Raw genomic sequence first — 279,736 nt, forward strand, 5'->3', positions numbered from 1 at the left:
TGTCGACGTTCACTCTTGCCGTCTCCTGTTTGACCACTTTCAATTTGCCTTGATTCATGGACCTGACATTCCAGGTTCCTATGCAATATTGCTCTTTACAGCATCGGACCTTTCAGTCACATCCACATCTGGGTATTGTTTTTGCTTTGGCTCCATCCCTTCATTCTTTCTGGAGTTATTTCTCCACTGATCTCCAGTAGCATATTGGACACCTACCGACCCAGGGAGTTCCTCTTTCAGTATCCTATCATTTTGCCTTTTCATTCTGTTCATGGGGTTCTGAAGGCAAGAATACTGAAGTGGCTTGCGATTCCCTTCTCCAGTGGCCCACATTCTGTCAGACCTCTCCACCATGACCTGCCCGTCCTGGGTGGCCCCACACGAAATGGCTTAGTTTCATTGAGTTAGACAAGGCTGTGGTCCGTGTGATCAGATTGGCTAGTTTTCTGTGATTATGGTTTCAGTGTGTCTGCCCTCTGATGCCCTCTCACAACACCTACCATCTTACTTGGGTTTCTCTTACCTTGGATGTGGGGTATCCCTTCACGGCTGCTCCAGCAAAGCGCGGCCGCTGCTCTTTACCTTGGACAAGGGGTATCTCCACACAGCTGCCCCTCCTGACCTTGAATGTGGAGTAGCTCCTCTAGGCCCTCCTGAGCCTGCCCAGCCACCACTCCTTGGACGTGGGGTTGCTCCTCTTGGCCACCTCCCTGACCTCGGGTGTGTGGTAGCTCCTCTCGGCCGCCTCCCTTGACCTTGGACATAGGGTAGCTCCTCTAGGCCACTCTTGTGCCAACGCAGCCTGACATTCTCAGTTGCCACCCCTGACCTTGGGCGAGGGGTAGCTCCTCTCGGCTGCACTTGTGTGCAGTCCATCTCAGCCAGCACTTGCCCACCTCATGCAAAGAGCTGACTCATTGGAAAAGACCCTGATGCTGGGAGGGATTGGGGGCAGGAGGAGAAGGGGATGACCGAGGATGAGATGGCTGGATGGCATCACCAACCCAATGGACGTGAGTTTGAGTAAACTCTGGGAGTTGGTGGTGGACAGGGAGGCCTGGTGTGCTGCGATTCATGGGGTCGCAAAGAGTCGGACACGACTGAGCGACTGAACTGAACTGAACTGAAAGAAAATCTGCTTAACATGACTCTAATTAATTCCTCTACATCATGCTTAACTTTGTTTTCCCTGAACCACAGGGTTGTGGATAAGAATACAGATTTAGAAGGACTGCTTAAATTATCATTGCAATTTAATAAAAGCCAGATAGCCTATCAACTAAGCAATACTTTGTGCAGAAATAAGTAAATCTGCAGCTTTGTTGCCTATCAGTTCAGTTCAGTTCAGTCGCTCAGTTGTGTCCAACTCTTTGCGACCCCGTGGACTGCAGCACGCCAGGCCTCCCTGTCCATCACCAACTCCCAGAGTTTATTCAAACTCATGCCCATTGGGTTGGTGATGCCATCCAGCCATCTCATCCTCTGTCATTCCATTCTCCTCCTGCCCTCAATCTTTCCAGCATCAGGGTCTTTTCAAATGAGTTAGTTCTATGAATCAGGTGGCCAAAGTATTGGAGTCTCAGCTTCAACATCAGTTCTTCCAATGAATATTCGGGACTGATTTACTTTAGGATGGACTGGTTGGACCTCCTTGCTGTCCATGTTGCCTATAAAAGACCCTATTCCTTGCTGGGCACTTGACTGTTGCAATGCTTTGAAAAGTCTCTGAAACCAGAGTTTAGTCTGGTATTGGGCATTTTATAGAAATATATTACTGAAGACTGAGGTATCAAAATGAGGAGAACTATAGCTAGTGAGTGAGGGCAGGAAAGGAATAAAGAATCGTATGAGGCCCTAAGCAGGTTAGGTTATTAACCACTGAGAATCCAGCACCAGAATGGGTAGCCTTTCCCTTCTCCAGCGGATCTTCCTGACCCAGGAATCAAACTGCAGTCTCCTGCATTGCAGGTGGATTCTTTATCAACTGAGCTATCAGGGAAGCCCTCAGCCCCTACACTGCATATCAAAGGGAATTTCATCTGTGCCCACACTTCTACTTTTTGATAAAGAATCAAAGTTTTTGCATTTTTTTACATTACTCACTTTCAGACTTTTTTTTTTCTCCAGTGCCCTCCAAATCCACGAGATATTTTAGGAGAAAGTTTGCAAATGGTAATGGCATATTTAGCACCTTTTTTTTTTTTTTTAAAGGAGACATTCCCACAAAATGTTTTACCAAGTCATGGGTAAAATCTCTTCACTTTGTGAAATAGGGATAGGGGTGGAGCAAGGGGAGTTATAAACAGGAAACTTTATGGGAATACGGGAAGGTCTGGGTGTCATTTTCCTGTAAAGCTCTTGTGATTGTAGAGTCTAAAATTGACCCTGTGACAGTACCCTTAACAGGTTGCCATTCCCAGAGATAACTATTTAATGTTGTTTCATTTCTTTCTAATCACAGTGTCATAAACAAGATACAAGAGATTAAACATGGCAAATATTGGTAGACAATTTGTAAAATTATGACACTATAATCTCATATTGCTAAAAAAAATTGTAACACGACATTACATCCTCTGGTTGCAAAATCACTTCTGGCTCTGTGATTGTTGAGTTTGTGACTAAGTAGAAAGCAGTTGCAGCCACCAAAGACAGAGCCAAGTCTGAAGACATCGGACTTTTGCAATGACATGGTCTTTTCCAAAATATGTTGTATTGTTCCATGGCTGTTGATAGGTGTTACTCAAAAAGTTTTCTTCAGTTATATAAGCTTGTAAAACAGTTGACTAGGCAAAAGTTCATCAGCCTCTATGCTGAAGCATTTCTCAAAGCCTTCGCTATACTAATGCACAATGGGAACCTCTGAAGAGGGGGTTACAGTATTTATTATTTGCCAACTTTGATCTGAGGACTTTTTCTTTGAAGGACTAACATAGCATAACTGAGTGTGGGCTTTAGACCACAAAAATGAGATGGATTTCATAATGAGACTTTAAGATTAGTTTATGTAGTAGACTTTTGTCAGTTGCCTTCCCAGCAACATCCTCATCCTCTGTGTTCAGTCACTCAGTCATGTCTGATCCTTTGTGATCCCATGGACTGCAGCACACCAGGCCTCCCTGTCCATCACCAACTCCTGGAGTTTACTCAAACTCATGTCCATTGAGTTGGGGATGCCATCCAACCATCTCATCCTTTCTGTCCCCCTCTCCTCCTGCTCTCAATCTTTCCTAGCATGAGGGTCTTCTCTAATGAGTCAGTTCTTTGCATCAGGTGGCCAAAATTTGGAGTTTCAGCTTCAGCTTCAGTCCTTCCATTGAATATTCAGGGTTGATTTCCTTACGGATTGACTGGTTTGATCTCCTTGCAGTTTAAGGGACTCTCAAGAGTCTTCTCCAACACCACAGTTCAAAAGCATCAATCCTTCCGTACTCAGCTTTCTTTATAGTTCAACTCTCACATCCATACATGACTACTGGACAAAACATAGTTTTGAGTAGACAGACCTTTATTAGCAAAGGGATGTCTCTGCTTTTTAATACACTGTCTAGGTTTGTCATATCTTTTCTTCCAAGGAGCAAAGGTCTTTTAATTTCATGGCTACAGTCACCTTCTAAAGTGATTTTGGAGCTCCCCAAAATGAAGTCTGTCATGGTTTCCATTGTTTCCCCATCTATTTTCCATGAAGTGATGGGACTGGATGCCATGCTCTTTGTTATTTGAATGTTGAGTTTTAAGTCATGTTTTTCACTCTCCTCTTTCACCTTCATCAATAAGTTCTTTAGTTCCTCTTTGGTGTCTGCCATTAGGGTGGTGTCATCTGCATATCTGAGATTATTGCTATTTCTTCTGATGATCTTGATTCCAGCTTATGCTTCATCCAACCTGGCATTTTGCGTGACATACTCTGCATATAAGTTAAATAAGCAAGGTGACAATATACAGCCTTGACCTACTCATTTCCCAATTTGGAACCAGTCCATTGTTCCACATCTGGTTTCAACTGTTGCTTCTTAAACTGCATACAGGTTCCTCAGGAAGCAGGTAAGGTGGTCTGGTACTCCCATCTCTTTCAGAATTTTCCAGTTTGCAGTGATCCACACAGTCAAAGGCTTTAGTATAGTCAATGAAGAAGAAGTAAATTCTTTCCTGGAAATCTCTTGCTTTTTTGATGATCCAATGGATGTTGGCAATTTGATCTCTGCTTTTTGTGTCTTTTATAAATCCTGAACATCTGAATGAACATCTGAATGTTCACAGTTCACATACTGTTGATGCCTCGCTTGAAGGACTTTAAGCATGACCTTGCTAGCATGTGAGATAAGCATAACTGATGGTAGTTTGAACATTCTTTGGCTTTGCCCTTCTTTGAGATTGGAATGAAAACTGACCTCCAGTCCTGTGGCCACTGCTGAGTTTTCCAAATCTGCTGGCAGACTGAGTACAGCATCATCTTTTAGGATTTGAAATAGCTCAGCTGGAATTCCATCACCTCCACTAGTTTTGTTCATAGTGATGCTTCCTAAGACCCACTTGACTTCGCATTTCAAGATGTCTGGCTCTAGGTGAGTGATCACACCATTGTGATTATCTGGGTTATGAAGATCTTTTTTGTATAGTTCTTCTGTGTATTCTTGCCACCTCTTCTTAATATCTTCTGCTCCTTAGGTCCATACCGTTTCTGTCCTTTGTTGTGATCATCTTTGCACAAAATATTCCCTCGGTATCTCTAATTTTCTTGAAGAGATCTCTAGTCTTTCCAGTTCTATTGTTTTCTTCTATTTCTTTGCATTGTTTGCTTAAGAAGGCTTTCTTATCTCTCCTTGCTATTCTTTGGAACTCTGCATTCAAATGGGTATATGTTTCCTTTTCTCCTTTGCCTTTTTGATTCTCTTCTTTTTTCAGCTTTTTGTAAGGCTTCATCAAGACAACCATTTTGCCCTTTTGCATTTCTTTCTCTTGGGGATGGTTGATCACTGCCTCTTGTACAATGTTATGAACCTCTGTCCATAGTTCTTCAGGCACTCCATCTATCAGATCTAGTCCCTTGAATCTATTTGTTACTTCCACTGTGTAACCATAAGGGATTTGATTTAGATCATACCTGAATGGTCTAGTGGTTTGCCCTACTTCTTTCAATTTAAGTCTGAATTTTGCAATAAGGAGCTCACAATCTGAGCCACAGTCAACTCTTGGTCTTGTTTTTGCTGACTGTATAGAGCTTCTCCATCTTCGTCTGCAAAGAATATAATCAATTTGATTTTGGTGTTTTGGGCATCACCATCTGGTGACGTCCACCTGTAGAGTTGTCTCTTGTGTTGTTGGAAAAGGGTGCTTGCCCTGACCAGTGCGTTCTCTTACAAAACTCTGTTAACCGTTGCCTGCTTTATTTTGTACTCCAAGGCCAAACTTGCCTGTTACTCCAGGTATCTCTTGATTTCCTACTTTTGCATTCCAGTTCCCTATGATGAAAAGGACATCTTTTGGCCTTAGTTCTAGAGGTCTCGTAGGTCTTCATAGGACTGTTCAGCTACATTTTCTTCAGCATTGGTGGTTGGGGCATAGACTTGGATTACTGTGATATTAAATGGTTTGCCTTGGAAACAAAAAACTCATTTTTGAGTTTGCACCCAAGCACTGCATTTCAGACTGTGAGGGCTATTCCATTTCTTCTAAGAGATTCTTGCCCACAGTAGTAGATATAAAGGTCATCTGAATTAAATTTGCTCTTGCCATCTCCTGTTTGACCACTTCCAATTTACCTTGATTCATGGACCTAACATTCCAGGTTCCTATGCAATATTGTCCTTTGCAACTTCAGATTTTACTTTCACCACCAGACACATCCACAGCTGGGAGTTGTTTCTGCTTGGCTCAGCCTCTTCATCCCTCCTGGAGCTATTTCTCCACTATTCTCCAGTAGCGTATTGCACACCTACCAACCTGGGGCGGGGGTGTAGTTTGTCTTTCTGTATCATATCTTTTTTGCCTTTTCATACTGTTCATGGAGTTCTCAAGGCAAGAATTACATTTTGGGGTCCCAAGGTTCTGGGGAGACTGATCCTGCCCTGAATCCAGGGATGAAACATACAACCTAGGGAAAACCTGGAAATGTTTCCTCCCATAGGCTACAGTGATTGGTTTGGGGGTGGACAGGTATCAGAACTAGTCCAAACAACATTTTTCCTGAAAATGCTGATGGGAGAACTGTATTGGCTTCTTCCTGCTGGATGTAAGAAGGTAAGCTGTCCCAGAAACTTTAGGCTACCATTCTGGAAATGCAAGGAGAGCCAGCTCTTCAAAGAAGGCAGCGTACAAATGAAACTGGTGCTTCCTGCTTCCTGATAGAGTTTGCCTACCACAGTAAGATATGTACTGTCTTATATACTATCAACATAAGGGATTACCACCGCTTTTAATAAAGCAAATATTGATTTAATCATAGAAGATTTTACTCCTCTTTTCCTTCCAGTTGAATTTCAGGGTCTCACTTTCCCTTGTGATCTGCAACTGTTTACCGCTGCCACGACAAAGATATTCCCGAAAAGTGTGCTGTTCCCATTTTTATGCTCCTACACAAGTGTAACCAAAACCTCCTGCTCTAATTTCACCAAAATCAGCAATTCTAGAACCCACTGCATACCAGGTCCAAAGGGTTCAAAGATATGACAGTTTTTGCTCTTCAAGAAACTCACAGTCTAAGTTTTCCAAATTGTACAAATAACTTTACTTGAAATTGTGGGAAATAAATACAGAAATTTGTAGCACTGTAAACAATCTGTTTTACAGAAATTTCCACATTTAACACAGCTAATCTCTTCCCATTCTGTCTGCTCTTTCAAGACATGCTCACTTTAGCTCCAAGAGTTGGCCCAAAGCAGCCTTGTTACCTCCCCTCCTGGCTTCTCACTTTTATCCCCATGGAAGAAGCCATCCTCATTTAATACCCGGAAGTAGCTTCCTAGGCATCCTGGTTTGATTTATTTCATTATTTTATTTTTTGAGGTAAAATTCAAATCACATAAAACTAATCATTTTAAAGTGAACAATTCAGTGACTTCTGGTTTATTTACAATGTTGTACAACCATAACTTTTTCATCACTCCCAAAATTTTTCATCATCCCCTATCTAGTTCCAAAACATTTTCATCCCCTCTCAAAACACTTTGGACCTGGGAATTCCCTGGCTGTCCAGTAGTTAGGAGTCCACTGCAAAGGGGGACAGGTTTGATCCCTGGTCGGGGAACTAAGATCCCCCAAGCCATGCAATGTGGCCAAACCGCCCCCCCCGAAAACACTGTACCCATTAAGCAAGCATCCCTCTCTCCCTCTCCCCTCAGTCCTTGACAACCACCAGTCTGCTTCCTAACTCTGTGGATTTACCTACTCTGGATAGTTAATATAAGTGGCATCACGTGTGGTCTTTTGTGTGTGGCTTCTTTCACTTAGCATGTTTTCAAGATTCATTCATATTGTGGCATATAGTAGTACTTTTTTCCTTTTTAAGGCTGAGTTATATTCCCTTGCATGTAGGTACTATATATATATATATATATATATTTTTTTTTTTTTTTTTGGTCACGCTGCACAGCTTGTGGGTTATAGTTCCCCAACCAGGGAATGAACCAGGGCCATGGCAGTGAAAGCTCTGAATCCTAACCACTAGACCACCAAGGAACTCCCTATAATTTGTTTATCAGTACATCAATTGATAGACATTTGGATTGTTTCCACTCTTGAGCTATTTAATAATGCTGCTGTGATCATGTGTACACAAGTATTTGAGTATCTATTTTTACTTCCTCGGGTATATACCTGGGAGTGGAATTTCTGGATCATATGGTAATTCAGGGCTTAACTTTTGGAGGAACCTCCGAACTGTCTCCCACAGTAGATGCACCGTTTTGCATTACTCCCCGCAACCTATAAAGGTTCTAGTTTCTCCACATCCTCACTTCATCGTACACGTGTTTTTTTGATTATAGCCATATTATTAAGTGTGAAGTGGCATTTCATTCTCTTTTTATTTGCATTTCTTAAGAGTCAGTGATGTTGAGTATCTTTTCATGTGCCGGTTGACCATTTGCATATCTTCAAAGAAATGTCTTTGCTCACGTTTTATTTGAACTGTTTTTGTTGTTGTTGTTGAGCTTTAAAAGTTCTTCACGTTTTATTTGAACTGTTTTTGTTGTTGTTGTTGAGCTTTAAAAGTTCTTCATTTATTCTGGATAGTAGACCCATATTGGATATATGACTTGCAAATTATTTTCTCCTGTTCCGTAGATTGCCCTTTCACGTTCTTGATGATGTCCTAGGCATTTGACCCTTCATTCATCAAAACCACATTAAGGATTTATCTTGGATTGCCCTCTTTGCTTCAAGCTTCTGACTGAAAGCAGACTTCTTTCTTCATTATCTAACATCAGAAATGACCTCACCCTTCCTGGGGGACCTGCAAAAGAATGTAGTTTCATCCCTATTGTGTAATACTGCCTTAATATAAGAAAGCACAATAATTACAAGATTCACATAAGAGGGATTGCACATACAGACTGGTTCCAAATAGGACAAGGAGTACGTCAAGGCTGTATATTGTCGCCCTGCTTATTTAACTTCTATGCAGAGTACATCATGAGAAACGCTGGACTGGAAGAAACATAAGCTGGAATCAAGATTGCTGGGAGAAATATCAATAACCTCAGATATGCAGATGACACCACCCTTATGGCAGAAAGTGAAGAGGAACTCAAAAGCCTCTTGATGAAAGTGAAAGTGGAGAGTGAAAAAGTTGGCTTAAAGCTCAACATTCAGAAAACGAAGATCATGGCATCTGGTCCCATCACTTCATGGGAAATAGATGGGGAAACAGTGGAAACAGTGTCAAACTTTATTTTTGGGGGCTCCAAAATCACGGCAGATGGTGACTGCAGCCATGAAATTAAAAGACGCTTACTCCTTGGAAGAAAAGTTAGGACCAACCTAGATAGCATATTCAAAAACAGAAACATTACTTTGCCGACTAAGGTCTGTCTAGTCAAGGCTATGGTTTTTCCAGTGGTCATGTATGGATGTGAGAGTTGGACTGTGAAGAAGGCTGAGCACCGAAGAATTGATGCGTTTGAACTGTGGTGTTGGAGAAGACTCTTGAGAGTCCCTTGGACTGCAAGGAGATCCAACCAGTCCATTCTGAAGGAGATCAACCCTGGGATTTCTTTGGAAGGAATGATGCTAAAGCTGAAGCTCCAGTACTTTGGCCACCTCATGAGAAGAGTTGACTCATTGGAAAAGATTTTGATGCTGGGAGGGATTGGGGGCAGGAGGAGAAGGGGACGACAGAGGATGAGATGGCTGGATGGCATCACGGACTCGATGGACGTGAGTCTGAGTGAACTCCGGGAGTTAGTGATGGACAGGGAGGCCTGGCGTGCTGCAATTTATGGGGTCTCAAAGAGTCGGACATGACTGAGCAACTGAACTGAACTGAACTGATAACAGAAGTTAAAATGGAGGTTATCTGTTTTTTCTTGCAGACCTCCTCAGGCAATAGCCATGGGTGGGTGAGGGGTTGCGGGAAACTATTGATCTGGAATCCTAGCATCTTACAGCTAGAAATCTTGAAAACTGTAGTGGGTGAGGAGGTGATATTGTGGTAATACAAGTTTCTAATATTTCATGAGGGCTTAGATAAGGAAAGTTCGTCATTGTAGCCCTATCCCTGCCTGGGGAATATGGTGTGCTGGCTGACAGACCACAATGTTACTGTATCTGTTAAGATGTTTCAGTTGCGAATAACAGAAAACCCAACTCAGAAGGACTTAAACAAAAAGGATAATGTAGTATCTTGTAAAACGAGATGTCTGGAAGAATAGCAGTATCAAGGCTCCTTAATTCAGGGACTTAACCATGTCATCAAAGAGCCCAGGCTCTGTCTTTCTGCTCTGCTCCTTTCAGAGTGTTGGGTAGTTCCCTCACGGTTGCAAGATGGTTACTGGAACTCCAGCAGCTCCGGGCATCACTCTACAGAAACAACTGGAGTTAGAAAAGAAACTGTTTCATCCCTGGGTCTTCTCTATCTTTTAAAAAATTGTGGCAAAATACATATAACATAAAATTCACCATCTTAACCACTTTTAAGTATAAGTTCAGTTGCATTGGGATTTCCCTGGTGGCTCAGATGGTAAAGCGTCTGTCTACAATGTGGGAGACCTGGGTTCAATCCCTGGGTCGGGAAGATTCCCTGGAGAAGGAAATGGCAACCCACTCCAGTACTCTTGCCTGGAAAATCCCATGGACGGAGGAGCTTGGTGCAGGCTACTGTCCATGGGGTTGAAAAGAGTCGGGCACGGCTGAGCGACTTCACTTTCACTTTCATTACATACACTTCACTTTCACTTTGCGTTACATACACTCACATTTTGTGCAAACGTCATTACCATTCATCTCCAGAACTCCTTTCATCTTGCCAAACTGGAACTCTGTACGCTTTAAAAATTGAGGTATAGTTGCTGTACATTATTTCATAAGTTTCAGGGAGGACTTCCCTGGTGGCCCAGTGGTTAAGAATCTGCCTTCCTGTTCAGGAGATGTGGGTTTGATCCCTGGTTGGGGAACTAAGATCCCACATGCTGCAGGGCACTAAGCCCTTAGTGGCTACTGAGCCCACCTGTCACAACTAGAGAAGCCTGCTCACTACAATGAAGAGCCCACTCACTGTAGCAAAGACTCAGCATATCCCCTCAAAGTTAAAGAAAAGTTCAGGTATGCAGCATAGTGACTCACAATTCTTACAGGTTATACTCCATATTCAGAGAAGGCAATGGCACCCCACTCCAGTGCTCTTGCCTGGAAAATCCCATGGACGGAAGAGCCTGGTGGGCTGCCGTCTATGGGGTCGCTAAGAGTCGGACACGACTGAGTGACTTCACTTTCACTTTTCACTTTCATACATTGGAGAAGGAAATGGCAACCCACTCCAGTGTTCTTGCCTGGAGAATCCCAGGGATGGGGGGGCCTGGTGGGCTGCTGTCTATGGGGTCGCACAGAGTCGGACACGACTGAAGTGACTTAGCAGCATACTCCATATTATAGTTATTATAAAATATTGCCTATATTCCCTGGACTGTACAATATGTCCTTGTAGCTTACTTATTTTATATTTAGCACTTTGTACTTTTTTATCCCCTATCCCAATATTGCCCTTCCCCTCTTCCCACTGGTAACCAGGAGTTTATTCTCTTATATATGTGAATCTTTTTTGTTGTTTTTATATTCAGTAGTTTATTTTTTAGATTCCACATATAAGTAATGTCATACAGTATCTATCTGTCTTTATTTCACTAAGCATAATATCCTCCAAGGCCATTGGTGCTTTTGCAAATGACAGATTTCATTATTTTCTATGGCTGAGTAGTATTCCATTGTATGTATCTGTATACATGTGTGAGTGTATATATATATCTCATATCCTCATTATCTATTAATCTGTTGATGGACACATAAATTACTTCCATATCTTGGCTATTGTAAGTAATGCTGCTATGAACATTGGGGTGCATGCATCTTTTTGAATTAGTATTTTCACTTTTTCAGGTTTATATCCAGGAGGGGGATTGCTGGATCATATGGTAGTTCTATTTTTAGTTTCTTAAGGCACCTCCATGCTGTTTTCCATAGTGACTGTACCAATTTACATTCCCACCAACAGTGTAGAAGGTTCCTTTTTCCCCACATTCTTATCGATGTTTGTTACTTGCGGTCTTTTTTTTACAGTTATTTTATTTTGAAGGATAGCTTTATTAAGTAATACTGTTTCCTGTCTGCCCTCGTCATGCAGCATGTGGGATCTTAGTTCCTCACCCAGGCTGGACCCGTGCCCCCCTGCAGTGGAAGTGCAGAGACTTAACCACTGGACCACCCTTGCGGCCTTTTTGATAATAGGTATTCTGACAAGGGTGAGGTGGTACCTTGCTGTGGTTTTGATTTGCATTTCTTTGATAATTAATGATGGTGAGCATATTTTCAAGTACCTTTTTTCCCATTTTAAAATTGTGGTTTCGGTGGCTGTTAAATTGTATGTAGCTCCTTTTATATTCTGGATACTATTTAAAGATGCTTACTCCTTGGAAGAAAAGTTATGACCAACCTAGGTAGTATATTCAAAAGCAGAGACATTACTTTGCCGACTAAGGTCTGTCTAGTCAAGGCTATGGTTTTTCCTGTGGTCATGTATGGATGTGAGAGTTGGACTGTGAAGAAGGCTGAGCGCCGAAGAATTGATGCGTTTGAACTGTGGTGTTGGAGAAGACTCTTGAGAGTCCCTTGGACTGCAAGGAGATCCAACCAGTCCATTCTGAAGGAGATCAGCCCTGGGATTTCTTTGGAAGGAATGATGCTAAAGCTGAAGCTCCAGTACTTTGGCCACCTCATGAGAAGAGTTGACTCATTGGAAAAGACCCTGATGCTGGGAGGGATTGGGGGCAGGAGGAGAAGGGGACGACCCAGGATGAGATGGCTGGATGGCATCACGGACTCGATGGACGTGAGTCTGAGTGAACTCCAGGAGACGGTGATAGACAGGGAGGCCTGGCATGCTGCGATTTATGGGGTTGCAAAGAGCTGGACATGACTGAGCGACTGAACTGAACTGAACTGAACTGAACCCTATTGGATGTAATGATACACAGAAATTTTAAATTTTGATGTGGTTCAGTTATCTATTTTTGTTCTTTTGTTACTTCTGCACTGGTGTTTTATCCAAGGAATCATTGCCAAATCCAAAATCATAAAGCTTTCCCTCCATATTTTCTTCTAAAAGTTTTATAAATATAGCTAAGACATCTTTTGGAATCCCACTTAGTCAACTTCTGAGCATGTCTCAAGGTTGATACTTTTGAAATGTGATGTTGGAGAAGACTCTTGAGAGTCCATTGAACTGCAAGGAGATCAAACCAGTCAATCCTAAAGAAAATTAACCCTGAATATTAATTGGAAGGAGTGATGCTGAAGCTGAAGCTCCAACACTTTGGCTACCTGATGCGAAGAACTGGCTCATTAGAAAGACCCTGATGCTGGGAAAGATTGAAGGCAGGAGGAGAAGGGGACAACAGAGGATGAGATGATTAGATGGCATCACTGACTTGATGGACATGAGTTTGAGCAAGTTCCGGGAGCTGGTGATGGACAGGGAAGCCTGGCGTGCTGCAGTCCATGGGGTTGCAAACAGTCGGAAATGACTGAGTGACTGAACTAAACAGCATGTCTCATTGGCCTGAGTGGAACCATATGCTTCTCCCTCAGTCAGTCACTAGCATGAAGAATGTGGCAGCCACAAAAGGAAATTAGGCCAAACAAGATGCATTCTCTTAGGCTAGAACTAATGCCAGCTTTCCTAAAATTCATGGTTTAAGGGGAGTGAGGAGCTGTATCCTAAACAAATCAGAATTCTCAGCACAAGAAGAAGCAATCATGGGAATTCCTTGGCAGTGCAGTGGCTAGGAAATTTTGTGCTTCCATGGCATGGGGCACAAGTTCAATTCCTGGCGGGGGAACTAATATACCACAAGCCACACAGCTCAGTAAAAAGAAAAGAAGGAACAATCATCTATTTCCACTACAGTCGTCAGCTCCCTTACTAGATATATCCCGACAGAGGAAAAGGGCATTTGGAGGTAGCTCATTCACACGGGGCGTTGGAGTTTCCTAAGTTCATTCATCACCTCCCACAACTGTGATTCCAGTGAGTTAACACATATGTGCCAGTTTTGCAATAAAAAAATTAAAAACTCAAGATTTACTTATCAGTTTATTTGTGGGTGCGATGTTTTGCATTTTTATTTATTTACTTGCTTTTGGCTGTACTGGGTCTTGGTTGCAGCTCACAGGCTTCTCACCACTGTGGGGGCTTCTCTTCGTGCAGAGCCTAGACTGTAGGCGCTTGGGCTTCATAGCTGCAGCTCACAGGGTCTAGGGTCCGGGCTCAGTAGTTGTGGCACACGGTCTCAGGTGTGTCTCAGGATGTGGGGTCCCTGACCAGGGATCGAACCCACATGTGAGAATGACTTAAACGGCTCTATGCTGATCATTCCTAAGGAAAACAGTCAACAAGAGTTGCTAATCCTACGAGGTCAAAGTTCAGTTCCTGACTGCAGATCAAGGATCTAGACCATGATCATGCTAAGATACTGCACATCACCGTGACTCTGGCCTCAAACGGCCACACCTGTTTACATTCTCACGTGTTCATGGCTAATATTCTGGCACAGACTCAGAGTACATGGTCTTATCTGGGAATATCACATAATGGAAAGATTATTCCTTAACTTGGTAAAATAAAAATATAAAGCAATATACGAAATCTCTCGCCACCCCCAGGAGCGGGTAGGTAGAAGAAAGAAAGAAAGAAATACTTACTGAATACATAACATTTGTTAAGCATCCATCTGGGATTTTAGTAATTCATGGAGAATAGTTGACTAGAATATAATAATAATTTTACAAAATTTTATGTGTATTTTAACACAGTAAAAAAGGAAACAAAATGATAGTCATAGTCAAGTATGACCCTTGGTATGTTGCTTTCTAGTCTTTATGTTAGTTAGTTGCACAGTTGTGTCCGACTCTTTGTGATCCCATGGACTGTAGCCCTCCAGGCTCCTCTGTCCTTGGATTTCTCCAGACAAGAATACTGGAGTGGGTTGCCATTTCCTTCTCAAGGGGATCTTCCCCACCCAGAGATCAAAACCAGGTCTCCTCCACTGCAGGCAGATTCTTTACCTAAATTTTATATAGTTTGTAATCATAACACTTCTGCATTTTTCTAAACAAGTAATAAAATTTTCCCATGTAATTCTAAGTTATTCATGAATATCATTTTGATGACTGTAAAATATTTTGTTCTACAATTATAGCATTGTTTACAATTACTGTTTTATTAAATATGTATATCATTTCCAATTTCTTGTGATTATAAATGATGCAATACATGTTTTGTAAATAAAGGTATTTCACTATTTTGTGATTACTTCCTTAAGTTTCCAAAATGAAAAGATTTGGATCAAAGGGCATGAGTATTTTAAGAATATGTGTGTGGATCCAGTATTATCAGTACTAACATATCAATATTCATTTAAATGTAGACTCCTTCCATTAGGTTTTAAAGCATATTGGTACCATATGGCAAAAATAAAAATGTTATGGTATTGAATAAAAATCTTTTAAAATTTAAATAAAAATTGGAATATCATTTTGTAAAACCAATCTGATGCCTGGTACAAATAAGAGTATCTTTACCTTTCAACAAGTTTTTCTGTATTCTTTCTTACAATAACCTTATAAAAGCAACCAGAAAATTTTGCTGTTTCAAATCTTTGAAGTGAGGAAACTGTGGTTTAGCTGCTCAGTCCTGTCCTACTCTTTGTGACCCAATGGACTGTAGCCTGCCAGGCTCCTCTGTCCATGGAGTTTTCCAGGCAAGAACACTGGAGTGGGTTGCCATTTCCTTCTCCAGGGGATCTTCCCCACCCAGAGATCAAAACCGGGTCTCCTGCATTGCAGGCAGATTCTTTACCTACTGAGCCACCAGGATAAACCTAAGGAAATCCTAAATACCACACTGTAAATCAACCATGCTCCAATAAAAACTGATTAAAAAGAAACCAACGTAAGGAAATCCTAAAACCACTCAGCAATAGTGGAATTAAAATGGGATAAGACACCAAGCTTGACCAGCCAGTGGTAAGTTCCTGAGGCCCTTGATCTGATAGCGACACAACAATTAGAGTGTACAGTAAAGAACAGAAACAACTGTTATCATCCAGCCGCTTGACATTTAGATGACTGCATAACGTTGTGACTTGAGTTTGCAGGTTTGCAACTAAGAGATTATCATCACTTCTCTGCCAGAAGGTGGCAGTAGATATTGTAACAGGGCCTTGGAATCCAAAGTGTAAAACCTTTGCCGAAATCATACATTTTCAACATGACTTTTTAAATGTAAGTAATAACAATAATCCTTATTAAAATAGCTCATTTTGCATCCTCTTTATTTCTATCACTAGTAATGACCAGAATTTTAGAGTGTCAATAATCAGTAAACGCTGCTGCTGCTGCTCCTAAGTCGCTTCAGTCGTGTCCGACTCTGTGTGACCCCATAGACGGCAGCCCACCCAGGCTCCCTCATCCCTGGGATTCTCCAAGCAAGAACACTGGAGTGGGTTGCCATTTCCTTTTCCAATGCATGAAAGTGAAAAGTGAAAGTGAAGTCATGTCCAACTCTTAGTGACCCCACGGATTGCAGCCCACGAGGCTCCTCTGTCCATGGGATTTTCCAGGCAAGAGTACTGGAGTGGGGTGCCATTGCCTTCTCCAGTAAACACTGAATTCCATGCATTTATGTTAGGCCTTAAACACCATTATTTTAAGAAATTTTTATAACTTCTTTATAATGTCTCTTCTCATTTGTTTCCTTTCCATATACACTGCCAGCAATCTATATCCAGGCTTTTAACCCCCTCGTGTCAATTCTTTTAAGAAATTTTCTTAATGACTTTTTACTTCTAATCTTTTATTTCAAATCATTGTAAACACCCCAGGAAGAGTAATCTTCGTGACACATCTTTTGAATAATTTCATCATCTTTTTTAAAAAGGTCACTACTCAACCTCAACTCCTCAGTTCACTGCCAGTTTAAAAACCAAATTCCAATATGGAATTCATGGCAATCTTCCACTGGACCTCAACCAACCTCCCATCTTTAGCTCCTACATTCAAACTCAACTAGTCACTAATTATACTGGTATTTCTGCCTTGACTCAGATTGTTAAACCTACCAAGAACTCCCTCCCCTCCTCTGTGGCCATCTTAATCTTATCCATTCTTTAGAAACTACTTAGTTCAAATTCCATTTTCATAAAGAGTTAACTGACCATCCCAATTTTCATTTACTCCACAACCCATTCAATAAATATACAGAGAAGGTACTAATTGTGTTCAGGTACTATTAGGCAAGGAAATACAACCATGAAGACTGTGTAGCTCCTTCCTTCAAGGGGTTGCTGCTGCTGCTGTTGCTAAGTCACTTCAGTTGTGTCCGACTCTGTGCAACCCCATAGACGGCAGCCCACCAGGCTCCCCTGTCCCTGGGATTCTTCAGGCAAGAGTACTGGAGTGGGTTGCCATTTCCTTCTCCAATGTATGAAAGTGAAAAGTGAAAGTGGAGTCGCTCAGTTGTGTTCAACTCTTAGCGACCCCATGGACTGCAACCCACCAGGCTCCTCTGTCCATGGGATTCTCCAGGCAAGAGTACTGGAGTGGGTTGCCATTGCCTTCTCCCTTCAAGTGGTTAGCAGTTTCTAAAAGAAGTTGAATTATAATGCAGGAATAAGTGAAGTACTAAAGTGTAGGATCAGGGCATTTAAGAGCCCCTGCCTGTGATGAGTGTGGGAGTCAGAGAGAGTTCCCCAAGTCCTGAAAAATGAATAGGGAGTTAGCTGGCAAAGAAGGGACAAGGGCATTTCAAAGAGAGGAAAGGAAAGGAGCCTGACTAGAAGCACAAGAAAACTTTTATAATCTGAAGACCAAAATAAAAACAGAATAAAACCACTTAAGCATTCAAAACACTAAAGTAGTTTTAAATGCTCACTCTCCAATTCTCTACTGAAGCTAGGAAATCAGTTGGCTAAATCTTTTTTTTTTTTGGCTGCACTGTGTCTTACTTGCGGCATGTGAAATCTAGTTCCCTGACCAAGGATCGAACCTGGGCCCCCCTGAATTAGAAGCTTGGAGTCTTAGCCACTGGACCACGGGTAAAGTCCCCCAAATCTGTATTTTGAAAGATCCCTCGGGTGTCATTCTGGCAGGTGGATTGGATGAGAGCTCAGGCAGGAAGGCTGAGGTGAGCAGTATAATGGACAAAGGCGGAGGAGCTCAGCTCAGGCCCGGCAGTAAAGAGAGGAGGGGCCACGTGTGAATGTCATCATGGGGGTGAGAGGCTCAGGACTGACTCGGGGGGATCTGAAGGGCTACCTGGTCTCTGGATTAAGCAAGTGAATGAAGAGTGGTGGAACAAGTGGTTGGTGGTCTAAGAATCTCCATTATATGACACGGTGGGGCGTGGGTGCTGAAGATCACTGAGACGGAGTAACTCTCCCAAGATCACAGGGCGAATGAGTGTCGCGGCCCACAGCACAGCTAATTTTCTGTTTGCTGCTGCAGACCCATTTTCTGCCCTTCTCTGCCCTGCTCTGTGACCTGGCTGCCTGCCTGCTTTATTACCTGGACCTTTCTGCCCTCTGGCTTCTAATTGGCTTTGGTCCAAGGGAGAAACAGAGATCAGAGTGTGGGAGAAAAGAGAGACTGCTGAATGCATGTTCCCTAGCTCTCTCCTGAAGCGAGGGAAAGCTGAAGGTTTTTTTTTCAGAAGTTGGATTCCTCCAGATCAGTATTTCTCAAACTATCAGTGGTGAATGATCTTTTAAAAAAATCACCACCCACAACTGGTCAACAACTGAAAAAAAAAAAAGAATTACTAAAAAAGAGAAATTTAAAAGCCCCAAAGATATACAAAATATAAACCCTGGGTTTTATATTATTTGATTTGACAAATGTAACATTGGTCTGTTACATTGTTATGCGTGTGTGTGTGTGTGTGTGTGTGTGTGCGTGCGCTAAGTCGCTGTAATCAGATCTGACTCTTTAAGACTCTATGGGCTGTAACCCGCCAACCAGGCTCCTTTGTCTGTGGGGATCTCCAGCCAAGAATACTGGAGCGGTTGTCATACCCTCCTGCAGGGATCCAACGTCTCCTGCATTGGTGGGCAGGTTTTTTTTAACCACTAGCGTCACCTGGGAAGCTTCTATTAATATACTTACCTCCTTGGATGGTAACAATATTAATAGTTTGTGGACTGCTGGCCTCAAGTTTATGACTACAGCCCTGAAAAGTCTCTTTCCCTTGCTTCCTTAGCCCTGGGGCTGTAATTACATCTCAGGGCTGCTTGCCCATGAGTGTTTTACCCTTGATTCTGCTTATACCTGTGTAAATAGTTCTTTCATTAAAATTCTTTTTTCTTTTCTTGCTTTATGGAGCCATAATACATTCAATAAACTGGATATATTTAAAGTGTGTAATTTATTGAATTTTTTGGCTGCTGTATTTACTTATTTTAACTTTTAATTCTGTATTGGAGTGTGGTTGATTAGCAATGTTGTGATAGTTTCAGGGGTATAGCAAAGTGATTCACTGATACATATACATGTATCTATTCTTTTTAAAATTCTTCTCCCATTTAGGTTGTTACATCATATTGAACAGAGTTCCCTGTGCTATACATTAGGTCTTTGTTTAAAAACAAAATGGATAACCATTGGACTGTAGCCCACCAGGCTCCTCTGTCCATGGGATTCTCCAGGCAGGAATACTGGAGTGAGTTGCCACGCCCTTCTCCATGGGACCTTCCTGACCCAGGGACTGAACCCAGGTCTTCAGTATTGCAGGCAGATTCTCTACCATTTGAGCTACCTGGGAAGCCCATTATTTTATTGTTATTATTTAAACTTTTTATTTTGTATTGGAGTACAGCCGATTAACAAACACTGTTGTGATAGATTCAGGTGAACAGTGAAGGGACTTAGCCATACATATATATGTATCCATTCTCCCGCAAACTTCCCTCCCATCCAGACTGCCACATAACATTGAGCAGAGTTCCAACAGTAGGTCCCTGTTGGTAATCCATTTTAAATATAGCACTGTATATATGTCCATCCCAAGCCCTAACTATCCCTTCTCCCTATCCTTCCCCTCCCCCTACCCCCGGTAACCACAAGTTCCTTCTCTAAGTCTGTGAGTCTGTCTTGTAAGTAAATTCGTTTGTATTTCTTTTTAGATTCCTCTTATACGCAGTATCATATTGTCTGACTTACTTCACTCAGTATGACCATCTCTAGGTCCGTCCATGTTTCTGTACAATTTACTAATTTTTGACAATGTACACTGTGCAGCTATCACCACAATTCATATAATGATCATATTCATTACCCAAAGGTTTCAAACATTCTTTACCTTTTCAGTTTATTACTAAACATCCATGAACTAATCTTTTGAATGTTCCGTCTCTTTCCAAAACCCTGAGCCTCAGGTCTCAAGAACTCATGTAATCTCCTTATACCATACTCTACAGCTTTACAAAGTCATCTTTCTAATATTTGTTTCTTATTTCTACAACTCTATTAGGAATTCATTGAAGGTCATGACCATGTTTTATGTTGCTGCATATGTCCTACCAAATTCAGAAGAACACTTTTAGAGAAGGTATTTAAATTTAGAATTGTTTGATTGCAAGAAACAGAGACCCACTTAAGCTATTTAAATTCAAGGGGATTACAGTAAGAAAAACTAATCTCAAATAAGAGACATGGCTGGTCCTCCCTCAGTGAACCTGCTTCTGGACTCAAAGCAGCTCTAGGACCTCAGCAGAGCGGATCAACTCTCACTCTAGTTTAGTCCTTTGTCATGAACTTGACTCAGTGCCACTCCGTGAGTCTGAGCCCTTCTGTCGCCTACTAGCTGGGAGTTACACTCAAGTCTCTCACCTTTGGAGTCAGGCCACGTAAGTCAGAGGTTGCTGCCAACTGATGACTCCCCACGACCCACCTCATGCCTGGTGACTATCCTTGGCCAAGTCAGCTGGAGCTCGGAGAACAGGTTACAGCCACTGCACAATCCGAGGAAGATTTAGATAGGGGTGGAATCTCTGATGTGGAAACATGAGTGGCTCCAGGGAGAGAAAGAGAGAGAAGGAGAAAGGGAAGAGGGGAGGGAGAGAGGAATCTAAGTAACACTGGCTCATTGATTAACATAAAATTCTTACATAAAAGCAAGTTTCTAGCCAAGTCAATTCATTCAAACAATCATCTTCAAATTCACCTCACATTGTGCTTATGCCCTCGCTTAATTGCTAAAAGAAAGAGCAGCCCATAAGGCTGATGTCCTTTTAATAAATGGACGCTTAATAATCATGTCCATTATTTCTGTACTTTTCACAGAAATAATGAAAGATGTTAAGGTTCTAGTTCAGGATGACAACTTGCAATAATAGGGTCCTGAACTCAACTCCTCCCACAAACACATCAAATCTAGAGCTACATATAGAACAAATTCCTCTGAAATAAACCTAAAGTTGTCAAGACCAAGTTTGGATTAAACTGCAATGGCTGGTGAGTGAAGTGAAAGTCGCTCAGTTGTGTCCGACTCTTTGCAACTCCATGGACTACACAGACCATGGAATTCTCCAGGCCAGAATGCTGGAGCAGGTAGTCTTTCCCTTCCCCAGGGGACCCAACCCAGGAATCCAACCAGGGTCTCCTGCATTGCAGGCAGATTCTTTACCAACTGAGCTGTCAGGGAAGCCCTGATAAGTAGTTAAGTTTGAAGGTTAGAGAAGTTTCTTTTCTACATATACCTCACAGCTTCTAACACGCGTAGTAAAGCTATAAGAGAGGACTAGGGCATACAGAATTTCCCAAATTCTTTTTGATCACAGGAATCCTGTTCCATGAAGCTTCTTGAGGAAACATGCTTTGAGAGATTTTGGATTTGCTAAATACAGTACAGCAATTACAAAAAAGGAAAAAAAAAAAGTGCCGTATGTAAGGCTTATGGTCTACACAATGCCAGCTCTGTGCAACTGAACCACAGAGTTTTGGCTATTTGCCTGTTTTCAGAATAGACAGGATCCCAGAATGTTATGCCTTCATGGGGTCGGAAAAGCATCGGAGAATAGCTGGGGTCACTGAATCTTTCTGAACAACAGGCACTATTGGGTGTGCTTATTTGGAGATAGTTTGTGTAGGTAGCAGTTTGCAATCCGTGCTTCTCAAATCTTTAGGTAATCGCCAGAGCACATTTTGAAAAATGAGGTGGAAGTTTCACAGCAAGCCCTCGGCAGTAGGGAATTATCATGATAAAGTCTTGTGGAGAAAGGGCAGCAGCTGTTACTTTTAATCAGGGTGCCCAGAGAGGGAGGAAAATGAAGGCTTTTTGTGTTACCACTGGCTGACGGATGTTGTGCAGTTGGCAGTTTGCCAGACTGCCAAACTGGTTGTTCTCCACATCCTTGATCTCTGGAGAGGCTGAAAAGCTTTGACAGTTCACTCCAATTCTCCCCCTGCTCTGTGTACTGATATGCATGTCCAAAACCTTGGAAAAGAGCTCCTCTGTTACCAAACATGCCCTTGTGGGCTGCCTGGCTCTCTCCCACCATCTCTGCCTTTTTGTCACGTTGTCCCTGGCAGGCGTTCAGATTCGCATAAATTGCTTTTTACGTTAGAGGCAATTCCTGTTTTCCTTCAGATGGCTCTTTTCACAGCAGGGTGGTGAAAATCAAAGAAGGAAAGACACTGTGGCGTGTCAAACAAAAATAGCTGTTGTGGGCTATTTACAGGTAGAAACCAGACAAGTTTCTAAATCTGATAACCAAAAGAGATAAAAATGAAAGAAAAAGAAAAGTACAATCTGAGCATTTGATATATAAAACAGGCATAATATATAATTTTATGTGTGATTTGAAATAGAGAAAAAAAATCAATTCATTCTATAAACATGTTTGAGTACTCAGGGTATTATCACTACTTTGGAAGAAGCTCATAGGCTAAAAGGAGGACACTAACCTATGAAGAAATAAAGGCTAAAGCTGGTTGGGATCTAGAACTTAGTCTGTTGAATATACTCCAAAGTACAGATTTAAAAAAAGCAAGTCTGAGGAGTGGGGGAGCTGTGTGGCACATCCTTGTCTCTGCTAAACCCTAAATTCCAATCCTTTCCTCCTCTACCTTCCCCTTGGCAACCACAACTCTTTTCTGTATATCAGGGAGTCTGGTTTTTTTTTTTTTTTGTAGATATATTGATTTGTGTCATATTTTAGATTCCACATATAAGTGATACGGTATTTTTCTTTCTGACTTACTCAGTGTGACAATTCTTAGGTCCAGCCATGTTTTTGCAAATGGCATCATTTCACTCTTTTTTATGGATGAGTGACATTCCATACTGGGCTTCCGTGGTGGCTCAGTGGCAAAGAACCTGCCTGCCAATGTAGGAGACACAGGTTCAATCCATGGATCGGTAAGATCCTCTCATTACTCTTGCCTTGGAAACCCCATGGACAGAGGAGCCTGGCAGGCTACAGTCCATGGGGTTGCAAAAACAGTCAGATACGACTTAGAAACTAAACAATATTCCACCTGTTTGTTGGACATAGCACTGCTATGAACATAGGGGTGCGTGTATCTTTTTGCATCGTATTAGTTTTGTCTGGGTATATGCCCAGGAGTGGGATTCCCGGATCATATGGCAACTTTATTTTTAGTTTTTTGAGGAACCTCCATCCTGTTTTCCACAGTGGCTACACTAATTTACATTCCCACGAACAGTGTAATAGGATTCTCTTTTCTCCATACCCTCTCCAGCATTTGTTACTTGTAGACTTCTTAATCACGGCCATTGTGACTGTTGTGAAGTGGTACCTCCTTGTAGTTTTGATTTCTATTCCTTTAAAAGTTAGTGCTGTTGAGTATCTTTTCATTTCTGACTCAGTTCTATTCCATTGGTCTATATGTTTATCCTTATGCCATTACCACATTTATAATTAATTACTCTAGTTTTGCAGTAAGTTTTAAAATAAGGAAGTGAATATCCTCAAAATTGGCTCTTTTTTCCAAAGACTGTTTTGTCTATTTGGTACCCCTTGCAATTCCATATGAATCTGAGGAGCAGATTTTCCACTTCAGGAGAAAAAAGCCTGTTAGACTTTGATAGGGATTGCATTGAATTTCTAGATTGCTTTGGGTAATGTCATCTTAACAATATTAAGTCTTCCAATCCATGAACACGGAATGTTTTTCCAGTTATTTAAGTCCTCTTTAATTTTCTCAGCAATATTCTGTATCTTCCATTGTACAAGCTAGTCACCTCATTGGTAAAATTCATTCGTTAGGTATTTCATTCTTTTAGATGCTATTGTAACTGTACACAGGTTTTTGAAAGTCATATTGAGGAGGTCATATTGAAAGTAGAGGAAAACATGTAAGCAAGGGCACAGAGATGTAAAACACCTTTGGATTAAGGGAGCCATATCTGGATGGGAATTGTTGAATCATCAAAGCCGGACAAGGTGAAAGAGTGAGCGAGGAAAACTGAATTTGGGATCCTTCACACTGTGAGAAGTGATGGATGGCCAATCAGGGATTCTGGGCTCTCCCAGAAGTCTGGCTAATATATCTCACTGTTTTGACCTCCTATATATCTTTCATGCTCTCTCAGTTGTAGCTGATGATCACACCAAGACAGTAAAAATCATAAAAAAGGAACTCTCTTGCTTCCCCATACTAAACTATTACTCCCATCTGTTGTGAACCCATGGACTCCTTTTTGCCCCTGGTTCCCAGGGAGCAGGTATCCTATTAATAACAAAGGTTGCTTTCTACTTGTCTACCAGATACCATCCCTCCCATCCATGCAATACATTGTCCCCTCTCTCTTCACCATCAATGTTTCTCCACTGCTTCATATTATACTCCATCCTAAAAATACTCTTTGATTCCGTTTCCCTCCAACAATTACCTCATTTCTTTGTCCTATGAAACAAAAGTTCTCAAAAGAGTTGTTTATACCAGTTTTTTTACACTCCTTAATACATATTCATCTTGAAAATTTTTATTTTTTATTAGGAAATAAGTTCTATTTCTTGGTCATCAAGTTCCCCTCCCTGGAGGCAAAAATAATTATGTTTCTTGCATAATTATTTCAGAGATAATCTATAAATTCAAATACACACAGTGGTATATTCCTGCAACACAAAGATGGAAACATAAGGTAACAATGGACTTTAATTTATAACAATGTATCAATACTGGCTCATCAATTGTAATCAATGTACAGTCCTGGGAATTCCCTGGTGGTCCAGTGTATCCAGTGTTTAGGACTCAGCACTTTCACTGCTGTGGTGTCCTGGTTAGTGATAGGGGAATCCTTGATTAGTGAGGAGGTGATATATAGAGATAGGAACTCTCCAGGTAAGAATACTGGAGTGGGGAGCCATTCCCTTCTCCAGGGGATCTTTACAACCGAGGGAATAAACCCAGGTCTCCTGCATTGCAGGTGGATTCTTTACCGTCTGAGCCACCAGGGAAGCCCATAGATAGGAACTCTGTACTGCTTACTCAATTTCCCATAAAAGTAAGGCTGTTATAAAAAATAATTTATTATTATTAGGCCATATTGCTTGTGGGATTTTAGTTTTTCAACCAGGGATTGAATCCACATCCTTGTTGTGAAAGTGTGGAGTCCTAACCACTGGACAGCCAGACAATTTGCCAGATATTATTATATTTTTAAATCTACCTCACATTACTCTTAGGTCAAAAAGAGAATTAAAGTTAAGAAAACCAGACTACGTAAAAAATACCAATAATAAAACCATTATAAGGTATTAATATACTCAGTTCAGTTTAGTCACTCAGTCGTGTCTGACTCTTTGTGACCCCATGGACTGCAGCACACCAGGCTTCCCTGTCCATCACCAACCCCTGGAGCTTACTCAAACTCATATCCATTGAGTTGGTGATGCTGTCCAACCGTTTTAACATCTGTCATCCCTTCTCCTGCCTTCAATCTTTCCCAGCATGAGGGTCTTTTTCAATGAGTCAGCTCTTCTCATCAGGTGGCCAAAGTATTGGAGTTTCAGCTTCAGTATCAGTCCTTCCAAGGAATATTTGGGACTGATCTCCTTCAGAATGGACTGATTGGATCTCCTTGAAGTCCAAGGGACTCTCAAGAGTCTTCTCCAACATCACCATTCAAAAGCATCAATTCTTCAGTGCTCAGCTTTCTTTGGTCCAATTCTCACATCCATACATGACTACTGGAAAAGCCATAGCTCTGAGTAGATGGATTTTGTCGGCAAAGTAATTAATATATTAGTGAAAGTGAAGTTGCTCAGTCTTGTCTGACTCTTTGCGACTCCATGGACTGTAGCTTACCAGTCTCCTCAGTCCTTGGAATTTTCCAGGCAAGAATACTGGAGTGGGTAGCCATTTCCTTCTCCAGGGGATCTTCCCAACCCAGGGATTGAACCCAGGTATACTGCATTGCAGGTAGACGCTTTACTGTCTTAGCCACAGGGAAGCCCAATTAATATATTAGTTACAGTTAAAGCAGAGCTTAGGAGGGGTTGATGGACATATAAAAGTAATACATATAAATGCAACAATTGACTCTCTGAAAGAAACAAATAGTAAAAGAGCTATCAGCAGAAACTGGATGGCTGAGGAAGGGAGTGGATAGGAGATTTACTTTAAAAACTTAAAAAAATAATTTCTTGTTAAATGTTTCAGACACATCAAAAAACATCAGCCTAAAAAATAAAATATCAAAGCTGATGAAGCTCATCAATTACATCTCTCTGTGGTTCACTGCTATCTTGAAATTTTAGTGTTTATCATTCCAGTGCTTTTCTTTTTAATTTTGTAAAATATATATGCTCCTAAAAATTTGTTATTTTATATGTTTAGAACTATTTAAATGCTGTATACTTTTCTACATGTGAATGGGTATTTGCTTAACCATTTTTTAGATTATCCAAGTTAGTACACTCCAAGGAGCAGTGGCTGCCTGGGTGCAGGAGGACCTAGAGGAGCCATCCCACGTTGAAGGTCAGGAAGGGCGGCGGTGAGGAGACACCCCTCATCCAAGGTAAGGAGCAGCGGCTGTGCTTTGCTGGAGCAGCTGTGAAGAGATACCCAATGCCCAAGGTAAGAGAAACCCAAGTAAGATGGTAGGTGTTGCAAGAGGGCATCAGAGGGCAGACACACTGAAACCATACTCACAGAAAACTAGTAAATCTAATCACACTAGGACCATAGCCTTGTCTAGCTCAATGAAACTAACCCATGCCCGTGGGGTAACACAAGATGGGCAGGTCATCGTGGAGAGGTCTGACAGAACGTGGTCCACTGGAGAAGGGAATGGCAAGCCACTTCAGTATTCTTGCCTTGAGAACCCCATGAACAGTATGAAAAGGCAAAATGATAGGAAACTGAAAGAGGAACTCCCCAGGTCAGTAGGTGCCCAATATGCTACTGGAGATCAGTGGAGAAATAACTCCAGAAAGAATGAAGGGATGGAGCCAAAGCAAAAACAATACCCAGATGTGGACGTGACTGGTGATAGAAGCAAGGTCCGATGCTGTAAAGAGCAATATTGCATAGGAACCTGGAATGTCAGGTCCATGAATCAAGGCAAATTGGAAGTGGTCAAACAAGAGATGGCAAGAGTGAACATTGACATTCTAGCAATCAGCGAACTAAAATGGACTGGAATGGGTGAATTTAACTCAGATGACCATTATATCTACTATTGCGGGCAGGAATCCCTCAGAAGAAATGGAGTAGCCATCATGGTCAACAAAAGAGTTCAAAATGCAGTACTTGGATGCAATCTCAAAAATGACAGAATGATCTCTGTTTGTCTCCAAGGCAAACCATTAAATATCATGGTAATCCAAGTCTATGCCCCAACCAGTAATGCTGAAGAAGCTGAAGTTGAACGGTTCTATGAAGACCTACAAGACCTGTTAGAACTAACACCCAAAAAAGATGTCCTTTTCATTATAGGGGACTGGAATGCAAAAGTAGGAAGTCAAGAAACACCTGGAGTAACAGGCCAATTTGGCCTTGGAACGCAGAATGAAGCAGGGTAAAGACTAATAGAATTTTGCCAAGAAAATGCACTGGTCATAGCAAACACCCTCTTCCAACAACACAAGACTCTACACATAGACATCACAGATGGTCAACACTGAAATCAGATTGATTATATTCTTTGCAGCCAAAGATGGAGAAGTTTTATACAGTCAACAAAAACAAGGCCAGGAGCTGACTGTGGCTCAGATCATGAACTCCTTATTACCAAATTCAGACTCAAATTGAAGAAAGTAGGGAAAACCGCTAGACCATTCAGGTATGACCTAAATAAAATCCCTTATGATTATACAGTGGAAGTGAGAAATAGATTTAAGGACCTAGATCCAATAGATAGAGTGCCTGATGAACTATGGAATGAGGTTCTTGACATTGTACAGGAGACAGGGATTAAGACCATCCCCGTGGAAAAGAAATGCAAAAAAGCAAAATGGCTGTCTGGGAAGGCCTTACAAATAGCTGTGAAAAGAAGAGAAGTGAAAAGAAAAGGAGAAAAGGAAAGATATAAGCATCTGAATGCAGAGTTCCAGAGAGTAGCAAGAAGAGATAAGAAAGCCTTCTTCAGCGATCAATGCAAAGAAATAGAGGAAAAGAACAGAATGGGAAAGACTAGAGATCTCTTCAAGAAAATTAGAGATACCAAGGGAACATTTCATGCAAAGATGGGCTCGATGAAGGACAGAAATGGTATGGACCTAACAGAAGCAGAAGATATTAAGAAGAGGTGACAAGAATACATGGAAGAACTGTACAAAAAAGATCTTCACGACCCAGATAATCACGATGGTGTGATCACTCACCTAGAGCCAGACATCCTGGAATGTGAAGTCAAGTGGGCCTTAGAATGCATCACTACGAACAGCTAGTGGAGGTGATGGCATTCCAGTTGAGCTATTTCAAATCCTGCAAGATGATGCTGTGAAAGTGCTGCACTCAATATGCCAACAAATTTGGAAAACTCAGCAGTGGCCACAGGACTGGAAAAGGTCAGTTTTCATTCCAATCCCAAAGAAAGGCAATGCCAAAGAATGCTCAAACTACCGCACAATTGCACTCATCTCACATGCTAGTAAGGTAATGCTCAAAATTCTCCAAGTCAGGCTTCAGCAATACATGAACCATGAACTTCCTGGTGTTCAGGCTGCTTTTAGAAAAGGCAGAGGAACCAGAGATCAAATTATCAACATCCGCTGGATCATGGAAAAAGCAAGAGAGTTCCAGAAAAACATCTATTTCTGCTTTATGGACTGTGCCAAAGCCTTTGACTGTGTGGATAAGAATAAACTGTGGAAAATTCTGAGAGATGGGAATACCAGACCACCTAACCTGCCTCTTGAGAAATCTGTATGCAGGTCAGGAAGCAACAGTTAGAACTGGACATGGAACAACAGACTAGTTCCAAATAGGAAAAGGAGTACATCAAGGCTGTATATTGTCACCCTGTTTATTTAACTTCTATGCAGAGTACATCATGAGAAACGCTAGACTGGAAGAAACACAAGCTGGAATCAAGATTGCTGGGAGAAATATCAATAACCTCAGATATGCAAATGATACCACGCTTATGGCAGAAAGTGAAGAGGAACTCAAAAGCCTCTTGATGAAAGTGAAAGAGGAGAGTGAAAAGTTTGGCTTAAGGCTCAACATTCAGAAAACGAAGATCATGGCATCTGGTCCCATCACTTCATGGGAAATAGATGGGGAAACAGTGGAAACAGTGTCAGACTTTACTTTTGGGGGCTCCAAAATCACTGTAGATGGTGACTGCAGCCATGAAATTAAATGATGCTTACTTCTTGGAAGAAAAGTTATGACCAACCTAGATATCATATTCAAAAGCAGAAGACATTACTTTGCTGACTAAGGTCCGTCTAGTCAAGGCTACAGTATTTCCAGTAATCATGTATGGATATGAGAGTTGGACTGTGAACAAGGCTGAGAACTGAAGAACTGATGCTTTTGAACTGTGGTGTTGGAGAAGACTCTTGAGAGTCCCTTGGACTGCAAGGAGATCCAACCAGTCCATTCTGAAGGAGATCAGCCCTGGGATTTCTTTGGAAGGAATGATGCTAAAGCTGAAGCTCTAGTACTTTGGCCACCTCATGCGAAGAGTTGATTCATTGGAAAAGACTCTGATGCTGGGAGGGATTGGGGGCAGGAGGAGAAGGGGACAACCAAGGATGAGATGGCTGGATGGCATCACTGACTCGATGGCCGCGAGTCTGAGTGAACTCCGGGAGTTGGTAATGGACAGGGAGGCCTGGCGTGCTGTGATTCATGGGGTCGCAACGAGTCGCACACGACTGAGTGACTGAACTGAACTGAACTGATGTTCGTACATATAGCACTGGATATAGCATTAAATAAAGCATTCTTTCTGGAGAAGGAAATGGCAAGCCACACCAGTATTCTTGCCTAGAGAATTCTGTGGACAGAGGAGCCTGGTGGGCTGCTGTCCATAGGGTCGCCCAGAGTTGGACACGGCTGAAGCGACTTAGTGTGCATGCATGCATTGGAGAAGGAAATGGCAACCCACTCCCATTATTCTTGCCTGGATAATCCCAGGGACGAGGAGCCTGGTGGGTTGCTGTCTATGGGGTCGCACAGAGTCCGACACGACTGAAGCGACTTAGCAGCAGCCCCATAGCATTCTTTGTGCTTTATATATCCCATGGCATAAATATAACAGAATTTACTGATTTTTTTCTTTTTGATTATTTCATATTAATGACAATTAAGCTTGCAGTTTTTTAAAAGTAAAAAGTGTTGCCATGAATACTCTTGTATCTGTACGTATTTCTCTGGGCACATGTGCAAGAAGTTTCCTAAAAGTGGGGTGTGTGGGTATGCATGCTCAGTCTCCGACTCTGCCACGGATGGACTGCAGCCTACCAGGCTCCTCTGTCCATAGAATTTTTCCAGGCAAGAATACTGGAGTGGGTTGCCATTTCCTGTTCCAGAGGATCTTCCTGACCCAGGGGTCTAACCGGAGTCTCTGGCGTTTCCTCTGTTGACAGGTGGATTCTTTACCACTGAGCCACCTGGGAAACTAGAAGTGGGGTGCGTAGGAGTGATTTTACTAAATAATTGCTAATTGCTCTATCCAGCAGTGGCGCCACTGTAGACTACTAAACAGTTCCAGTCGCTGCAGTGTTCATCAACAGGGAGCCAGGGAGGCTTCCTTTTCACTCTACGTGGTAACCGCTCATGGCATTTCACGTTTCACAATTTTTTGAAATTTATTTTTTAACAAATTCCACAATAAGCCAGTGGATTAGGTATTATGATTGACAACGGACAGTTTTCCAGATGAGAAAACGAAAACAAAAAACCTCTTCGTTTTGAAACAGTTTCATCTTTAAGAAGAAAAATGCCTTAGTTTTCACCCGCGCTGACTACACCTTGTTCTGCCAGCGCTGGAAAAGTTACTTGCTGGCGGTTCACCGGGACCGGTTATACTGACTTGGCAGGGCTCCCTAACTTTCCTCCGCCTCTGCGAAGCCCGCTCGGCACTCGGTCACCCCGAGGCCGTCGTGGCTCTGAAACGCGGTGGGACGACGCGCTTTGGACCACCTGAGACCCCGTAGTACTCTCCCCGCCCACTCCTTCCCCCACCCCTCCCCCCCCAACTTCTTACTGCCCCCCCCCCCCCCCCCCCGCCCACATCTCTCGGCGCACGGAGAGCGCTCCCCACCGCCCCGAAGAAGGCTGGGCAGGCGACTTCCGGCAGCGCGACGCGTAGCGATAGGTCCAGGCTTCCGGCGCCAGCGCTCTGGTCACAGGAAGTACCGTCGTCTCTCCTTCTCCTCAGCCGCTGTCGCCTAGCTTGGAGGGCTGCCCCGGAAGTCCTCCCCCTTCCGCCGCCCGCGGCAAACATGGCGGTGGACTCGGCGATGGAGCTGCTATTTTTAGACACTTTCAAGCACCCGAGCGCCGAGGTACGTCTTCGCGACGTGATTCCGACCCTGTTTTTCGACTTGGGGACCCTTACCAAAAAAAAAAAAAATCGTTAGGCGTGCCTCGACTTTTCCTTGTACCGATTGCCGCTTTAATTCATCGCACACTGTCCTCTCAGCCTGGGTGTGGGCGCCGCGTCTGCGGAGGGTGGCGGGAGCTCCCCCACCCCCTCCTCATTTCCCTGAGTTGCTTGAGGCCCCGCGTCGTCTTTGGTTAAGTTGGCTGCTCTACTTGGCTTTGCTTCCCCTCACCCTGCCACCAGTCCCCCCGGGTCCGCTGTGGGCCTTGAAAAGGATCCTGTCAGGTTTACTGCAAGTGGTGTTTCGAAAGGGGTCTCGGACAGCTTGTGTTTGACAGTAGTGTCGGTAACTCAGCGGGTCACGTTGGTTTTCTGGTTTCCAAATTCATGCTTCTAGGTCCCTTTTCTAACGGGAGTCATGCCACTCAGGTGTGACACTCATTCGGTTGAAGACTGCAGCGTTCTCCAGTTTGCTCTGAAAGTACTTATCTCTTGGAAAGATTTCACACGTAAGGACAAGAAGTACTCACACAGAACGTCCCTTGCATGAATACTTGTGAAGAGGAGAGATTTGTAGTCAGACTGTAGAGGACAATTGTGTTGTCTTGAGGGGTGAGAGTGGGCTGTTGTAATCGTTCTGTATTAACTTGAGTGCCCTTGAATGTATGACTGGCTCTGCCATATGTAAATTGAATAGTTAACCAAAAGTTCGCGAAAACCGGCCAACAACGAACAGTAATGAAGTCCGTAGAGAAACTCCAGAGCTCACATTTCTCTTTCAATGTAGACGTAATTTAGAGAACTTTTTTACAGAATTGGGGTATAGTTGATTTACATTATTAGTTTCAAAAGTACAACATAGTGCTTTACAATTTTTATAGATTATATTGCGTTTAGAGATATTATAAAGTATTGGCTGTATTCCCAGTGCTGTACAATATATCCTTGTGTGCGCTTCGCTGTATCTTACTCTGCGACCCCATGGATTATAGACCGCCAGGCTCCTCTGTCTGTGGGATTTTACCGGCAAGAATACTGGAGTGGATTGCCATTTTCTCCTCCAGGGGATCTTTTCCATTCAGGGATCAAACCTGCGTCGGCTGTGTCTCCTGTATTGGCAGTCGGATTCTTTTCCACTGCGGCCACCTGGGAAGCCCTTATCCTTGTAGCTTATTTATTCTATATGTAGAGTCGTTTGTGGACTTCCCAAGGGGCCTAGTGATAAAGAACCTGCCTGCCAATGCAGAAGACATAAGAGTCGCTTGGAGGAGGGCATGGCAACCCATTCCAGCAGTATTCTTGCCTGCAGAATCCCATGGGCAGAGGAGCCTGGCTGGCCACAGTCCACAGGGTTACAAAGAGTCGAACTCTGCTGAAGCGACTTAGCATGCCCACATGCACAGTCATTTGTACCTTGAGGGAAAACTTTTATTTCTTCAGATAGAGATGGTAGTGGGTAGCAGATGTACTTTGGAACTTGATAAAATAAAATCTTTGACAACTTTGGTCTTACAGCATATCATGTGCTGTGTGTATGCTAAGTTGCCTCGGTCCTGTCCAGCTCTTTGTGACCCTATAGACTGTAGCCTGTCAGGCTTCTCTGTCCATGAGACTCTCCAGGCAAGAATACCAGAGTGGGTTGCCAGTGTCTTCGAGGGGATCTTCCTGACCCAGGAGTGGAAACTGTCTTTTATGTCTCCTGCATTGGCAGGTGGGCTGTTTACTACTAGTGCCACCTGGAAAGCCTCTTAGCATATCATACTAACAGTGAATTGATAGTGGTCTTTCATTTCATGTGGGTCAAATAGCTCTGTTTGTTCAAAGACCATACGTCTCTGAATATGGTTCCAGCTATGCTTTAGAAAACTCACAGTAGAGGCAGTAGTTGGATAAGAACAAACCTATCATGAACATAGAAATAGAGAACAGTTAAAAATGAAAGAAAAGAGTATGATGAATTAGCTTATTAGTGTTCTAGTTTAGGAAAGTTAGCATCCATTCACTTAAGATATATTTAGAAATGTAGTCTTCATTCATTCTTAAGCAAGCATTGAAGACCATGGAGAGGATAGGACTACCAGAAGGTAATAAATACCTTTTGGCAATGATAGAGGAAGACTCAGTAGAGATCACATTTGAACTGAGTCTTGAAGGAGGAGTAGGGGTTTTGGAGGGTAGATGTTTGTCCTCAAGGAGTTTATAACTAGCATTGGAGATGAGACCCACAAAATTATGACTCAAGTTAAATAATGATGAGCACCTGAAGAGACAGGATGGAAATGCCTTGAGATTTCTTTCCTTTATTTCCAAAATAGCCATCAGTGTCTGGTATATTAGGACTCCAGCCAATATTTATTTAGATCCCTTTGATGGTACAAATAAAGGCTGTGTGATTTCAGGGGAGGGACAGATCACTTTCCATTTGAGAGTATCAGGGAAGACTTCATCAAGGTACGTGGCATTTGAACTTGATCTTTGGTGGATTTGTTGGAGAGGATATGTTGCACAGTTGTAGATAGGAAAGAAGGGTATTCTGGAGTAGTCATTCCTTGAGGAAGGTATGCTGAAGTAGCAGTTTGTAGTGGCCCCTGATGGACAGTTTGAAGCCATATCATGGAGTTCCTTAAATGGTCAGCAAAGGAGCATGGGCTTTATTTTGTAAGAAATAATTAGTTTTTGAGCAGGAGAATGTTGTGATTAGTAAAATTAAGGTAGACTTGTACATTAGTGGGCTTCCCAGGTGACTCAGTGGTAAAGAATCCGCCTGCAGTTCAGGTGACTTGGGTTCAATTGGAAAGATCCCCTGGAGAAGGAAATGGCAAACCACTCCAGTATTCTTGCTGGTAAAATCCCATGGACAGAGGAGCTTGGTGGGCTACAGTCTATGAGATCACAAAAGAGTTGGACACAGCTTCATGACTAAGCAACAGCAAGTAACTTCAGTACATTGGTACATCAATCATGCCTAAAATGGTTCAGAATAATCAGAGGTGGCAAATCAAGAAGAAAAAGTGAGACATAATGAAAACTTGAGTTAATAGATGGCCAGTAATCATTGCTAGCATTTATTGAATGTTTATTTTGTGCAAGACTACTCCTTTGGTAATACAAATTTAAATAAATTTAAAATTTAAATACAGTCCTTTTAAATACGTTATCTCTAATCCACCCATCCTTTTGAAAGATAATTGTCCCCATTTGATAGAAAGGAAACTGAGCATGAGACTTAGCAAAGTTAGGTGACTTTCCTAATGTGGCATAGCTGAATTAAGACATGCCAACGCACATTTCCTGACTCTAAAGCTGTGCAATGCTGTGTCCCACTGGGACTAAGAAGGAAGGAATAGGTACATGATCAATTTTGGTTATAGAATTGACAGGATGGGAACTTCCCTGATGGTCCAGTTGTTAAGAATCCACCTTGCAATGCAGGGGATGAGCATTTGATCATTAGTCCAGTAACTAAGATCTCACATGCCTCGGTGCAACTAAGCCTGTGAGCCGAGACTACTGAGCCCGTGTGCTCTGGAGCCCTCATGTCACAGCTGGAGAGGCTATGCACTGCTGTGAGAGATCTTGAGAGCTGCAGCCAGGACTCAACACAGCCAAAATAAATAAATACGTAAATAAATATTAAAAAAAAAAGAATTGCCAGGATTGCACCTCATCATGTAAGAGTAGCCAAAAATTCTCAATAACTGGAGAATTCTAGTTATAGAGAACTGGTAGAACTAGAGAATTGGTGGGCCTTGTTAGTCACAGAAAGACTTCAACACAGAAGTACTTCTTCCTTAGATAAATGTGGCTGAGTTGTGGAATCTAACTAGTCTGTTCTTCAGTTTCCTGTTACCTCTCTAGTCATAAACCTTCTGTGATTTCCCACTGTCAACCTGTCTTCCTAGGTATATGTACTCTTCTGGATATTTTAAGTGCCTACTACTTCACTGTAATATTTTTAGCTTTAAAAACACAATTCAGTCAACTTTTATTAAGCACCTGTTAAACGTCTTTCTTTCATTATGCTAAGCACTGTGAAGATGGTGATTGCAGCCATGAAATTAAAAGACGCTTACTCCTTGGAAGGAAAGTTATGACCAACGTAGATAGCATATTAAAAAGCAGAGACATTACTTTGCCAACAAAGGTCCGTCTAGTCAAGGCTACAGTTTTTCCAGTATTCATGTATGGATGTGAGAGTTGGACTGTGAACAAGGCTGAGCGCCGAAGACTTGATGCTTTTGAATTGTGGTGTTGAAGAAGACTCTTGATAGTCCCTTGGACTCCAAGGAGGTCCAACCAGTCCATTCTAACGGAGATCAGCCCTGGGTGTTCTTTGGAAGGAATGATGCTAAAGCTGAAACTCCAGTGCTTTGGTCACCTCATGTGAAGAGTTGACTCATTGGAAAAGACTCTGATGCTGGGAGGGATGGGGGGCAGGAAGAGAAGGGGGTGACAGAGTGAGATGGCTGGATGGCATCACCGACTCGATGGCCGTGAGTCTGAGTGAACTCCAGGAGTTGGTGATGGACAGGGAGGCCTGGCATGCTGCGATTTATGGGGTCACAAAGAGTCGGACATGACTGAGCGACTGAACTGAAGACTTGTTTCTTGTCTTTTTGAAATACCACTGTAACAGGAAAGTTAAAAGAAGCAATTAGTTCAGTTAGAATTAAAAGAAGCAATTAGTTCATTGCGGCACTATTTACAATAGCCAGGATGTGGAAGCAACCTAGGTGTCCATTGAAGATGAATGGACAAAGAAATTGTGGTACATATATACAATAGAATATTATTCAGCCATTAAAAGGAATGAATTTGAGTCAGTTGAACTGAGGTGGATGAACTTAGAGCCTGTTAAACAGAGGCTCTGGCCAACATTGTAGGCCAGAAAGAGAAAAACAAGTATATATTTTTAACGCATATATATGGCATCTAGAAAAATGCTAGTGATAAACTTATTTGTAGGGTAGGAATAGAGATGCAGACATAGAGAACAGACTTGGGGACACAGTGGGGGAAGACGAATTGAGAGAGTAGCATTGAATGTATACATTATCATATGTGAAATAGCTTCTCACTAGCTAGTGGGAAGTTGCTTTGTAACACAGGGACCTCAGCCTGGTGCTCTGTGACAACCTAGAGGGGTAGGATGGGGCCATGTGGTTCAAGAGGGGGAGAATATATGTATACTTATAGCTGATTCACATCGTTGTACGGCAGAAACCAACACAACATTGTAAAACAGTTATTCTCCAATTAATAAATTTTAAAAAGTGTGATCTACTATACAGTGCTTATTGGATGAATAAACATATAATATTTCTTCAAAAACAATTTGAACTTAGTTTGATAAGCACTCATCTAGACTTGATCTGACTTGGTTTTTAAGGGAAGGTTGACATCTGAATAGAGTTGGGAGAGGAATGTGGGAGAGTTCTAAGCAGAGACAGTGGCATGGATGAGGACATACAGATGAGGAATACCAGGGCATTTTGAGGCTGTACGTTTGGAGTGATAATACTTGTCTATAAGACCAAGGAATTTGGCCTAGTGTGTAGAATTAGAGAAGTGACCACTGAAAAGAAGGGAAATATTAGGTTGGTGCAAATATAATTGTGGTTTTGGACCTTGAATTTTAAATTATTATTAATAATTAGGCCCAAACAAATCTTTATTAATCAAAATAGGAACCATTAAAATCAACACTTTTTTGCCAATGAGAATTAAGTTTTGTTTATTCCTGTAGCATAAAAAAATCCATGCTTTGCAATTCTGTGAACTCTTGGAAAGCATTTTCTGGGTCCTACTGGTCGTGGAAGCTTTTTCTTTGCAGAAAATTGAGATGCTTGGTAGTTGGTGAGAGGTCAGGTGAATATGGCAGATGAGGCAAAACTTTATTCAACTTTTGGTGTTGGTTGTGCAAAGTACAGTCAGGTGTTGTTGTGGAGAATTGGGCCCTTTCTGTTGACCAATGCTGACTGCAGGCATTGGCAGTTTTTCAGTGTAACTCATTGATTTGCTGAGCATACTTCTCAGATGTAATGATTTCGTCAGTATTCAGAAAGCTGTGGTGGATCAGACAGGCAGCAGACCACCAGACAGTGACCTTGACCTTTTTCTGGTACAGAGTTGGCTTTGGGAAGTGCTTTGGAGCATCTCAGTCCAGCCACTGAGCTGGCCATCGCTGGTTATCATATACAATCCACTTTTCATTGCACAACACAATTTGATCAAGAAATGGTTCCTTGTTGTTGCATATAGTGAGAGAAGATGGGACTTCAAAATGACGATTTTTTTGATTTTTGATCAGCTCATGAGGCATCCACTTAAAGAGCTTTTTCACCTTTCCAGTCTGCTTCAAATGCTGAACAGCCGTAGAATGATTGATGTTGAGTTCTTTACTAGCTTGTCATGTTGTTGTAAGAGGATCAGCTTTGATGATGACTCTCAGTTGTTGTTGTCAGCTTCCAATGGCCAACCACTGTTCTTCTCATCTTCAAGGCTCTGGTCTCCTTCGCACAACTTGTTGAAACATCACTGCACTGTATGTTCATTAGCAGTTCCTGAGCCAAATGTGTTGTTAATGTTACAATTTGTCCCCACTGCTTTATGACCCATTTTGAACTTGTAAGAAAATTGCTTGAATTTGTGTTTTGTCTAACATCATTTCCATAGTCTAAAATAAATACAAAATAAATAGCAAGTAATAAGTCAGCAAAAAGAAAAAGCCAGAAATGCACATTAAAACGATAACATACCCACATTATTAACAATGTATTCCAAAATCAAGCAGCAAATTTCAACAGTGCAAAAACTGCAGTTACTTTTGCACCAACCTAATACATAGATTTGAGAGCTGTTTAGAGGTTTAATCAATAGAACTTGATGTTTAAATGAAGAAATTATTTAGGTGCAAGAGAATGAGAAAAAATGTCACTCATATAGGACAGTTAGTTTTGGACTTGTTGAGCTTTTGGTGCCAGAGGTTCATTCAAATGGAAATGTCCAGCTGGCAGTTGGATGTAGTGGTCTGGAGCTCAGGAGAGTAGTCTTAATGGAGGTACAGATTTTTGGAGTTGACTTCCTAGCAGTGGATGGAAATTTTAGAGAAATGTAAAGGAGAAAGGGAAAGATACAGCCAACTGAATGCAGGGTTCCAGAGAACAGCAAGGAGAGGTAAGAAAGCCTTAAGTGAACAATGCAAAGAAATAGAGGAAAACAATAGAATGGGGAAAACTAGAGATCTTTTTAAGAAAATTGGAGCTACCAAGGAAACATTTCATGCAAAGATGGGCACAATAAAGGACTGAAATGGAAAAGACCTAACAGAGGCAGAAGAGATTATGAAGAGTTGGCAAGAATACACAGAACTATACAGAAAAGATCTTAATGACTCAGATAACCACAATGATGTCACTCACCTAGAGCCAGACATCCTGGAGTGTGAAGTCAAGTGGGCCTTAGGAAGCATCACTACAAGCAAAGTTAGTGAAGGTGATGGAATTCCAGCTGAGCTATTTCAAATCCTAAAAGATGATGCTGTTAAAGTGCTGCACTCTGCATGCCAGCAGATTTGGAAAACTCAGCAGTGGCCACAGGACTGGAAAAGGTCAGTTTTCATTTCAATCCCAAAGAAAGACAATGCCAAAGGATGTTCAAACTGTTGTCATTTATGCTCATTTCACATGCTAGCAAGGTAATGCTCAAAATCCTTCAAGCTCATCTTTAGTAGTACATGAACCGAGAACTTCAGATGTACGGTGGAGGAACCAGAGATCATGTCACCAACATCCACTGGATCATAGAAAAAGCAGGGGGATTAAAAAAAATCTGCTTCATTCACTATGCTGAAGGCTTTGACTGTGTGGATCACAACAAACTATGGAAAATTCTGAAAGATGGGAATACCAGACCACCTTACCTGTCTCCTGAGAAACCTGTCTGCAGGTCAAGAAGCAACAGTTAGAACTGGACATGGAACAACAGACTGGTTCCGAATTGGGAAAGGAGTACATCAAGGCTGTGTATTGTCACCCTGCTTATTTAATTTATGAAAGTGAAATTGCTGGTTACTCAGTTGTGTCCTACTCTCTGTGACTTCATGGACTGTAGTCCGCCAGGCTTCTCTGTCCATTTGATTTCCCAGGCAAGAATACCGGAGTGAGTTGCCATTTCCTTCTCCAGGGCATCTTTCCAACTCAGAGATCAGACCGAGTCTCCTGCATTGCAGGCAGATTATTTACCATCTGAGCCACCAGGGAAGATTATTTAACTTATACATCATTCTAAGTGGTGGACTGGATGAATCCCAAGCTGGTATCATAATTGCCAGGAGAAAGATCAACAGCTTCAGATATGTAAATGATACCACTCTAATGGCAGAAAGTGAAGAGGAGCTAAAGAGCCACTTGATGGAGGTGAAAGAGAAGAGTGAAAAAACTGGCTTAAAACTTAAGATTTGAAAAACTAAGATCATGGCAAATAGAGGGGGAAAAACTGGAAACTGACAGATACTCTTTTTTTGGGCTCCAGAATCACTGAAGATGGTGACTGCAGCCACAAAATTAGAAGACACTTGCTCCTTGGAAGAGAAGCCATGACAAACTTAGCATATTAAATAGCAGAGATATCATTTTGCTTACAGAAGTCCATCTAGTCAAAGCTATGGTTTTTCCAGTAGTCATGTACGGGTCTGAGAGTTGGACCATAATATATAAAGTAGGGTAAGGGTTGAAAAATTTGGTGGTTTCTAATTGTGGTGCTAGAGAAGACTCTTGAGAGTCTCCTTGCACAGCAAGATCAAACCAGTCGATTTTAAAGGAAATCAACCTTGAATATTCACTGGAAGGACTAATGCTGAAGCTGAAGCTGCAATACTTTGGCCACGTGATGTGAAGAGCTAAATCACTAGAAAAGACCTCAATGCTGGGAAAGATGGAAGGCAGGAGAAGAAGGGGATGACAGAGGATGAGATGGTTGGATGGTATCACAGACTCAATGGACATGAGGTTGAGCAAACTTCAGGAGACAGTGAAGGACCCGGAAGCCTGGTCGGACAGGCAGAGTTGGACACAACTTAGTGATTGAACAACAAGCTACTCTGCCCTACTTTTCTCCCACATTTTGCCCTCCAGTCTTTGTGAACTATGCCTGTAACTTCTTAAAGCTTCCCGGTTCTTATTTGCATTCCTTTTGTGCATGCTTCTCATTTTGCCTATTAAGCTTTCTCCCTCTGTTCCACTGATTCTTGTTTTCCTTAAAAATTCACTTAGATCAGGTAGTACTTCTTTTGGGAAGCCTTCCCTGACATTCTTCTTTTCCCCTCACAAATGTTTACCTACAATCTCATTTAGGTAAGTACTCCTTCCAATTTGAAGTTTTCTGTATGAGTCTGTATCATAGTAATTTGTCTGTCTGTCTACCACAATAGATTGTACCTTTATGGTAGGTCTTGTCTTTTTATTCTCAGGACCTAGCATACCTTGGGAGAAGGAAATGGCAACCCACTCTAGTGTTCTTGCCTGGAGAATCCCAGGGATGGGGGAGCCTGGTGGGCTGCCGTCTATGGGATCGCATAGAGTCGGAGACTACTGAAGCGACTTAGCAGCAGCAGCAGCATACCTTGATGGAGAAGGCAATGGCACCCCACTCCAGTACTCTTGCCTGGAAAATCCCATGGGCAGAGAAGCCTGGTGGGCTGTGGTCCATGGGGTTGCAAACAGTCGGACACGACTGAGCGACTTCACTTTCACTTTTCAGTTTCATGCATTGGAGAAGGAAATGGCAACCAACTCTAGTGTTCTTGCCTGGAGAATCCCGGGGGGGGAGCCTGGTGGGCTGCCGTCTATGGGGTCGCACAAAGTCGGACACGACTGAAGTGACTTAGCAGCAGCAGCAGCATACCTTGAAACATTATAAACATTTAATAAATGTTTAGAAATAAATATTGAATAAAAGTGATAGCAACTAATATAGAAACTCTTCTACTTACAAGCAAAATAGATTTTGAAAGGCTATAAAACGTTAAGTTCATTTTTTAGGTCCACAGTGACTATACCCTATCTACTACTAATACCCTTCATTAAATAACAGAGGGGCAGGGTGGAGGAGGATAGAATAAATAAAGTTTTGTTCTATGTTTCCTTTGTAAATATTAATGATAATTTTTAACTGTATAAGCAAAGGAGCTTCTATATAGTAGATTTTTTAAATAAAGGAGTTATTTACAGGAAGGAAACAGAACCAAAGTTTGAGGCAGAATGCTTATTTCTTTTATAAAAGTCTGCTGTAGTATTTATTGAATACCTACAGTATATTTGTAATAGTTAGGATACAATTTCGGCTGCTACCATCAAGTCAGGATAACGGTGGGTTAGATAAAATAAGACTGTCTCTCTCAATCTGATTGTGAGTATTCTAGGGCTAACGTGACAGCTCTGCATTGTCAGGGACAGGCTTTTCTGTTCTCTTTCTCTCTCATTCTTAGGGTATCTCCTGCATTGTCCAAGACAGCTCACTGTAACGTGTGTTCTAGAAAAGCAGCAGAGTATAGAAGAAGAGGTGGCAGGAGGTTCTGAAGTCAGGACTTTCTCTTTAAGGACACGACCCAGAGTTGCCTACATCATTTCCACTTACATCCCATTGATGGAATCTAGCAATCACATGTTCACACTGGCTTCCCAGAATCTAGGAGACTCAGTTCACTTGTGCCTAACTTTAAGAGAGTTGTATTGGAAAACAGCTAGCAGTCGGCCTCATTCATGTTCATCTTGTTTCTTGTATATCTTTGCGAGTATAAAGTACATTTGAATAGTTAAATTATATTAAGATTTCTAGATCTACATATTTGGTTATACTCAATCTCTGAGTTTAAAGTGCAAAATTAGAAAGTCATCCTCTGTCCCATTTTAGGAAAGACTCGTTTGACCAGTCTTCTGGTCTGTTGAGAGACACAGTATTCTTTGCAGCTTCAAGAGCACTCAGGACTCAGTCCTTTTAGATGCAGATTATATGAACCATTTTTGTTAAAAATTTCAGTCACCAGGCAGTGATGGTTGGCTACTTGTTGCAGAGCATGAGCTCAGGGGCGTGGGGGCTTCAGTAGTTGTGGCTGGCTAGAGCATGGGGTTGTAGCTGAACTGCTAGGAAAACTTGATATAAAATAATAGTCCAAAAACAATGTGAAAAGTTTCTTCTAAAATTATTAATCACAAGAGCTAGTTTGTCTGATCTTGTGTCAAGTGATATAGAGAAATAAATGTACACTAAATTTATGGTATCCATTTGTTATTATGATAAATTCTTTTTAAAAAATATTTATTTATTGCTTTATTTGGCTGTACCAGGTCTTAGTTGTGGCCCGAGGGATCTTTGATCTTCGTTGCGCCCCGCAGGTTCTTTAGTTGCTGCATGTAGGGTCTAGTTCCCTAGCCAGGGAGTGAACCCAGGCCCCATGCATTGGGAGCTCAGAATCTTAGCCACTGGACCACCAGGGAAGTCCTGAAAAATTCTTAAGTTTGTGGATTTTTTCCTCTTTTTTAGATTTGAGAGTGTTTACGTTATCTAATCAGTACCTGAATGACTTCCTTTGATCTCTTGATATTAGTTAGTATATAAGTTTGGTAAACTAAGCTAATTTAAGAGATTCGCTATCTATCATCTATAATTCAGAAATTGAAAAAATGGCAGGAAAAATCTGCCCTGAATTCATCAGGCCATATGCTGTGCTTTGAACTGACTTTATGCTTGTTATAATCTTTACTTAGTGTGAACGTTTATACGTTTGCTGCAGAAGTATTAATGTTTTGGTTACGAGTTACTGTTGCAGAAACTATTGGGCTGTTAAGTAATATGCAGTATTTGTATCATTAGTTTCTAAAAATCTTAAAAGTCAGGATTCTGAACGCCTCTGGCTCCACAGGTTTCCACTAAAGCAGCAGTCCCCAACCTTTTTGGCACCAGGGGCTGGTTTTGTGGGAGACAGCATGACTGTGGGTGGGGGGTCCTGGTCTGGGGATGATTCTCATAAGGAGCGTGCTGCCGCGGTCCCTCACGTGTGTTGGATCCACGCTTCTATGAACATCGAATGCCACCAGTGAGCCGGCGGGAGGCGAGCTTGGGGCAGCGTGAGTGAGGGGGAGCTGCTGTCACTGCAGGTGACGCTTCGTTTGCTTGCCTGCTGCTCACGCCCTGCCGTGTGGCTCCTTCCAGCCTGTGGCCTGGGCTTGGGGACCCCTGCAGTAGGGATTATTGGTCTGTATTGGCCCGGGCAAGACACCCGGGAAGCAGATGCAGAAAATGTTATACAAGGGGAGGGATTTAACTAGGTACATTTTATCATCAGCTGTTTTTTTTTTTTTTTAACTTTTGGCTGTGCTGGGTCTTCGTTGCTGCGTTGGACTTTCTGTGGTTGGTGGCCAATGGGTGCTGTTCCCTAGTTGCAGCGCCTGGGCTTCTCATCATGGTGGCTTCCCTTGTTGCAGGGCACGGGCTCTAGGGCATGTGGCTTCAGTAGTTGTGGCTGGCGGGCTCTAGAGCGTGGGCTTAGTAGAGGTGGTACATGAGCTTAGTTGCTCTGTAGCGTGTGGAATTGTTATCCGGGACCAGGGGTCAAACTATGTCCCCTGCATTGGCAGGCAGATTCTTAACCACTGGACCACTAGGAAAGTCCCTCATTGGCTATTTTTAAAAATGGTTTTTACACCATTTATAATATAATAACACTGTTTTAATGATAGTGTTTATTTAAAAATTATTTGTGACATTCTAAATGAAACAAATTGAAGGTGAATACATTTTGACTAGACAAAGTGTTTTGCTTACAGTATATTCTTCTCTTTTCTTAAAGCAAAGTTCTCATATAGATGTGGTTCGTTTTCCATGTGTGGTTTATATAAATGAAGTTCGAGTCATACCCCCGGGAGTAAGAGCCCATAGCAACTTGCCTGACAATAGAGCATATGGGTGAGTCAGTTTTCTTTTTTAAAAGTGTTTTTGACTAAAGATGACCTAGAAACATACTTCCAAATGCAAAAATATTTTGTAAGTTAAACAAACTAACAAAAATAAAACTTTATTCAGTTTTAGTTATATTGCATTATAATTGACTTTTAAGTTTTCTGTATAATCCATATATTACTATAAACTTGAAAAGAGTAATTATTTGACCTAAGTACTAGATTAAGTTTTTCTTTCTTCATTTCTTTTTTTTTTTAATTGGTAGAAATAGGTTTATAGTTTCCAAACTATTGTAGGGTGGCACAGTATAGTAGACAGAGTATTTTTAATGTGCTGTTTTCCTTGAAAATAAATGCATCTGTAATATTGAGAAATATATCTTTTATTATGTTACATTTTTTATATTATAGTGTTAGTTTTCATGCCTTATTGGTGATCATCTTAGCCTGATACATGTGTCTTTTTGTAAATATGTAGCTTCACGTTAGCCATTAGTTGTACTGAGCAAGTAGTTACTTGAGCATCATTTCTCTTTTTTAAGGTCTGTGGGAAAGAAACCAAATGTAAGACATTGTTCCTAATGTGGAGTTGTTTTTTTTAATTATTCCTTTTTTTTTTTTTGGTTTTGCTGTGAGGCTTGCAGGAACTTAGTTCCTTGACCAGGGATTGAACCCAGGTCATGGCAGTGAAAGTTCTTACCCCTGGACTGCCAGGGAACTCCCTAATGTGGAGTTGTTGATAACTTTAACAACTGACACAAAACAGAGGAATTTGATCTTTGTTATAACGTGAATCATCATCATCATCTTTTGATTTTAATTACATGAATTGGAGATAAAAGCTAAATTTTGGTTATGGAAGCATAAATATGTGTAATAAATATATCGGTGGGTTCTTAGCTTATAGCCTAGGTATCAATGCCGCATTGTGACATGTCCATGCTTTGATAGCTCAGTTTCTGTTACATGAAAGAGTTAAGCCAACTATGTAGTAGTGGCTGGTACAGTACAGACTCAAAGTTAAGGGCTCATTTCTTCATAGTTGTGAAAAGTAGTTTGTTGTTTGTAGAGTGGATATAAAATTCTTCAGGTGTTTTCAGGTCATTCAAAGGTAAAACATAAAAACAAAGCAATAAGAATGATTAATGTTTATATGACAGATCATTATAGTTAACTTTTTTGCCACGTGTAAGGGAATAAAAACTCCTGTTTTCTTGTGTTTCTTTCTACTTTTCCTAGAAAGTAGAATGAGAAAGATGGAGTAATGATAGAGTATCCAGCCGACTTCTCTAATTGCACTGCTTTGGGGCAAGAAGGCGCTATTGTTACCTGCTGCTGTGTAACAAACCTCAGCAAATTTAGCAACTTAATCCCCCACTATTTCTGAGGGTCAGGAACTTGGGTGCTGCTTGCTTGGCTCAGGTTCCCTCATGAGGTTATAACCAAGTTATAGGCCTCGGGTTGCAGTCTCAGATTTGACTGAGGCTGGGGAATTTTAGAAGCCCACTCACATGATTGTTGGCAGGAGACCTTCAGTTGTTTGCCAGGAGATCCTTTCTGTGGGTCGCTGTGTCACAGCATGGGTTCTTCCAGGGTGAGTGATCCAAGAATGAGAGTGAGAGAGCATGCCCAAGAAGGAAGCCACAGTCACTGTATTTGTAACTTAATATCAGAAATAGCATATGTCACATACTTCCATATAACTGCTTTTACTGTATTCTGTTGACTACATATTCTGCGGGTACAGTGTAGGAGGGAACTATACAGGGGGGTGACTGTCAGGAAGCGGGAGTCTTTGGGGTCTATTTTGGAGGCTGGCTGTAACAGCGGGCAAAATGGATCTCTTGTCATTAGCTGCAGTGGGTAAGAGCATTACATTTCCCCTCTTCTCTCTCTCCTTTTTCTTAGCTGGGAATAAATGACTGTTCATGTTTTAATAATTCCAAACATGAAATTGTTACCAGAAACAGTGTTATACACAATATGTTATAAACCATAAGATGTTATAAACCATAAACCATTACTAATTCAGTAATACAGATGTATTGATTTGGCCAAAATGTTCTTTCAGGTTTTTCTACTACATTTTATGGAAAAACCTGGAAGAACTTTTTGGCCGACCCAATAAGATATTGGGAAGCCTGGAATCTCAGGGTTGAAAGTTAATGTTAGAGGTCATATGTTTGTGCAGCACACTTTATGATCATACTCTCATTACAAAATTCAGAACTGTGTAAGGTAAAATTAAAATCCTTACAATCCCTCTATTCTGAGAGAAGCTTAGCATTTTGATGTCCTATGTTTTTAAATTTATATGTGAGCATTTGAGGGGGCTTCCCAGGTGATGTGAAGCATTTGTATGTGTGTATGTATATATGTATGTATATGTATATATTTTGGGGGGAGGATAGGTATATCTTATGTGAGATTAGGTTTTAGAGTCAACAATTTTTAAGGTGAAAATCTTGTAAAGTCAGACTACGTGAATTCATTTCAGCGACCAGGACGTGAATCTTTTTTGCCTCCAGAGGAAATAATTTGCATTTCAACCCATTTTCCTCTCCTTTTGGAGGCCAGGGTCTGGTTATAAGCCAAATGGTAGGAGGAGAGAGACTGGAGTTGTTGAGCACGTACGGTTGAATTAGGGTGAGATAAAGTGCATGATGCTGTTCTGACCCAGGCGTGCACTGTTCTGTGTATTCCTTTATTTCATTTAACATTATGTCAGGAGTACTTCACTGCATTTAAATTTATTTGAAAATATGATTTCTAATGACTGCATAATCTTAACAAATTACTGTACTGTCATTTATTTGGCTAGTTCCTAAAGTGGGGGCTGTTAGATGGTTTTTAGTTTTCAGATTTTTAGTATAATGAATCTCCTCTTGAAAAAAAAAAACTTTGTATGTCAGTGTTTCCATAGAAACACTTTGTAATGAAAAGTATTTTTAGATTAAATGGTGTGAGCATTTTCTCAGTCTCCTGAGTTGTATTGCCATATTGTCTTTCAGAATGGTTGTACCTGTTTGTATTTCTACCAGAAATACATAAGAGAATCTCTTCCATAGTACTTTGGGCATTACACTTTTTATCATTTAGATTTTTTGTGAATAAACAAAGTATGTGTTGTCTAAAAACTGATTTTAGTTAAGGCAAAGGAATTTCAGCCAAGGGTATATAGTAAGATTTCATTCTAATGCAAATTAAATAGGCTTTAAACTCTACTAGGTAAGTCTATAAAAAAAGATTTATGTAAATTAATGCTATACAAATTGGAGTTTAAGCTTTAAGTCACAGTTTAGGGCTCTGATGTTCAAATTATTATAGTCCTGTATGAATATGGGTTAAGCTGAAATTAAATGTAATTATTATTTACAACTTTAAGTTAACTCCTGATTCTTTTTTGCTAATAAAATAATAATATAAAGAATAAAAAACTATATATCTTGATTAATTAGCATTTTCTATTAAAATGTGTAAAAAAATTTAAATGTCTGTGTGTTTTAGAATGGTCCAAGCAGCAGGCAAAAGATACTTGATGGCTAAAAACTTCTCAGTAATACTCAAAGTGAATAGTTGACTACTTGAGAATTGGATTGTGAATAAAATGACAGGAAATATTGCAGTTAACTCTGTGTTTTATTTAAATATTGGGAATATTTTATCTTAATTCTAGACTTGCTCTTAAAGTTGTACTTACTTTGTTTTTTGTTTTAGTTTAGGAACTGGTTAGTATAAAGGCTGATGTTTCTCCTTTGTTTCATTCACAGGGAGACCTCACCGCATACATTTCAGTTAGACTTATTCTTTAACAATGTCAGCAAACCAAGTGCCCCGGTTTTCGATAGGCTGGGAAGGTATGTACTTACTGGGTAATCTCACCAGACATTCATAAGTTAGTAAGCAAAACCTTTTTGTTCTTTCGATAGGTTGGGAAGGTATGTACTTACTAGGTAATCTCTCCAGACACTCATAAGTTAGTAAGTGAAACCTTTTTATTCTTTTGGTAGAAGAAAAGGCTATATATGATAGTAGACCCAAGAATTTGGTTTAATTTTAACAGTTGACAATATTAAGGAAATGTCACGCTCCTAAGAACAAGTTGTGTTTATTTATAAAATAAAACTTTAAATGCGTGAAACATTAGCCATCTTTTGTTTGATTTTTATTGGTGTATGCATTTCTGATACATATCACATGATTTGGTAATAACCTTGTAATTTGGAAAATATTACTTTTTGATTCTTAAAACCCTCTATAAATGCATTGAGATTTTATCTGTGGTTTTTACGTCACACTGCTTCATAATTTAAAATTCCATAGCCGCATTTTTGTAAAATGAGAATTTTATTAATAGCTACCCCTACTTTGAATAATTTAATGCATACTGACTAGGTATAATTAACACTGGTTGTTTTCATATCTGCAGATTAATTAACCATTAAATGGTTTTACTCATTTATAAAATAAAAAATTTTAAAGGCAGCTTAAAAATGGAGATTTTCCTATCCCTGTCAGAAAGTAAATTTTTTAGACTTTGCTTATTCTTTTATTGATTCTCCATTCATTTATTATTAAATTACATTGATAATTTAACCTTTTTTTTTAAATGAAGGGAGCCTAGGTAATCTGATGTAGCTAATTTTTAATATATAGAATGTTTTTTTTAAGTTGGTACCTACCTGATAAAATAGGTGCTTTTTAAAAGCTTTAATCCTGGTATGCATTCTTTTTGAAGACTATAGGGCTATGGACCTCTGATCTGGCTGTGTGGTAGAATTACATGCGGTGCTTTTAAACAAACCTTGACATCTGCACTCACCTGAAAGCAACTGAACTAGAATCTGGGGGGTTTGTTTTATACTTGATATCATTTTGTGGGGAGTAAATTAAACCCAAACTTTGTAGTTTATTAAAATAAAAATCTAGTGTTTGATTGAAATATTTGAATCTTCATGAACTGTGATGTTCAGTGTTTGAACCTGTGTATTTGTTTCTCCTCTGTTAACAGCCTGGAATATGATGAGAATACTTCCATTATCTTTAGACCCAACTCAAAGGTAATTGTGGAAGTCAGTTTTCAGCTTGTTACTGCTATTGTTCTCACCTCCATTCAGAGTTTTTGATCCAGATAAACCCAGTGATGCAGAATGTTAGCTTATTTAGTTCTAGTTCTGCAGAATTTCATCATTTCTTGTCTGATTCCTTTGTATTCCAGAAGCTGTTTTCAAATGGAGCAAAAATATTGTAATGCTATTATTTACCCTATGTAGCTCTTCATTCTAACTTCATACTTGGGTCAGGAAAAAGCCAGCATCTGCTTTTCCTTCTTTTCATTTAGGTGGGTGAATTTTGAAGATGATGGGCAGGTAAATTATTAAACACCATTGTATCTTAATTAAGGTGTCTTTTTAAAAATTCATATTTCATACTTCTTCCTTGCATATCAGAAGTGTGTCTTTTTTCTTGATACGAAATGCCATTCTAAAAGCATCTAAAAGATCTGAATCATGAAAGAGCCAAAGTCTTAACTATAATGATGATCTAGTATGGGACTATTCAGCTTGCTGTTTGTTTTTGGTGAAGGAGTACTTAATATTCTGCACGTTGTTTAGACTAAAAATCATGTTCTCTATCTCTGTCTTCTTTCTAGTGATTTTTCTGTTCAGAGTCTGTCAGTCCATGGGTATAATCTTTGAGCCTTACTTCTGGTCCCTTTGCTGGAGTTTGCTAAGATGAGCAAGGAAAATAGTAATTTCTTTCTCTAGAAAGGATCCCATTACCACTTATTATTTCATCTTTACTCAACATTACAGAGTGGGAGAAGAACTCCGAAGTCAGGGACTTTGGTTTCGGGGTTTTCCTGCTGACACTCTCATTTTCTTATTTGTTGTTAATATTTCTGTTGTTGGTAGATAAGCTCTGAAAAATTTAAAATTATTTTATAAGGAAATATTGAGAGTTAATGGCCTTGATAAAGTCTTTGATCTTTTTAGGATAAAGTGTCTTTGCAAAAATAATTTGTTTAATGCCTCTGGTTACCCTTACTTTTTAAGTGCGGGATGGGTACATAGAATATACCTGATTTGCATGTATGAGTTGGACATTTATTAATAAAAAGAATGCCATATAATTTTATGGGCTTTATAATTCTTGAGACTGGACACAATTTGTACTTTTGTGTATCTTCATGACCCATGTAACTATTTGGGTTTAATTTATTAATTGGCAGTAACTCCCTTCTAATTTCCTTTTTATTTCTCTTCTCTTGGTTAGGAATCTGGTTATGCTTTTTGAATAGAATTGACCTAAAGTTTAGGACTGAGGAGATATAGTCTTGAGACAGTTTTAGATATGATAACTCTAGAGGGCCATGTAAAAGTTGTGCCTCAGGGTGAATTTCCACCAATACTGATCTTTGCGTTTTCAGCATGCTTTTAGATATTAGTTGAACCCACAGAGTAATTTGATACCAGTTTACTTCTGACATATTAAAACATTAATTTGAAAGATATCTCTTCCCCTATCCCCCTCCCACCAAATCAGGTGAATACTGATGGTTTGGTGCTGAGAGGCTGGTACAACTGTCTGACGCTGGCAATATATGGATCAGTGGACAGAGTCATCAGTCATGACAGAGATTCCCCTCCACCTCCACCTCCACCTCCACCACCTCCCCAGCCACAGCCAAATGTGAAAAGGAATCCAAAGCATGGTGAGAATTTTAAATTTGGTTTTATCATTGAAACTGTCTTTCAGTACAGTGGGAAAGGTAACTCAAAGAACTCTTGTATCTTTTGAACCTTGTTTAAGGCTTGACAAGTTATCTGTCAGTCTTCCATTCTTTCTTAGAAGAGTTTCTTTTTCTGCTGAAGTGGTTGCATTTTATTTTCTTCCTGTACTTTCCAAAAATGCTTTTTTAATCTGAGTTTTTTGTTTGTTTCTTTAAAATATATAAATGATAATAGAATCCATGGTTATTTGTGATTTACTATGTAAATTATCTCTCAAAGAATTAGAGAATGGGGCTTCCTTGGTGGTCCAGTGGCTAAGACTGTGTGTGCCCAGTGCAGGGAACCTGGGTTGGATGCCTGGTCAGGGAATTAGATCCCACAAGCCACAACTAAGAGTTCTCATGCTGCAACTAAAGATCCCACATGGCACAATTAAGGCCTGGTGAAGCCAAATAAATAGTATTAAAAAAAAGAGAGGAAGAGGGGCCAGAGCTTCCTCTTTCTGGCATGTGAGGACACATGCCAGAAGGCAGTTGTCTGCACACCAGGAAGAGAGCTCTCATAAAACACGAGCATGCTGGCATCAGATGTCAGACTCCTTGGCCTTCAGAAGTACACGAAATAAATGTTTATTGTTTATTAAAAAAAAGAAATAGGCAATAAATTTGGTATGTGTTAATGGCATTTCTTTTATCAGATTTCTTTATATGTCTAAATCTTAGCTAAAGGAGATTTTCCCCTTTTGGGAAAATAAAAACTCTAGGGACTTCCCTGGCAGTCCACTGATTAAGACTCTGTACTTTCAGTGTAGGTGGCAAGGGTTCAGTTTCTTTTTTTATTTTTTATTTTTTTAGGGTTCAGTTTCTGATTGGGGAGGTAAGATCCCACATACAATGAAGCATGGCTCCCAGAAAACGCCCCCACAAACCCACCCACCCGCCTGAAACAAAACAAAGCATAAGCCTTCTGATAAACTTCATTGACTTTCCTTATATAAAGTAGGCAATTAGGCTTATGTTTTCCAGGGTCTGGTTTCCTCATTTGGTATTACTCATTGTAAGAAGGAGATTGAACTAGTGGAACTAAGGAGATTTGGGAATACATTTTGAAATTACAGTTGAGGTCATAGGGAAAAATAGTTTGCTTTATAGTTAGCATTTTATGAGCACAAATAAAATGACCATTGTTTTTCTTAATCCTTATATAATACTGTAGTGTGAGGTCTTTGTCTTTGATGATGGACACACACTATAGTTTAATCTTTTTTCTTGGATCTTATCTGCTAAGCACAGTTAATATTTCACTTTTCTTTGTAGCCTTCATTCTTCTGTGCTCATTTGTCTTTTTTTCTAGACTGTGAGCTTTTTGTGGGCAGAGAAGTATATTTTACTTGTATTTGTATCTTTGGTCTTTTTTGTAAATTTTATTTATATAAAACAAAAACAGTTATCCATTTCACCCACCCCCACCCCCCACCCTCTGGAAACCACCAACCAATCTCTGTGTCTATGAGCTTGTTATTGGTGTTCTTTTTAAACTTACTTTTTTTTTATCTTGCACATTTAAGAGAGATCATATAGTATTTGGCTTTCTCGGTCTGATTTATTTCACAGAGCATAATGCCCTTGAGGTCCATGTTGTTGCAGATGGCAAGATTTCTTTCCTTTTTTTATGGCTGAGTAATATTCCATTGTACTAATATGTGTATGGAATAACACATACACACCTTCCACATTGTCTTCAGTCTGTCATCTGTTGATAGACGTTTACCTTGTTTCTTGGCTACTGTACATAATGCTGCAGTGGACATGGGAGTGCATATACCTTTTCAAATTACCATTTTTATTTTCTGGGGTAAATACTCAGAAATGGAATTGCTGGATCATTATGTTGGTTCTACTTTTAATTTTTTGAGGAACCTTCATACTGTTTTTCTTTTATTAGCAGCACCAGTTTACCTTCTCACCAGCAGTACACGAAGATTTCCTTTTCTCCACATTTTCACCAACAGTTGTTATTTCTAGTCTTTTGGTAATAGTCACTCCCTGGTGGCCTAGTGGTAAAAGAATCCACCTGCCAAGCAGGAGATGTGGGTTTGATCCCTGGATTGGGAAGATCCCCTGGCGAAGAAAATGGCAACCCACTCCAGTATCTGTGCCTAGGAAATCCCATGGACAGAAGAGTCTGGTGGGCTACAGTACATGGGGTAGCAAAGGGTTGGACACAACTTAGAGACTAAAAAAGCAACAAATTCTGACAGGTGTGAAGTGATACCTCATTATGGTTTTGACTTGCGTTTCCATGTTAATTAATGATGTTGAGCATCGTTCCATGTACCTTTTGTTTGTTCTAATAGGTTTTTGATGGAGTCTTCAGATATATCCGACTCTTGTGACTCCATGGACTGTAGCCTGCCAGACTCCTCTGTCCATGGGATTCTCCAGGCAAGAATACTAGAGTAGGTTGCCATTTCCTTCTCTAGGGAATCTTCCCGACCCAGGGATCGAACCTGTGTCTCCTACATTGGCAGGTGAATTCTTTACCATGGAGCCACCTGGGAAGTCCAATGGAATCTGTAGGGTTTTCTATATATTATACACGTTTTCCCTGCTCTCTGAAAGTGTGTTCCTGTGAAACCTTTTGTAAGCCAGAATGATATAAAGTGAAGAAACAATTACCTTAGGACACATCTTGCTACTGGATGTACAAAGTCAATTGGAATAAAGCACAGATGCTCACAGACATAATTCAAAGCTGTGGTGGCTTAATGCTGAGACGCTAAGTGTAGTTGCTGGGGAAGGAGCTTGGTGGTACCACTCTGACTTTTTTGGGGTTATGATCCCTCTATAACAGCTCACTGCAAAGGTTATTTGGTTAGTGAAAACAGGTGCTAACATAAAGTTTTTGTAAATGTAAAGTGGCATATAGTGAACTTCTAAAAATCAGGTCACAGAGTTGGAGGCGACTGAACTGCCAAGAGCACACACGTGGTGTGGCACAATCCCTCGGTGCCTGCTTTGTTGGGAGTGATTATCTTAAATTGATTTCAGTTTTGTCAAATTATTTTACTGTATCTGTTGAGAATGATCGTATGACTTTGATCCTTCATTTTGTTAACATACCACGTTGACTAATGGGCAGATGCTAAACCTCCCTTGCATCCCTGGAATAAATCTCACAGGATCATGGTGTATGATCCTTTTAGTGTGCTACAGAATTAGGCTTGCTGATAGTTTATTGAGGATATTTGCATGTATGTTCATCAGGGATATTGACCTGTACCTTTCTCTTTTATTTTTAACTTATTTATTTTAAATTGGAGAATGTAACTTTCTTTTTGGGCTTCTCAGTGATAAAGAATCTGCTTGGGAAGCAGGAAACACGGGTTTTATTGTTGGGTTGGGAAGATCCCCTGGAGAAGGAAATGGTAACCTGCTCCAGTATTCCTTGCGTGGAAAATTACATGGACAGAGAAGACTGGTGGACCGCAGTCCATGAGGTCACAAAGAGTCAGACGTGACTGAGCGACTGAGCACGCTGACACAAGTTTGTTTTCTTGAGACACCCTTGTCTAGTTTTGGTATTAGTCATGCTGGCCTTGCAGATGAGTTTTAGAAAGCTTTGAGAAGAATTGGTATTAATTCTTCTTTAAACATTTGGTAGAATTCATCAGTAAAGCCATATGGTTCTAGACTTTTGTTTTGGGGAGGTTTTTGATTAGTGATTCAATCTCCTTATAGTAATTGGTCTGTTCAGATATTTTGTTTAATCATGATTCAGTCTTGGTAGGTTGTATGTTTCTAGGGCTATATCCATTTCTTCTAGGTTGTCTAATTTGTTGGTGTATAATTGTTTATAGTAGGTTCTTATGATCCTTTGTATTTAAGTGGTATTAGTTGTAATATCTCCTGTTTCATTTTTGATTTTGCTTGAGTTCTCTCTTTTTTTTCCTCAGTGAGTCTAGCTAAAGGTTTACTAATATTATCTTTCCTAAGCTTGTAGTTTCATTTTATTTTCTATTGTAGTCTTATCACAGGGTAGTCTACTGACTTGTCAGAGACAAATACCACATGATATCACTTATATCTGGAATGAAAACTTGACACAAAGGAACCTGTCTACCAAGCAGAAACACACAGATTCAGAGAGCAGCTCTGTGGTAGCCAAGTGGGGAAGCAGGTTTGGGGAGGAATGGAGTGAGAGTTTAGGGGTAGATACAAACTATTACATATAGAACGGATAAACAATAAGGTTCCGCTGTATAGCACAAGGAATTACATTCAATATGAGATAAACCATAATGGGAAAGAATATAAAAAAGAATGTGTAAAACTGAGTCACTTTGCTGTACAGCAAAATTAACATGGCATTGTTAATCAGCTGTACATCAAATAAAGAGAAGTGGAAAAAAATTTACTGACTTTTAAAGAAAATTTTACTGGAGTATAATTTCTATTTACAGTGTTGTGTTAGTTCCAGATATACAGCAAAGTGAATCAGTTATATGTATTTCCACTCTTTTTTATATTCTTCTCCCATATAGGCTGATACAGAGAACTGAGTAGAGTCCCCTGTGCTGTGATAGGCCCTTACTAGTTACTTGTTTCATATTTACTAGTGTGTATGTGTCAATCCCAGTCTCCCAGTTTATCCCCGCTCCATTCCCTCCAGTAGCCATAAGCCATTTCCTCCAGTAGCCATAAGTTTGTTTTCTACATATGTATCTATTTCTGTTTTATAAATAAGTTCATTTGTGTAATTTTTTTTAGATCCCACACACAAGCAATATCATACGACATTTGTCTTTCTCTCTCTGACTGACTTCGCTCTTACTTGCTTTAAAATGGACATCTGAGCTCATATATTGCATTTATATATGTGTGCATGTTTTTAACTTTTTGTTTTGAAATAGTTACAGATTTATAGAAGGCTGCAAAGAAATGTGTAGGGAAGTCCTGTGCACTCCTCCCAGATTCCCCTAGTTAACATCTTTGACAACTCTAGTACAATATCAAGACAATATTGGCATTGTTACAGTCTGCAGAGCTTGTTCACATTCACCAGTTTGTATATGTATTTGTGCATGTGTGTGTGTGTATATATGTGTAGCTGTGTGTAATTTTATGTCATGTATACTTTTGCATACCCATCATTGCAATTAAGATGCTTGATTGTACTATCACAGTATTCCCTGGTGTTACCCCTTTCTAGCCACACTCATCCCACCTATACCTATTTTTGGCAATCATTATTCTCTGTCTCTGTAATTGTATTATTTCATAAATGTTACAAAATGGAATCATGAAGTTGGGATCTTTTTAAGATTGGCTTTTTTCATTCACTGTAATTTCTTTGAAATTTATCTACTTTCTCTGTGTATCAGATCATTCTTTATTGTTGCTGAGTAGTAATAAATAGTATGGATGTATTATTTAACTGTTCAGTGATTGAAGGACATTTAGGTAAGTTTCTAGTTTTTGACTTTAGCACATAAAGTTATTTATGAGCATTTGTGTACATCTTCCTGCAAGAAAATAAGTCTCCATTTCTCTGGGATAATTCCTAAGAGTTCCGTACATTATATTTTGGTGTATGGGATGTCAGAAATTTTAACTTTCCCAATATAAACTGATTAGCAAAATTTCTGTTAGACATCAGGAACAAAAAAGTTAATAAATTCTGAGGATGAAAACCCAAATGATCAATGGCAATTCTGTCATGTATTTATATTACTAACTTTAATAATTTTAAAGTTCTTTTTCTTTTTCTAATAAAATCAGCTGATGGAGAGAAAGAAGATCAGTTTAATGGAAGCCCTCCAAGACCACAGCCAAGGGGACCAAGAACTCCACCAGGACCCCCGCCCCCTGATGATGATGAAGATGATCCCATGCCGTTGCCAGGTAGAAATAATAATATTTTTTCCTCTCTTGATTAATGGTAATATAATAGTACTTTTTTATTAGAGGAAAAAAAATAGATGCTGGTAATCAAATCTTGATGAATGTCCCCCACCCCCATTCTGAGCAGTGTTTTCTTGTGGGTTTTTTTTTTATTGTTATTGTTGTTGGCAAGTGAATTTGTTTAAAAGAGAAATCAGTTAATTCATTTGAAACTGAAGCAACATTGCTTTGAAAATAAAATGTTAATGTACTATAATGACAGTATAGAGAAGCACCAGTAAAAATAACCTGTATGTATTGGAAGAGATAAAAATCTGTAGTTACTTAATAGCTAAAAAAGAGGATTATTGTGTAAAAACATAAAATAGCATACTTTGTTAATTCACACTCTAGAAAATTGTGCAGTGTTTACTCTTAATATTTTTTAAGAGCATGTAATTCTACCACTTTTTTTTAAAGTGTGTTTATGAGCTAAATCATCCAAAATATTAAATAGTTACAATATCCAGTCCTTCTGCCTCTTATTATTTAAATAGTTAAAATAATCTGTGCCTTAAATATCAATTTTTCAGTGTCTGGTGACAAGGAAGAGGATGCTCCTCATAGAGAAGATTACTTTGAACCCATTTCTCCTGATCGGAATTCTGTTCCCCAGGAAAGTCAATATTCTGATGAAGGAGAGGTAGAAGAGGAACAGCAAGAAGAAGGAGAAGATGATGAAGATGATGTGGATGTAGAGGAAGAAGAGGATGAGGATGAAGATGATCGCCATACAGTAGATAGTATCCCTGAGGAGGAAGAGGAGGATGAAGAGGAAGAAGGTGAAGAAGATGAAGAAGGTGAAGGTGGGTGAATTAGCTAGGACTTCTTGCTTTTAAGTGCTGGAAACTAGCTTGATGTAGCTTTTAGCAATGCAGAAAAATTTATAGCTGACACAAGTGGCTTTCAAGAAACCCAAGAGTCAGCTGGGCCTTGAGACTTGACTAGACTTGAGGATTTCCATCTTTGCTTTGCTTTGTTTATCTGTTATTTAGTTAGAAAAATGAATTTAGGTGTTTTTTTTTTTTAACTAACTATTATGTCTCTAGTTACCCCACATCTTTAATATCTTCTCTTTAACCAACCAATTTAAACTGCCTGACTGTGTCTCAGATCCATTTCCAGTTTTCTGGGAGAGAGATTCTGTTTGCCTTGCTGTGGTATCAGCTTCCCCTTGATACCATTGGCTTTTCCCAGGGAAGCGAGGATATGCAGCAAATACATGGTGATTAGGGATTTGGTGATCTGTCTTCAGAGGAGTGGTGTTTTAAGCTGCCTAGAATCCCCAAAGATTTCTGTCACCTCAATATTTTGGCTGAATAATAATATCTAATTATTATTAGACATGCACAAGGAGAAAAAAATCTTAATTACAGAAGGACATAAGGCAGCCTGATCAGTCTTTTAGTTCGGTCTTATTTTTCCTTTGAAAGCAAAAAGAGCTGTTCAAGCTAATTGACTCTTAATTTGTTGAGTAAATGGAGTGTAATGTTAAAGTATTTATGTAAAATGACAGATCATCTGCTTTGTTCTATAAGATATTAAAGAGGAGAGTCAGTCTACATGAGAATGAGAACCATTTCAGTATTATAGGGGCCCTTTTACAAAATACAAGTAATTGAGTTATTGAGTGATAACTCTTTTAACTGACCCCATTTCTAGGATACCAATAAATCTAATAAATTTTAGATTTACTGCATTTGGTAGTAGTTAGATTTCAGGCAGGCTTTGTTGATCAGAGGACATTTTTAGAGAGGATAAGAGAATGAGGCTGGTTAATTTGATTCTTACCAAAAGACATCTGGGGGTTAGTCTCGAATCAAGTCTCTTTGCTGCTGCTGCTAAGTCACTTCAGTTGTGTCTGACTCTATGCGACCCCATAGACGGCAGCCCACCAGGCTCCCCCGTCCTCGTGTTTTAGGCCCTTTCTTTTCAAATATGAGTGTATTGCTGTGGCTAAGTTGTTTAGAGCTTAAGAATGTCCATAGAGGGCTGTTATTGGAGGAGTACCGTGGAAACATTTCCTTTTCTTTCTTAGGCTGTTGTTACTCATCTCTGTTTTACCACAGCCAGGTAACAGTTGTATTTAAAACTAACAGATTTTCTGTCTCTAGTCTTCTATTACTGAATAGAGGGAAAAGCTGCACGTGTCATGATATGAAAACTCTGTTTTGGCAAAGATGGGTACTTTTATAAACATTTTCCATAAAAACATGATACAGAACTGGGAACTGGGTAACAGGTAAACACAGAGTAGTAGAAGTGAAGGAATATGAAATTCTAGAATGCTTTTCCTGACAATATTTGGTGTAACTTGGTAATTACAGTATTAAGTCTTAGTTAATTTAATAATTTTGGCCCATCAATTCATTTTTTCCATCTTAAAAATACTCTCTCACAAGGCAAGCTTAATTTCTTCCCTCCTGAGAGGTATTTTTGGTTCTTTTTTATTTTTTTGAGACATTTCTGATTTTAGTTCTATGAGGAAAAGATTTATAGCAGAGTTATTGTAAAGCTGAACAGATATAATAGAAGACTTTGCTTATGAAGTTTCTCTGTAATTGTTCTATTAGGAGTTATAAAATGTTAATAAGTGTTGATAAGATATTGAGGCAGAAGTTAATACTGTTGATAGGATCATTACTTTTCATATTTTTGCCATGTTACTAAATAATTTATTTTGAGTAACCAGATTGTTTTGTAGTAAACAACAATGATGTAACAACTAAGTATTATTTAAACTGATTTTCAGGGGATGATGGTTATGAGCAGATTTCCAGTGATGAAGATGGAATTGCTGACTTGGAACGTGAAACATTCAAGTATCCAAACTTCGATGTCGAATACACTGCTGAAGACTTAGCTTCAGTCCCTCCTATGACATATGACCCATATGATAGGGAGCTGGTACCACTCTTACACTTCAGCTGTCCGTACAAGACTACCTTTGAAATCGAAATCAGTAGGATGAAGGATCAAGGTCCAGATAAAGAAAACTCAGGGGCAGTAGAAGCCTCAGTGAAGTTAACTGAACTGTTGGATTTGTATCAAGAAGATAGAGGTGCAAAATGGGTAACAGCTTTAGAAGAAATTCCAAGTTTAATAATAAAAGGACTAAGTTATTTGCAGTTGAAAAACACAAAACAAGATGCTCTTGGCCAGTTGATAGACTGGACCATGCAAGCTTTAAATTTACAAGTAGCCCTTCGCCAACCCATTGCCTTAAATGTCCGACAGCTCAAAGCTGGGACCAAATTAGTGTCCTCACTAGCAGAATGTGGGACCCAAGGAGTCACGGGACTGCTACAAGCAGGAGTGATCAGTGGCTTATTTGAGCTCCTGTTTGCTGATCATGTCTCATCTTCCCTTAAGTTAAATGCATTTAAAGCTTTGGACAGTGTCATTAGTATGACAGAAGGAATGGAAGCTTTTTTGAGAAGTAGGCAGAGTGAAAAAAGTGGCTATCAGAAACTTCTGGAGCTCATACTTTTAGATCAGACTGTGAGGGTTGTCACTGCTGGTTCAGCTATTCTTCAGAAATGCCATTTCTATGAAATTTTGTCAGAGATTAAAAGACTTGGTGACCATTTAGCAGAGAAGACGACTTCTGTTCCTAACCACAGCGAACCTGATCATGATACAGATGCTGGAGTTGAGAGAACAAACCCAGAATATGAAAACGAGGTAGAGGCTTCTATGGATATGGATCTTCTGGAATCCTCAAATATAAGTGAAGGAGAAATAGAAAAGCTGATTAACCTCTTAGAGGAAGTTTTTCATTTAATGGAAACTGCACCTCATACAATGATCCAGCCTCCTGTTAAGTCTTTCCCAACAATGGCACGTATTACTGGTCCACCAGAGAGGGATGATCCATACCCTGTTCTCTTTAGGTGAGACATTTTTGGCTTTGGAAAGTATATTTCACCAATTATTAGAGGCAGTTTCATGTGGTTGCCTTTTTTTTTAAGCTGCAAAGCTTTGTTTTACTGTTTTTATTTTATAATTTTATTTATTATTTACTTACATTTTGGCCATGCTGGGTCTTAGTTCCTGTGCTTTTCTCTAGTTGGGGACGAATGGAGGCTACTCTTCATTGCAGTGTGAGGGCTTTTCATTGCAGTGGATTCTCTTATTGCAGAGCACAAGCTCTAGGGCACATGAACTTCAGTAGTTGCAGTTTGTGGGTTTGGTAGTTGCAGTTCCTGGGCTCAGAAGCACAGGCTTAATAGTTGTGGTACACAGGCTTAGTTGCTGTGTGGCATGTGGGATCTTCCTGGACCAGGGATTGAAGTGTCTCCTGCATTGGCAGATGGATTCGTTACCATTGAGCCACCAAGGAAGCCCCTTGTTTGTTTGTTTGTTTTAAATTTGTCTATAGGTAATGTGTGTCTTGGTAAGGATGCCTTGATATTTCAAGATAGGTCTTAGTGAGAAGTGTGTTACTGTATGTGAGCTATATTTTGTTAATATTTAAAAGTAGTAATAGCAACTTAAGTTAAAGATATAAGTAATAACCAACCATAGTGCTTATATTAGCATATCTGTGAGCAAGAATAAAGGAGAAATTACCAGGTTGCTTCTGGGAAGGTGAAGCAGAGGATGGCATAGGAAGGAGAGAGCTTTTCTGTGTAAGCTCTTTGTACCTTATGATTCTAAAACATTGTAAGTGAAGTTGATACTTTACTAAGTTAATTTTACAGTCCTTGTTAAGATATATTAAAGGTTCAGTTGTCACTTGTTTCTCCCTTCTAACCCTCTAGTTATCTATTGATACAGTTTTGCCGTTTTTAGGTACTCACAGATTTTTAAAATTTGCTTTAATTTTTGAGAGTTTCTTTTTTTTTTTTGGTATTTTGCCTCTAAATAATTTTTTAACAAATATAAAAATTGCAGTTTTATTATTTTATTCCTTATTTCAGTGATTTTTTTTGCCTGGCTTTGGAGCATAATGTATTAACAAAAAAAATCAATACTCTCCATTCTAAAATCTGTACCTATCCATTCTTGTTTTTAGCTGAAACTCATATTTGCCTTAGCTTGAATTCATACAGGAGTTTAAGATGATAATTGCTAGAGCAAGGTCTAGTAGGAGATGAGGCCAAGAGTACAAGTGTAGCAGTTTCGCTTTGAACAAGAGAACGGAAATGTTTGAGTATACAAATACAGTTATCTTTGTAGTATGGAGACAGTAGAGGAGACAGGTGCTTCTCACTGGTCATGTTTTTGGTAAATTAAGACTTAAAGTAATGCCCTGAGGGTGACTGAGTATAAGAAAAGAGATGATGCTCCCAAATAGTTGTTGAGGGGAAACCAGTAATTAATGGCCTATAAAGTATTGTTGGTTTTTCTTCTCCCATAATTGGAGATCGTACATTTGGGTGTCAGATTTTAGGAGATAAAGGGTTTTGAATGCTGGGCTAAGGAATTTTTTTTTCTGTTTTTTTTTTTGGCTGTGCTGCTTGGTGCATGGGATTTTAGGTCCCTGATCAGGGGTTGAATCCAGGCCCCTGACAGTGAAAGCACTGAATCCTAACTGCTGGATGGCCAGGGAATTCCTGGGGATTTCGTTTTTAGAATGTGGAAGATCTTGAATATTTTAGAGTAGCAGATCTGATATGATCGAAGTAGTGTTCTAAGATTATATTATATTATAATATAATTATATTGAGAGTTTGTGGTGGAGCGTTACTTGGACTTGGCAATTGGACCTGATAAGAGAAAGTAAGAAGGAGCTAAAATGCTTTGAGGTTTCTAACTAGGGTAACTACTGGAACTGTGATTTTATGGACAGAAATTGATAAATTAGGAGGGAGAGTGAACTTTGAAAAGAGAAGTAATTACATTTTGGAAGGGTTAGTTTGAAGTGATGGCAAGGCTCTAATATCCCATGTTGGAGTCTTCAAGGTAACCCCCAGATTGACTAGCTGGATTCATAGGACTCAGTGTTGTAATCTCAATCAGGATTTATTACATCAAAAAGATACAAAACACAATCCCCAAAGGGAAGAGATACATGAGACAAAGCCTGGGAAAATGAGTCATAAGCTTCCAGAGTCCTTTCCTAGTTTAGGCACAAAGGATCCCCTTAAGTCCCCTGACAATAAATTGTGACATGTGTGAAATGTTGCATACTGAGAAAGTTCATTAGAATCTCAGCATCCAAGCTTCCTGTTGGGGGATAGCCATGTAGGCACCCAGTATCTTGCATGTCCCAGAATTTCAGACTGCCAGAGAGAAAGCAGGTATTCAGAATGAACCATATTATTTGCATAAAGTTTATTTGCAGTGAGTATTCTTATCAGTTGGTGGGTGGAAACTATCCCAAAATCCAAGTCCCTAGAGGCCAGCCAAGGACCAGCCTTTCTAAGAATAAGCATTCTGAGGCCTGCCATGTTAACTATTTTCTGAACATTCCATAAGGTGATTAAGGATGCTCTTAAGAGCATAGAAGTGTTTACCTTTGTGGTAAGCATTTACTGCAGGTGTTTTCCTCATGATATAGAAGCCTGAGTTTAAGCAGAAATATGATTGAAAAGGCAATTTTATGCTTTTTGATTACAACTATGTGACATTCTGGAAAAGGCAAAACTATGGAGACAGTAAAAAGATCAGTGATTGCCAGGAATTAGGAGCTAGTTAGGGGATGCATAGATGGACACAGAGTATTATTAAGACAATGAAAATACTCTGTATCAGTAGCAGTTGTGTCTATTAGGGGTTTTAGGTAAATTCATACCTTATCTACTAAAACTGTGTGTACTAAAAAATGGTTCTTGGACGTAATAAAAGAGTACTGTTATATTAAGTACTGAAGATTGATAATTTGACCTTTTTTTCTTCCTAGAAGTACCGGTTCAGATATACTACCTGTAGTAAATCTGAATATACCAAATGCTTTTTATAGTATATGCACTGTATTCTTCCTAGATGCATGAATTCAGATATACTGATATGCTATGAGTTGAGTAGGACCATAGTTAAAAAGGAAGGAGCCATTTCATAAGTGGCCTGGAAAGAAGGCCCAGAATTTAAAGTCAAGGTTGATTCTGGAAAGAGAAAATTTGTCAACAGTTACTAATTAAACATCTTTTGAATGCTAGGAAAAAGCCTTATAGAACTTTCACTTTCATTTGGTCCCGTGGAGAGAAGACTTGCTGTTCACATTATGTTTTTAAATAAAGCGGTATATTGCTGAGGATAAGGATTATTGCTATTAAAATTTTTAGCACTACCTGTCTAATGAAAACTGAGTAAATGAAATGTTTTGCGCTGACTTAACGTATATCTTGTTACTTCTTCTGCAGGTATCTTCACAGTCATCACTTCCTGGAGTTGGTTACTTTGCTCCTGTCAATTCCAGTGACAAGTGCGCATCCTGGTGTGCTGCAAGCCACGAAAGATGTTTTAAAGTTTCTTGCACAGTCACAAAAGGGTCTTCTTTTTTTTATGTCAGAATATGAAGCAACAAATTTGTTGATTCGAGCTCTTTGTCATCTTTATGATCAAGATGAAGAAGATGGTCTCCAGTCTGATGGTGTTATTGATGATGCGTTTGCCTTATGGCTACAGGACTCAACACAGACATTGCAGTGTATTACAGAACTGTTCAGCCATTTTCAGCATTGTACAGCCAGTGAAGAAACTGACCACTCAGATCTGTTGGGAACGCTGCACAACCTTTACTTGATTACTTTTAATCCTGTGGGAAGATCAGCTGTTGGCCATGTTTTCAGTCTTGAGAAAAATCTCCAAAGTCTTATTACACTAATGGAGTACTATTCCAAAGAAGCCTTAGGGTAATTTTATGCTTACTCCTTAAATTTCCTGTTTTATTGGAAAACTACATCACTAGTGGGGTAGATTCTTGAAAGAATGTGTTGTTTTGAAAATAAAAACTATAATTTTTTGACATAGCCTATAACTTGTAAATCAAGGATTAGAATGATGAACTCTCTAAGATGTGGATATAAAGAAATGAAATAGGAGCTGCTTCAGTTTCCCTACAGAGTTAACAAAGATTGCAGCCGTAGTACTCCTGCTGATTTTTGTGGAGGGGAGACGTAAGACACAGAAATAATACATACAGCTTAAGAGTCATGAGGACTACCTTGGTGTCTCTGCCCTCACCTGCTAAGCTCTTCATGATGCTCTGACTTTAGAAGTGTTTTGACTGGATGAGGGAGTTTGAAAATGATAGTGGTTTTTGAAGCCCTTGCCCTGTTGGGCAGAGGGTTTTAGTCTATGAGAAGAGAAACTCGTTCCTCCTGGTTCATGCTATACAAAGCTGTGGTGTCCTTTGCATCTGAGTCTTGATATGACCCCTTGAGTGACGGATCTCTTGGGAGGACTGTAAAAGGCAAACAAGAGTGCGTCTGTGCCTAGCTGTACCTTTACAGTTCTGTAGTGGAAGTCTGAATAAATCACGGTGGTAGGTTGATTCATCACACTTTTTCCTATACATCCAGAGTGAAAAAACATTTTAAAGGAGATTAATGAAGTGTATTTCCTAATCTTTCATTGCTGATGAAGTGTACTTATTCATATTTTATTGTTCTGATCATATTTCTTAAGAGAATTCCACATTCCATTTTGATGCATGTGCTCTGTTATTAATATACTTTAAAGTAGTGGTTTCAGGTGAATTGGAGGTTAAACTAAAATGTGATTTCCTGTTTTCAGGAAGTTGGTAATGTTTCATGGTAAAATTCCTTGAACTTCTTAAAACCAAGTGAAAAAAAAAAGTTAAAAATTGTTCCTAAAAATTATTTGCATACCAAAACCTTTAAAACCTTATTTTGTTTCAGTGATTCCAAGTCTAAGAAGTCAGTCGCTTATAATTACGCGTGCATACTTATCTTGGTGGTGGTTCAGTCTTCCAGCGACGTCCAGATGTTGGAGCAGCATGCAGCATCTCTCTTGAAGCTTTGTAAAGCAGATGAAAATAATGCTAAATTGCAGGGTATGGCACTTGAACTTATTTTAAGCATTTATGATGCAGGAAGAAAAAAAGCCTTTGACTATCTGTAGTTCATATTTGCCATTTGGGACCAGGGGCTTTATCATGTTTGATAATATACCTAGTAACACCCTGTGTTAACTTTCTGTATAAATTAAAGCACCCTTTATGGAGGTATTTTATATGGTATTCTTAAAAAGATTTTTTTAGGAAGTTGTTGAAAATATCTTTTTCTGGAAAGTCATGGAAATTTGTGGGTAGCTGAAGTTCCTAATCAAAACAGAATTAAAGATGAACTCAGAAGTTCAGTTTTGTACAGAAGTTTAGAAGTACAGTTTGTAGGTGTGTGTGTTTTCTTTGAATATGTACTTCTTTCTGAGTACTACTTAGAAATCTATTTGTGGTTAACACATGTGTGCTATTCGCAAGTGAAAAATGATGAAAGAATATTATTTTCTAAGTGTATATTGAATGAAGTTTATTAAGTTTATAATAAGGTTTATAATAAGATGAACCTTATTGTAGTGGGTAGTCTTGAAAAGTTCAAGGTATTTAATTATAGTTTTTTATTATTTTATTTTTGTTCTTGGTTTTCAAACTAGCCAAATAGAAAATTTAACACAGTAAATGTTATGATAGCATGTTGCCACTTCTCTTTTTTGTCTTTTGTCCGTGCTGCACGGTATGTGGGATCTTAGATCTTAGTTCCCTGACCAGGGATGGAACCTGTGTCCTTTGCAGTGGAAGTGAGGAGTGTTAACCCCTGGACTGCTGGGGAAATCCCAGGCCTCTTTTCCTTTTAATCCTAAAAAGATTAAAGTTTAGGATTAATTCTAAAAAGATTAAAGTGTTACCAGTAAAAGTTGGATTCTAAACTCAGCTTTCCATATTGAAAATAGATTTTTTTCCCCCCTCAAAGTATGCCCTTACAAAAAGAGGGTATGTAGCATCTTCAAAGGTATTATTAATGCTTTAGTACATATTCTGGGTGATGAGTACACTTAAATTTATTATTCCTTTTATCTTTCATTTGAGCAATGTATATTCTATATACATGAAAGAGGTAATTTAAAAGTGTATAGGAAAAATACTTGGATGTAAACTGCTGTAATCCTAAAAAGGAGTGTAGTACCAAGGAGAGATGACTCCTATTTGCAGTTTCCGTCAGTTCTTCTTATAAAGTCTCTAGAAATTATTACATTAGAACGCTGTTAGAAAAACATTTTTGGTGATAGTCAGGTTCTATCCCTGGGCCGGAAAGGTCCCCTGGAGAAGGAAATGGCAACTCACTCCAGTGTTCTTGCCTGGAATACTCCGCGTACAGAGGAGCCTTGATGGGCTACAGCCCATGGGGTCACAAAGAGTCAGACATGATTGAGTGACTAACACTTTTGACTTCACTTTTACGGCATAGCTCTTAGGCAGTTCAGTTGCAGTAAATGGTGTATTTCATGTATTTCTTCCACAAACAAAATTTCCTGTTACTGTTTTGGGGGTGAGAGTGATCACTTTAAATTTTGTAAAGGCAGATTAGGAAATTGACAAAATTTAAAATTTGTGTCATGGGAGAGGGCCCTCAGCAAATGTTCCTCCATGGGTTTGATCCTGTTAGAAATGAATACCTTTGTGTATGCTGTTTTGGGGTGTGGGAATCAGTGGTAGTATTAGGTGAATAAGCACTATGTAATTTTGTTTGTTTATCGGCAGTTAATTTTATAATTGTTTTAATGTTGTAAGTTGACTGCTGTAGAAAAATTCAGTTTAGTTAGATAGTTCCGTTTAATCGTATAAACATTTAAGTTTTCAGAAGCCAAATAACTAAGAGTGATACCTTCTTATTTCTAAACCAGTATAGTACGACATTTACATTTCATTTTAAGGCTTGTTTAAATAATTTAGACACATAATTCCTGTATGAAATTCACTCCATTGAAATGAACATGGATTTTGCAATCTGAAAATGTGGCTTTTCTCTGGAAAAGAATACTTTCACTTCCTTTGTTATTAAGGCTTGTTTGTAAGGCTTTTATTTTAAAATATTATGTTGTAAATTACTGTTTTCATTTTTAAGAACTTGGCAAGTGGCTTGAACCTCTGAAAAACCTTAGATTTGAGATTAATTGCATCCCAAACCTAATTGAATATGTTAAACAGGTAAGTAAAATTTAAAAGTATCTTGATTTTATGGAATTGTGTGGTAGTATGTAGTAATGTTGTATTAAATCACTTGTATAGATAATGTAGTTAAGTATACTTGATTGATTTACTAGTCCTGTGGGTATAGATTGGTAGTGGGTATAGATGGATATGTAATTGTGTGTATACATGAACACAGATGCCCACAACGATATTGCTTTCTATTGCCAGATTCTGTCCTGTTTTTTTTCTTCTCAAATAAGAATAATATCACCTACCATTTTGGTGACATTTACAAAAATGTTTTAAAGTTAAATGCTATGATAATGTGATATATAATTATTTTAGTTAAACCTTCTGAAAAAGAATTTCCCTCAAACTTTTTAGGTGAAAATTGGTAAGAGTTAATTCTAGATAATTGGAATGAGGACTAGTTCTGTTTGTTCATTTGGGATGGTTAAATTACTTCAATCTACAATTGAAGTAATTCATGAGAGTTGAAAAATCATATAGTTCATAATATTACAGTTGAAAATTTCATATACAAATCAGGTAATTCATAATGCAAAAATTTGTTATAATCAAAACATTGTTAGTTGGGGAAGTTTCAAAAGTTTTCTTTGCTCCTTAGTTGATCCAGTATGTATCATAGGATGAAGGACTAAAGGTGCTCTTCTTTTTTTTAAAAGTGCTCTTCTTTTTAAGTGCTTTAAAAAAAAAAAGTGCTCTCTTTTTTTAAGGTGCTCTTCCTTCTTTTTTTCCTTTAAAATGATGCGTAAGAAGTTTTAAACTACAGGGGCAGAATGGACCTTGAATTATCTCTTTTTCCTCCATCCCCCCCTAAGAGTACTTTTACCTCCTATAATGCCATCATATTCTTCTGTTCTTTATTTTATGCCTCAAAGACGATCTAGAGTTTTTCATTATATTGAGTCTTTTATTTAGCAGAGGTACATTAGTGTCCTGTAAATTTAGATGGTCAGGTATTTAGGGTGTGCATAGTTAGAAGAATATATTAAGTATCCAGTAAAATACCAGAGGACTTGGATTAAAGTATTTAACCAGTAAAAAGTTCAGTGCTAGAAATTTGAATTGCATGTTGTAATTAAATGTTTTAATTTTTATGTAAATCCTTGTCCTGTTAAGTATGGTTATTATAAATAACTCTCTAAGGTGTGCTAAAAACAGCTGATCTAAGACAGAAACGTCACTCTGTGACTCCCTGCTGCCTTAACTTGTGGGATAACTGAAAGGCAGCAAGGAAGAAGTTAGAGGGAAAGATAACCCAAGGTGGGGAAAGGGAAAGTGAAAGTTGCTCGGTCGTGTTCGACTCTTTGCAACCTCATGGACTGTGCAGTCCATGGAATTCTCCAGGCCGGGATACTGGAGTGGATAGCCTTTCCCTTCTCCAGGGGATCTTCCAAACCCAGGGATCGAATCCAGGTCTCCCACATTGCAGGCGGATTCTTTACCAGCTGAGCCACAAGGGTGGGAAACATGAGGAAAAGGGTTTTCTTATTTTTAGGTTTCTCCTCTGAGGTTAAAGGCTGAAGTGGTAACATTTTAAAGTGGTATTTCTTCCAAGTTTTTTAAACCATCTATATGCTGCTCTTTGAAAATTACAAAAATAAAGCAGCTTAAGTATAACTGTTTGTGCCAGGAAAACATAGCCTGGGCAGGTGCTAAGGACATAGGTAACTGTATTTCTTCTTTCTCTCTTCATGCCCCAAATGGCCATCATAACTAGATTCCTGTGGTATTTGCGTTTTTTGAAATGTATGTTATGTAGTATTAAACCACTCCCTGATGCTTCATCAATTTTTAAAGAGGTTTTAGTACCCACAGGGCTCTGTAAAATCAGAATCCTTGCTTCCTTTTTGGAAAAACGGATATATAGAAAGAGTATCCAAAAAGGAGCTATTTTAAATTCTTAACACAGAGAGTTTCGTACCTGTCTGTATGTAGCCTTTGTTTTAGTCAGTACTTTTTAATATACTTGTCGTCAGTTATTCATTTTATAAACATAATGTCACATATGATACAACATATGCCAAAGATTGCATAACCTTTAAAACTTAATTAGCTTTATTCATGTTTTAAATGCACTAAGGAAGTTTAAAATGATGTAAGTACTTAACTTGAAACTCCTATTTTTAACCAATGCCTTCTCTGGGTCTGATAGGTAATAAGAAATTAAAGTTTCTGTTCGTTTTTATTTTTGAAGAATACTGATAACTTGATGACCCCAGAAGGAGTTGGCCTTACTACTGCCTTGCGTGTTCTCTGTAATGTGGCCTGTCCCCCACCCCCTGTTGAAGGTAATGTGGCTACTATACTTAAAAACTATTTTTTAAGCCTGGTGTAAATATCATTTATTAAATAAAATATTCAAAAATCTTAACCAGTGATTAATATTTAAGTAATTAGTTTTTTGTTTTTTTCTCCCTTATTTATGTAAAGGTCAACAGAAAGACCTGAAATGGAATATTGCTGTCATTCAGCTTTTTTCTGCTGAAGGAATGGACACCTTTATTCGGGTGCTGCAAAAATTGAACAGTATTCTGACTCAGCCATGGAGGCTCCATGTCAACATGGGGACTACCCTTCACAGAGTGACTACCATTTCGATGGCTCGCTGCACACTCACTCTTCTTAAAACTATGTTAACGGAACTCCTGCGAGGTGGATCCTTTGAGTTTAAGGACATGCGTGTTCCTTCAGCACTTGTGACTTTACACATGCTCCTGTGCTCTATCCCTCTCTCAGGTCGTTTGGACAGTGATGAACAGAAAATTCAGAATGATATCATTGATATCTTACTGACTTTTACTCAAGGAGTTAATGAAAAGCTCACTATCTCAGAAGAGACTCTAGCTAACAATACTTGGTCTTTAATGTTAAAAGAAGTTCTTTCTTCGATATTGAAGGTTCCTGAAGGATTTTTTTCTGGACTCATACTCCTTTCAGAGCTGCTGCCTCTACCATTGCCCATGCAAACAACTCAGGTATCACTTCCATATAACATGCATCTTATAAATGATGGCAATAACACTTTTTAAAAAACCAGTGGTTTTTCTTAAAAAAAAACAAAAACAAAACCCCCTCATCTCCTTCCCCTAAGAAAGACATAAAATACCTGGATGAGGGTGAGATAAAAACTGAAGCAAGTTGGTCATTAAGGAAACATGGGAGTAACATTCTAAATAAATTTTTGTTAATGTGAATTTTATTATGCTGTTACATATACTTGTACTTTTGTTGTTTTTAAATCCTTTTCCCCCACCATTAACTAGGTTGCTTCATCAATGGACTCTGCTCTACTGACTGCTAACCTGAGAACAATAAGATTTTTTATTAGATGCGTTGAATTCAAGCAAATGTTTAATTGTACAACAGAAAATTAAATGTTTTAAGCATGCAGTAAAGATGTTCTTTTCATAATAGTTCTTCCTGAACAGTTTTTGTGATTGTAAATAAATATTTTTAAAAAAATCTACGTACACACACATTATACTTTTTTAACAGGTAATTGAGCCACATGATATATCAGTGGCACTCAACACCCGAAAGTTGTGGAGCATGCACCTTCATGTTCAAGCAAAGTTGCTCCAAGAAATAGTTCGCTCTTTCTCTGGCACAACCTGCCAGCCCATTCAACATATGTTACGGCGTATTTGTGTTCAATTGTGTGACCTTGCCTCACCAACTGCACTTCTGATTATGAGAACTGTGTTGGATTTGATTGTAGAAGACTTGCAAAGGTATTTTCATTTTGCACTAAAAATTTTTTTCCTCAAGGTATTTTTGACACAAATACTTTTTTAAAAAATTAACTTAGACTTTGGAAACCAGGCTTTAGAATGCGCAGATAATATGTGTACATATAAAATATAACACAGACACATGTATATGTGAATATATAAAGGTAAATTTTGATTAGGAAGCTATTATTTTATGTGCAAGATACCTTGAAGTATTTCAAGTTTTGGGGCACTGGAAAAGTGAACTGTGAAGTACTCTGATTTAAGAAAATATGTTATTGAAAACCCAAATTTATAAAATTTTATAGTAATTGTAAAATTCCAGAGTTGTCATACCCAAGGAATGAAATTTTTTACATAAGATTTGTATAATATGTGTTGAGAAAGCAAATGACTAAGTAGTGCCTTAAAATCAAGAATTTTGTTTACTAAATGTGTTGATTTTATTTCAGCACTTCAGAAGATAAAGAAAAACAGTATACTAGCCAAACCACCAGGTTGCTTGCTCTTCTTGATGCTCTGGCTTCACACAAAGCTTGTAAATTAGCTATTTTGCATCTAATTAGTGGAACTATTAAAGGTGATGAAAGATATGCAGAGATATTCCAGGATCTGTTGGTTTTGGTGCGGTCTCCTGGAGACAGTGTTATTCGTCAGCAGTGTGTTGAATATATCACATCCATTTTGCAGTCTCTCTGTGATCAGGTATTTATAGTTATTTTTATAAATTCTTTGTGTGTGTACATATTATTTAAAAACATATCCTGATGTAATTCTTGGCTGCTAACAAAAAGATCTCATCTGTTTCATTATTCATATTATTGTTTGGGGGGATATTTGACCACTGAACCAACAGTAAAATGATTTGGTGCTACATAACTTTCTTTGACCGTATACATCACATGTTTCTCTGAAGAGGTTTTTTTCATTTTCTTTATGAGATACTGTCTTTGGATATTTATTCTGTGTGCCGTTGTATTCTTTGGGGTTGGTTATATCTAGTAGTTTCATTTTCTTTCCAATTATATTCTGTACCAATTCATTCTTGAATATTTTAGTTTTGTGATTGGTTGAATTACTACTATATTTTTTTGTTTGGGCTTTTTTTTTTTTTTTAATTAAAAAAATTTTTTTTAGCTGTGCGTAAAGGTATGTGGGGATCTTAGTTCTCCAGCCAGGAAAGTGCAGAGTCTTAACCACTGGGAAGCCAGGGAAGTCTTTGCGACTTTGGAAGGCATCACAGGCTACTACAGTTTTAGTGTGTTTCAGGCTACTGTGCTTATAGATGTTGACTAAAAGTAGTAGTACTTCTTCCTGCTGTTCCTATTATTGACTTCCAGTTTGTAGTTCCATGAGTTAATGAGAATTGCTTTAACTTTTAAAGCCCATTGTTGCAGGGATCATTGTAGATTTCTATGCCTGATAGAATTTTAGCTTGTCAAAATGCTCCTACTGTCTAATCGAATGTGATTTTTCCAGGCAGAGTATTTTTAATAGGATCCTATATTAGACGATTTGGAGGACGGCATGGCAGCCCACTCCAGTATTCTTGCCTGGAGAATACTCGTGGACAGAGGAGCCTGGTGGGCTACAGTCCTTGGGGTTGCAAAGAGTCAGACATGACTAAGTGACTAAGCACACATGTATTAGAAGCACACACGTATTATAAGCACACACCTTTTTCTAACTAAAAAAAAAAATCCAATTTGGTTACATTTAACACTCAAGTCAAGAAGGAGCATTTTTTGTGTGATTTGTTTTCACAAAAAGGAGATGTGGTAGAAAATAGTTTTGGACCTGGTAAAAAGGCTGTTTTAAGTCTTTATACCTCAAAATGTCCAATCAGCTGGTATTTGTTTTATAATTAATATTAAGTTGTATGATCGTGCTGAGTAACAGTTTAGCATCCTAGCTGCCCTGATCACATAAACTTCATTCTTGGCTGGCTTCACCTAGTTGTATTTCTTTTCTATTCAAGCTTTGTTTTGTAGTTTTAACCCAAGTTGAATAGTGGTTTCCAGTGTGTTGAAGTGGTTAAAGGCAATAACACATACCTAAAAATGTTTCTGTAAAGTCTGCTTTACTTTAAAAACAGTAGTGTGGGTTTTTAGTTATTGTTAGGTAAACTTGCTGACATTGAAAAACTTGAATTTAAGATGTATATAAAAACGAGGGGAAAATATTTGAAGATTATGCCTAAATGCTTTTTTGCTCCATCCATTTCTTTTTGTGATATTTTAAATTCAAGTATGGATAGATTTATTAAAATTTATTTCTCTGAATGCTTTCTTTATAAATTTAAAAATATTCAGATGAATAAATAATATAATAATTTAAAATATTTTCATACCCAAAGTACTAACCTAACCATTTGAAGATAGAAACTACACTTAGTATAAACCAGAAGGAAAAATTTTTCAAAGAGATGTTCTTTTAAAGTAAGAATACTGTGAGTCAGGATCCGTTGCCAAGTGGTTAGGTGTCAGTCTTACAAAGTAAAAACACTGTGAAGCAGATTCTTTAGGTGCGTGTCTTTGTATTAACCTTTATAGCAGGGCAGAACAACTCCTTTGTATTTAATGTGTTTCAATCTGTGTTTGGGATGGGATAATAACTATAATATTTTGATAACTACTAAGTATTAATTGCTGTGTATTTCAGAAATAAAAGCTCGAAGTGATAGTGACAATCATTTTAAAAAATTGTTTTTTCCCCAACTCCCCTCCTCCCTCACAGGACATTGCACTAATTTTGCCAAACTCTTCTGAAGGTTCTGTTTCTGAACTGGAGCAACTCTCCAATTCTCTACCAAACAAAGAACTGATGGCCTCAATCTGTGACTGTCTCCTGGCTGTGGTAGCTAACTCTGAGAGCAGTTACAGCTGTTTACTGACATGTGTCAGAACAATGATGTTTCTTGCAGAGCATGATTATGGATTATTTCATTTAAAAAGGTAATGCTTTATCTAATTTAATTCTGTTACTTAATTGCTAAGTTGTGACCGACTCTTTTGCTGCCCCATGGACTGTAGCCCGCCAGGCTCCTCTGTCCATGGGATTTCCTAGGCAAGATTACTGGAATGGGTTGCCATTTCCTTCTCCAGGAGATCTTCCCAACCCAGGGATTGACCCCGCGTCTCCTGCGGTGGTAGGTGGATTCTTAACCACTGAGCCACCAGGAAGTGGTAAAAATTTACTATTTTCTTGTATTTTAATCCCCCCATATTAATTAATTCATAGATGTTGTAGAAGGTGGAAGGCATGATTTCTTTCATGAAGAGAAATTTCAAATTTGTGGAAAAGATTCATTAGCAATGAAATGTACTAGTAATAAAATCTTTAGGTAATGTAAATTGAGAAGGAAATCTTATCATTCCGGGGTCATTAATTCAGTGCTCGAAGATACTTGTTTGGTTGGCATAGACACCTCTGGTTCTTCAAAGATGATGGTAGTGTGGTATTCTGGACTCTGAAGCTGAAGGTGCTGATTCTGTGTCTTTTATTCTCTAGAGGAGTGGCTGATCTGCAATGGATTTGAAATTATGTAAATCTCATGCTGCTCAGACTCTCAGGTGTAATTTCTGCTCCCCGTTGCTAGCCATGCCCTCGTCTTTTTCTTCACTAGGGAGATAGATAGCTACTACATAGTTTCCCTGGGAATTCGTAGAAGTATGTAGGATTATGAGATTGAAAGGATTAGGCAACATGTTATGTGTGCCTCTCATCAGTTCTTATAACATTGGTTGAAAACATATGTTTCAGGTAGAGTGCTTGGTGCTGCTTCCCATCTTTCCCCCGGCTGAGCCTGTTCTGTACTCTCTCTCAGTTAATGGTACCTGCTGAACATCCAGCTTCTCCCCCTGCCACCTCCCAGTCTTTTGCTGAAGTCTTTAAATTTTATTTCTTAAATGTCTTTTTTTCCTATTGCCCAGATATTTACTGTATATCCTTTAAAACTCATATACTACATATCCAATTAAACGTAATTTTTAAAAAAAGCATTCCTTGGTTCTGGGTTAGGTGCTCTCACAAATACCCTTTGCATACCATTTCCACAGCATGTTATGCGACGTTGTTGGCTCTGCTAGGTTCATGTAAGTCATTGTAACCTATTTCTTTTTGTTTCTTCAGCTTGGATCTTTCTGCTGAGCTCCATGTAACTTATGTATCTATTTGACGTCTCTACTTAGCCATCTAATGGGCACCCAAGCTGAACCAAAGCAGAGCTCTTGATATTCTTGCCTCAGACACATTTCTGTCTTGCTTAACTTGGTAAATGTTAAACGCAAAGATTCTTGCTGCTTCTCTTTTCCTTTCTCCCTGCCTCCAGTCTGTCAAGAAGTCCAGTACATTATGTTTTCAGAACATCCTGAATCTGATCGCCTTTCTCCACCTCCACTGTTAGTGTGCCCTCGACTGTATTTGCCTATATGACCCATTGCAAGAGCCTCCAGTCTTCTCTTCTTACTTCTAGCATTGTCCCCATAAAAAATATTTTCTTAGCGCTCAGATTGATCTTTTTAAACTTAAAACAAGGTATGTGTCATTATTATTTTGCTTAAATCCTTCTGTTGGCTTTCCGTTGAACTGCAAATAAAATTCAAAGTTGATCTCTAGGGCTCTTATACAGTCCAACTCTTGCTTATCTTTCTGACTCTTTTCATAGCTCTTTTATCCTCTCTTTGACTCCCTGTCAGGCTCATTCCTATTTCTAGACCTTTTTTTTTTTCTTTCCTAAAATGCTTTTTTTCTAGTTTCTTCTAGGACTTATTTTTTTTTACTTCACTCAGGTATCTGTATCAATATATTTCCTGCCTAAATGCCTGCCTAAAATGCGTATCCTGTGTGTCCCTATTCCTTATACCCCTTTATATTTTGACATTATGTCATATAGACTTACTGCTTATTTGGTTGTCTCCCTCAATAGAATATAATCTGCACAAGGACAGGGACTGTCTTTTCTTGACTGTACTCCCTCCAGCACCTAGAAACCTGGTTCATGGTAGGCATTAGGAAGGAATGTTAGAGTCCTTTAGTTCACAGATATTTGTTGAATGCCCTCCTCTGGGCCAGACACTGCTCTAGGTGCTGGAGATTTAATAATTAAAAAAAAAACAAACCCTGTCTTCTTGATACTTTCATTCTATTAGAAGTAGACAGATGATCAGCATGTAAATAAAATACACAGTGTGTTATAAAACAACATAAAATAGAGCAAAGGAATGGCAAGTGCTGAAGTGAGGGGGAGAGTTGCCATTAGAAGTCTGAGGAGGTAATCAGGGACGTCCTCACTGAGAGGGTGGTCCTTGAGCAAAGAGCTGAGGGAGGTGAGTGAGACATGTTAACGTGCTGGGGGAGAGCGACTGCGTGTGGTAGGCCTGGCTTGTCTGAGAAAGGGCCTGCAGACCATGGTGGGGGCTCTTGAAGTGAGTAAGCACATTGGAAAATGACAGGGCCCCGGGTCAGAGAGGTAGTGGGTAGGTGAGGGAAGGGCAGGTCATCAGGGGCCTTTAGAGTTACTTATAAGGGCCACTGTGGGCTTTCCTGGTGACTCAGATGGTGAAAAATCCACCTGCAATGCCGGAGATCCAGGTTTGATCCCTGGGACAGGAAGATTCCCTAGAGAAGGAAATGGCTACCCACCCTAGTATTCTTGCCGGGGGAATCCCATGGACAAAGGGACCTGGCAGGCTGTGGGATCACAAAGAGTTGGACACATCTGAGCGACTAACATACACACATACACGCAAGAGCCATTATGAGGTTTTGAGCAGAGGTATAGTGTGATCTGGCTTTTTAAATAAATAGATCACTATATCCTCTAGTCCTGAGACAGGCCTCACTCAAAAAAACTTTTTTTGAGATGATTTTAGACTTTCAGAAAAATTACAAAATAATAGTACAGAGCTCAGATACACCCTTCATCCAACTTACCTTATCCCTGTCCTTATGTTGGTGTCTTGAATAACCATTGAATATTTGTCAAAATTAAGAAACTAAACTTGACATAATACTGTTAACCAAAATACAGAACTTGCTTAGATTTTACCAGTTTTTCTAGTAATGTTCTGAGTACATCATATCAGGAAATATATCTGCCTTACTGATGATGCTAACCTTGGTCACCAAACTGAGATGCTGTGTGCTAGGATTCTGTACAGCAAACTTACTAATTTTCTGTTTTTAAATACTAAACATTTTGAATAATATACTTCAAGACTATGTAAATGTCCTATTTCTACTTAAAATTTTCATCCAGTCGTTTTACTGTCCGTCAGTGAATCTTGGCACATGTCAGTTATTACCGTGGTGTTCTACTGTGTGTGTGTGTGTGCATGCACGCTCAGTCATATCTGACTCTTTGCAACCCCATGGACTGAAGCCTGCCAGGCTCCTCTGTCCATGGATTTTTCCAGGAAAGAATACTGGAGTGGATTGCTATTTCCTTCTCCAGGAGATCTTCCCGACCCAGGGATCAAGTTGGTGTCTCCTACGTCTCCTCCTTCGGCAGGCGGACTCTTTACCAGCTGAGCCATCAGGGGAAGCCCGTGGTGTTTTGATAGTGATTTCCTATTTTTCTTGTTCCTTTTTCACTTCATTATCCTCTGTAAGGATGAATTCATCACTTTTCCCCATTTATTTACTTATGTGGGTATTTATATCCATACGGACTTGTGGACATTAAGTTTTTTTGTTGTGTACTAATTGAACAGTATGTCATTATTTATTTTGTTGTTCAACTTACATCACTAATTTTGGTTTTTCTCATTGACTAGGGCTGGGAAATATGTGTGTCCTAACTCATGCATTTGCCAAAAAAATCCACATTTTTTTTTCCATCTATTTATTGTGTGTATGTATTTTAAAGGGCTTCCTTGGTGGCTTAGATGGTAAAGCATCTGTCTACAATGCAGGAGACCCGGGTTCAATTCCTGGGTCAGGAAGATCTCCTGGAGAAGGAAATGGCAACCCACTCCAGTACACTTGCCTGGAAAATCAGTATTTTGATTCTAGTACAGTATCAGAGGGTGGATTCTAACTTTCCCCCTTTCTTTGTAACCTCATCCATGTTTTGTGATATACATTTCTGTGGATTTTGACCGTCATGTATCTACTATCACATTTCCATGCAAAGCCATCACCCCAGCAGTCGTGTGCCACCCTTTTATAGACAACTTTGCTACAAGTTGATTGACAAAATTCCAGATTTTAGTATTGCTAGTTTCCTTTTTAATTGTAGACATTCTAAAGGGTATGCAGTGGACCCCAGTTTTTGATAAACCATCTAAATAAGGCTCATTCTCTTAAAGTTATAAGTAGAGACTAGTAATTGGTATAATCCGATTTTTAACCTAAGCTTTTTTCGTTGATTGTACTCTTTGTTTAATCTCATTCCGTTTGTTGTGCTTTGTCCGTTTCATTATTTTTATAAAGTTCTCATGAGCACAAGTCCTATCTTTCTCCATTTTGTATTGCTTTATCCAAGTCTTGAACTTTTATTTTGATCAACTAAGAACTATGTAAATGCATAATTTTAGCAGCACTATGTATTATCATGATTTTGGACACATAGCATGATTATTTCTTACGCTGAAACCTCTCTGTATAAGAGGTTGGTAAATTGTGGGCCACAGGCCAAATCCAGCGTTTATTGGAACATAGTCAAAATTTATGTGCTTTCCCACTACATTGGCCATTGAGTAGCTGTGACTGAGACTACTGTTTTGTATAGAGGGCAGATTGAGTTCTGTATAACCCTGTAAAGCCTAAAATATTTATCATTAGGCCTTTTACATAAAAAGTGTACTGATGCTTACTTTATACCTTTGGTTTCTTTCTGTCAGATTACAGTGTCATAAAGATAATCATCCTTTGTAGTTATTACATAAGTTAGGCTTTCGAGCGGAGAAGGCGATGGCAACCCACTCCAGTACTCTTGCCTGGAGAATCCCAGGGATGTTAGAACCTGGTGGGCTGCTGTCTGTGGGGTCGCACAGAGTCGGACACGACTGAAGTGACTTAGCAGCAGCAGCAGCAGCAGCAGGCTTTCGAGACAGCTATAACTTCCTTATGTTAGAGAAATCCCCAGGTTATAAAAAAAGTGCTCTAAAAGGAACCTGAGAATGTATTTGCTAAGTTTTATAGCTTTGTTATTTGGGGGAGTTTTTTTCTTTCTGTGGTTTTAAAGTTTGTGTACATGCATGCCTATTATGTCCAGCTCTGTGCGACCACATGGACTGTAGCCCGTCAGGCCTCTCCTCTAGACTCGGGGAGCAGACCTGGGCCTCCTGCATTGCAGGCAGATTCCTTACCACTGAAGCTATGAGGGCATCCCTTTTGAAGTCTATCTTCTTCAAAAGGAGATGTCAACTATAAAAAGAAATGCTTTGTTACATGGTTTGTATGACAGATAAACCAAAGTACTTGGTTTTTTTTTTTACTCTTCTTGAAATGTAACATTTTAATTTACTAAATTTTGTTTGTCAGAACTGAGATAGTTCATTTCTCATGCCATGTTTATATGCTCAAATTTTAAAACATTGCCTATTTTCTTTGTTTACAGTTCTTTAAGGAAAAATAGTAATGCTCTGCATAGTTTACTGAAACGAGTGGTCAGCACATTTAGTAAAGACACAGGTGAACTTGCATCTTCATTTTTGGAATTTATGAGACAAATTCTTAATTCTGATACAATGGTAAGTGTATATATATGTATTTGGTATTTCTCATATTTACAAACTTATGCATATGTTAGAAAAATCACTTGGGTTCAAAAATATCTTGGAATGATGTTATTTGGAACTTGGAACTTAAATACTATTTTTTTCATATGTCCTCACCCGACTAAAAGTATGGGTTTTTGATTTATAAAAAAAATAGATTGTTAAGAGTAGAATTTATTAGGTATCATTCTTAATTCTTTCAGCTGTTTGAATATGTTTTCCTGCTGCGTTGTGGCTTCCATGGTTTTTGACAATAAATCACTTGTTAATCTTTTATTAGTTGAGTCACCTCTCTTACTGCTTTCAAGATTCTTTGTTTTTAGCTCTTGATCATGTGTTAAGAGTGGATTAAGTTTGTTCTACTTGGAGTTTGTTGAGCGTCTTGAAAGTGTAAATTAATGTTTTTCATCAGATTTGTAAAGTTTCTAGTCACCATTTCTTTAGATATTTTTCCTGACTCTTTCTTCCTCTTCTGAGACCCTTTATTATACGTGTTTTGGTACTCTTGATAGTATCTCCACAAGCATCTTTTGAGGCTGTGCTCATGGTTCTTCATGTTTTTCTTTCTGTTCCTTAAAATGGATAATCTCAGTTGACTGTGTTCAAGTTCACAGATTCTTTTTTTTTTTTTGCCAGCTCAAATCTGCTCTTGAGCCCCTCTAGTGAATTTTTTGTTTGATTTATTGTCCTTTCCCACTCCAGAATTTATGTTCAGTTTTTGTATAACTCTTAGCTGTCTATTGATATTTTCTTGCAGAGTGCTGTACCAACTCTCTTTCCAGTTTTTCCTTCCAAGCATTTACTTCTTTGGTACATTCTGAATAGTTCTGTATGAGTTCATAACTTCCTAAAGCAGACAGCAGATCATATCACTCTACTCTCCAGTAACTTCTGGTGTCTATGGAACAGATTCCAGACTTTTCAGCATGGCATTCAGGACTATTCACTGTAGGGCAAAAAGCTACTTTCGCAACCACTTCTCCCTTAGTGGGAGGTGCCACCCATAATCTCCTCTACTTACATGTGTCTCCTTGGCCACGCTTCTGTTAGTTTGCTGTTTTCTCTCTCTGTCTCTCTTTCTCCTGGCCAAACTGTCATCTGCTTATAGTACCTATTTGAATACAGCACAATTTGCGAAGCCTGTTAATATTACTTTTCTTTCTGTATACTTCACATCATGTTACTGGATTTCTTTTTATAGATCATTTATATGCCTACTTAGTATTTCCTCTTCCACTACCTGAGTGTTACGTCACTTAGGTCAGAGACCATGTCTTACTGGCTTTTTCCTAGTGTAATTGCATAGTATCTTCTATAGTTTAATAGTTAAAGAGTTTGACAAATGATTATGGAGATTTGAAGTGGTATCACATATTTTGACAGAATTTTCATTTTCCTGAAATCACTTTGTAGATTATCATTTTAAAAAATCTCCTTAGAAATTCTTTTACTACTTTTCACAGTAATGTATGTGTATATATATAGAGAGAGCAATCTTCAAATTAAGCTAAATTTGACTCTAGATTTTCTAAGGTTGTTTTTAATAACAAGTAGATAAGAATTTAAAACGTATTTTATTTTGTTCAATTTCTGTTTATAATAATGAAGAAGCAAGGTAGGAGGGAGAGGTGAAATTTTACATCCTTCCAAATATTTTATTTTTTAATTTTATTCCAGATATTTTAATTCATTCATAGTTTTTCCTCTTTCAAAATTTGATTATTTTATTCTGCCTTTCCTGACCTTGAAAAATAATAATCGTTATAATGTTTCCCTGGTGGCTCAGACGGTAAAGAATCTGCTTGCAATGTGGGAGACCTGGGTTTGATCCCTGGGTCAGGAAGATGTCCTGGAGAAGGGAATGGCTACCCTCTCCACCATTCTTGCCTGCAGAATTCCATGGACAGAGGAGCCTGGCGGGCTGTAGTCCATGGGGTCACAAAAGAGTTGGACATGACTGAGCAGCCAACATTTAACATATAATACGTTTTGATTCAGCTGTACTGAACTTCCCACCCGTTTAAAGTGGTATGAATAAATGAGAAAAGAAGTCAGATAGATGCCTTAATAATTTGTAATCTCATTAATGTACTTCTTTCTGTAAAATATATTTAGTCTGTTAATTCATACGTCTAAAAAAAATAAAGTATCAGGTAGACCATCATCAACATACCCTTTATCACCGCTTCCAAACAGAGCAGGTAAAACCCTTGTAGACATATGGTTTATTGAATTTCTCATTAAAATTGCATGTCCTTTTCCTTAATGTCATGTAAATGACTCCTTAGTCTAGTGTTTACTGAAAGGAGCAAGTGTGTTTCAGGCACTGTATCAGTTTGAGTGGAAATCTGTGGAGAATAATTTTCATTTAGTTTTCACTGAAATGTGTCCAGTTAAAGGAAAAATGGTAAGAGCCACAAACAAATTTTAATGTTACTGTTAACTTAAAAATACTAAGTCCTGAATCAGAAATGGTGGGACCAATATTTATGTTGAGATGTTTAAAATAGGACTGTGTTCTAAAGATTTGAAACTACTTAAGTTTTCTTTCATATATGACAATACGGATGGATTTATTGTTATGAACTGAGATTTGCTATGTGTGGTGAATTTTTTTCACCATTCCCACATTCACTTTATTATGTGGCATATTTTTTAAAGCAGAAAATGATAACTTTATGACATCTGTAGACAGCACATAGTCTTAAATATATGGTTACTTTTTCTTTAGTTGTTTGCCTTGTCTCCAGAAAAGGAAGTTCAGCTTTTTTTAGCTGTTGTAGCAGGCATTCTTATTAATTTGAGTATCAATTAGTATATTCTGTTTCCTGCAAGTGCCAGTGTGTTTGTCATTGGATACTTTTGTTGAGAAATGTGTTTACTTGTTTATTTTGTGAGTTGTAAAGAAAAACTTGTTTCGGCTTTGAGCTGACTAATTCTTAAAACCAGCCGTTTGTACTGATGTAAAAACCAAAACACTGAGGGGAAGATTGCCGCAATCTTAAATATCTGAGAAATTTTGGAAGCATTTTTGCAAATTTCTCTGCTCTCAAATTTAACTTGTGTGTGACATTTACAGGGATGTTGTGGAGACGATAGTGGTCTCATGGAAGTAGAGGGAGCTCATTCAGCACGGACGATGAGTATTAATGCTGCAGAGTTAAAACAGCTTCTACAAAGCAAAGAAGAAAGTCCAGAAAATTTGTTCCTTGAACTAGAGAAGCTTGTTTTGGTAAAAAAAAGAAAAACAAAACAAAACAAAAACAAACAAAAACAGCTCCTTCCTAAGACATACTTTCTTCTCAATTTGACTAGTACAAGTTTTCCTAGTGACTTTTAAAAATAGTGACCTCTCAGTTGGGTGTTTATACTCTGAGTTAATGATTTGGAGTGAAGTCCTCCATACTATTATAAATTTTAAGGAGTATATGAAGGCAGTACTTTTTGAATGATCTATTGTTTGAATGCAGAGTGCCCCCTGATACCATTACTTAGAAATAAAATGGCAAGTGTTTTTGGTGTTTGTTTTACTTTAATATGTATAATATTGCTAATTTCTTGATGGTGTTCCAAATTTCTTAGTAATGGAATACCACCTTTTCTACTAAAGAGTCAGTAGATTATGGGCATACATGTTCAAGTTTTACCTGCATTTTCTTATTCTGCTTTTGTTTGTATCTAGGAGCATTCAAAAGATGATGACAGTCTGGATTCTCTGTTGGACAGTGTGGTTGGACTTAAGCAGATGCTAGAGTCATCAGGTGATCCTCTGCCTCTTGGTGACCAGGATGTGGAACCAGTACTTTCAGCTCCAGAATCTCTCCAGAATCTGTTTAACAACAGGTGAAACAAGCAGTGTTTTGTGGTTGAGTAATAGTGGGAAACATGCAAATGTCTGGGATCTAGAAGAGGCCAGCAGATTACTTTCTGTAGGGGCTTCCCAGGTGGCGCAGTGGTAGAGAATCTGCCTGCCTGTGCAGGAGATGCTGGAGACAGAGTTTGACCCCTGGGTCAGGAAGATTTCCCTAGAGGAGGAAATGGTAACCTACTCTAGCATTCTTGCCTGGAAAATTCCATGGACAGAGGAGCCTGGCTGGCTCCGGTCCACGGGGTCGCAGAGTCGGGAACAGCTGAGCACACGGCACAGCACGCACACGAGGGCTGGTGAGAAAAAATCTAGACTTTGCAGGCCAAGCTCAGTCTCTGTTGCACACACTTCTTTAGCTTTTTGCTTGTTTCTTTTGATTTTCTTTAAAAAGCTTTAAAAATGTGCAACCCATTCCTAGGTTGCAGGCTGTACAAAAGCAGGTTGGCCGAATAGGGTCATAGTTTACTGATCCCTAGTCTAGAGGCTATGGCTCTTGATCTTTGGAGCACTGTCCTTCTAGAGGTAATGAGTGTTTAATGTGTTGAAATTATTCTCTAAATTTAGAAAAATTGCACATTGGTATACTGTTATAAATTTGGCTTTTTGGAAAGAAAGCTAGGTCTCTGTTTTATTTTATTGAAAAATCAAAATTTGTTACAAAAGGATTAATTTCCAAGTTGCTAGTTTTTAAGGATACTTAATTCTTAAGTAGTTTTTTTGAAGGAGTCTTTTTAAAAGTGCTAATTTTGCTAATATTTTAGAGGGTAATATTTTTAATTCTGTTGTTCACAGGTTTTACTTAAAAGTTAAGCCAAAATACTTGATTTTGGAATTCTGCTTTTTAAGAAATACTTTTTCTATTCTAGAACTGCGTATGTGCTAGCTGATGTCATGGATGATCAGTTGAAATCTATGTGGTTCACTCCATTTCAGGCTGAGGAGATTGATACAGATCTGGATTTGGTATAATTTTATTACTAAATATTTAGGGGAAAATTGTTGATTTTTTTGTTTCTTTGCATGATCTTAGCACTAAAATAGATGACATATTATATGGCTGTCAAAAGTCTGTCTCAGGACTATACTGCACTGTTTTTATGTCAGATGCCCACTTAATGGTGTCCAGGACTATTTTTTTTATGCTACTGATTTTGCCTCTTTCTAATTAATGGTCTGTATATTTGAGAATGAGGGGAAAATCATGTTTTTGCATAAGTACTCTGAAGCACTTTGGTTTCTTATATTTGTAGGATATAGAATAGTATCCAACAAAATTATAATTGATTTCTGTATTTGGGTTTAAGGAGAGGAATAGGTTGTGGTATCTGCTGTTAATTTGGGGAAATGTAAAAAAGACATTTGCTAAAGGAATATAGTGCGAATGGGAATTGACATTCTTTACCTTGATACTGAATAGGTGAAAGTATAAATAAAGATTTTAATGGAGTCTGTTTTGTGCTTCTCATAGATGTATTAGGGAGGATGATGGCAGCCACAACTTTGGTATTTTAGGTTTAATTAATTTGGATAAAACCTAAGTTAAACATAATTTTCATTCTTCTGAAAGTTGACTTCGGTTGGAACCTCATTAAATTCATAAAACTGGGGATCTGTGGTACAGAATTCTTTTATAACATAGTGACTATACAAGGCTTGTGGAGTATGTTATTTCAGATTCTTTTGGAACAGTTCTGGAGATACTCCATTGTTAATTTATATAGAGAAACCCTGAGTTCTTTGTCAGGGAGCAAAGATCTCAGACTAATAGCCCTCCTTTGAGTAAGAATGCTAATTTCCCACTCCCAACCCCTGAATTAAAAGCAGCTGAATTCCTAAGACTTTTTTTTAAAACTACCAATGATGTTGCTTTTTGAAAAGATGAAGGAAAGAGGCTGACCTGTAATTTCTTATGAGAATCAAATATAGTTAATAGGAAATTGGAATTGCTATATTCAAATGTTATATTAATAGTTACATTTAAAGTATAATGCTGCATGAACAGCTGCATTTAAGGTCATTTTTCATTTTGTTTCGTTTTTATGACTGCAGGTAAAGGTTGACTTAATTGAGCTTTCTGAAAAATGTTGTAGTGACTTTGACTTACACTCAGAATTAGAGCGCTCGTTTCTGTCAGAGCCGTCATCTCCTGGAAGAACCAAGACAACTAAAGGATTCAAACTGGGGAAGCACAAGCACGAGACCTTTATAACTTCAAGGTAAAATATACTTTGCTGAAGATCTTGATTGGAATCAAGTAAGGTTATTTATTTTAGTGTAATTTAAAGCATGTGACTATTAAAGGAAAAAGGACACTGATGTAATACTTGAGTCATAGGTATCATCTTGAATTTTTTTTAAAGATAATAATTTGGCCAGGACATACCTGGTCCATTTGTTACATTATTATACTTTATGAGAGTTTAGAAGATTTGAAAAAGATTAAACTGGGTTATTTCTTAAAAATTGTTAGTCATGTCAGTAAAATGTTGAGTACCATTCTTAGCTCGTTTTGTTGTGTTTCCCTGGAAGGTGGTAGGGATATTTGCAAGTTTAATACAATTAGGATAAGAAATATTTGATAGTACAGTTTTCAATATTGGCAAAGATTGACTTATATTTTCGCTGGAAATGTGTAAAAGAGAGGTGTTCATGGAATGTTTTTGTTTTAATAGTGGAAAATCTGAATACATTGAACCTGCCAAGCGAGCTCATGTTGTGCCACCACCAAGAGGAAGGGGCAGGGGAGGATTTGGACAGGGTATACGACCCCATGATATTTTTCGTCAGAGAAAACAGAACACAAGCAGACCACCATCTATGCATGTGGATGACTTTGTTGCAGCTGAAAGTAAAGAAGTGGTCCCTCAAGACGGAATACCACCACCAAAACGGCCACTCAAAGTGTCGCAGAAGATCTCATCGCGTGGTGGATTTTCAGGCAATCGGGGAGGACGGGGTGCTTTTCACAGTCAGAATAGGTTTTTCACACCACCTGCTTCAAAAGGTAACTACTTTTTTTTTTTTAACTTTGAATTTTTTATTTTGCTTTGAAGTGTAGCCGTTTAACCATGTTTTGGTAGTTTCAGGTGAATAGCAAAGGGGCTCAGCCATACATAGACATGTTTCCATCCTCCCCCAAACCCCTCTCCCATCCAGGCTGGCACATAACATTGAGAAGAGTTCCATGTGCTGTATAATAAGTCTTTGTTGGTTATCCATTTCAAATAGAGCAGTGTGTCCATGACCTTCCCAGAGTCCCTAACTGTTGCTTCCCCCGGCAACCATAAGTTGGTTTTCTGAGTCTCCTGTTTTGTAAGTAAGTTCATTTGTATCATTCCTTGTTAGATTCCCCATATAAGGGCTGTCATATGGTATTTCTCCTCTGTCTGACTTACCTCACTCAGTATGACACTCTAATTCCATCCATGTTGCTGCAGATGGCATTATCTTACTCCTTTTAATGGCGGTAATATTCCATTGTGTGTATGTGTGTGTATGTGTATATGTATGTGTATGTATATATATGTGCACACTATGTGTATATATGCATGTATGTGTATATGTGTATGTATGTGTATGGGCTTCCCAGGTGGCGCTGGTGGTAAAGACCCGCCTGCCAATGCAGAAGATACAGGAGACACAGATTCAATCCCTGGGTCAGAAAGATCCCTTGGAGTAGGAAACGGCAACCCACTCCAGTATTCTTGCCTGGAAAATTCCACGGAAAGAGAAGCCTGGAGGGCTGTAGTCCATAGGGTTGCAAAGAATCGGACGCGACTTAGCACGCACACACACACGTACACATACGTACCGCATCTTTATCCAGTCCTCCGTCGATGGCCATTTAGGTGGCTTCCGTGTCTTGACTATTGTAAACAGTGCTGCAGTGAGCATTGGGTGCACGTGTCCTTTCAGGTTGTTTTTTTCTCCAGATATATGACCAGGAATGGCATTGCGGGGTCAATGGAAGCTCTGTTTTCCATTTTTTAAGGAACCTCCATGCTGTTCTCCACAGTGGCTGTACCAGTTTACATTCCCGCCAGCTGTGTACGGGGTTCCCTTCTCTCCACACCCTCTCCAGCATTTGTTGTTTGTGGATTTTTTGATGACAGCCATTCTGACTGGTATGAGGTGATACCTCACTGTAGTTTTGATTTCCATTTTGCTAGTAACTAGTGATGCTGAACATCTTTCTCTCCATGCCCGTCAGACATCTGTATGTCCACTTTGGAGAAATGTCTCTCCAGGTATTCTGCCCATTTTTTGAGTGGATTGTTTGTTTTGATGTTCTTAAGTGTCATAAGCTGTTTGTAAATTTTGGAGACTAAGCTAAAGGTTAATATATGTTTTCTAATGAGTTCTACCAGTATTAGACTATTGAATAGAAGTGATTCAAATAAAGTATTTTTTTGTTGCTATAATTAGGCTAACTCTAGACCAGTGGTGCCATTGCAAAGTACTTTATTGGATAGAAAAAAATCTTTTTTAGAAATTATTTTTTAATTGAAGGATAATTGCTTTACAGAATTTTGTTGTTCACTGTGAAAAAAAATTTTTTTAATTAACTTTTGATTAATTACATAATTGCTATTGAACTTAAAAAAGTCTTGCCTAACTCTTTTCCTATTTGCATTGAGAATTGTGTGTATCCTTTCTAAATAATATGCATACATTATTTTCACAGTTGTGCTTATCAACAGTTCCCTTACGATTGTTCTGTGTAGTTCACCATTGATTCTTTTATCTTCGTGCTTCCTAATGTTATATTTAATCTATTTTCAGTGTTTCAAGATTTTAGAAGCTGAATTTCTACAATATAAACTTATAGAAATTGTATTCTACTAGTGGGTTGATGACAGGTTTTCACACTTTTGAGTTGAGAGGATGAGAGCCAAAGAGAATAGATATTTACAGTACTAGTAAACACACAGCTGTGTTAGGAACTATTTTAAACACTTGACATATAATGCTCTCATCAACCTCATGAAGTAGATTCTTTTAGTACCCTCAGTTAACAGAAGAGAAAACTTGTCAGTTAGCTGACCAGGACACACAAAATATAACAGGCAGAACTAGTATTTGAACCCTGGCAGTCTGGTTCCAGAGCCTCTCCTTATAATGCTGCCACTCGTAACCTGTATTTCATGTACAAAATTCCATATTTTCTCTTCCATTGCTTTTGAAAATTTAAGAAAAACATGTCATATCTTCTTTAATCCAGTTGAGTTGTGGTACAAGTACATTTTGATCGTGTTGTCTATGTTTAGGAAACTACAGTCGTCGGGAGGGAACAAGAGGCTCCAGTTGGAGTGCTCAGAATACTCCTCGAGGAACTTACAATGAAAGTCGTGGAGGCCAGAGCAATTTTAACAGGGGTCCTCTTCCACCATTACGACCGCTTAGTTCCACAGGTACACATTCTTCCTTCTTGGTATTGCTGAGGTGGAGGGAGGCGAATTATCCTTTCCAGATTGTTGAAATTCATATATTCTCATTCTGGGAGAGAATATTTTAGAATGTAGGCATATAATTCTGAAGTCTATGTAATTTTATGTCTGTGAGTGAGTGCCCAGTGTACATATTCTGTATAAATTCTCAAAATTTTAGATTCTGAACTGTGTATATAATCTGAGTGGTTTCATGTTGACTAAACTGAGATTTCTTCTTGGAGTATACAGGTTGATTCTTGAACAGCACAGGTTTGAACTGCAAGGGTTGTCCATTTTTATAGGCAGATTTTTTTTTAACAATAAATACGGTTCATGGTTTGAAATAAGGATGCAGAGGAACCTCTGGATAAGAGGGCCAACATAAATTATATTGGATTAACCCTCAAGTTGTTCAAGGGTCAACTGTATTCTTTTCTGTTATAGGATTATCTTATGTATGTAAGTATATAATCTTTTTTTTCCCCTCTAAAACATTCCTATATCAAGTTTGAAATTCTCTGGTCAGATGTAGCTTTTGGTTTCAAATGCACTTTTTTTTTTTGACCACACCATAAGGCACAGGAGATCTTAATTCCCCTACCTGTGCCCTTGCAGTGGAAGCGCAGATTGTTAACCACTGGACTGCCAGGGAAGTCCCAAATATACATTTTTAAAATAATAGCTTTATTTGAGATGTAATTCTTAACGTTTAGACAATTTAACTATTTAAAGTGATCTTCAACACAGTCACAGAACTTGCACTTGAATATTAAAAGGAGCAAGCTGTAGTCTTGGTTTGAGCTTGGTGTTCCGGGTTCGTATTTATATGATGGGAAAGGAAAGGATGTTGCAACTGAAAATCATATTCTTTCTTTTACAGGCTACCGCCCAAGTCCTCGTGAGCGTGCTTCCAGAGGTCGTGGGGGGCTTGGGCCTTCCTGGGCAAGCGCAAATAGCGGCAGTGGGGGGTCGAGAGGAAAGTTTGTTAGTGGAGGCAGTGGTAGAGGTCGCCACGTACGGTCCTTTACACGATAAATATTCTTGGGAACATCCTAAGTGCATATGAACATTTCATGAGGACAGTAAAAAACAAGACATTGGAGGACCAATTTAGGCTTAGCAGTTACCTGGATACATCTGAGAGAATATTTTTATCTGAAGAAAGCAAATTTTGTTTGATACCTAACACAAGATTTCAATAAAAATCAAAACTTTGTATGTATGTTTGTATATATTTTGTCCTCTTCTTAAATGGCTGTTTAGAAAATTTCCTAGGTTAAAAATGAACAGTGAAATGACAGTTTTGTTTTAGTGTATATCTTGCCTATACCACAGACGTCCTCAATACTTAATCAGCTTATGGTCCCCTTTACTGTTTCAGTTGTATTACAGTATACCTAGGCCAAAAGAAATGTCTGATAATTCCATTTATTAAGCTATTAGGTCTGAACAATAAGAATTTATGTTGTGACCACAAGTAATTGTGGTTGCTACACAATTTCTCAAAGCTTAGAATCAGCTTAAACACTGCGAGTATTCTGTTCCACTATGCTTTTTGTACAGTACTTACCTCAGCTGCTGAAAATGCAGTTTTGCAAAGACATACTGTCATGGAAAGGATGCGGTCTAATACTGAAGAGGTCAACTACCGTGAGTTACCATTTTGTGTCATGTCCAACAGCTGTGTTCTACGCAGAAATTTAAAATGTCCTATGGCACACCTGTTAATTTCCTAGGGTAACTGAGTGCACAGTTTTGGAAACCTTTTGGCTTCCAAAAAAGAAACACGACATTCTCCTTTATGCTAGTCAGAAATACATACATGCTTTGTGTTTTAGCTTTATATCTACTTATACTATTTTATTCGGAGACGGCAATGGTACCCACTCCAGTACTCTTGCCTGGAAAATGCCATGGAAGGAGCAGCCTGGTGGCTGCAGTCCATGGGGTCGCTAAGAGTCGGACACAACTGAGTGACTTCACTTTGACTTTTCACTTTCATGTATTGGAGAAGGAAACGGCAACCCGCTCCAGTGTTCTTGCCTGGAGAATCTTAGGGATGGCGGAGCCTGGTGGGTTGCGGTCTGTGGGGTCACACAGAGTCGGACACGACTGAAGCGACTTAGCAGCATACTATTTTATTATGCAGTTTTTTAGAACCTAAAATAAGGCACATCCTAATACTGTTATTTCGGGAGTCAGACATCTAATAAAATCTGTACTTTATATATACAGAAATAAAATTTACACTTTGAGAAAATGGTCATATTTTTCCCAAGAGATAACATACTGAGTTTATATAATCTGGCATAAAATACAGAGTTCCCTTAAACAATGAAGGAGTGTATGAGTCTCATTCCATCCCTTTCTCACACTGTTTTGTCAAAACTTTGTGAGTGAATAGATAATTTGCTTGCCAGGAAAACCCTGGAGTAAAGCTCAATTCTAAAGATATTTAGATGAAAGATAATGGAAATCTTTTCATAACTAATGGCCTCAAAAACCCAAGATAACCTAAACCCCTTTAATCCTGAAACTAATAAACTCATCTTCTCTAAATACACATTTTTCACATTAGATAGAAATTGAAGTTTGTCCCTAATGTCTGACACAAATATATGTAAAAATAATTGTTTAAATAGTATTTCTTGGAATTCCTGGTGGTCCAGTGGTTAAGAATCTGCTGGCCAATGTAGGGGACATGAGTTAAGTCCTTGCCCCAGGGCAGCTAAGCTCATATTCCACAACTGCTGAAACCCTTACACTCTCGAGCCCATGCTCTGCAACAGAGAGGCCCACACAGTGAGAAGCCTGTGCACTGCAGCTAGAGAGGAGCCCTCACTGGCCACAAGTAGAGAAAGCCTGTGTGCATCAGTGAACGCCCAGTGCAGCCAAAATAAGAAAAGGGAGAGAGAGGTGCTGGGCGATGGTTCTTGTCGTATACATTTAGATTTGTGTGTAGGACCTCGTACCTTCAAAAATGAATGGCAGTTTTATAAGTACTTTGCTAGAATGGTTTTACGTGTTATTTGTATAACTTTTTTACATAAGAGATTTTAGAAGAAGTTTTAGTGTTTAGAAATTAATGAAAAACTTGAAATACCTTTGAGGATAAGATACTCTATTAGTAACACAAGGAGTTGACAGAATGATTTATACTTGTTTTGTAAGAAGAAGAAAAAAATGCCCCGAAATGTTGCTCTGCTTTATTTAGAAGTGGTGTTGCTGGTAATAATGAGGGTGCGTGAAGCAGCACGAGGTCCAGTTTAGTTTTATTGCTTAGTGTAAAAAAATGGCAGAAACATCGAGATTCAGAATGTAGGAACAAGAGTATGTTTTCTAAGTGTCTACTGAGTTCCATGTTCCCTAGTACAGTCTAGGGAATATAAGGACGAATAAAATGCAGTTTCTGCCCCCCAGAAGCTCATAATCTAGTAGAGAAAGCAATCACATAAGCAAGTTTGTGTGTGTGAAGTTTTTGTTCTTGTCTTTAAAAAAGTAAATAGGTGAGTGTATGAACATGAAACCAGTTCAATTCAGTTCAGTTCAGTTCAGTCCAGTCGCTCAGTTGTGTCCGACTCTTTACGACCCCATGAATCGCAGCACGCCAAGCCTCCCTGTTCATCACCATCTCCCGGAGTTCACTCAGACTCATGTCCATCAAGTCCGTGATGCCATCCAGGCATCTCATCCTTGGTCGTCCCCTTCTCCTCCTGCCCCCAATCCCTCCCAGCATCAGAGGTGGCCAAAGTACTGGAGTTTCAGCTTTAGCGTCATTCCTTCCAAAGAAATCCCAGGGCTGATCTCCTTCAGAATGGACTGGTTGGATCTCCTTGCAGTCCAAGGGACTCTCAAGAGTCTTCTCCAACACCACAGTTCAAAAGCATCAATTCTTCGGTGCTCAGCCTTCTTCACAGTCCAACTCTCACATCCGTACATGACCACTGGAAAAACCATAGCCTTGACTAGACAGACCTTAGTCGGCAAAGTAATATCTCTGCTTTTGAATATGTTATCTAGGTTGGTCATAACTTTCCTTCCAAGGAGTAAGCGTCTTTTAATTTCATGGCTGCAGTCACCATCTGCAGTGATTCTGGAGCCCCCAAAAGTAAAGTCTGACACTTTCCACTGTTTCTCTATTTCCCATGAAGTGATGGGACCAGATGCCATGATCTTCGTTTTCTGAATGTTGAGCTTTAAGCCAACTTTTTCGCTCTCCTCTTTCATCAAGAGGCTGTTTATCTCCTCTTCACTTTGTGCCGTAAGGGTGGTGTCATCTGCATATCTGAGGTTATTGATATTTCTCCCAGCAATCTTGATTCCAGCTTGTGTTTCTTCCAGTCCAGTGTTTCTCATGATGTACTCTGCATAGGAGTTAAATAAGCAGGGTGACAATATACAGCCTTGACGTACTCCTTTTCCTGTTTGGAACCAGTCTGTTGTTCTGTGTCCAGCTTTAACTGTTGCTTCCTGACGTGCATACAGATTTCTCAAGAGGCAGGTTAGGTGGTCTGGTATTCCCATCTCTTTCAGAATTTTCCACAGCTGGAGTTCTTGAATAATCCAGCTAATACATTTCAAGCTGGTTTTATTATGGAGTTTTTGAAGTAAGTATATGTTTAAAATAGCCAAAGGAACAAGAGAAAAGACTTGATATTACAGTTATACCTTGTTAGACCATACATAACATCTTTGGAATTGTTTTTGTATAAAGACTAGTTAGGATGGAAAAGTTATATGCATGTGATTTTTATTTTTAAATTAAAAGGACAGATTGGGAAGTAATGAACAAGACCTTACAAACGTTTATCCTGTAAATTCATGAGCTAGAGAAAAGGATGCAAACTCTTAAGTATTAGCAGTGGCCTTGAAAGTAACAGAAATGAGAGAAGAGGACCAGGTGAAGAAGAGAGAACTGGGGAAGAGTTGGCAGTTGACACTTCGGCCTTGGCACGAGGGAGAAAGCCAGGAGAGTTAGTTGGAGGTGGTGGCCCTGGGGAGGGCCTGCTGTGTTAAACTACTCTTCAGCTTCAGCTGGTTGCTGCCTTGGAAAACTGACAGATCCAAAGATGATGCATCTTCTAAAGAAATTTCTTTAATGTTTTAAATTTTCAAATTAAAAAAATACTATTTGTGTTTAAAAAACACAAAATTTAGCATCTTAACCATTTTTTAGTGTAGAGTTACATGTGTGTGCTCAGTCGTGTCTGACTCTTTGCGACACTATAGACTAGCCTGCCAGGCTCCTCCGTCCATGGAATTTTCCAGGCAAGAATACTGGAGTGAGTTGCCATTTCCTTCTCCAGAGGATCTTCCCAACCCAGGGATGGAACCTGCTTCTCTTGTGTCTCCTACATTGGCAGGCGGATTCTTTACCACTAGCGCCAACAGGGAAGCCCAGGACCTTTTTTTTCATTTTGCACATGTGAAACTTCATATCCATTAAACAGCTTTCTCATCCCTTCTTCTAGCCCCTGGCACCCACCATTTTTCTCTTTTGTCTCTGAATTTAGCTCTGTAACTTATATAAGTGGCATTTGTCTTTTTTATTTAGCATGATGTCTACAGTGTTCATCCTTTGTGTAACACATAACAAAATTTCCTTCTGTATAAGGCTGAACAATATTCCATTGTATGTATATGCCACATTTTGTTTATTCATCTGTCAATAAGACATCAGAGTTGCTTCCACTTGGCTATTATGAATAATGCTGCTGCTGTGAACGTGGGGATACAAATACCTCCTCAAGGTATACTTTGAATTCTTGACTGTATACACAGAAGCAGGACTGCTGGGTCATATAGTAGTTCTTTTTATAATTTTTTTAGAGCTCTCCATACTGGTTTCCATAGTGCCTGTAACCATTTTGCATTTCTACCAACATGAAGATTGTAATTTCTCCACATTCCTCACCAAGACTTTAAATTCAAAAGACCCATTTATTATCTACTTTTGCCAACATGGGGACACCCTCCTTGACAAATGCAGGAAATCCTTCCATTCATTGTAACACTTTGTGCTGAAAACATGTGTTCCCAAGTTTCAGCTGTGAGACCCCTGTTCTCAGCCCTAATTCCTGAACCTCATCTACATTGTCCTGTTGGCTAGGGGCAGATAATCCAATTACAGCTCAGGACTAGGTTGGGCGTGCCCACAAAATGCAGCTCCCCGGACCTCTGGGCTGAAGGACTTAGGACAAGGACCCCAGATGGACACCACTGCCTTGGGGTGACTTCCTTCTCACTGCAACCCCCCTCCCCCACCCCATGCCTGTCCTCTGCTGGACTTTCCATCACCCTCGGGTTCCCTGGAGCCTCCGGACCCCACACAGTTTCTGCTCACACTTCTGTAACACACTCACCCACTGCCTTTGCACTGCTGATTCACACTCACACTACTGCTTTTCAACGCACCAAAGTGTCACACAACATCATAAGCCTAAAGATCCTTCTTGATCAGAGGACACTCCCAAGGCCACGATTTCCCAGGCTCTGCACTGCCCTTGCAGAGAAGGCAGTGGCACCCCACTCCAGTACTCTTGCCTGGAAAATCCCATGGAAGGAGCAGCCTGGTGGGCTGCAGTCCATGGGGTCGCTGAGAGTCGGACACGACTGAGTGACTTCACTTTCACTTTTCACTTTCATGCATGGGAGAAGGAAATGGCAACCCACTCCAGTGTTCTTGCCTGGAGAATCGCAGGGACGGGGGAGCCTGGTGGGCTGCCGTCTATGGGGTCACACACAGTCGGACACGACTGAAGTGAATTAGCAGCAGCAGCAGCAACAGCGCTGCCCTTGAGACCGGCCGAGCTCGGCTGCTGTGCTCTTGGGCAGGCGACCTGCCTTCACTCGGGTGCGCTCGGCTGGAGGACAGTGTGCCAGGCTCCCCAGCAGGACTCTCATCTCTGCTTGGAGACCTCATGATAGCAGCGGGGTTCTGGAATGTTCTGTCCTGACACGGGTTCTGACGAACCACACCTGCAGGTCTCTCCCACTGACCAGCCGCGTAGTACAGAGCCGGGTGCACGGATCTTGGTCTGGAGTGTGATGGCTGCTCCTTCTCGCCTATGTTCACAGGCTAATTCACTGTCCTTCACATGGGAACCACCGAAGCCTCGCTGTGTTCTCGAGGCTTCGAGGCCCGAAAACTGCGGCGAGCTCCAGGGGCCGGAGGTGGACTCTAAGGCAGGCTGTACAGGCCTGTGGCCAGAAAGCAAGACTTTCTTTTCATTTAATAATATCCATCGTAATGGATGTGCTGGTGACACTTAAAGAGAAAGCCAAAAATCTAGATTATTAATGCATAATCAGTTTTCAAGTATGGCAATTCAAATTAAATAATTTAAAACATTATTTGAGCCTAACTAATGTCTTGGGAAATGGATGGGGAAATACTGTCAGACTATTTTTGGGGGCTCCAAAATCACTGCAGATGGTGACTGCAGCCATGAAATTAAAAGACGCTTACTCCTTGGAAGGAAAGTTATGACCAACCTAGATAGCATATTCAAAAGCAGAGATGTTACTTTGCCAACAAATGTCCATCTAGTCAAGGCTATGGTTTTTCCTGTGGTCATGTATGGATGTGAGAGTTGGACTGTGAAGAAAGCTGAGCACCGAAGAATTGATGCTTTTGAACTGTGGTGTTGGAGAAGACTCTAGAGTCCCTTGGACTGCAAGAAGATCCAACCAGTCCATCCGAAAGGAGATCAGCCCTGGGTGTTCTTTGGAAGGACTGATGCTAAAGCTGAAACTCCGATACTTTGGCCACCTCATGTGAAGAGTTGACTCATTAGAAAAGACCCTGATTCTGGGAGGGATTGGGGGCAGGAGGAGAAGGGGAGACAGAGGATGAGATGGCTGGACGGCATCACCAACTCGATAGGGAGTAACTAAAGTTTTGTTGTTGTTAATATAAATGGCATTTTAAAGTTTGGGACATTTTTATGAGCATCTACGGTCTACTGTTAACATTACTTCATGGGAAATAGACGGGGAAACAGTGGAAACAGTGTCAGACTGTATTTTTGGGGCTCCAAAATCACTGCAGATGGTGACTGCAGCCATGAAATTAAAAGACGCTTACTCCTTGGAAGGAAAGTTATGACCAACCTAGATAACATATTCAAAAGCAGTGACGTTACTTTGCCAACAAAGATCCATCTAGTCAAGGCTATGGTTTTTCCAGTGGTCATGTATGGATGTGAGAGTTGGACTGTGAAGAAAGCTGAACACCGAAGAATTGATGCTTTTGAACTGTGGTGTTGGAAAAGACTCTTGAGAGTCCCTTGGACTGCAAGGAGATCCAACCAATCCATCCTAAAGATCAGTCCTGGGTGTTCATTGGAAGGACTGATGTTAAAGCTGAGACTCCGATACTTTTGCCACATGATGTGAAGAGTTGACTCATTTGGAAAAGACCCTGATGCTGGGAGGGATTGGGGGCAGGAGGAGAAGGGGACGACAGAGGATAAGATGGCTGGATGGCATCACCGACTCCATGGACATGAATCTGAATGAACTCCGGGGAGTTGGTGATGGACAGGGAGGCCTGGCGTGCTGCAATTCATGGGTTCGCAAAGAGTTGGACATGACTGAGCGGCTGAACTGAACTGACTGTTAACACCAATCACTATGAAAAGTGTTTTCCATAAAGTAACTTGTAATCATCTGGTTTAGGAAGATTATCCTTCTGGTGCAGAAGGGAGAGTGGATTAGAGAGGAAAGAGTCTGAGGCAAAAAGAGCAGTTAAGCAATTACAGCAAAAATCTAAATCAGTGATCTTCAAAGAGTGGCTCTAGACCAACAGCTCAGCATCACCTGAGAATTTATTAGAAATGCATATTCCTAAGCATCACCCCAAACCTCAGAAACTGGAGGTGGGGTGTAGCAATGTGTACTCTCACAAGCCCTGCAGGTGAAGTTGGATCCACCCCAAAGTTTGTACATCAATGGTTTTCAAATTTAGGAATTATCTGGGGAGGTCATTAAAAATGCAGGTTCCAGCCAGAATGGATAAAAAAGATGTGGATAATATATGTGTATATATATACATAACTCAGCCATTAAAAAGAATGAAATAGTGCCATTTGCAGAAACATGGAGACCCTGTAGAAATTGTCATACTGAGTGAAGTCAGAGAAATATCATATGATATTGCTTATATGTGGAATCAAAAAAATGATACATATGAACATACAAATGATACTTATTTACAACACAGAAACAGACTCACAGACTGAATTTATGATTAGTGGTAGGGGAGGGTGGAGGGGAAGGATATTTAGGGAGTTTGGGATTGGCATGTACACACACTGCTGTTTTTTAAACATTTATTTTTTAGCATGCTGTTTTCTTTTTGGCTGCATTGTGTCTTCCTTGCTGCCTGTTTGCATTCTCTACTTGTGGGAAGCAGGGGCTGCTCTCTAGTTGTGGTGCAGGAGCTTCTCATGATGGTGGCTTCTATATTTAAACTGTATAACCAACAGGGACCTAGTGCATAACAGGGAACTCTGCTCAATATTATGTAACAGTCTAAATGGGGAAAAGAATTGGAAAAAGTAGATACATGTGTATGTGTAACTGAATCACTTTACTGTACACCTAAACTAACACAACATTGTTAATCAACTATACTCCAATATATAATAAAAAGCTAAAAAAAGGCACGTTCCAAGGGCCTAAAAATCTATTTTTAAAAACTTCTCAGCGGTTCTCATAATCAGCTGGGTTTGAATCCAATGGCCTAGATGGAAAATAATGTCCTCAGCTAAGACAGTGGTAATGAAAATGGAGGGATCAACTAGAAAAGGTATTTCTCAGACACTGTAATACCTCTAGAATTATATTAGGCCGTGACGGCATAAAATTAGCCAAAGCAATTGCTGATTTGAAAGTACTTTCTAGTGGGAAAGAGAGGGGTAGGTGCTTCAGCATGACTAGGAGTAAATTAGTATGGCTGTAAAGCAGAACTGAATAACAAGAATCAGTGATCAGTGTAAAGAAATAGAGAAAAACAATAGAATGGGAAAGACTAGAGATCTCTTCAAGAAAATTCAAGATACCAAGGGAACATTGCATGCAAAAATGGTCATAATAAAGGACAGAAATGGTATGGACGTAACAGAAAGAGAAGATACTAAGAAGAGGTGGCAACAATACATAGAACTATACAAAAAACATGTTCATGACCCAGATTACAACAATGGTGTGATCAGTCACGTAGAGTCAGACATCCTGGAATGCGAAGTCAAATGGGCCTGAGGAAGCATCACTACTAGAGGAGGTGATGGAATTCCAGTTGAGCTCTTTCAAATCCTAAAAGTTGATGCTGTAAAAGTGCTGCACTCAATATGCCAGCAAATTTGGAAAACTCAGCAGTGGCCACAGGACTGGAAAAGGTCACTTTTCATTCCAACCCCAAAGAAAGGCAATGCCAAAGAATGCTCAAACTACCGTACAATTGAACTCATCTCACATGCTAGCAAAGTAATGCTCAAGATTCCCCAAGCCATGCTTCAACAGTATGTGAACCATGAACTTCCAGATGTTCAAGCTGTATTTAGAAAAGGCAGAGGAACCAGAGATCAAATTGCTAACATCTGCTGGATCATTGAAAAAGCAAGAGAGTTCCAGAAAAACATCTATTTCTGCTTTCTTGACTATGCCAAAGCCTTTGACTGTGTGGACACAATAAACTGTGGAAAATTCTGAGAGAGATGGGAATACCAGATCACTTGACCTGCCTCCTGAGAAACGTATGCAGGTCAGGAGGCCACAGTTAGACCTGGACATGGAACAACAGACTGCTTTCCAAATTTCCTTTCCAAGACTCCTTTCCAAATGGGGATATTGTCACCCTGCTTATTTAACTTATATGCAGGGTACATCATGTGAAATGTCCGGCTGGATGAAACACAAGCTGGAATCAAGATTGCCCAGAGAAATATCAATAACCTCAGATATGCAGATGACACCACCCTTACGGTAGAAAGTGAAGAGGGACTAAAGAGCCTCTTGATGAAAGTGAAAGAGGACAGTGAAAAATTTGGCTTAAAGCTCAACATTCAGAAAACAAAGATCATGGCATCCGGTCCCATCACTTCATGGCAAATAGATGTGGAAACAGTGGCTGACTTTATTTTGGGGGGCTCCAAAGTCACTGCAGATGGTGATTGCAGCCATGAAATTAAAAGACGCTTACTCCTTGGAAGGAAAGTATGACCAACCTAGATAGCATATTGAAAAGCAGAGACATTACTTTGCCAACAAAGATCCATCTAGTCAAGGCTATGGTTTTTCCAGTAGTCATGTATGGATGTGGGAGTTGGACTATAAAGAAAGCTGAGTGCTGAAGAATTGATGCTTTTGAGCTGTGATGTTGGGAAGACTCTTGAGAGTCCCTTGGACTGCAAGGAGATCCAACCAGTCCATTCTAAAGGACATCAGCCCTGGGTGTTCTTTGGAAGGACTGATGTTAAAGCTGAAACTCCAATACTTTGGCCACTTAATGCAAAGAACTGACTCATTTGAAAAGACCCTGATGCTGGGAAAGATTGAGGGCAGGAGGAGAAGGGGACGACAGAGGATGAGATGGTTGGACGGCATCACCAGCTCGATGGACATGAGTTTGGGTGAACTCTGGGAGTTGGTGATGGACAGGGAGGCCTGGTGTGCTGCAGTCCATGGGGTCACAAACAGTCCGACACGACTGAGTGACTGAAATGAACTGAACTGAACTGAAATATGCGGCTGCCTGCTGCTGCTGCCTAAGTATCCTCAAAAGAGTCAGAGTCAGACACTTCTGAGAGACTGAACTGAACTGAGGTATCCTCAAAGTGTTATTTTGTAATGACCCTATTCTGGCTAGTGTATTTGTCATATATTCTTGGGTTTTTTTTGTTTGTTTGTTTTTATTTATTTTTTGCCATGCCATGTGCAGGACCTTCATTCCTTGACCAAAGATTGAACCTGGGCTACAGCAGTGAAAGCACCAAGTCCTAACCACTGGACTGCCAGGGAATTCCCTAAGGGTTTCAAATGGAAGAGCATTTGGCAGTATTAATTTTGAAGAAGATAATGCTGAATTGCAAGGTTTTAATTTTAAAGCAAAGGGCGAGACTATAATAACCACATGAAAATTCTTAAGACTTTTTCAAGTTAATAAATCTTAACAAATGATTTGTGTTGACAAACTATATTATTCCTCAGAGTGAAGGTCTCTTTGTTTGCTACAGAGAGGCTTTGGGAGTATTTTGGTAAATGTTTGAAGTAGAGCAGGCCCTAAGGGGCTCTTAAGTCTGTAGCTGCTTTAAGTTTAGGGATGAAGCTTTTTTTCTGGTAGCCCTGGAATAGTACAGTTGCTATTTACTCTGACTAAACATTTCACCTGGCTCTGCTAGACTAATTTAGGGTCCTCTGGAATCATTGTTTACTTTAAATAAGAAATCAGAAGGAATTCACTTGTAAGCCAAAGTCATCTATAGCAAATATTATCCCAAAACTGCTCCATAAGTATGTGGAATTTTAAAAAGCTGCTTCTCTCCCAAACTCATTTTAATGAAAATACATAAAAAATTGGAAATGTAAAAGGGTAGGCACTAGTCCTGCCTTTCCTGTTCATTAACTTGCTATGTGATATGAACAAATCAAATCATCAGTGGGGCCTCTATTTTCTCCTATACTCAAGTATAAAATGGGATTCATGTGATAAACCATGATGGAAAAGAATATGAAAAAGAATGTATATTTGTCATATAGGTGAGTCACTTTTATGTACAGCAGTAATTAACAGAACATTGTAATTCAAACATACTTCAGTAAAAAAATAGAAAAGTAAAGTAAGATTCAGAATGTGTATACTGGAGAGGATGAATCAGAAGAGATGTTATTATAGATATTTATTGTACAACTGAAGTACAAAGTAGCAGTCCAAAATTGATGAAATGTAGTGACTAAGAGACAAGTAGAATAAACACATCTGAAAATGGAAGGGTATGCCATGAAAAGGATGTATTCAAGTTCTTTCCCCTGCACCTCCATTCCCCCTCGTAGAAGCCTTCAGCTGCGATGCTGGTGTTGGCTCATCAATTAGCCAATATTATGAAAACTCAATAACTAAAGTTATTTAAAAATTAGAAGTTATTTTTTACTTTTACTTTCAGTAGTTCTAAGTTAACTGAACCTGAGGACACAGTATAATGTCCTTATAAAAAGTATTTAATTGTGATAACATTTTAATATTTAATTAATGATTGAAGAAGGAAAGGAACCAAAATTTACCATTTTTATGCTCCAAGGATATCTGTATCCATAGAGTTGCCTGGATGAAGATTTTTTTATTTATTTTTCTTTTTTGGGGGCCACACCTCATAGCTTGTGGTATCTTAGTTCCTTCACCAGGGACTGAACCCTGGCCGTGGCAGTGAAAACACTGAGTTCTAGCCCCTGGATTGCTAGGGAATTCTCCAGGATGACTTTTTTCAAAAACTGTTTTCATTATCTAGTCCACATTCAGAGTCATGGCCTCATTGTTTACTTGTTCGTTAAATTTTTTGTTCTTGGGGTCATGGCTTTAGATAGCACCATTACATGCTGATTCCTCTAAATTTCCAACCTAGACCTCTCCTATGTTGCCCCAGATTTGCACCTTGACATCTCCACCAGTAAGCACTTCAAATCTGAAGTAAGCACTTCAAATCTGGATTACCCAAACTGAACTCATATTCCCTTAATGGTAACTCCTCCTCTACTAATTTCATTTTCTCAATAAATGGTGACTCCATCTTCTGTTTGTCTAGCCTAAAACAGTAGTCATTTTTATTTACTCCTTTTCTCATACCCTGTACCTCTGATTTGGCCTCTACCTTCAAAACATATCTTGACTGTAACTGTTACCACCTCTGCTGCAGCCACCCAGGGCTAAGCCACCATTGTTTCTTGTCTCAATTATGTAAATAGTCTCCTTCTGTTTTTCTTGAAGTCACTTAGTCGTGTCTGACTCTTTGCGACCCCGTGGACTGTAGCCCACCAGGCTCCTCTGTCCATGGGATTCTCCAGGCAAGAATACTGGAGTGGGTTGCCATTTCTTTCTCCAGGGGATCTTCACGACCCAGGGATCGAATCCAGGTCTCCCGCATTGCAGGCAGAGGTTTTAACCTCTGAGCCACCAGGGAAGCCTAAATAGTCTCCCAACTCAGCTCAAAACGCTTCCATTTCAGAATAAATGCCAGAGTGCTTATAATGATCCACAAGTTTCTACGTGATTTCTCCCGACCTTGTTATCTCTTTGACTTCATGTACTACTCTCTGAACTCTGAACTCTGCTTCAGCCACCAAATCCTCAGTGCTCCTACTGCCCCTAAGTACATGATTACCAAGGGACCTTTGTTGAGGGAGGCTTTCCCTGGTTTCAACACCCTCCATCTCTGCTTTACTCTTCATACCACTTTTCATTATCTAACAGTATATATGAAATAATTTACTTGCTTTTATATTATTAAAAATAATTTACTTATTTATCTATGCTCTTTATTGATTGTCTGTCCATTAGAAAGCAAAGTTCCATAAAGATAGGGATTTTTGTCTGTTTTACCCACTGCTATATCCCCTAGTGGGCTTCCCTTGTGGCTCAGATGGTAAAGAATCTGCCTGCAATGTAGGAGACCCAGGTTCAATATCTGGGTTGGGAAGATCCCCTGGAGACGGGAATGGCAACCTATTCCTGTATTCTTGCCTGGAGAATTCCTTGGACAGAAGAGCCCAGTGAGCTACAGTGCATGGGGTCACAAAGAGTTGGGCATGACTGAGTGACTAACACACATATCCCCCAGCACCTATAGTGACTGGCACAAAGTCAACCCCATTGGTAGACTTTGTGACTGAAATGCAGATAATTACAAATCATTTATGTAATAAATTATGTTAGTACTGAGAAATAGTTGTATTCTTTCTGACTAAAATGACAGGTATCTTTTTAGGCCATTTTAGTCTAATATAATAAAATAATAAGTGAAGTAAAATATTTTGTGATGATTTTTATTAGAAAGAATAAAAAGTAAGGTTGACTGCTTCCCCCTCACAGACAATACCTATAAAACATAAATAAGTTGAAATTTACTGTTTCAAATAAAAGTATTTTATTTGCTATGTTCTAACTAGGACTGTATTTGTTTTGGATTATACTCATCACTCATAGCTTTGCTTTTTGTCCTTATCTTTACTGTAGAAAATGAGACCAAGCTTTTAAACCATGAACACAGAAATTTATGCCGTTATATAAGTAATAACATCTTTATTAAAAACACTGATTTTACCAAAATAAGGTCTAAAAATTGTAACAATGTATTATATATTAAAAAAAGATAGCTACTCTACTACAATTTGGTAAAATTTAATACTCTAATTCTTCATGTATTTTTAGTTAATGGCTTTTGAAAATCAGGCTAAATGACAAAAACTATTCTATTTACACACCTTTAAGTGTTTTATTCAAACTGGAATATTTTTCTACATACTACAGATGGTGTCCTGGTTTGGAGATAATTTTACATTAAAGGGGCCAAGACCTATGTATTTCTAACTATTCACTGTATTAAAAAGTGTGTGTTCATGCTAAGGTGCTTCAGTCATGTGTCTTTAGCACTGCAACCCTATGGACTTGTAGCCCACCAGGCTCCTCTGTCCTTGGGATTCTCTGGGCAAGAATATTCGAGTGGGTTGCCATTCCCTTCTCCAGGGCATCTTCCCAACCCAGGGATGGAACCTGAGTTCCTTTAGACTCCTGCATTGGCAGGTGAGTTCTTTACCACTAGCACCACCTGGGAAGCCCTTGACCCCTTTTAAAACATCAATTCACTGATGTTTCCACTGTGTGCTCAGTCGCTCTGTTGTGTCTGACTCTTTGTGATTCCATGGACTACAGCCTGCCAGGCTCCTCTGTCCATGGGGCTTCTCCAGGCAAAATACTGGAGTGGGTTGTCATTTCCTCCTTCAGGGTATCTTTCCAACCCAGAGATCGAACTCAGGCCTCCCACATTGCAGGCAGATTCTTTACCTCCTGGGCCACCACTGGGTACCTAAAAAGAAGGGCTTCCCAGGTGTTGCAGTAGTAAAGAATCTGCCTGCAGGAGACTCAGGAGACCCAGTTAGATCCCTTTGTAGGGAAGACCCCGAGGAGTAGGAAATGCAGTCCTACCTGGTGTGTTTGCCAGGAAAATTTCATGGACAGAGGAGCCTGGCAGGCTATAGTCCAGAGGGCTGGACAGGACTGGGCAACTGAGCACTCACGCACCTAAAAGAAACCTATTAACAAAGTTGTTGAAAGTCAGTTCAGTTCAGTTGCTGAGTCATGTCTTGACTCTTTGCGACCCCATGAACCACAGCACGCCAGGCCTCCCTGTCCGTCAACCAACACCCAGAGTTTACCCAAACCCATGTCCATCGAGTTAGTGATGCCATCCAACCATCTCATCCTCTGTCTCCCCTTCTCCTCCTGCAATCAATCTTTCTCAGCATCAGAGTCTTTTCCAATGAGTCAACTCTTCGCATCAGGTGGCCAGAGCATTGGAGTTTCAGCTTCAACATCAGTCCTTCCAGTGAACACCCAGGACAGATCTCCTTTAGGATGGACTGGTTGGATCTCCTTGCAGTCCAAGGGACTCTCAAGAGTCTTCTCCAGCACCACAGTTCAAAAGTATCAATTCTTCAGTGCTTATCTTTCTTTATAGTCCAACTCTCACATCCATACATAACTACTGGAAAAACCATAACCTTGACTAGACGGACCTTTGTTGGCAAAGTAATGTCTCTGCTTTTCAATATGCTATCTAGGTTGCTCATAACTTTCCTTCCAAGGAGTAAGTGTCTTTTAATTTCATGGCTGCAGTCACCATCTGCAGTGATTTTAGAGCCCAAAAAAATAAAGTCAGCCACTGTTTCCTCATCTGTTTCCCATGATGTGATGGGACCAGATGCCATGATCTTAGTTTTCTGAATGTTGAGCTTTAAGCCACATTTTTCACTGTCCTCTTTCACTTTCATCAAGAATCTTTTTAGTCCCTCTTCACTTTTGCCATAAGAGTGGTGTCATCTGCATATCTGAGGTTATTGATATTTCTCCCAGCAATCTTGATTCTAGCTTGTGCTTCTTCCAGCCCAGTGTTTCTCATGATGTACCCTGCATATAAGTTAAATAAGCAGGGTGACAATATACAGCCTTGATGTACTCCTTGTCCTATTTGGAACCAGTCTATTGCTCCATGTCCAGTCGTAACTGTTGCTTCCTGACCTGCATACAGAGTTCTCAAGAGACACGTCAGGTGGTCTAGTATTCCCATCTCTTTCAGAATTTTCCACAGTTTATTGTGATCCACACAGTCAAAGGCTTTTGGCATAGTCAATAAAGCAGAAATAGATGTTTTTCTTGAACTCCTGCTTTCTTGATGATCCAGTGGATGTTGGCAATTTTGTCCCTGGTTCTTCTGTCTTTTCTAAAACCAGGTTGAACATCTGGAAGTCTACAGTTCAGTATTGCTGAAGCCTGGCTTGGAGAATTTTGGGCATTACTTTACTAGCATGTGTGATAAGGGCAATTTTGCGGTAGTTTGAGCATTCTTTGGCATTGCCTTTCTTTGGGATTGGAATGAAAAGTGACCTTTTCCAGTCCTGTGGCCACTGCTGAGTTTTCCAAATTTGCTGACATATTGAGTGCAGCACTTTCACAGCATAATCTTTTAGGATTTGAAATAGCTGAACTGGGATTTCATCACCTCCACTAGCTTTGTTCCTAGTGATTCTTCCCAAGGTCCACTTGACTTCATATTCCAGGATGCCTGGCTCTAGGTGAGTGATCCCACCATTGTGATTATCTTGGTCGTGAAGATCTTTTTTGTACCTCATTTCTAAAATAAGGGTAACTTAAGAGCTATACAGTAAAGAAAAAAATTAATTATGTTTGTATACTATTTTTTGCAGCAAATACTGCTATTCAGACGACCATCAAACTGCACAAACATGTCCATGGAGACGTTCTCTTGATTTAAGAAATATGCCTTATGTGTCCTAGGATGTGGTCTCTAGCCTCAGCATCTACACCATATCTGAGTGTTGGCAGCAAACTTGCGAATTGAACCGCAATCCCGAGGCCAAGTTGGAAGTGAGCGCTCGAGGAGACACACCAAGGCGCTTGCGCAGTTATGCGAACACGCCGTCCAATTAGAGACGAGGCGGTCACCTCGTCCAATTAGAGGCGAGGCCGACCCGGAACTGCGGCAGGAAGCTACTGCGCACGCGCCAGGGACTCGTCCGCGATTGGCTGCGCCGAGGCGGGCGCCTTCAGATGCTCTGGCGTTGAGGGTGTCGCTGTCTACTTCGCGTAGTCCTGGTACCCGGGCCGTCGCTCTCTTCGGATTCTCGCTGGTGCGTCCTTGAAGGGGAGAGGCTTGTGAGGCTGTGACAGGCCGTAGGCTTGTGTGGGACAGAAACGCGAGAGGCTCCAGAGCGAGCCTCCGAAGGAGGCGGGAGGGCAGGAAGGCAGCGGCGTAGCCGCGGCCGCTTCCTGCGGGTCTGGGAGTGCCGATGGGGTCTCAAGTCTGAGGGGCGCTTGGCTGCCGGCTTTGGGGCCCTGGTGCCGGAGGGCGGGCCGTGGCGGCGCGTCTGTGGTGGGGAGACCGCCAGGAGAGGCGACCCTGCGCTTTGGTGCCTTCGCTCCCGCCCACCTCCTGTGGCGCTTGGGTGTCTTTCTTCAGAATTCAGCTATACTCTCTTGCGCGGTATTAATTATAATTAACTAAGTAATGGAAGATTTTTTTTTTTTTTTGGTTTACCGGGGCCACAAAAATAAAAGGAGCGACTTGAGTCACGAAGGGAAATAACGGTAACGCGTCTGCCTGCAATGGGGGAGACCCATGTTCGATCCCAGGGTTAGGAAGATCCTCTGGAGAAGGAAATGGCAACCCACTCCAGTATTCTTGCCTGGAGAATCCCACGGACAGAGGAGCCTGGTGGGCTACAGTCCATGGGGTCGCAAAGAGTCGGACACGACTGAGCAAGTTCACCTTCTTTCTTCTAATGGAGTTGGAAGGCGGAAAGCAGAAACAGCAGGGGAGGTGTGTTGTTGGTTCTTGCCTGTTGTATATGCATTCTTGCATCCTAGAGGTTTGATGATTCTCCTCCCACACCCGCCTCAAAGCCGAACAGAATCCCTAGATTTTGGTCAAAATCTGCTTTGTCCAACTTCATCTTTTGCTAGACCCTCTCTCGGGACCTTCCTCAGCTCTAGTCTCATAGAAGGTTATGTGCAAGGCGTCTAATAGTAATTATCATAGATAGTAACATTACAGATAACATTGCGTGTTTACTGTGTCAGACTATTCTAAGTACTTTAGGTATTTGATTTAACCCCCCCAACCGTCTTATGAATAATCATTATTATGTTGTCCTTGTATAGTTGCTAAGTCCTGTCCAACACCATGGTCTGAAGCCTGTCAGGCTCCTCTGTCCATGAGATTTTCCCTGGGGAAGAATAGTGGAGTGGGTTGACATTTCCTTCTCCAAGGGCTTTTTCCAGACCCAGGGATCAAACTCACATCTCCTGCATTGCAGGCGGATTCTTTACCACTGAGCCACCAGGGAAGCCCAAGGAAGTTATGTAAACCATTGAAGATCACATGATAGAAATGGTCCATACTTATATTTAGGCATTTGCCTCAAAAACTGTATTCTTAATTGTTGCACAGTGCAGTGGGTTAAATTGCCTGGTAATATAGGCCTTCTGATGTGTCATTAGCCTGGATTTGCCACTTTACTTGGGAGAACAAGAATAAGCAGGTGTTAGAATATAAAAGATGTTAGAGCATCATAGCAGAGCTGCCAAATGGGTGTTATTTTTAGGGCCTGGGAAAGGGCTCCGATAGCACTAATTTAAGAAGTAATAAGGATTCAGAAATGTTTAGGGGGAAGTATACCAAAGTCTTCAACTGTGTAGATCACAATAAACTGGAAAATTCTGGAAGAGATGGGAATACCAGACCACCTGACTTGCCTCTTGAGAAACCTATATGCAGGTCAGGAAGCAACAGTTAGTACTGGACATGGAACAGTCCATGGAACTGGTGATGGTTCCAAATAGGACAAGGAGTACGTCAAGGCTGCATATTGTCACCCTGCTTATTTAACTTCTATGCAGAGTACATCATGAGAAATGCTGGGCTGGAAGAAGCACAAGCTGGAATCAAGATTGCCGGGAGAAATATCAATAACCTCAGATATACAGATGACACCACCCTTATGGCAGAAAGTGAAGAGGGACTAAAAAGCCACTTGATGAAAGTGAAAGAGGAGAGTGAAAAAGTTGGCTTAAAGCTCAACATTCAGAAAACTAAGATCATGGTATCCAGTCCCATCACTTCATGGCAAAGAGATGTGGAAACAGTGTCAGACCTTATTTTTCTGGGCTCCAAAATCACTGCAGATGGTGATTGCAGCCATGAAATGAAAAGATGCTCACTCCTTGGAAGGAAGGTTATGACCAACCTAGATTGCATGTTCAAAAGCAGAGATATTACTTTACCAACAAAAGTCCATCTAGTCAAGGCTATGGTTTTCCAGTGGTCATTTATGGATGTGAGAGTTGGACTGTAAAGAGAGCTGAGCGCCGAAGAATTGATGCTTTTGAACTGTGGTGCTGGAGAAGACTCTTGAGAGTCCCTTGGACTGCAAGGAGATCCAACCAGTCCATCCTAAAGGAGATCTGTCCTGGGTGTTCACTGGAAGGACTGATGTTGAAGCTGAAACTCCAGTACTTTGGCCACTTCATGTGAACAGTTGACTCATTGGAAAAGACCCTGATGCTGGGAAACATTGATGGTAGGAGGAAGAGAGCATGACAGAAGATGAGATGGCTGGATGGCATCACTGACTCAATGGACAAGAGTTTGGGTAAACTCTGGGAGTTGGTGATGGACAGGGAGGCCTGGTGTGCTGCGATTCATGGGGTCGCAAAGAGTCAGACACGACTGAGTGACTGAACTGACTGAACTGATACTGGTGTCTAGTACTTCCTCAGTGGCATGGTGGTAAAGAATCCTCCTGTCAAGCAGGAGACTGTGAAAGCTGTGGATTCAGTCCTTGGATCAGGAAGCTCCTGTGAAGTATGAATGGCACCCCTCTCCATATTTGTGCCTGGAAAAGTCCATGGACAGAGGAGCCTGGGTGGCTACAGTCCATGGGGTCGCAAAGAGTAGGACACGATTGAGCGCATGCACGTAATGATATCTGCAGTTTGCTCTGAAATGCATCATCAGCAAGTTAGATGGATTGGTGGATGCCTAAGGGCATATATAAATGGCAGAGCTAGAAATCAAGCCATGGCAGGCTGGCTTCAGAGTGTTTTCTTAATCCCCACTTTGCTGGTTTTCCCATACCTGCATACTCAAATTCATTAATATTTTCTTTAGTATGGGATGAGAAGGGTTGAAAAATTAGACATGATAGGATTTAGATGTTGAAAAGTTTAAGGTTTAAGATAGTGATTCTTAAATGTGAGATTTAGGAGCACCAGTGGCAATGCTTTTGGCTGAGATATTTGGACAGCCTTTAACAATTGTCAACTGAGTCTTAATAAAGCCACTAGTGTGTTTGACTAAACCGGGGCATTGAGGGTGATCAGCGCAGTGAAAGGGGTGTAGAACTGGCCTGCCTTGTTGAAGTGCCTAGCGAGTAAAATGGGTTCCTCAAATATTTTGAAGTTTGAGGTGAGTTCTCTGGGTTGGGACGGTCTTTTCCAAATAGGCTTTAGCTGCAGAAGAGGTGGTAGATTGTTTGTAAGGGGGAAGGCTTAGGAAGTTGTGCAAAGTCCATTTGCCACACCTCAAATGGTCCACTAGTCAGTTTAGAATATCTGGAAGAAGTACTCTCAGGTTCCCTGGGTTGTATTTTATACAAGCGGGACAAGTAAGGTAGGCACTTTTTTGTGGCCTTGTTAATATTTCCTCATAAACATTGATTCATGAATGCTATCATTTTGTCAGTAGACCAAGTGGTATTATGTACAGTGCTTATAGTAGCAGTTCAGTCCCTCAGTTGTGTCCCACTCTGTGACCCCATGGACTGCAGCATGCCAGGCCTCCCTGTCCATCACCAACTCCCAGAGTTTACTCAAACTCATGTCCATTGAGTCAGTGATGCCGTCCAGCCATCTCATCCTCTGTCATCCCCTTCTCCTCCCACCTTCAATCTTTCCGAGCATCAGGGTCTTTTCAGATGAGTCAGTTCTTCGCATCAAGTGGCCAGAGTATTGGAGTTTCAGCTTCAGCATCAGTCCTTCCAATGAATATTCAGGACTGATTTCCTTTAGGATGGACTGGTTGGATCTCCTTGCAGTCCAAGGGACTCTCAAGAGTCTTCTCCAACACCACAGTTGAAAAGCATTGATTCAGAAGAGTCGATGCTTTTGAACTGCGGTGTATAGTGCTTAGTAGAGAGAATTTTAGAGTCTTTAGTAGACTGGGTAGTTATTTGGTCCAAACCAGAGCTTTCTTGATATTAAAATATCAAGCCATCAATTATTGAATTTCCAATCTTGTTTTTCATTTTCTGAAGCCACTTGTTGGGCTTTTCTAGCCAGTTTTCTAAGTTACCATTTAGAAGAATATCCACTGGGACCATGAAAGAGCTTTGGCTGCTGTTGGTTCCTTTAAGGGCAGTATTTCTTGTGGAAATGTTAGCAGGGTGATTTCCCTTAGCTTTCAGAGAGTCAAGTTTAGCAGAATCTTAATAAAGACTAACGTGGCAGGTAAAAGTAATGCATCCAATCACTCCTGAACATAGGGACCTTTTAAAATTTCATTTCTGCTGAAGTAAGGAAGCCACATTGCTTCTACAACATTCCAAAATCTTGAACTGCTCTGAAAGCATATCTACTATTAGTGTAAATATTGACAGTTTTGCCCTTGGCTAAAGTACAAGCCCATGTAAGATCACTGATCATATATGATTCAGTTTGTTGAGTTGAAGTAGTAAAGGTGCTACCTCAACACTATCAAAAGGAGTTCCAATATTGTCACTCTCCCAGACATCAGTGAACCATAAGATGTCAGTGTTATCCAAAGGAATTTTCTGCAGATCATTCACAAGGAATCAGATGATCCCTCAGCATTAAGCAGTCGTGAGGGACTTGGTTGACAGAGGGGAGAAGAGTAGCGGGAGGGTCAGCTTATTACACTGTAGAAGTGTTATGTAAGGAGTGTTTAACAAAAGGACTTCAAGGCAGCTGACTTGGAAATGTTGAATTTAGGAGGATTTCTGCGTCATGAGTGTTAAAATGAGGATCCCACAACTATTTTCTTGATGGTCTTAACCAAAACGGCAGTGGCAGTAATGGTTGTAATACCCTACGGGTTGTTGGTGGTCCCCGTGTTTTTGGGTGAGTATGCAAGGGCATTTCCTTCCTTTTCATACACGAAAAGGAAATCTGATCATTAGAATGCCCAAGGGCAGGTGGGTTCATGAAACTTGTTTAAGGCCTCAAAGACTATGTTTTCCGGTTCTTCCCATAAAATTGGTTCCTGTTCTTTAGTAAAACATAGGGAGGATTGGCCATAAGAGAAATTTAGGATGTTATCAAAGTGATAACCGACTGGCCTTAAGGAAGCCTCATAGTTGATGGTTGTTTTGGGTTTGGGCTTCCCTGGTGGCTTAGCTGGTAAAGAATCTACCGGCAATGCGGGAGATCTGGGTTAGATCCCTGGGTTGGGAAGACCCCCTGGAAAAAAGGGGAATGGCTACCCACACCAGTATTCTGGCCTGGAGAAATCCATGGCATCACAAAGAGTTGGACACGACTGAGTGACTTTGACTTTCACTGTGGGTTTGGGGAAACTTAGTACACAGGGGCTTCCCTAGTGGCTCAGAGGTTAAAGCGTCTGCCTGCAATGCAGGAGACCTGGGTTCGATCCCTGGGTCGGGAAGATCCCCTGGAGAAGGAAATGGCAACCCATTCCAGTACTCTTGCCCGGAGAATCCCATGGACGGAGGAGCCTGGTGGGCTACAGTCCATGGGGTCGCAAAGAGTCAGACACGACTGAGTGACTTCACTTTCACTTTAGTACACTATGAAGACTATCTGGATCTATACACAGCCCTTGTTCTGATACCAGATGCCCTAAATAGTGAACCTTGGTTTGGGCAAACTACAATTTTTCCTTGGTGGTTTTATGTCTTATAAGGCTAAAACCTTTAGCAAGTGGATACTGTCTTCCAAGGAGGCAGCTTGAGAGTATTACATATTACATATTACATACAGAGTAGAACCTGTGGGGAACTTTTTATCATACAGATCATCCTCTAGGGTTTATGAGAAATAAGGAGGACTCTCAGTAAAACCTTGAGTTTTTACTGTCCAGGTGAGTTTTTTCTTCTCTAGGGCAAAAAGGCATTTTGTAGCTTCAATCAACTGGAATGCTAAAGAATACACTGATAAATCAGTTGCAGTAAATAATTTACTTCCAGTGAGAATGGATTTTAGTAGAGGGTTAGGAACAACAGCCAAGGTGTCAAGAGATAGCAGTGTTGTTTATTGCTTGGAGGTCCTAGGGCAATTCTACCTTTGGCCCTTCAGTTTTCTCACCAGTAAAATGGGAATGTTATAGGAGTATAACTAATACTAGAGACTGTAAAGTCTTGAGCCTTGTAATCTGTTACGGGTTTTATGCCTTGAAGGGCTTCTTTACTTGTAGAGTATTAATTAATTTGGGGGCAGGATTTGAAGGATCTATTAGAATCTTGATGGGAGTGCGTGTGTGCCTGCAAGCTTGCTAAGTTGCTTCAGTCATGTCTGACTCTTTGCGACTCTGTGGACTGCAGCCTGCCAGGCTCCTCTGTCCTGGGGATTCTCCAGGCAAGAATGCTAGAATGGGTTGGCATGCTTTCTTCCAGAGTATCTTCCCGACCAGGGATCGAATTGGCAGGCAGGTTCTTTACCACTAGCGCCACTTGTAAATATCTCCCTTGATGGGAGATGCACTGTGAATTTTGCCAACTTCAGGTATAGATTTTCCCGATAAGAAGGGTGGTAGCTGATTCAGTAGGGACAGATGATCTATGTTTTCTGAATCAGCTCTAGTAACATGAGAGATGAGGCAAATACAGGTTGTCGAAGATAATTCCATTCTCCTGGTTGGTTGCTTTACTGCTATAAAAACTCTAGAATTACCCTTTGGGAGAAAGAAGTTCTGGCATGAGACTTTTCTAAAGAAGGATCAACCTAATAAGTGGGTTTGGGCAGAGAAACTAAGGGGAAAAGGGTGTGTATCTCTCAAGTGGCCTAAACAAAAGGGTATAGATTCAGAGACAGGAATCTATTGAAGTTCATTAGAGTTCCCCACTATTTGAACTATTGTAATACTCTGAGGCAGAGGCTCCTTTTTGTAGTGGTGTTGAACACTGAGAGTAAGGCTCTGATGTCCTTTAAGACTGGAAGAGACTCATCCTCAATCTGGCAAATGTTTCTGCAAACTTTTAAGATGAAGAATTGGAAAGAACCCCTGTAGTTTCTTAAAATCCCTTTATTGACAATTGGGAGAATGTCGGTTAGAGGGCTGATGGCACCTGAAAGTGCTTAAATTTGTAACAGTCTCTTTCCAGTGTCCTGACTATTTGAAATCATAGCAAAACTAGGAGGGCTTTGGTTTCATTTAGGGTCTGGACTTGAATTTATTTCCTGGACTTCAATATTAAGAATTTTGGCAGGCTTTCTTTGAGGTGACTCATCTAGAGTGTGAAAGAGCTGGTTTGCTAGATTAGCTAAATCTGGAATAGGCATAGTTTTCCATCCTATCCTGGTCCATTTTATTAGAAGGAAAGGTCCTGGTTCAGCCCATTAATGAACTTAGAGTTAAAAGCTACCTAGGTGGAATCAACATCTGAAGGAAAAAAAGAGTTGTTTTTAAAAAAAACAGTTTAAAGTTGGAATAGTTATGAACAGATTAATCAGATTTTTTTTGTGCAAGTCTGAGTTTTGCTCAAATTAACAGTCTTTGCAGAAGTCTGTGAAAATGCCTGATGAAGTCAACTGGAGATTGCTTGAGCCTGACCATATAAGTTGGTGGACTGGTCTCGGGTTGTAATTCTAGAGACCTTTCAGTATTTTCCCAATTAGCATGTGTGCTTTTTTTTTTTTTCCTGCCATGGTTGCATGGCTTGTGGAGTTTTAGTTTCCTGACCAGGGACTGAACCCCAGCCCTGACAGTGAGTGCATCCATTCCTAACCAGCGCACTAGCAGGGAATTCCTCCAAGTCAGCAGTTTTCATACTGTGGACCTGACTTCGCTGACACACATATGAACTAGCTGATACAAGTTGGAGAAACCAGGTTGATAAGTTAGAATGATTATACTAAACTCCAATACAAACCTGAGGATCTTTGTTTACTTTTGGAAAATCTTTGACTATTGCTTGCAGTTTAGCTTTAGTTTAGGGTTTATAAGAAAGCAAGAGTTTATCCTCTGGGTCCTCAGAAAGCTTAATTTTAAAAGGCGGGTTCTGAAATGTTCAGAGGAAAAGAGGATAGGAGACTTTTAGTGAAAAAGGGAAATTCCGGCGGAGAGTTATTATGGGGGAACTGAGGGTGAAGAGGAGGTGTAGGTCGTGTGGAAGAGAAGAGAGATGGTGCAGAGGGCGGTCCTCAGCATGAGGGCTGAGGAAGAGGGGTAGAGGATTTTGAAGCTTTTTTACCTTTCTTTGTTTGCATCAGCTAAGATGTTATTTTGCAAAGAGACAATTTTAGGCTCCTGATAACATTTGGAAACCTCAGAATAGCAATCAAAATACTCATTTCCTTCAGTTTTGGGAATTTTAGAACTATGGTTGTCCAGTTTGGTTTTAAGAAAAGTTAAGTTTGGGAATTACACAAGTTCCTCCTAATGGCCATTGATGTTCTAAATTGCTTTTGGGTAGGTCGGTCCATTTAGCTGGAAATGTGCATACAGAAGGACTGTAGTTTTTAAACGTAAAATCGGCCGGAGTCCCTGTAGTGGTAGAGTGCACCCTCAAAATAATTTAGGTAACCGGGATCCTATTTCTCAGAGTTTTTCCTCTGGAGTGAAAGAATAAGTTTCAAAAGCCTAAAAAGCTCAAATACCTTGTAGGTCTAATACCAGCCAGTTCTAAGGGAACAGCCCAGTCATACAAGAGCCAAGCTAAAAGCTGCTCAGCAAAACTCGAGTGAAACAGCCTAAATCTGTGGGAGCGAGCCCAAAGCTTTAATAGTGAAGTTCCACTAGAACAGCCCGTTTCAAAGGGAATCTGGCCAAAGGCTGAACTGGCCACATTTCCGGTAAAACAGCCCCTGTTCTAAAAGGACTCAGGCTGGAGGCTAGTGCAGTTACAGTTGAAACAGCCTGTTTTTAGTGTCAGGCCAAAGTGCCAAATGAGTACTCACAGACAGAACTAGGCCTTAAACAGAAAGAATGAGTTCCTGAAACAGATTCTGAATAAAACCTGGAGAGCTTCAAAACCCAAAGAGGATGTAAGCTCAGATCCAGGAGAAAGACTTACTCTTGAGCCCCAGGGTTTAAGAAGAAAAGCATTGGGCACCAATGGACTTGGTGTGGGTCCTGCACCTGTTTGCTGACCAGTCTTGGAGTCATCATGGGTCTTCTCTGGATCCCGGTCTGGGCCACCAAACTGTTGACTTTAAGCAAATAGACTGCTAATTATTTCTCCGGGTAAAATGGGTTTACTTGGGATCAGCAAACAATTGCAGTTTGCGGTTTGCAATCGTGGTGAGCCATGTGCAAAACCTGCACACCCAGGAGAGGAGAACACTTTATGGGTAGGGGGAGGAACTGAGAAGGCTATTGTAGGACTTCCCTGGTAGTATAGTGGATATGAATTCGCCTGCCAGTGCAGGAAACATGGGTTTGATCCCTGGTCCAGGAAGATCGCACATGCTGGGATGCAGCTAAGCCCCTGCAGCAGGACTTCTGGAGCCCACACGCTCTAGAGCCTGTGCTCCCCGTCAGTGGAAACCGTGCCAGTGAGAAGTTCATGCACCACAGGAAAGAGTAGCCCCTGCTCGCTGCAACTAGAGAAAGCCCGTGCATAGCAGGGAGGCCCAGCCAAACCAAAAGTAAATATAAAAGGGCTGCGGTAAACAAAGAGTCCATTGGAGTCCATTGGAGGACAGTTTGAAGTCTAGTGACTTTTCTTTCATTTTTTGGGGAGGGGGGTGGCCGACGCCATGTGGCATGTGGGGTTGTAGTTCCCTGCCTAGAGTCCACCCTGACGCCTTCCCTCCACACCCCTCCACAGTGGATGCGCGGATTCTTAACCAGTGGATCACCAGGGAAGTCCCAGTAGTGACTTTTCATTGGCTGAGTTTTGACAGTTTTATTGGCTGAGTTTTTGCCAGGCAAGAAGAGGGTTCTTCTTGTAACTGTTGGTTGTTGCTATCATCATGTACTGGGAGAGCTTCGCCTTCTGGCCTCTGGTCTGTATGTTAGTTGAGATTTCTGTTGATTTTTATACCATTGCTGATCCCTCAAACTACATACAGACTGGTTATTTATCAGATACTCATGTATTTCCTCATTTTTACGTTGCTGAAAGTGGGAAATGTCTAACCAGCAGTGATGGCATGTCCCAGCTTAATTGGCTGTAGTTCTTTTTTCCTTTGTAGAAAATTGGAAATACACAGTAAAGAAGTCAGAAGAAAATAAAAATTACTGGTACTTCTGACATCTAGATATAATTTTCATGTTGTGCATGTGTTTTTCTAGTCTTTTTAAACTCTCTATAGATGTGTAATTTTCAGTGAATAACTCAATGTGTACACTTAGATGACTTTTAACAAACTTGTAACCACACTGCGATATGATGGAGCTTACCTTGATCACACCCGAAAGTTTCCCATGCCCCTTTGCATTCTAGTCTTTAGCACAAACTCACATACTGTTTTTTTGTCTTTTTCTTTTATAACATTGAAATGTTGCTGAACATGTTTGGTAGTCATTTGTGAAATTAAAATTTACTGTTTTTAGAGCAGTTTCAGGTTTAGCAAAGTGGAGGGAGATGTTTTAGGTGTACAGCATTAGGTTTAGGTGGAGATTTCCCATGTACCACTGCCTTCCCTTGTTATTAGCATCCCTCACCAGAATGCTACATTTGTTACCATTGACACACGTAAGCACCCAGAGTCCGTAGTTTACATTAGGATTTATTCGTGGCCTTGTACATTTTGTGCATTTGGACAAACATGTAATGACATGTATCCATCATTAGGGCATTATAAACTACAGTTTCTCTGCCTTAAAAAATTTTGTGGTCTGCCTTTTCATCTGGGCCCCTCCCCTAACCCTTGGCAGTGATCTTTTTACTCCATACTTTTGCCTCTGTAGTTTTCTAGGATGTCACATAGTTGGAATCATATAGTATGTAGCCTTTTCAGATTGGCTTCTTTCAGTTAGTAATACGCATTTACAGTTCCTCCATGTCTTTTCATGGCTTGGCAGCTCTTTTTCTTTTCTTTCTTTCTCTGTTTTCAGTAAGTGTTGAGTAACATTCCGTGGTCTGAATGCACCACAGTTTGTTTATTCATTCACCTGAGTGCTTGGTTGCTTTCAAGTTTTGGCAATAATGAATAAAGGTGCGGTAAAACATTTTTATGCAGGTTTTTTTCAACTCTTTGTTGAAAGGAGTTTATCCTATGATAAAAATATGTTCAATTTTGTAAGAAAGTACCCAAATGTCTTCCAAAGTGGCTGTACCATTTTGCATCCCCACCAGGAATGAATGAAGATTCCTATTGCCCCACGTCCTCACCAGCATTTGGTATCATCTGTTTTGGATTGTCTTCATTTTTGATGACATATGATGTGGAGCATCTTTCCATGTGCTTATTTGCTATTTTATATCTTTTGTGATTTAAAAAATAAAAAACTAAAATTAAAAAAAAAAAGATCTTTGGCCCACTTTTTAATTGGATTGTTTTATTGTTGAGTTTTAAGATTTCTTTGTATATTTTGGATAATAGCTCTTTATCAGATGCACCTTTCGCTGGTATTTTCTCCTAGTGTGGCTTGTCTTTTCATTACTTTGACATTGTTTTTGCAAAGCACAAGTTTTAAATTTTAATGAAGTCTAGCTTATCAGTTATCTCTTTCATGGGGTTTTTCCTTGGTGTTGTAGCTAAAAAGTCATCACCATAACCCAAGGTCATCTAGATTTTCTTCTGTATTATCTTCTAGGAGTATTTTCGCTTTGTGTTTTACATGTAAGCCTATGATTCATTTTAAGTTAAGTATTCTGAAGAGTGTAAAGTCTTGTTTCTAGGTTCATTTTCTTTGCATGTGTGCGTGCATGCTAATTCACTTTAGTTGTGTCTGACTCTTTGCGACCCTATGGACTGTAGCCTGCCAGGCTCTTCTGTCCGTGGAATTCTCCAGGCAAGAATACTGGAGGGGATTGCCATGTCCTCCTCCAGAGGGTCTTCCCGATCCAGGGATTGAACCTGTGTCTCTTATGTTTCCTGCATTGGCAGGCGGGTTCTCTGCCACTAGCACCACCTTGTTATTGAGTCGCTCAGTCGTGTCCGACTCTTTGCCATCCCATGGACTGCAGCACACCAGGCCTCCCTGTCATTCACCATCTCCTGGAGTTTGTTCAAACTCATGTCCACTGAGTTGGTGATGTCATCCAACCATCTCATCCTCTGTCGTCCCCTTCTCTTCCTGCCTTCAGTCTTTCCCAGCATCAGGGTCTTTTCCAGTGAGTCAGCTCTTCTCATCAGGTGGCCCCAGAGTATTGGAGCTTTAGCATCATTCCTTCCAATAAATATTTGGGGTTGATTTCCTTCAATATTAACTGGTTTGATCTTGCTGTCCATGGGACTTTCAAGAATCTTCTCCAGCATCACAGTTCAAAAACATCAATTTAGCCAACATTTGCTGATTCATAGAGAAAGCAAGGGAATTCCAGAAAAACATCTACCTCTGTTTCATTGACTTCGCTAAAGCCTTTGACTGTGTGGATCATAAACTATGGAAAACTTTTAAACAGTTGGGAATACCAGACCATCTTGTCGCCTGAGAAACCTGTATGCAGATCAAGAAGCAACAGTTAGAACCTCATATAGAACAGTTGACTGGTTCAAAATTGAAAAAGTGGTATGACAAAGCTGTTTGTTGTCACACTGTTCATTTAACTTACACGCAGAGCACATCTTGTAGAATGCCGGGCTGGATGAGTTACAAGCTGGAATCAAGATTGCCAGGAGAAAATATCAACAGCCTCAGATATGCAAATAATACCACTTTAATGACAAAGTGAAGAACTTAAGAGCCTCTTGGTGAGGGTGAAAGAGGAGAGTGAAAAAGCTTAAAACTCAGTATTAAAAAAGACTTAAGATTGTGGCATCTGGTCCCATCAGTTCATGGCAAATAGAAGGGAAAAGGGGGGAATCAATGACAGATTTCCTCTTCTTGTACTCTAAAATAACTGCGGATGGTGATTGCAGCCATGAAATTAGAAGACGATTGCTTCTTGGCAGGAAAACTATGACAAATTTAGATAGTGTATTAAAAAGTAAAGGCAACACTTTACTGACGAAAGTCTGTATAGTCAAGGTCTTTCCAGTAATTGTGTATGGATGTGAGAGCTGGACCATAAAGAAGGCAGAGTGCCAAAGAATTGATGCTTTTGAACTGTGATGGTGGAGAAGACTCTTGAGAGTCCCTCGGACAAGCAAGTAGATCAAATAGGTTAACCTTGGAAATCAACCCTGAATATTCATTGGAAGGACTGATGCTGAAGCTTCAATACTTCCCACCTGATGGAAAGAGCTGATTCATTGAAAAAGACCCTGATGCTGGGAAAGATTGAAGGCAGAAGGGGAGGGCAACAGAGGATGAGATGGTTGGATGGCATCACCGACAGAATGGACATGGGTTTGGGTGGACTGCGGGAGTTGGTGATGGACAGGGAGGCCTGGCTTGCTGCGGTTCATGGGGTTGCAAAGAATCGGACACAACTGAGCGACTGAACTGAACTGAGCTTGTGGTGGCCTCTCTTGTTACAGAGCATGCACTGTGGGGCATGCAGGCTTCAGTAGTTGCAGCTTGTGGGCTCTAGAGCGTGGGCTCTGTAATTGTGGCACTCAGGCTTTTAATTGCTTTCAGTGACATGTGGAATCGTCCCAGACCAGAGATTGAACCCGTGTTCCTTGCACTGGCATGTGATTCTTAACCACTGGACCACCAGGGACGTTCAATATCTCTCCATTTATTTAGTTCTTTGATTTTGCTCAGCAGAGTTTTTATAGTTTTTCCTTATATAGATCTTGTACATGCTTTGTTAGATTACCCTTAAATACTTCATTTTTGTGGGGTGCTACTGCAAATGGTATTGTGTTTTTAAATTCAAATTCTACTTATTGGTGATATGTTGGAAAATAATTGATTTTTGAGTTTTAATCTTGTATTTTTGCAACTTTGCTAAAATTGCTGTTTTTAGCCATTTTTTATTTGATGTATAAAAGTTTCTCATATCATTAAGCATTCTTTTAAAATGTGATCCCCACCCTCCACACCCCCCCTGTTCATCGTTGTAGAACTGTTTAACAAATAGTGAACGCCTTCTTGTGTTGGTACTGGCAATATACTGATGATTGGAAGGTAAGACTTCATGCCTGATCCAGGAGTTTACAACTTGGGGGAATTAATAGGCAGTTTCATTACAGTGTGAAAAGTGCTTGGGTAGTAGACACATAGGAAGGATCTCTAATCCAGTCTTTGGGGGAGATGAAGGCGGCTCACAGTTAAGAGCCCTAAAGGATAAATTGAAGTTCATCAAGCAAAGAAAAATGGGTAAAGGCTGTATCGGAGACCCTACACTGTGTAGGGAGTTTGTTCAAAGACCTAGAGGAAAAGAGAGCATGGCTTGTTTGGAAAATTGCAGCACTACATTTTAGTCATGTAGGAAGAGAGTGTATTCAATTTTATCCAGTACCCTGTTGTAGATATTTAAATTTCCCTTCTTCTACTATAAGTAATATTGGCATGAAAACTGTATACATAATTCTTTGCGTATATATTTGCTAATTCTTAGGGTAAATTTCCAAAAGTGTAATTTCTGGGTTACGCAAATTATTTTGGTAGCCATGTACATCCTTGTTGATGCCTTATCTTGTGTACAGTTTTGTGAGATTGCTTTAAATTAGAGTGCTTTCTGCTGTCCATTGCAGAAGCATGATGTATACTTGTAATGTTCTTGTCTTGATGGAAATAACATCAAGCAAAAGTTTGGAAACGTGGTTCTTGTCTCTTGATTTATTTATTTAAAATACCTCACTGCTTTAAAAGGAAATAGGATAGTAAAAATTGAACTCTTAAATGTATTCTTTCAATTGCCAGGATTTTATTCACTCATTCAAAAGTATTTGTTAGTGATTATCATGTATCTGGCTTTGTGGTTGATGCTGCTTACAGAATGGTTAAGAAAACAATGATTGCTACTCGCATACAGTTTATGGATTGGTGGAATAGGAAAAAAGCAACATGCTTTATATATGTATGTGAATAATTATGTTTTCTTTGATTTTGAAACTATCTAAATTATGTTTAAGGCTTTATTGTTGTTATCTAATCTATAATTTTATCAAAATCGGTACAATATATGTTCAAGTTTATACCATATATCTTGAACCTTAATACATTTCAAAAGCCTTTTGTGATGGAAAAGAAAATGTTACCAGCTGTTGAATTTGTTTTCTAAGGCTTTTTACAGGCTTATTCCCTTATATTTTTAAAGATGTCATGATTATAGTGATGATATATATTTGGAGGTAATTCTAATCAGACTTCTGATGAATTGACTTTTGGGTATTTTTCAGGTTAATATTACTAAATATGAGACGATCAGCAGCACCAAGTCAGTTGCAAGGGAATCCCTTCAAAAAACCAAAGTTTATATCACCAGCAAGAAGTCATCCAAGTCCTAATGAAGAGGTTGCAAAACTGAATTCAGATATAAAGTTATTTGAGGTAAAAAAAAAAAAATAACAGTAACGGAAGCCTAATGTAGAGAAGCATGTATTTTAAAAAATTGCCATTTAAACAGTTAACAATGTTCACTGCCTATAGGAATTTTCAGTATCTCTGATAAATTCTTCTAAAAACCTTAGACATAATGGCTAACTATATATATTTGAAGGAATGGTATAAAGTAAACTTGGGTTAGGTCTATAAATAAACTTTTGGTAATAGTGAAAAATACCTCCACAAGGGAAGGGGTGGAGATTCTTGTTCAAGAAAAAAAGTTATTTTGGATCAGTGTTCTTTTTAAAGGTACCACATAAGTAAATGAAAACTTTGGATAAGGTAATTAAAGAGAAGGAAGTGAAAGTGTGCTCAGTCGTGTCTGACTCTTTGCGACCCCATGGACTGTAGCCTACCAGGCTCCTCTGTCCATGGGATTTTCCAGGCAACTGTACTGGAGTGGGTTGCCATTTCCTTCTCCAGGGAATCTTCCCGACCCAGGGATCGAACCCAGGTCTCCTGTATTGTAGACAGACGCTTTACCACCTGAGCCACCAGGGAAGTCAATTAAAGAGAAAACATACATAAATAATGTTTTATATCACTGTTGTGGAAACTTCCTTTCCTTTTTACTTATAAAAAGTAAGTGCTCAAAACAGTCTTAATATATGTTCTCTGCTACTAAGATGAAGGATTATTTAAGTCTGGTATACTAGAGGGTTTATAAAGATTATGTAGAGCATATGTAGAATGGACAGGCCACACTTTGGCTACTCTACAGTTCTCTGATTTATGTTCTGGAGATTGAAGTCTACTAATATTTTTTCTTTTTTTATTATGGCAAAATATATATAGCATAAAATTTGCCATTTTACCATTTTTAAGTGTGCAGGTAAATGGCATTAATTACATTTTCTTTATTGTTCAATAATCACCATTTTCTGTGTACCATTAGGCAATAATTCCCTATTTTCCCTTCCCTGATCGTCACTACTGTTTCTGTCTCCATGAATTTGATTACTCTAGGTACCTCATATTTTGGAGAAGGCAATGCCAATCCACTCCAGTAATCTTGCCTGGAAAATCCTGTGGATGGAGGAGCCTGGTAGACCGTAGTCCATGGGGTCACTAAGAGTCAGATACGACTGAGCGTCTTCCCTTTCACTTTTCATTTTCATGCATTGGAGAAGGAAATGGCAACCCACTCCAGTGTTTTTGCCTGGAGAATCCCAGGGACGGGGAAGCCTGGTGGGCTGCTGTCTGTGGGGTTGCACAGAGTCGGACACAACTGAAGCGACTTAGCAGCAGCAGCAGCAGGTACCTCATATTTAAGTGGAATCATAAATATTTGTCCTATTGTGTCTGGCTTATTTCACTTAGCCTGTGTTTTCTAGGATCACCCATGTTGTAGCAGGTGTGAACATCAATGCTTTATGTGATTAAGTAATATTCAGTTGTTTCAGTTCAGCTCAGTTGCTCAGTCGTGTCTGACTCTTTGCGACCCCAGGGACTGCAGCATGCCAGGCCTCCCTGTCCATCACAAACTCTTGGAGTTTACTCAAACTCGTGTCCATTGAGTCCGTGATGCCATCCAACCATCTCATCCTCTGTCGTCCCCTTCTTCTCCTACCTTCAATCTTTCCGAGCAGCAGGATCTTTTCAAATGAGTTGGCTCTTTGCATCAGGTGGCCAAAGTATTGGAGTTTCAGCTTCAACATCAGTCCTTCCAATAAAACCCAGGACTGGTCTCCTTTAGGGTGTACTGGTTGGATCTCCTTGCAGTCCAAGGGACTCTCAAGAGTCTCCTCCAACACCACAGTTCAAAAGCATCAATTCTTTGGTGCTCAGGTTTCTTTATAGTCCAACTCTCACATCGATACATGACTACTGGAAAAACCATAGCCTTGACTAGACAGACCTCTGTCGGCAAAGTAATGTATCTACTTTTTAATATGCTATCTAGGTTGGTCAGGGCTTTTCCTCCAAGGAGCAAGCATCTTTTAATTTCATGGCTGCAGTCACCATCTGCACTGATTTTGTAGCCCCCCAAAATAAAGTCAGCCACTGTTTCCACTGTTTCCCCATCAATTTCCCATGAAGTGATGGGACCAGATGCCCATCACTTAGTTTTCTGAATGTTGATTCAATTGTATGTATATACATATATATATATATATATGCACATACATATGTGTATATATACACACATATACATACATGTATGTATATACATACACTATATTTTGTTCATTCTTTCATTGATAGATCCTTGGTTTCTACTTTTTTTCTATTGTGAATAATGCTGATATGAACATTGGCATACATGGTTCTGTTTAGATACCTACTTTTAGTTCTCTTGTATATATATATACCCAACAGTGGAGTTGCCAGATGATACAGTAATTCTATGTTTAGTTTTTAAGGTACTACCAAATTGCTTTCCATAGGTACCGAAACATTTTACATTCCCACCATTGATGTGTGAGGATTCCAATTTCTCCACATCCTTAGCAACACTGGTTATTTTGTTTTCGTTGCTGTTTTTTTTTTTTGATTATGGTCATCCTTGTTGTTGTGAAGTGGTATTCCACTGTGGTCTTGATTTGCATTTTCCTAATGGCTAGTAATTCTGAGCATTTTTTCATGTGCTTATTGACCATATGCTCATCTTCTGTGGAGAAATGTCTTCACATTCTTTGAGGCTTTCAGCTGTTTTGTTGTTGAAAATATCTACTTATTCTTGACTCTGTTTTTTAGACTGCATCTGTTTGTTTTATCCAACACTCGTTTAGAATTCTGGCCACAATGTAAGGAGAAAATTATGTAAGCATAGTTTTTCATTTTTTGATTTCTTTTTATAAAAGCAACTTTGTTTAAATTAAATGGACATACCTGTAATCTACCTACTACAATTCAGTTGTATTTCATATGGTCAAAGTTGTGCAATGATCACCAAAATCAATTTCAGACCATTTTAATCATTCCAGAGAGAGACTTCACATACATCAACCCATCCAAATCCCTCAGCCCTTTGTAATCACTAATATACTTTCTGTTTTATGTATTTATCTATTATGAACATTTCATGTAAATAGAGTCATACAACATGTGGCCTTTTATGACTCACTGTTTTCAGTTTCATAGTGCTTTTCAGGGCTCGTCCATATTGTGGCATGTATCAGTAATTTATTTCTTTTTATTGCTGAATGTATTAGTTTCCTATTGCTGCTGTAGCAGATTACCAGAAATTTAGTGACTTAAAGCAATGCAAATGTATTATCTTATAGTTCTGTAAGTCAGAAGCTCAACGTGCGTCACATTGGGCTTGTCAAGGTGTTGGCAGGGTCGCATTTTTTTCTGGAGATTTTAAGAGTGTTTCCTTTGCCTTTTCTAGTTTCTACAGACCAACTGCAATCCTGGTGGCCCCCTTCTTAATTCTTTGAAAATTGGTAGTGGCAGTTTGATTCCTTTTATTGACATCTTTTTGGTTCTCTGAAACTGGAACTCATTTGGTTAGATTGGGTCGCCCTGGATAACTCAGGACAGTCTCTCTATTTCAAGGTCCTTAACCTTAATTGCATCTACAAAGTCTCTTTTGCCACAGAAGGTAAGATTTCCGCAGGTTCTGGGAATTAGGGTACAGACATCTTTGGGAGGCATTATTCTGCTTACCACACTGAGTAATATTTCATTGCATTAATATACCATATTTTATTATTCCATCTGTCGGTTGATGGATGTTTGAATTGTTTCTATTTTTGAAATTTAGGTATTATGAATAATGCTAATGAATATTCATGTGTAAATTGTTGTATAGACATATGTTTTCATTTCTCTTGGGTGCATTCTTAGGATGGAATTGCTGGGTCATGTAATAATTCTGTGGTTAACCTTTTAATGCCATGGTGGCTGTACTGTTTCATCCCCGTTATTAATGTGTGAGGTTTCAGTCCTCCACATGTTTATTGACACTTAACATTATCTGTTTGATTATAACCATACTATGGATGAAGTGGTATCTGACTTGGGGTTTTGATTTACTTTTCCTTGGTGGCTAATGTTGAGTGTTTTTGTATGTGCTTATTGGCCATTTGTATATCTTTTTTGGAGAATTGTTTATTCAGATCCTATTTTTTTAAGTTGGATTATTTGCTTTTTATTACAGAGTTGTAAGAGTCTGTATAGGTTCTAAACATAGGTGCCTTATCAGATACATGATTTGCAAATATTTTCACCTTGTTATTGATTACCTTTCACTTTCTTGATGGTTTCGTCTGTAGCACGAATGTTTTAAATTTTGATGAAGTCCGGTTTATCTGGGTTTTTCTTTTTTGGTGTTGGTAGTACTTGTGATTTTAGTGTTGTATCTGAGAAGGTCATGAAGATTTACCGTGTTTTCTTCCAAGAGTTTTATAGTTGTAATTCTTCCATTTTAGTCTGTGACCCATTTTGAAATGGTTTTTATGGATGGTGTGAGGTAGGAATCCAACTGTATCATTTTACATGTGGATATCTAATTGGGTTCCAGGACCATTTTTTGAAAAGACTGTTTTTTCCTCCATTGAATCATTTTGACACCCTTGTCTTTAGGTTTATTTTCTGGTGGAGGTTCTAAGGACTAATTTGAAACCAAAACCACTGGTTTATTATTTTCCTCTTATAATTATTATCAAGAAACTAAATAGTTTTCTTTAAATACTAGTGAAGTAGGCATTTTTGAAACCGTACAGCTATGTTAAGTAAGGCAACATGCAAAACCTAAAAATATTAGGCTTGGCAGTCAACTTTACTGTCTCCTTTGTCTATTCCATCCTTAAATTTTTTTCTTAGATTGAATTAATCCATACCAAGAATGTATTGGTTTGGTGACTTCAGGGGTCTTTTATTTGAATGGTCTGATAAAAATATGGAACAAATCGAGCATCAAAATAAATATACTGGATAACAGATAATAACTGTATAATGGATAATAACCCACTGAATAATATAGGAGTCTGAAGCCATAGTAATATAACTAAATAAGTAGTAAACTCTTTCTCAGAGTGAAATGCTAAATCACAAAAATAAAGGTAATGGTGGTGTCAGAAAATATTAATGGGTTCCAAAACCCATCAGATTAATGGGTGAATATTTCATCAGGAAATAGGATACTTGAATAGACTCAAGCATCTCCTTACAACATACTTTAAAAACAAGTAGAAAAATATTAACTTGGCGAGAATACCTGGTAGACACCACTTTAATCAAATGGCTGCCTCCATTAATGGACAGATTGATATTTTGTGCCCTTAGTATGGTGAACTATGATATTCCTTCCAAAATATGTAATCTGAAGCTCATCATTAGGAAACATCAGACAGTCCAAATAGGGGAACATTCTATAAAATAGTTGGCCTGTATTCTTTGAAAGTGTCAGAAATCACAAAAGATGAATAAAGGTGAGGAACTGTTCTAGATTGAAACTAAAGAAACTGTTGACTAAATGTATTGTGTGGTCTGGGATTGGATCCTTGCTCAGGGAAATAAACTGTCAAAAGACATTGTTGGGGTAAGTGACCCCATTTGAATGTGGGCTGTGGATTAGATGATAATATTTTACTACCATTGTTAAATTTTTGATTTTGGTAGTTACTGTGATTATGTAAGAGAGTGTGTTTACTCTTTGCAAACACACTGTCATTTTTAGAGGTAAAGGAACACAGTGTCTCCAGCTTACTTTAAATGTACACACACACACGTGATACACATACATGCACAGGAGAGATAGAGGGAAAGTAAATGGAGCAGAATGTAAACAAATGGTGAATTTGGGTAAAGAGTACATGGGACTTCCTTGTATTTCTGGAATGTTTCTATAAGCTTAAAATTATATCAAAATAAAATATTGCAAAAAATAAAATTTGTGACTCATTAATTTATTTCCATGACTTACTTACCAGATAGGTTTTGAATGTCTCTGAAATTTGTTAAAATGAAAATTTATAGAGCTATGACAGCTGTGTCTGTTAATGTGAGCTGTTATTTAAAAAAAACTTCAAACATACTATTGTAGACAAAAAAATGATCTTCCAAAAACGTCCATATCCTGATCCATGGAAACCCGTGAATGTATTAACCTCGCATGGCAAAAAGGACTCTTGACTAAGTGATTAATGTTTGAGGACCTTGAGATGGGAGGGAGGGTGGTCATTCTGGCTTATCAAGGTGGGCCCAATATAATCACAAAGGTCCTTAAAAGTAGAAGAGGGAGACAGATGAGAGTTAGAGAAAGAGATGTGATTAAGGAAGCAGGGCAGAGAGATGCAGAGGCACTGACTGTGAAGTGTAGCAATGCTGGTAGCTTTTAGAAGTTTGGAAAGCCAAGGACATGTGTTCTGTCTTAGACCCTCTTGAAAGAAATGCAAATGACCTTGATGTCAGCCTGGTAAGAGCCAAGTCAGAGTTCAAACTTAGAGAATTATAAGACAATGCATTTGTGTTGTTTTAAGCCACTAAGTTTGTTGTAATTTGTTACAGCAGCAACAGAAAATTGATACACATATAAAAATAGATAAAAGAGTATATGAAGAACCCCCATGTACACATCACCCAGCCTTGGCAGTTGTCAGTTTGTGACCCCTCTTGCTGTATTTTTACCTTCCAGCTCCCTCCCTCTTTTCCCCCAACTCATTATTTTGACACAGCTTCCAGGAATCTCTTCTCATTTGTAAATATTTTAGTATTTGACTCTAAAATATAAGGTACTGTTAAAACAATACCACAGCAGTATATCATTAGCCACGTAAAAAATTAACAATATTTAAGTGTTGCTTTTAATGTTGAGAAATTTAGCAAGAAAAATAAGCGGTTGACTGAGAAGGGCACATTGTGACTTGTTTAAAACCTCATTTGATCTGTTGCTTAAAATACACTAGGGTCTAAGACAGAACACATTGTAAGCATAGTTTTCATTCTGTGGTATCTTTCAGCTTGTGAAAGTGAGAGTGAAAGTGAAAGTCGCTCAGTCCCCTCCGACTCTTTGCAGCCCCACGGTCTGTATAGACTGTATAGTCCATGGAATTCTCCAGGCCAGAATACTGGAGTGGGTAGCCTTTCCCTTCTCCAGGGGATCTTCCCAACCCAGGGACTGAACCCAGGTCTCCTGCATTGCAGGTGGATTCTTTACCAGCTTTCAGCTTTTATAACATAATGAAACTAGTTTAAAAAAATTATAATTTTAGTTTATTTTAAAATATCTATTCCCTATTTAGATATGAGAAACTAGTAGCTCATATTCAGTATTTTAAATTGGGAATCTATTATGTAAAAATATGGGAAATTAGGTTTAATATCAGCATAAAATACATACTTTGTTTTTTTAGGTTGCTGCAAATAAGAATAATTTTCTCCAGCCACAAAATGATCCCAGAACATGCAATTTTAATTTGCCTACTAAAGAATGTGCTAAAGGAATTAATCATGGGGATAGTTACAGGGAAAAATATTGTTTGGAAGCATCTACAAAGACAACATTAGACCTCCATCATACAGGTAAGACTGAACAGGTTATACTCAATAAGTCTTATTACAGTATTATTTAAATTGGTTATATACAGTAATGAACATGTTATATTTGAAAATAGTTGATACATTAATAGCTCTGCTAGATCATTGGCAATTCAGATTTTTTTGTGGTCATAATTTATCTTTAATGATTGAATTAGTAACCATGTCATCTAAATCTTATATTTTGTAATAGGCATATGTCTAAGGTTATTCATCGTGAACTTATTGGTCAAATAATGGTCTTTACTTCTAGTACCAAAATGAATTGTGTTTAAAGGTTTGATTTTTTTTTTTAAGATTTAATTTAAAAAACTGTCTTAAAATGCATTATCAGCATTAAAGTCAGAGGGGTGAGCTTTAAATGAGTAAAATTGTTAATTCATTATAGTACATTGGAGTAACTTCAAATCAGTTAGATTTGAAAGTATATAATTGCAGGAAAAGCAAACATTTAACAAATTCCCTTGCTGCTGAATTGAACTAAAATAATGATTATGGTTTCTGTTGCATTGTAAGAGATTAATATTTTCCAAGTAGTTGAAAAAATTATCTGGAGTGTTCATGAGTGTTTATTTGGCCTTTTGAAAGGCACACCATTAAGATTACATTTTTCTAAATTACATTTTATTCAGTTTTTGGTTGAAAAGGGTTTCAGGGAGAGAGCCTCATATACTAGTCATATACAGAATGCAGCTTCTCTCCCTAAGATACCAGTGCAAATCAACACTGTGCCTTCAACTAAACCCTTTTGAAGGAACTTTTTGAGAATTGTGGTATTTAATACATTTTACATGTGAATGGGTTCATTTCTCGTTGGGGCAGAGGGTCTTCTGTGTTTTCCCAACTGGCCAGGATCCTTAGTACCATTTATGTGCTCCTCATAACTTCAGATTTGTAACAGGTTTGAGAATGAAGTTGAGAAGGACTTTTGGAGCTGGTATCAATTTAGTGAGATCCCTAGAGACAGCTCTGGGCACGGACATGGGCATAGCGGTTTAGCCTCTGCTCTGTTTCACTCATTTACTCTCCTTTTTTATTGCTTTCCTTCAGTTCAGTTCAGTTCAGTCACTCAGTCGTGTCCTTACCTCCCTCCTTTTCTCTTTTCTTCCTTTCATCTTTGTTAGGTGAATATCCTGTTTTCCCAGATTGTATTTCCTCTGCTGTCAGCCTGTGGAAGGTAATGATCCATCTATACCTGTTTCTTTTCTATCACGGTAGCTAATCTCTTCTCCAGAGAATGATATTAGACTCTAGAATATAATATATTTAATGTTACTGATTTGGGGCTGTTTTTGTGTTCTACTGTAGTTTCTCATTCTTTTCCTTACTAAATATGAGAAGGGAATTAAGAGTTAAGATAAATTGAAGAGGGAGTTAATTTACTCAACCCTTAATCCCTTAATCCTTTCTCTGATTTAGTACATTGACTGGACTGGGGAACCTGTGCCAATCTCCTGATACTCTCCTGCCTCTCATTTAGAGAGAGAGGTTAACTGGGGAAAAAAATATTGTGAGAAACATCATGCTTCCTTTGGTGATTGCTGGAGAGGAATGTTGTATATAGAAAAGTATGGAGGTGAAAGACCTATATATTCATCTTTTGACATTCTTTTAATTCTAGGTCTAATTCACCTTGGAGTCAGTTCCAAGCCTGCATGTCCTAGTGAAAATAGACCCTCATTTCCTACTAGCTTTTTATTTTGAAAAATTTCTTACATACAGAGAAGTTGAAAGAATAATCCAATTATCATCAAAAATTCAATAGTTTCTAATATTTTGCCTCATTTGTCTGTATTCCCCACCCCCCTGTATATGCAATTTTTTTTTTTTGGACTCTGAAAATGTGTTGCAGCTTTCATGCCACTTTACTTCTAAACACTTCAGCATGTATGTCTTTAAATAAATGCTCTCTCCTATATAACCACATTATTATACCAAACAGTTAACAATAATTCATAGTGTTTAATATCTAGTTCACCAGGAAAACCATTTTTACTTAAGCTAGTTTATATTTGGTTTCTCTACTAACTGAAAGAGTCCTAATAAGTATATTTTCATTCTGTTGAACTTTACTGGACACTTCAAGTCTCTTCAAGTCTGTTGAGGTCATACTGGGTTAGGGTGGACCCTGAATCCAGTGGCTGGTTATGAAGAGAGATAGAGAAATACAGAGAGGAAAATACTTTCTGACAGTGGAGGAAGAGATCAGTAAGCTGCAAGCCTAGGAGCACCAAGGACTGGTGGCAATCACTAAATGCCAGAAAGAGGCACAGAAGGATTCTCTTCTAGATCTTTCTGAGAAAACATGGCCTGATCTCAGCGAGGCAGCAGTGAGCGGTGGCGTGAAGCAAGATCTTAATTACCTGCCTGGGAATTGAACCTGGGTAGCCTGGATGAAAACCAGGAATCCTACCACCAAAACAGCAAGGGCTAGAGGCTAGAAGCTGTTTTTCCCTGGATCTTTGCCCTTAGTGAGAAAGGCATTTATCACAAAGGCAAAACAGTGTGAATGCAGGTCCAGAGTTTGTTATTAGAGACATAGCACAACAGCAAGTGGGAGAGCACATAGAGAAACTGTTTAGTTAAGCAAGGCAGAGATGTACCCCTGGAGCGAGGGTGTGGGTGTTCCCGCTAGTGAGGAGCACAGTAGAGAAGTGGTTTAGTCATTTATGTCTGTCTGTTCTTCTGGGTCTTTGTCTTCCTTCGGGCCAATTATCTGGCTTCTTTTTCCACACCTGACCTACCCTGGGACCTTCCCCACCTGGGGACCTTCCTCTGGGGTGGCTTGTACCTCTCAGCCAAGGTGGATCTTGAAGTGAAGGTTTCTGGGAGGAACAAGACTCATTAGAGCCTGGCGTCATCCCCTGACTTTAGACCAACAGGGAGCCTTTCTGGGCATGTATCATCTATCCCTTGTTCCAAAAGAGGGGGAGCAGAGATCTTAATCCTTTATTCAAACAGAATTTTGCACTTCTTTGTCCTTGCCATGACTGTTACCTTAAGGTATTTACAAGAGACAAACACTGTCTGTTTATCCTGTTTCTGTTACTTCCCTTTTGGAGGGCAAACAGGAAGCTGATTGTAAACACCTCAGCTGGAGCCCACCATCTCCTGTCTCAGGAAATGCAAACAGGAGGCTAGTTGTAAATGTCTAACCTGGGGCCTATCTTTTCGTCAGGTCCTGCTGACACCTTGATTTTGAACTTCTGGTCTCCAAACAGTGAGACAATAAATTCTGTTGTTTAAGCATTTGTGGTATTAATACTTTGTTGCAGCAGTCCTTGGAAATTGATAAAGAGAGCCCTAGACCTCCTGATTCTCATGGCTATACTTACAGTCTTTAGAAAAACAATGAAATCTTTGATTCTTCCTTTTAATTACTTTACAGTATTGTATTGGTTTTGCCATACATCAACATGAATCCGCCACAGGTATACACGTGTTCCTTTTCATTGTGATGAAGTATAAGATGAGACCATTAATTCTCTCTCAGGCTTTTCAGCTATACTCATTATATTTTATCTATTAATATTTACCTGATTTTCCTTCACTAAACTGGCATAAAAAGGCGGTAACTTTGTCCTTTTTGAATTGTAAGTCAAACAGGATAAGCTGAAAAACATTTTATGACTAAATGAAGGGATTTTGAAAAACTTGTAGTTGAGTCTTGGCTCAGCCCTTTGGCTCTCAAGTGCTTTAGAGAAGTCAAGAAGTAGCTGATGGAACATTACAGTTTGCAGGTTTTGGTAACACTTGAGAGTATAGTTTCTGAAAGTGTTTGGAACAAAAGCTGTATATTGTAATGGATATGTGATGAGTGGAAACAGGCAAATGGAGGCAGTGTGTGAAATAAATAATGTATGTAAATCAATACAGAAATGTGGTTTCGGAGGGAAGGAGTGGTATCTTGAGGGATAGCAGGGCACCAGAGAGATTTTTTGGTTGTTTTTTTTAAAGGTAGTGTGTCGTAGGTTGAAAGGAAAGCGGTATTGAAGAGGGGAAAATAAAGGATATAAAAAGGAAATGATAAAAAAGGAAATGATCTCTGTTGGTAGGATAAGTGTTTTCCAGATAAGGTTTTAGGTCCTTAGAGATGTTTGGACATGTTTTCAGGGGTTTATAAATTCTCAGAGAAACTTAGAATTTGGTGTTTTCTTTTAAATGATATGAGTAAAAGTATGTATGCATATGTTGGATCTTTTGGATGGCCACCATAAAATTGAGTACTATTACAGGATTTCATGTCTGCAAATGAGAACAGAGGCAGACAAAATGGGGTATTCTACCAGATGAAGGTTTTGTCTGTTCACATTAAGGATAGTCAAAGAATTGAGTCTTGGGTTTGCAAAGAGTCTGACACGACTGATTGTGTGTGTGCATGCGCGCACACACACACACACAGATACGCACATGCTGTATTGGAGAAGAAGATTGTTAGACATGAAAGAACTTGTGCCGTATCTTTTGGTACAATGTTTATATTGTGATTAGCAGTTTAATTTCAGTAAAATATCACTATCATGTTAATGTGATTTTCAAATTTTATTGGTTTATAATTATAAATGCTTATCTTTGAAATCTTTTTTAAGTACATTTAGAACTACCTCATCTTTTTTTTTTTGGCTGCTCTGTTTGTCTTGTGGGATCTTATCGTTCTGTGACCAAGGGTTGAACCTTAGCCAGAGCAGTGAGGGTCCAGAATCTTAACCACTGGGCCACCAGGGAACTCTGCTACCTCATTCTTTTTAAAACATAATATTCCATTGTGTGAATTTGCCAGTTGTACTTAACCAGTTCTGTATTAATGGATATTTAGATTGTTTGGTATCTTATTACAAACAAAGCTACAATGAATACCACATATTATAATCATATGTGATGATATATTCTTTTTTAAAAAATGTAAACTTATCTATTTTAATTGGAGGTTAATTACTTTACAATATTGTATTGGTTTTGACATACATCAACATGAATCTACCACAGGTATACACGTATTCCCCATCCTGAACCCCACCTCCTTCCTCCCTCCCCGTACCATCCCTCTGGGTCGTCTCAGTGCACCAGGCCCAAGCATCCAGTATCATGCACTGAACCTGGACTGGCGATTCGTTTCATATATATTATACATGTTTCAATGCCATTCTCCCAAATCATCTCACCCTCTCCCTCTCCCATAGAGTCCAAAAGACTGTTCTATACATCTGTGTGTCTTTTGCTGTCTCGCATACAGGGTTATCGTTACCATCTTTCTAAATTCCATATATATGCGTTAGTATACTGTATTGGTGTTTTTCTTTCTGGCTTACTTCACTCTGTATAGTAGGCTCCAGTTTCATCCACCTCATTAGAACTGATTCAAATGAATTGTTTTTAATGGCTGAGTAATACTCCATTGTGTATATGTACCACAGCTTTCTTATCCATTCATCTGCTGTGATATATTCTTAGGATATATCTTGGAGTAGGGTCTCAAGGGTATGTGCATTCATCATTTTGATGAATAATGTTGAGGAATTGCCCTCTGCAGAGGCTAATACAAGTTTGTATTCTCACCATCAATGTATAAACAATGTATGTCATTTACTGTGATGCTAAATCTATATGTAAGTATATACTTGCAGTTTTTGATTTTGACTATCTAATCATTAAAATATTTTCTTGAGCTTTTAAAATTAAACTTCTTAATGTTATATTTTGAGGTTATTTCAAATTTACAGAAAAATTCAAAGAATAGTACAAAGAATTTCCACACACTTTACCACATTTGTGTGTGTCAGTGTAATTTTTCTGAACCAGATGAAAATAAGCTGCTGACATGGTGCTTCATTACTCTAAAGTCTGCATTATGTAATATTTCCTGAATATAAGAATAAGCTTCTATAAAGTACAAAATTACAACTATCATAATTATGAAATTAACTTAGATATAATACTGTCATCTGATCCACAGATCTCACTCAACTTGAGAGAATGAGTTGTCCCAGTGATACCCTTTATGGCAAAAATAAATTAAAATTAAAAAAAAAATTGAAGTACAGTTGATTTACAGTGTTGTGTTAATTTCTGCTGTATAGCAGGGTGATTTGGTTTTATATATGTGTGTGTGTGTGTGTGTATACACACACATTCTTTTTCAGATTCTTTTCCATTATAGGTTATTATATAGAATATACCTTGTGCTAGATAGTAGGTCCTCATTGGTTATCTATTTTATGTATAGTATTAGAGTATATATTAATCCCAACCTTGTAATTTATCCCCTTCCTTCCTCTTCAGTAACCATAGTTTCTTTTCTACATCTGTGAATTTGTTTCTGTTTTGTATGTAAGTTCATTTGTGTCTTTTTTTTTTGATTCCACGTGTAAGTGATACCATATAGTATTTTGTTTGGCTTAGTTCACTTAGCATGATAATCTGTAGGAACTTTAAGAAAATGAATATGTGAACATTTTTTCTGCTAGTCCAAGAATGTTGTATATAGTTGTCATGTCTCTTTAGTCTCCTTTAATCTTGAACAATTTCTTAGTCTTTGCTTGTCTTCTGTGCAGTATTTTAATATTCTTAAAATTATAGGCCAGTCATTTATGTAGTGTTCCTCAGTTTGTATTTGTTTGGTGTTTTCTCATGAGTAGATTTAGGCTATACATTTTTGGCAGAAATATCACAGAAATAATTCTTACTGTATCATTAGGAGGGATATGTTATCAATTTATCCTATTATTAGTGACAATAAGTTTAATTATTTGAATAGATTGAAGTCTACTGGGTTTCTTCACAGTAAAATTATTAATTTTGCCTTTATACTTAAAAAGTATCTATGTGGAGATATTTTGAGACTATGTAGATATCTTGTATTTAATCAAACTTTCACCCAGTAGTTTTAGCTTTGATTCTTGCCTAAATATGATCACTGATTGTTGCCAAATGGTGATTTTCTTATTGCATCTGTATTTATTAGTTAGCATTGTGAGGTTAAGCTAGAACTTTTCCTCCTCTCATTTACTTGTTAATTTTCACAGATTCTTACATTTTTATTTAATGGGTTGTGATCTCTTATTTATTGTGATGCTCAGATTGCCTTAGATTTGACCAATGGAAACCTCTTTACAAGGGCTCCTGTGTCTTTTTGACAATCCCCATGAATTTTTGAGCACTGTCCGACACAGTAAGATCTTTGCCCCAGTTATTGAAATTAGCCAAGGGTCCTGATTCCTTTTTAATGGAAAATGCTATTTAAAAACCAAGATCTGGGCACTAAGTAAGCTCATTATTAATGCAGTGTTACTCCTTTTAACCCTGATGTGATCAGGGTTAGGATATGTATTTATTAATACATCTGTATTTTTAATCTCCGTTAAAAATCATGGTTTCATACCAATACTCCAACTCCAATTCAGCACCACAGGACTCAGTCTAGTCCTTACTCTTCCACAGCTGCAGCACCTTCTTTGATAGTGAGATAATTGGTCATCATTAACCTAAATATATTCATTTATTAATTCATTTCACTTGTATGGAGGCAGTCTACTAAAAAGGGACCATAATTAGTAGTAAATGTTATAGAAAAAGAGAGTTAGGGATATGAAAAAATGGTTATTTGAGCAAAATCAAATGAAAATTATGACATGTTAAGGCTTCTTTATATATGCTTTTATTGACAGCACCATCATAAAAAGGATCATTTTTTAAAATATTTGTGGGTGTCTTAACTCTTCCCAAAGGCCTGACGTCCTTTGATATTCAAATCAATCTCTAAGTACCTATCATGTCAGCTTTTTATGGGTTCATTTTCACAGTATTGTTATGTGGTCTTCAAAGAGACTTTGATATTATAGTTAAGCCTTAAAAGGTATTTGAATGGGAACTATGATTTTTTTAAAAAAATTTGTGACCAGTTAAGTGGTGAATATTTTTTTTTCTCTTTAGTGACTCTTTTTAATATAATTGTAAGGAATCAGGGACACCATGTTCTTTTTTTCACCAAAGAAAATTTTATTAAGAATTTAGGAGGCTATCTCTTGTCCTTTCAGGCTCTTTTATGAAGATTTGGGTCAAGGAATAAGTAGGTCTCTAAGTTATTTCCCAGTCCAGATTATTCACCAATGTCAGGAGCCCAATCTGCTAAACAGGGAAAACATGACAGGTGTATCCCTACATCTTTTAAAAATACTAGTGAAAATAATTCTCCCCAAAATATTTGCCTGTAGTTCTCAGGATAAAGAATGGCTTTTGAGGAAGCCTATATACTGGGACTATTCTTTTGAATTCCTGACTTGGAAATATGTTCAATTTTAACCTGAAATCAGACCAGTAGGAACAATCCTAGTTGTTTGAATACTGACCCTCCTATATGCATCCCTCCAAATATCTTGAGCCTTGTTTGAAATTACTTAAGTATTATCCAGGAACTCTAGGAGACTGAATTACCAAATTCTCTCCTGAATATAGAGAATTGGCTTGCTTTTTTCCCAAAGATGGGCACTCCTGGGAAAGGGCCATAAAGAAGGCGAGAGATGATATGGGGTGGGATTGTGGGAGGGGGGTTCATGTTTGGGAACTCATGTACACCCCTGGTGGATTCATGTCAATGTATGGCAAAACCAATACAGTATTGTAAAGTAAAATAAAGTAAAAAAAAAAAAATTAAAAAAAAAAAGTAAATTGGTGGATAATATGAAAAATAAATTTTCATAAAAAAGACAAAAAAAAAAAAAGGCTGAGCGCTGAAGAATTGATGCTTTCAAATTGTGGTGCTACAGACGACTCTTGAGAATCCCTTGGACTGCAAGGAGATCAAACCAGTCAATCTTAAAGGAAATCAACCTTGAATATTCATTGAAAGGACTGTTGCTAAACTGAAGCTCTAATACTCTGGCCTCCTGATGCAAAGAGCAGACTCATTGGAAAAGACCCTGATGTTGGAAAAGACTGAAGGTAGAAGAGGGGGTGGCAGAGGATGAGATGGTTATTTAGCATCACTGACTCAATGGAGATGAATTTGAACGAACTCTGGGATATAGTGGAGGATAGAGGAGCCTGGTGTGCTGCAGTCCATGGGGTTGCAAAGAGTCGGACACAACTGAATAACAACAAAACAACAACAGATTAATCTGGCAATATGCTTATGCTTTGGGAAAGTTAGTATGGAATAATTGAAATCATAATGGTGTTCAGCCTCTACTTTTTAAAGAATGAACTGTGTTTACATCTTGCCTCTTACTCGAATCCTCATTTAAAAATAAAGTGTGGAAAAAAAAAATAAATAAAGTGTGGACAAGTGGTGATTTAAGCAATGTAAAATAGGCAAACAGGATACACACAATGGAAAGAAAGATTACAAAATTTTTATATCAGTTAATATGCTTTTTAAAAATTTGTTTTTTAATTGAAGGATAATTGCTTTACAGAATTTTGTTGCTTTCAATTAAACCTTAGCCTGAATCAGACATAAGTATACATATATCCTCTCCCTTTGTTCAAGTATTGGTAAAAATATTGGACTGTGAATTTGAATTTTATTAATATTAGCATGTGTAACTGGAAAATACAGGCTTCAGGATTGACTGGTGTAGCAGTTTAGAAGATGTCATTATGAGCCCAGTTTCTTTCTACTCTTCCTGTCCTTCACAAGATTGACTTCATTCTTAGACTGGCTCCCCTCATGTTAAATGATAGATACCGGCAACTCTTGGCACCACGCACTTCCATTTTGTCATCAGTCTGATGACATATGTATTACCCCTACTCATACTCATTAAATAATGTGTCTTAACTTTGTGCTGATATTGAGTTACTTCCCTGTGTGCATTGGGTTTCCTCATCTTAGACCTAGGGTACCACAGTGAAGAAGAAGCCTTAGTAGCTTCTGAAAATTATCAGATTTCCACTCTCTGTCTCTTTCCAGGATGTGGGAGCTATCTCACCCACATTTCCTGGCAGCTACATGTTGGGGGAATATCCATATTAACTGTACTGAAAGATGATTAAGTGAAAAAATGTCTAAAGACGAGTAGCTTTAGCAACATTTTTAGTATACCAAATTTAACAGACGGCTAGACTCCTCCCAACCGGCTTCTGTGGCAGTCTCCTTTAGCTCACAGTTTCTTACCCCAAAGACAAGACTTGGCCAATCTTCCTTAATAGATGGCTGGGAGCTTTTTAAAGAAAATGTGTATAAATTTAGATTGTGTAGAGTTTCACACAGTGTGGCTGGAGTAATGGTTTATAATTTGACTCTGTGAGATAGTAGAAAATATCTGTGCCGGTCTCTACCCCCCAGCTCCTGTCACAGAGTTCCTAAAACCCTTGTAATTTCCTCAGTGATAAGAGCAGTAGGAGCGTCTTTTTTCCCCTAATGTTTGGCCTTTGACCTCAGTTCCTGACACAGAGTTCCTAAATCCCTTGGAATTTCCTGGTGATAGATAGAAATGTCTTTTGTTTTTATCACTTTTGAGGTGATTCTGGGTGGGCTCCTGGTTGAGAGCTGGTCACCAGAAAGACTAAGCTGTGATTAGAAGCTTGGAATTTTCAGCCTTGTTCCCATTGTCTAGAGAGAGGAGATGAACTGGAAGTGGAGCTGATGGCTGATCATGGCAATATGATGAAGCCGCTATAAAAATCCTGAGCATGGGGCTTCCCAGGTGGCGCCAGTGGCTAAGAACCCACCTGCCATTGCAGGGGACATTAAAGATGTGGACTCAGTCCCTGGGTCGGGAAGATCCCCCGAGGGAGAGCATGGCCACCCACTGCAGTACTCTTGCCTGGACAATCCCATCAACAGAGGAGCCTGGCGGGCTACAGTCCATGGGGTCACAGAGAGTCGGACACGACTGAGGCAACTTCGCAGATGTGCATGGGGTATGGAGGGCTTTGGGGTTGGTGAACATATGGAGGTGCTGAGAGAGAGGCGGTGCCCAGAGAGGGCATGGACACTCTGAGCTTTTCCCCTATGCCTTGCCTACACATCTCTTCCCTCTGAATGTTCATCTTTTATCATATTCTTTTATAATAAATTCATAAAAGTAAGCAAGCTGTTTTCCTGAGTCCTGTGAGCTGCTCTAGCAAACTAACCAAACCCGAGGAGGGCTCATGGGAACCCCTGGTTTATAGCCGGTTGGTCAGAGCACGGTTGAAAACCTGGCCTGTGATGGGCATCTGAGGTGGGGTGGGAGCAGTCTTGTGGGGCTGAGTCCCTAAGCTGTCATACGTGATGCTGTCTCCAGGTAGATAGCATCAGAATTGAGCTGAATTGTAGAACATCCCAACGGGTGTTGGAGGGGGTGTGAAAGTAAAGGAGAAGCTGAGGAGAACGCTGAGTTTTTCCTTCTTAGATTTCCTTCAGTTCTGTAAGGGTTTTCAAGGTCCCTGTTAACCTGGGTTTTGATTGTCTCTTTTTTTGCCGGGGGGCGGGGGCGGTGGCATACCACCCGGCTTATGGTGTCTTAGTTCCCTGACCAGGGATTGAACCCTGGGCCGGAGGCAATGAAAGCTACCCACTGAACCGCCAGGGAATTCCCAGTTTTGATTGTCGTGAGGCTTAGCATTTCAGGATGTCATCCCCAAAGCACAGCGGTGAAGTATGAGATGTAAATGCTATAACTGAGAATGATTCTCAGGGCTTGGATTCACCCTGGCTTTTAACCCCGTGTGGAAGATTTTTTTAAAAGTCTCATCATCCTCACATCCTGTGGTGTGAAACATGCCTTCTCGGAGTCTCCGGACACCGTGTGCCTCCTGGACCGGCTGTTCCCTTGCCCTGCCTCTGGAGGCCAGCCTGCTGCTTCACCGGGGCCAGCACCTCACAGTGGCCACTGCCTCGCGGGCCCGTGAACCACACTCTGAGAGGGACTGACTCCTGCCGCTTCCGATCTTGGATGAAGCACAGCGCCACAGAGCTCGGGGGTGGCCCTCTGTGCCCCTGTGGAGGCTGGCTGACACAGTCTGCAAGTGTGGTAGAGGTTACTCCTAGTGGTGTGAGCTTGGTCTGTGAGGAATGGGAGACAGGAGGGAACCTGCCAGATAAATTCCTCTTTTCCCTCCATGGACTGCTCCATTTCTTTTTATAGTGTGTCAGGAGGTGTTCCAAGGAGAGTACCAAGTGGATGCATTTGCCAAGTTGACTACTCTTTTTATAGCTTGTTATAAAGTGGTAGCCAGCACTGTAAAAAATAGTATTTATTTATTTTCCACGTGGCATGCAAGATTTTTGTTCCCTGACCAGGGATCGAACCCATGCCTCTTGCAGGGAAGTGTGGAGTCTTAACCACTGGACCTCCAGAGAAGCCCCTAAGCCAGGACTTTACATGGTTCCTTGCCTCAGTTTACTTTTTTTCACTTTTGATGCCCTGTGTATGCAATACCCAAGGAAAGCCTTAGCATTTCAGTCATCGTTTCAGGCCCTGTTTGCCAGAGAACCTGGGCTAAGACAAAGATTAATAAAATAGAAAATCTATACCTTTTTAAAGAAAAAATCTCCTAGAATGTGGAAATAATCTCAGTAGTCATGTAGTCTTTCTATCTAACAAGTAGTTCATGGGAAAACCCACTACAACCTCCCACTCTGGGAGGGAGTGACTCCTGCCACGTCTGATGTTGGGTGAAGCACCACACCTCAGAGCATGAGGGTGGCATCTGGGCCCCTTGGAGGCTGGGTGGCACAGTCTGAAAATGCACTAAGGGTTATTCCTAGTGGGATGAGTTGTTCCTTATTTATTAAATTTAATAGATCTAATTATCTAAATTCTACTTTAGAAATATAGCTTTGTCCAAACTTCCCACATTTTTAATAGCTAAAGAGTTAAAATATATTAGCAGCTGTATTTATTTTTAAGGGTAATTTTTTGAACATATAATTTTGAAACATAAACATTGATAGTTTTACATTGACTACCCATACACCAACCACCTAGGTTCCACAATTAAAATTTTATCGTATTTGCTGTATTTCATATCTGTTCATCTGTCAGTCTGTCTTACTTTAAAAAAATGAATTTTAAAGTTGTAGACATCAGTACATTTTCTTCAAAATACATCATGCATTCATTGAGATTAATGTACCTAAATACATTCTCCCCATGCAACTATCTAAAATACAATACGTAAAGCTTTGTGTGCATGCTAAGTTGCTTCAGTCTTGTCTGCCTCTTTGCGACCCCATGGACTATAGCCCTCTGTCCATGGAATTCTCCAGGCAAGAATACTGGAGTGGGTTGTCATGCCCTCCTCCAGGGAATCTTCCCAACCCACGGATGGAACCCTCATCTCTTACATCTCCTGCATTGGCAGTTGGGTTCTTTACTACCAGCATCAGCTCAGCTCAGCTCAGTTCAGTTCAGTTGCTCAGTCATGTCCGACTCTTTGCGACCTCATGAATCACAGCACGCCAGGCCTCCCTGTCCATCACCAACTCCCGGAGTTCACTCAGACTCACGTCCATCGAGTCAGTGATGGCCATCCATTCATCTCATTCTCTGTCGTCCCCTTCTCCTCCTGCCCCCAATCCCTCCCAGCATCAGAGTCTTTTCCATGAGTCAGCTCTTCGCATGAGGTGTCCAAAGTACTGGAGTTTCAGCTTTAGCATCATTCCTTCCAAAGAAATCCCAGGGCTGATCTCCTTCAGAATGGACTGGTTGGATCTCCTTGCAGTCCAAGGGACTCTCAAGAGTCTTCTCCAACACCACAGTTCAAAAGCATCAATTCTTCGGCGCTCAGCCTTCTTCACAGTCCAACTCTCACATCCATACATGACTACTGGAAAACTAGAACCTTAGTCGGCAAAGTAATGTCTCTGCTTTTGAATATGCTATCCAGGTTGGTCATAACTTTTCTTCCAAGGAGTAAGCGTCTTTTAATTTCATGGCTGCAATCGCCATCTGCAGTGATTTTGGAGCACCCCAAAATAAAGTCTGACACTGTTTCCACTGTTTCCCCATCTATTGCCCATAAAGTGGTGGGACCGGGTGCCATGATCTTCATTTTCTGAATGTTGAGCTTTAAGCCAACTTTTTCACTCTCCTCTTTCACTTTCATCAAGAGGCTTTTGAGTCCCTGTTCACTTTGTGCCATAAGAGTGGTGTCATCTGCATATCTGAGGTTATTGATCTTTCTCCTGGCAATCTTGATTCCAGCTTGTGCTTCTTCCAGCCCAGCGTTTCTCATGATGTACTCTGCATATAAGTTAAATAAACAGAGTGACAATATACAGCCTTGATGTATTCCTTTTCCAGCATCACCTAGGGTCTTATAAATTTTACCTGTAAAAAATTGGAATTATTGATGTGAATGGTGTATTTCAAATAAATGTCATACAGTATACATATATCTACCTACAACTTGATTTTTTTCATTCACTAGTGTCAAAGATAAAGCCAGACATTAGTTAAAAACAATTAAAACATTTTATCCAATAACTCTTGACAGTAGGGTCAAGAACTTAGCTCCATTCTGATTTGTGCAGAGGTGACTGGGCTTTTGAAGGGAGAATGAGGGAGGCAGAGTGCTCAAGTAGAGTCAGGGAAGTGAAAAATGGCAAAAAGCCGGTTGGTGTAAATGAGATGAGGCAGCTGTGTCTGCTAGCTGGCAGTTATCAAAGTTAGGATCCCACCTTCTCACCAAGACTGGAAGGCCTTGGCTCTATTCTTCCTGATAATTACATTTCAAAGGAATGACTTTCAGGTCCTTGGGAAGGGCACTCCTGAGTTGTGGGAGATCCAAAGCATGTCAGAGAGACAGAGAAAGGATTCACAATTGTCAGCCTTTTTAGTAAATGTGCTGCCAAACGGAGGTCAAGGGCCTATGGTCTTGGGTGTTGGCTAGAACAAACAGTAAATTCTTTTGGTAGCTCTGAGCTTTTGCAGAATGGAACTTGTGGGGAGGCTGGATTGTCCCAGGGACGGGGCCTTTAGGCTGCTAGAGGCCATCCTAGGCGTGGCCAGGTCTCTTAGGGCGGGGGTTTGGATGAAGATATCCCCTGCTGAAAGTACTTTGCAGTTCTCACCGTGTGCTTTGGAGATTTTTGTTTTCATTTTAGAATCCTTTTAGTTGCTGCAGGGTTTACATAGTGTAAATAGATCATGATTTATTTAGGATTTTATTAAAAACAATCCTACAGTGAACATCCTTGTGCATGTGGCCTTATGAATTTATGCAAATATTTCTCAGTTGTCAGATCATAATGTGTTTAAATTACATTTTAATATGGTTTGCTAATTGCTTTCTGAAATGTCTCTGCCATTTAATACAGTTAAATGAAAGGTTCTAAGCTATTCCCCTCACTTTTGGTTTCCTCCCAGTAATAGTTGCTGTCATTAGTTTGGTGTCTGTCCTTCTTGACCAAAGCTCCTCAATAGAACTAGAATATAAATCATATATAAATATTTAAAAATTTTCTAGTAGCCATGTTAAAGAGCATATAAAGAAACAGGTGAAGTTAATGTTGTTAATACATTTTAATCGACTCAATATGTATGTAACTTTAACATGTAATTAATATAAAAGTTATTAACTATTATTATTCATACTGAGTCTTTGACAGCAGATCTCAATTTAGATGCTGAAGTTTTATTTTGCATTCTTGATTAGACTTCATATTTATGAAATAAGTTCTAAACATAATGTAAAAGTTTACTAGCTGAGTTGAGTCTTTAAAAAATTCTGTTTATGTTCACATCTGCATCAACAAAACTATCTCATCTTTTTCAGAAGAATTGATTTGACTTGGAAATAAAAACATGTAACTTTCAAAAACATGTCTGTCCAAGTTAAGCAGATTTACTAATTCTTGTGTCAATTCCATATTGTTAACACTGAATTCATAAGAACATTGTATAAATGTAAAAGCAGCTCTAAATTTCAAAGTCAACAAAGTATTTTTCAAATTTTTCCTGTAGTTTTTTCATGTAATTAAAAAAAACTTAATTATAATTAAAATTTTCTGCCAGTTTATGTTAGAGGAATATATAATGTCAGTTACTGATTTGTATTTTTATGAAAATTTTTATTTTAAACATAGATTATTTTACCTGTCTCACCAGGTCACAAATATGCCTTTCTTTTCTTTGGAGTTTCAAATTTGACTCAGTCATATACAGTATGATATTTATGAGAAAACATAAATTACATTGCCATTTTTTGTTTTTGTCCTTGATTTTTGAATGTTTATGAAGTGTCCGTTTTTTTTTTTTTTAAACTTTGGTTCAGTTAAAAATCTTGGGTTGGTTGGATTATTGGAGTTATTATCTCCCATAATCACAGGCAATAAAAATTATAAATTTTATAGATAGTACAGTAATTTATAAAACTTTTCATGACCGAACCAACGAGCACTGGCAAAAAACCAGAAAAATTAATACATAAATTGTGTTCTTTTTTAAACCAGTTCCAAGAATGTATATTTCCATATGTATTCCAAGTGGTTTTTGAAATTGATTATTTACTATTACATTGCTTTTTGCCTCACTGGGTCTTTGTTGTTGCATATGGGCTTTCCCCAGGTGCAGCGCTTGGGCTCATCGTGGTGGCTTTTGTAGCAGGGCATGGGCTCCAGAGCGTGGGCTCAGTGGTGGTGTATGGGCATAGTTGCCCCCAGGCATGTGGAATCTTCCCAGACCAGGGATCAAACTCCTTTACCTGACATTAGCAGAAGGATTCTTAACCACTGGACCACAGGGAAGTCTTCCAGATGTTTAACAACATATTCGTGACACTCTGCCCTAGAAAGTTGAGCAAAGTATTTTCATATGTATATGGAACAGTAATAAATGAAATACTAATTTCTTGTTTTAAAATTTCAATAAATCTGGGTTTTTAGACTTAACAGAGCAGCATCTATTGGAGTAGAACTGTTTTTTGTTCCATGTCTAGCTGAAATTCTTTGACAGATATAGAAGATTAAAACATAGCTGTGATATGAGTTCACGTATCTTTTTGTTCATGAATCGGTAACATTTCTCTGCAGCTTTGAAAATCTTTTGAGATAAAATGTGACTCATGTTAATAGGGCAGTATCTCTTTTATTGTAGAACTCACTTAAATCTAAAGGAAACAGCAATGTAAAAAATATTGAATTAGTTGATGTTCGATATGTTAGGTCTCATATTCTATAGGCATTTGTTGGTTGCTCAATTGAAGGTCTTTAATTTTTAAAATATCTTTTAAAATCTTTTCTCTATAATTTCTGATAAAATTTCCACAACTGAAATAATATATATTTTTACCATCTCTTTGTCTAAAAATGGTTTTCTTTTTTTGTGAGTGTGAGAAACCATTTTATAGCTGACCAAAATTGCAAGATCAGACCTCGTTACATATTATTTAAAAATATTTCTGGATATTTAATTTTGATTTGAGATGACTAAACTTTCTCAGTTCTTGTTTGTTGAGAAGAAATTGCTTGTCAGGTTTATTATGTTTATGTTGACACTGTCTCTTAGTATTGTTTAGTTTACTTTCTTTAAGCTTTTAAAATGTATTGGGCAACTTATTCCTGTTCTGCCTAGTAAATTACATTTGGTATTCAATGTGAAATATGCAATATGCTTTAGTCCTGTCTTTTTTCTGTATTGTTTCAATAAAAGTTTATGCACCTGCATTTAATTCTACATCAGTAGTGCACTTTTTTACGTTAAAAATTTTGCTCATTATTTTTTAGCTAGAAAATTAATTCTAATTAAGACAGAATAAGTAATTCAGATTAATAATTACAGTTTACACATGGTGTCAATGTAATTTGTGCTATTTGCATAAAATATTCAGACAAATCAATTAAATGTTATATCAGTGCATAGAAAAAATTCATTCAGGCAGAATCTCTGATTTAAGATTGACTACACTGGTGATGTGGTTATGTGTAGTGTTAAGAAAAATTGCACTGACGAGTTAAAACAGGCAAGAAGACTTTACTCAAGACTGTTCCAACAAGGGAGAGAGACTGAACTCAGATGCTACTACAGCAGGGGATTGTAGCTAATGGGCAGGGTAAGGCAGTCAGGTAAAAAATTACTGAGAAAAACTTGGTTAGGTATAAAGGGTGGGAGTGTCAACAGTTTGGTTAGGTTTCAAGGGTAGGGGGATTGCCTGTAAACTGATTTAGTAGGATTCTTGTTAGTTGAGGAGAAGGCTTAGAGGAGCCTGATTAAAGTTTGGTCAAGGAGGGAGTTCTTGTCAGTAATACTAGAGACAATAAAATCATTTGTGACAGTTTAAGTAAAAATATAATCCTATCCAAACAATGAAGTTGTGTTTAGTGGAATAATATGCTGCTTCAGTTAAAAAATTGTGTTTTTATCAATTAAAAACTAGGGCTTCTCTTGTAGTTCAGCTGGTAAAGAATCTGCCTGCAATGCAGGAGGTGCCGGTTGGATTCCTGGGTCAGGAAGATCCCCTGGAGAAGAGATAGGCCACCCACTCCAGTATTCTTGGGCTTCCTTGGTGGCTCAGATGGTGAAGAATCTGCCTGTAATGTGGGAGACCTTGGTTCGATCCCTGAGTTGGGAAGATCCCCTGGAGGAGGGCATGGCAACCCACTCCAGTATTCTTGGCTGGAGAATCCCCGTGGACAGAGGAGCCTGGCAGGCTACAGTCCCTAGAGTCCCAAAGAGTTGGACACGACTGAGCGACCAAGCATAGCACGGCACAATTAAAATTCAGTAAAATTAAAAAATTCAATCTCTTCATCCCATTAACCACATTTAAAATGCTCAATAGATGGACTTCCCTGGTGGTCCAGCGGTTAAGATTGTCCTTCACTGCAGCAGTTCTGGGTTTGATCCTTAGTTGGGGAACCTAGCCCATGTGCCGCAGGGCCCAAAAAAAAAATTGCTCAATAGCTGGCTGTGGCTCATGGCTCCTGTAATTGGACAGTGGAGTTCCAGAACTTTTTGGACTGTCATTAGCTGTGTGTTGACCTGCATTCTGAACCTAAATATATGTTTTCTGTACCCACAGAAATATTTAGGTTTGGGTGTTTTTGATAAGCATAATGGAATTATATTGTATGTATTTTTGTTTCACTTGCTTTTTTTTTACTTAGCATTTATTTTGGAGCTTGTTTTGTGTCAATACATAGAAATCTGCCTCTTGCATTTTAATGCTGCCCAGGGTTGACCATAGAATGGATATACTTTAGTGACTTTAACTGTTCCCAACTGATTGCTCTTACATTGCTCCCAGTACTATGCATCTACTAAGAAGGCCTTGTGTGTTTGAGTTTTTTCCAGGTAGATTCTGAGAAGTAAAATTACTGCAATTTTAAAAGTTTTTGCACGTGTAAACTATGATTAGATACTCTCAGATTGCCATCACAAAACCGTTTTACACTCCCGTGAACATTTCCTGAATAGTACTCTTTGTCCTGCACCTTCATCCGCTTCTGACATTTTCAGTCATTAAGAATTTTTCGAGTCTTATGAATGAAAATCATTTTTGGTATACATTTCCTTGATAGTGAGATTGAGTGATTTTTCATGTTTCCATTAGCATTTCATTTCTTAACACAATATTTGTGTTTAAAGATAGTATATATCCTGTGTTCTTGCTTTTCTTCAAGTAACTGATCAGGTGGCTGGAGCAGGTTGGTGTTCAGTTTGCTTCTCTATGGGCCAGAATCATTTACATGACTATTCTCTGCAGTCTTACTCAGCAATAAAACTGCTCAAAAACACTAAAAGGCTGGAGACCACTAAAGAATCAGATTACCCTCTAGAGTTTGCCAGAAAACACCTAGCATCCTATAATGCCCCCAGCAATCTTTCACTTTTTCTCCTGACAAATAACATATTTAAAGCTTCTAGCACATTGTCTGGCTCAGAGTGAGAACTTAATAAATTTAATTCTCTTCCATTGAAAGAATGAAAAACAAAGTAATTGAAAATTTATGGCATTTCTGTAGAGCTGCAGTTCTTTGGATAGGGTCTGTGTCTAGATTTCTAGATTTGGGCTTCCCTGACAGTTCAGTATTTACCTTTGTTTTCCTTGGGTCTTTCTCAGCACTTGGGAACATTATTCTAGGTAGGTGTTCAGTAATTGTTTGATTGAATGTAACTGTGTTGAAGTATGTTCTAATTCATTCTCCTGTCTAGAAAAACATGTATATCAGGAGAAAATAGGCTTGTTTGTTTACTTTGTTATTTATCATGTTTTCAGACAGAGATTGGGAAATATATCCTAAACACACAAATGGATAGCCTTGCAAATGACAAGACTGACTGTTTGCTTTCATAGTCCAAATTGTGTGAATATAGCTAAACAGAAATCCTCCTCAGTACTAAGAGCCAATGTGATTTTGTTGTGTGCATTCTCAAGGCGTTATTATGCAGTTCTGTGAATGGTGTTTTCTACACATGGTAAAGCAGGCTAGCTTATTTAAAGTACGTTACAGCTGGAATAATCCATTGCTTTAAAAATAATTTTTATCTGCTTTTTTAGATTTAGTGTTCAAATATTTTTTCGTAAGTAACTGGGGAAAAAAAAATACACGGTGGCTACTGGAGACTGTAAAATGAAGGAGAAGCTTAGCTTTACTGTGGAGTCTGAGCTGGGTGTAACCTAACTAGCTAGAGGATATGCAATTCCTGATTGACAGCAAGACCAGCATTAGGCAGATTTTGTAAGAGAGAGCAGCAGCTCAGAAACCGTGATAAGGGCTCTGTTAGGAATCACTGCACTCACCACTCATATCTTTAGTTTTTTTATTATTCTGCCTACTGGATTTGTAAACAAACAGCACAAAACAGTTCCTCTTTTGTTTTTATTAAAGTGATACTGCAATGCAGTTTCAGTCTATCAGCTAGGCAAACGTGTCGAAATTTGATATTCTCACTAAATTAGCCAGTTTTTAGCTGTGTTCTATGCTTATCTCTAGACCTTTGTGTATTAAATCCTATCTCGAGCTGTTCTCTTTATAAGCAAGTGTGTTTTGCTTGTGCCTTCCTGTCTTCTTCAGTGAGAAGCTTTATGTAGGTCAGGCTTGGCTTAAGCAGATTTCCTGAACCTGCGTCAGCTTAAGCTGGAGGAATTTTAATAAACCCTCCCCTGTAGGCGTGGGCCTAAATGAGGCTAGCCTAGTTAAGCCTGATCTTTCTCTGTTTGTGAAAAGAGCTGAGCAGAGCTGAAAGCTGCATGGTGGTTTCAGAAACTGCCTACTTAATTTGAAAAGAACAATGGTAGGAAAAGCTAGATCTTCCAATTTTACCTTATCTGAAAAGCTTGATTTGTTAAAGCTGGTGAAGCCATATGTTAAAATTCTGGAAGAACACACTAACAAACATTCAGTGATAGTGGAAAAGAATAGATGTTGGGATATCATAGCAGTTAACTATAATGCGATTGGAGTAGACCGCCCTCCTCGAACAGCGCAGGGCCTACGCACTCTTTACAAAAGGCTCAAAGAATATGCCAAACAGGAGCTATTGCAGCAAAAAGAGACCCAGTCAGATTTTAAAAGCAATATTTCTGAGCCAACCAAGAAAGTTATGGAGATGATTCCCCAGATTTCCAGTTTTTGCCTGGTAAGAGACAGAAACCACATACGAAGGTAAGCTTTATTTTATTTTGTTGTGGAAAATTATGGCGCCTCCTATCTATTGGGCTCTGGCTTAGTTGTGATAGAGATATGCATAGTAAACATCCCCACTACGGGAGCAGTGAATAGATTCTTTGTTTTGCATTCTTCAACAAGAAAAGTGAGGCTATGAGGAATTTTTCTGCTGCATTTGATTTAAGCCACTGTTGATTGTCTTCCCTTCCCCCTTCCCTCCTTCTGTAGTTTCTAAAAAGTAAAGGTTAGGGAGGAATAAATGGGATGTAATTTGTGACATTACCTCATAAACTTTTGAAGCTTTAATATTAATTTGTTTAATTAGCTTCTGAGAGGTACCTTTTTCTTATCTCACTGAAGATTACATTTCATTGGATTTCCAGTTTTGTATAAAGTTAGCAGTTTGAGGAGAAACGGGGCCCTCGCTTTATTATGGATTTTCACTGCCTACAGTTACTGTTAGTTTCGCTGTGTAAGTTTTTGTTGCTAAAAACCTAAAATGAACAATTAAGTAAACTTGTTAGTAGCACCATTGCATATGTATATGTTAAGGCAGTTTAAATTATTTTTCTAATTTATACTCGAGACAAGGAAACACAGGAAAAGGTGTTAATGCGTAATTAAGGATTCAGATTATGTAATAAAAGTTTTTGTTGCTTTTATGTGTTAATGGTCTAGTTTCACTTTAAGCTCTCCCATAGTGTTTTGCAAGGGTATCAAAATATGAATTTTAATATGTCAATAAGAGCAACTGGATTAGAAACAGGTTTTCGGTTGAATTTTGTGCTCTATGTAACCACTTGCCCGGAAATCTTGAAAAACAATTATCTTACTGCTAATTCAGATTTTAACTCCCAGCAAAAGATAAAAATGGCAGCTTCATGCTTTTTTTGAATCATTTGGAATAATTTAAGCAAACCGTAAACTCCTTGCTAGTTGAGAAATGTTTCAAACTTAACTTTACAAAGTACTTTTCTGTTGGTGAAAGAGTCTTTATATAAGCAAAATGATTAATTACCTGTGAAATTCCTTTGAAGTTAGGGAAGAAATGGGAAAAACCTTCTTAGTCAAACATATTTGTTATTTTGGTAATTTACTAGGATAGTATTTTTGAGCCCAACTTCTTACAATATACTTCTTATTTCTAGTTAATAGCATAGTGAAAGATAACACCAGTGGGAATCTAAGACATGGATACACACTACATTAATTCATGGGGTCACTGCTTAAACTGTTCACTGTGATGACAAATGATTAAATCCCAGTATGGTGAATGTCAAAAAAAAAAAAAACCCTTCACAGTGAGACTGCTTTATACTCATTCAATTTTTTTACCTCTTTGAGCCATAAAGAACATTGGCGTTGCATTATAGGTATTAAACTACCTTTTGGCTATAGGCTTTTATAATTTGAAAACTAAAACTAAATGTAGTTTTATTAAGTTGTGTATTTTAAAAATACAGCAATGTAGAAGAGAAATAATATATATATATATAAGATACAAGTATCCGTTTACGTATATATGGTTTAGGTACACATACATACATACAATATATATACCTACACGATCAGTCTTTTGGGACACCAACATTTCTCTGATAACATGAGTTAATTGATTTACACATTTCTATACCTACTGGATTTACACATTTCTGTGCCTACTGTTGGAACAGTTTTTTCAGTTTTTAAAGGTAAGAGTATCAGAAATATGCCACTTAAACACTCATGTCAGCATATCTGCACAGCCACTTTCTCGACACTAGGATTTTCATTTAATTTATTTATATACTTAATATACTTATTTGACATCATCTTGACTCTTAATTATCTCAGAAGTTTATAATTACAGTATCTTAATTATACTTCTGTATAAATATGCCTGTTAATCTTATCAAACCCTCTATACTTAATAAGGAAAATGCTACTACATATTTTATTTAAGGTATTTAAAGATATGCAACTATTTCATAAGGCTGTTTCTGCAATTCACATTGATTTATGTCTTTATTTTTGCCTCTCTTTAATATCAGATTATATTTTGTGTTTGTATAACCAATTTGATCCTCAGAATTCATATTCATAAATTTTAAAAGTCCTTTTCTGTTTGATCATTTTTAGTGACTTCCTCTAAGTCATTTTTAGACTTTGTTATGCCTTGTTTGTGATGTTTTAAACTAAAATAGCATGGAATGTAACAGATATAAGGCATATTTTAAATTTACATGGGAGTATATTATCTATGTTTAATTGTGAGTCTTATAGTCTGTTATACATACTAATTTGGAAAAGTAATTATGTAGGTTTTTAAAATTTCATTTGTAGCTGTTTTAACTTTTTCCCACTCTAGGATTTAGAGATGTTAGTAAAAGTAAATCTTACTAATTTGAATTATATTTGTATTCCTTTTTTTGCTTTCAAAAATCATAAAATCACAAAGGGAAGATTATAGTTTATATAATCTATTATACAAATAGATTTTTTATAATATATTAAATATCTTATTTCATTTGTACCTCTTAGACAAATATCTGATATTTCTAGCAATTTAATGCTATTGGTGACATGGAGAGCTTAAATTCTTTTCCTTATGTTCTACTTGAAACTTGTTCCAGCATTTTAATCACCCACGTGGAATATATTCTTACCTTACATTACTTATTTATGATTTATAAAATGTTCTTTCAATAATATTAAGTGTAGCATTTCCATTAATGTTCCAATAGTCTCTTTCACCTCTATAACTTTTATTTTTAAGTTAGGCAGAGCCATATTTTTAAAAAAACCTAAGAAACATTGTATTCTTAATTCACAACTTAATGTTATACGTGAAATTATTTAAAAACCAACAGAATTTTAAGGAACATTGTGTTTTGTCATAACAAATATTGGTATATCAAAATGTAAATTATGCTAAAACTGTAGTTGCCTCTAATAGGAGTGCATATTTTATGGAAATTTCATGTAAATTTAATAAAATATCAATATATAGAGGCCATTAAAAATTGCATTAAAAACACCATTTCATTTATTCAGTCTTTCAACATATGACGAGTACCTACTAGATTCCAAGTACAGTATGATGCTGGTTACTGATGATTCACTGGTGGACGTAAACCCTTGCTCTTGTACGCTTCACCTGGCCACTGGTTAAAAGGCTTAAAGAACACCTGAGTCATGTGGTTCTGGATAGATAAGGGGGAAACACCACTGTATTTGAAATTGGAAAGTTAGGAGAACCCCCTGCTAGTGCAGCATACCCCAGATCATACACAGTCTTGATTTTTTGTATGTGTGACAAATACAGAGATCACTACCTCTCAGAGACTGCCTTGTGCTGTCCACTGGCCTTCCACTGTCTTCCTTCCAAAGTCATGGACCTCAGTGATTTTTAGATTAATCAGTTCAGGAGAGCAGAAATAGGAGGTCTAGGACTACCATGTGGGGATAGTGAGGCCCAGAATGAATTAAATGACTCTTTACAGCATTTAAGAACCTTAGGCTTACAGGGACAATTGATCGCTCTTTGAGAGTGTTAAAAATGCCACTTCTTTTTTATTTACCTCCGTAGCCTTGTTTAGTATTTGTAATTTACTGTTCTTTCAAGAGCCCAATTTTAAAGTTAAGGATAGGGGAGAGCCATATATATATATATATATAATGAATATATATATATACACAAAATAATTAAAATCCCAGCCTTAGTCACTTTATTATTCTAAGGATTAAAAAATATTTTTTGTTTCATAATTTGCTTTTTAGCTTGGTAATTTAATGTATATTAAATATGAAATTATGTTTTAAAATGTTCTTGTCTTCATTTGATTTACATTTTATAATGGTTTTTTGTGTGCTGTAGTGCAAACTTGGATGAGGAAGCACAGGCTGGTACCAGTTCACTACAGGTAATGTTGGACCGCCATCCAGTTGCTATTACAGTGGAGGTGAAGCAAGAAGAAGACATTAAGCCCCCTCCTCCACTGGTTTTAAATTCTCAACAGAGTGATACTTTAGAGCAAAGAGAAGAACAGGAATTAGTGCCTGTAATGGAAAGATCTTTGTCACCATCACTTTCCTCTGTTGATATGAGAATGACATCGTCTCCATCTTCTATCCCAAGGAGAGATGATTTTTATCGGCATGAGAGTGGAGAAAATTTTAGGTCACAATTAGGGTATGATCCTCAGATTCTACAAATGCTGAAAGAGGAGCATCAGATAATTTTAGAAAATCAAAAAAGTTTTGGATTATATGTTCAGGAGAAGAGGGATGGATTGAAAAGAAGGCAGCAGCTAGAGGAAGAGCTGCTAAGAGCAAAAATTGAAGTTGAGAAGCTGAAAGCAATTCGACTACGGCATGATCTACCTGAATATAATAGTCTCTAAGATTTTTTTTCAATCTTGCAATTTGATTATTTTAGTTTTGGCCTGATTAGTTTCATTTGGGAATATCCTGAAGCAGAGTACATATTCTTAAAACATATTGTTAATCTGTTATGAAAAAGGCTTTTTTGACATGATTTTCTGATTATTTAATTTTCCTTTGAGATATAGTAAAACTGATGGCATGCTTATAAATTTTTTGTCTTCCTGGGCCTTACAAAAGATGTTTTATTTTGATTATTAACATATATAAATGCATATGTATATACATAAATATTCTTTCAAAGTTCTGAATCTTCAACATTTTTAATTGACACTTTGAAAGCTGTATGTAGCTCAAGCTGTTTATTAATGTTAGGTTAATTTAGAAGCAATACTAGCTTAATAGAAGCTTGTCTATATGACACTGATTTTTATGCTTTCATTCTTTGAAGGAATAAATTCTAGGATTTTAGGGACTAAAATATTAGGGACTAGAATTTTAGGGACTAAAATGGAAGGTATTTGGAGAACACTTTTCCCACCTCAATTTAAGGGTAATAAAACTGAGGGCAAGGGAAAACTCAGTGATTTACTTGGTTTACCAAAGCTCTTTATAGCATAGCAAGGACCAGCACTCATTTTTTTTTTCTCTCTAATTTTTCCCCCCTGTGGTTCCATAGAAGAAAAAAATCCGCTAAAGTATCCTCCATGGTAAAAAAAAATTAGAAACATTTATTTCATTAAAATTGTCTTTAAAAATTGGTGGATTGTGAAATCAGGGGGATTGTGTCAGTTACTCCCATCCTCCTTTTTTTTCTTTTTTGGTCCTGCAAAATTAGATATACTGTTGGAGCTGTTATATATTGAGGTGGCCAAAAAAGTTTGTTTGGTTAGTGAATACGTTGTTCAGTAAATGTGTCTTTTATTTTTACTTAAAACCGAACTAAATTTTTGGCCAATCCAATATGTTGACTCTGAGATTTAATATGTTGATTCATTTTGAATGTCTTAGTCTGAAAAAGATTTCTTTCATGGTAAAATCACAGTAAACTTTAATGAACAAAATTAAAATTTTACTTATAATAAAAATAGCAAAACATTATATGTGTATAACTTATGATATCTGTAGTCTTATGTTTCTGTAAATATTATTATTTTAGTATTTGTGGAAATAAATAAAACCTTGATTCTTAAAGCGTACATACACATTTTGTTAAATCTTTAATATGTGTACTACTTAAGGATTTCTATTTTGGCTAGGGGTTTGTTGAGGAAGGCTATTTTAAGCCAAGCTTTAGAATGGGGTAGGTTGGATTTCAACACTTTTGGGGGAAAAGGCTGTTTATGTCAGAGTGAGCAGCATGAAGAAAGGCATAGAAGAAGAGAAAAAGTGGGTCAGAGTGTATAAGCCCAAATACAGTGCTAAGCCAGGTGATTTTTAAGTGATTTTAAGTGAACACAGCCAGCTAGGGCGGTGATAGTCTGGATGAGGACATATACCTTGACTAATTGGGGTTAGCTACTCTTTAGCTCTAGCAGAATTTTTACATGCAGAAATAAGCAAGAAATCTGCATTTTTATGAGAAATTTTTATTTTTTAAACATTTACAAATAATTTAAAATGTTTAAAATAATAAATACATAAAACAGTGGGCCTCATTCAGCCATTGGGCTTCTGGCTCATCGCCTTTGGTATAGATAGATCAGTGGTTCACCAAGAGTGCATCTTGACCAGCAGCATCAGTATCACTTAAAGAACTTGAGAGAAATGTAAATCCATTCCTTTTGGATCAGCAACTCAAAGGGGAGAGTCCAGCAGTTTGTTTTAATAAGCTCTCTAGAGATTTCTGATGCAAGCTATAAAGCCATTCAAAGAACCACTGAAACAGTATTTTGAAACCTAACGTGGTGCATAAATCATTAGAATTTCAAAAATTTTTGTTGAAGAGTGGGTGAAGGTAAACTGAGGGATATCATTTTGGAAGTTGGAAACTGGTGCTAGATTATGGATTACATTAAAAGCTGTTTTAAGGAATCAGATGTGAATGTATAATGGGAACCCTTGTAAGGCTTTTGACTAGGGGCATATGCCTTAAGCTCTGTCTTAATGTCATAATAGCACCATTTCAGAGTGGGCATTGTAGTGAGGAGATGAAATCCAAAATTTAGGTTATGGCTACAGGAATAGAAAGAAAGTAAATAAAATAGACCCTTACGGTACCGTTTGAGCCTGTTGACTGCTTAATTTCATTGGTGTTTTATATCTGCTATTAGAGTTAAATATTATAAAAATGTCTTGAATGTATAATGTATCCTTTTGACAATTTCATCTTCTTTAATCTGCTCTCTGACTTTTCTTTCAGTCTAAAGACTTTAAAATTCTTATTTGAGGTAATGTTTTTACAGTATAATTCTCGTAAGTCTTTACAGCAGTAAGCTTTAACTTTTTGAAATTACTGAAAGCAAGTTACCATACAAAATGTAATAATTCATATTATAATCTTAGCATGGTACTACTCAGAATTGTTAATGAATGTTCAATTGGAGTGCTAACTTTGTATAGCTAAATCAGTTTTCCAAATTGTTCTGTGGAATAGTCATTCTATGAAATGTCTTTATTAGCAAAGTAACATGTTCAAAAAAGTGCAGTATACATTTTTTTGGTGATTAGATTCTAAAATAAGTTGGAAGGTAAAAACATAGACTATACAAAATTGTCCTTAAACATTTTTTTTGCTGCTGAGAAAACGTAGTCTGCTTCAGTAAGATTTTTCACCAGCGGTGTTCAAGATTATTGTTTCGTTGCTGATATCATGTGACAAATGTGTTAGCGTTTAGGGCCAAATAGAATAGAAAACCTTAGTTTTACATATTTTTAAACACCAGTATTCCACTCATTGCAGTGGAGTTCACTGCAGCAGTTTTTCTGAGTCACTGTTGTTTAATTTTAATCTGCAAAAATTAAAGTGAATGTGATTCTGATTCATTTTTATTGCTCCCCCTCCTCACCCCAGCAACTATAGTTAGCATAGGATAGTTTTTTTCTGAGAAATTCTGTGTGAAAAAGACTTAACTACTGAACTTGGTTTGGAGGCTGTTTATTATTATCTTGCAGAGTATCTTAGGGAAATTCTGAGCTAAAGCTTTTTTCTTTTCCTTTCTATATTGAGAATGTTTTGAATTTTTGGCTACTTACCAACTTACATTCACAGTTTTTGCTGAGGACAAGTTTCACTAAGGGGCATATGTAAGGGCAAATTCTACTAGTGCAAATAGAATAGAACTGAAGCCCCCTGACATCTTACATACTACAGAGAACTGTTTGGGGCCATGAGCTTTACTTATGAAATGTAATGCTGGGAAAAACATAGAAAGAGTGGTTTTATTTTTTAAATGTAGACTTGGTTCTGTATAAATACATTAAATTTGAAAAATATACTAAGTCATAAGACTATTTCGTCCAATATATTTGTAATTTAGATAGTGCGTACGTTATTCTTGTCATCTTGTCTTTTCTTACTCATTTTGAACTTAAATGGGTATTTTTTTTTAACAACTTATGACTTTATAAAACTAGATATGATTTGTAATAGCACCCTGAAAAAGTTTATGAAGTTCTTTCATTTCTAACAAATACCAGATTTCTTAAAATACTGAAATATATTTCTGTTTTGTGTAATGAGACATCAACTTGGTGTAATTTAATTTTGAAAGATTCATTCTACCTTGTTGCATCATTACTTTCATGAAAATGTTTAAAATATGAATTATTGTTCATGTGCCTTCTTTTAGAATAATGTCAAGTTTTAACTGAGTGTGGTAAATTGTAATTAAAATATACTATAGGTGATAGTGGTTAAATGGTTTGTTAATACATGTTCTTTTAAATACATGGTAATACATTGTATTGACTTGTGTACTCTTTTGTGTGCCATAAGTCAAAGAATTCAGTACTACACAGGTAAAATTTTTTGATGAGACATAGTTGAAATAATGACATTTCTTTAGGTGATTGTGCCAGTGGTTGGTGGTGGTTTAGTTGCTAAGTCATGTCCGACTCCTGTGACCCCATGGAGAGAGGAGCCTGGCAGGCTACAGTCAACAGGCTTCTCCAGGCAAGAACGTTGGAGTGGGTTGCCATTTCCTTCTCCAGGGAATCTTCCCAACCCAGGGATTGAACCTGGGTCTCCTGAATTGTTGGTACAATCTTTACCAACTGAGCTACAAGGGAATCCCTTGTGCCAGTATAGTTGCCAAATGTACCATGTCTAAATTTCATAATATATTTATTTTTTTCAATTGTTAAGATTCACAGACTTTAAAAACCAATTGAACATTTGATAGTGACTTTGATTGTAAATGGTAAAAGTAATTAGATGAAATATGGTTGTAATACTTAACAAAGAGAAAAGAGCAAATTCTTAAAATATATAACTTATTAAACATTAATAGTCATGCCAGATCTTTGTATATGATTTTGAGAAATTGGCCCCATATTTTTTATATATCTTCTATAAGTTGTTTTCACTAAAAATAGCAGCTATGATGTCAATTTATATTATTTATCTTTAGTTTTCAGTTCCTTTGTAAATAGTGGAAAGCAAAGTTAATAAATAAATAAATAAATAAATAAATAAATAAAAATATCACCCAAGTTAGCCCACACTTAACTAACATGGATATATTGTTAGACTTATACTTATCACATAGTTATCCATCTATATCCATCCATAAATTCTTTTTTTTTTCTTTTAAGGAAAACTTATTTTAAAACAAGTTGCAGAATTAAAATACTTTACCCATAAACACTTCAGCATGAGTATTATGAACTGGAGTTCAATATTTATTTGTGTGTGTATGATTTTTTAAGTAAGATTTGCAGACAGTGAAATCTTAAATACACCATTTGATGAGTTTTGACAAATTACTACACCTGTGTAGCTTAAAACCACTTCAAGATTTAAGGTTATCACTCTATCACTTGGCCATGATCAAGTGTAAAAAGTTACCACCTTAGAATGTGCTCTCCTGCCCCTTCCTAACCGATCCCCTGGCCCCTCAGGCTAGTTATTCTAATTTTTAAAAAAACATAGATAAATTTTTCTTGTTCTAGAACTTAATATTATTGAGGTCAGACAGTATGAACTCTTTGTTTCTGTTCTCTTTCATCCATCTTAATGTTTTTAATATTCATCCATCCTCTTATCAGTAGTTCATTGCTTTTTATGTTGCTGAGTACTATTCCATTTTATAAATACACCACAGTTTGTTTATCCTTTATCTTTTTTAAAAAAATTATTTTTCTTTATCTAATGAATTTGTTTGGCTGTACCAGGTCTTAGTTAAGGCATATGGGATCTTAGTTCCCTGACCAGGGATCGAACGCAGGCCCCCTGCATTGGGAGCATGGAGTCTTAGCCACTGGATCACCAGGAGAGTCCCCATCCATTATCTTTTGATGGACTTCTGGACTTTTTCCAGATTTTGGTTGTTCTGTATATTCTCGTATGTGTATCATGAACTTAATGCTGGCTTAGGGAAGATATATGTTTAACTTTTTAAGAAACTGCCAGACCTTTTCTCAAAGTGATTGTACCATTTTACACTTCAATCAACAGTGTATGGATTATTTTTTAAAATAAACTTTGTATGTTTATTGATTGGAATGTCAGAATTGAAATTGATGAATAAAATTTTTATATTTAATTGAATTAAAAATGCTGGGCAGATAGTTTAGATATCTGGGAATATTGTAGTTTGTTGATTTTTTTTTTTTTCTGTTTTAGCACTAATTGCATATATGCTTTGGCATGAAGAATTGAGAAATACGATGAAATGTATAGTTCCTGCCATCCTCAAAGTATTGTTCTGAAAATGATCTTTAATGCAAAGAAATATCTTCTAGGTTTATTTTATACATAATGATACTTGCAGTTAGTTGACATTCAGTCTGTTTTGTTAGGTAAAGAAAACTATGGATGTTTACCACTTTGAACAATTTGTATATTCATGTTTGCATATTTTTTAGTGTAATAAAAACCATATCTTTCAAATCTCACATTTATATTGCAGTTATATGTTAATGCATATTAAAAGTTCTGATAGCTTTTGATAATTTTGAAACTCAAAAAATATGGTTTGTGAGAGTACATTTTTTGTTGAATTTGATGATATGAGACATTTTAAATTCCATTTACTCCATTAAAAACAATGTATATGTTTAGAATTGTTAAAAGAATATTAAAGGTTTGGGTTTATGAAATGTATAATTAAGCCACGCAATCTTAGAGTTACTATGCTTAGGACTCATCCATTAAGATGATAATATCCACTATTAATATTTAAATGACCATGTCTCTGCCTTCCTCTTTTGTCCAAGCATGGTTTTAAGCATTCTTACCCTGTGAATTACCTTGTGAATCTTGCTGTACACATTTGAGCCTCTGGTTCATGAAGACTATTTTTGGCATTGATTTGGAAAGCACGTTACAGGGTCAAGGGAGAAGTAGGTCAGAACCAAGTTTAGAAATAAAAACGAATAGCATACGTGCTCAGTTGCTTCAGTCGTGTCTGACTCTTCCCAGTCCTATGGGCTATGGCCGTTCGACTCCTCTGTCCCTGAGATTCTCCAGGGAAGGATATTGGACTGTGTTGCCATGCCTTCCTCCAGGAGATCTTCCCGACCTGGGGATCAAACCCATGTCTCCTTCATCTCCTGCATTGCAGGCGAATTCTTTACCCACTGAGCCACCTGGGAAGCCTGGGAAAAATTATAGGTTAGAGTGGAATTGTTAGTGGTGGTTAGTCTGGAATGTAGCAAATTAGTCATTATTTTATATGTTACAAGTAGTCTAGATAAAGGAAGCTATGCTCCTAATAGGTTTAATTCCGAATACCTTCATTCTGCTTTTTTGCAGTCATTCTCCTTGGCCTGCCCTATGTGTTAGTCCTTCTCAGCTGCGTCCGACTCTTTGCAGCCCCATGGACTATAGCCCACCAGGCTCCTCTGTCCATGGGATTTTCCAGGCAAGAATACTGGAGCAGGTAGCCAGTCTTTTCTCCTGCCCTGTGCCTCCATTTAAAATGGGACTAAATGGGAAAGGGACAAGTACAAGACGATGATGATGGTCGTCAACATTTGGAGAGCGCTTACTGCATGGCAAAGACTGTTCTAAGCATTTTACATGTATTAGCTAGTCTAATGTAACAACTCTGTGATGTAGGTATTAGTATTGCATTCGTTTGACAATTTATAAGCTGGCACAGAGGTGAGGAACTTGTCCAGGGTAAGTAACTTGTCATAATGCTAGTCAGAGCAGACTCAAGCTTGAAGCGCAACCAGTCTGGCTCCAGAGTTCATGCTTTTATTCCTTCTCCTTTCTTTCCTGCAAAAGAAAGGATATATCTAAATCTGGGACTCTTATGTTATTTCAGTTAGTATAAGGAATTCTGAATTCTTAGGATTTAACTACTGTCTTTTGTTCTAGTCAGTTTTTTGTTTGTTTGTTTGTTTGTTTTGCAGGGGCAGGTTTGGACATAACAGGCAGCTCTTCTGGGAATACAACAGGATATTTGACTCTAAGATATCTTTCCCAGCCATTTTTGTTGAAGACAGGCTTTTTTTCCCTTCTTTAATAGCAATCCTGAGAAATTGCATTTTTCTCTTAACCAAGTGAAAATCAAGAACAAATTTGAAAAATACAGAAAGCTTGTCAGTCTTTTCATTCAGTGCAGAGTGACTGATACTAGTAGAAATAGTGTATAAAGAAACTAAAATTGTCTAAACTTGCACACCACAACATTTTTTAGAATTCAAAAACTGATCAAAGCATCCCATCTTTTTCATTAATGCTAAAACCCTCAAAACTTTATCTGGAAAAATTAAAACAACAAAAATAATACATGACAACTAACTTATCTAAAAACTGGTATCTTTTTGACTAAAAACTAATGGAGTAATACAGTCTTCATAATATTTAAGCAAAATTTGATTTAGCAAAACTATTTGGTATAAATTATGGTTATGAAAGAATTTATGTTGGCAAAAATTAAAATGCATAAAGAAGTGATAACTCTTTGTTATAACATTTACTTGGAAAATAATCCTGAATGTACAGTATGTACAACTATGCAGCTGAGTTCAAAGTTAATTTCTAAGGCTACTTTCTCATGAAAATTTGTGTTGAGGTAATTCTATTTTAATATCTTTATAAACATGAAGTAAAAATGTGCCTAGAATAAAAATGGCAGTTTTGGAAACTACCTGTTGTTACAGGAATATGGTGATGGCCAAGGTCCAAAGAGACACTCCTCTCAACACTCTACAGTTTTGTGGGAAAGGCTGGCATTAAATAATTTGTCACATAATTGCTGAGTTAATGCTGAGATAACACAACTTGATGTAGTTTTGCAGTCAGGGAAATTTAAACTGTATGGAAGGGTGACTTAGAAATTAATTTAGGTAAGCATGTTGAAGGAAGAGAAGTAGAAGGAACTTTGGCTGGAAGTAATATTTTCTTGAAGACCTTGAACACAAGTAGATGATTAGATTTACATTTAAAAACTCATGTGTGTAAGCTCAGTCACTCAATCTTGTGAGACTCCTCAGTCCATGAAATTTTCCAGGCAAGAATCTTGGAGTTGCCATTTCCCTCTCCAGGGGATCTTCTCAACCCAGGGATTAAACTTGTGTCTCCTGCATTGGCAGGCAGATTCTTTACTACCGCACTACCTTGGAAGCCTACATTTAAAAATCAGTAAATACGGAAAATGGCTTTGGGTGTAGGGGTAGCAAGAGAAGACTATTGATAGAACTGTTGAGAAGACCCTGCAATATTTCCATAGTCCCGAGATGATTATTTGGAAAGAGTAAGGACAATGCAGAAGGCGAATAGTATACAGCTTTGAGAACCATGAAGAGGGTAGAATCGGGTGGATTTTGTGGTTGATTGACTCAGGAATTGAGAAAATGAATGTCCTGGATGATTGGCAGTTTCTTGGCTTCTTTCACTGAAAAATGAAAAAACTGAAAGAGGAGCAATTTTTGAAGAGAAGATAACTGGACCTGCTGAGTTTGTGACATTCATGAGACATTCATGTAGACCCAACTGTATATATGTGCTGGTATATATACAAATTAGAGTTATGATCTGGGCTAGAGAAAAAAATACAACTTAGTATAGTAATGGTATTGAAGCCATGGGAGCTAATTTAAGGAGATTTGGTACATAGTGAGGGGAGGCAGGCTTAGAACTCAGGGCTGAAGAGCTCCAATAAACAAAGGTTAGACAGGAAGTAAGAACTGGCAGAGATGATTAAGAAATAACAATCAAGGAAGAGGAAAATTTGAAGTGTGTTAGAAGCTATAAAAATAGAGTTCAGTATTTCAGGAAGAAATGGTCAGCATTATCCAATACTTTGATCAACTTTGGTCAAGACTAAAAAGTAAAGAGCTCCCTTTTTTGGTGTGTGTGTGGTTTCTTATTTCTTTTTTTTTTTTTAATATAAATTTATTTTAATTGGAGGCTAATTGCTTTATAATATTGTAGTGGTTTTGCCATGCATTGACATGTGTACATGTGTTCCCCATCCTGAACCCCCCTCCCACCTCCCTCCCCATCCCATCCCTCTGGGTCATCCCAGTGCACCAGCCCCAAGCACCCTGCCTCATGCATCAAACCTGGACTTAGTGGCCTTTAACACAGCAACTTTGGGGCAGGCCTGACTGGAAGCCGAGTTGGTGAAGTTAAGTTGTGAATTTGAAGAAACCGAGGGAGTAAGTGGTTATTCAGATGATTATAGTGAAAACAGTGGGGACAGGTAACTTTCAGGCAATATAAGTTCCCTTTTTATGGGTGTGTTCTAGTTTATCCTTGAGCATAACACATCACAGAACTTTATTTTTCCATGCTATGGCCTTTTCCTGTGATTTACTGTGGAGAAAGGATTTTAGTAGGGGGAAGTCAAGTGATCTTTTTAAGAGCTCTTTCTTACCCCTAAAATAATGCACTGGTTCTCCTTCCAATCCCATAGTTTCTCATTAAAAATAGAATCAGCCTTTTGACCTGTTACTACAACATAATCATTTATTGAGTTACAGTATAATGTTTAATAGTTTCTAATGAGTGGGCTTATGTCGACCTGGTGCATTTTAATCTGTTAAATTCTGTGTGTTGCCAAAACAAATGGTTTTCTTTTTTTTTAGGAGGGAGGGATAGAGAGGAGTGTTTAAATAACCTGAGCCTATTTAAAATTTCGCAGATTATTTGAAATTTTATTATAATAAAAGGTGTAGTGAATTCCTTATAATAAAGAGGATATAAATGGATTTTTGGTTCTTCTAGCACATTGGACACTTACTAAGTATTCACCTTTTACATATTAAAATATAATAGTGTTATATTTTAATTTTTAAATTTTTAGTTTTTTTATTTATGTAATTTTGGTTGTACTGGGTCTGCATTGCTGTGCACAGGCTTTCTCTAGTTGTGGCAAGCAGGGGCTACTCTGTTGCCCTGTGCCGGCTTCTCATTGCGGTGGCTTCTTTTGTTGCAAGTCCAGGCTGTGGGCATGTGAACCTCAGTAGTTGCAGCACGCTGGGTAGAGCTTGAACTCAGTAGTTGTGGCACAGGGGCTTGGTTGCTTCACGGCATGTGGAATCTTCCTGGACCAGGAATCAAACCCTTGTCCCTTTGGCAGGTGGATTCTTATCCACTGCATCACCAAAAACGTCCTTTACTTTAACTTTGACATAATTTCTTACTAATTCAAGTTCTCTTTATTGCCCGTTTTCTACTTATAGATTTCACTGAAATTTTGCAATAAGAGTTTGAGTTTAGACTGCATTTTGGGCAATCTGTAAGTTGTTGGATGAATGAATGTTGAGGATTTTCAGATTAGATTGAAAATTCAATTTGAAAAGTTGAGAAACTTAATTTAGGTACATACTTTATAATATGAAATTAGAGAAATCAAGCAAAGAGGAAATGTAACTATATATAAAAAAGGTCTCACCACTAATAATAAAATCCAAATTACCATGTTAAATGCCATTTCTATCAAATTGGTAAAGATGATTGTTCACACAAAAATCTGTACATAAATGTTCATAGTAGCTTTATTTGTGATAGTGAAGAGCTATTAATGGAAACACCTCAATAAATAATAAGGAACAAAATAATAAAGAACAAAGTTGATATATAGGCATCAACTTGGGGTAAATCTCAAAGACATAATACTGAGTGGGTGAAACCAGCTTGTAAGGTGGTGTACTGTATGATTTCGATTTATTTGAAACATTCTTGAAAAGACAAAACTATATTGGTAGAAAAACATCAGTAACTGAATAGGGTAAGGGTGTGACCAAAAAGAATAGCATGAGAAAGTATTTTTTTTTTAAATGACTTTATTTTATTTTTGGCTCTGCTGGGGCTTCATTGCTGTGCAGGCTTTCCCCTAGTGGAGAGCGGGGCTCCTCTCGCTGCCGTGAGCCAGCTTCTCTTGCAGGTCTTCTCTGGCTGCGGAGGATAGGCTCTAGGGTACGAGGACTCAGTAGTCGCAGCTCCTAGGCTCTAGAGCACAGTCTCAATAGTTGTGCACAGGCTTAGGTGCTCTGAGGCATGGGGAATCTTCGCAGATGAGGGATCAAACCTGTCTCTTGCACTGGCAGGCAGATTCTTTACCACTGAGCTGGCAGGGAATTCCCATGAGGGAGTCCTTTGGAGTGATGGAACTCATCCTGACTGTGGTAGTGGGTAAATCAATTTGTACCTGTGTTAACATTCATAAAACTGTACACCAAGAGAAAGTGTCAATTTTACTGCATGATAATTGTAACAATACAAAATAAATACAGTTAAAAATTGGTAAGATGATATTAAATATAGTAGTGAAGTAGATCCTGTCTTTGTGGGAATATCATTGGTAATACATTATGCAGATATGAAGCATCATTTTACTGTTTAATGATATGAGAAATGAATTCAAAGTAATATATGAAAAGAGGAGAATAAAAAACTACACCATATTTTCTATATTAGAAGTGTATTTTCCCTCAAAGAAGTGTATAAAATTACTCTGTTCAAACACCCTCATTTGTGATAGGAAGGCCAGGAAAGTGGAGCCACCGCCCTTCAGTTCTTTCTGTTCTTGACTGTTGTGTTTGGGATTACAGCAGCTAGAATCCTTTCAAGGGATTAAGTTGTTGGGCCAGGCATTCTGGACACAACTTCTTAGCTGCCCGTCAATCAATTGTTTTCTTAGAAAAAAACCTTGCTGGTTTCAGATAGTCAAAATTCACTTTCTCAGTCCATGAATGCCAATGATGCACAAATGAATTATCTGAATTCTAATAGTGAGAGTGGTTTTTCAGACTTTTAGGAGACTGATGTACCTGGCTTGAAGTTGTACACATTTTTTTGTTTGTTTGTTTGGTTTTTGGACATGTGTTTTCTTCTCTCTCTAGTAAATATTTTCCAGTGGAATGGCTGGTTGTAGTAGGTGTATGTTTAACTTTTTAGGAGTCTGTCTTACTGTTTTCCAAAGTTATTGTAGTATTTTACAGTCCTTCCAGTAGTGTGTGATATTTCTAGGTGCTCTATATTTTTTTTTTTTCAGTTATAATTGACTTTACATTTTGCTACACTTAAGATAGTCAGTTTTAAAAATTTTAGTCAGGTTAGTGTGTGGTGTTATCTCATGTTTTTAAACAATCTGAGTTATAATTCACATTCCATGTAATTCACTCATATGATGGCGAGGCCTGGAGTGGCAGTTCATGGGGTCGACTGCATGAACTGACACGACTGAGCGACTGAACAACAGCAACGTAATTCACTCATATAAAGTACATAATTCATGATTTTTTAGTAGTATATTTACAGTTATGTGCAGCTATTACCACACTTTTAAGATGTTTTCAGTACTTCAAAAATTAATCCTGTGCTCTTGAATTTTCAACCCCCATACCCCCCGCCCCTAGTCTCACCCTCACCTTCCAGCCCTAAGCAACCATTAAACTGCTTTCTATCTCTATAGACTTTCCTGTTCTGGACACTTCATATAAATGGAATCATGTAATGTGTAGTCTTTTGTGATTGCTTCTCTCAATTAACCTAATGTTATTAAGGTTTATATGCGTTGTAGCCTGTATCAGTAGCATTCCTTTAATGGCTGAATAATATCACGAATAATATCACTAATAATAATGTGATGTACCACAATTTGTTTACTCATTTGTTCGTTGAATGGACATTTGTTTCTACCTTTGGGCTATTATGAATAATACTGCTATAAACATTCATGTGCAAGTTTTTTTGTGTGGACACGTTTCTCTGTCTTGAGCATGTACCTAGGAGTGGAATTGCTGGATCATATGGTAACTATAACTTTTTGAAGAATCGTGAAATTGTTTTTTAAAGTGGCTGGACTATTTTACATTCCCACGAATAGTGAGTGAAGATTCCAGTTTCTTTGTATCTGCACCATACTTGCTTTTATCCATTTGAGACTATAATCATCTTAGTAGATGTGGAGTATATCTTGTGTTTTTTATTTGCATTTCCCAAATGGTTAATGATGTTAAACATCTTTTTATGTACTTACTGACTTTTTGTATATATTCTTTCCTGAATTATCTGTTCATGCTTTTTTGCCCATTTTCTATTGATTTGTTTGACTTTGTTTTCTTAATGGCATCCGTTAAATTTTTGATAAAATTAAACATTTTATTTTTAATGTTTTATACATTTGTATTCTAAGAAACCTTTGCCTACTTCAAGATTACAAATATCTTCTACATTTTCTTGTAAAAGTTTGTAGTAAAATTTTACATTTAAGTCTATGATTCATTTTTCATTAAATTTTGTATACAGGGTGACTTAATGGTTGATGTTCATCTTTTTTCTGTGTGACTATCCAGTTAACTCAGCATTTGTTTGAAAATGCTTATCCCATTGGATTTGTTTTGCCAACTTTGTTGAAAATCAGTTGAAAATCAATTTGTTTTACCAACTTTGTTGAAAAATAGTGGCCATACGCAGTGGCCACTATTTTGTTGCGTTGATCATTGTGTCTTTCTTTTAAATACCAAAATATCTTCATTTTTGTTACATGATAGTTAACTTTGAAATGAGATGGAATAAGTCATTAATTCTCAGTCCTTTGTTTTTAGTGTCCCTGTGGATTTCTATGTAGACAGTTTTATCATCTGCACATAGGTACAGTTTTACTTCTCTTCCTTTCTGATCTTTATACTTTTTGTTTTTATTGCCTTATTGCATTGGCTAAGACTTTCCAGGACAACATTGATTAGAAGTGGTGAAAATGGGGATTCTTGTTTTATTCCTAGTCTCAGGGCTTTTTCTTTTCCTATTTAAGTAGGTGGGTGTATTTTAAAAGATAAAGTAATAATTTGGCTTTGGTTTTGTAAATTCTGTTGTTTTGATAGCTTTGGAGGTCAAGTGTGTATTTGGTAAAAGATACAGTGAATAACTCTTCAATAATAGGGGAATGAGATTTTCCTCTCTTCAACTGGAGTAAACTTACCTAGTCATTGAAAAATATAGTATACAAGTTAGGTGAGAAGCAAGAGCTAGGGCTCAATATGAGGATGCTCTGTATTTCTCACGGAAGTGCTCATGGTTAACTGCCAAGGGGAAAACAAAGATTAAGACCGAGTAATAAGGGGAGATTTTGTCTTTAGTGTCAAGGGTGCTTTGAGTTAATAGATAACTTAAGAGTGTTTTTGCTTCAAAGCACTATAAGATACCATCATATAGAATATTATATACATACCTCTCAACCTATTCTGCTGTTACCCTTTGTCTTATTATGTTTTATCTTTTTCAAGGTCTGTACTTTACATCCAATAAAATTTATAGCTCGAAATGATCTGCAATGATTTCTGTTAAATGTATTCATCTATGCAGCTATGGCCCAGAACAAGTTGTTCTTTCCTTCCCCTTTCCAGTCAATTTCCCAACTCCAGAGCCAGTAGCCACTTTCTGGTTTTTGTCACCATAAGTCAGTTTCCCCATTGCTGAAAAAGTTTCTCTGTTAGACCCTTCGGATATGTTTTTGTAAGGTGATACTGGGAATGTTTTTAAGAAAAGTATAGATTTTCATAAGGAACTTTAAATTTCCTGATCATATACTACTGAATTCTCAGAATCGGTGACCCAGCCTGACAGCTAGGTCCCTAAGCAGGAGACAAGAATATATTGATGACATTTTTGTCTGATTGCTGCTTTAATGTTTTACCTTTGTTCTTATTGAAAAAACTACAGGTTTTTCTTTTAGAGAACTCTGTGATCTTGTATTACTTTTCCTTGATATATCTTGTCACGTGATTTTAGGTATTTTTCCATGGATGCTGAAATTTTATCTTTAATTACTAGAGTTTTGAAATCTTACCAGTGATTATTATGTTTTTCTACTTCTACTAAGTTTGTATGATGATAACAAATTTACATTCTGTTCTCGTGATAATGCTAGAAGCTGATATTTGAATTTCCCAGTTTATAACATATATATGAAAAAATACTTAATACAATCCATTTTACTTGTGCTTTTATTTTGCTGAGTGATTTTATTACTTAAATATTAATGTCATCTATAATAACTGATTTTTATTTTGTTTATATTCTAGTTCATTCAGCCCCTAAAGAAATAACAGTGTCTAAGGGACAAGAAGAGAAACCTGATAGCCTAGTTAAATATTTCAGTGTTGTTTGGTGTAAAGCGTCAAAGAAAAAACACAAAAAGTGGGAAGGTGATGCTGTTCTTATTGTAAAAGGAAAGTCATTTACCTTAAAAGATTTGGAAGGCAAAGACATTGGAAGAGGTATTGTGGTATTACCTGATGTTTATGATTTGGTCTAAAGTTAATATATGTATCTGACTACAAAATTGAAATGTAATTGTGTTTTATGAAGGTGTTCTTTCTTGACTTTCATGTATAAATTATCTGATAAACATAAATTTATCTTGTAATAGCAAGTCTGACAGTCTTATGTATACTCAGTGAGATGAATCTCAACCCATGGTATCATTTTCTTTGAATATAAAATGATTAGCTAAATATATCACAGTTATATTGGCATTTTTCTGAGATTAAGCAGTTTTTCTTTGTGTATTTTCATCTTTTTTCTTTTTTTTCCAGAATGCTGAGTGATTAACATTGAAAAAGATGTGGGTATTAGGAATAGAATGATATCTAACTTCAGTCAGTCAGTCAGTTCAGTTGCTCATTCGTGTCCAACTCTTTGCGACCCCATGAATTGTAGCACGCCAGGCCTCTCTGCCCATCACCCACTCCCAGAGTTCACTCAGACTCATATCCATCGAGTCGGTGATGCCATCCAGTCATCTCATCCTCTGTCGTCCCCTTCTCCTCCTGCCCTCAATCCCTCCCAGCATCAGTCTTTTCCAATGAGTAAACTCTTCGCATGAGGTGGCCAAAGTACTAGAGCTTCAGCTTTAGCATCATTCTTTCCAAAGAACACCCAGGACTGATCTACTTCAGAATGAACTGGTTGGATCTCCTTGCAGTCCAAGGGACTCTCAAGAGTCTTCTCCAACACCACAGTTCAAAAGCATCAATTCTTCGGCGCTCAGCCTTCTTCACAGTCCCACTCTCACAACCATACATGACCACTGGAAAAACCATAGCCTTGACTAGACAGACCTTAGTCGGCAAAGTAATGTCTCTGCTTTTGAATATGCTGTCTAGGTTGGTCATAACTTTTCTTCCAAGGAGTAAGCGTCTTTTAATTTCATGGCTGCAGTCACCATCTGCAGTGATTTTGGAGCCCCCAAAAATAAAGTCTGACACTGTTTCCACTGTTTCCCCATCTATTTCCCGTGAAGTGATGGGACCGGATGCCATGATCTTCGTTTTCTGAATGTGGAGCTTTAAGCCAACTTTTTCACTCTCCTCTTTCACTTTCATCAAGAGGCTTTTTAGTTCTCTTTACTTTGTGCCATAAGGGTGGTGTCATCTGCATATCTGAGGTTATTGATATTTCTCCCGGCAATCTTGATTCCAGCTTGTGCTTCTTCCAGCCCAGCGTTTCTCATGATGTACTCTGCATATAAGTTAAATAAGCAGGTGACAATATATACAGCCTTGACGTACTCCTTTTCCTATTTGGAACCAGTCTATTGTTCCATGTCCAGTTCTAACTGTTGCTTCCTGACCTGCATATACATTTCTCAAGAGGCAGGGCAGGTGGTCTGGTATTCTCCTCTCTTTCAGAATTTCAATATCTAACTTCAGTGATACTTAATAAAAATTGGAAAATAGCAAGGAGATCATAGAGATAACTTAGGTTAATTCATCTAAATTGGAGGTAACTGTTATTTCCATTATAAAACATTGCCAACATGATTCATTTGCATACGTTAGCCCACAAAATCAGAGTATATAATGTTATCATGGTCTTTTTACATTGTTTCTTAAATTACTCTTTAATTCTGAGTGTGGCCCATAATTATAAAGTCTGTTCTACATGTTGAAAATAACATAGTTTGTAGTTTCAGTAACAATGCTAGGAGTAAGCATTCAAAGAGGGTTATAGTTTGTAGTTTAGTAAGGACAGGGCAATGTAATTGATAATTAGGAAGCACTAAGATAATTGTTTCAATGAGAATGTTTGCTAAGTACAATAGGAGCATATATAGAAGGACCATGTAAATCAGCCTGCGAGGCTAAGGGAAAGCTTCAAAGGAGTTATTGTTTAAGGTAATATGTGAGGGATGAGTAATTTTGTAGGGAATGAGAAAGGGGCATAGCATATGTACAGGTATAGGCAAGAGTGAATTAAAACTACTTCAGTGTTTCAGGAATGTGGTATGCGAAGGGCAGTGACAGAGGGGCAAGAGTTGAGGCTGAATGGAATTATCTGCAATAGAATTTTTTATTATGAAAATATTGAACAAATACCATATATCCAATATTATGCTTAGTGTTTAGAGAAATTAAAAAGAAAATTAGCAATACACATTCCATGTTAGTTAAATATTAGTAGCTCAGTTGTGTCTGACTCTTTGCAACCCCATGAACTATAGCCCACCAGGCTTCTCTGTCCATGGAATTCTCCAGGCAAGAATACTAGAATGGGTTGCCATTCTCTCTTTTAGGGGATCTTCCTGACCCCGGGATTGAACTCAGGTCTCTTGTACTGCAGGCAGATTCCTTACCCTCTGAGCCACCAAGGATTGAGGCTAAATTTTTTTGAGAACTTGTTTATATTAATTAGTGAAATTATATTCTAAAGCCCCCTAGCTAGGAAAAAATTACCAAAATTACCCTGGAATATCTGTTACCCATAACTGTAGTCTACATGGTTTTGAGTATGTGTAGTTTGGATTAATAATAAAATGATCTCCCAGTTGCAAGTAGTGGGGAAAAGTAGAATCACCTCTATACAAGTAGAATCACCTCTGGTGCTTTTAAAAAATGCCAGTGCTTAGGCCTTGATCTCTGAGGCTGTGATTATTTGGTCTGGATGATGGGGAGAGGGACTGAACATCCATATATTTTAGGTTTCTGGATGACTGTCATATCCAGTAGGAGTTGAAAATCACTGGTTTAAAAAATTAGTTTATTGGCTTTCAAAGTGAAAACATCCAAATATAAGACTTGGTTGCTTAATTATAACATTAGTAAATATATCAACCTGGAGTTAATCTTGCAAGTTATCACCTATAATACAAGCAGTTTTTCTTTTAAATAATTTGGATATTCAGCATTTAAATATTATTACTATAAGAATAAACACTCATAAGAAACCTGAAGGCTGGAATGCTGAAATTGCTAGTAGCTTGTGATAATATAGTCAGATTCAGTTGGTTTTTATTCCACATACCTAGCAAAGAACAAGTGTGGGAAACAGAGTTCAAGAGTTTAAAGAAAGTCTTCTGGAGATGTAGAGATGTTTGAGACGGCCATCACTAGGGAGCAAAGTGAAATGAGAGATTTTGCAGTTGCAGAGCCTCTTCAAGATGCCTCAGAGTTAAATTTATTCTTATCTCCCATTTTCATGTAACTAATGGTAATTGGATTAATAGGGTTGGATTCAGTATGAAGATAAAACAGTTATCTTCATTAATATGGAGAGGTCAGGACTGCTGTTGAATTGAAACAGCTTGGGAAATGGAGGGCTGGGTCTTTTAGCATTTAGGAACACCAGCCAAATAACTATTTGGCTTCATCTTAGAACTTTATCATTAGTAATTGAAAAATGTATGTTATGTAGTTCCCAGTTGTCAGAGATTGTGATTATTAGCCCAGTGTTAATAGGGAATTGTAGCAATTTTCCAGCTAATTTAAAAGGGTCATGTAATGTTGTCTAAAATATGATGATCTTTTATTTTTTGTTTTTAGAAACTTTAAAGTTTTTGGTATACACAGTTTTGTCCCTCACAGTGGCACAAAAAGCATGCATTTAATGTTCTAAGCAGAGGAGTATAAAAGTCCCTCACTTTATCTGATTAATGAGTTCATTTTAAGCAGACCATGATAACTTACTCATATTTATATTGCATCAACACCTTATACATGGCAGCACCTAATAAATATCTGTTGAATTAATAATAATTCAAACAAGCGTGGTATTATAAAATATCCTGCTTTTTATTCAAGAGCGAGAACTTGGACTATCAGCAGCGGCTGTGGCAAATGTAGTTTTACTATTCTATGGCGGGTGGACGAGTACAGTACTAGTTGAGTTAGAAATTGCTTCTATTGCTAGTTCTTCACATTTCCACTTGTTTCTAAGTGGAAATAGAGCTGCTCTGGCATTTGTCTAGATTGTTCACAAGAAAGGAGGGTCCATACATAGCGTACCAAAACCCTTCTTCGCTTGATTTTCTATAGACAGCAGATAGCAAAACTATGCATACAGTAGACTGTATTTTAAGTAATTAAAGTCTTGGATCTCTAAACCTTACCTAATTTTTATAACTATATAATTATTTATTCCTTTTGATTTTTGCATGTGTGTATTTTTACTAAAAGGATAAATCATATTTTTGTTCTGGCTAGTGGGTTATTACGCGAGGCTATTTGCATTCAAAGTAATTTTCACTCTGTACAGTTATAAGAAGAGACTCTGGTTTTACTAATTAAGTCATCTTAGAGTGTCAATAGATTAATTTTTTCCTTCTGAATTTAAAGGCACTGTATATAAATTGAAAGAGCTTGAAAAGATTGAAGAGGGTCAAACAATGATGATTGGTGGAAAAGAAATAGAAGTCATGGGTATCATCTCTCCAGATGATTTCAACAGTGGAAGATGTTTTCAGTTTGGTGGAGGATGTTCTGCTGTCTTAAGTTCTTCTCAAGCTGCCAAGAAGTGTTTGTCTAACCCTTTCAAAAGTGTCTGTAAACTCAGTTCAAAGGAAAATAAACAGAACAGTTTCCAAAATTGCAAACCACGCCATGACCCATATGCGCCAAGTAAGATTTAAAAACTTAATTTGAGTTTTCTGTTTTTACTGTCTAAAGATATTTTGGTATGTGAATTTAAAGTTAAATTTTGTTTTGACACTTTCAGGTAAAAGTATGTATCATTTTTCAGATATATAGTCTGACATAAGGGATAATGTTGAAGTTGAATAATAATATATTTTGAGAATTATTTCATAAGTAAATGTTCAATTGCCAGAGTATAGTAACCAAAATACATGTGTTGAAGGAAAATTGTGCAAATTATAGATGTATACACACATACATGGGTATGATTTCAACAAAACCTGATATCTTTTGTAGGGAGAAAAATTAGTAAATTTATAGATTAGAAATATTTTTGAATTTCCATTTTGAAGACTATGCTTTGATCACAACTATTAGTAATTAGTGACTTAATTGAGTATTAAAATATTGAAAGGTGAAAAAAATATTGAAAGGTGAGATTTCATGTAAAGAATTCAGATTTTATTCATTTATTCAATCCAGTCAAGTTAATTTTCACATTAATGAATTTAATTTAAAAATTGCATCAAAAATGAAACCTAGTCTGTTCATGACTTTTTAAGATTTGTGTTCCTTTTATACATTGGGCCCAGAGGTAAAACTGTCATTACAGAGCTTCTCATTTGGTGACATGACAGACATAGAATTTGAGTTATATTAAAGTCTGTGATTCATTTTGCCTAAAATTTTGTGTACAGGGTGAGTTAATGATTGACGTTCATCTTTTTCCATGTGGCAGTAAGTAAGCAGTGGATGTGCTCAGCTGTGTCTGTCTCTTTGTAAGCCCATGGACTGCAGCCTGCCAGGCTCCGCTGTCCATGAAGTTGTCAAGGCAAGAATACTGGAGCAGGTTGCCAGTTCCTTCTCCAAGGGATCTTCCCTGCCTAGGGTTCGAATTGTCCTCTCTTGCATCTGCTGCACTGGCAGGTGGATTCTTTACCACTGTGCCATCTGGGAAGTTCTTTCCATGTGGATATCCAGTTAATTCAGCATTTGTTTGAAAAGACGTATTCCTATTGAATTTGTTTTGTTAATGTAGAAGTTGGAGAACAGAGGAAGCTTTTCTCATAATGGTAATAAAAATATTGAAATAATTATAAAAATAACTCTTAGAATAGCTATAAATAGAAGTATTAAGGGCTTCCCAAGTGGCGCTGGTGGTAAAGAATCTACCTGCCAATACAGGAGACAAGAGACGCAGGTTCAGCCCTTGGGTTGGGAAGATCCCCTGGAGGAGGGCATGGCGACCTACTCCAGTATTCTTGCCCAGAGAATCCTGTGGACAGAGGAACCTGGCGGGCAACAGTCCATAGTCACAAAGAGTCAAATATAACAGAAGGGACTTAGAATGCACGCATGCTTGCAAAAAGTATTAAAATAACTATTTTCCCCTCTTGCCATTTTGGAAACAGAATTTTTGAAATAAAAGGACTTTTTAGATAATTTAGACCAATCCCTTCACTTTGTGTTTGAGGAAACTGAGTACCAGAAGGATGACTGACTTGCTTAAAGTAGGTATTGGCATAGTTTGGATTAAAACCCCCAAATTAAAAATTCCTTGCTTTATTCTAGCTCATTTGAGACTTAATTGAGATTTAGAGAGTGGGAGTTTCTGCTTCTGATTTTTCTCTTTGTGTGAACATTTTGTCTATCACACTGGCTCATAAGCTTCCTTCTGCCCTTTATGCTTCTTCCTCTTCACCTTCCTGTTACGTAGTAGAGAGCTGTGGTGAACTGAAAAGAACACTGTGCTTAGTCAAGGACCTGAGTTAGAGTCCGGCTTTTGCCACTAAACTACTGATTCTTCGACCAGTTGAGGTAGTCACTTACTTCGCTGTTTTGCCTCATGTAAAATGTGGGTTTTGATAACTACCATAGAGACTTAGAGTGCCTGGTATATACTGTGTATAATAAATATTTGATAACTGAGTGAATGAAAAATTTTCTTATAATTTGTATGTATGTGTACATGAGTATGTATGTGTGTGTGTGTGTGTGTGTGTGTGTGTGTGTGTAAGCAAGCCCTTTTTGTAAGTGGTAAATACTTGATTATCCTCTCTCTATTTCAATCTTGTTAAAGGTAGTGCTAAGTTGTAGACTTAAAACTAAAGCAAGAGAGATTTTGTTAGCATTAAATGATGCTTCATGATTATGAAGGGCATCTAAAGATTTAAACTGATGTCCTGTTGCTGTGGTGCTTTAGGTTTTATTTTTCTTGAAGCTTCGTGCTTTGTTAGATGACTTGTGATTCTATGGTCCTTGCTTGAGCTGTGAATCATCTTTACCTCTATTTTCTTTTAAATTCCCTTTGTCCTTTTTAACAATTTTTAAAGTATCTTTATTTATTTATTCATAGCTTCACTGAGCCTTAGTTGCTGCGTGTGGGTTTTCTCTAGTTGCAGGGAGCAGGGATTACTCGAGTTGCTGTGCAGCCTTCTCATTGCAGTGGCTTCTCTTGTTCATTACACTTGGGCCCTAAAACGCACGGGCTTCAGTAGTTGCAGAGCGTTTGCTCAGTTGCTCTGAGGCATGTGAGATCTTCCTGGACCAGGGGCCATACCTGTGTCCCCTGCATTGGCAGGTGGTTTCTTAACTGCTGGACCACCAGGGAGATCCTCTTTTTGTTGTTGTTGGTTTTTTTTTTTTTTTTAAAGAAAAAAAAAATGGGACCATTTCTTGGCTGGAAATCCACAAGACATACACTCTTCTTTACTACTGGGATATGGAGGAAACTCAGCGGCTGAGTTTTCCGTTTTCACTCCCTAGTCCCCTACCTGCCAGGAATTCACCTCGAAAATGAAAGTTTCTTTTGGTTGCTCAGAAACCTGGGAAGATCCACAGAAAATCTTCCTCCAGGTAATTACTATCAGTAAACATGACCAGACTCTCATTTCTGTGACTATATATTTCCACACTGAGGGTTATTTATTAAATCCTCTGTGTGTGTTTTTATTTTTTTTGGTTGCCCCACACAGCTTGTGAGATGTTAGTTCCTGGACCAGGGTTTGAATCCGTGTCCTTAGCAGTGAAAGCACTGAGTCTTAACCACTGGACCACCAGGGGATTTCCCATATTTAGTCTCCTGGAACCTGTTGTTTTTTAATTTACTTTTCTCATCTTTGTTCTCTTTTTTCATATTTTAAAAAATATATTTTACTTTTTTTAACCATGATACAGACATACAAATATATAAAAAAAAATCTTGATGAATTTATCTGATTTCAGATTTATCAATTGATACCAGCTTTTTAGTTACATTTGGTTTTGTTTTTTGAGTGATTTTAAATAAATCTTTTAAATTGTATTACCATATTTCTAAAGAATTACATTGTTATTTGATGGTTACTCCATGCTGCTTTGTCAAGATTCATGAATTTTACATTTCATGAATGAAGTAATTAATTTTAAGCAAATAATGGTGGTGAAGTCAATGGAAAATTTGTCATTCTTTCTCAGTTCTTCTGATTAATAGGAGTAATAGACATTGTTAGTAGGCATAGAAATGAAAATAAAGGAAGCCTTTATATTAAATTTGGAAAGCCTTTCCAGAATAAGAAGCTATGAGTATTAGTAAAGGCCATCTTGGCAAAATTCCAATTTGTGCTTTCAGTTGGAAATAGTTCTCTTTGCTTTGAATACTGAACTAGTAAGTGTGGTGGCTTAATGAATTATTTATGAAACAATAGTGAATTTTAGTGGTTTCAAAGCACTTTTGCGCATGAAATTTGGAAAGCTCTTTGCCATTCTTTGCATGGATCTTACATCAATAAGGCATGAGATTTTATTTTTAAAATTTTGTACCTTTGCTTAGCATTGATGTTACTGAATTTCAAAATTATTGTTTTAATTTTTTTCTTTTTGAATTTCAAAGTTTTTGACTGCAAACAGTTTTATCTTTTGAGTAATTAGAGCAAGATAATGTAATTACTGACAGAGTAGAATACATTTATAATTATACTCTTCCCTTTTTCTTAAGATTCCCTTGTTATGCTCCGACCAGATAAGAATCACCAGTGGCTGTTCAATAAGAACTGTTTTCCTGTTGTGGATGTAGTGATAGATCCTCACCTTGTATATTACCTTCGACCACATCAGAAAGAAGGGATCATATTCCTTTATGAATGTGTGATGGGAATGAGGTAGGAAAATAATTTGTTTGATCTAATCAAAGCCTTGATTTACCTCTAACATAATGGTTTTCTAGGATGAGCCTAATATATAATGAGTCCCAATGAGTGCAGCATATATTTTAGTTGATAGGAATGGCAAATGGTAATGTGTATGTTTTATTCCACAGGTGGGTTCTTTTTAAAAAAATCATTTTATTAAAAAAAAAAATTTGGCTATGCCCAGTCGTAGTTGAGGCAGGTAGGATTTTTAATCTTCGTTGCAGCATGCGGGATTTTTTTTTTTAAAATGCAGCATGCGGACTAGTTGCAGCATGTGGGATCTAGTTCCCTGACCAGGGATTAAACCCAGGCCCCTTCCATTGGGAGCCCAGAGTCTTAGCCGCAGTGGACCACCAGGGAAATCTCCACAGGTAGTTCTTGAAGGATACTGTGGTGATAAACATCTTGCTTGGAACTGGACACACACCTTATGAGGATTTTGCAAAAAAGTTTTCTTCTTAGAATGTCACCTCTGTTTACACACATACACATATACACACGAGTCCCTCTTCCTCTTTTAAAATTGAGTTTTCTTAACCAATTATAGTCAAAATACAGTTGAAGTAGAAGATACACACATAAATTCAAACCAAAGAGGGTTAAAAGAATCAAAGGTCTCTGCTAACGTATTAGTACATTTCCTTCCAGTCCTTTTTTGTTGTTTTTAACGCATAGGACCTCAATTTTTACATTGGTCATTGCCACTCAGTATGCCTCAGTTACTAGGAAGCGGGGAATGTAAATTCCTCCAAGCTCTAAAGAACCCTTTGAGTGATGACAAGGGGAAAATTATCTCCTGGAAACTTTCTAGATTGTTCTCTCAAATATGCTCTTCTATTTTGGAGATCTTACCTCAGTTGGCTTGAGAATCATCTTTTATTCTCTCTCACCTTCTCTAGCTAACCACACCTAAACTTTTGAATATTTTGACTTGCCAAATACCATTTTGAACCTAATTGCTTCTGGCACCTCACTATAGCAGTTCTAGTAACTGGTGTCATAAAATTTTATTTTTATCTGGACTATTGCAACAGCTTCTAACTTGTGTATCTGTTTCTGATGCTCCTCAGATTCTTTCTACTTATTGCTGCCAGTTTGATGTTTCTGGAAACAGTTCTGAACATGGCATTTCCTTGCTTAAAATGACTGCAGTTCTCAGAACTTAGAGCAATGTTTCTGTGGTATGCACTCCACTTGGGTGGTATATAGAATTATTTTAGGTGTACATGGACAAACTTTATTTTTTTACTTTTAATCATAGCATATTTAGTTAGTGAATAACTGGAAAGAAATAGCACATCAAACTTCTGGTTTCACAAGTAGATTATGCTTAGAAAGAATTTATTTTCTTTTCAAATAAATCTAAGTTAAAAAGTGAGTTGATTTAGAGAAAAATAATGAATAGTAACACATATAATATCACGTATATGGCAAAGCAGTGTAGTCTTTCATGGAAGACTGTTGTTGGGGAGACACTGACTTACAAGATACAGCCTGAGCTTTCAAGGGCAAGTATCCTTATCTTCTGTCTTCTACCAATCTTGCCAGCTTCCTAACCTTGTATTTCTTTGCTTGGAATTCAGTTCAAGCCCCAGCTGTGCTGATGTATTAATACTGATTAAGGTAGTGAATTCCTGTTTTCCTTTAAAACTCTGCTCAAGGTTCATCTTCTTCAAGGGAAGCCTTCCTACTCTCTTCACTATACTTGGGTGCTGGATAAGTTTTCTCTCTGCCACTCACTATATCTCTTTTAGCTGGCATCTTGCAATGGCAAAATCTAAAATAATCTAAAGTAATAATAAGGGCTCTAATAATCTGAAATAATAATAGTGGCTATAATTCATGTTTATAATTTTTTCTCTACATTTTGAAGTGGAAAACAAGTAAAACTGGTTTTGGTTGTTATTTCTACTTGCAAGAAACAGAATGGATTAACAAACTATACTTATATTTCCTTGATTCCTTTGGATTTTGTAACTTTTAAAGTGTTTATCTAATACCTGTCAAAGAGCTTTTAAAACTATGAAGTGGTATAAATGCCAGTTACTGATAGTATTCCTTATAATGTTTAATTTTAAATTATATGAACCAAGTAGGCATGTAGGTTTTTTACCAAATTTTGTGTATTACGTGTATTAGATCAAATAGTGTTTAATTTTTCTTACAGGTCAAGGAGCTATTTTGGTTGAGGACTTCATTTATTGTAAGAAAATCATAAATACAAATCACTAGGTCTTTCTGGTTTATGTTTCATTACATTTTAAAGTGTTTTGATATCTAATACTGAAACTGATAAAAACTGCTCAGCTGTTAGTGATGAGAAGCACAGTTAGAGTTAAATTATTTAACTGTAGATATGAAATTGGCATTTATTTCTAGTTTCTAAATATGGAATCATTATAGTAACAGATTTAGATTCAACTATAATTTCAATTTGTTTTAGTAATTTAGTTGACAGTAAATATATAATGAATATAATTGGCACAGATGCAAAATGTCATAAATCAGCTGAATAAAGAGCTAGAAAATATGTTTAGTGGAGGCTAGAATTCATCCTAATTACAAAATATCAGCTTCCGGTTTTTGACTAATAGGTGATGATGTTAGGGGCATAAAATATTTTCCTTTTGTAGTTGAAGGAAATATAATTATTTCTAACAGGGTGAATGGCAGATGCGGAGCTATTCTTGCCGATGAAATGGGTTTAGGGAAAACACTGCAATGTATTTCGCTTATCTGGACCCTACAGTGTCAGGGACCCTATGGAGGCAGGCCAGTAGTAAAGAAGACACTTATTGTCACACCCGGAAGCTTGGTGAATAATTGGAGGAAAGAATTCCAAAAATGGCTAGGAATCGAAAGGATCAAGATATTTACTGTTGATCAGGTAAGAGACTTTTGAACATTTAGATTTGGTCATTTGCTAAATCTCTGGCTTTTCAAATCAGTGCTGCAGCTTTCACTGTCTATCTAGCAGTTTTTCAAGTGTATGTAGTTCTCTTTTTTCTGATAGATGGAATCTTGCCTTACAATTTCGTTATGAGTTAATATATTCTAATACCTAGATAATGGTTTTCAGGAGTATGCTGGTTTTATTTAATTTCACATAGTTTTTGCCCATGATTTGTTAAAGGTTACCCTTTTTTTTTTTTTTAAGGACCACAAAATAGAAGAATTCACCAAATCTCCATTTTATTCTGTTCTTATCATCAGTTATGAAATGTTACTTCGTTCCCTGGATCAAATTAAGAGTGTAAAATTTGATCTTCTAATTTGTGATGAAGGGCATCGTTTGAAGAACAGTACCATTAAGACAACTACAGCCCTCATTAGCCTCTCCTGTGAGAAAAGGATAATTTTAACTGGTCTGTATTTACTTTGGGTGAGATATGATGGTATTTTGCCTAATGAATATGCAGAACTTGTAGTATGATATTTGACATCCAAAGAATTGATGATATTGAGTGGAATTCATACTAATCAACCTGGGTTAGTTGAGTCTCTGTAGGATTCTGAATTATCAAATTCCTGTGTAATGTTTCCCAGATTTTGGATTCTTTGAGGAATAAACACGATGGTATCATGGTAAAGAAAGTAGAAGATGGGGCTAGACTGCTTGAGCTTGGTTTCCAAGTCTGATAGCTGTGCAACTTTGGGCAAGTTATACTTCTCCGTACCTCAATTTTCTTAATGTGTGAAATAGATTCTTTATGTTTTGAGGGTCAAATGAGTTAATTCATGTGAAGTTCTTGGAAGACTGCCCTTACATGATAAGTGTTTAATACAAATATCCTTTATTTTTCCATGTTTGTGCTGTATGCATATGGTTTTTTGCTGGCCAAAGCTTCTAGCCCAGGTTGTCTGGAAAAGTGGGATAGACTGTACATAAATGTAAGAATACTTTTCTGCCTTATCCTTTTTAGCTTAAGGCCTAGACTAAAATTAGGCCTGAATAACTCAAAGGAATTATTTTCCCATACCTCATTTTGGTCTTGTGTGGTGCTTTGAACTTACCATTTTGATAGCAGGAGAAAAAAGTTGTCTTTACTAATGTTTACATCCCTTCTGTTTTCTGCTCAAGACTCTTTTTGCTGATCATCTTTTATCCTTTTAGAAAGGATGGGCAGGGCATGGTTATTTTTATTGGATTATATCCCACGTCTTTGTGTCCTCCATGTGTCCTTTATGCATGTCAGAGCTCCCCTGTGATGTTAAAATGAGGGAGAAGGGGTGTGACCAACAGCTTATTCCTCCAATATACATCTTCAGGGTAGAAGTGTGCTGTGGAGCAACAGAGAAACCGCCCTCCTGCTGTGCTCTGAACTGAGTTGGGCTATAGAGGGTGCCCACTTTTAAATAATTTATGGCTATTTGACTTCCAATTTGTGTAGAAGGATTGTATTACCATTACCAAATGTGATTTTTGAGACTATATATGCTTTTTAGAAATGATTTGGGGAACTGTTAAATGACCTTTACATTCCTCATATTTAGTCAAAGTGGATTCTTTATACTTCTTGACTAGCCTTTGATTTTTGAAATCCTTGGGGCCAGAAAAGCAATGGAGAAAAGAGCAAAGCAGAGATTATTTCTTTTTACTGCTCAATGTGGCATCAATATTGCTTATCTAAATAGTAGTAATAGCTATAGTGTTAAAAAGATTGGCATTCAAGGGGGGAAACAAAAATAAAGAGTGAGAAATTCAGATTACTTTTGGGTAATAATAATAGAAGAATAAAAAAAAAGAGGACTTCCCTGGTGGCGCAGTGGATAAGAATTCACCTGCCAATGCAGGGGACACAGGTTTGGTCTGTGGTCTGGGAAGATTCCACATGCTGTGCAGCAACTAAGCCCGAGCACCACACCTACTGAGCCCAGGCTGTAGAGCCCAAGAGCCACAGCTACTGAAGCCTGGCTAGAGCCTGTGCTCCGCAACGAGAGAAGCTCCCTCAGTGAGAAGCTTGCACAGCATGATGAAGGAGTGGCCCATTTACCACAGCTAGAGAAAGCCCACACGTGGCAACCAGACCCAGACCCAGCGCAAAAAAATGGATTCTCTTCTATTTGACAATCAGATAATGTCCTTTAGCAAAAGTGAACAGTTTTACTAGTATTCTCAATTATAAGAAAATACCAACTTAACTAGCATTACAAATTAGATTTTATTTTGTTGTTGTTGTTTAGTCACCCAGTCTCGTCCAACTCTTTGTGAGTCGGACAGTTTGATTCAGTGACTCCCATGCTAGTAAGATCATGCTTAAAATCTTGCATGCTAGGTTTCAGCATTATGAGAACCAAGAAATTCCAAATGTCCAAGCTGGGTTTAGAAAAGGAAGAGGAACCAGAGATCAAATTGCCAACATTCGCTGGATCATAGAGAAAACTAGGGAATTCCAGAAGACATCTACCTCTGTTTCATCCACTACACTAAAGCCTTTGATTGTGTGGATCACAACAAACTGGAAAACTCTTAAAGAGACGGGAATACCAGACCATCTTACCTCTCTCCTGAGAAAGCTGTATGTGGGTCAAGAAGCAACAGTTAGAAACCTGTTTGGAAAAACTGATTGGGTCAGGATCGAGAAAGGAGTACCACAGGGCTGTCTGCTATCACCCTGTTTGTTTAACCTATATGCTGAGCACATCATGAGAAATGCCAGGCTGGATGAGTTACAAGCTGGAATCAAGAAAGGTGGGAGAAACATCAACAACCTCAGATATGCAGATGATACCACCCTTATGGCAGAAAGTGAAGAGGAACTCAGAAGCCTCTTGATGAAAGTGAAAGAGGAAAGTGAAAAAGTTGGCTTAAAGCTCAACACTCAGAAAACTAAGATCATAGCATCCGGTCCCATCACTTCATGGGAAATAGATGGGGAAACAGTGTCAGACTTTATTTTTGGGGGCTCCAAAATCACTGCAGATGGTGATTGCAGCCATGAAATTAAAAGATGCTTATTCCTTGGAAGAAAAGTTATGACCAACCTAGATAGCATATTCAAAAGCAGAGACGTTACTTTGCCAGCAAGGTCCGTCTAGTCAAGGCTATGGTTTTTCCTGTGGTCATGTATGGATGTGAGAGTTGGACTGTGAAGAAAGCTGAGTGCTGAAGAATTGATGCTTTTAAACTGTGGTGTTGGAGAAGACTCTTGAGAGTCCCTTGGACTGCGAGGAGATCCAACCATTCTAAAGGAGATCAGTCCTGAATGTTCATTGGAAGGACTGATGTTGAAGCTGAAACTCCAATACTTTGGCCACCTGATATGAAGAACTGACTCATTTGAAAAGACCCTGATGCCGGGAAAGATTGAGGGCAGGAGGAGAAGGGGACAACAGAGGATAAGATGGTTGGATGGCATCACTGACTCGATGGACATGAGTTTGAGTGAACTCTGGGAGTTGGTGATGGTCAGGGAGGTCTGGTGTGCTGCAGTCCATGGGGTCGCAAAGAGTCAGACACGACTGAGCACCTTCACTTTCACTTTTCACTTTCATGCATTGGAGAAGGAAATGGCAACCCACTCCAGTGTTCTTGCCTGGAGAATCCCAGGAATGGGGGAGCCTTGTGGGCTGCCATCTATGGGCTGGCACAGAGTCGGGCATGGTTGATGTGACTTAGCAGTAGTGTATATATATCCATGCTACTTGCTCCACTCGTCCTGCTGTCTCCTTACCCCACTGTGACCACACGTCCATTCTCTGTATCTGTTTCTATTCTTTCCCTGGAAATAGGTTCATCAATACCACTTTTCTAGATTTCATATATATGCATTAATATACAATATTTGTTTTTCTCTTTCTGACTTATTTCACTCTCTATAACAGGCTCTACATCCATTCACCTCACTAGAACTGACTCAAATGTGTTCCTTTTTATGGCTGAGTAATATTCCATTGTATCTGTGTACCACATTTTTATTCATTCATCTGTCAATGGGCATCTAGGTTGCTTCCATGTCCTAACTATTGTAAATAGTGCTGCAGTGAACATTGGGGTACATGTGTCTTTTAGAATTGTGGTTTTCTCAGGGTATATTCCCAGCAGTGGGATTGTTGGGTCATATGGTAGATTTACTCCTAGTTTCTTTTTTTTTTTTTAGGAATCTTCATATTGTTCCCCATAATTATTATATCAGTTTACATTCCCACCAACAGCGCAGGAGGGTTCCCTTTTCTCCACATCCTCTTCAGCTTTTTTGTTTGTAGAATTTTTGATGATGCCCATTCTGACCATTGTATTAAAACCTAGACAGTGTATTATAAAGCAGAGACATCACTTTGCTGACAAAGGTCCGTATAGTCAAAGAAAGTTGGACCATAAAGAAGGCTGAGCACCAAAGAATTGATGCTTTTGATCTGTGATGCTGGAGAAGGCTTTTGAGAGTCCCTTGGACACCAAGGAGATCAAACCAGCCAATCCTAAAGGAAATCAACCCTGGATATTCACTGGAGGAACTGATGCTGAAGCTGAAACTCCAATACATTGGGCCACCTGATGTGAAGGGCCAACTCACTGGAAAAGACCCTGATGCTGGGCAAGACTGAGAGCAGCCTCGAGGAGAAGAGGGTGACAGAGGATAAGATGGTTGGATGGGCTCACTGACTCAATAGACATGAGTTTGAGCAAACTCTGGAGGGTAGTGAAGGACAGGGAAGCCTGCTGTGCTGCAGTCCATGGGATTGCAAGAGTCAGACATGACTGAGTGATTGAACAGCAACAATTCTGACCAGTGTGAGGTGATACCTCATTGTAGTTTTGATTTGATTTCTCTAATAGTGATGTTGAGCATCTTTTCATGAGTTTATTAGCCATCTGTATGTCCTTCTTGGAGAAATATCTGTTTAGGTTTTCTGCCCAATTTTTGATTGGGTTGTTTGTTTTTCTGATACTGGGCTATATGAGCTGCTTATATATTTTGGAGATTAATAAATTTAATATTTTCAGGAGAAAACGATTCTGGGACTCCATTCAGAAGGACTATGCCAACGATGACCAATAAGGCATTTCCTTTGAGGAATTAGCATTTCCCCCTTTATTTGTGCTTTGTCTTCTTTACCTTGTTTCTGTTGTCTTTCTTTTTGAAAAATATATTTATTTATTTGGCTGCATTGGGTCTTAGTTGCAGATCTTTGTTGCATCATGTGGGACCTTTTTTCCTGTTGTTGTTGTTGTGTTGTTGTGGCAAGCAGGCTCTCTGGTTGCTCCGTGGCATGTGGAGTCTTAGTTCCCCAACCAGGGAATGAACTCGGTCCCCTGCCTTGCAAGGTGGATTCTTAACCACTGGACCACCAGAGAGGTCCCTGTTTCTGCTTTCATGTCCTGGTCGCTGCTGCTCCTGAGCTGCGAATGTAGGTGAAAACTAGCACTAGGTAACCGCTCATGTTTAGAAATGCTTATAGTTGGTTTTTATCTGCTCAGAATTGCCTGAATAAATTATTTTTAATAGTGGCAGGGTATCTTACTCCCAAGGGATTTGTGTTTTCTTATGGAATTAACACTTGGTTATGAGTATGTGCAGTGCTGCACACATAACAGTTGCTCAGAAGCTGTCTGAAGAATCCAGTGAAAGGGATTTTGATGTTGTTTCCTGCTCTTATCTGGCCCAGTGCTGTGAAGAATATTCAGTTAATATTTCCTGGAAAGTTTCAATATTAAAATTAAAATAAAATTTAATAGAGGTATAGTAGACTTCTAGGGCTGCCATAACAAAATACCACAGAGTGGGTGGTAAATTTCTTCAGTGACAACAGAAGTGTGTTTTCCTACAGTTCTGGAGCCTGGAAGTCCAGTCTCAGGCTGTCAGCAGGCTTGATTTCTTCTGAGGCCTCTCTCCTCGCCTTGAAGATGACCGTCTGCTCGCTGGGTCCTCTCATGGCCTGTCCTCTGAGTGTGTGTATCCCTGTGTCTGTCTTTTTTCTTGAAAGACTACAAGTCACATTGGATTAGGGCCTCACCCTTATTAGTTTCTTTAACTTTACCTCCTTAAAAGGCCTGTTTTCAAATATAGCCACATTGGGAATTAGGACTTCAAGATATGAATTTTGAGGGGACACACACAGGTCAATTCGTAACATCTCATTATGTCAAATAGCCTTTCATTAGATATTAGATATCCTTTATTTATAGAATAAAAAAGAAAAATATGAGATTTGAAGCAAAATTCTTATTGAAGAGTAAAAGTTAAAAATATACGCAGACTGTATACAGATACATATATGTACTGCTGTATTATGGGATGCTTAGAAACTAGGAAGGGAAGTCATCCTTGAGTCTCAGTTTCATAATGAGCTGTTAGCGTTTTGTCAGTTTCATTATTCACACACCCACACACCATACACACACACAACATACATGCCTATTTCTTTATTTTTTGTATATATAGGGTTGGCCAAAAAGTTTGGGTTTTCCCATAAGATCATATGGAAAAACCCCGAATGAACTTTTTGGCCAATCCAGTACATTCAAAATCCATCTTTATTCATTGCCACACATAATGCACATCAAAATACACTTAATGTAAACATTTTTCTATTATAGTGCATAATTTTGAAATGTGATGAATATCTGCAAGCACTTACTTTTTTCTGTGTAGACTGCTAAAAGTGGAATTATTGGACCTAAAGGAAAAATACAGAGGAGTATGTATAAAGAGCTCTTAACGCCTTTTTATGGAGATCAGAGATACGGATATAGCTGTAGGTTATTGGTAGTGTTCCTGTACTTGGTAGATTTATGTCTCCTTAAAAGTAAACAATGAAATAAAAAGCTTTTATTGCTGGGATAGAGGTAGGGGAAGAGAAAGTTCTCTTGATTTCACTTCCATAGCTCTGAAAATAATTTTAGTAAATACAGAAACTTGAAAAATCTTTAGTGTTTCCTTTTTCTTGTCATTGGACATTGCTGCTTAACTTTTATTAACGTTATATTATTTAGCTTCTTCTACATGTTCCACGTAGTCTAGAATTAGAAAGGAATACTAAAAGCAGCGAGCTGGGAACTGAAGTATTTCTAGACATTTGTGACAGCTTCTCTGAATGATACTGTCCTAGTGTATTGCCTAGCTTATAGCCCCTTCTTTTCTTTTTTAAAGAGTTTATTACTTTTTTGCTGCCCAGGGTCTTTGTGGCTGTGAGTGGGCTTTCTCTAGTTGTGGAGAGCAGGGGTCACTCTTCTCTTCCATCCTCAGGCTTCTCATTATGGGGGCTTCTCTAGCTGTGGTAGTTGTGGTACCCAGGCTTAATTGCTCCCTGGTGTGTGGGATCTTCCGGGACCAGGGATCAAACCTGTGTCCTCTGTATTGGTGGGCGGATTCCTATCCACTGTACCACCAGGGAAATCCATCTTTTCTTTTCCCACTTTACTCTACTTCCTTATTATTTTTTGCCCTAAATCCTTCCCCTACCCCCCCCACCTTTCTTTTTTCCAGTTTTGCTTTTGCCTCTTTTCCTTGTGTATCAGGGTGATTTCAGCTGCAAGTAACAGATATGTGAATTAAATGTGCTTATTCTCCCACACAACTGCAAATCTAGAGTGAAGACAGGTTCCAGGGGTGACCCAGCAGCTCAACAGTGTTGTCAAGGATTCTGGTTCTTTTTGTTCTTTGCTGTGCCGTGTTTGGTGTTGACTTCATCCCCATGCTTGTAACAAGTGGCCAGAGCAGTTCCAGACATCACAGCTGGATGTGGTGATGTTTAAAGGACAACAGGGGCTGGCTCTGCCTTTTTCTCCTGACTTCCTCTTATGTCTCACTGGACAAGATGGATTGCATACTGTTGGCGGACACTGTCGGTGCCCTCCCTAGCTCCCTTTTTCTGAGCTGTCGGACCCACCCCTTAGCTGCTGGGGCTGTTGGTTAAAGAACTCTCCTGCCTTATCTGGAGAATTATCATTGGTTGAATGAGAGCTTCTTCTCTCCCTTGCAGCTCGGTCAATGATGGAATTATATAGAGCAGCAAGTGGAAAATGCCAGCTCCTTCACCTTAGGATAATTTCAGGAGCAACTTTATATGGTGCAGTTTTTGCTCTAAGGCTCCCTGTAATTTAACTCAAGCTACATTGTTGGTTTCTTCCCCTGCGTTTTCTGATTCCCTTTCTCCTGAGTCATTTCTCCATAAATCATGTGTAGCTAATCTGTATCTCAGGCTCTACTTCTGAGAACCTAGTCTGAGATAAACTCTTTCTTAACATCAGTCGTTGGCAAAGGGGACAGAACTACCAGGATTAGCTTGGATTAATCATTTGGATGACTGACTGGAAGCAAATCACAATGAACCGTGTACCTTTTGTTCCCTTCTTGCTTTTCCTGTTCCCCCACTTTTTTATTAATCATTGTCATGGATTCTTTTAAAGGCTTAACAAAATGCATATCAGTATAAATGTATTTTCTTAACTGTGATGTGTCTAAAAATTTTTTAAACTAACTAGATGTATTAAAAAAATTAGTGAGCATTGGTCCAACCTCGGTCTACTCATTTAATTTCAAAGAAAGTGATTGTGAAACTCTCTAACATTGTAAAAGTTCGTGTTGTCTGTTACTGAAATAAGTGCATTTTAATGTACATCTTACATTATTTATATCTCTGGACAACTTTTTGTAGTCTCTTGTCTGAAACTCATCTGAAATTATGCTGTTTTACTGTGCTGATTTTTATATTCATTTGACATTATTATAATTATTGAAACCTGCTAGTGTCTCTTTGAAAATTAGTTAGCCAAAAGTTATTGAGCATGTAGTATGTGCAGGGTGTATCAATCCATTAGAGTCTCTGTCACTCTTCAGGATTAGTGAAGATCCCCATTTTATCTGATTACTTTGTAATGTATTAATATTAGGTACCTTTCATTGTATTTACTAAACATTAGGTACTTCACATCCTTTGTCTTTACTTTTCTTTGTAATATCACTGGGAAATTATTGAAAAAACAATCCCCAGTTTAACTTCAAAGAACTTAAGCAACTTTGTCCAGAGTCACATGGTTCTAATAGTAACAGATAACAGCTATGGAACATTATTGTGCTCCAGGCACTGTTCTTAGTGCATGAATTAATTCATTTAATCCTCACAACCCTAGTACTACCGTTATTATTCCTATTTTACAGCAAATAAAATTGGTATAAGTAACTTTTCAGGGTTACTCAGAGAGTAAGTGATACAGGTGGGATTTGAACCCAAATAGTCAGACTCTCCCTGGAGGAGGGCATGGCAACCCGCTCCAGTATTCTTGCCTGGAGAATCCCCATGGACAGAGAAACCTGGTGGGCTATAGTCCATGGGGTCACAAAGAGTTGAACACAACTGAGTGACTAAGCACATAGCACAGTCAGACTCTAGAGCCTGTACTTTGCCAAGATGCTGTACTAAATAAGACTTCAGTTCACAGTTACAACCGGAGTTAAAAATTTATATGATTATTAATTTTCAAAAACTTCGTTTAGCTGCCCTTTCTTAATTTGAGACTTTGCTTATATGTAGTCGTCTTAGGGAAGAGAGTACAAATTTCTTTAAACAACTGATACTGTAAAACACAAACTTGACCTTCTGATCACTTTTATCTCTTTAGGTACTCCAGTTCAGAATGATCTCCAAGAATTTTTTACATTAATTGATTTTGTAAATCCAGGAATATTAGGCTCTTTGTCAGCTTATAGAAAAATATATGAAGAACCCATTATTATATCAAGACAACCTTCTGCTTCTGAGGTATAGTTTACTTTAATAAGTAGGTTAAAAATGACCAGTTTATCTAGGAAAATCATCTATAACTTGGGTATTATTTTAATTTAGGAAAAAATAAATTAGTAGAGTGAATTTTTTATTTTCTCCACAATCTTTCAACTTCTCTTGCATTTCTTACTTTGTAAAATGACATTATCACTTTAAAAACATTCATTGGTAGGTACTTCACAAAGAATTATAAATGACAGTAAACATATAAAAATGTTTACCTTTACTGATTTTGAAAAATGTGAATAACTGTGAAGTGATATTTGTACTTTTCTATTGATGTTTTAGTTGGTTAGATTTGCATTGTAATAGGAAATGTACTTAAGAATACTGTCCTCTACTGGTTGAAATAAAAATTGGTATGATTGGAAGATAGTTTGCCAATATGTATTAAAAAGCTTTAAATTTGAATGTATCTTGTGGCCTTATAAGTACCAGCTTTAGGAATTTATTATAAAGAAATAGTCATAGATTTTTATTAAATGCTTAAAGGTTTAGCTGTAAGGGTAAAAAAAATTAGATAAAACTAAGGAAAACAAACTAGTTGGAAATAAACATTTCTGAAGATAGGAAAATCTAAGTTAGATGCTACATGTTGTATATTTCATTGCATCTAGGATACTGTTAATTCTAGGATGTACCATTATTTTTTGTACCAGTAGCAAAACATACTATCAGTTTTAATTGTAAGAAGTCATCAATTGTAAAAGCATCCTGAAAAGTTAAAGTGAGAAAAAAAGTAAATCTCAGAATTAATACAATACTGTGATTAGTTAACAGATAGTTACTGAGCATTTTCCATGAACCAGGAACCATATAAAAATAATTATTTCATATATTTCATAGAAAGGAAAATGTTTATGATACATTATTTAAAAATAAGATCACATTCATTTATTTTCCCAGTATTTACATATAAAATCCCTGAAGTGGGCCAAATACTAAGCTCCAGCCATGGGGGACTATGATGATAAACCAAACTGGTTTCTAGTTTCCATGATGCTTTATTGTTTGAGATCATGTTTTTTGTAACAAAAATAAAACATCTATTTGCATATTTATGTAAACAAAATGATTTTGAAGATATTTGTAAAAAGTTTTGACAACATTTGCTATTTCTGGTTAATGAAAGTTGGCTTTAATTTTCTTATTTTTGCATCACTGTATTTTCTGACCTGTGACCCAGTTTTTATGGAATAAAAATTGAAAATAGTTTTAAAATATAAGGGAAATATCCCATGATCTATATAAAAACAAATATGTACTTATACTGTGAAGATTCTAATGAAGATTAGAAGATTCTATGAAGAGAATTTAAACATATATTTCACTCATACTGTATTTTGACTTTAAAGATGTACAATTATATAATGAACAAACAATGTGTAATGATTTTGAAAGAGTCAGCAGTGCCTTGTGCCAGTAATTTCTTTTAGTTTTAGGATCAGTAACTTGTCAAAATATTTTCTTCCAAGAATTTGCTTTTTTAGTGCTTTGATAATGATTTTAAGACTATTGTACCATCGTATCTTCACATAAAAGCTTACTTTCAGATAATTCAGTTTGTAGATTATTGATTTCCAGTGGTTCTCAGTGGTGGCAATAGCCAAACAAGCAAGGATTCGAAGACTGTGGCTTCACTTAATTAAATGATTATGCTAAACATTTAAAGAGATGATTGTTGGTTTTTCTGTTCTAAACTGTATTTCAAATAATTTTTGTTTAAAATCTGAAGGGAAGCAATTAGTAAATGTTTGATCATGATAAAATGTTTAATATTTTTTTTAACTACATGTATTATTTTTGTCTAAAACACTTTTAAGTCTACTATTTTTCCGTAGGAAGAAAGGGAGTTAGGAGAGCAAAGAGCAGCTGAACTTACTTGCCTCACTGGACTCTTCATCCTTAGAAGAACCCAAGAAGTCATAAATCAATATCTCCCTCCTAAAATAGAGAATGTAGTCTTTTGCCGACCAGGAGCCCTACAGATTGCACTTTATAGAAAACTGTTAAATTCTCAGGCCGTCAGATTCTGTCTTCAAGGATTGTTGGAAAATACTTCTCATTTAATATGTATCGGAGCTCTTAAAAAACTGTGCAATCACCCCTGCCTTTTGTTTGGCTCAGTAAAGGTAAGTAGTGTGTGAGACTGTGTCAGGAATATGAGCTGAGGGTTCTATGTCATATGAACCCGAGAGGGCAGATGAGACTGATCTCTGAGGTTACATTTGTGTGTTTTCCCAAAGCTGTGCAGCCTCTCTGGTGTGATTCTTCTCTGGAGCTCCTCCATGTTTCTGCTTGTTCTTCAGAGCATGTCCTTATTCATGGAGCTGAACGAGGGGTGAACTGAGCTTCAGGGTCTTCCTTCTGGATTTTGTGTCCCATGCCCCCTACTGCCTCACCTAATGCTTGGTCCTGGTTTCCCTTCCTATTTTATGTTAATAAAGCCAGTCACTTTGTTTGGTTTGACACATACAAAATCCACCATTAAGAAATAATTAATTTTTTCCTCATTGTAGAAGTAATACATGATTATTGCATAAAATTTATGAAAATCACAAAGAAGAAAATAAAAATCATCTACTGGTTAGAATGTAAATTGGTTCAACTGGGAGACAGTTTAGTCATGTGTATCAAAGACCTTAAACTTTTATGTAACTTGTGGCCTGGCAATACCACTTTGAGAAATTTGTTGTAAAGAGGTAAAGCTCTTCAGTTAGAGAAAATCACATTTGGTATTAATAATCTTAGTTGATGCTTATTAAACATTTACATGTATCAAACACTAAGTACTTTTCAAATACTATTTTACTTATTCTTCACAGAATTTTATGGAATAAGTATTATTACCATCCCCATTTTTTGGTGAGAAAATAGGAGCTTAAAGATACACATGTGTAGTGTTTTTCTAGAGAAACTTAATTGTAATGATGCTATGCTTATTATTTAAAAATCTGTTTTTTAAACTAAATAAATTATAGTCATTTCCCCACATTAGATGCCTTCTACAGATATGGTTTTTAATGGCCACATAGTTGAGCTGTCCATTTGGATTTGAACATAAGGCAGTTTGGGCTACAGTGAGAACTTTCTGTTTGGGAGTTGAAACTAAGTACAGTCCCTACTCTGATGTTGTTCAGTTCAGTTCAGTTCAGTCGCTTAGTCCTGTCCGACTGTTTGCGACCCCATGAATTGTAGCACGCCAGGCCTCCCGTCCATCACCATCTCCCAGAGTTCATTCAAACTCACATCCATGGAGTTGGTGATGCCATCCAGACATCTCATCCTCTGTTGTCCCCTTTTCCTCCTGCCCCCAATCCCTCCCAGCATCAGAGTCTTTTCCATGAGTCAACTCTTTGCATGAGGTGGCCAAAGTACTGGAGTTTCAGCTTTAGCATCATTCCTTCCAAAGAACACTCAGGACTGATCTCCTTTAGAATGGACTGGTTGGATCTCCTTGCAGTCCAAGGGATTCTCAAGAGTCTTCTCCAACACCACAGTTCAAAAGCATCAATTCTTTGGCACTCCACTTTCTTCACAGTGCAACTCTCACATCCATACACGACCACTGGAAAAACCATAGCCTTGACTAGACGGACCTTTGTTGGTAAAGTAATGTCTCTGCTTTTGAATATGCTATCTAGGTTGGTCATAACTTTTCTTCCAAGGAGTAAGCGTTTTTTAATTTCATGGCTGCAATCACCATCTGCAGTGATTTTGGAGCCCCCCAAAAATAAAGTCTGACACTGTTTCCACTGTTTCCCCATCTATTTCCCATGAAGTGATAGAGCCAGATGCCATGATCTTCATTTTCTGAATGTTGAGCTTTAAGCCAACTTTTTCACTCTCCTCTTTCGATGTTGTTACTTAGTCGCTAAGTCGTGTCCAACTCTTTGCAACCGCATTGACTGCAGCATGCCAGACTTCCCTGTCCTTCACTATTTCCTGAAGTTTGCTCAAATTCATGTCCATTGAGTCAGTGATGCTATCTAACCATCTCATCCTCTGTCGCGCCCATCTCCTGCCCTCAGTCTTTCCCAGCATCAGGGTCTTTTCCATTGAGTCAGCTCTTCACATCAGATGGCCAAAGTATTGGAGCTTCAGCTTCAGCATCAGTCCTTCCAGTGAATATTCAGGGTTGATTTTCTTCAGGATTAACTAGTTTGATGTCCTTGCAGTCCTGAAGAGTCTTCTCCAGGACCACAATTCAAAAGCATCAATTCTTTGATGCTCAGTCTTATTTATGGTCCAACTCTCACATCCTTACGTGACTGCTGGAAAAACCATAGCTTTAACTATATGAACCTTTGTTGGCAAAGTGATATCTCTGCTTTTTAATACATTCTTTAGGTTTGTCATAGCTATTTTTCCAAGGAGCAAGCGTCTTCTAATTTTCTGGCTGCAGTCACTGTCCACTATGATTTTGGAGCCCAAGAAAAGAAAATCATCACTGTTTCCACTTTTCCCCCTTCTATTTGTCATAAAGTGATGGGACCGGATGCCATTATCTTAGTTTTTAAAATAGTCTTAGCATTTTCACCCTCCTCTTTCACCCTCAACAAGAGGCTCTTTAATTCCTCTTTGCTTTCTTCCATGAGAGTGGTATCGTCTGCATATCTGAGGTTGTTGATATTTCTCCTGGCAATCTTAATTCCAGCTTGTGATTCATCCAGCCCTGCATTTTGCATGATGTACTCTGCATATCATGCAAAGTACATTGGAAGGACTGATGCTGAAGCTGAAACTCCAATACTTTGGTCATCTGATGTGAATAGCTGACTCATTGGAAAAGTCCCTGATGCTGGAAAAGATTGAGTGCAGAAGGAGAAGAGGGCGTCAGAGGATGAGATTGCTGGATGCCATCACCAATGCAATGGACATGAACTTGGGCAAATTTTGGGAAATGGTGAGGGATAGAGAGGCCTGGAGTGCTGCAGTCATGGGGTCACAAAGAGTCAGACACGACTGGGCGACTGAACAACAGCAACAGCTCTGCGTGTAAGTTAAATAAGCAGCGTGACAGTATACAGCCTTGACATACTCCTTTCCCAATTTTGAACCAGTCCTTTCTTCCATGTCTGGTTCTAACTGTTTCTTCTTGACCCTCATACAGGTTTCACAGGAGACAGGTAAGGTAGTCTAGTATTCCTGTCTGTTTAAGAATTTTCCAGTTTGTTGTGATCCACGCAGTTAAAGGCTTTAGCACAGTCAGTGGAGCAGAAGTAGATATTTTCTCTATGATCCAACAAATGTTGACAGTTTGAGTTCTGGTCTCTCTGCCTTTTCTAAACCCAGCTTGGACCTCTGGAAGTTCTTAGTTCACCTATGGTTGAATCCTTACTTGAAGGATTTTGAGCGTAACTTTGTTAGCATGTGAAATGAACACAATTGTAGGATAGTTTGAACATTCCTTGGCATTGCCTTTCTTTGGGATTGGAATGAAAGCTGACCTTTTCCAGTCTTGTGACCACTTGTGGTCAGCAAATGCTGACATACTGATGGCAGCACTTTAGCATCATCTTTTAGGATTTGAAATAGCTCATCTGGAATTTCATCACCATCACTAGCTTTGTTTGTAGTGATGCTTCCTGAGGCCCACTTGACTCCAGGATGTCTGGCTCTAGGTGAGGGACCACACCATTGTGATTTTCTGGGTCATATAAGACCTTTTTTGTATAGTTCTTCTGTATGTTTTTACCACTTCTTTTTAATCTCTTCTGCTTCTGTTAAGTCCTTACCATTCCTGTCCTTTATGTGCCCATCTTTGCATGAAATGGTCCCTTGCTATCTCCAGTTTTTTTGAAGAGATCTCTAGTCTTTCCCATTCTATTGTTTTCCACTATTTGTTCTCATTGTTCACTTAAGAAGGCTTTGTTATTTCTCCTTGCTGTTCTCTAGAATTCTGCATTCAGTTTGGTATGTCTTTCCCTTTCTCCCTTGCCTTTTGCTTCTCTTCTTTCTCAGATATTTGTAAAGTCTCCTTAGACAACCACTTTGCCTTGTTGGATTTCTTTCTCTGGACTATTTATTTAACTAAAAGCAAGTTTAACCATGGCCAAGTTATGTCTGTGAGCCTTAGTTTGTCTTAAGTGGAAGACAGAGATAATAATAACCTCCTGATAATGTTATTAGGGCAATTTGATGAAAGAATATAGAAAGAACCTAGCAGAATGCCTGGTCGTGGAAGTTGTACAGTAACTGTTAATACCCTATTATCTCCAACCCACCCTTAATTTTTCTTCTTTTATTTTTCTTTAAACAGTAAAATAATTTGCAAACAAATGAGAAGAAAACCTGTGAGTGCTATGTTATGCGGAGGTCGTTAATTATGTATTTAGGAGATGTCGTGTTCTGTCACATTTCTCCATGTTTATTCCTACAGTGGATTATATTTACGTAGTTTATCATAGGAGAAGTCAGCTTTCTATAACTCTGCAGTCAACAGGATTATAACAATTTATTAAGCAACTTTTAAAGGAACAGATTCTAGACACATTGATAAAAATTAAACTCTTTGGGCGTGATGCCCAGCAAAAAAAGAAGTCAGAATTCTTCCTTAAAAGAAAAAATCTGTGATGGCCCAGAATGTACCACTTACCTAATAACAGCCAGAGTATACTACAAACTTCAAATAGAGTACATAATTTACCATCCCTCTAACATCATAGCAAGTAAGGATCAATAAAAAAATGACTGAAATGAGCCTTTAACACATATAAGTAATCTTTAAGCAATGGCTTAATAAATGTTTTCCATCTGAAACTAGATTGTTTTCCCAAGTTCAGTCAAAATGATGGGTTTCTCTTCAGGAAATGTGCATGGATATAACCAATAAAAATATTATAAGTCACAACTTGTAAGAGTTGTGTATTTCTGTGTATCTTCTTATATATGATGTATGTGTATTTTTTTATAAGGAGAGTATTGGGTTGCACAGAGTCAGTGAAGAGATTGCCCTGTCTAGTTGATTTGGGAAGTCTAACTGGTAAATCTCTGTGATGCACCTCCGTGAATCAGGCTGTCTCAGCACATAAAGGTGTTATCTGTTAATTGATTCTTAATTAGGAGTATACATTACAGTCTTCAGGGAAGCTCTTAAGAGTACATTTGTCCACTCCAGACACTTGTGAGCCAGTTCAGAGAGTAGGACCCGGTGGTGAAGATTTTGAAAAAGCTTCCCCAAGTGATTCTGATTATGTGCTCCTGGCTAAGAACTCCTGTGCCTTAGGATCATTCATCTCCCTTGTATTTTGGTTTAATGTTCACCAGACAACTTGGTGCTAATAACTTGGCTTCCCCATGGACCGTTTATAGGACAGAATACATAGACCAATCGGTTTAAACAGGCAGGTCTCATTTATAGGTCAATAAATTTATATAACTTATAGTCTGATTTAGTCTCTTAATTTGGTTAGTATGGCTCGTTTCCCTAGAGCTTAAGCATATGCAAGTTTCTGAACATGAAAAGCTGTAGATTAGACCCAGGGTCTGTCATCCTTTGATAACCCTGCCAAGGTGTAGGCATTGGAGTAGGAAACCTAACCCAAAGCAGCCAGCAACCATCTCTCCTCTCATATATATCCCAGTTATGTAACTATCTTAGGGTTCCAAGTATTTTTAATCAAGTGATGTTACGCAAATATTGCTATGTTTTGGGAATAAGCCAAGTTAAAATTAGTGCTTTGTGCCAAGCATTTTATGCTACAGGATTCACTGCCCTTAGGATGTTTCTAGTATTATTAATGAAAGATTACAACACACATTAAAGCATTAGGGAATTATAAAAAAAATTAATTGTACAACTAAATAGATTCGAAGTTGAAATGTACTGTGTAACCATAAAGTTTTAAGACTCAGTGTCCCCAAAAAGGTGTCTGTGAGTAATCAGGTGGAATTTGCATTGGGTCCTCAAGTGTTTATAGGAGTGGGATAATTGGGCAAAATAAAAAAGTGATAGAACATTTCCAGGCAGGGGGCATAGGCTGAACAAAGTTTCAAGAACAGTGATAAATCCGGTAAATGTGGGAGAGAGTGAGGAGACTGCCAATCCCAGAAATTTAATCTAAAAAAGTGATGCAGTCGTTGACGAATGTAATCTCCAGTTTTGTGTTCACATGTTAGTTTTGGCAGGGGAATTTCGGAGGTGGTGATAATCTTTTTGGAATAATATACAAAAACTTTTTGTAAAAAAGCCAAAATACTGTAACTAACAGTAAATTTCTCTGTTGACATGTTGGCAGAATTATTCCTTCTTGTAGAAGAAGTGGATAAGATTGAGGCAACTATTGTGTTTGAGTTTGAGTATCACCTGGGAGGTGCTGTGTGAGCCTGCAAATCAGGAGAGAAAAGGAACAGCAGGGAGTGAAGGAGGGAAGAAGAGAGAAAACGAGGCAGCAGTGACGAGGATCCTCAGGGTTTCGGAGAGCATAGATTTCCTAGCACTGTCTGCCCTCTGTTTTCCTCCCATTTATTTCTCGCTGCCCACCTCCCCCTGGATCAGACATAGGCAGTGATACTGCACTTGTGGGGTTCAGGGAGCAGGCATTTTGGAGACATCATTAGAACTGCTCTGTAATCAAACATGGCCAAATTGTGACCTTTAAATATTTACATAATAATTAGAGTGGGCTTTTCAGGTAGCTATTAAGCTTCAGGTTTTTTACCCATAATTTTAGCAGTTTTTCCTCCCTGTCGAAAAAACATGAACCAGGGTTGACAATCATCCTTTTGAACAGGAAAAAGAAAGCAACTCAACTTGGGATGAGAGTGAAGAAAGAAATCTCTATGAAGGCTTGATCAATGTGTTCCCTGCTGATTACAACCCGACCATGTTTACAGAGGAAGAGTCCGGAAAACTGCAGGTGCTGTCAAAGCTCTTAGCCGTTATCCTCGAACTTCGTCCTGCTGAAAAGTAAGAGGGCAGTTTAATAAACCGCTTCTATGTGTTTATGTAATTTCAGCTTAGACCATGTCCTTACCCCCTCTTCTCACTGCCTCTTTTTGAAAAAAGGAAAACATTAAAAATAAGTTGTTTTCTTCTTTGGGGGCATGGTCAGCTCCTAGTCTTTTGTAAACTTATTATTACCAATGTGCCTGTAAATTTTTATCTAAGAAAAACTTAATTTAAATACCTATATTTAAAAAACCCTAGAGATATCTTTTGGAGAAGGCAATGGCAACCCACTCCAGTACTCTTGCCTGGAAAATCCCATGGACAGAGGAGCCTGGTGGGCTGCAGTCCATGGGGTTGAGAACAGTTGGACATGACTAAGCGACTTCACTTTCACTTTTCACTTTCATGCATTGGAGGATGAAATGGCAACCCACTCCAGTGTTCTTGCCTGGAGAATCCCAGGGACGGGGGAGCCTGGTGGGCTGCTCTCTGTGTGGTCGCACAGAGTCAGACACGACTGAAGCGACTTAGCAGCAGTGGCAGCAGCAGTGATATCTTTTGATATGTATTACCTAACTTGTTTCTTTCTTTTTATTTTTTTTTTTAATTTTCTGTTTTAAAATTTGTTGATTTTTGATTGTGCTGGGTCTTCATTGCTGCACGGGCTTTCTCTAGGTGCAGCAAGCACGGGCTCCTCTCTCGTTGTGGTGCACAGGCGTCTCATTTGCGGTGTTTTCTCTTGTGGAACATGGGCCCTAGGCCATGCGGGCTTCAGTAGCTGTGCACTTGGGCTCAGTGGTTGCAGCTTCCAGGCTCTGGAGCGAAGGCTCAATAGTTGTGGTGCCCTGGCTTAGTTACTCCACAGGATGTGAGATCTTTCTGCATCAGGGATCGAACCCGTGTCTCCTACCTTGGCAGGTGAACTCTTTACCACTGAGCGACCAGGGAAGCCCCTAAGTCATTTCTTTATCTCTTTAAGAATCATTCTTTTTCTGTCCTTAAATGTTGATACTCCTGAGGACATTCTCTTCAGCCTCCTTCTCGCTCTAAACATCCTTCCTGCCTTAATTCTGTTCCCCTAGTTTCAGCTATCAGCCATATAGTGTTGATTCCAAATTGTATCTCTAGTTCAAGCCTCTATTTAATGGTATCTAAATCTGTCTGGATCTCAGCCTTCTCATGTACCAGACCAGCTTCATCATTTTGCCATTGCAAGCCTAAATCTTTTTTCACCGTTCCTTGGCTTGATGAATGGTACCATACGCAAAGAAAAAACTTTCATCATTCTAGACTCACTTTTCTCCTGCACTTTCCCAATGTCATCAGTCACTACATTCTATTGGTTTTATTTCTTAATCTCAGGAATCCATTTGCTTTCTGGTACCAAGTTTTTTTTAGCACCTGTTTTGAGTTTTATTTTAAATTTTTAAAAAAATTTATTTTTGAGATCTGGTTGGATTACACTGTTGTGTTAATTACTGCTGTTCAGCACCAAGATTTTTGTTTTGATTCTTGTTATTACAATTGGGTTGTGGCATGCTGCGATTCATGGGGTCGCAAAGAGTCAGACACGCCTGAGCAACTGAACTGAACTGAACTGAGTCTCGTATAAACTGTGTTCCTCTGACTTTCAATCCCATTGCATATCAGTATGCCCTAAATTGTATATTTTTTAAAATACAAATGTGAACACATCCCTCCTTTTCTTAAAAATCATTCAAAGCTTCCCAGTCGCCTTCCAGAAATTTCTCAACTCTATAGCACATTGGTCAAGACTCTTCATGACATGGGTGATACCTCCTTGTCCAGCCTTATCCCTCTTGACTCCTTCACACTTTCCTGTTGTCCAGTTATACCAGAATCTATTTGCAGAACCTATAATTTGCTCTGCTTCTCACCTCTGTTCTTATGCAGGTTCCTGTGCCTGAAGTACCTCCATTTCTCATGCTTCTGGCCAACTTTCTCTTCATTAAGACTCAGCTCAGATGCTTTCTCCTCTTAGAAGCCCCTGGCCTCATATTGAGTTAGCAGCCCCTCTTCTGTACTCCCCTAGCCTCATGTACTTGCCTCTGATGGAGCTCTTCTCATGTTATACTGTAATCAGTAGTTCTCTTCTATATCAGCACCTGTAGTGGAGGGACTGTGTCTTAATTATCCTTGTAGGAGATATTCAAACTTTTTGAGTGCAAAACACAGAGGAAAGTTTGCAAAATAGTAATTATATTTAATTGTCAAGGAGTCTGCTTCACCTCTTTGGAGCATTAATAGTATCATTTGCTTTTATCACAATAATGAAGTGACTAAAATAAGGAAACTTTCTATGAACTCTTTAATACAGTTGGATTAAAATGTTTTATTGGATAATATTTTATATACACTAGCGTGTTCAGTTCAGTTCAGTTGCTCAGTCGTGTCTGACTCATTGTGACCCCATGAATCACAGCACACCAGGCCTCCTGTCTATCACCAACTCCCGGAGTTCACTCAGACTCGCGTCCATCGAGTCAGTGATGCCATCCAGCCATCTCATCCTCTGTCGTCCCCTTCTCCTCCTGCCCCCAGTCCCTCCCAGCATCAGAGTCTTTTCCAGTGAGTCAACTCTTCGCATGAGGTGGCCAAAGTACTGGAGTTTCAGCTTTAGCATCATTCCTTCCAAAGAACAGGACTGATTTCCTTTAGAATGGACTGGTTGGATCTCCTTGCAGTCCAAGGGACTCTCAAGAGTCTTCTTCAACACCACAGTTCAAAAGCATCAATTCTTCGGCACTTAGCTTTCTTCACAGTGCAACTCTCACATCCATACACGACTACTGGAAAAACCATAGCCTTGACTAGACGGACCTTTGTTGGCAAAGTAATGTCTGTGCTTTTGAATATGCTATCCAGGTTGGTCATAATTTTCCTTCCAAGGAGTAAGCGTCTTTTAATTTCATGTTACTGCTGCTGCTAAGTCACTTCAGTCGTGTCCGACTCTGTGCGACCACATAGACGGCAGCCCACCAGGCTCCCCCGTCCCTGGGATTCTCCAGGCAAGAACACTGGAATGGGTTGCCATTTCCTTCTCCAATACATGAAAGTGAAAAGTGAAAGTGAATTCGCTCAGTCGAGTCTGACTCTTCGTGACCCCATGGACTGCAGCCTACCAGGCTCCTCTGTCCATGGGATTTCCCAGGCAAGAGTACTGGAGTGGGGTGCCATGACCACCCGTCTAATTTCTGTCTCCAGGAATCTGATTATTGTAGGTACCTTGTATAAGTGAAATCATATGATGTTTTGTCTTTTTATGACTAGCTTATTCTACTTAGCATAATGTCCTCGAAGTTCATCCATGTTCTAACATGTGTCAGAATTTCTTTCCTTTTTAAGGCTGAATAAGAGTCCACTGTATATATATGATATTTTGTTTACCCATTCATCTACTGATGGACAGTTGGGCTGCTTCCACCTTTTGGCTGTTATCAATAATGTTGCTGTGAACATGAGTGTATCAGTGTCTTTCTGAGACCCTCTTTTCAATTCCTTTGGATACATATCCAGAAATAGAATTGTTGGATCATAGGATAATTCTCTTTTTAATTTTTTAAGGAACCTCCATACTCTTTTTTTGCAGTGACCACACCATTTTACATTCTCATCAAGAGTGCACAAAGGTTCTAGTTTCTCAACAGCCTCACCAGTATTGCTATTTTCTGTTTTGTTTTTGATGTCCTAATGGGTGTAAGATGATATCTCATTGTGGTTTTGATTTGCATTTCCTTAGTAATTAATGGAGGCTTTCCAAATGGCACAGTGGTAAAGAATCTGCCTTCTAGTGCAAGAGATGTAAGAGATGTATGTTTGATCCCTGGGTCGGAAAGATCTCTTGGAGTAGAAAATGGCAATCCACTCCAGTATTCTTACCTGCAAAGTTCCATGTACAGAGGAGCCTGGCAGGCTACCGTCAATGGGGTCGTAAAGAGCTGGACACAACTGAGTGACTGAACGCACACATGCAGCCAGACACACACAGAATTAGTGATGTTGGACATCTTTTAATGTACTTGTTGACTATTTGTATATTTTCTTTGGAAGATGTCTATTCAAATCCTTTGCCCATTTTTTAATTGGGTTGCTTTTTGTTGTTGTTGTTCTTGAGTTGTAGCCCTTTATGCTTTTTCTCATATGGCCAGTTGGGTATAGAGGTCAGGTTTTCCGCAGCTGAACTGCCTCTGCACAAACATCTCCCAGACCTTTGAAATATGTAGCTGTAAGTTGCTCCCAGTGTTTGACTTCAGGGACAGTATCGCTGTCACTTGGCCTACTGCACTGCCATTAACTGCGGCCGGGTAGTGTGTTTCAGGCCCACAGGCTGAACTCTTCAACAGTGCTTTTGTGCATGTTAAGATGGATTAGAGCTCCTGACTTGTCTGGATGGTGGCCCTTGTATGGACTTTCTAAAAAAGATACTTCAAAATTTAAAAAGTTCTCTTCCCTCTTGGTGGTTGCATTCATGCATGGCTTGAAACCTAGTGAGCAGAGTTCATGCTGAATTCCAGCCCCCATACGTCTTGGTTGGACACTCTTGCGCTGGGTACACCTTGCACTCTACCTCACATGGCAGCCGTGCCTGCAGATTTCAGCTGCTTTTAGGGGCAGTAAAGTAATCATAAAAATACTGTCCTTGTTTGAAAGTGGTATGTATGTGGCGGGGAAGGGGGAGCTCTTGAACTCTGAAAGGGGATTGTCCAAGACTCCTTACCAAGATAATCACTGCTCCCATTAGTCTACAACTAGTCGTGTAAGAACTTGTTTGGGACAAATATTCTAAACGAGACTTCCTCCAGTCCAGTAAAGTTGTATCAGAAAAACTATGTTTGGATAATGTTATTCATCCACACAGTAGTATTGAAAAGGAAGGGGAAAAAGTGACTGAAATATTAGTGCTGGAGTGTTCTTCCTATGCTACTAATAGTAGTAATAATGTTGTTCCCGTATTAGTACAGGCAGATTCTTGTTATAGGAATGTTGGTAGATTGCAACCGATGGTCTCAAGTTCTCCCTCCCTCTATCCTTGTTCCTTTGTTGTGTAACTTTGGGTGATATCCCGTTCTGACTCTGAGCTCAGCCACCTGACTTGGATTGGCCCATGAGATGCTGGCAAACATGGCAAAACAGGGGGCTTGAAAGGATCTTGTGTAGGGGGGCTTGCCCTCCCTTGGGGTTCCTGGAACCTTTTTGTCTCCATGTGAATATGCCTGGGCTAGCCTGCTAGAGGATGAGAGACATGAGAAACTCAGACTTAGGTTTTGGCTTGTTGCTATATCTCTGCCTTCTAGAGTCCCCTGGTCTAAGTTTCTTTGATTTACTTTCCAGAGAGAATAAGTATTCTCGTTGAGAAAGAGAAGTCAACTAGTTTCATGGGAGTAGGGCCTGGGTTCTACTTACTTTTGTTCTTGTAATAGCTGCAGTCTAAACCCCTTCCTTCTGTGCTGCTGCTGCTGCTGCTAAGTCATTTCAGTCGTGTCCAACTCTGTGCAACCCCACAGACGGCAGCCCACTGGGCTCCTCCATCCCTGGGATTCTCCAGGCAAGAACACTGGAGTGGATTGCCATTTCCTTCTCCAATGCATGAAAGTGAAAAGTGAAAGTGAAGTCGCTCAGTCGTGTCCGACTCTTCGCGACCCCATTGACTGCAGCCCACCAGGCTCCTCCGTCCATGGGATTTTCCAGGCAAGAGTACTGGAGTGGGATGCCATTGCCTTCTCCTGCCTTTATAAAATGTGACTGTGTGAATGAACTTGTATATCCCTCTTTGGGCACTTAGGTTTCACTCCTAAACACGTCACCATTCCACTAGTCTCTGTTTTCATATATAAATCTCTCCTTGTTTCATCAAAGATAGACTTTGTGTTTCTGTTCCTTATTCTTCTGCTGTTCTTAGGGTGACTTAAGAAAGGTAACGAAAGCAGAAAGGTATTTACTCCATTATCTTTATACTGAAAGTCTCTTAGGTTTCTTTTTTCTTTTGCCACACCATGTGCCTTGTGGGATCCCAGCTCCCGAACCAGGGATTGAACCCATGCCTTTGTCGGTAAAAGCACAGATTCCTAACCACTGAACTTCCAGGGAATTCCCTCTTAGATATTGACTTTAAAATGGAATTTGAAAGAGAGTCTACATTTTAATTATACAAATTCTGTTGGATATTCTATAAATATCAGTGATAATATTACTATTTTTCTCTAATTAAAAAAATCTAATACTGCTTCCTTGTATATGAAGATTCTTTCTTTTTGATTGACAGAGTCGTGTTGGTATCCAACTATACACGAACCCTGGATATTTTACAAGAAGTCTGCAAGCGTCATGGATATGCTTATACAAGACTTGATGGACAGACCCCAATCTCTCAAAGGCAGAAAATTGTTGATGGCTTTAATAGTAAATACTCTCCTGATTTTATTTTTTTGTTAAGTTCAAAAGCTGGTGGTGTGGGGCTTAACCTTATTGGAGGATCTCACTTAATCCTCTATGACATTGATTGGAATCCAGCTACTGATATCCAGGTAGGACTGTTTCTATATTAAACAGTATAAAATGCCAAAGGGGGATACGGTGCCTGCGGGGATATGAGGGTGATGATGAAGTATAAGAACTGCTGCATATTCAGCCCTTTTTTTGTAGCAGGCATTCCACTAAATGCTTTACATCTGTTCAGTCCTCACAGTAGTCCTACAGGTGTGCATGTTGTAAGCTCCGTTTTGCAGATGAAGGTATGGAAGCTTGTTCCAGGTCACATAGCTTGTAAGAGGCAGAGTCAGGATTCATACCCAAGCCTGTATGTCTCCAGGCCCTACTTGACTCTGTAGTTAGCGGGGCCTTCAGGATGCCCATGGCCATCAGGGGAGGACAGCAAGGTGTTGTAGGCACCATGATCGGTGTTCATGTAGGGTATAGTGAAGATGCAAAATTAGCTTCCTTAGGAAAATATCTCAGAAGCAGCCTTTGGTTTTCTTCAGAGTACAGTCCATCTTCACAGATTTTGAGGTTTCTACCTATAGATGTGCACCTCACCTGGTAGCTGTGTTAGGGGACTGGGAGACAACCTCAGGTTCAGTGATTCACTAGAAGGACTCACAGAATCAAGAAAAACAGTTTTACTCAAGTTAGGCTTTATTACAGTGAAAGAATAAAATCAGCACAGGTAAAAGGTACTTAGGGTGGAGTCCAGGAGAGAGCAGGTACAAGCTTCCAGTTTTCCTTTCCCTATGGAATTGTATGGACAACACTTAATTTTCCTAGCATCAGTGAATGACAACATCCATGGAATTTTGTCAACCAGAGAAGTTCACCTGAGCCTTGATGTCTAGACTTTTGTTGGAGGTTGGTCAGGTAGGCACGGATTGGCCTCTGCAAAGGTCAAACTGGCCCAAGTCCCCACCTAAATCACATCGTTAGCATAAACAGCTCTATGGCCCAAGACCCCAGGTAACCTGAGGTGCTTTTATCAGGTACAGTATTCCAGGGGCTTCCAGAAGTTGGTTGAGGGCCATGATTTTCTTTGGAATGTTCAGGGTTTGAACATCAACTTTTTACTAAATAGTATCACTGATAAATCTTAAAACCTCAGGGATCTGTCTAGAGCCTGAGCTGATTGCAGGTATCCTAGGGTTCCTTAGAAGTGAATCATTAGCCTGTTGGACCGAGAATAAACCCTCCATGCCCATGCTATCCTTGGTTCTTTGCATTCTTACTTCCCAAACTTGCTATCCCAGTTTTTTTTCGATGCAGATAGACCCTCTCACTGTTGCATGGCATCCTGTATTTTACAGTACCATAGCGAGAGTTCATCCCTTTCTTTAACTCAGGAAAAAAAAATTGAAGTGGAGAAGGCTTAGTTATGCCTGGGCTTTGTTTTTTGAAGCTGTAAGTGAAATCTAGAATTCCTAGTCTTAAATTTATGAACACAAGTTGCTTATGTGGAGAAGGTTTCTATTGTACTTTCAGAATTCTCATTTATTTTCTACAGGCAATGTCTAGAGTGTGGAGAGATGGTCAGAAGCACCCTGTACATATTTACAGACTCCTAACCACAGGTAGTAACCCTTCAGTATGAAAAAAGGTGTATTCTCTTTGAGTAAATAAAGGTATTTTGTGTGTTAAACTGTGCTTCAGTACCAGGAATATTATTTTGTTAGCTAGTATAATAATAAACATATTTTACCCTACCAAAATGCCAGTTGTAAAGATCTGAAGGAAATCTAATGAATGTTTTCTCTTCAGGTACAATAGAGGAAAAGATCTATCAAAGACAGATCAGCAAGCAGGGTCTTTCTGGGGCAGTCGTAGACCTATCCAAGACATCTGATCATATTCAGTTTTCAGTGGAAGAACTTAAAAATTTGTTCACATTGCATGAAAGTTCACATTGTGTTACTCATGACCTGCTTGACTGTGAATGTACAGGAGAAAATCATACAGGTTAGTTGTATTTTAATTGTTATGATGATGAAGTTAATTGGTCTCTCTTTAGCAGTTGAAAATATTTAAAAACAGAATGACTAAAATATTGACCACTTGCATATGTTAGTCTTCTTTTATCTTCGGGTCTTAGGGCAGCTGCAACATGGATATTTGAAAAATTTTTTTTGCCCCCCCTCCCCCCCGCTGCCCCCTTTTGTTTTTAATTGGAGGATAATTGCTTTACAGTGTTGTGTCGGTTTCTGCTGTGCGACAGCATGACTCAGATATAAGTGCACATGTATCCCCTGCCTCCTGAGTCTCCCTGTCACCCAGCCGAGATGCGCGTGCTGCACAGCTGCTTCCCGCGCAGCTGTCCCACACGTGGCGCTGTTGATCTGTCAGGGCTGCTCTCGCAGTCCATACATGCCCCCTCCTCCCCAGCTGGTCCACAGTCTGTTCTCTTCGTCTGCGTCTCTGCTCCTGTCCTGCACATAGGTTTGTCAGTACCGTTTTTCTAGATTACATATGTATGTATTAATATACGACATTTTCCTCTTTTTAACTTAACTTCACCCTGTATAACAAGCTTCAGTTTCATCCACCTCACTTCAGCTGACTCACATTTCTTCCTCTTGATGGCTGAGTAACATGCCATTGTATATATTTGCCACAGCTTCTTTTAGGTCAGTGGACATCTAGGTGGCTTCCGTGTCCTAGCTCCCGTAAATAGTGCTGCAGTGAACATTGGGGCACATGTGTCTTTTTGAATTATGGTTTTCTCAAGGTTTATGCCCAGTAGTGGGATTGCTGGGTCATATGGTAGTTTTATTCCTAGTTTTTTAAAGGAATAGTGGCTGTATCAATTTGCTTTCCCATCCGCAGTGCAAGAGGACTCCTTTCTCCATATCCTCTCCAGTGTTTATTGTCTGTAGGTTTTTTGATGATAGTCATTCTGGCCAGTGTGAGGTGATATCTCATTGTATTATTGATCTGCCTTTCTTTAATAATCAGTGATGTTGAGTATCTTTTCATGTGTTTGTTGGCTATCTGTATGTCTTCTTTGGAGAAATGTGCATTTAGGTCTTCCACCCATGTTTTTGATTGGATTGTTTGTTTTCTGATACTGAGCTGCATGAGCTGCTTGTATATTTTGGAGATTAATCCTTTGTCAGTTGCTTCATTTGCAATTATTTTCTAACATTCCGAGGGTTGTCTTTTCATCTTGTTTATAGTTTCATTTTGCTTTTAATTAGGTCCCATTTGTTTATTTTTGTTTTTATTTCCATTACTCTAGGAGAGAAAATTTTAATTAGAACCCTATTTGTTCTCTCAATTTAGCTTATTTCAGCATCAGTTGTGAGAAAATTTGACTTATTTAGTAAAAATCTTTCAATTCCTGATAATAATGATTTAAGAATGAGAGAAGTGTTTTTAATCCTTATTTCTATTTCACACATACACATACACACAAACACTTGACAGGCTAATCCTACTGTTTATTTTGTGCACAACTTATTCCTAATGAGGTCACACTTTGTGGACAGTACGCATGGGCCACCATGCTTCTTAGTACTTCACACACTGGTTGTGCTGCTTAAATGAGACTGAAAGTGTCAACCCTCTAGAATGAACACCATTCAGGTAGGAACTCGATTTGGAGTAGTACTTGAGCAAGCAATGTCCAGAAGTTGGAAGTCACTTGATAATTGTATTGAGATGAGTTTAAGAAGTGAAACTGTATAGGACTAGCATGAAATAACCTATACTTTATATAGTCAACATTAATCTCCTCTATTGTATGTTTTTTCCATTTTAGTGATTTCTGCTCGATTTCTTTTCTTTTGCCCTGTATTTATCTACTTTTCCCCCTTATTTTCTAAAGTTTAATCCTTAGGTTAATGACTTTCACTCTTCTTTTCTAAAATGGGTATTAAGGCTGTAAATTTTCTACTAAGCTGAATCTCATAATTTTGATATGCCGTCTTAACTATTTTTCAGTTCTAAGTATTTTTTATTTTCCATTATGATTTCTTCTTTGGCTCATGAGGTATTTAAAAGTCATGTTTAGAATGTACTTTAGTCTTTGTTATTGAATCTGGCTACTGCGCTGTAGTCCCAGTATGGTCTGCCTGATAGTGGTTCTTGGCGACTATAGAGACCTGGTGCGTGGCCTGGTGTGTCCAGTTAGCAAATGTTTCTCTTGTGCATGAAAATCATTTGTATTCCCTTAATTACTTAGTTTAGAGTTCTGCCATATGAGTCAAAGTTTCTGTTACCAAATTAGTTTTTTCTTATTTTAAAGATTTAAAAATTTACTAATTTAACCAGAAAATCGGTAATGTTTACATATGAAAGCTATTTGAAAGTATAAAATGTATATGGTGGAAACACTTCCTCCTGTAATGCCCTCATCTGTCTAGTTGGTAGTCCTGCTACCCTATAAAAAACCACTGTTACTAGTTTTTTGTGTATCCTTCTAGATGTATTTTTATGCATCTGAATAAATGTATAAACATTTTTATACTCTGAATAAATATTATTGCCCGGTTCCCCTCAGCCCCCCATAAGGGATAGTGTAGTATGTGTATGATTCTGTACCTTCTATACCTTTTTCTCCAAGAAAAAGAAATGCAAAAAAGCAAAATGGTTGTCTAAGGAGACCTTACAAATAGCTGTGAAGAGAAGGGAAGTGAAACGCAAAGGAGAAAAGGAAAGATATACCCATTTGAATGCAGAGTTCCAAAGAATAGCAAGGAGAGATAAGAAAGCTTTCCTCAACGATCAATGCAAAGAAATAGAGGAAAACAACAGAATGGGAAAGACTAGAGATCTCTTCAAGAAAATTAGAGATACCAAGGGAACATTTTATGCAAAGGTGGGCTCAGTAAAGGACAGAAATGGTATGGACCTAACAGAAGCAGAAGATTTTAAGAAGAGGTGGCAAGAATAACAGAAGAACTGTACAAAAAAAGATCTTCATGACCCAGGTAATCACGATGGTGTGATCACTCACCTAGAGCCAGACATCCTGGAATGCGAAGTCAAGTGGGCCTTAGGAAACATCACTATGAACAAAGCTAGTGGAGGTGATGGAATTCCAGTTGAGCTATTTCAAATCCTGAAAGATGATGCTGTGAAAGTGCTGCATTCAATATGCCAGCAAATTTGGAAAACTTGGCAGTGGCCACAGGACTGGGAAAGGTCAGTTTTCATTCCAATCCCAAAGAAAGGCAATGCCAAAGAATGCTCAAACTATTGCACAATTGCACTCATCTTACACGTTAGTAAAGTGATCCTTAAAATTCTCCAAGCCAGGCTTTAGCAATATGGGAACCGTGAACTTCCTGATGTTCAAGCTGGTTTTAGAAAAGGCAGAGGAACCAGAGATCAAATTGCCAACATCCACTGGATCATGGAAAAAGCAAGAGAGTTCCAGAAAAACATCTATTTCTGCTTTCTTGACTATGCCAAAGCCTTTGACTGTGTGGATCACAAGAAACTGTGGAAAATTCTGAGAGATGGGAATACCAGACCATCTGACCTGCCCCTTGAGAAACCTATATGCAGGTCAGGAAGCAACAGTTAGAACTGGACATGGAACAACAGACTGGTTCCAAATAAGAAAAGGAGTTATGTCAAGGCTGTATATTGTCACCCTGCTGATTTAACTTTAACTTCTATGCAGAGTACATCATGAGAAACGCTGGACTGGAAGAAACATAAGCTGGAATCAAGATTGACAGGAGAAATATCAATAACCTCAGATATACAGATGACACCACCCTTGTGGCAGAAAGTGAAGAAGAATTAAAGAGCCTCTTGATGAAAGTGAAAGAGGAGAGTGAAAAAGTTGGCTTAAAGCTCAACATTCAGAAAACTAAGATCAAGGCATCCAGTCCCATCACTGCATGGCAAATAGATGGGGAAACAGTGGAAACAGTGGCTGGCTTTATTTTTCTGGGCTCCAAATCCCTGCAGATGGTGATTGCAGCCATGAAATTAAAAGGCACTTATTTCTTGGAAGAAAAGTTATGACCAACCTAGACAGCATATTGAAAAGCAGAGACATTACTTTGCTAACAAAGATCCGTCTAGTCAAGGCTGTGGTTTTTCCAGTGGTCATGTATGGATGTGAGAGTTGGGCTATAAAGAAAGCTGAGCACTGAAGAATTGATGCTTTTGAACTGTGATGTTGGAGAAGACTCTTGAGAGCCCCTTGGACTGCAAGGAGATTCAACCAGTCCATCCTAAAGGAGATCAGTCCTGGCTGTTCATTGGAAGGATTGATGTTGAAGCTGAAACATTTGGCCACCTGACGCGAAGAGCTGACTCATTAGAAAAGACCCTGATGCTGGGAAAGACTGAGGACAGGAGAAGGGGATGACAGAGGATGAGATGGTTGGATGGCATCACCGACTCAATGGACATGGGTTTCAGTGCACCCTGGGAGCTGGTGATGGACAGGGAGGCCTGGCGTGCTGTGGCTTATGGGGTCACAAAGAGTCAGACATGACTGAGCGACTGAACTGAACTAAACTCTACCTTTTTGATTTAATAGTATATCTCAAGATCTTTCTGTATCATTACAGAAAGAGGTTCCCCATTCTTATTTTCCCCTCAGTTATATAATCCTCCATTGAATGAATAGACCATAATTTATTCATCTAACCTCACAGCTGTGTAATTAGGTTCTTTTCAGTCAGTATGCATCTTCATTCATACATCTTTTTCCACATGTTCAAATATCTCTGTCAGGTTAATTATCAGTGTTGCTCTGTCAGAGAATATGAGCATTTGTAATTTGGTATGTCCTGCTAAGGTGCCCTCCACTGGAGTGGAGGTTGTATCATTTATACCCCACCAACAGTATACTATTTTCCCCCAGCTTTCCCAATTTAGGATTATTAGATGTTTGAGTTTTTGCCAGTCTGAGAGTAAAAATGGCTTATTTGTCTAGTTTTGATTTAATTTTCTTTCATTATGAGTGAAGTTGATTTTCTATGATTAGGAGCTGTATTTTCTTTATGTGAACCACCTGTTCATAACATTTGCCCATTTTTCTGTTAATAACCTAATTCTTTGTTAGACGTGTTATTGAGAAATACATTAAAATCTTACAGTATGACAGTGAAGTTTTCTCTTTCTCATTGTTCTGTCAATTTTTGCTGTATATATTTTATATGTTGTTTGTGAAATGTTTTTATTATTAGTTATATTTTCATTATGTAGGGATTGCTTTATCCCTAACATCTTTTGCTTTCATTTTGTCCTATGTTAATATATTACACTGACTTTCTCATTGTTAGTATTTATCTGATACATCTTCTCCCATTCTTTTACATTAAATCTTTCTGTATCGTTTTAGGTAGCTCTCATTTAAATAGCATGAGCCTGAATTTTCTTTTTTTATCTGGTCTGATGTTTTCTTTCAACTAGAGCATTCAGTCTATTTACATTAATTATAGTTAATGATATATTTTGATTTGTTTCTACTGTCTGTCTTTTCATTTTTTTGTTTTTTTCCCCCAACAAGGGTCTATTAGTGTTTAAGTCTCTCAGTATTTTATTTTTCAGTGTTTTTTCTCTTTCTTAAATTCTGTCTTTGCTGGGTATACAGTTCTAGTTGATAGGGTTTTTTTAATGTTTTGGGTTTTTTTTTTTTGGTCAGTACTTTCAAGGTATTTTTCTGCTGTCTCCTAGATTGTCCAAGCAGCCTCAGCTTTTGTATCTTCTGCTCTGTTTGGTTCTTCTGTTTTCTAGCTCTTGTTAAACTTCTCACCATTCCTCTCCTGAGTTTGTTGCACATCTTTATGTTTATTATCTTGAACTCTTTATTGGGTTGATTGCTTATCTCTACTTCTTTTAGTATGTCTTCTGAGGTTTTATCTTATTTCTTTGCTTGGAACATATTCTTCTGTCTCATTTTGCCTCTGTGTTTATTTTTGTGTATTAAATAGGTTGGGTTTTCCTGATCTTGGAGAAGTGGCCTTTATTTCCTGTAGTCCTCTGGCTTTCCAATATGCAATTCCCTCTGGTCTTCAAAGCCAGATGTTTTGGGGGCTCATCTTCCCTGTGCAGGACCCCCAGGCTGGAGAGCTTGACATGGGCCACAGGCCCCTTGGTCCTTGGGGAGAACCTCTGCAGTTGTGATTATACTCCAGTTTGTGGGTCACCTACACAGGGGGTTGGTTCCTGACTGCATCTCTGCCTCTCCTACCCATCTCCTTGTAGTTCCTTCTGTCTTTAATTGTGGAAAATCTCTTCTGTTGGTCTTCAGGTCCCTCTCATAGAAAGTTGTAATTTGTAACAATTACATAGTAGTACTTTTGGTGTGCCCACGGAAGAAGGCTAGCTCAGGGTCTTCCTACTTTGCCATTGTGGCCACTCTGTCATCCTTCAGATCTGAATAGCACAGGTCAGCTTCTCCTGTTATACATACTCATAGCCCTGTCTGTCTGAGCTTCATACCCTTAGCTCTATTCGTAATGTGGCTCCATAGTTCCTTATTTCCAGTTTTGAAATCTAGAAAGCTTGAAAGACAAAAAGTTGTCCCCTGCCCTGTCCTGCATCTTCTTCCCTTGTGGCTCAGCTGGTAAAGAATCTGTCTGCAATGCAGGAGACCTGGGTTTGATCCCTGGGTTGGGAAGATCCCCTGGAGAAGGGAAAAGCTACCCACTCCAGTATTCTGGCCTGGAGAATTCCATGGACTGTATAGTCCATGGGGGTGCAAAGAGTCGGACACAACTGAAGGACTTTCGCTCGCTTCACTTTCATAAATTTGCAACAGTCTTATTTGGTGGCAGAAACCTTAGCTAAATTTATGTGAATTTATCGATGGTCTTTAATCTCTTTTGTACAACTGTTCTTGCCATAGCTGATTAATGAATTTGATTATGGAGTGTTATCCTATGTTTTTACAATTATATTCTAAATTTGGAAACCTATCTGGCCCCACAGGCTGTTAGATAAGAAATTGTGGCCCTATAATACATTTATCTCTCTGGATGATTATTTGCTTAATGTGTAGTTCTCTTGTTAGATCATAAGGTATTTGAAGTCAGAGGCCATGTCTATTTTTGTTGACCACTTTGGCCCTCTTTGCTCAAGTTAGCACATAATAAACAATTTATAAATATTTGTAGAAGGAATGAATTAATTGAATTTGCTCATCTTAACGCGAACTATGGTAATCAAATGTAATAAATCACACAAGCTCATTATATAATAAAAAAGTATTATATATAATAGAGTATTAATTGGCCTAAGGATTTTCTTATTGTTTTACTTATTTCAGGTGATTCATTGGAAAAACTCCCTGTGTCTAGAAATTGTCAGCTTGGTCCACATCAACAGAAGTGTGATTCCCTGAAACCTCTCTCTATGTCGCAACTGAAGCAATGGAAACATTTTCCTGGAGATCATTTAAATCTTACAGATCCTTTTCTTGAAAGAATAAGAGAAAATGTGTCATTCTTTTTTCAAAATATAACCAATCAAACTACTGCTATATAATGAAATATTACTTTATGACGTTACTTTGCTTCCCCCTTTAAAAAGTTAATCTAGTAAGTAAATGTACTTTTGGAAAACAAATAGAAGTATCTTAATTATAATAATGTATTTTGTTGCACACTATATTATAGTTTTGATATGGTAGTCAAAACTGACTTGATTAATGTTTTGTATATGTTCCTAAATATTGAAACATTAAAGACATACTTCTGTCATCCTGTAATTGCTTATCAATAATTCCATAATTTGTGCACTTTATTAAGTGCTTTCTAAAGAATTTTTATAAGGAATACTGAAAGGTAAAATGCCCAGTTTCTTGTCTTTGGGAAAGCTAAATTGATTAGGAATTGTAGCCATAGATGTGGGAGACAATTGAAAACTTTGATAAGTTTAAACTATAGCTCAAAGGAGAAAGAGAATGAGAGATTAGGATTACAGATGCTGAAGATGGGATGCAGGGCAGTTTGGGTGAGAATGGTGTGTAGGTTGTGGCAGGATGGGGAGGAACATTGGACACTTCAAAGCACTGGTTTCTAATCTGGGACCTCTGACTCCTAGGGGACTGACACGTGGTCTGTAAAGCCATGTCCACCAAGCATTGTGTTTACACTGGACCATGGTTCAGCTACCATCATGTCGAAGGTTTCTGAGGTAATTGTTGACATTAATGTACAAAACAAGCTTTACAAGACTGAAGTTGCAAAGAGAAAGGAATTACTCATTTAATCTCCAGTTAGGGCTCCTGTAATCAGCTTTTGATTCCTTTTAGGGAAATTTCTTTTAGACTGAATATGGTCTTAAGATTTTGAGTAAAGACTCAATTATCATCAAATCTGATTTCTTTAGATCTGTAGTGCCACGCCTGGGTGTTTGTGGGCTTCCTTAGAAGCTCAGATGGTAAAGAATCTGCTTGCAATGCAGGAGACCCCGGTTTGGTTCCTGGGTTGGGAAGATCCCCTGGAGAAGGGATAGGCTACCTATTCCAGTATTCTTGGGCTTCCCTGGTGGCTCAGATGGTAAAGAATCCACCTGCAGTGTGGGAGACCTGGGTTCGATCAGTGTGGTTGGGACGATCCCCTGGAGAAGGGAAAGGCTACCCACTCTAGTATTCTTGCCTGGAGAATCCCCAGGGAAGAGAAGCCTGGTGGGCTACAGTCCATGGGATCGCAAAGAGTCGGACACAACTGAGCGACTAAACACGCACGTGTGCACATGCACGCCTGGGCATTTGTATATCTATGATTCGTGAACTGGCATTTTGGGGACCAAGTTTGTCAGAAAGGAAGTAATCAACTAATAAAAAGCAAAAATGGCATTTCTGGACTCTGTATAGGCTTCTTATATGAGGCCTAACATATAAAACTCTGTAAATGTATCTTGTATCACATTATTCTCAGATATAAAATCTTTTTAAAAAGGTAAGAGACTAGCTGCGTTATTGTCTTATTTTAATTGTAGTGGACACTGGGGTATACTGCCCAGGTTGCCCCCTTTAGGATCTAGCTGCTCATTTATCCAGCTGTTGGGAGTGTCACCGACGACCACTCATAGCCAAGTCTCTCTCCAAGAAGACCCACAGCTGAAAGGAGCTGCCTTATGCAAAGTTCCCTCCCTCCCCTAGGTGACTGGTGCCCACTGATCTGATGATGTAGGGTAGAAAGGCCCAGCCCCTTGCCTCAGTCTGGGACAAGCCCTCAGGGCCCCTCCAGCGCCTGGCCCTCCGTTGCGGCCTGTTGTCACTTCACGGCCGTTCAGCTTGTCTCTGTGTCCAGACCCGCTTCCTTGAGTGCCTTACAGATGTTGCTCCTAGCAAACGCCCTGCTGCAGATCTGCTTGGTCTGTTGTCCAGGTGACCTGACGTAAGACATTACCCACAGAGGCATCACTGAGGAAAAGCACTTGAATAATTAGGATCGATGGCATCCAATTGTCATTAGTTGTTGGCAGAGTAATTGTTGACTGGAATGAGCTGATACATGAAAACATTTTTAAAAGGATAATAAATTTTGCTTCATACCACATTTGAAAAACAGACCACGTCGAAATGAATCACCACCTGTACATTCACAGTGTTGTATGGCCATCACCACCGTCCATTTTCAGAGGAGTTCACAGTGTCTCTGTGCCCAGTACTGGAGGCCTCTGTCCAGTCATTCCCCAGCTGACACGTGCAGTGAACTCTTCTCAGGCTTCATCTTGACTTCTGCTCACATTAGGTATGGGTGAACCGCTTGAAATCTCTGCCTTTCTTAATTTTGATTAAATTCATTTGTCATTCCACAATTATTTATTGAATACCTAGTACATGTTGGACATCGTCTTAGGAATTACGCATACAGCAAAAAATGGACGGTCTCTGCCCTCACTGTGCTTTCATTCCAGCATCATGAGAATGATACGCATATGTAAGGGAGGTGTCAGGTGGACGTGCCAGGTGGGGCCACTCAGAGGGACCCCCGGCTCTGGGGAGGCAGCCCTGGGAGCCCAGGCCTACCACTCTAGGCCAGGAGGCCTTGAACTTGGGCCTGCTTGGTCAGGATGCATGTCCGCTCCCAGGAGCCCCCCGTCCGGCAGTGTTCTCGGGTCTGCCTGTGAGCTGGTCAGGCTGGTCCCCCAGGGAGCAAGGATTGTGCACCTGCACACGTGTGGCCTTGGAGCCGTGCGCAGAGCTGGCGTGCCTGGGTGTGTGTCTACTTCTGCAGCCCAGAGTGTCCTCAGTAGGAGCCTGCTTTTGTAGATAGTTCTGTGGTTTCAGAGGGCTTCCCAGCTGATGGTAGCAGTAAAGAGCCTGCCTGCCAATGCAGGAGACATAAGAGACGCGGGTTTGATCCCTGGGTCAGTAAGATGCTCTGGAGGAAGAAATGGCAACCCTCTCCAGTATTGCCTGGAGCATCCCATGGACAGAGGAACCTGGCAAGCTGTAGTCCATAGGGTCGCAAAGAGTCAGACACAACTGAAGTGACTTAACAACATAATATTGCACATGGTGATAAGTGCTATGAAGAAAATACGGGAGATATTAAAGTGAAGATGGAGATTGCTATTTATATGCAGTGGATTTATGCAGAAGCCTGAAAAAAGTCAGGGATTGAGACCCATGGCATTTTCTGGGAAAAAGTGTTCCAGATAAAAGGAACCACAAATGCAAAGGTCCTGAGACAGGTGAAGGAGTATTGACGCATTTGAGAAACAGCTTGAGGCTGCTGTGGAGAGAGTCAGAAGTGTAGTAAGAGATGAGGTGAAAGAATCACAGTGGAGGAGGTCAGATGTTACAGGGCATCGAAGACCATCTTGAAGGCTTCAGCTTTACTTGGAGGGAGATGGAAAACGACTGGGAATTGAGCCAAGGAAAGTCACAAGATGAGTCGCTGCGTGATGAGAACAAACTGGTGGAACGTGGGGTGGAAACAATGAGATGAGTTAGGAGGCTCTTGCCATAATCTTGTCAAGAGGCGTTGGTGATTGGACCAAGGGGGAGCAGGGCAGTGTTGGATTGTGGATATTGTTGAACACAGAGCTGAAAAGATAGCTGAATGGATTTAATTTAAGGTGTAAGAAAAAAAGAAAAAGTGATTTTGGAATCATTTGGAACGATGCAAGGTTTCTGGCCCGAGCCAAAGGAGCAATGGAGTTGCCAGTTACTGAGATAAGGCTGTGAGAGGAGGTTTGTGGGGGAAAAGCACAAGTTCAGACTTGATTACGTCAAGTTTGATAAGCCTGTTAAGTAGCCAGTGGAGGTGTCAAATAAGCAGTTTGGTATGAGCTGAGTTCAGAAACATTGGTCAAGGCTAGAGAGAAATTCAGGATTTTCCAGCAGGTAGATGGTATTTAATAAAGGCATGAGACTGGAAGATATTACCTCGGTAGTAAATGTTGCTACAGAAGAGATAAAATGACTGTTATAATAATTGCTAACATTAAGTTTTTATTACTGTGTTCTAAATGCTAAGTGCTTTGCATACATTAGCAACCTATGACACAGCGTTAGTGTTGTCTTCAATGAACTGAGTTTTACTGTCCAGTGATATGTCCCAGGGTAGTTGTGAAACTTACATGAAATATATAGCCAGCCAGATAGAGAAATATTATCTTTTTTTTGAAGTATAGTTGGTTTATAATGTGTTAGTTTTCAGGTATGGGCATACAGCAAAGTGATTCATTTGTATATATATTCTTTTTCAGATTCTTTACCCTTACAGACTATTACAAAATACTGAGTATAGTTCCGTGTGCTCTACAGTGGGTCCTCACTGCTTACTGTTTTATATATAGTTGTGTGTATCTGTTGAGTCCAAACTCCTAATGTATCCATCCCGCTCCTTTTCCTCTTTGGTAACCAGATGTTTGCTTTCTGTGTCTGTGGAGAAATACCATCTTGACTACATCAGGATTCCTCTTAGTTTTTACTTGGAAAAACACCCTGTTCAAACTTGGTGAGCCTTCAACAACCTGGGTGTCGGTGGCTATCAAAGTGGAATAGAGGAAGGAAAATTTGGAACTTTGGAGACAATCTGAGTGGGAAGGATGGAGGGGAGAAAAGTGAGAATGTGGAGGGAGGCTGGGACTGGGTCAGATAAGGGACGCGCCCTGTGATGGGAACCCGGGAGGATGTTTGAATTACAGTTGTTCTTCACTTGACTGTTTGCTGAGTAGTGTGGAAAGTAACCCTCCTCGATCTCTTCCCTACCTCGAAATCTTGCCAGAATTTCAGAAGAGAGGCTGAGTTTGCCAAGAGCCTCCATGTAACCTGGGACCAAGGCCGCCTGCAGGACATAGGAGCCTGGAGGCTGAGAAGACAGCGCTTGGCCATTGGGGATGGAAGAAGGCTTTCAGGCCAGCAGGCCTGGGATTCGCGGAGGATCAGACTCAGTGAACCCAGGGTTTAGGAGTGTCCAGTTCACATCTGGGTTATACATACACAGCGCCTTTCCTGTGGGTGATACTCAATTTCTAAGAATTCTTTTGTCCGTTATCTGCTCCGAGATAACACAGTTTGTAACTGTTATTGTGTAATACCTGGCTCCGTCTTACGCTAGGCTGAATTCTCTGAGGACGGGGATTTTATCATATTCATCCTAGTATCTCAGTACCTTGTATGGTCCCTGGCACAAGACAGCTACTTGCCAGTGAGAAATGAATGAGATACTTCATCCGCCCCCGCTCCCCACCCCCGCCACACACACACTTTAACCGCCACGATTGGGTTCCTTGCTCAGAGATCTCACTTTCAGGGTAGTTTTTAAAGCCAGTTGCTGAATGTGGGGCTGTGCTTGGCACTGAAGAAGGCAGAAAGAAAGTGAAAGTCACACAGTTGTGTCCGACTCTTTGCCATCCCATGGACTGTAACCTGTCCGGCTCCTCTGTTCATGGAATTTTCCAGACAAGGGAGTCCTGGAGTGGGTTGCCATTTCCTTCTCCAGAACGCAGAGCCAGTGGTTTTTCTTCCCTTCTGGCAGCACAGAGACTTCCCTTCTTCTTTCCATGATTTCTGGAATCATGCCTACAGAATGAGCTGACAAAAACTGTCAGTGCAAAGGGTACTGTTTGAGTCAAGTATGTGATTCATTTCTAATTGCACAAATGCACCTTTGACATATCTTCATGGGAATATCTTGCTCTAAATGACAGCGTAAATACATTTGAATCACGTTCTCATTAGGACTGAATCACTGATGGATTAAAGTGTGAGCAGCTCGGATCGGTAGAATTCAGCTTCCCAAGAGCTCATCCATCCATTTAGCAGCGTGTATGATAAAGGAAGAAGTCAGATATACCTGCTGTCACTTTGTTCCTGCACATTGCCTTCAAGGCCTGCTTCACATTGTCTGGCAACTTACAAGACTGAAATCCTGTGATTTGCAGCAAATGACATGTATAATCAGTAGATGGCACTATTTCTCTGAGTTGCTTCCAAGTTAGTATGTTGGGCCGTAGAGGGGTTTGTAGACATGCTATTTTTGTTGTTGAAGAAAGGACTCAACAAAGGGATATAATTTTCTCTTACCTTGTGTGACAGAGGGTTTTTTTGGTTTAGAATAGTTTTCCTGAAGCCTCTTCTACAATTGACCTGTGTTCTCTGCTTCAGGCCATTACAGACTAACATCCCTAAGAGCCGTATGTTGTCCACAACATCCATACCAGTTCAGCATGCAGCTTTTATGATAAAAACAGCTGTGGGGAAAAAATCCTTATTTACACAGACAGAACGGTTTGTTGGAGTTTGTTACACTTACTTGAAAACCTAAAGTGTTAAATGTAGGTTCAGTTCAGTTCAGTTGCTCAGTCGTGTCCGACTCTTTGCGACCCCACAAATCACAGCACGCCAGGCCTCCCTTTCCATCACCATCTCCCGGAGTTCATCCAGACTCATGTCCATCGAGTCCGTGATGCCATCCAGCCATCTCATCCTCGGTCGTCCCCTTCTCCTCCTGCCCCCAATCCCTCCCAGCATCAGAGTCTTTTCCAATGAGTCAACTCTTCGCATGAGGTGGCCAAAAGTACTGGAGCTTCAGCTTTAGCATCATTCCTTCCAAGGAAATCCCAGGGTTGATCTCCTTCAGAATGGACTGGTTGGATCTCCTTGCAGTCCAAGGGACTCTCAAGAATCTTCTCCAACACCACAGTTCAAAAGCATCAATTCTTCGGCGCTCAGCCTTCTTCACAGTCCAACTCTCACATCCATACATGACCACAGGAAAAACCATATCTTTATAATTTTTTTTAATTTATAAAAAATGATAAATCTCCGAGTAAGAGATGAAAATCCAATCAGACAAAAACAATTCCTTTATTGCTATTTTTTGAAGAAATGTCAGAAAATACTAAAGACATTTTAAGTAGTTTTATATCCGTATAATGTCAGAAGTAGGGACGTAGCAAGGGGACGGGAGAGAAGCTCGTTGCCGCAGTTTCTCCCTCATCTTCGCTGTGGTCTTTATCCTTAACTTGACGGGACTATCTGGTCCACATCGATGTTTCTGCTGTCACAGGACAGTGTGGAAATAATGCTTTACCACCAGTGCAGTTGATCTCATTGCACCTCCTGTTCTGCTCAGGTTGCTCAGACTGACAAACACAAGACACGACAGGCTGCTTTGTGGCTTCCTTATACACAGGGTGAGGGCTTCCCAGGTGGCTCAGCGGTAAATCATCTGCCTGCCAAGCAGGCAATGCAGGTTTGATCCCTGGGTCAGGAAGATCCCCTGGAGAGGAAAAGAGCAACCCGCTCCAGTATTCTTGTGCGGGAAATCCCATGGACAGAGGAGCCTGGCGGACTACGGTCCATGGGGTTGCAGAGTCGGACACGACTTAGCAACTGTACAACAACAATGCTAAACCTAAAGTGTTAAATGTAGGTTCAGTTCAGTTCAGTCACTCAGTCGTGTCCGACCCTTTGCGACCGCAGCACGCCAGGCCTCCCTGTCCATCACCAACTCCCGGAGTTTACTCAGACTCATATCCATTGAGTCACTGATGCCATCCAACCATCTCATCCTCTGTTGTTCCCTTCTCCTCCCAACTTCAATCTTTCCCAGCATCAGGGTCTTTTCAAATGAGTCAGTTCTTTGCATAATGTGGCCAAAGTATTGGAGTTTCAGCTTCAACATCAGTCCTTCCAATGAAAACCCAGGACTGATCTCCTTTAGAATGGACTGGTTGGATCTCCTTGCAGTCCAAGGGATTCTCAAGAGTCTTCTCCAACACCACAGTTCAAAAGCATCAATTCTTCGGCACTTAGCTTTCTTCACAGTCCAACTCTCACATCCATACATGACCACTGGAAAAACCATAACCTTGACTAGACGGATCTTTGTTGCTTTTAAATATGCTGTCTAGGTTGGTCATAACTATCCTTCCAAGGAGTAAGCGTCTTTTAATTTCATGGCTGCAATCACCATCTGCAGTGATTTTGGAGCCCCCCCCCCCCCAAAATAAAGTCTGACACTATTTCCACTGTTTCCCCATCTACTTGCCATGAAGTGATGGGACTGGATCTTAGTTTTCTGAATGCTGAGCTTTAAGCCAACTTTTTCACTCTCCTCTTTCACTTTCATCAAGAGGCTCTTTAGTTCTTCTTCACTTTCTGCCATAAGGGTGGTGTCATCTGCATATCTGAGGTTATTGATATTTCCCCTGGCAATCTTGATTCCAGCTTGTGCTTCTTCCAGCCCAGTGTTTCTCATGATGTACTCTGCATATAAGTTAAATAAGCAGGGTGACAATATACAGCCTTGACGTACTTCTTTTCCTATTTGGAACCAGTCTGTTGGTCCATGTCCAGTTCTAACTGTTGCTTCCTGACTGCATACAGGTTTCGCAAGAGGCAGGTCAGGTGGTCTGGTATTCCCATCTCTTTCAGAATTTTCCACTTATTAATATTGTGTTAAAAAATGTTGCTTAGTGATCACCATTCTCTTACCCTAGAACATTTTTGTCACCCTCTAAAAGATATCTTGTGCCTGTAAGGATTTACTTCCAGAGCTGGGGTAGACTGTTACTATTATGGTCCTTCTGATCTTCTCTAAATCTGGCAAGGGAAGGAGGGTGACTGAACATTTGGGGATCCCGGAGGGGTTGTTCTTCAGGGTGGCTTTGGGAGGAAAGGAGGATTGGAGGTGATGGTGTGCTAAGCAAGGCTTCCATCTGACTGTTCTGGTCTGTTAACTCCCCTCCCAGCTGTCAACAAACAAATTCCAACGCCTTCTAGTGCAGGTTTCTTTCTCTGTTTGCTGCCTCGGGTCTCAGCTGCATCATGTGAGATCTTTGGTTGTGATGGGTGGACTCGCTAGTGGTGTTGCGAGGACTTATTTGCTCTACAGTAGGTGGGAGCCCAGTTCCCTGATCAGGGGTCGAATCCGCGTCCCTGCATTGTATGGCAGATTCTTAACAACTGGACCACCAACTTTCCATCTGTATTACTGTTCTCTAGAGAAACAAAATGAGAGCAGTCTGTCTGGCTGTCTATCTATCTCTCTGTCTGAGTTGACTCATGTGATTGTGGGGGGCTGGTGGGACAAGCCAAAATCTAGGGCAAGCCAGCAGCTGGAAAAAGCTGGCAGAATCTCCATGTTGCAGTTTTGAGGCAGAATTCCTTCTTTGGCAACTTTAGGTTTTGCTCTTAATGCCGTCTGTTCTCCCACATTAGGGAGGATAATCTATTTTTTTTGTTGGTGTTCAGTAGCTTAGTCGTGTCTGACTCTTTGCGAGCCCATGGACTGCAACATACTAGGCTTCCCTGTCCTTCACCATCTCCTGGAGATTGCTCAAGTTCATGTCCATTGGCTCGGTGATGACATCCAACCATCTCATCTTCTGTCGCCCCCTTCTCCTCCTTTCTTCAATCTTTCCCAGCATCAGGGTCTTTTCCAGTGAGTCAGTTCTTTGCATCAGGTGGCCCAAGTATTGGAGTTTCAGCTTCAGTGCCAGTCCTTCCAATGAATATTCAGGACCAATTTCCTTTAGGATTGACTGGTTGGATCTCCATGCAGTCCAAGGGACTCTCAAGAGTCTTCTCCAGGACCACAGTTCAAAAGCATCAATACTTTGGTAGTCAGCACTCTTTCTGGTCCAACTCTCACATCCATACATGACTACTGGAAAAACCATAGCTTTGTCTGGATGGGCCTTTGTTGGCAAAGTGATGTCTCTGCTTTTTAATATGCTGTCTACGTTGGTCATAGCTTTCCTTCCAAGGAGCAAGCGTCTTTTAATATCATGGCTGCAGTCACCGTCTGCAGTGATTTTGGAGACCAAGAAACTAAATTCTGTTACTGCTTCCACTTTTCCCCCTTCTATTTGCCATAAAGTGATGGGACTGGATGCCATGATCTTAATTTTTTGAATGTTGAGTTTCAAGCCAGCTTTTTCATTCTCCTGTCTCACCCTCATCAAGAGACTCTCTAGTTAGTTCCTCTTTGCTTTCTACCATTAGAGTGGTTTTATCTGCATATCTGAGGTTATTGATATTGTCCCTGGCAATCTTGATTCCAGTTTGTGATTCATCCAGCCTGGCATTTCTCATGATGTACTCTGCTTAGAAGTTAAATAAGCAGGGTGACAGTATACAGCTTTTCCCCACTTTGAACCAGTCCGTTGTTGTGTATCTGGTACTTGCTTCTTGACCTACATTCAGGCTTCTCAGGAGACAGATAAGGTGCTCTGGTATTTCCATCTGATTTACAATCAACTGATGGTAAATCTTAATCGTAGCTAAAATGTACCTTCACCACAAACTCTAGACTAGTGATTTACTAAACAACTGGGATTTGAGCAGGGGCTTCGACCCCACACCAGTTACCTCCCTAGCCAACTTGACACAAAATTAACCATCACCCCATTCATTCTTCTTAATTTTTAGTTAGTAGCACCTCTATATTACTTACTGTGTGCTAGAGACTTTTCTAAGTGCTTTATTAATGAAGATCCATTATACATGTACATGAGTGTAAATCTTAGTATCTGAATATACTTCATGGTTTGCTAGGTTGTTCCTCGAATATGTGTGCTGCCCGCCACCCCATTCCTCTACTTTTTGTTCACCTTAATCACTTTCTGTTCTGTTTGTCCTTATTCACTGAGTCCTCTTCCTGGGCTGCATCTCCGCTTGTCCCTGCATTCCTAGACTCTGCTGTCGTTCTGTGGCTCCGATTATCAGAGAATCCAAAATAATGGGTGAAAATGAGGCAGCAGTTGATTTCTTAAGTAAAGTCTGGGGTCTGGGTTGGTAGCCCAGGCCTGTGTGACCTCAGTCACCCTGGCTCCCAGCTTGGTGCTGCTCCTCTGTTCTCACCATGCAGCTTCCACCTCGTGGTCCAGACGGGCTCTAGCAGTCATCTCCTTCAAGGGTTATGGCGAATAAAGGAGCAAAGGGAGGCAGGAGCTATATTCATTGAGCCTTCTTTACGGGAGTATTGGGGCAGAAGCACATTCCTCTAATAATGAACAATCCACACAATCTTTTTTTTTTTTTTGATTTATGTATATATATTATTGAAGTATAGTTGACTTACAATGTTTCAGGTACACAGCAAGGTGATTTAGTTATGCAAGTACACATATTATTTTTGAAATTTATTTTCCATCTTCTCCATACTCCATAAGACTTTCGAGCTATGCTGGGTGGGAATTCACATTGTCCAGTCTTGTACCAAATGGAAGCTCCTCAGCGAGACATCCAAGGAATCAGTCTCAACCAGTGTCAAGCAAGGAGACTCTGTGGCTTTGGTTACTGTCTTGGCCTAGACGAGAAATCATTTCCACTAATTGTACTGGGGAACAGCCCTATTGGTTACACTCCACCTTGAATATATTTAATGGTGGCAGAAATAAATAATGGATAACTTTTATTGCTCTCAGACTCATCAAAAGAAGGAAATTTCAAAGCTTAGAGAGAAATCACATGTACTTACATCTTATGAGAAGTATCATGGAAATACCACTTCTGTCATCTCTTGGGAAGAAATCTGTTATCAGGTGTTAGTGGGACAACCAGGGGACCTAATTTGTTTATATTGGGTTGGCCAAAAAGTGCCTTCAGTTTTTAAAATAAAAATAAAAGACACAGTTTTCGTTTTCACCAAGAACTTTATTGAACAGCGTATTTGCTGTTTCATTCCACTGCCTTCGGCTATTCTTCAGGCAACTTCCTAATTCCATCTTCCCAAAGTTTTTTATCTTTTTGAGCAAAGAATTGATCCAGGTTCCTTCTACAGTCTTCCAGAGAATTGAAAATTTTTCCATTAAGAGAAGTTTTGTAAAGACCAGAATAAATGGACATTCGAAGGTGCAATGTATGGCGAATACAGCAGATGAATCAGAACTTACCAACCAGGTTGTAACAGTTTTTGCCTGGTCATCAAAGAGATACGCATTCTTGCATTATCCTGATGGGCAGACTCTTTACCGATTGAGCCACTAGGGAAGCCTAGTGGTAGAAGCTGGGTATAATCCCAGAGTGACATGGCTTTGGAATGCACTTGTATTCTCCAGCCTTAAACCTGTAAGATAAATGAAAATTTAAGGAATGTCTTGTAGCAGTCAGATCACATGTTCTCAAGGTACATTCACCAGAAAAAATTACCTCCAAAAAGCAAGAGTTTGGGAGCTTATGAAGAAAAATGGAAGTAAGAATGGAAGAGAAGGAAAAACTAGACCTATTTCTAAAAGAAAAAATCATATATAGTAGATATTTTAAAAATTGTTACTGAGGCTCCATATGAAAGAGATTTGTTATTAGGTAATAATTATTCGCAGTGGTAAAGAATCCATCTGCCAATGCAGGAGACGCAAGGTTCGATCCCTGGGTTGGGAAGATCCCTTGGGGAAGGAAATGGCAACTCACTCCAGTTTTCTTGCCTGGAGAATCCAATGGACAGAGGAAGCTGGTGGGGTACAGTCAATGGGGTTGCTAAGAGTTGGACATGACTGAACGACGGAGCACTTACAGAATAATTATTTATCCTGATTAAGGAATCTTGTGTTCAAGAAATATCTGTAGAGGAGTTGGACACAAAGCCGAGAGCCAAGAGGAAAATATCATTTTGTGAGAATGGCCTGCTGGTGGCGGCAGCAGATCACAATTTTCTCTCATCCCATTAGGCATTCCAAGCACAGCTTCAAACACGACTTTCCTGTTTTTATAAGATTTCAAATCACAGGCTGCTGTTATGATAGCCACAAAAATTGGAAAATCATTCTAGCTATCAATATGACCGACAGGATCATTTTCCAGAACACTTTCTATTCCAGAATTTACATTCATTTCCTCCCCTGTTGGTTGAGGGGCTGGAAAGGGGTGGGTATTACTAATTAAGTGAAAATTGTGCAAACGTTTTACAAACTGAGGGACCAGACCACTGAAATTGGTAACACCTTAGTTATTAACCTCTGATTTTGTTGTAAGATGAAAGAAGATTTAATAAACTGAGTTTTGCACAGAATGAAATACTTACTGCTTGTTGAGACTGTTTTGGGAGAGCTCCAGTAATGATTTTTCAGTTCTCTTTCATACAAATGATTAAGGAATGCTTTGACTGTCAGATGGCTTTGAAAACATGGAAATAGTAATGTTAATTCTATAAACAGTAGAAGATAAATGAGTGTTTTGGATGTTCTATCTATGCCTAAGAAAGTGCTCATAAAGAGAAATTGAAAATGTCTACAATTTCTGAGCTTTGAAGAAGGCCAGTCTCATGTCTCACTCCCATCGTTATCCTTGGAAGCCCAGGTGTAGAAGGTTCTTAAGGTCAGACAGTAATCCTTTGACTTGGACATTGCTTTTTCTCTGAGTAGCTGAGTCCCATAGGCCTTGCTACCTCTGAGCTGGGTTTCTGATTCTAGAGTACTGCTGAGGAGGAGATAGAAAAGTCAGGCTTCTCATTAGTAAAGTGTCAGCAGACCACATCCAGGCTCCTTGAATGGAAGGAACAAATGCTGGGTCTTAAAGGATGCTGAGTGCCTTGTAGATAAGAGATCTAACCCAACATTGCATCTGGATGGAGCCCTTTAACAGGAGAAATATGATAGACCTAGAAGGACATGTTAAGCTTTCAATAATGCCTATACCCTGAGATATTGATGGCACCAAGCAAGTGTGCAATTTATGTGAGTTAAGTGAAGAAACAAATAAGACAAATAACATAATGCAAGATAACCCCTTTCATTTCTTCCATAAGGAGCTCTAGGTCTGTCTCATTCATTTATTTATTCTTCTGCCATATGTTATTTGAGCATGCAGATATTTATGCTAAAACAGTAGATTTTATTAATACCTAGATTCAAAGATGGGGCATCCCAGGTGGCGCTAAGTGGTAAAGACTTCGTCTGCCAATGCAGGAGAGATAAGAGACACCAGTTTAATAATCCCTGGGTTGGGAAGATCCCCTGGAGGAGTGCATGGTAACCCACTCCTGTATTCTTGTCTGGAGAATCCCATGGACAGAGGAGTCTGGCGGGTTACAATCATGGGGTCGCAAAGAGTCGGATGCGACTGAAGCAATTGAGCATGCACATGCAGATTAAAAAATGCTTATTTTCATTTCTGCAGGTTCTTTCATCTATAATTTGGGTGGGAAGCATCCAAATTATAAGCATGAATCAGGAATCTAAATTTTAGAAAAAACAGAAATTTTTTTAAGTTGGCCTATTGTAACTACACTTAAATAATTCATTTTCTGCCAGTTAATGTGATATGCCATTTATATACTACAGGTTTATTTCTGGACTTTTTGTGTTTTGAATTGATTTGTCTGCTGTTGAACTTAGACAAAGTATTTTAATTACTATGGATTTACAAGATTTATTAATATTTAGTAGATCAGACCTCCCTGTAGTACCCGTCTTTTTTTAATGTTTCTTTTGTTATTAATATTCTGTCGATTACTTTTCTGGATGAGTCTTGAAATTATTTTGCCAATTTGGGGAATGGACATGAGTTTGAGCAAGCTCTGGGAGATGGTGATGGACAGGGAAGCCTGGCATGCTGCAGTCTATGGGGTTGCAAAGAGTTGGACATGGCTGAGCGAATAAACTGACTCAAGAGTCCTCCTGTCAGTGGTCATTCAACAGCTAGTTACGATTTTGGTGCTATGTGGGATGCTCATCCTTCTATTCTGCCATCTTGAACCAGAAGCCTTCCATATTCTTAATTGGACATTTGTATTTCCTCCTCTGTGCATTCCCTTTTTATTACAGTGTCCATTTCCTTATTGTTTTTCTTTTACTGATATTTAAGGTTGAAAATACTCAGGTTGATTTAATTATTTAATATTAACTTTACTTATATTTAATATTAATTTAATATTTAATATTTTGGTTGGTCACTAATCCTTTGTCAGTTGTTTGCATTACAAGTTTAACTTCTTCTCAATCTTTTCTTTATTTATATAATTCTTAAGTTTTAAAGTAGCCAAATTTGTATTTTCTTTCAGAGTTCACGATTTTGTTTGCTTATTTGTTCCTTTATTGAAGAAATTCTTTCTTGCCCTGAAGTCATCAAGAGATTCTATAATTTCTGCTGAAGTTTTTATTTGTTTATTTGACTGTGCCAGGTCCCAGTTGCATCACGTGGGATCCCCGATCTTTGTTGTGGCGTGTGGGTTCTTCAGTTGTGGCAGGAGAACTCTTAGTTGCTGCATGTGAGATCTGGTTCTCTGATTGAACCTGGGTCCCTGCCTTGGGAGTGTGGAGTCTTGGCCACTGGACACCAGGGAAGTCCTCACTTGAAGTTTTAAGTTTTATGATTTCCATGTAGGTCTTTAATTCGCCTGTAATATATTTTTGTAAGGGATGTAAGATAGGAATCTATGTGTTTTTTCCTGATTGCATAATTAATTGTCCTAATAATATTTGTTGAACAAATTTATCCCTTCGAAATTAGAATGCAAGGGGTTCCCAGGTGGCTCAGTGTTAAAAGAATTCACCTGCCAATGAAGGAGACTCAGGAGACCCGGGTTCGATCTCTGGGTTGGAAGATCCCTTAGAGGAAGAAATGGCAACCCACTCCAGTGTTCTTGCTTGGAGAACCCTATGGACAGGGAAGCCTGGAGGGCTACCGTCCGTAGAGTCGCAAAGAAGTTGGACACAACTGAGCGACTGAGCGTGCACTCAGAATGTAATGTCACCTAGGTCACAGCTGAAGTTTCCAGCGTGCATGGAGAAGTTCTGCATTCTGTATTCTTTTTTGTTGGTTTGTTAGCTTAACCCTGAATAAATACTATGTTTGTTCAATTTACATAACTTTGTAATAAATCTTGACATATGAATGGAAAGCTCACCTATTTTGCTTAAAATTTGTACTGACTTGTTTTTGGTGTTCTGCTCTTTTCCATTAATTTTAGTTTTTGCTTATAAAGTTACATATAGCCATTGACATTGTTTTTTAGTTATTCATTCTCTATTTAGTCCATTTTAATGGTAATACAAATGTCTTAAGAAAAAATGGAAAAGATTTTATCACTCTGGAAAATCACTATAATTTTTTAATATTGGTAGGTAGCCTGGTTATATCTTCTTGGCTGGGACAGTTTCTTCTCTCTGTCTCCCTCCCTCTGTATGCTTGTCCCTGACCCTGTTTTCTTCTTTTTGCATCAATCTTTGAACATTTTCTAATAACTCAGACTCTTTATTAATTACATTAAGAAACTCCAATTTGCAGCTACTTAAATACAGTCTTTCTGAAAAATGGCCCACATCTGTTTTTATTCCCAAATCCTTGTTGAATGTTTTGTTCTTTTGAGCTGACACCTTAGGCTTAGTTTTGTGCCTAAGTTTTTCCAAATCTTCAGTAAAACAATGTCAATGGTTCTGAGATTTCTTACATCTTGGAGGAACGTTTACTTGTTTTCTCTGGAGAGTAAAATAAGTTTCTTCTTATCTGAGATGCTATGATTCCGTTGTTTCTTGGGCTGTAAGTAGGGGGGCCTGGCGTGCTGCAATTCATGGGGTCGCAAAGAGTCAGACACGACTGAGAGACTGAACTGAACTGAACTGATCTGAGAACTGCTAGCTGGACACAAAATTGCCATAAAACAGCACAGGATTTTCTACTTTGCTTAAAGTGCCGATGGGATCATTTCGTGTTTTAGGTTTTCAGGATGGGTCAGCATTATTTTCTATCTCAGTAAATTAAAAAAAAAAATAATGCAACTGTAACTGATGTTTGGAGTACACTTTTATAATGTAGATAAAAATCCATGGAAACTTGGAAACATAAACATATCCTGGCAAGATGCTTTTAGACAATACCAAACTTGAATTGTGGGGATAGAGTGGAGAGGAGGGTGTTCTTTGAAGGAGATAAGCCCTTCTCCTGGGATTCAGAGCTTCATCTGCTTCTGCTCAGAACACGAAGTGCTCTGATGATTAGATTGGATCAGGTTCTTTCTGTCTCAGAGATGATTCCAGGTGTCTCCCTTGGAACGAATCCCCAGCAGCCAGAACAGAATCCAGTTTCCTCCTGGCAGCACTGCCACGGTGTATTTCTTCACCGCTGACTCAGAGATTTCAGAGTGCTTTGCCATCAACTGCAGTTTGCCATGCCCCATGGCTGTGAGCAGAAATCTTGATCAACAGAAATCTCTTTACTTGAGCCGGCAGAGCTGATTAACTTATACCTGTGTAAATAACTCTGATGGTTCCCAGACTGGGGAAACCTCTCCTATGAGTGAAATAATGGGACTTAAATTTATTGTCGATAAATCGGCTGCTTGCCCCTTTTTCCATACTAGACCCTGTGAAAGACGTGCTATTCCATGTGATATCTGAGTCTTCTCTGTTCAACCCATCCTGTTCCTTTCACCAGCCTGCCTAGTTACGAGTGCATTCACGTGTCTTCATTCTTTAATGACTGATCACCTGGGTCTTTTTCCTCAACATTACTTCTGCCCCGGTACCTGTTTATACCACCTTTTTGTTTTTAAAATTATGAAATACTTTAAACATACAAAAAAGGTATATAGTACAATTTAGTAGTAGCTACCTCTACATATCACACAGCTTTCACTATCATAACATTTTGCTGGGTCTCTTTAGATGTTTTTTCATTAAGAAATAAAATCTACATTAAAAAAATAGAAATGAATTTTTAAAAAGAGAAACAAAATCCAACAAATACAGTGAACCCTGCTCTGACCTCATTCCTCTTCTCAGAAATGATTGATATCCAGAATTTTTCCATAAAGTTTTTTTAAGTATTGTTTTGTGGGCTATAAAACTTTAAGTGTTGTAGCACTGTGAGTATTCTTTCAATCTATTCCTTCTACTCTACATATTTAAAAAAAATTATCCATGCTGATACAAGTTGCTCTGGTTTCTCACTGTAATTGCTGAGTGATATTCATAGAGTAAACATATCACTATTCATTGTTTATCCTATGATGAACAGGTAGGTTGTTTCTATTTTTTTTCCCTCTATAAACAAGCTCCCAAACTTATTTTTGCTCATGTCTCTTTAGATACCTGAGCAAGACTTTGTCTAAAAGATGGAGTTGCTCAGCTATAAGCTATTCCATCCTTATGGAAAAATTACTCTCCAAGTGGTTTTTGCCAGTCTCTGTGGAATTGAAATTGTATCTCAGTGAAATTGTATTTAACTACAGGTGGAATTGAATATATGGTCATATTTTAATTGACTATTTCCGCTGATAATTGTCCACTTTAAACACTGAACTTTCTGTTTTACTTGTTTTTATGAACCTTTAACATATTCTGAACACTAATCTTGTGCAGTTGCATGTCAAATTATCTTCTTTGAAGTAGTTTGTATTGTCATTTTGTTACTAGAATGCTTTGATGTGAGCTTTCCGAGTGGCTCAGTGGTAAAGAATGCATCTGCTCTGCAGGAGACACAGGAGATGTGGGTTCAGTCCCTGGCTCAGGAAGATTCCCTGGAGGAGAGCATGGCAACCCACTCCAGTATTCTTACCTGGAGAATCCCGTGGACAGAGGAGCCTGGTGGGCTACAGTCCATAGGGTTGCAAAGAGTCAGACACGACTGAAGCGACTTAGCACATGCTTTGATGTACAGAGGTTTTTGGTTTCTTTTTTTTTTTTTAACTTTGTATCATTTAGCTCAATAAATATTTTTTATTTTATTTTTAAATTTATTGGAATATAGTTAAATCACAATGTTGTGTTAGTTTTAGCTGTTTCAGCAAAGTGATTCGGTTGTACAGAGGTTTTTAAATTCAATCTTTCCTTATGACTTCTTCTATTTTGGTTAAAAAATCCTTCTTTACCCGAAAGTCATGAATATATTCTTCCATATTTTAGTGTAAAAGCTTTAACATTTTCCTTTTCACATTTGAAGCGTTTAATCTACCTGGAATTTGTTTTTATATATGCTGTTTAATCAGGGTCTAGGCTTTTTTCCCCTCTTAAGGATCACTGCTTATTCCAATACTGTTTACATGTTAGTTGATAATTTCCCCATGATTTTTAGTGCTGTCTTTGAAAATATCAAGTTTTTATATTTATGATTCTGTTTCTGTGATAGCTCATGGATATACTTGGCTGTCCTTGTCCTGAGCGCTATTAATCACTACAGCTTAATACTCAGATGTGTACTTCAGAATGCTGTGGCTACTTCTGGCCCTTTTCTTTTCCTATAAATTTCTGAATTAGCTGTCAAGATGCAGAGAACAGTCTTGGTATTTTGATTGGGTTTGCACTAACTTTCCTAGATTCATTTTGGAAGACTTGCTCTCTTGAAGATATGGGGGCTCCCCACCTATGAATATCATCAATCTGTTTCCATTTATTTAATCCTTCAATTGTGTTTTGTATCATTTGGTATTGTTTTATAGCCTTTTCCACAGAAATATTGCACACAAATGATAGATTTAGTCCTTGGTATGCGTGCATGCTCAGTTGCTCAGTTGTGTCTGACTCTGTGCGACCCCTTGGACTGTAGTCCACCAGGCTCCTCTGTCCGTGGGATTTCCCAGGCAAGAATACTGGAGTCGGGTGCCATTTCTTACTCCAGAGGATCTTCCTGACCCCGGGATTGAACTTGCGTCTCTTGCATTGGCAGGCGGATTCTCTACTGCTGTGCCACCTGGGAAGCCCAGTTCCTGTTATAGGTGGTATTTATTTTTTTGTGGAAAACATATTAAAAATTGCTCTGGCTGCTTGTTTGTTACCGGTGCATGGAAAGGTCATTGCTTCAGGCCTGTTGATCTTGCTGAACTCTAATGGTCTATAAGTTCTGTTGGCTTGTCTGTGAACATATCATCTGGTAGTGACAGTTTTGTTATTCATTTGTTGCCTTTATATTACTTTTTCTTGTTTTACAATGTCTCCCAGTACAATGGAGGATAGAATCAGTAATAACAGACATTCTTCATATTTCCTACTTTAAAGAGAATAGACCTAACATTTACCATCAAGTAGGATGTTTGATATAAGAATCTGGTTGATCCCTATTCTCAGATTAAGGATATTTCTATTCTTATTTTTCTATGATTTAAAAAACTTATGAATGGGTTTTCATTTATATCAGTGCATATTCTGCAACTATTGGAAGACTCATAACTGTTTTTGCTTTGTTAATTAGGTAGAGCACAATAATAAAATTTTAATATTAAGCCTTATTTGTATCCCTAGAATAAACATAGTTCAGCCAAGAAGAATTTTTAATATACTAATGTATTAAGAAGCATTTTATTAGGACTTTTGCATTTATGTTCATAAATGGTATTAGCCCATCATTTCCCTTTTTCATGCTCTCCTTAGATTGTTTAAGTATAATGGTCATATTAGGTTTGTTAAATTAACTGTAGAATTTGTCTTTTCTATGCTCTGAAATATAAGTCTGAGATTGTCTGTTCTTTGAGGATTTGCTAGAACTTGCTGGTGAAACTCTTCAGGTTTGGTGTTTGTGGGGGGTGTGTGTGTGTGTGTGTGTGTGTGTTGAAGAGGGGTAGATTTTTCAAACCCTGAAATGCTTTCTTAAAGGGTTGTTAAGTTTATTTAGGGTCAGAAAAATGCTCCTTATGTCAGTTTTAGTAGATAAAAATTTTCTAAAAGTGTCATTTTCAAATATATTGGCATAAAGTTGTATATTTTATGATTTTTAGATATCTACTTTCTTTATAGTTCTATCATCTTTTTCATTCCTGGTATATTTTTTACTTTTTTTCTTTATCCTGATGAATCTTACCAGATTCTGTTAATCACTCATTTTGTCTAGGTATATTGTTGAATTCATTGTTTTAACTGTTGCTGAGTTAATTATTGAGGTATAGTCCATATTTAGTAAACTGCATAGGTGTAAAGTGTATAATTTGATGAGTTTGACACATGTATATAACCATGGAACCATTACCACCATCAAAATGATCCCTTCCAAGGTTTCCTTATGTCATTTAGGGGTTCTCCCTCCATCCCTTTCCCTCTTCCAATGCCTCATCTTCAGGTGACCACTGATCTACCTTCTATCACTCAAAACTGGTTTGCGTTTTCCAAGAATTTTATATAAATGAAAAGATGGAGCATTTATTCTTTTATGTCTGGATTCTTTCTCGCAGCACAGTTATCTTAAGGCTCATCCATGTTGTTGCATGTGAGAGTATTCAGTCCTTTTTAAAACTGAGTAGTACTCCTCTGCATATATATATCCACAATTTGTTTATCCATTCACCTATTACTAAACATTTGGATTGTTTCCAGTTTTTGGTTCTTACAAATAAAACTGCTGTGAACTTTTATGTAAAAGTCTTTGTGTGGACTTTCACTTTTACTCCTCTTTGGCAAATATCTAGGAGTGGAATAATTGGATCCTTTGGTGGGTATGTGCCCAAAAGTATTTTACCTTGTTGTTCTTCAGAGGACAGTTGAATTACCCAAGGTACTAGCACAGAAATAAAAGTTCCCTGTGTTTTTCCCTTGTACTTTTGTGGTTTCTTGTCTTTTTTTTTTTTTCTATTTAAGTGTCTGGTTCCACTGGAATTATTTTGGTATAAGAAGTGAGTTATCTAATTAATTTTTCTCCAGATGGTAAGTTAATTATCCCAACACATACATTTGACAGCAATGTAAATAGATTGAAGCTAGAATCATACTCTTAAATCTCGTCACAATACTGGCTAAAGATTTGGAAATCTTGTTAACCCAAACAAACAGAAACAGGGGCTTGTGGGTTGCTTGGAAAGTCAACAGGCAAGTGAACCATTCCCAAATGAAACATTAATTATGGTTATTTTGAGGATTTTTTTTTTTGCTGTATTTAATAGAACAACAGAAAACAAAAGACATTTTAACCTCAAATATTTACCTCAGACAATAACTTCATGTAGCCTATAATTTTTCTTCAGTAACAATTATGTAGTTAAAGAAAACAAGGTCATTATTTTGAATTTTTATCATGTTAGTTAAATGTGAAATGAGGATAAAAAATGAAATAGTCAAGTTGACCAAAGTAAAAAGATAGAAAACACAGAGTTTCTGCAATTTTCTCATATGATTCATCGTCTAGAAATGAACATTTCTCCTTATTTTGATGTTCTGATGATTTCTTAAGATAAATCATCCAAGTAGGGGCAAAACTGATATTTCTCCACTGAAAAAAGAAGCTATGATTGTTAGTTCTTTTAGACACCCATTCTTTCCCAAAATATATGTGGTGTAACTTTTTGATTACCATATTAATAAAGATAATGCTCAAATATTTTAGATCTCAAACTTATTGTAATTACTATAGAGGAGAGATAATAAATCTTGCTCAAAAACTGGCTTGCACCTGGGATTTGAAATATTGAATATTTTGATAGAAAATGACTTTAGTATAATGCATGATTTGTGCAAAATATAAATTTGTTTTTAAGATTACCTGAACTTGTTTCAAAAACTAGAAACTATTACATTCCTTTTCCTTTTTCTTTTGTTTCTGTTACAAACATCTCTAAACTTTGTGTTATTTTAATCCAAAAGTATTTTGATTTGTTTATCCAGTTAATATGTTCCTCATTTATTTGACAGTTGTTTGTTGACACTATGTAGGCACTATCCTGGGTGTTGAGATACAGTGTGGAAGAAAGATGGACAAGGTTCCTGATCTTAAGAAGTTTATGTTTCAGCAGGACAAACAGACAATAGACACATGAAGACACAAATAAGAAAAGTGAAAGTGAAAGTCTCTCAGTTGTGTCCAACTCTTTGTAACCCCGTGGACTATACATACAGTCCATGGAATTCTCCAGGCCAGAATACTGGAGTGGATAGCCTTTCTCTTCTCCAGGGGACCTTCCTAACCCAGGGATCGAACCCAGGTGTCCCGCATTAATTGCAGGCAATAATGTTGCAGAAGCTGAAGCTCCAATACTTTGGCCATGTGATGCGAAGAATCTACTCATTGGAAAAGACCATGATGATGGGAAATTTTAAGGACAGGAGGAGAAGGAGTTAAGAGAATATGAGATGGTTGAATTGCATCATTGACTCAGTGGACATGAGTTTGAGCAAACTCTGGGAGATTAGTGAAGGACGGGGAAGGAACTTCATCTGCAGTCCATGGGGTTGCAAAGAGTTGGGCATGACTTAGGACTGAACAACAAGGCAATAATAGATACTGGGAAGAAAATTACCTGTGTGACATGAGGGAGAATGATGGAAGTGGGCAGCATATAATGGTGTGGCCCCTAATATGTACTGAGCATCCACGCCAGGCCCTCTGGACTTTGTGAATCCAAAATCGTGCCTGAGATCTGGGCTTTGGAGAAGAGCAGACAGAATTATGTCCCCATAATTCATAATTATTTTCCACCCAGAGGCAGATTTATGAGTCACGAGCTAATGCTGGTTCAACCTTGGAGCGCCTCGCTATTACAGCCCCTGTGAGTGAAGGGGGTTGCAGAATGTTCTAGATGGTGAGGGGAAGCCAGGTAGCAACCAGGAAGCATTTTCTTTGAAAACATTTCAGGGAAACTGTCCAAAGCCATCTCAGGAGACTTCCATATCTAGAATTCAACAACTAATTGTGATTTCTCTTTTCAATTTGAATGTTCACTTTCATACCTAATTCTGTATTTGTATATTTGAATTCTTTTTCTATGAGAGACCCTCCCTATTCCAACTTGTATAAGCTTCAAGCCTTGCAAAACTTGGCTTTGTTCCTGTCTTGGCCTTTGTCTATCTGTATGACTCTGAGTAAGCTATTTAAATCCACAGTTCCCTCATTTCTAAAATGGGCATAATACCTCAATCATCAGGTTGTGTGAAGATTAAATGAAATTAAATAGTATTTCAAATGTTATGCACAGCACCTGGCACATAGTAGGTACTGAATATGTTATAGCTATTATTATTATCATTAACCCTGAAAGGACTTATAATTCTGGTAGAGAAAATCAACAAATGTAGATCCATAGGACACTTGGATACAGAACAGTATAGAGGTTGACGATGTAGGGTCTGGAGACAGATAAACCTATTCAAATTCTAGTTTTGTAACTTATTTGCTATGTGACCTTAAGCCAGTTACTTAATTTCTCTGAGCCTCACATTCCTCATTTGTAAAGCAGGGTAATATTGGCTACTTAAAAGCTTTATAACAGTAATACAGTGCTCAGTGCATGGAAAATCTTAAATAACACTTAGATATTTAAACTAGAGAAATTCTCAAATATAAACACAAGGAGAGCTACCTAAGAATGCCCGTTATTTCTTTGTTTGCAATAGAGAAAAACTGAGAACAACTCAGTTTTTAAAACAAGTTGTAATAAATAAATAAATAAACAAGTTTTTTTGCTCATAAAATGGAATGTATAATAATTAAAATGAACTAGATCTATGGATTTAACATTAATAAATCTAAAAGCATAACACTGACCAAGGAATAGCAAATTTCAGAATATTATGTACACTGATGCATGCATGCTGAGTTGTGTCGACTCTTTGCGACCCCGTGGACTGTAGCCCTTCAGGCTCCTCTGTCCATGGGATTCTCCAGGCAAGAGTACTAGAGTGGGTTGCCATTTCCCTCTCCAGGGGATCTTCCTGACCCAGGGATCCAACCCACGTCTCCTTCATCGCAGGCAGATTCTTTACCTCTGAGCCATCTGGGAAGTCCATGTGCACGGATAACACTCGTTAAAAAGAATCCACATGAAATAATATTGTTTATGAACACATATGTTCTGATTATCTATTGCTTCATAACAAACCAGCCTAAAACTTTGTAAGTCAATAAACATTTTATTTGGCTATACTTCTACAGCCTGGGCTTGGCTCAGCTGGGCAGTTCTGCTGGTCAGTAGTCACTCGGTGGCTGGCAGGTCTGCTGGACCTGGGTCAGCAGGGGCTCAGGCGAGCCGGGCTTTCTCTCTCCTTGTTGTTTTGGGGCTTCTGCTTCTCCATGTAGCCTCTACACGTGGCCTCCTCTCACATAGGCGGGGTTTCCTGCGTGGTAGGTCAGGGCTTCCCAGCGTGCAAAAGTAGAAACATCCGGACAGTCTTACAGCTTAGACATGGAATGGGGCCAGAATCATTTCTACCATTTACAGGCCAGCTTGGACTCAAGGGAGGGGTCTACTGAATGATGTGAATTCTAGAAGGAGTTTTTCATTAGAGGAAACTAATGTAACAGAGATCCATAGCATGTGTGTGTAAAATGAACATAAACAACACGGTCAGGATCAGTTCAGTTCAGTTGCTCAGTCGTGTCTGACTCCTTGCGACCCTGTGAACCGCAGCACTCCAGGCCTCCCTGTTCATCACCAACTCCCGGAGTTTACTCAGACTCATGTCCATTGAGTCGGTGATGCCATCCAACCAGCTCATCCTCTGTCAGGATACACACATTCAAAATATTAGTTGCCAATGGCTAGAGAGGGACAGTAATGGGACTAGGGAAAAAGAATTTCTAATATAGAAATTTCTAATTTCTGTAACATTATTTTCTCTAAAAACTTGATCTGAGATAAACACAAGTATTACAACATCGTCCTTTATACTTTTCTGTTTGAAATTAAAAGTTCAATGAATAGTAGCTATTATTAATACGTAGGGAGGGTTAGGTTAATAAGCCAATAATCTGACATATGTTGTTTCTAGGAACACGGTGTTTCCTTTCTACCTGGTTCTTGGCATGGGAGTATATCTCCTCTGATTAGCACAGAAACTGGCAGCCTCAAGGTCAAAAGTTCTAACATGCTGATTGAATGTAGCTTCATAAATACTTAGTATGATATTGACTATTGAGTTTGGTGGTGTGGTGGAAGCAAATATGCTTGTAATTATGAAACACACAAAATTTTCTTGCATCATTGGAGAAGAGCAGAAAGTAGCATAAATTGACAGAAAGTAGTCGCTCAGTTGTGTCTGACTCTGGGCAACCCCATGGACTGTAGCCTGCCAGGTTCCTCTGTCCATAGGTTCTACAGGCAAGAATACTGGAGTGGGTTACCGTGCCCTCCTCCAGGGGATCATCTCAACCCAGGGACTGAACCCGTGACCCTTACGCCTCCTGCTTTGGCAGGCAGGTTCTTTACCACTGGTGCCACCTGGTAAGACCCTAAATTAACTGAGGCTGTTGCAAATATGGGCAGAAGGGGGAGATCAGTATGGGCTCAAATATCATCAGAAGCTCTAGGGGAACGTGTGATATGAATGAGACCTTGATGGTAGGGTGGGTTTGGACAGCTGGATCGGATGGCCCAGGATTCAAAGTGTCAGAGGGGAAAGGAAATGCTCTGGAAGAATGAAATTCAAGTATCAGAGGTTGGGTGGGGGAAAATATGGAGGACCTTAAAAGGAGACTTAACGAAGAGTTGATGTTTGGTTATTATTGTTTTAACAATAACTAAAAATTCAAAGTTCATTTAAATGAAAAATCTGATTTACGTTGAAAAATAATTTAACGTTTTATCTCTATTACTAGTTCACTTTATAGTCCAGCTGGCGAAGCTTTTGGCCCTCAGGTCACAAAGAAAAAGCAACTCCTCCACGTTGGCACCAAACCCTTGGGTCACAAGTTTGAGAAGTGACTTAGTCAGTGATGACTTGTCCAAACAACTGAGAACAGGGCTGACTCATTAGTGGCCTTGTGTTAATAATGGGTATTCAGCTCACAGAAAGGGAATACTTCCCAGATGACGAGCGTGTCCAGAGACTGGCTTTAATGGGCCTTGGGTGTGGGAGCAAGAACTGCCCGCAGGAGAGGGCGTGTGCACCACTTGGCAGATGTGGACAATCAAGACTGCACCTCAGTTGTCCCTAGATGGCTGGACAGGGGACCAAAAGGCTTCAGTAGTGAAGTGAAGATTTTAAAAACATATATTTAACAAAACACATTTCTCTAAGAAGATCTCATGTAACTGCTCTGTTCAGGCAATTCGAGTTAATAACCTACAGCCCAATGCAATCCTGGGGCATCCTTCGGACCCCTGTTCATGACTTAACATCTCTTTGAAGAATAGACAAGCCATCTGCAGCCAACATGGATGAATCTAGAGAATATTATGCTTAGTGAAATAAGTGAGACATTGACAAATACTGTTTGATACCATTTATATGCGGAATCTGAAAAATAGTACAAACAATGTAAACGCAAAACAGAAGCAGGCTCATAGGTATAGAAAATAAACTAGTGGCTCCCAGAGGGGAGAGGGAAGGAGCAGGGGCAAAATAGGGGTGTGGGATTAAGAGACACAAACTACTGTGTGTAAAATAGATGAGCAACAAGGATAATATTGCACAGCACAGGAAATTATAGCTATTATCTTTTAATACCTTTTAGTGAAGTATAATCTTTAAAAATACTGAATCGGTGTGTTGTACACCTGAAACTAATATAATATTGTAACTCAAGTATACTTTAAAAGAAAAGCCATGGACAAGCGAAGGGCAGCAAGAACAGAATTATAAATGACCTCAGGAGCCAAGAGCCAAGGACCATATGCAGGTCAGAGTTAAGGAGAGGCCAGGCAAAGAGCAGCGGAACAGACACCTGCCCAGGGCCTCGTGTTCCTGGGAAGAAAGCTGGACTCTGCTGACCCAGATGGGACCTCGTGTTGGTGTATTGTTTTATGCTGGCTGACAAAACTCAACGTTTTTACAAGTATTCTTCTGCTTTGGCTGGCTTCCCCGGTGGCTCAGACGGTAAAGCGTCCGCCTGCAGTGCAGGAGACCCGGGTTTGATCCCTGGGTCGGGAAGGTCCCCTGGAGAAGGAAATGGCAACCCACTCCAGTACTCTTGCCCGGAAAACCCCATGGATGGAGAAGCCTGGTAGGCTACAGTCCATGGCATTGCAAAGAGTCTGTCACGATTGAGCAACTTCACTGCAACTTCACTGGGGTGTTAGTCACAGAAATGTTAGCACAATGCATGAGCTGATGAAGTTATTCTCTTCAGATTCAAACAGTTTCAACCTCATGGTCCTCTCATTTCCTCTCCTTTTGCCTCATAAGTGTAATAAAATCATTGGACCTTCTAAAGCTCCATATGTAGCTTTTATGGGACTAATTCTGATCATAGATCTGGAGTAATGAAATTGAAACGTCATGATAAATTTTGGATATAAGAATAATGGAAAATTGTGACCTTTAATATGCAATTTAAGTCAGTGATTTCCAAACATTCTTGATTACATAAATTGTAATTCCATCACCATTTTCGGTATGTACCCCCAGTATACAGAATTTATTTCTTTATACACTATATACATGTACTGTTGCACTAACTGAAGCTCTAGCACGTTGTGCCCACACACTAGTGGATCAACTTGGGTTCACTGTGAGATGCATGAGTCTCCTCCCCCCACCCGCCCAATCACATCAACTTCACAAAATAGTTTAAACAGTTTCTTTACCTGCCTTATGAAGGTAGTCAGGAGACAGATCTGTAGGTTTCTGTCTCCACATTCTGGTACCGTTAGCTAATGGGAACAAGATTTAGGGGGTCTGGGCACCCCACTCCAGTACTTTTGCCTGGAAAATCTCAGGGACAGAGGAGCCTGGTAGGCTGCAGTCCATGGGGTCGCTAAGAATCAGACATGACTGAGCGACTTCACTTTCACTTTTCACTTTCATGCATTGGAGAAGGAAATGGCAACCCGCTCCAGTGTTCTTGCCTGGAGAATCCCAGGGACGGCAGAGCCTGGTGGGCTGCCGTCCATGGGGTTGCACAGGGTCGGACACGACTGAAGCAACTTAGCAGCAGCAGCAGCAGTTTGCTAATGGGCTTCCCAGGTGGCTCAGTGGGTCAATAGACTGCCTGCAATGCATGTTCTGCAGTGCAGGAGATGCCGGAGATATGGGTTTGATTCCTGGGTTGGGAAGATCCCCTGGAGGAGTGCACTCCTCACTCCAGTACTCTTGCCTGGAGAATCCCATGGACAGAGGAGCCTGGTGGGCTACAGTCCGTGGGGGTTGCAAAGAGTCGCACGCGACTGAAGAGACTGAGGAGCACTCACTGGTCTTAAGAAATAATTTTTTTAAAAAAATTTAAATATTATCTTAATCTAATCACAGGGAAGGAAATGACCTATAATTTTCAGAATTTATTCCGTATTGCCAGTACTGGGCTTTCTGAGTCTTTATTTCATCAAACCAATACATAAGTTCTGGGGAACAGTATGTGATGGAGTCAAGGGCTGTTGGGAGGAGGTGCAGGGTGAGAAGTCAATGAAAGAGAAAAATTCTTTTTAAATTTTATTTTATTGTGTATCTATGTGTGCAGGCACAAGGGACGCCAAATTATAGAAGAAATAGTCTCACTCCTTAAGTCATTTATAAAAGTCTTAGTAACTTAGATTTCTTTGTTGGAAGAAAGAGCCAGATAACCCCAACCATGCAAATCTGAGCTTAATCCATGTGAGAGGGAACAATGGGTGGAAACAGAAAAACTATTCCCTCTGATCAGTATTAGTTGAACACCCATTCTGGGCCAGGCTCTTTTATACATATTATATCATTGAATATTTTCAAGAATTCTGGAAGACAGGCATTGTTATCACTCTTTTACTGAGGAGAAAAATGGAAACTCTGATACGTGGAGCAGTTCGTTCAAGGTTCACAGCTGGTAAGTGGTATAGCTAGGATTTGACCCTGATATTAACAGTTACCATTTATTGAGTGTTTCAGGCAGTGATGAGCATTTTATTTATATTATCTCATTCAATTTCCAGTAAATTAAACAACCCTATCCATTACTGTTATTTCCCCCAGTTTACAGATAAGGAATTTGGGACTTGAATAGTGGCTCGTGGTGTACAGGTACCAAGTCATTTGACTCCTTTTTTCTGACTATGCTTCCCTTGGCAGTGAGACAAGTTGTCAGGGGAAGGGAGAGGCAGACCAAGATGCCAAGGAGCAGCCTGTGACACGAAGTGAAAGATCCCAGTGGCCTAAATTGCTTGCTTATGGGCTTTTGTATATCCATAACAATACAGATATATATTAGTAGTTGGGTATGCTTTAGCTGGGCTTACCAGCTTACTAATAAGCTGGGCTTACTGGCATTAGTGGTAAAGAACCTGCCTGCAATGCAGGAGACATAAGAGACATGAATTCAATCCCTGGGTTGGGAAGATTCCCTGGAGGAGGACATGGCAACCTATTCCAGTATTCTTGCTTGGAGAATCCCATGGACAGAGGAGCCTGGCAGGCTACGGTCCATAGGGTTGCAAAGAGTTGGACACGACTGAAGTGACTTAGCACGCACACATGCTTTAGCTATGGGGGCTTCCCAGGTGGTGCTAGTTGTAAAGCACCTACCCGCCAATGCCAATGCAGGAGATGTAAGAGACACAGGTTCGATCCCTGGGTTGGGGATCCCTGGGTTGGGAAGATCCCCTTCAGAAGGGAACAGCTGTGCATGCTTTAGCTAAATATTCAGTAAATTTGCTTTTAGTCTAATCCATAGATCATGAGTATTACATCTTCCCTGGAAAATTCCAGGTATAAAGACCCAATTTAAGAACAATGGCAAGAGACTTGATTGTGTCTGGCATAAATCCTACTGACCATCTCAGCCCTGGGACCATCATTGCAGGTGCCCTAGCTGACAGAGACCCCCCGACTGGACCTTCTCTTTCTCCTTAGATGGATGGTGTTAATAGTGCTTTCCCCCAACCTGCTCTTATAGTGGGCCATCACCATTGTCCTCCTTATCCTCCCTACGTCTTCTGAGTCGTCTCCCCTAAGGTCTTAGTGCTCTGCTTTATTTCAGGAGCTGCAGGCAGCCACATAGCTAAATAATGGTTTTATTCTTCCCTGATCTCATAAACGTAGAATTGTGACTCAGTTACATTCTCCAGAGAGCCGAAGTTATACTCCAGTCTGTCCAGGCAAGGAGTTAGACGCACAAACAGTGTGGGTTGCTAAGCAATATACTACACACTTTATTAGCTGCAGCAATGATGACCGCTCGCAGGGCCATGATTTGTGGGGATTCCAGCTCACGTCCCAAGACACAGGTACAGTGAGGTACGGAAAGGTCATATGTGGTCTCATTTGGTTAAATCCCTTATTTTCCTTTCTCCTTCCCAAGTCCCTTTGGATTGATTTCATACTTTGTAATCAGAAGTAGAATAAGACATGTCAGAGTGGGAGGGGAGGCGCACGAACTGTTTACTTCTGTGTATATCGATTAGCTGAGATATCAACATATCTGGGCCTTACTCTGTGTGTGTGTGTGTGTGTGTGCATGAGTGTATATTCATGTGAAATATTTCAAACCTACAAACACTCGCAGCTAATGGGTCCTACCTAGTGGTTCTTAAGGTTTCTGCTTAAACATAACTTTTCACCCGAGGCTACCCACGACTGGGTTAGGTATCTCCTGACATGGATGGATACTGGTTGCTGTTGTTTTTGGTTATTAACATCTAAAACCCCTCCTGAATTTGGAGAAGAGTTCCCTTATGTGTAGTATTTGTGAGACCTCTTCCCACTGAGGAGTCTGACTGGCAGGAGATTTCTCTTCCACTTGCGGGCAGTCCAAGTATCATCCTATCAGATTCTGCTTTCTGAAAATTTTGACCATGAGTGGATAATGGATCTGGACCCGAGAGATGGCTAGAATTGCTTTCCTGTTTTCAGTGGCAGGGGCAGCTGCCTCCTGGGGGGATTGTTGCTCCCATTTGGCATTTGAAACCTTCTGGAGTCCTCAATTTCTGAGCTTGCTGCTCTTCCTCTGCTAGACTCTATAAGTCCTATCATAGCCCCTACCCCCACCCCCAGCCCGTAGCCTTCCAGGAAATCTTTTTGCCTAAATCATCCAGAATTAGTTTCCAAACTTGACCCGGGAGCCCTGAATGAATCACACTCCCTTAAACTCACAGAATATATTAGTTTCTTATGGCTGTCCTAACAAATTAGCACAAACTTTATGGAGGGGAACAACAGAAATTGTTCCCTCACAGTTCCAAAAGTCCCAAGTCCAAAACCAGTGTCGTTGGGCCCAAATCAGGTGGTTGGCAGGGCCATGCTCCCTCCATAGGCCTTAACGGAGAGTCTGCTTCTTGCAAGACTTCTTGGAAGAATCCAGCTTCAGCTGATCACATCGTTCCTTGGCTTGTGGTTTGTGGTTACATCACTCCATCCTCCGCCTCTGTGATCAATTGTCTTTTCCTCTTCTATGTGGGTCAAATATTCCTCTGTCCCCCTTTGATAAAGATACTTGTAATTGGAATTATAGCCTACCCACCAGGTAATGCTAGTGGTAAAGAACCTTCCTGCCAGTGCAGGAGACCTAAGAGCTATGGGTTGGATCCTTGGGTCTGGAAGTTCCCCTGGAGGAGGAAATGGCAGCCTGCTCCAGATTTCTTGCCTGAAGAATCCCATGGACAGAAGATCCTGGCAGGCTACAGTCCATGGGGTTGCAAAGAGTCAGATGTGGCTGAAGTGACATCATGCAGATAAAATTGTGGCTCAGATGGTAAAGAATCTGCCTGCAATACAGGAGACCTGGGTTCAATACCTGGGTTGGGAAGATCCCCTGCTGAAGGGAATGGCAACCCCCTCCAGTATTTTTGCCCGGAGAATTCCATGGACAGAGGAGCCTGGTGGCTACAGTTCATGGGGTCATAAAGAGTCAGACAGGACAGAGTGACTATACTTTCACTTTCAATATAGAATGATCTCTCCATCTCACGATCCCTCATCACATCTGCAAAGAGCCTTTTTGCCACATATGTCAACTCACAGGCTCCAAGAATTGGGTTGTGGATACCTTTGGGCCATTCTCAGCCAATCACAGTTTCCTCAGTTTACTCCTCTGGAGTTCTGGTGGTCAGTTTACTTGTCCATCTCCCTTACTAGACTGTGGATACCTGGAGCTCAGGAGAATCTGTCATGACTTGGCGACTGAACAACAACAATGCTCACTAATTCCTCTTGCCAAGCTTCTGGCATATATTCAAGATATTTGTTGACTGATTCAATAAACACGTTACATCCAAGATATGATCATTTTTCCATCTACTTTTCAGCACAAGGTTTGAAATTTTAAAATTTGGCAAATTTTATCTCATCATAGGTTTGATATCAGCATTCTCTCTAATCCAGTTAGTTTTGCTTTTAAACCTCCAACAGTTCTTCTCACTTTAGGACTAAGTCAATAGACGTGAAACTTGCATCATCATTCAGCTCCCAGAAAAGACATTGCTAATGGATCATGGCTTCTTCTTAAGAGCCCAGACACTGCCTTAGAATCCTTGACAGTGTTCCAGGCAACTGCTCCCTATTGAGCAAGGTTGGCCTGCAATACAAAAAGTTTTACGTCATCATATTCAGAGGATAAACAACCAGTGTCTTCAGTCTGCTTCCACTTGCTCATCATTTCCAGCGTTATCTGTACTTTAACCAGAATAAAGCATACCATATTCATTCTCTAAGTTCATAATGTTCTGTTCCTCTCTCTCCTACCCAAGTGGTAACCCCCATTCCGGTTCCAAAGCAAGTCCCACTTCAAACAAAAGAGATTTTTCTTTAACCTTGACACATATAATCATTTCTTTTTATGCCACAAAATGATTATATTCTCCAATTATGATTAGCACCTATTTACCCCAGTGAGTTTTATTTACTTACTCCATCAAACTGACATTTAATTGATTCTCTCTCCCCCAAATACCACACATTGAACCCTTCGTTTCTTTTCTGGGTTTGTCAGAGGAGACTCTCATGACCTGCCAAAAGGTCCTATCAGGGGTGCTGATACAGCCCCAGCTGCATTAAGTCTGCTTAGAGAACTGTTCAGGTGTGTGTGGTTCTGACCAACTAGAACCTGAATTCTATTTCTGGGCCAAGTTGGGAGGATCATTGTCTTTACCTTCCCGACCCAGTGGTTTCAATGGCAAAGTGAGTGATGACGCTTCCAATACCAACAGTGTAGCCGCTCATCAACACACTCCTGTCTTGCTCTCAGCACGGAGAACACAGCGGATGCTTCCGCGCAATGTTCCCTGGTGCATCGCAAGCCACGGACCCACTTAACCTTGGAGAAGCAACGGTGTGCAAATAGATCACCAAGCTCTTGTCTTCCTCCAGTTATGGGTTCTAGTAGTCAGATGTGAAACATTAAACAGCCACAGATGCAATGCGCTATCTTTCATACGGGAAGATGAATCCTCTCAAGTGGGACATGTCACCTCAGCCTGCTTTATGAAACAAGTATGTTTCAAAGATACATCATTGAACGTTTAAAAAAGTCATCATAAGGCTGCTCTAGTTTGGATGTAGTTATTCTTTTTCCCTTTTAAAAAATAATTGAAGCATAGTTGATTTACAATACGTTAGTTTCAGGTGTACAGCACAGTGACTTAGTGATTCAGTTATATATACATATTTTTTTTCAGATTCTTTTCCCTTATAGGTTATTATGAAATATTGAGCATAGTTCCTAGTTATTTTCTGTCTCTGGGACCAATCTGATAGGTTAATATGGCTATTCATAATGACACAGAGATGGCGGTAGAGTCAGACTCTGCTGGAAATCGTTTTGTGGCTGGGGATGGGAATCTAGGCTGCAAGAATCGTCTCTCATCCAATGTCATAGTTTGAGTGTGTTTTTCTTCAAATCTTGAGGCGTAAAACTAGAGCCACAAGAGGCCAATCATGTCCTTTTTATGGCGCGTGGAAGGCATCACAAGGGCCTTATATCACTGAGTTCTCTGGCTGTTATATTTGGAACAGCCTCATCTAATGCCCGCAGATGGTCAGTCATGGCTAACCTGTCCCAGCTCCGGACCACCTCCTCCCTTTTCTCCCCTTTCCAGCTTTTGCCTGTACATCTTCGGCTCAAGAGCCCCAGCAGTCATCAATTAATTTTTACCCTCCTACAACAACCATAAGTAAAGCAATACATGAAAAAAAGCTTTTTATATTAATGCAGCATTTAGAAAATTTTTTATACTTCTCCTTGTTGGAAAGGGTGAATGAATGTACTTTTGTAGAATTTCTAAAGTTTTTTTTTTTTTTTTTAAAACCTGGCTCAGAATTCATCTGCCATATTATTATTGAATCCCCTTGTGAGTTTGACTTCTCTGACTCAGGGAGGAGCATCATATAAAAAATGGAAATATTGTCTGCTGTTGTCACCAGACCTGCAGAGGAACAGAGACTTAGCTAAAGCAGCTTTGCTAACATTTCCTTTCTCTTACTCCTCTTTTGGAGGCAGTGTTGATGAAGGAGAAACTGATCAAGATGAAGATACCTATGGGACCAATAAGGCAGGTGTGAACCTGGGCTGGATTGCCACTGTGAGAACAGAGAAGGATGGGATTCCTTGCCTAATATGGCGAGATGGTGCTGACACATGATGCTTTCCAAACAGTTTCGTTGTTTAGAAATAGTCGAAGTCTCTGATGCAATTGAGATAATGTCTCCTAAGAGTAAAGTAAAAATTTTAGAGTAAAAATTGCGAGGAAAAACCTCATTATGTAGAGATTTGAGGTTAATGTTCATTGCTAGTATCTTGAGGGGGGATACGGCAGCCTTTAGCTCCTGCAGCCAACAATCCCCAAAGCAGCTTCCAAAATCCAGTTTCTGCTTGTTTCCCTGGCCAGAAGCACAGCAATTAGGAATTAGGCCCCTGCTGTCTCGCTCACTTTGCAGCACTGAAATATGGAAGAGTTGCTCATGTTTATAGGCTGTTTTCTAGCACACAAAGCCAGCCAGCTGGTATTTGGCTAAGTGGGATTCCTGAGAGAAGCATCAGTGGGGGCAGCTTACCAACTTAACACACTGGGGGCAGCCTCCCTGCTACAGCGGATGGGCTGCGTTCCTTGGATGCCTGGTATTTCACCCTGGTTGCCATCTCACACAAACATCTGCTGGTCAAGGCTTTGAGGCATGCAGGCAACCCTGATTAGTGTTTATAACCAAGAATCCTTAACTTGAAAAAATAGTTATGTGGTTTTTTTCCCCCCTATTATCTGGTTTCAGAAAGGCAAGAATGTTCTCAGAAAAAGGCCCTTTCTTAGAGAATGTTGGCTGCATAAAGGTTGAAGGCAGGGCAAGAAGTAAGACCTTGCAAGGGCTGGAGACTCACTGTGTGCAGAGTGTTCTAGATTCCTTGAGTGTTCGAACTTTGACATACTCACCAATTTCAAATCTCCATCGCAGCCTGCGGTGGGTCTCAGATTCTGGTGCTTCAGTCAGCTTTCCCGGGATGGCCAAGGCTGTTGGCCCCATGGACCGCTCTTGAGGGAACACAGGTTTGTATTAGTGATTCTCATGGGGAGGCAGGGAAGGTGTGTGTAAGAACCAACAGGAGAAAATTCTTCCAGAACACACATTCCTCTCTTCCCTCCATAAGGACTTTCAAATTGAGGGTAACTAGGAATGTGTTGACGCTGGAGGGATTGGGGGCAGGAGGAGAAAGGGACAACAGAGGATGAGATGGCTGGATGGTATCACCGACTCGATGGACGTGAGTTTGAGTGAACTCCGGGAGTTGGTGATGGACAGGGAGGCCTGGCGTGCTGCGATTCATGGGGTCGCAAAGAGTCAGACACGACTGAGCAACTGAACTGAACTGAACTGAGAAACACGTATTAATGTATTTTTAAAAAGCATTATTGAGACATAATTTACAGGCCATAAAATTCGTATCTTTTAAGTGTACAACTCAAAGGTTAATAGTATCAATTGTGCAGCTGGCACCACAACCTTGCCTTAAATAATTTCCTTCACCCCCAAAAGAAACCTCAGCCCTGTTTGCCGTCATTCCCCATCCTTGCCTCCCAACTCTAGGCATCTATGAATCCACTTCCTGTCTCTGTCGGTTTGCTTTCTCTTTGCCTGTCTTATAAATGGAACCATCCGCTGTGTGGTCTTCCGTGTCTGACTTCATGTTTTTGAGATTTGTCCTAGTGGCCTATCTCGCTACTTTGTTCTTTTTTGTGAGCATGTCTGCTTGCAAAAAACTCGGGGTGATTCTGTGGTCTCCTGTTGAAGACAGCTATATATATGTATGTGAGTGAAAGTGAAAGTGTTAGTCACTCAGTCGTGTCTCACTCTTTGGGCCCACCAGGCTCCTCTGTCAGACAAGAATACTGGAGTAGGTAGCCATTCCCTTCTCCAGGGGATCCTCTGAACCCAGGAATGGAACTCGGGGTCTCCTGCACTGCAGGCAGATTCTTTACCATCTGAGCCACCAGGGGATATAGTATTTAAACATACCATATTCTTTTAGAAATTATCATCTCTTTTTCAAAACGAAGTCACAGAGAGGCCAAACAACTCCTTTATGCAATTAATAATTGAAACTGATAGCTTTGACTTCAAACCTGAGGCTTTGTCCCTGATGCACACTCTGTGAACCCAGGTCAAAGTTCTGAGGTCACCTCTGGCATGAAGAGCCCCTCCAAAAGACACTAGAATGCAACCGGGGTGCCTCTGCTACAGGCTCAGTGAAGGGTGCCATTCAAAGAAACACTTGCAGCAACACTTCAGGAAAACCTCGGAAAGGGATTTAAGTCTTTACTGAGCTCCCTGAATGGAGCGCATTACCCTACATGATACACAGAGAAACAACCGTCCTCTTGGAGAGTCGCATCTCCTCCAGACAGACTGAGGACCCAAGTGCTCCCGCTGCGCCCTCCTCCCAGACCGCCCCCCATCTTTGCTCTCCCTCAGCCTCCTCACTCAGACTCCAGCTCGTGGTGGCTGGCTTGCCTTCTGCTTCCTCCTCCAGGGAAGAGTTACTTTCTTTTGTCTGTAGTCTTTGCCCTTTTAATGCAGGTCCACTTAGTCATTCTGCATTCTGGGCTATTCTCGCCTCCATTTCTCCTAAAGTGACGTTAAGAATATGTGTGACCCTTAAATTCTCTTAAAGAGACACTAAGAATGTCTACCCTTATGGCAGAAAGTGAAAGTTACTTTCACTTTCTCTTTCACAAGGCCTCAGGTTTGAAGTCAAAGCTATCAGTTTCAATTATTAATTGCGTAAAGGAGTTGTTTGGCCTTTGAGACCAAATGACTCTTTGAGACCCCATGGACTGTATCCATGAACTTCTCCAGGCCAGAATACTGGAGTGAGTAGCCTTTCTCCTCTCCAGGGGATCTTCCCAACCCAGGAATCGAACCCAGGTCTCCCGCACTGCAGGCAGATTCTTTACCAGCTGAGCCACAAGGGAAGCCCAAGAATGCTGGAGTGGGTAGCCTATCCCTTCTCCAGGGGAACTTCCAGACCCAGGAATCAAACCAGGGTCTCCTGCAATGCAGGCAGATTCTTTACCGACTGAGCTATGAGGGAAGCCCATGGCAGAAAGCAAAGAGGAAGTAAAGACCCTCTTGATAAAAGTGAAAGAGGAGAGTGGAAAAGCTGGCTTAAAACTCAATATTCAAAAAAACAAGATCATGGCATCTGGTCCCATTACTTCATGGCAAATAGGTGGGGAAACAATGGAAACAGTGAGAGACTATTATCCTGGGCTTCAAAATCATGAGAGAGTCAATTCCTAGGCAGGTTGATAAGCAGTTCAGGGTCCCCAAGAAGGAGAGAGTGGTCTGGGGCTCTCAAGGAGGAGATAGAGGTCTGGAAATCTCAAGGAGGAGAAAAAGACAAACTTTTTTCCCTCTACATTCCTTAGTCTTAGTCACATAAAACGTTTTTTTCTTTAAGCCCAGAACTGATGATTACACAACAAACAACTCAGTTTAAACTCTGTACTAAGGATTATATAACAACAATATAGCCTGCTTGAGGACAGTTTCTCCTTCTTGAAAACCTGGCTAATTCTGTTATCCAGCCAGCAAGGAAATCCAACCAGTCCATCCTAAAGGAAATCAGTCTTGAATTTTCATTGGAAGGACTGATGCTGAAGCTGAAACTCCAATACTTTGGCCACCTGATGTGAAGAGCCAACTCATTTGAAAAGACCCTGATACTGGGAAAGATTGAAGACAGAAGGAGAAGGGGATGACAGAGGATGAGACAGTTGGATGGCATCACTGACTCAATGGAGATAGGTTTGGGTAAACTCCGGGAGTTGGTGATGGACAGGGAGGCCTGGCGTGCTGCAGTCCATGGGGTCGCAAACAGCTGGACACGACTGAACTAACTGACCTGAAGCATATGTGAGGGCACGTGTGGGTTATTTTCTGTCCTTCTGTGCTAGTGTTTGGGGTGGGTGTGTCCTGGGCTACCCAGCCCACCTTTTGAAGAGGCTCCCAGGGGGCCAGGCAGCAACGAAGCCTCATTTTTAGCCTTAATGGAGGGATTTAAACCATCCTCTTCTTGCCTGCTGCTCCGTGGCTTGCTGCCATCCCCGGCTCCTATCCCCAGTTTCCGGTCAGAATCAACCTTCTGGGTAAAGACCTAGTCACAAAACAGCTCCCTAAAAACCCTTGAGCCTTTTTTCATTTAATGGTTCCTCCTTCACCCCAGTCTAATAGTTTTCCTCCTGTTCTGGACACGTGCAGAGTGTCTCTTGCAATCCAGGCTATTGCCTGCTGGGCATGGGGCAGAACAACTCAACAACCTAGCATCTCTGATCTCTACTTTGTCCATGACCTGGGTGCTTCTCCTCTCCTTGAGTTCTTTCCCTTATTTAAAAGTAAAGACCTTCCTATTGAGAACCTCAGCATCCCAGAAAGACAGAATTCGAAGAGTCCTTAGAACTTCCCTTTTTTAACAGCCTCATTTTTCAGGTGAGGAAATAGAACTTCAGGGGTAACTGACTGAAACTGAAGTCAGTCGTGTCTGACTCTTTGCGACTCCTTGGATGATAGCCCACCAGGTTCCTCTGTCCATGGGATTTTCCAGGCAAGAATACTGGAGTGGTTGCCATTTCCTTCTTTAGGAGATCTTCCCGAATCAGGGATTGAACCCAGGTCTCCCACATAGTAGGTAGATTCTATACCATCTGAGCCACCAGGGAAATTCAGGGTTAAAGTATCTTGAAATTGTTTTCAGCATTTTAGCTTCGTGTGTGTGTTTAGTTTGTGTGAGGATTAGAAGGGAAGAAGTAAAAAAGAATAGAAATTTCTATAGAAAGCTGAGAGCAGAAAGATACATTGGAAACTGGAGAAACGATAGTGTTTGAAATGAAGGTATTAATAAATTCCTGACGGTCTGTGTTGCCCTCACCACCTGGATCAAGGCAGTGATGAGAATATTAACACGCAGGGCTGGTGTTTGGTGTGGAATGCATTATATTTTTAGGGAGGGAAAGGTTTTGGGTAGCGTCTGGAAACCACTTGCCCTGCCTAGTCCTAGTGCAGAGCAGGTGCTGAATAAATATTAGCTGATTGATTCGAGTAGGATTATAATAAGCAGTCCCTCTCCAGAGTGTAAAGGCAACCTTGAAAACTGTGTGCAAAATCACCAGGCTGGCATTTCTGCCTTTGGTTTGCAGGTCTTCATGACTGCCAGCACGCGGCATGAATGTCACACACCCTTCTCCTGTCCCTTGTGCTAGTCTTAGAAGCTTCCTACGAGTGAAGGGACTAACGCTCACCTGCCACAAATCCAGCTGAACTCGGTACCATAGTCATGACATTCTGAGAGCTTCCTCTTTATTCACTGCTGGAAAATGGAACTTAAAAGGGTTAGGAAGGAGGGACAGGGAACGTTACGTCTTGTAGGTCTGATGTCTAGTTTTTGTTTAGCCATGGCAACTAGTAGTAACATTACTTTACAGCTTGAAGAACAATGTCACATCCATTTTCTCATTCAATTACCTCAATAACCCTGTCAAGCCTGCGCTCTTCAGAACAAGCATCAGGCCGTCATCCATACCTTGGTCCCTGGCTGTTTCTTTCTTTCTTTTTCTTCTTCTTTTTTTTTTTTTTTTACTGGTTCTTGGGTTCTTTCAGCCCCTGCCGCCCAGTGAGGTTTCCATGGCACTGTGCACAATTTATCGGATGAATAAACACAGGTCCTTTCCGGGGTGCTTCTTCTGGATCAGTGTACCCTTGGGCAGAGCTGGCCCAGGGGCCCCAGAGCCCTCACTTTCCTCGGGAGATGTTCTGTACTCAGAGACCATGACTCATAAGTGACAGGAAGTTCTTGGCATGCTCCCTGCACGCTGGAAGGAAATTAATGGCCCAGTCGTTGTGTCTGGGGACGAAGAAGGACACAGGCAATGACAAGAGAGTTCGTGGCTGGAAAACACCTGCTGCTGCCTGGGGAGCTCAGGCACGAGGTTGGCAGAACCGGCTAGTCCGATGCCAAGCTGCTGACCTGCCGACTCTGCATGCCCCTCCGCCCCACGTGCTCGCATCTTGCCAGCAGAGGCAAACGCTCTGGATTTTCCTACATCCCCGGAGCTCCTTGCCTCAGCCAGCCCTCCTCAAAGCCTGCTGTGGATTTCTTTCTTTCCTTTCCTCTTCCTCATATCAACAGTTCTCTTTCCTCCATGAAGCTTGCCTCAGCAGCATTGAGGAAAGTAGCTGCTTCCACACACTAAGCCTCACGTAACCTTACACAGGCCATTCTCTTAGGTGGTGGTTTCATCCATTTATTCACTTTCTCAAGCAACAAATATTTATTAAGAGCCCACCATGTGCTAGATCCTGGGATACAATGGGATACAATGAGCCATTGCAAGAGAGCGTTTCTAGAGGGCAGGACAGACAATTAAATAAGCAATAACAGTACAGCGTGAAAGGGGAGGGACTGTGTGCCTTAGAGCATATGGCAGAAACATCTAATCGCCTATAGGTGGGCTCAGTGCTTATTGATTCAGAAGGGGACATTCTGATGGTGGCATCTCAGGCAAAATACAACAGACCACCCTGGCAGAAGTTAGCGCTCGCAGCTCTGGGTTCTCGTCCCAGCCTTGTTCCACACTAGCTGAATGGCGTTAGCACGTCAGCTTACTTCTTGACTTTGGACATTGGTCTTGATGGTCTCTAAGGTCTCTTTGACTGATAAAACATGTGGTGGCGCATGGTTGATGTTTCTTTAGGAGGCTGACTTAAAAACATTTTTTTCTCATTTTCTAACTTTTCAGTTTCAGTTCAGTTGCTCAGTCATGTCCGACTCTTTGTGACCTCATGAATTGCAGCACGCCAGGCCTCCCTGTCCATCACCAACTCCCGGAGTTCACTCAGACTCATGTCCATTGAGTCAGTGATGCCATCCAGCCATCTCATCCTCTGTCATCCCCTTCTCCTCCTGCCCCCAATCCCTCCCACCATCAGAGTCTTTTCCAATGAGTCAACTCTTCACATGAGGTGGCCAAAGTACTGGAGTTTCAGCTTTAGCATCATTCCTTCCAAAGAAATCCCAGGGCTGATCTCTTTTAGAATGGACTGGTTGGATCTCCTTGCAGTCCAAGGGACTCTCAAGAGTCTTCTCCAACACCACAGTTCAAAAGCATCAATTCTTCAGCGCTAAGCTTTCTTCATAGTCCAACTCTCACATCCATACATGACCACTGGAAAAACCATAGCCTTGACTAGGCTGACCTTAGTCAGCAAAGTAACGTCTCTGCTTTTTAATATGCTATCTAGGTTGGTCATAACTTTTCCCTAACTTTAATGAAGAATAATTGACAAATATAACTGTATATATTTAAAGTATGCAACATGATGATTTGATATGCATTGTAGAATAATTACTAAGATCAAGAAAATTAACACATCTGCAGCCTCACATAGCTCACTTTACTGCGTGTGGTAGGAATGCTTAAGATCTATTCTCAGCAACTTTCAAATATATAATACTGTATTATATTAATTGTAGTCACTGAGCCATACATTAGATCCTGAGAACTTACTTTTTTTATAACCGAAAATTTGTACCCTTTGGTCTACGTCTCCCAATTTCCCCTTCCGCCTGGCCCCTGGCTATACCACATATTCTCTGTATCTGTGAAATTAGTTGTTTTTTCCTTTAGATTCCACATGCAAGTGATACAACGCAGTACTTCTTCCCCTCTCTGACTTATTTCACTCAGAATAAACCATCCACACCCCCAGCTCATCCATATTGTAGCAATTGCAGGAGCTCCTTTTTTGTGGCTGAATAATATTCCATTGCTGGAGAAGGAAATGGCAACCCACTCCCGTACTCTTGCCTAGAGAATTCTGTGGACAGAGGAGCCTGGTGAGCTGCTGTCCATGGGGTCACACAGAGTCGGACACGACTGAACTGACTTAGCATGCATGCATGCATGCATGCATTGGAGAAGGAAATGGCAACTCATTCCAGTGTTCTTGCCTGGAGAATCCCAGAGACAGAGGAGCCTGGTGGGCTGCCGTCTATGGGGTCACACAGAGTTGGACACGACTGAAGTAAAGGACAGAAATGGTATGGATCTAACAGAAGAAGAAGATATTAAGAAGAGGTGGCAAGAATACACAGAGGAACTGGTACAAAAAAGATCTTCATGACCCAGATAATCATGATGATATGATCACTCATCTAGAGCCAGACATCCTGGAATGTGAAGTCAAGTGGGCCTTAGAAAGCATCACTATGAACAAAGGTAGTGGAGGTGATGGAATTCCAGTTGAGCTATTTCAAATCCTGAAAGATGATGCTGTGAAAGTGCTGCACTCAATAGGCCAGAAAACTCAGCAGTGGCCACAGGACTGGAAAAGGTCAGTTTTTATTCCAATCCCAAAGAAAGGCAATGCCAAAGAATGCTCAAACTAATTCACAATTGCACTCATCTCACATGCTAGTAAAGTAATGCTCAAAATTCTCCAAGCCAGGCTTCAGCAATATGTGAACCGTGAACTCCCTGATGTTCAAGCTGGTTTTAGAAAAGGCAGAGGACCCAGAGATCAAATTGCCAACATCCGCTGGATCATAGAAAAAGCAAGAGAGTTCCAGAAAAACATCTATTTCTACTTTCTTGACTATGCCAAAGCCTTTGACTGTGTGGATCACAATAAACTGTGGAAAATTTTGAGAGAGATGGAAATACCAGACCACCTGACCTGCCTCTTGAGAAGTCTGTATGCAGGTCAGGAAGCAACAGTTAGAACTGGACATGGAACAACAGACTGGTTCCAAATAGGAAAAGGAGTACGTCAAGGCTGTATATTGTCACCCTGCTTATTTAACTTATATGCAGAGTATATCATGAGAAACGCTGGACTGGAAGAAACACAAGCTGGAATCAAGATTGGTGGGAGAAATATCAATAACCTCAGATATGCAGATGACACCACCCTTATGGCAGAAAGTGAAGAGGAACTCAAAAGCCTCTTGATGAAAGTGAAAGAGGAGAGTGAAAAGTTGGCTTAAAGCTCAACATTCAGAAAACGAAGATCATGGCATCTGGTCCCATCACTTCATGGGAAATAGATGGGGAAACAGTGGAAACAGTGTCAGACTTTATTTTTGGGGGCTCCAAAATCACTGCAGATGGTGACTGCAGCCATTAAATTAAAAGACGCTTACTCCTTGGAAGAAAAGTTATGACCAACCTAGACAGCATATTCAAAAGCAGAGACATTACTTTGCTGACTAAAGTTCGTCAAGTCAAGGCTATGATTTTTCCAGTAGTCATGTATGGATGTGAGAGTTGGACTGTGAAGAAGGCTGAGCGCCAAAGAACTGATGCGTTTGAACTGTGGTGTTGGAGAAAACTCTTGAGAGTCCCTTGGACTGCAAGGAGATCCAACCAGTCCATTCTGAAGGAGATCAGCCATGGGATTTCTTTGGAAGGAATGATGCTGAAGCTGAAACTTTGGCCACCTCATGTGAAGAGTTGACTCATTGGAAAAGACTCTGATGGTGGGAGGGATTGGGGGCAGGAGGAGAAGGGGACGACAGAGGATGAGATGGCTGGATGGCATCACTGACTCGATGGATGTGAGTCTGAGTGAACTCTGGGAGTTGGTGATGGACAGGGAGGCCTGGTGTGCTGCGATTCATGGGGTCGCAAAGAGTCGGACACGACTGAGCAACTGAACTGAACTGAACTGAAGTGACTTGGTAGCAGCAGCAGGAACAATATTCCATTGAATATGTATATCACATTTTCTTTTGTTTGTTTTTCAATTACTTTATTTATTTAATTGGAGGCTAATTACTTTATAATATTGTAGTGGTTTCTGCCATACACTGACATGAATCAGCCATGGGTGTACATGTGTTCCCCTTCCTGAACCCCTCTCCCACCTCCCTCCCCATCCCATCCCTCAGGGTCATCCCGGTGCACCAGCCCTGAGCACCCTGTCTCATGCATCGAACCTGGACTGGCGATCTGTTTCACATGTGGTAATATACATGTTTCATTACCATTCTCTTAAATAATCCCACCCTTGCCTTCTCCCACAGAATCCAAAAGTCTGTTCTTTACATCTGTGTCTCTTTTGCTGTCTAGCATATAGGGTCATTGTTATCATCTTTCTAAATTCCATATATATGTGTTAATATAATGTATTGGTGTTTTCTTTCTGATTTACTTCACTCTGTATAATAGGCTCCAGTTTCAATCACCTCATTAGAACTGATTTGAATGCATTCTTTTTAATAACTGAATAATATTTCATTGTGTATATGTACCACAGCTTTCTTATCCATTAGTCTGCTGATAGGCATCTAGGTTGCTTCCATGTCCTGGCTATGTAAACAGTGCTGTGATGAACATTGGGGTACATGTGTCTCTTTCAATTCTTGTTTTCTTGGTGTGTATGCCCAGCAGTGGGATTGCTGGGTCATTTGGCAGTTCTATTTCCAGTTTTTTAAGGAATCTCCACACTGTTCTCCATAGTGGCTGTACTAGTTTGCATTCCCACCAACAGTGTAAGAAGGTTCCCTTTTCTCCACACCCTCTCCAGCATTGATTGTTTGTAGACTTTTTGATAGCAGCCATTCTGACTGGTGTGAAATGGTACCTCATTGTGGTTTTGATTTGAATTTCTCTGATAATGAGTGATGTTGAGCATCTTTTCATGCGTTTGTTAGCCATCTGCAGGTCTTCTTTGGAGAAATGTCTATTTAGTTCTTTGGCCCAATTTTTGATTGGGTCATTTATTTTTCTGAAATTGAGCTGCATGAGTTGCTTGTATATTTTTGAGATTAATTCTTTTTCAGTTGCTTTGTTTGCTATTATTTTCTCCCATTCTGAAGGCTGTCTTTTCACCTTGCTTATAGTTTCCTTTTCCTTAAAAGCAAAAGCTTTTAAGTTTAATTAGGTCCCATTTGTTATTTTGCTTTTATTTCCATTGCTCTGGGAGGTGGGTCATAGATGATCCCGCTGTGATTTATGTCAGAGAGTGTTTTGTCTATGTTGTGTTTTCATTTTCATTCATTTCTGTGCATATTTTGATTTCTCTTTTGATTTGTTGGTTATTCAGAAGTGTGTTTTTTAGCCTCCATATGTTTGTATTTTTAATAGTTTTTTTTCCCCCATAAGAAAGTGAAAGTGAAGTCACTCAGTCGTGTCTGACTCTTTGTGACCCCATGGACTACAGCCTACCAGGCTTCTCCATCCATGGGATTTTCCAGACAAGAGTACTGGAGTGGGGTGCCAGTGCCTTCTCTGAACTTTTTTCCCCATAGTTGACATCTAATCTTACCGCATTGTGACCAAAAAAGATGTTTGAAATGATTTTAATTTTTTTTTAAATTTATTAAGGCTAGATTTATGGCCCAGGATGTGATTTATCCTGGAGAATGTTCCATGTGCATTTGAGAAAAAGGTGAAATTCATTGTTTTGGGGTGAAATGTCCTATAGATATCAATTAGGTCTAACTGGTCCGTTATATCATTTAGAGCTTGTATCACATTTTATTTATCCATTTATTTGTCCAAGGACATACAGGTTGTCTTTATGTTTTGGCTATTCTGAATAATGCTACAATGAACATGGGTGTGAGGAAACAGATCCTTAACATATTTTTGCATTACACATGTTTATCCAAGGAAAATGTCCTTAAGCCATACAATATTTTACATATGATTTTAGGAATCTCTCTCAGCTTTCAGAAATCCCTGGTGATTTTCCAGGGACTTGGCTACCAGAGCAGTAAAAACCAGTAAATTTGACTGTGTTTGTGGAATGTTGGCACCAGCCCTTAAAGCAGAGAGAGGGGCATAGAAGTCTCTTGAAAAGTAAGCCCCTGGGAAATGTTTAACAGAACACTTCTTACGTTTGTTTTTAGGAATCTGCTTTGTCTTCCAGGGCTCTTGTAATTCTCTGAGGAGTTGCAGAGCAGTGCAGAGTTGTCACTGAAGCATGGGTTCTGGTGTTACACAACAGGGGTGCAAAGACTACCTCTGCTGCATATGAACCGAGTGAACCATCTTGGCCTCTCTGTGCTTAAGCTTCCCCATCTTTAAACTACTGGAGATAATTAATGCCACCAATAGGTCTCATGAGATTGTTACGAGAATTAAACAAGGTGAAACTCAAGATTTAGCTTGTCCTAAAGAGTGAAGTCGCTCAGTCATGAAGTTGCTCAGTCATGTCCTACTCTTTTTTGACCCCATGGACTGTAGCCTACCAGGCTCCTTTGTTCATTGGATTTTCCAGACGAGTACTGGAGTGGGTTGCCATTTCCTTCTCCAGGGGATCTTCCTGACCCGGGAACTGAACCCAGGTTTCCAGCGTTGCAGGCAGACGATTTATCGTCTGAGTCACCAGGGAAGTGTTGTAAGACCTCAATAAATAACAGCAACCATCAACATTAAAGCTAACCTTGCATGTTGCTCTTCTGTCTTCTAGACCCAGGAAAGACTCCCAAACCTCGAGGTGGACATGGAGAATGGATCTAACACTTGCCACCTTCATACCAACCCTATTAATTGCAAATATTGAAGGATCCACTTATACGACAAGTACATTTAATATCTTATAGAACAAGATATCTGGAGTTGGTGGTTCCAGGGCTGGCTCTTAGAGCTGGATGGAGTTAGCCATGACCTGTTCTCCTCCATCTGCCCTCTTAGAGTCCTTGGTCACTGGCTCGTTCGTGAGCCTGTCTTTCCGGGGTGAGAAAATGGCTGCTGCCGCCTTAGGCTCTGAGTGTGGGGGCTCACCTGAATGAAGAATAGGACACTTCCTCCCATGGGTCGCTATTTATTTGGAAGGAAACCCTCTCCCCTGAAGCTATTTGACCACAGCTTCCCACTGCAGGATTCCCCTGAATTCTGGCCAGAATTGTGTCACGGGCCAGTGCTTGACCTCCAAGGGAGGTGGTGATGGTACTGGGAAACTTCAGCAGTGGTCCTGAGGTAGGAGCGGGTTTGTCTGGGGCCCATCTGCACCAGTCACCTCATGAACCTCAGGTGGCTTCGACCCAGTTCTCTCACGTCAGCATCCCAACCACATTCCTCCATGTCTTCCACAACAAGTCTTTCTTTTTAATGTAAAATGTATTAAATTAATACCATTCAGGGGAATTGACGTTTCGGGAAGACATGCCTGGTGTACCGTAGCTTCCATGTCAGTAGGTCCATGTACCCTACCTAGTGTGAGAGATCCAGAGTTAACACATGCATTGCAGCATTCACTGAAAAGCTTTTTGAGAAACAGAGGGTCTCCAACAAAATGCTGTGAAAACCTAGATTTTGGAGTTCCAAGCTCCTTGGTTGGAGATGGTGGTGGAAGGCGTGGAATGGCGGCGGGGCGGGTCTTCATCATGGTGGCGGGGCGGGACTTGATCAGGATAGAGAGGGTGGCTGGGCTTGGTCAGCCCGTGACTGGGGTGGGATTTGTGGTGAACCACCAGCCCCTGCCCCAGCTGACGAACAGAGACGATTCCTCTCACAAAATCTTCTGGGAAAGGAAACTCTGAACCCTGAAGCCAACTTGGTAGCCGTCTGATGATAGCTCAGTTCAGTTCAGTTCAGTTGCTCAGTCGTGTCCGACTCTTTGCGACCCCATGAACCGCAGCACACCAGGCCTCCCTGTCCATCACCAACTCCCGGAGTTCACCCAAACTCACGTCCATTGAGTCGGTGATGCCATCCAACTATCTCATCCTCTGGCATCCCCTTCTCCTCCTGCCCTCAATCCCTCCCAGCATCAGGGTGTTTTCAAATGAGTCGGCTCTTCACATCAGGTGGCCAAAGTATTGGAGTTTCAGCTTCAGCATCAGTCCTTCCAATGAACACCCAGGACTGATCTCCTTTAGGATGGACTGGTTGGATCTCCTTGCAGTCCAAGGGACTCTCAAGAGTCTTCTCCAACACAAATTAGTCTTTCTCACTGAGCCCATCCCATCCCAAGCTCTGTATCAAGCACTCATCATGCACTTGAGCCTCAGGACAGCTGTCTGAGTTAATGTTAATATTCTTTCCTCACTTCATGTAAGGAGAAATTTCGAAGCTGAGGTAAGCAGACCCAACCCAGGTCATTCAGCTTGTAAGTGGCAGAGCAGGATCTGGACCCCGGGTCTGACCCGAGGGCCCCCGAGCCTCAGTGAGTTTCTTCATGTGGGAATGACCACCACGTGCTAAGCCCGATTTAGTTGTCTTTTGCTTCTGTTCCCACAGGCAACACAGACACTCTGGAACAGTCTGTGGTCTCACTCTGGTTTCACAAAACAGGGAAGAGGCCTTGTTTAAGGTCTTCCTCGTTTGGGAGTGTGGGAGACAGGCACCGCGCCCTCCCTCCCTGCCCCCACTCCACCAGCGCTGTGTCTGCAGCGGCCCTCCTCTCGCTGACCCTCAGGGGGAAGGCAGGAGATGGGATGCTCCAACTCTGCAGCTCTTCAAGGGAAAACCACAGGCTGGGGCTGCCACCCGCCCCCTCATCAGTCCATCTTGTAGCATCTATTACTACTGCTTTTCTGCTCCTTGACTTTTAAAAGATGAAAGGGTATTTCCACGTAGCTGAGGAGTGAAGACTTATCAGAGGGTTGCAGGGAGCCAGCTCTTCTCAAAGTGCCCCTGGCTAGTTGTGGGCACGGTAAGGGCCTGGGATGCAGCCCCCAGATTCTGCTGGAGCCTGAGGGCAACCACTCAGAGGCCCGGCCCTGGGGGTGGGGGTGGGAGTGGGCACGTCTGGGAAGGCCTGTTTGTTCTTTGGTGACCAGAGAAGGCTGCAGTGCACATCTGGATCGAATCAGCTGTCAGGAGGTTACTAAACACTGAAATGCCCACAGGAGATGTCGTTGGCTTGCCAGACAGGTTGGAGGTGTGTGTGTTTTGCCACCCTGGGGCATGGCATTGAATCAGAAGGGTTTTTTTTTTTTTTTTTTATTCCACAGATTGCCTCTAAGTTGGCTTTCCAGGCTATAACATTGTTTGGACTTTGAATCAACTGGTTCTTTTCAAACAAACTCCTCCTTGTGGCCAAGATTTCTCTCCTTTTGCCAAGAGAACAACTCCCTCAGGGTTCCTGACAGGTTCCTCTGTAAGTGCTGGAGATGAGTCATGGGGGAGGGGGTCTGGCTCCAGGGCTGAGGGCTGGGGGTGGGGTGCTGGAGCTGGGCCGGCAGCTCTCAGGTCACAGGCCTGGCTTCACCCGCCATTCTACTGAGAAAGGCCTCTGTTTTGCTTTTCTGAGCCACACTTTTGTGTAGCTGAGAGGGGCCTAATTCCCCAGGGATGTGACATTTTTCAGTTACCTCGGGCTGGATAAGCTTCCTGTCAATGGAGTCATACCAGGTATAACACTGCCTGCTGCGGGAATACTGGGAAGGAGAAGACAGAATCCCTGTCTTCTAGAATGGAATACTCTAGTTGGGAAGATAAGACAGACATCTTCAGTGAAATGATAAGACTTAAATGACAGAGCGAGTGTCATCCTGGGTTGGGACATCGCTAACTGAGGAGACGCCAGTGACTTGAGAAGGGGAGCTGAACTTCCTGTGGTTGTGAGAAGGGAGAAGGTGGGATGAGGGGAGGGGTGGGAGAGCTTCCGCAAAAGGATCTACCAGGCTGGACTTGAAACACTTAGTGGAATTTGGACAATTAGTTACAGTAATAGGGCTTCCCAGGTGGCGCAGTGGTAAAGAATTCACCTGCCGAGGCAGGAGACACAAGAGATGCAAGTTCAATCCCTGGGTCAGGGAGATGCCCTGGAGGAGGAAATAGCAACCGCTCCAGTATTCTCACCTGGAAAATTCCATGGACAGAGGATCCAGGCAGTTACAGTCCATGGGGTCACAAAGAGTCGGACACGACTGAGTGCATGTGTATTCGGGTGCACACGGGCACACACACACACACACACACACGCACACACTACTTTTTCTATTTTACAGATGAGAAAATTATTTCAGAGAAATTAAGAAACATGTCCAAAGTCACTCAACTGGTAAGAAGGGAATCTAGAATTCGAACAGAAGTGAGTCTTGTTCCAAAGTCTATTTTTATCTTCTGGTGGCTGTTGGGAGACAACTCTCCATGTGACTCTTGTGTTTCTGCTTGTCTTGTGAGTAAACTGACTGCTCTTTGTTCTCTATTATCTTTTTTAAGATGTTTGCACTGCAGTCAGTCTTGGAAGATAACAGCAATGTCTTCTTTCAAAATAAGGAGCAGGCATGCTCACTGGTCATTACACAAAATTCAGGTTCCCTAAGCCCTGCAATCCTCTCCTTTAGTGAAAACCACCGTGAGAGCAAGGGTTCACGGGTCCTCTTCATGCTGCGCTGTGGGGGCTGGAGTTTTGGAAACCGGTGCCAAATGTGCTGATGTGCAGTCTGCTTGCTGCCCCATGAGTAGTCAGCCCTTTGTGTCTGACCCAGGAGTCTCGTGGCTTCTGCTGGCATCCATGAAACTGAGTGACTCAGTTGTTAGCTTGCAAGTGGGGCAAATCTCAGACCCTTCATAGTTTTTGACAGTGGTGTGTGTGTGTGTGTTCCTGCCCTTGGAGCCTGACCTGGGGAGAAGGAAGGCCCTGGCTGAGGAGTGGAACTTTGCAGGTCAAGCTGTGGAGGCAGGAAACAGAAGCCTTTCGTTGAGAATCGGTGTGTCTGTGGGTTTGTGCAGCATGGAGGTTTGTGTGAGGGAGAGGTGGAAGGCAAGGATGAAGGAATAAATTATAGATAGCTTCTGAAATCCCTACAAATGGAAGACAAGATGATTATGAGGAAAGATTGCCAGAAATATGATTGGCGCCTGTGAATATTTCTTCAGTATTGCCTAGAAAGACACTTTAATGCGGCCCAGCAGCAGTCACTGACAGCATACTCGCAGTGCCTGGTACAAGGAGGGCCCACACCTGGTCCTGCCGTTTTGTCTGACTCATGGTTTGTGGACCAACTGTGGCACTGATATTCCTACCTCCTTCCCCATTTCTCATCCCCAGGGGCATCTGGGCTTCAGTTGAAAGCACTGAAGAAGCAGCCTCAGCTCCCCAGTGGCTGGTGCAGAGCTGGTGTTTGATATACAGGGCTTTGCTGTCTGGACTTGTTGGTTGCCCGAACTGTAGCGAAGGATGGTAGCCTGCCTGGCACCCTCTCCTCTGTCAGCCAGCGTGTACGCTGCTCATCTGACTCCTGCTTTTAGGCTTCTACTTCCTTGTTTACAGGCTCAGTCAGGCCCCAGCTGTTCTCTTTGCCTGCCCAGTTTGGGCTGTAACCTGCAAAGCTCCACCTGCCAATATTGGGATAGATGGTGGCAAAGATGGCAGATGGCCAGCCAGTAAGAGTGGGAAACAGTGAGGGCTGTCTGCACAACCTTCCCCACAGCAGAGCCTCCACCTAGGAAGATGTCTCCTCTTTCCGTTTTTTCCTGGTTTGTGGATGCATTCCTTCCTGCCCCTGCCCCTACTCATGCCATAATGCTCTCCCTGGGTATGGAGACACACTTGGACTCTCAACTGATGGTGAAGTTGGCTCACAAGCTGCGGTGGGACCTGCACCTATGGAAGGGCTGGGTTGAGACAGAGCAGCTGTTAGTACTCTGGAGGCATCTCCTTGGTCTTCACCATCTCCATGAATGCCAGGCCTGCTTCCAAATGCCAATACTAAGTCTCTTTTACACAAGAACTTGCTTTGCTATCAAGGCCCTCTTCTTCCAAGTGCCAGGCAGGCTAGAAATGCCAGGGCATGAATGCCTTCAGGAAACAGAGAGAACAAATGAAAAAAAAAAATGAACTGAGTCTCACTGAGTTATAGTACAACTCAAATGGTCTATTGTTGTTCATTTACTAAGTTGCATCTGACTCTTTACGACCCATGAACTGCAGCACGCCAGGCCTCTCTGTCCTTCACCATCTCTCAGAGTTTGTTTAAACTCATGTCCATTGAGTTGGTGACGCCACACAACCATGTCGTCCTCTGTTGTCCCTTCTCCTGCCTTCAATCTTTCCCAGCATCAGGGTCTTTTCCAATGAGCTGGCTCTTCACATCAGGTGCTCAAAGTATTGGAGCTTTGGCTTCAGCATCAGTCCTTCCAATGAATAGTCAAGATTAATTGCCTTTAGGATTGACCAGTCTGATCTCCTTACTGTCCAAGAGACTCTCAAGAGTCTTCTCCAGCACCACAGTTTGAAAGCATCAACTCTTTGGTTCTCAGCTTTCTTTATGGTCCAACTCTCACATCTGCACATGACTACTGGAAAAACCATGGCTTTGACTATATGGACCTTTGTCAGCAAAGTGATATCTCTGCTTTTTAATGCACTGTCTAGGTTGGTCATAGCTTTTCTTCCAAGGAGCAAGCGTCTTTTAGTTTCATGGCCACCGTCACCATCTGCAGTGATTTTTGGAGCCCAAGAAAATAAAATCTGGCACCGTTCCCACTATTTCCCCATCTATTTGCCTTGAAGTGATGGGACAAGATGCCATAATCTTAGTTTTTTGAATGTTGAGTTTTAAGCCAGCTTTTTCACTCTCCTCTTTCACCATCATCAAGAGGCTCTTTAGTTCCTCTTTGCTTTCTGCCATAAGGGTGGTATCATCTGCATATCTGAAGTAGTTGATATTTCTCCTGGCAATCTTGATTCCAGCTTGTGATTCATCCAGCCCGACATTTTGCATGATGTACTCTGCATATAAGTTAAATAAGCAGGGTGACAATATTCTGTCTTGATGTACTCCTTTCCCAATTTTTAACCAGTCCATTTTTCCATGTCTAGTTCTAACTGTTGTTTCTTGACCTGCATACAGGTTTCTAAGGAGACTGATAGGGTGGTCTGGTATGCTCATCTCTTTAAGAATTCTCCACAGTTTGTTGTGATCCATACAGTCTAAATCCTTGGTGTAGTTAATAAAGCAGTAGATGTTTTTCTGGAATTCCCTTGCTTTTTCTATGATCCAATAGACATTGGCAATTTAGTCTCTGGTTCTCCTGCCTTTTCTAAATCCAGCTTTTACATCTGGAAACTCTTGATAATATACATGTAATTGGAGTCCTTGAATGAGGACAGGGCAAAAAATATTTAAAGAAATGGCTGCATCCTATTTCATTGTATGAATGAACTTTATTTAATTATTCCTTATTGTTGGTATTTAGGTTATTTTAAATACCATTAGAAATAACATTTTAATGAACACTCTTGTTCATATTTCTTTTAGTGTATTTCCGTTTCCTTGGGATAAATGCCTACAAGTGTGTATGTTGGGCCACAGGATATAAACATTTTAAAGACTTTTCAAACTTTACTCCTCAGAAACATTGACCCCATTTACCCTCCCATAAGGAGCCTGGAAAGTGTGTGTTACCTTATGCCTACGCACACATTGGCTGAACTGTGCCTGTTTGATAGACAGAGTGGTGTTTTTGTTGTTGCAAGGTTGCATTACTTTGGTTGTTACTGAAGTTGAACAGTGCTTTTATTTTCCATTTACAGAGCTGTCTGCTCATGTCCATTGCCCACTTGAACTTTGTGTTATCCATTTTTTTCTCACTGATATGTGATTTTTCTTTATAGATTAACTTTCATCTGTCATCTTTCAACTTTTCCTGTTTGTCATTGGCATTTTGGATCAGTTCCCATTGTGTTTTATGCTAGTCATCTTTTTGACTGATAGTGCCAAAATATATTGATGTTTTCCAACCCATAGTTCACCTTTCTGTTGTCGTATGCTATGCTAATGTTAAAGGTAATGAGGATAAAAGACCTTTGTTCAGTAATGACCTGGGCAAGAAGCACGCATTCATAGCTGCTGTGCAAAGTATGTGTATCCAAGGATACCAGCGTCCCCCCTCCTTCCCTCAGTGGGTGTCAGCATCAACCTTGGGATACTTTCTTATCATTCCCAGAAAGATGTTTTAGTGTTTTCCAGAGAACAGAGCCCGTAGGATCTGTATGTGTGCAGTCATGGAGACTAATGAGTCCAGGCTGTAAGCTGGGCTAGCAGGGTGGAGACCCAGGGAAAGCTGATGTTCCAGTTTGAAGGCCAGCAGAAAGAGCTGATGTTGCAGAGGAAGTCTGAGGGCAGTCTGCTGGAGAATCCTCTCTTACTCAGGGGGAGTTTGGCCTTTTGTTTTTTCAGTTGCCTTCAACTGATTGAATGAGGCCCATTCACGGTATAGAGGGCAATCTGCTCTACTCTGGTGATTAAAATTGTAATCTAATCTATTGTTACCGTCTACCTATCTAAACGTTAATTTCATTCATAAAACACTCTCATAGAAACACCTGGAATAATGTTTGACTAAAATCTGGGAAATGCTGCCATCTATATCTCATAACTATATCTATCTGATCTAGAGATAACTGCTTTTACTCGTCTCTATATTCCCAGTACTTAGCACAGGTGGTGAGCGACAGGTATTGGATGAATGAATGACCGATTGAAGATGGACTGAAGATGCTCAGATACTGGGTACCAGAATTAGGATCAGAATTTACTTTCTCTGGAATTCAAGCCCTATGTGCCCCCTTCCCGATGCATCGACTTCTGGGTTTACAGAGGCATTTATAAAGGTCAGTCTTTCTGGAAGATTCTCCAGCCGTAGGGCTGACTCCTTCCTCAACTGGCTCCTGACACCAGTCAGGCTCTGCCTCTACTGTCTCAAGGCTCTTTACAAAGTCAAGCAGAATTATCCCTTAAACAATCTCTTCCTTTAAAAACCTCTGAATAATTAACAATGGAGAGGCTACTACTGGGGAAGAATAGAACTCTTTGAGGGCTGTGCTTTCACTTGCCTGTCCTGAAGCCTCACAGAGTAGAGAATGCCAGAAGAATATTGCCAAGACCTGGGACTGAAGTCAAGGTAAATAAGTAAAATCTCAGACTCTTCCTAAGGAGTAAACATAACTTTTCATAAGAACTAATTGTTAGGAAATCTATAGGTACTTTTCAGATTTAAGAGGCTGATTCATATTAGCTGGTGTTATTCTCCTTAACTGCTTCTCTTTAAACATATTGACTGTTCTTACTTAAGTCTCTCCGGCCTCTCATGTTTTTCTTCTTTGTGAAAGTTATGGTCGATTCAGTTACTAAGATTTTACCAAGAATGAATAGTAGGCCCTTTGTGGGAACATGAAATGCGAGTTGTGGCTTCACCCTCAATAAAATGAGGATAATAGAAAAAATAAATAAATAAAATGAGGATAATAGCAGACAACTTAAAATGTTCCAGGCAATGTGTTAAACATTTTACATGCATTATTTAATTCCCTTCTCACAATGACCCCAAGAAGTAGAAGTTTTATTGTTTATTGTTTCCACTTTACAGATGGGAAAACTGGGAACAGAGTTCCAATATCTTGTCTTGGTCGAAAAGTCAGGACTCAAACCCACATTCTTCTGGCCTCAAAGCCTGAGGTCTAGGTCATTGCATTGTATTTCCTCTCATGATCCACTGGGTGATTTATACAAAAGAATTATTAGCTACTAAGTCTTAGGACACAAAAAAGCCATATAAAATTATTAAAATAAATTAATACTTCAATGTAAAACTGTTAATAATGGATAAATCTTAACAGTCATGCGTGGATATAGGTGTAGAAGATTTTGACTTTTGTTTTCAATTATTAGTATTTCTGGAGTTGCTCAGGCTCACAACTTTTTCTTTTCAAATAGTCTAGAAGGGTACAAGATGAAAAGAAAACTCTTCCACCTTTATTGCATATTTGCTCTATTATTTGAGAATATTTAATTTAGGTATAGATGAAAAGAAAACAAACAGAACGGATGAAACTTAGAGAGAAGGATAGTTACAGATAGTGTGTAAACAAGCAGTTTGTAAGATCCACAGAACTTACTCCTCTTACAATTGGGAGTCTGTCCCCTTTGATCAGCATTTCTATCTCCCCTATTTTTCAGTCTTTGATATGCCTGGAATTTATTTTAGTGTAGGGGCGAGAAAGCTTCCAGCTTTGTTTTCCTCCAAATGATTTGCCAGTGTTCCCAAATTCACTAAATAATCTACCTTCCTCTATTGCTTTGCGATGATCCCATTGTCATATGTAAAAATTCTATGTGTATTTGGATCTCTTTTGCATTGGTATGTCTCTCTGTTCTTGTGTTGATCCAAACTGTCAATTACTGTAGCTTTCTATTTCTGTTACTTAAAAAATATACGATAGAGCAATCCTTCCCATTCCACTGCAGTTATTCTTTTTAAAACGTTTTTTAATGGCCTATCTCACATGTTTATATTCCATATGAAACTCATGCCTTTTCCCCTTAGAATCAATTTGTCTAGTCCCCTCTATAATCTTACCAGTTTTTTAGAAGTTGAAGTCAGATTAAATTTTGAGATAATTGAGCAATTCTGAGATAATTTAAATATGTTTAGAGATAACTGAGTTGATATTTTATTACTCTTGTCTTTCCTTGTTTAATATTAAAATATAATAATCCTATTTATTTGAATCTTATTTTGCGTATCTTCACAGAAACTTAAAGTTTTTTCATGTAGGTTTGCACATTTCCTATATGATTCCCAAACATATTGTCGATTATGTGCTTTGATTAACACAAAGATATTCCTTTGTTATATTCTTGAATTGGTGGGGGTTTAATAGCAAAGAAGCCAAAGCATACTGCCTGATTTAAATCTGATCTTTAGCTTTGTGAATTAATGCAAGTTATTGAATCTATGTGCCACAGTTTCCTTTCCCATAGAATGTGGATAATAATAGTGCCTTCCTGAGGGAATTGTTTAGAAGATTAAGCAATTTATTTTTGAAGAGTTCTTTGAAAAGTGCCTGCCACATAGCAAGCACTTGAGATGTTAATTATGTTGCAGAGCTATTGATTTCTACCAGTTAATTTCACAATTAACCACTTTACTGAATTTTCTTATTTTTTCCAACAGTTCTTTGGAGAATCCTCTGGGTAATCAAGATGTACTGTCATTTTATCCATCAATTTGAGAAGGTATATCTTAGTTCCCTCCCCGGGTAAGATGAGGAAATTAGTGCTCAATGCACTTCCCTCCATACCTCCTTTTTTGCCCCTTCTCAGCTGCATCAGGTATACTCTTACCTCTCATCATTACAGTATGTTCTACGAATGTAATTAAACTCCTTTGGTACATTCTTTGATACATAAACGTAAATGATTCTTAACTGGGGCCTTGGAGAACTGGGCAGTGGCAAGGACAGTGGCTGTGAAATCGTTTTTCATTTTCTCTGAATCCTCACGTAAAAGCAGACAGAACTGCTGGATAATAAAGTAACCTAACCTATGGGCAATGTTTACAACACAGCTAGGTTATAAGGAAACTCCAGAACCCTGCAAACACACACAGGTGAGGACAAACCACTAATAATCTCAGAAACTGGATTGTATTAGTATCTGCACAGGATAAAAGAGAGAGATGCAACTGGCCATCTTATAGGCCTGGACCCGGAGAAATCCAACAGATATTCACTGACAAGCATGGAAAGCCAGTTTGAGAAAAGAATCAGATGTGAGAAGACTTTTACCATCTGTACTGGGCTTCCCAGGTGGTGCCAATGGTAAAGAGCCCACCTGCCAATGCAGGAGACGTGAGAGATGCAGGTTCGATCCCTGGGTCGGGAAGATCCCCCGGAGGAGGGAATGGCAACTCACTCCAGTATTCTTGCCTGGAGAATCCCATGGGCAGAGGAGCCTGGTGGGCTACAGTCCATGGAGCTGCAAAGAGTCAGACACGATTGAAGCAACTTAGCATGTAGCATGCACTGGATGGATGCAAGGGGTCTTGGTAAGATCTGAAGCAGCTGGACCAGCCAGAGCTCCCTTCCAGCAGTTTATTGTGGTAGGGAATATAGAGAGGAAGGAAAGAGAAGGACCAGGAAAAAATGAGAGAAGAGGCCAAAATCTTATAAATAAGGCATTTCATTTTTGAAACATCCCCACTTTCTAAAAAAAAAGAAAAACCCCACCATCACCAGCATTAATAACAAAACAATTGCTGATGTAACACAGAATGGAAACTCTGTGATGTTAGAAAAGCCACGCTAATTTTTCTTTCTGAAAGTCCAGGACAATAAACTTCACATAAAAATAAAGACCAGAAGGGACTTCCCTGGTGGTCCAGTGGCTAAGACTCTGTGCTCTCAGTGCAGGGGGCCCAGGTTTAATCCCTGGTCACGGAACTAGACCATACATGTTGCAGCTAAGAGTTTGCATGGCACAACTGAAGATCCTGCATGCTGCAACTAAGACCTGGCACAGCCAAATAAATACACAAATATTAAAAAAAGAACAGAAAATTATTGAAGCCAAATCTCTTAAAACTTAGTATAACAAAAAAAAAAGTAAGAAGCAGAATATCCTTACAATGAATGCATGCCAGGAATACTCGTCTACAAATTAAAAGGGTACCATACTCTTCTATTTCAAAATGAGCTAAAACAGATTAGTAAGATAATACCAGATGTGAAAGAAAAACACAAATCAGGAATAGAAAACTCAGAAGTGAGGTGACACAGAGGCAAAATGAGGAGACAGAAGAATATATTCCACAGAAAGAACAACACGAAGCCCTAGTATTAGAACTAGCAGATTGGATACGGTCTTTGCTAGAAATAAAGAATTCAAGGTAATGATAAAAAAGATGCTCAAGAAACTCAGGAGAAGAATGGATAAACAGAGTGATAAGTTTAACAAAGAGGAAATACAAAGAAG

General features: G+C 39.4%; 3 protein-coding genes across 9 annotated transcripts; all 3 read left to right on the plus strand.

The window, feature by feature from the left end:
- The first annotated feature begins 31,537 nt into the window (after positions 1–31,537).
- VIRMA (vir like m6A methyltransferase associated) lies at positions 31,538–91,459 on the plus strand. 4 transcript variants are annotated; one of them, XM_069600619.1, is made up of 24 exons: positions 31,538–31,691; positions 44,577–44,692; positions 48,456–48,542; positions 49,697–49,745; positions 51,232–51,400; positions 57,200–57,322; positions 57,895–58,167; positions 60,114–61,254; positions 64,669–65,160; positions 66,169–66,323; positions 68,392–68,474; positions 70,681–70,774; positions 70,917–71,461; positions 71,982–72,217; positions 72,670–72,922; positions 74,954–75,171; positions 80,781–80,913; positions 84,020–84,172; positions 84,623–84,783; positions 85,675–85,771; positions 86,858–87,024; positions 87,481–87,812; positions 90,076–90,219; positions 91,118–91,459. In XM_069600619.1, exons 1-24 carry the CDS (start codon positions 31,629–31,631, stop codon positions 91,270–91,272), a joined length of 5,439 nt encoding a protein of 1,812 aa, XP_069456720.1. In that variant the 5' UTR covers positions 31,538–31,628; the 3' UTR covers positions 91,273–91,459. The 4 variants fall into 4 exon arrangements, with proteins under 4 accessions (XP_069456720.1, XP_069456721.1, XP_069456723.1 ...); XM_069600620.1 differs by lacking the exon at positions 84,020–84,172; XM_069600622.1 differs by lacking the exon at positions 44,577–44,692 and having other exon boundaries at positions 31,585–31,691.
- Positions 91,460–108,530: 17,071 nt separating this feature from the next.
- On the plus strand, positions 108,531–220,144 carry RAD54B (RAD54 homolog B). Of its 4 annotated transcripts, XM_069600625.1 has the most exons (15): positions 108,531–108,654; positions 124,121–124,271; positions 131,627–131,795; positions 173,353–173,547; positions 177,883–178,164; positions 182,156–182,318; positions 185,010–185,235; positions 185,506–185,713; positions 194,911–195,050; positions 196,916–197,206; positions 203,810–203,985; positions 210,251–210,512; positions 211,976–212,042; positions 212,230–212,427; positions 219,704–220,144. In XM_069600625.1, the coding sequence occupies exons 2-15, from the start codon at positions 124,137–124,139 to the stop codon at positions 219,919–219,921; spliced, it is 2,730 nt and encodes a 909-aa protein (XP_069456726.1). In that variant the 5' UTR covers positions 108,531–108,654; positions 124,121–124,136; the 3' UTR covers positions 219,922–220,144. The 4 variants fall into 4 exon arrangements, with proteins under 4 accessions (XP_069456726.1, XP_069456729.1, XP_069456727.1 ...); XM_069600628.1 differs by lacking the exon at positions 124,121–124,271 and having other exon boundaries at positions 108,534–108,654; XM_069600626.1 differs by lacking the exon at positions 173,353–173,547 and having other exon boundaries at positions 108,539–108,654.
- On the plus strand, positions 152,399–158,906 carry FSBP (fibrinogen silencer binding protein). Its single transcript, XM_069600629.1, has 2 exons — positions 152,399–153,342; positions 157,202–158,906. Exons 1-2 carry the CDS (start codon positions 152,969–152,971, stop codon positions 157,725–157,727), a joined length of 900 nt encoding a protein of 299 aa, XP_069456730.1. The 5' UTR covers positions 152,399–152,968; the 3' UTR covers positions 157,728–158,906.
- Positions 220,145–279,736: the final 59,592 nt, after the last annotated feature.

Source organism: Ovis canadensis, chromosome 9 (assembly GCF_042477335.2).
Source record: "Ovis canadensis isolate MfBH-ARS-UI-01 breed Bighorn chromosome 9, ARS-UI_OviCan_v2, whole genome shotgun sequence".
NCBI classification, from domain to species: Eukaryota; Metazoa; Chordata; class Mammalia; order Artiodactyla; family Bovidae; genus Ovis; species Ovis canadensis.

Excerpts from the sequence above, each read along its gene's own strand:
- FSBP (XM_069600629.1), top strand. The coding sequence starts at position 152,969 with ATGGTAGGAAAAGCTAGATCTTCCAATTTTACCTTATCTGAAAAGCTT. Across the intron at positions 153,343-157,201 it reads GACAGAAACCACATACGAAG|TGCAAACTTGGATGAGGAAG; the intron begins GTAAGCTTTATT and ends TGTGTGCTGTAG.
- VIRMA (XM_069600619.1), top strand. The coding sequence starts at position 31,629 with ATGGCGGTGGACTCGGCGATGGAGCTGCTATTTTTAGACACTTTCAAG. Across the intron at positions 48,543-49,696 it reads GTTTTCGATAGGCTGGGAAG|CCTGGAATATGATGAGAATA; the intron begins GTATGTACTTAC and ends CTCTGTTAACAG. Across the intron at positions 51,401-57,199 it reads GAAAAGGAATCCAAAGCATG|CTGATGGAGAGAAAGAAGAT; the intron begins GTGAGAATTTTA and ends TAATAAAATCAG.
- RAD54B (XM_069600625.1), top strand. The coding sequence starts at position 124,137 with ATGAGACGATCAGCAGCACCAAGTCAGTTGCAAGGGAATCCCTTCAAA. Across the intron at positions 124,272-131,626 it reads CAGATATAAAGTTATTTGAG|GTTGCTGCAAATAAGAATAA; the intron begins GTAAAAAAAAAA and ends TTGTTTTTTTAG. Across the intron at positions 210,513-211,975 it reads ATCCAGCTACTGATATCCAG|GCAATGTCTAGAGTGTGGAG; the intron begins GTAGGACTGTTT and ends TATTTTCTACAG.